The sequence below is a fragment of the Corvus hawaiiensis genome, chromosome 9 (assembly GCF_020740725.1).
Source record: "Corvus hawaiiensis isolate bCorHaw1 chromosome 9, bCorHaw1.pri.cur, whole genome shotgun sequence".
Lineage (NCBI taxonomy): Eukaryota > Metazoa > Chordata > Aves > Passeriformes > Corvidae > Corvus > Corvus hawaiiensis.
In genome coordinates, this window is record NC_063221.1 from 309,776 (window position 1) to 593,207 (window position 283,432).

A 283,432-nucleotide genomic window follows, 5' to 3' on the forward strand; every position below is an offset into this window, starting at 1 on the left:
CCCGGGGTGTCATCGCTGGGCCAGGGCAAAGCTGCTCCCGCTGTGCTGCCCAGTTTCCTCCTCCCCTGCTCCCACAGCAACGCCCCAGCCGAGGCACCTCCCCAGGGCCACCCTGCTCCTCATCCAGGTCTGGTCCGGAGGGTTTGGAGAGGGGCACAGCAGGGCAGAGTCCCCGAGAGGGCAGCACTGCCTCCAGCTCCATCATCCTGATGTCATCTTTCCAGCTTCCCCAAAAAGCTCCTCATGCTTGGGCAGGATGGGCAAAACCTCACCTTAAAACTCTGATGGCAACCCGAGACACAGATCCAGTCAGCTCCTCCCCGTGACAGCACAAATATCCCAGGTGCATCGGCTGCGTGGCACTTCTCCCACCAAACCTTCAATCACATTCCTTGAATCTGCTCCAAGACAACTTCTCAGCATCCCCCTGACTGCAGGGCAGAACACGGTGTCATCCCAAGAGAACAAATAAAAACAGGAGCTTTAAAATGTGTGTATTCTTAACAAGTACATTGGAAAGTCCCTTGGCACCTGCTGGCAGCTCCTCCCCAACCCCAGGGCTCATCCAGGTGGGTTTAAGCCAGGATTTGATGGATTTTCCAAAGCCCCTATTCCTCTCCAGCCACTCTTTCCCACCCAAGTACAGCAACAGAGTGGTCCAGGTTCTCACACACCCAACAGCAGCATTTTGGTCTCCTGTCCTGTTCAGCTCCTCCACCAGCTGCAGACCTCACCAGCAGCTTCGTTGTTTATCACATTATTAAAATATTAGTGAATTATTAAAAATATTTTTAACGAGCACAGCTTAGGGCTGAGTCCCAAATGCTTCCAGAAACAAACATCTTGTAATGTTCCTCCACTTACAGTAACCCTGAAATGGACCAGAAAACATTTATTTTTCAGTACAAGTTCTCCTGATTTCATTCCTACTCAAGTCAAGCACAGCTCCTGAATCATCACTTTTATGCATTATATTTATGGTGTTACCAGTTGTATGTCCTGCCCTCATAAAACATTTACCTTCACCAGATGAAGGGGGGCTCAGCATCTGCAGCAGGCAGCCAGTTTGTCGTGATCTCTTATAGACTCAGAAAAAGTCAACTTTGAACAGTTTTGCCTTTTCCACACTAAGTTTGTAGGGTGCCCGAGGACGAACAGGGCCTGCTGAGGCCCCTGCCAGGCAAGAGCAGGGCAGCAAGAGCTGCAGGTGCCCAATCCGCCTTCATCTCCCAGTCTTTTCCAGCCCTGGCCTGGGCAGAAGCAGGAGTCAGGCACTGCCTTATCCTCAGCCCAGCTCCCAGAGCTGGGAACCCCACGAAGCTCAAAGCCACCTGATATCCCTGCTCCAAACACATCCACCCACCTGAAGATCAGCAGCCCCAGGAATTTTCATGGGCTGTGCCCAACCCACCCATTTGGGATGTCCTGGGGCTTGGCAGCTCGAGCCTAATTCACTTGCTTTGATCAAGAGGGATTTAGCACAAAACATCACCAAATAGAATCATTTAGGTTGGAAAATACCCACAAGATCATCGAGTCCAAAGGAATCCATCCTTTCCATCCACTTTGCTCTCCAGAAACAAGCTGGATTTTATTCCCCAAGCCTTTAACCGATGAATTTACAAAGAGGCAGTGGCTCCCCCGGTGGGATCTGACCCATGGAATTGAAGCCAGAGGGCTGCAAAATGACCTTAACACCACAGAGGGGCTCACTGCACGGCCACCAGCAGGTCCAGCCATCATCTGCCAGCCCACCCCAGCTTTATATGGACACAGCAAAGAGCTAAAGACCCCCTGAGCAGAGCTGTGAGACGGTGATGAGTGTCCCCAGGGAGCCCCAGCACTGTTCCCATGGGGGATGGTCCTGCCCAGGGAACAGGGAGCCACACACCAGCAAGGCAGCCAGCATCCCCAGGGCTGCTCAGGCTCCGAGGCACAGTTCCAACTCATGATAAACAACAATATTAGTGAAATAATTTCTAAACAGAGCCAAACAGGAGCCTCTTGCCAGCAGGCAGGGAGGGAGTCTCACTGCAGGAGGCACTCAGATGTGTGTACAAGGGAAACTTCCAATGCTGAAGAGCTTCTTTCTGGCACCTCTCTCCTCCTGGTGCAGCTTTTCCCTCAATTGCAGTCTCTCCTCCACACCAAACAAGCCTTTTCCTCTCCCCATGGCACTCCTGGCAGGGCAGTCAGCATTTGTCACATCCTTGGAGTGAGGCACTCCCTCTTCAGACAGGTGTCCTGCAAAGTCTCCACTATATGGAATGCTTTATCCCATCCCTGGAAGGGCTCCAGGCCACGTTGGAGAGGCTTTGGAGCAACCTGGTCTAGTGGAAGGTGTCCCTGCCCACGACAGTGGGGTGGAACCAGATGGTCTTTGAGGTCCCTCCCAACCCAAACTGTTCTGTGATTCCCACTCTGGCCCAGAGAGAAATTCCTATTTGAGCCCCACAGACCCCAGCTTTAGGCAGCCAGACACAGGCCCCAGAAAGACAAATCCCGAATGCCTCCCCTCCCCTGGGCATGCAGCACTGCTCAGGGAGAAGGGCTGGAGCAGGATGAGGATCTGCAGCAGCCACTCCCAGGGCTGCCTGCAGCCATAGCTGTGCTCCCAGAGCTTCCGTGCAGCCCCCAAGCTGCTCACCTTAACCCAGCTCCCACCCTAAGCCATCCTGCCCCGCTCTGATCCCTCTGCTCGCTGGAGCCACTGACAATGGGTGTTAAAGCCTGGCAGAAGCAGCTATCAGCAGCGGTATTTATGAAAGCTGGGAGCTCTGAGCCAGCTCTTCTCAGCTTTTATACAGCTCTCCCCGTGTGTCTGCCAGGAGAAACAAGGTTTCAAGGGGTCTTTGAGGAAATTTGGATCCAGGTAATCTAGGAAAACCCAGAGGAGGCTGCTAACCACAGAGGGAAAACATGAGTCTGCAGCACACAGAAAGGCACCACAGCTTTCCTCGGCTTAAGGCCACGTACCAGTCCAGGCTCCAAGCTCTTCCCAGAGGCCAGCAGGATCCTGGGCTGTCTTGTTGAGGCAGCCCAGCTGTGAATTCCTATAGGACAAACCTGGAGTGATGAAGCTGACTGCGCCAAGGAGAACCTGTGGTCCCAAAAAAAAGAAAAATGGAGATGAGAAGAAGGCAGGAGAAGGCAGGGGAAACACAGAAACAAGGCCTACGTGTACCAGCTTTGAGCACAGCCTGTTACCCAGCTGATGGGGAACAGAAGCTGCTGCACTATTTTTAAAATCTGGAAATGCAGACCTGGATTGAGCAATGGAATAAGAGAAATTGCTCTCATGAGCTGCAGCTGAGTCTCTCTGCTCTCACCTCCCTTCCTTCTGCAGCCTCCTGAGCTGCAGCACCTGTTGGGCTCACCCCAACCCACCTCACTCGGGCAGGGCTTCAGAGAGCTTCTCCCTGCTCCCCTCGGGATGGCACCTGGGGGATGCCCGGGGCTGCCTGCACCTCCTCCTGTGGAGACGGTGCTCCAAAGGAAGAGCTGGTACTTCGCTCTGAGGAAGGCAGGGAGAAGATGCAGCTTTTCAGCCCAGGATTTTGGCAGGTCCAGCTCCACTTGTCTGGCTCCACTGCCTGTCTCTCCCCCCTTGCCTTCCCTGGGAGCTCACATTTGGGCAGTTCCAGCTGAAGGCAGCTAGGAGCTGAGGGAATTGTTGCTGGGAAACTGCTCAGGAGCCCTGGCTAGAGGAGCACTCACAGCACAGGGCACCAGCAGCACAGGCTGGCACGAGGCATTCGGGCACATCATCCACTCAGTCCCAGCCCAGAAAGCTGCAAATTAGGCCCTTCTTTAGGATGCTGGTGCTAATCAGACAAGCACATCTGCTAAGCAAGCAGGACAGGATGTCATGGCCTGCTGGATCCCATTAAGGTTTGGTGGGGGTGGTTCCCCCTCAAACCACTCCAGGGCCAGCGTGAACTTGCTCCCCCTTGGTCTCCAGGAGCCTGGACCAGCTCCTCCTCTCTGGCTCTTTGCCAGGGTGGATCCATGAGCACTAAATCCCTCTGCCCAGGGACATCATCCTTTGTCACTCCACAGACTGGAGACAAAGCCACCACCCTGTCATGTCCAGCTTTCTCCTACCTGCCCCCAGGAGCATGTCAGAGCCTGTAATGAGCTCTGCTCTTCTGACAGTGCAGCCTTTGGGAATGTTGCTGGCCAGTTGCAGCCTCACAGAGGGACACAGCAACCCAGGGGATCTAGGAGGCAGTTCCCTACATGACAAGAATGCTATTTCCTACATTAAAAAAAGCCTCTTTTTGCGGTGTCTTGCTGAGTAGACTATACTGTGTGACACTCTCAGGCACAGGGTGTGAATCTGGGGAGTGTCCTGTGCAGGGCCAGGAGTTGGGCTCAATGATCCTTGCGGGTCCCTTCCAAGCCAGGCTATGTTATGACTATGCAATACAAGTTTTGCACAAGAAGGATCTCTTCCATTTCATTATAAGCACACCCCCCTACAGTAAAGCTGCCTGCTGACCCCCAAAAGCATTAGAGCTGCCCCATGGAGGCCACCCGAGGGCTCCAGCTGCACTGAGGGGAGTTTCTGCCTGCCCTAAGCCCGGCACAACCCACCTCCAGCCTGCTGCCACAGAAGCACATCCCTTGCTGCCTGCAGGAGACAAATTTCTTTCACCTCTGGCCAGCTCTGCTCAGTGCCAAACGTGTTCAGCACAGGCAGCAGATGGCTAAAGAAGTGTTTGCTGCTCAAGGCACTGCCTCCAGGTGCTCTTTTGAGTCCCAGCCCCTTCCCCAGTGCCCAGCACGGGGATCATGGAGAGCAGATCCCTCATTCCTCTTGCTCTGAAGCCTCCCACTGCACAGCTGGGGTGCAGCTGCCCTCCTGCTGCCAGCCCAGGGGGACCTTGGCTACGACTGCTGGAGCTCTGAAACACAGACCCAGGAGGTTTCAGGCTGCAGATGACCCAGGGGTTTGTCACAGGCCCAACAGATGTGATGGAAAGAGCCAAGGATGGCCCCATACGCAGTAGAAATATCCAGGGATGGAGAGTGATTTGTGCAAAGCAGCTTGTGTCCCCCCCAAGGAATCATCTCCCCTCCTCACTGCCCATTTCTTGGGAGGAATCAGGAGGAGAGCTCAGTGCAGCCCTGCTCAGGCAGCAGAGCTATTCCCCCACCCCATAATTTGGTTTTCCTGCAGGGGAAGGATGCTCCTGGCCCTCCTCACTGCACCTCCCACTCCAGGCTAAGCACATGTGGGACACTGATCTCAGCTGGGGCCTCCAAATGCTGCATAGAGCACTAATAAAATGGGATAATAGGAACTGGAGGGTGAATTAAACATATGAATCACTTCCTCTCATGGCTCTTCCTGCTCCTGTTGTTTCTGTTGTCCCCTCAGCTGAGACCCAGTGAGAACATCCATTTCCTGCCCCCCCTCTCTGCAGTGAACACTGAGGGGGGTGCTTTGAGCCTCATCATTTTCAGCTGACAACCACAGAGCTGTGCCAGTGCTCCCAAGGCCATTTCTCCATCACAGGGCAAAGCAGAGCCCTTGGGTGGCTTTAGCAGGAGCCAGAGCTCCCACACAAACCTCCCCTGCCTCTCCTGGTGCAGCCTGGGGCTCTCTCCAGCTCCCATACACAGCCCATGCTCTCTGTGCAGCCTTCAGCCCCACCTTCCTCAAAGATGGGTGCACAAGCACCCCGAGACCTCACAGCACCTTACGGCTCTCCCCGGATGAGGCTGGGCACAGCTGCCACGAGCCTTCAAGGGTACCAGACAGCCCACTCCTTTGGGAAAAAGCCCCCAAAAAAGGCCATTTCCCCCGAGAAAAGGCCATTTCTCCCCAGCAGCTCAGCCCCAGCCTGGCACCAGGGCGTCACTGGCACAGCAAAGCACAGCTCCAGAGCCCTGAGGAGGCTCGTCTGCAGAGAACGCTGTGGCTCTCCTGCCATCTCCCCCACCCTGGCAGCAATCCTGCCAGGAAGGGTCTCCTGCCAGCCCAGCCTGTAATTAGGACCAGCAGAGAGGATGAGCTCAGGCAGCCCTGGGGGGCCTGGTCCCCCCCACCCCGATGGGGCACGGCAGCACCACGGTCCCCTCCCCTTTATCTCAGCTGCAACATCGGCTGCTCCAGCTCCGAGCTAATTACTCCCTGCAAGGAGAGGCTGCCTGAGAAACGAGCCAAGAGAGACACCCCGAAACAGCCGAATGCCTGGCAGGCACAGACAGTGACAGGACATCTTGCTGCAGCCGACAGGCAGGTGGAGGCAGCCGTCACCACCCAGAGTCCCCATTAACAGCCTCTGCCCACAGACTGGGGAAGCAGCACAGCAGGGGAAGGCTTTGGCACCAGCTTTTCCTCCCACTTTGGGACTCCTGGGCTGTCCCTGCTCGCTCTGCTGCCAAGGGAAAGGATGCAGAGCAAAGCAGAGCTTCCAAAAGCCCTAAGCCAGGCTCTGGTGGGACCGTGGAGCACCAGGGTTGCAGAGGCATGTTGGGTTATCAGGGAACCAAGGCCACTCTGGAGCTGCAGGAGCCCAGGAGAGACAGACCCCTCCTCATGTCAGCGTCAGCGGCTGCCTTGGGGACACATTTGTCACATGTCTGGGGGGCTTCGGTGCAAGCCTAGGAGGGCACCAAGGGTCTGTGATGGCAAATGGAGCTGCAAGTCCCTGTCTCAGCAACACTCAGGCAGAGAACGGGCACAAGGCTCCAGCCCAGCCTCGCTCACACCGATGGTCCTGCCGGGAGAAACGCAGCTCCGGGCAGTGCTCTCTCAGGTCACCTCAGTGCACCCGGGAGCGCAAGGGATTCAACCCTGGGAGCGCTCTAGAGCGCCGCTCTGAATTTCCATGCTGAATAATCACCTTCCATTTGCCATCTGAGACAGCTGAAGTGCTGCAATTTTCTAGTGGGGGAAACTGTTTTGTCAGCTGAAGGAAGACTAAATTGGTGCGGTCGGAATTTTCATCCACCTCCCCTCAACGTGTGCTTCCCCAGATCCTCCTGTCCCCACCACAAGGCAGTCGGAAGGCTTCCAGCACCTCAGCTGCCAAGCACAACAGTTCCTGCCCTGATCCATAAACAGCTATGGAAAAAATTCCCAACTTCTCAGCTACAAAGAGGGGAGCCCCACCATGGCTCCAGGAGATCCTGTCAGAGCAGGCATCACCTGCACCTCTAAGAAAGGTCCAAGTAACAGCAGAATAGTTCCATCACAGCAACAAAAGCAGATTTAATCATAAAAGGAGGATTTAACAAGTCCCTGGGAGACCCCAGAAGACGTACGCCAAGGCTTCTGTGTTGGAAACACTTCCCCAAGCTGCAGGGAGTTTACAACAAGAATTCCAGCTCCATGGGAGACAGGGAGGAACAGACCAGGACATGAGGCCAAGGGGTGTCTGCGGAGATCCCAGCCATGGCAAGACTGAAAAGGGCAGGGATTTGGGAGAGAGCAGCGCTGGGACAAGAGGTGGGAGCTCAGAGTGGTTCTGCTGTCTCCGTTGCAGCAAACGCCAGCAGAAACAGCCCTGAGTTCATCCCAAAGCACAAGGAGTTTAGAGCAACAGACAGATCATCTCTTTGGTGTTTGGGTTTTTCCTTCAGGTACAAATGCAATTAACCTGCGGGATTCATCACCACACGGCTAATTGAGAGCAGGACTCGAGGGAGCTGCACGCAGAGCAAGCAACACGCACAGCAAAGAGCATCTGTGCTGGCTGGGGATGCGATAAAACGTCCCCCAGGCTGGTGTTCCCTGCTGGCTTCCCACAGGGGTGTCCCACCAGCCAGCTGCTGCCTGGGGACTCAGGTGTCCTTGCCCAGGACTTGGCTCTTTAGTCATATCAGAGAGAAATGAAGGAGATGCGAGTCCCTCCCAGCCAGGGAAGGTTATGCTGACTTTGGAGAGGGCTGGGGTAAGGAAGGGGTTTGCCTTTCCTGGATAAGGCCACGTAGCCAGCCATGCAGCAGTGCACTGGCCATCTCCAGGGGCAAACAGGAGCATGAGGGCAGGGAGATGGATTGCACAGGTCCCCTTCCCTCAAGGCCCACATCTGGGGGTCAGTGAATCCATTCAGCCTTTCTCAGCCCCCTTTATATGCAAGGGGATCATTGGCCAAACCCCAAACCTGCCCCCTCTCAGCGTCCCTGAGCAGCTCCACAAGCTGCCCTCCCCAGCTCAGACCCTGAGCACTGCCAGGGGTGAGGAAAGCAGATCTTCACAGATATTTCTGGAGGGAAGTTCACTCCACCCAGCAGCCGAGAAAAGTGACTGCTCAAGTCCACTGCAATTGCTGCCAGTGAGGAGAATTGTTCAGGGGAAAAAGGGATGGGGCAGTGACCCACTGCCTCCCAAGCCCATCGCCCTCTGCATCCCCTCCCCTGTGCTCCACAAAGGCACAAACTTCCCCAGTTTGCCTAATTACATCCTATGCCATCACCAGAGGCCTTTAACCCACCTAATGAGAACAATGAGTTGCTTCTCCTTGCAGAATCCGCCAGGCCCCAGCTTCCTCAGCCCCACATGGGCCAATGCCATCACTTCTCGTGACCCTCCCAGCTCTCAGAGCCTGCAAACGTGGTGGCAGAGCACAGACAAGCTCACTTTTACTTCACAGCCCTCTGTAGTCTTCTCTTTCCAGACTTTTTCACCACCTGAGCTCAGAATTAGTTTGGTTTTTAAGCATCCACAGCTCCCCACAGCAAGCATCACCACTGCTCCACACAGCTCCATGAATCTGGATCCTGCTGTTTCCAGCTGAAGCCCCTCAGACTTCACATAAAATCCAAAATCACATCGCTCCCACCCCCCTCTCTGAGTCACTGGTGATTTTACAGAGAGCAGCCTCAGACCTCCTCCTCCCTCACTTCAGAAAACACCCAGCAGGGACAGGGCAGCAGGAATCTCCAGCATCACGGCCCAGGGAGGAGAGGATCTGTCAAGGACACCTGACCCCAACCTCCTCTGCCTGCCAGAAAGAGGCAGGATGGGGCCTGGAGCACTTCTGATCCCCTGCCAGGAGTGCAGCAGCAGTTTCCAGGCAGCACAGCAGCCACCAATGCTGACAGGCATCTCCCAGCTGCCTCCTGGGCCAAACGCTCTGGGCCATTCCTCAAGTCCCTTGGAGCAGAGCTCTCCCCAAGGACATGTAAAGCAGGGTGAGAGCGAGCAGCCAGGAGTGACAGCGCCTGGGAGAGGCTGGTTTACAGCTCCAGCCAGGCAATGAGAAAATCATTCATTTCCACCAACTCATTCTGCACCCAGGAGGTTTTTATTTTATTACTTCGGAGGTGGCAGAGGGTGATTTATTGATCAAAGATGCTGCTGAACAATTAAAGTGAATGCTGCATCCAGATGCTCACAGGACACCTGGCCAGGGGTGGGAGAGTGCCAGAGTTCCAAGGGGGAGAGGAACAGGGGGGCCCTGGACCACCCAAGCTCCTGGATGGCAAAGGGAGCACAGCACCAGGAGATGGTTTTGGGGACATTCAGAGCAGGGAAGAAGCCAGGCAGCTGCTGCAGGTGGGACATCCCACAGGGCTGTGGGGTGCTCGGGCACAGCAGGAGCAGAGGGGACACCATGGGACACAAGCACTCATCCACAGGGTCCTCCTGACCTAAACCTTGCTCTGGCCCATCACGAGGGCATGGCTGCAGACCACTTTTATTTTCAAAAAGGAGAAGAAGGTGCCAAAGGGACAGCAAATCCACGCTCTGGTGCCAGCAGAGCAGACCCTCTACTCCAACACAGTCCTGACCTGAGCTCAGCCCCCAGCCCAGGAAAAAGGGCCAACAACACCGAGACCTGACAGCTCGCAGCAAAAATCCTACACTTCTGGTACAACTCCACCACAAGGACCCCTCCAGGGGGAAAGGGTCCCCCAGGTCCCCCCAGTGCAGGGTCAGGATCAGCTGAGGTGGGTTTGGGCCAGGTGATGGGGGGTGAAGTTGAGCCAAGGTCGAGGATCCCTTCACCCCAAGTGACCATGCATGTGACCAGGCCCAGCACAGCAAGGAAAGCCTCGAGGAAATGCTGAGTTCAGCTCTTGCGAGACAACGAGGAGGCAAAAGAAAAAAAAAAAAAAAAAAAAAGCCTGTGCAATGGAGCAAAAACCCTTCAGGAAGGACTGGGATCAACAAGCATCCCTGGGTCACCGCCAGCCCTGCCTGCCCGGGGATGCCCGGCTCTCCAGCCTCCTCCGGAGCAGCGCGCCGCGGGCAGGAGCCCCACCTGCCGGCTTGGCCACGGAGGATACACATCCCAGCTCCGCAGGGCGAGGGGGAAGCTCCGAGGCACACGGCACCCCCGGCTCTGGGCGTGCCGCCTGTGCCGGGCACCCCGGATGCTCTGAGGGAAACGGGTCCACACCCAGCCCTGCTTCCCTCTCCACGTTCCGCCAGGAAAGCAGCTTCACCAGGCCACTGAGATCTTTACCAAGCAACCCGTCTGCAAAAATCACCTGTTCTCACTCAGTGACAGCAAGGCTGTGGATTGCCTTGCACCTCACACACACGAGCGCAGAAATACCCGCCCGGATGCAGCAGCAATGCTGTCCCCATCGCCTCCAGCAGGGTGTAAGTCAGCCCCCAGAGCCCGAGGAACAAGCCCCTGCTGGCAACAGCAGAGAAGGTGGGCTGGGAAAACCAAGAGGCTGATGTCAGGGGAGCAGAAACACTAAATATTTACACAGCCTGCCATCAGCCCCCAGGCAAGGAGGTGGCAATTCTACAATTTAAATTGAGAATTAAAAAGTGCAGCCAGCATAACAATTTTTGTACCACTAAAAGCACAAGAAAATTACTTAAACATATCCAACAGAGGGAATTAAACTCAGCCAGGACAAAGGGAACCAAGTGCTTGAGCAGCTCCTGGGGGCTTGATTTGGTTTAGTGGTCGTGAGGTATCAGTGCCCCCAAAACTCAAGGGCACTGCTCGCCCACCACCACAGCAGAGCTAGGACTGGGGTGGGAAAATACCCAGCTACTGTCAGCAGCACCAAAAGGGTTCCCGGGGGGAAATACCCCCTTGCCTGGGTGCTGCAGGAGAGCAAGGAGGGGAGATGCTGCTCCAGTCTGATCCACAGCCCCCGCCTTCAAGCACCAGGCAGGGCCAAAGGGGAGCCTCAGAAAAGCAGGACAGAACAGTCCAACCTCCCCCAAAGACCCAAACTGGGAGCTGGGAGCCCTTGGCTGAGCTTAAACACAGCCTTTGGTACAAGGCATGGGTGGGATGCCCAGGTGAGGCCAGCTGGGACCCGGCTCTGCAGGTGAGGAGAGCAATGACCCATCACTCTGCATCACTGATCCTTCACAAGCTCCAGTGCCCTGCTTGCAAGGTGTGGGAACTCGTGCCTTCTGATCAATGAATCAATCTGATCACACAGAAGCATCTTATTGTTTAAAACACCCCTGTGTTCACACATCTCACAACTTTGACATAACACCTTACTTATACACTTTGCTTACTTACACATTTCACTTGCTTACTTATACTTTTTACAACTGCTACATAACACAGTACTTACACACTTTAGTAACTTCTACATTCTACCCACTTATACATTCTACTCACACATTTTACAACTTTTACATAATACAGTACATATACATTTTGCAACTACTGTGCATGAGAACTCACATTGCTTGATTGGTTTCTCTATTTCATCCATGAGCTCCACACACACTTTTCTGATAACATGATTGATTTTAATCTAGTGCAGCACAGTCCTTTTTTATCTATTCCTTGCTATCTTGGTATTTAGTTTTTCAGCTTCTTCTTTCCCAATTCTTTTCTAATTTAGCACATTTTACCTTTCAGTCCTTGATGAATTCCTGAGGGCTCTAACAGGTGGGGCTCCTGATCCAGGCAAGCAGTGTAAAGATGACGACAGCAACAAAACCCATCCAGCAATCAGCAGCCAAGTTAGTCCAGAAAATCCAAACAACGGGCCAGCAGAGGACAGAGAGCAAGCATAAACCTGCCCCACCTCTCCCCTCGAGCCTTCAGACTGGAGCTTAAGAACCCTCTTGGGGCTGATGTGCTGCAGCTGAAGGTGGAAAGGCCAGGTGAAGCCAGTGAGGGTAATCCCAGCCTGGTCCCACTCTGAGGGCTCTGGTAAAAATAACTAAAAATGGTTTGGCTGGGGCACACTATCAAGGTTCAAATACTTTACAACAGCAAGGAAACCTTGTTCCCCAATGCAGGCAGCCTGTTTGGCTCTTCAGTCCAGCAGAGATGAGCCACTGCTCCCACCTGCTGTGGCTGCCCAGGGGACAGGAGCCGCTGATGCCTGCGATGCTCCTGGGTGAGCCAAGATGCACCGCAGTAAATAACGTGTCACCTTGGAGACTCAGGGGACAGGACAAGGACCCTGCCAGGGCCTGAGGGGTAACACAAAGCCACCCACCACCCTGTCTATGTCTACCCTCTTCAGGAGCCTTGCACCTCCAGAAGGAACCACCATTGCCTCCTGTAGGAAGGCAGGGAAGCTGCTGCGGAGCAGGGACCAACCCTGGTGTGTTCCCCTCTCCCAGCCAGCACATCTGCCCTAGCAGGGCTGGGGGGTTCTGGCGTTTATGCTGTACCTTGGCTTGGCTTCATCTCTGAGCCTCTCTCACGTCAGGCCACCCCACAAGAAGCTGACACCCTCCACTGTTGGACCCAGGGAATTCTCCCTGCCAAGGCTCTGGGGATGGGCGCGGGGTCTGGAGCAGATCCAGGCAGCACCAGCTCCGGAACAACCACACACTGTACCACCCCAGCGCCACAGAGTCCTGTGCCAGGTGCTGCAGGCCGGGGGTGTCTTGTGGTGTCCTTACAAGTGCAAGGTGCCAAGCATGTCCAAACACAGCCAGGAGAGCAGGTTCAGCAGTGCCCTGGGAAAACCTGGGCATCCCCATGGGATGAGAAGCAGTCACACAACGCTGACGTGCAGACGGGCACTTCAGGGCTGTGATGGTACGTTTGGGTCTGTCCCACCTCCTCTGAGGCTGGGGCCCAGGGACCCCAGGGCACAGAGTCCCAGGGAGCAGACTGCGTCTCCCGGGAGGAGGCAGCACATTGCAGCAGCCAGATTTTCCCTGGCAAGCTACTGCCGACTTCCACGAGAGGGCTTTGCTGCACAAGGAAAGGAAATGAGAGGAGCTCCTTTTACAACCTGCTTCCAATCGGGTCCTGAGCTTTCCCCACATCTCAGCCAGGGCTTAGCAGGCACCAGCAGGACACAGCCACCAAGGATTACACCCAAAGGTGACATTCATATGATAGCGACGGTATTGACACTGTTTCATTACTGAAGCCTCTCTTTCCTGGGTGAGCTGCATCCCAGCGTGGCCACAGCTGAGCCCAGCTTTCCCAGCGGACACTGGCACTAAACCCAGCCCCGAAGCACGGACACAGCCTTCGGCACTCACTTGCACAGCAAGCTGCCCGCTGGATTTGGAGAGGCACCAGGCTGTCACCCGCAATCCCTCCCACCAGAGCCGGGCGTTTTGAAGCACATCTGATGATGGATGGGCAGTGCCCTGGTTCCCACGGAGATAAGCACCACTGGCTGCCACCGTGGGAGCGCACAGGGCAGAGGAGGAGCAAGAGAGAGGATGATGAGTCTTCTGCCCCTGGCACGGCCAAAGGAATTCACCCTGATTTCCGTGCTCGCTCATGCTGGTCCTGAGCAGGAGGCGTGAATCACGGTGCAGGTACGTGTAGGGACAAGTCGCAGGCCACCGGCTCCGGGAAATGACAGCGGCACGTTGCACCTGGCCCGGCCAGCCCTGAGTGTGTCCTTACAGACACCAACCCCTCATCTGAACACATGCAGCTGGGTTTGGGCAGCGCTGCCTCGGATGAAGAGCTCCCAGATACCTGAACCTCAAACGAATCCCCGAAACAGTGAGGTCTGGGGCAGGGCAGCCACTTAATCTCATGGCGGTGGAGTTCCATGAGGGCAAAGCCTGGCTCATCCCTTGCCAGGCGATCTGCAGGCTGGCCGGAGGGCTGGAGCCACACTGCATCTCTCAAGGTCACTCCAGCCCCCTCCACCGCTGATCTAACGCGAAGTGACGCGTGGCCGGGCGGGCAGGAGCCACGGGGGGATGCGCCGGCTGCTTCTGCCAAGCGGCTGCTTCCCTCCGGGCTGTGCTCGGCAAAGAGCGCCAGAGCGAGCCACGGCTGAGCTGAGCACTCGGCCGAGCCCCCACTGCCCCCGGCGCTCCGGAGCTTCTCCACACCCGGAGGAGACTCTGCCAGCTCTGCCCCGAGAGCTCTGCGGCTCCAGAGACTGCCACGGCCACAAAACCGGGATTGCCGGGCTTCCGCTGAGAGCCGAGAGGGAAGGAGCACGCTGTGGCCGGGCAGCGAGGCGCCGGGGTGGCCTGGGAGGGGACTGACCTTGCCAGCATGGCAGGGTTGGGCTCAGAGGCCGGCGCCGCGCTCGGCTCACCGCGCAGCACACGCTGCCCTACAGCCGCTCTCCCTTCCCCAGGGAGGCCTGTGCGGACACGAGAGGTGGCTTCTTCCTCCTGCCACTTGTCAGCCGGTTTATTTTTAACAGCCCTCCCTCCTGCCTGGATATGACCCACCCCGGGAAGTGTCTCCTGGTGCTCTCCCAGCAACAGCCAGCCCTGTGGCACTGGTCGGAGCCCAGCGTGGCTGGTCCCTCCCCACCTGGCCACTGACCAGGGACATCACGTCACACTCTCCTGAGCTGAAGGCAAACGCTCGCTCCTTTGCTGTTTCCAGGAAGGGAATTTCAGTGAGCCCAGCGCACGGAGCACTGCCAGGGCCAAAGGGAGACAAGGTCATGTGGGAGGCATGTGTCACCCCAGCCACCTCCCTGCAAATTGGCCCTTTATCACAAAATGCACCGATTCGCCCTGGAAAAGCACAACAAGGACAAGGCTGGGAGAAACACAAACTGCAATGGTCACACCAGTGCTATCCTCTAAGGACAGAGCCACGCTCCGAGGAGGGATGGGAGAACAATGTCATGAATATCCAGTGGGGTTTATACCCAGCTCCCTCCATCCAGCGTTTACACCCTGCTGACATTTGCTTTCCATTAACAGCAAGGCCACAGGGCAGAGACACAGCAATGAAGGAAGTGGCACAGGCTGAGGGGTGATGGGCGCTGCCACGGCCCTTGCTGGGTGCCAGAGCTGGGAAGGCAAGCATGGCACAGGGTAAATCCCTGCTGGAAAACACCAGAGGGGGTTTTGCAACTCTCCCTGGCCAGCCATGCCACATCACAGAGGAGGGAATCATAGAATGGTTTGGGCTGGAAGAGACCTTAAAAGATCCAATCCTCCTGCCATGGGAAGGGACACCCTCCTCTACCTCAGGTTGCTCCAAGCCCCATCCAACCTGGCCTTGGACACTTCCAGGGATGGGGCAGTCACAGCTTCTCTGGGCAACCTGTTCCAAAGAACAGGAAGAAAAGTCCCGGTTCTGTCCCCTGTCTGTCCTTCTGTCCCTCCTGCCTTCCCATGGGAGTTGTGCCTTCCTCCGGATGTGACTCCTCCCAGCCTCCCCGCCGTGTCAAGGGCTCACGGGGTCAAATATTCCCACCAGAGCACACAGGGCTGCAAACGGGCAGTGGCCAGCTCTGCTCTCCCCACACCCCTGCCCTGGGGGCTTTCCATCCACTCAGCCCTGGGTTGGGGGCAAGTTTAGGCTGCAGGGGTTCTTCTCTCACGCCAGAGAGGTGAGGGTATCCCACTGCCCCTCACAAGGTGCCCACAGGACTGTAGATGCTTGTCACTGTTGCACTCTTGACTCCTGTAAAACGCTGCCCTGGCCCACTTCTGGGCAAAAAATCACATCAGTTTCTCCTGCCTGATTTGTTTGCCATGGAGATGGAGCACTGCACTGCTCCCACAGCCTCCTTTCACCCAGTCGAGGCAAGGCAGGGATACTCGGCACCCTCAGCACCGTGCCTTGGGGCAAACCTGCATCCTGCCCTGGCTCCCAGCTTGGCACTTCCACCAGCACACCCTGCCACCACCCGTGGTGGATGGAAGCAGTGGGGATGGAGGGCCATGTGTGCTGGCAAAGCCCACCTGCCTGCACTGCTCGATGCCCAGGTCAGCGGGAAGAAATCCGAGGAACTGAGGGGGACACGGCTGCAACAGCCACTTCCTCTCTGTTTTTCCTAGCGGTGCTCCAGCCACGCTCCAGCTGGGACCCCGGCTCCACTTGGGACAGCGTCTGGGGGGATCGGCTGCTGCTGTGCCACACTGCCAGCATCCCCTGCTTGCTCCAGGAAGGGAGCAGGGCACCACGTCCGCCAGATCCCCCAGCCCGGGGCTGAGGGGAGCAGACACCCACAGGACTCCCACAGACCGAGCTTGGGGCAGCACTGGGGCTCCCACCTCTGCATCCCGCTCTGGCCATGCTCCCTGCTTCCTGCTCTCTCTGCCCTTTCCTGCCTCTCCCAGCCCACCCTCCAGATTTCCGAGCGAGCCGTGTCCTTCCTGCCCTTCCCAGCAGGGCCGGCGTGTCCCATCCGCCCAGCCAGCCGTCTGCTTCTCCATTTCCCTCCCCGTTCTTCATTCCTCGCGCCTCTGGCTTCCCCCGCTCCGCCTGAGCCGGGACCGCAGGGCTCCGCTGGCAGGGTGGAGGCCGGGGCTTGCCAAAGCAAACAGTACACGAGGAGGAGGAGGAGGAGGAGGGCGGCCGAGACCGGAGCAGGCAAAGGGCAGAGTCCACCAGCGGACCCTGCCGCAACTCCGGGGTGGGGAGGTTCCTTCCCCTCGCTTTCCAAATGCTCCGGGTTGGCTCCGTGCAGCCGGAGCTTGGCAGGCAGCGGGAATCGGGGGAATCCTTGTCTGAGCAGAGCCCGGGATGCTGAGCGGCTCCTCGGGGGGCTGAGCACCCCTTGTGCCATCCCTCCTGCGTGTCTGGGGTGGGGGCTGAGCTTCACGGGGTGCGGGAGGCCAAGGGAAAGCGGATCCCGGGCTGGAGTTCTCCTGCAAGCAATTTAAAGCAAGGTCTTTTCCTCCCGCTCTGCTCACTGCCAGGAAAAGCAGCAGGAAAATATTTCCCTGGGAATTGTTTTTGTTCCTTCCTCTGTGTCTGTACGCATGAAGCTCTCCTCCGCCTTGGACATGCCTCAACCTGTCCCGAGGCTCAGATTAATCCCCTGCACCACCAGGGACGACAGCTGAGGTCAGACGCTGTCAGCAGAGGCGAAGAGGAGAAGGAGGAGGAGGAGGAGGAAACCTTCCCCCTAGGAAACCACATTCGTTCCCAACCAGAGCAGCGAGCATGAAAACAGACAGCCCTGGCTGCTTCTCCCGTGCAGGAGGTCACCCTGCAGCACAGCAGCACACCGGAGCATCCCGCAGCACAGGGACACCCGCTGCTGGCAGTGCTGCAGCAACGCGGCAGAGCCTAAAGTCTGGCTTAAGCGTAAGGCTGGTCTGAGCCGGGGTAGCTGCAGGCAGCAAATCCACCGGCAGCCAGGCAGGTCACAGCACGTCAGTGCCTTTGTGGGCACACAGGTGCCCAAAACCAGGTCAGTGACAACCAGTACCGCTGCTGGTGGAGAAAGGTCTGGCTGGCCTCCTTGGCTGCGGCTGCAGCAAAGAGAAAAAGCATGAGCTGTCCCCCTCGGCTGCACCGGAGGAGTGAGCGCTGGGCCACAAGAGCCAGCCCAGATGCCCGCAGGCAGCTCTCAGCACCCCACTGCCCGGCCGGCACAGAAGCCAGGAGGGAGGGAAAGTGGGAAAATTGGGATAGAGGGGGAGGGCATCCACCTCAAAGCCAGTCCTTCGGTGTGCAAAGCGCTCAAGCACCACCTCAGAGCAACTGGGAGAAAGTCGGGAGAGCTCAGCTCCAGTAAATGATGCTCCTCAGCCCCTTCCCAGGCAGTTCACCTCCCTCTCCCCCCCTTTCCCCCTTTGCCTCGCGTGAGTGCTTGGGAAATAAACGATGACTATTTGCCTGCAGCTCTAAGCCCTTCCCTCCCCCTCTCCCCAGGCTCCATCACCAATAAATCACCCCGCTGGGAGAGAGGGCCAGAGGAAACCAGAGGCACAAAACCTCAAACAGAGCCTTTCCCCCCCCCCCCCGCCCCCCCGCTCTCCCAAGCAGCTCTGCATTTCATTAGGCGGCCAGGCCAGCCCTCGCCCAGCTGGGGAGAAGGAGGGAGGGGAGGGGGGCCCCTCAGGCTTTGCATGTCAGGAGCAGAAATCACAACCAGAAGACCGGGAGAAGGGAGTTGTTTGTGTTTGTCGCTCATCCCGGTGCTCGCCTGGCCCTGACCCTGCCTCCGGGAACCGCGCTGGCCTGGAATAGCTCCCTTCCATTGGGGACCCCTCCTTGCCAAGGCAGCCCTGGGCACCTTCCAGCCAGCTTCTCCCCACTCCAGCCATCCCCGTGTGGTGCCAACTCCTCTCTCTGCCCCACTCCAACATCTCAAAGGATCCTCCTTGGAAGAAGCCCTGGAGATTTCCATGAGCCTTAGCCCTGCCAGCAAGCTGCACCGTCTTCCCCCTCCCCCTGGGCTGGACCACCCTGCCCAGGAAAACACGGAGCCTCTCCCTGCTCCCCTGCCAGAACCCCCCAGCCCGCCGGGGATCGTGGAGGGGGGGTCCCCACGCCCACCCTAAATATATATTGGCAGAGCATCGCCGGCAAGCACAGTACATTGGAGACAGATGCAAGCCCCGCAGCGGCACGGGGGATCCAGGCGTGCCTCTCGTCAGCCTTTGGAACTGTCATTTAAATGCGCAGTGCTGTGCCAAAGTACCCTCGCATCCCTCCTTCCCAAAAAAAGGGGGTCCTGGGGTTCAGCCTTTGGCGAAGCTTCCCGCCAGGGCTGCTCTGGTGCCCCCGAGCTCCCTGGGCAGAGAGAGGCCCCAGGAGGAGCAGCCCCCAGGAATGCTCCCGTATGCCTGGGCTCCCCAGGCAGGGAGAGGCCCCGGCAGGCACAGCCCCGCTGCTGGCCTGCCTCCCGCCTTCCTCCCAGCAGCTTGCCGGATTCCTGAGCGCTGACACAGGATGCTGCCGCAGTGAGTGTGCAGAACTTTCCTCCCCTTCCCCTGCCCCAGGAGAGGAGGGATGGGCGGGTGATGCTGGGTTGCATCAGGCCAGGAGGGAACGAGAGCGGCCGGAGTGAAACGCGGAGCCTCCTGCGAACCCGTGGCTGCCCGTCGGCTCCCAGCCCCGAGGGCTTCCCCCAGCTCCTGCTGGCACCTGGCCCGGGCCAGACACCTTTGAAGGCCGGGACGATTCACACCGTTGACACTCCCTTATTGGCGAGAGCCGGTTTTAAACCATTTCCTCTCCCCAGAAGGTGTCCCTGAGGAGAGCCGCAGCTCACCCGCCCGGAGCTGCAACCAGGGATTGCTCCTGGATGATTACAGCAGGAGAAAAGTGAAAGCTTGCTGCCCGCCCTCCTTTCCAAGCATCACCCTGGCAGCCCAGCTGCCACGCTCCCTCTGCCAGCATCTATCCCACCCTCTGGCTGTGCTAAAGGATTTTCCCAGCACTTCTCCTCTCCCACGGGACCTGACCCGAACTGGGGGAAGGGCAGCAGCCGAGGACAGGGCTTCCAGCAGCTCGTTACTATTCTAGGAAGGGGAGGATCCTGCCATCTTCCCATTAAGTCATATCCTCCTCGACCCGGTGAGGCACTTTCCATAGGAGTCACCCTCTCTCCCAAGTGATGGAAGTTTTTATTTTTATCTGGCTTATTTATGCACTTCTCTTCCCTCCTTCGGCGTTTGCCTGGGCAGTGAGTTTGGGTCATTAGCCTCAGCTCGAGCTCTTTCCCTGTCCTTGCTCAGCTGTCCCATCTCTCACCCTCATCTCTGTAGCACTGCAAGTAGAAGAAAAAGTCCAAGGGTTGAAGCAACACAACAGAACAGATGAGTTAAGGAAAATAGACCCAGCTCAGGTAAAATTGATTATAGGAATGGAGAAAAAAAAAAAAAAAAGGTACTGGGTGAGTAAAAATTAAATCAGAGCAGAAAAATTGGTTCCAAAAGTAACACAGTGTCATTATTAAGGATCTTTTTAGATTTGAGGCTGGTCTGGTCCAGACCCCTCACCAGAGCAGGAAACTTTAACCAGAGCTCACCAGCAGCCATCCCATCTCCGTCATTTTTTTCCGTCCCCCTCAGCCACAGCAGCCAGAGGCTCCCCGGGGACATGCACGTCCCAGGGAGCAAACCCCACACGTCACGAAAACACAGTCACGGGAGCAGGCGAGGTGTGCGTCGGCACAGCAGATGGAGCTGGGCCGGGTCTTTCGGGGACACGGCTCCGTGGCCGTGAGCCGGGAAGGGAGAACTGGCTCACCTCAGGTAGCTCCACGGGAGGTCACACGAGCCCGAGGGAGCTGTGCGGGCATCTGTGGGCAGCCTCTGTCCTGTTTGCAGAGGCCAGCAGCAATTAAGCTGTTGCACAACTCTCCTCTGGAAGACAGAAGATACGAGCGCTGCTGGGTGTTCTGTGCCAGAGGGAGGTTGGGTCTTGTCTGTGTAGGGACACCAGGGCCACACGAACCAGTAGGACCAGGTGATCTTCCAGGGGTTGGATGCCCAGAAAACCTTTGGGAATGCCAAGATCAGGAGTGCCCCCATCCCATTTCAGGATTTGGAAGCTGGGCAAAACCATCCACTTCCACGGAGACTGTTGGTGGACAAGGAGCAGGACAAACTTGCTCCCCCCGGCCCTGGGAGGGAAGCTGTGCTGGTGCGGGAGGAGGAGGCTGTTTCCATCCTCCAGCCTGGCTTCTGACCCTCAGAGCAAAGTGCTCCTTGAGGGAGCAGGAGAGCTGGGGGCATAGTCCTCCGTAGCCATCCTCCTTCTCCTGTTCTCCTCTTACTGGAGAGATCCTGAGGTGACCTCGTCTCCCTTGTGAGGGGAGTGAGAGTGGGGGGTTCTCCTGGAGAGCACCTGTACAAGTGAAGCAGGGACAGTGCCTTCCCATCACCTCCCAAAGGACAGCAAGTGAAAGGAAACGTCTCATCACACCCCTTTTCCTTGTGTCATCTACCAGACTGAAACTGTGTGTCACCATTAGGTGCAATTACCTAGAAAACTAAGAAGGTAGGACTTTTGCTTTTACCTAAGCATAGGGAGCTGTTAAATTGTACACAAAGTAGTAGAGCTGCCTCACAGCCACCCCAGGCCAGGCAGCTTCTCCTAATCTCTCCCCTTCCCCCCATCCCTTTGGGATGACCCAGCCCAACACCTCCAGTTCTCACAGAAACAAGGTGTAAAAACCCCATTTGCCCTCTGTTTGGGGCAGCACCGCTCCCCACACACCTATTCCAGCATAGAGAAAGCAGGGAGCAGAGACCCTAGTGCTGGTCACTTCTCATCTCCCACCCTAAACAGGCTCCCAAGGTTCAGCCAGATATTCCAGGCTGCATTTCACAGCACACAAACACCTTCGACTTGCCAGAGATGCAATTCTCAGTTGAAAAGTTCATTAATTAGGAGCAGAGAAGCCTCTAGTGAATCTTCTAGCAAGAAGCAAGGGAAAAAAAAAAAAAAATTCCCCCACAATTCAGTCTAATTACAACGCCTCGGGGCGCTCCAGTCACTGTGAAGCCGAGGCCAAACTTTCCTCCCCACCCCTAAGAGCAGGAACTTTAACCCAGTTATAGTTTTACTGATAATGGAAGAGAAAAAAAAAAAACCCTCCTGATATTTATCATTTGAACTATTCTGCAAGTAACAGCAAAGAGGAGGCACTGAAAAGCACTTCTTGCAGAGCAGTAGCTGTGTTCTACTGGGTAGAATCCACTCACACGGCCCCAGCCCAGAGCTCCAAGCAGGCAACACTGGAGGCCAGTGCTCGGGCCGGCTGTGCCACAGGCCCGGTCAGACTGCACCCAGCTGCTCCTCGGGGATTTAGCAACCGCTTTCCACCCACAGACAGTGACTTTGCACATTAGGTACTTTCAGAGCAAGACCTCAAAATGCCACGGCAGCTCCAGCCCCGGGAAGAGGCAGGCTGTAGCCAGAAGAGCAGTGGGAGCACCTGGAAGATCCTGGGAAGGACTCCAGGCACCCTGACATAAGTTCCCTTTCTTCCCCAGCTCCCAGAAGAGCTGGACTCCAACCTCCCCAAGCCTCTGGCGAGGCTGGGTGGATCCAGCCACAGACATGCAGAACCACACCCCGGCTGCTGCCTGCCCTCCTCCCCCTCGAGCCAGCGGGGCACAAACAGGAACTAGGCTCATACAGTTGAAAATATTTAATACGTGTTGTACACGTAGAATTACATTTTATACAAAACATGATACATCACTGAAGGAGAACACTGTACAAAATTCCCTACGGGAGCCCCAAGCCTTTATACAACAAAGACCGGGAGTTACCAAGCCTAACAAACAGGCTCAAGGACTTTCCGTCAGAGCGTCTGTAAACTTCGTTCCTCTCAATAAACACTTTTAAAAAGCACCATGTAATAGTTCTGACCTAAACCTTTCCAAAATAGAGACTTTATTTAATAAACTTAATACTTTCCAAGCTTAAAATATCACCCGCCGGGAGCGCCCCTCGGGTCGGCGGCAGCCGAGGAGCCTCCCCCGGGCGCCGGGGAGGGCGGCGGCTCTGCCGGGAAGGGGAATTCCGGGAGGGCAGGGCCGGGGGCGCTCCCAGGGCGGGTGCCGGCAGCCGGGACCCGGCGGGGAACGGGGAAGTGCTGCCGCTGCTGCCCCGCGGTCCCTCCCGTGCCGCGGCGCGGGGCGGGTGTCACCTCCGGGCCCCCCGGCCCGCGGCGGGGAGCCAGTCTCTGCGGCCGGGCCATCAGAAGGCCACGATGGCCGTGCTCCAGGGGTTGAGGGTCCGCAGCACCGGCTCGTCGCAGCAGATCTGTCCCGGCTCGGCCGCCGCCTCGGCGGGCGCTGTGCCCGACGCCGCCTCGCCGCCGTCCATGGGCGGCCGCCGCCGGCTCTTGGGCTCCTTGCTGAGCAGTCCCGAGAAGCTGGAGCCGAAGATGCTGATGAGGCTGGCCACGTTGCCCGTCTCCATGTCCTCCTGCTCGCCCGGCGGCGACGGTGGCGGCGGTGGTGGCGGCGGCGGCTCCTCTTCCTCGCGGCGGGGCTTCTTCACCGGGGAGCCCGCCTGGCCGCGCTCTCCGGCGCTCCGCTTGCGGGGGCAGTGCGGCGGCGGGGGGGCCCCGGCGCAGCCCCCGCGGTTCTCCTCGCCGCAGCAACAGCGCCGCGGCCGGGGGCCCTGGCAGTCCGTGCCCGCCTCGTCCTGCGGGGGCGGCGGCGGCGGCGGCGGCTCCTCGGCCGCCCAGGCGGCGGTGCGGGGCGGCGGCTCCTCCTCGGGGTGGCCGGCGGCCGCGGGGGGCGGCTCGGGCGGGCAGCCCGGCTCGCTCAGGTAGACCTGCCGGGCGCTGCGCAGCACCAGCGACACCAGGAGGTTCTTGTGCAGCTTCAGGCCGCCGCGCTGGCCCCGCGCGCTGTAGATCTTGCCCAGTGAGATGCTGACGATGCGATGCGCTTCCAGCTTGAACTCCATGGGGAAAACCGGTGGGCGAAGGGGGGAAGAAAGGAAAAAAAAAAAAAATTTAAAAAAAAAAAAAAAAAATCCGCGCTGGCCGAGGGGACCCGCACCACAGCCCCGCTCCGCACGCCACCCCTTCGCGCCGCAGACTGAGCGAGCCCACGCGCCCGCCCGCCTTTTATACCGCCCCCGCCTCGGCCAATCAGGGCGCGCCGCCGGCCGCTCCAACCGCCGGCTGGCCCCCGCGCGCGCGCACCGGCCAATGGCGGCGCAGGGCAGCGCGTTCGAAAGCTCGCCCCGCGGAGAGGGCTCTTAAAGCGGCAACGCCAGCGCGCCGCGCGGGGTGGGGCCCACCGCGGGGGCGGAGGCACCACCGGCTCGCTGCTCCCCCCGCGGGCCCGAGCGGAGCGGCGGACAGCGCCGGGAGGTTTGGCCAAAGCCATGGAAACGTTCCTGGGGGGGGAAAAAAATCCCCGAACGAAACAAATCAAACCAAGCGCAGCCCCCGTTTTGTCAGGCTAGGAGTGTTTCCTGCAGTTTCAGCCCGTCTCTGGTATCTTATCGTGCTGGAGAAGGAGCTGGTGCTGGTGTTGGCTGGAGGGGGAAGTGTGCCTTTGAGTCTTTCAAGGAAAATCTGCCCTGACGTGGAGCAGAAAGCCATGCCTACCCAGCTGCCAGGCGGAATTCTGCTCCACGGGTCCGGCAGTGAAGCTCACAGAAAGCCCGGGGCAGAGAGGAAAATCCACAACAGGGTTGGGAAGGGATACAAGGGAGGATAAATAGGGGTGGGAAGGGCTACAGGGGAGGGCGACAGGCCACCAGCATCTCCAAGGGTGACAGGGACCATGGCAAACTGGAGCACTTTGTTTGGGGACCGAAACCTCACTTGGCTGTAGCTGTGAAGGCTGGTGGCAGGAGCAGTCAGGTGGCTGGGGGCCACAGGGGACAGCGCAGTTACCCCCAGACACAGCTCCAGGCACTGGGGAAGCCTCCAGGAGAGCTTGGAGGGCATTTCAGAGATTGGAGTGCGAGCCTTCCTCCTTCCACTGAGGACTAGCCACCATCTGCAAGCAGAAAAGAAGTGAAAGGGCCTAAAATTAAGGAAGTTCAACGTGCTGCCCCAGAGTATCAGTTTCCACCCCCCAGCTGACACATAACTTGCTTCCATCCCTTTTTTCCCAAGGGATTAATCCACAGACTCCCCCAAAGGAAAGCCACAGCCTGTCATGATGTTTTATTGGCAGGACCTGTCACCATGTCCTGGCTTTCTGGAAGGACAAAGGGGTGGCTGGTCACAGAGGTAACAAACAACAGGTGAAGATGAAGCCACACCAACATATAGTTGACATAGCAAGAGCCTTTCTTCAAAAAACAAACAAAACAAAAAACAACCACACTCAGGACAAATATATGTTTTCCGCCTGGTTAAACACAGATGGAAAACCTCAAATGCCACTCTCTGGGTGTTGGACACAATGGCATGTCAGCCTGGGTGTTGACATCTCAGAATGCCCACCCGTCCTCCGCCAAACCTGCCATGCTCCATCTGAAGTGACCAGACCGGAGCACGCTCAGCCACACAGCCCAAACACCAGCCAAAACAGCCCGGCCCAGCTTTCCCCACAGGCAAGGAGTCCCACAGGCAAAAGCGCAGCTTAGCCCAGACCAGGGAGAGCCTCTCCTGGCCGCAAGGAGCGGGGCTGTCCCCTCCACACCCGGCGTGGGAGGCCGGAGGGACGCGAGCTCCAGCGGTGGGAACCGAGGGTTTCCAGACCCGCCAAACCTGCTCCCCACACCTCGGAGGGCCAGCAACACCCTGTCCTAAGCCCTCGGGTCAGTCTAACCAGCCAGGGCAGGTCTGGGCTCGCGTGCCTGGGACTGCAGTCACGGCTCCTCACCCGCAGCCAGCACATCTGCCCACCACCAGTGTCCCCTCGGCGGCACAGCATCGGCCGTGCCCTGGGAAATGCATCACCAGCGCCGGGACTGCTGTTTGCAGGATCGGGGCACCTGTGTCTTCAGCAGAGGTAACCTGGGACAGAAAGATTGGATACATCTCAGCTGGGCATATCCCAGCTCAGGGACGAAAAGCAGCAGTGCAAAGTTATCAGACCGGCTGGAAAAAGCCCAGCACAGGTGGAGGAGGCACGGCGTGGGAGCCCTGCTGGGTGAAGATGCCTGGATCCGAGCGGACTGACCTGTTCAGCCGCTCACCACCTCACCCTGATGGCATGAGGCACCATTTCTCTCCAGTCACTGCGTTTTGGCTGCAACCCTGCCTAGGAACAGGTGGGCCAGCAGCCTCCCCCTGCCCTGGCCAGGACGGGGATGGGTACTGACCAGTCCCGCATCCCTCTGAGTGCTCAGACAGAGCACCGGCAGGGAGGAGCAGAGGTACAGAACGTCAGGCTTGTACCCAGTGCCGCGGGTTTCACCCACCAACGCCATGCCTGGTGTCAGGCACAACCATCAGCGCGTCATTCCCGGGGCACCAAAGCCCTGCCTCGACATCTGCCCTGCCCCTGCCTGCTCCGCGTGCCCTTCGCAAGGAGATGGGGTGATGGTTCGCTTTCCCTCGGAGGGACCCACGGAAGAGGCCGGCCGGAGAGGACGGGCAGCAGCGCAGGCAGAGGCAGCAGCCGGTTGAAGCCAGGCAGTATTTTGGTGGCAGCCCCGCCGTTCCCTCCCAGGCTGATGTCATGCTTTAGTAACTTTGAGGCCGAGTCACATGGCAGCTTCTGAGGTCAGCGCCTGGGGTGGCTTTGTCTGCCTGCCTTGTGCCTGCGCCGGGCTCCTGCCTGCCCCGGGCTCCTCCTGCCTGCCCCGGAGCGGCCCCGCTGGCGGTGACCCTGCTGGGGCCGCCCTCGGAGCGGGGCCATCTCCCGCCCTCCGCGGCTCGGCATCCCCGTGGTTCCCACAGCCGGGCGCTGCGTGGGAGCCTCGCTGGGAGCTGCATCCCGGAGAGGCGGACGCACCCCCCGTCCTTCCATCTGCCCGCGGCGGGGACACTGCCCCGCACCCCTGCGGGTCAGCGGGGGATACGGGAGAAGGAGGCGGAGGGAAAGGGTGTGACCGGGCTCTCTAATCTCCTCATGTGATCCAGCCGGGTTGGAAGGGGTTTGACGAACAATTAACAATCCTCCGGCTCAGCTGCCGTTTCCCGAAATAGCTCCGGCAGGAGGAGGAGGAGGAGGGCGGTCAGGCAGGCAGGCAGACAGACAAAGGTGGCCTCTCCGCCAGCAGAGCTGCAGCCGGCGGCGCGGCCGGCACGGCGGCGAGGAGGCAGCCCCGGGGCTGGGCAGCGGGGAGCCCACGGCCCCACCTGGAAAGGAAAACAATGCGACATGAAAGCAGCTCGAGGGAGGAAGCAGCTTGTGGTACAAACTAATAATTGGAGAGGGCTGCGCACACCACCGGCTTTTTGGGAGGCGTTTAAATTCGCCCTCGCCGCCGAGCAGAGGAGGTCGGCGCCGGGAAGCTTGCTGGGGATTCGTGCGGTTGCATCTTGGCCGGGGGATGCTGGGGCTGTGCGCCGGCTGCCTGCAGCCCCCGGGCCCGGCTGCGCCCCGTCCCGGCACGGCCATCTGGCGCCCAGCACGGCCACCCCGACCTGCGGCCGCGGGATGAGGATGTGGTTAGCGAGATCCTGTTCCGACAGCGGCGCCTGTCCCCCTCCCCAGCCACCCGCCAGCCCCTCGCTGTCACCAAATGTGCGGCCCAGGCCCCAGGGAGAAGGAAGCCAGATGCAGTAAGGAGTGGAAAACCCTCCGGCTAGGATGGACGGTGAAATTAGGGTCTCCTCAAAGCACATGCTGGCTGTCCTAGTGCCACTGCAGCGCACGGACCCCTCGCTCTTCAGTTCAGACCAGGGTCCATGAGTTAGACCCTTCCTTGGAGGAGGATGGGAACAAATCAATCCAAAGTCCCTCACCACCAGTGGTGCTGAGGCAAAAGCCTTCGCACCAACAGCTGCCTGGAGCAAAAACAGAGCTTCAGGACAGCCAAAGCCCCAGGGAGATTCAGGCGCGTCCCCAGCGATTGCTGACGCAAACGAAACAGGACAGGGAGGAACATTTCCAAATGGGAATCTGTCCACAGCTTGAGTTCATTTCTGGATGGGAATAAACATCTAAATTGTGAGGCACCCAGGCAGAGCTCAGGAGGAAGAGCAGGGAGGTTGTCTGGGGTTGGGTTTTTTTTCCAGAAAAATCAACTGTTCACATGGACGCAGTCTGGACCTGCCACAATCGGATATTGGTAACTAATCCCCCAGGGTTCCCAACTGCTCTGGTTTATCCTTGATGGAGATAAGGTCAGAAGAGCTGGGAAACATCCCAAAACACAGCCAAGAGAGCCAAACACTAATCGCTGATGAATGAAAGCCAAACACAAGCGAAACAAATACAAACAAATCAATACAGACCTAAACCCGAAGGGGAGGAAGCAGCTCCCTCGGCTTCTGAGAGCGCTGCGACACCCGCCCCAAAACCACAGTGAGGTGTGAGCCTGCAGCACTGCCATGTACTAGAAAGCAAAGGGGGTTTCCAGGGTTAAAACCCCCTTCCCACAGCAGAGATTATAGTGCTGATGTCCCAAGCAGGCAGGACTCTCTCCTACACATCTTTTTTTCTTTTTTTTTTCACCAGTGGTCTGGGATTCCCCCTTCTGCCCCTACACAAATGATTTAAAAATTCCCTTCCCTCACTCTGGCTTGGGACTTCCCTCTCTTTCCCTGGAGAACTGTGACCTGTCCCTCTGCCCATCAGATATCCTGCTACTCCTCCAGCAGCCTCTCCAAACACAAAGAGGGGGGAAAAAATCCCACTCCCAGCTATCAGCTTCTTCAGGCAGCTGTTTCCCTTGGAAAAACGTGACCTCACATCTTTCAGAGGTTTATGGTCCTGGTTTGGGTTTCCTGGGGAAAAAAATGCATTTATTTGTCTGGGGTTTCCTATCAGACAACCCTTCTATTGTAGTCCACCTTCCTGTATGGTTTTTTCCCTCTCTGATATGCCTGCAATGGGTCCTGTGCCACTTCCAAAGCCTGCCTTGTGTCCAGGGGATAAAGAAGCAGGACAGCCCTGGGATGCAGCCTAGCAAAGCCCATGTTTTGCGCTGGAGAGATTTGTTCCCCAGCGAACTCTGAGCTGAAGAAGGCGGCAGCCTCGGCGACTGGGGCTAAACACCTCCAATTAAGCACAGCAATTCCGCACGGAGCCAGCCGCAGCCACAGCTCGGCAATCCGCAGGGTACTTCATCTGCCTAAAGGAGTCTCAGCCTAATTATTTTTTCCCCCTCTCCCTGTATCTCAATGTCACCTTCCTTGCAGCCATCGGGCAAATGACAGCGGCAGCCCCGTGCACGTCCCAGCGTGCAGATGTGTCCTCAGAGAGGCTGCTGCCCGCTTGGGCGGGATGGGGAGGTGGCACAGTGATGCTCCGGAGCCATGGAGCTGCCTGCTCCGCTCCCCGCTTCCTTCGAGGTCCCCCGGGGGGACCGGCGACCTTGGGACTTGCCAGAAAATCACAGCACCGAGCAGCAGCCACCGCTGAGAGCAGCAAGGGCAGAGCAGATCCTCTGCAAGGGCAGAGCAGATCCTCTCCGTGTCAAATCCCTCCTCCCACCAAGGAAAACTGCGAAATAAAACACGCCAGCAGGTGTTGACTGTCTGTGCTCCTGCTGATCTGTGCCCCTTCCCTCTTGAAAGGGCCTTCCTTTGACCACCTTGTCCTTCTCATGGTTTGTGGACAGCCTGGAGCCTGGAGGGATCATCCATGAACACAGGGATAACGAGGAAGTTTATAGGGAAAGGCTGCCTGGGGAAAGTTCCTTCTAATTTCACCCATAACAAGGACTCCAGCAGTCCAGCACCTCACTGCTTCTGCAATTTAACAACCTATTTTTGAATCCATGTAAGTTCTCAGCATCCCTGGCATCCCATGGCAGGCAATCCCAAGGATTCATCCTGCAGAAAGCAATGCTGCCTTTCCTCAATTTCATTTCCCGTTTTCATCTTCATTAAATGACTGCCCATGCACTGCAAAGAGGAAAACTAATTCTCTTCAGAACAACCCTCATTCTCAATAATCACCCTGCATCTTCCTATGAATTACCACCTTGCATTTGCTCGTTTATGCCATATTTGATGGCATTTTTTCCATGTTTGTCCGCATTCCCAGTCAGGGATCGCAGTCTGTGCCACGAGTCTGTACCTGAAAGTAGGGCAGTGCCATGGAACCAGCTCTTGTTAGACAATGAGAGCCCACAAGGGACAGCCTCCACCACAGGAAAAACTTGGGTCAGGCTTCACCCCTCCCCAGAAAACTGCAAGGCCAAGGAAACCCACTCCATCAGCTCCAGCTGATCCAGGACCCACTCCATCAGCTTCAGCACCCAGGACCCAAGCTGCCTTCTCAGCAAGGAGCAGTCACCTCCCAGCATCTTTTGTTCTTTTAACGCTCTGGAGCTTTGGTGGCTGTAGGTCACCGTGTCACAGGCTGAGCCTCAGGTCTGTCCCCTCTGTGCCTCTCAGGGAAGTCCCCACGGATTTGTAAAAATGAGGTTCAGGAAACACAGAGAGGCCACGAGTAGGTAGGATTTGATGAAAACTTCAGGATTTGATGTAAATCCTTGCTGCCCACCAGAACACTGAATATTTAACTACAGACCAGTGTTTTGTATCGTCATCCCTCTCTTAATCCTCTTAAAACCACGACTGAAAATTTTCAACTATCACTAAAAACGAAAATGAGGAGGAAAACCACCAAAGCATCCGAAACCCTTTATGGCTTCTTCCTTTAGCTGTAAAACCTTTTCAGGGGTGGGGAGGGGGGAAGTCCCCTCTGCTTCTACAAACCCAAAGTCAAACCAATCCAGCTTTTGCCCGAGAGGAAAAGCCACCTCTTCCACACCAAATGCACCTTCTTTGCAGCAGGCTAGTACGGGATCACACCCCCCCCACCCCGTGCATGTACACACACGCCACAAAGATTTTCCTGATAAAAGCTCCAGGGAGCCCAGCTCTTTCCTGCAGACAGCTGGGATTCTGATGAGCTGGCACTTTTCACAGTGCAGAAATGTTTCATCAGATCTTTCCTGACCAGTTCTGCAGCTGTGTGCTCTGCACCCAGCGCTCCTCTCCCAGCAGGAATCGCTTAGCTGAGCATGCTGAAGAGCTCCCAAAAATCCTCTCGCTGCCTCCAAGCCCCAAATCAGAGCTTCCCATCTGGAATAGCAAAAATGGCCTCATTCTAAAAAAATACAAACCGCAGCGTGGTTGGAGTGGCTTTCAGGTGAAAATCTAAATTACTTACTACATCACCTAAATTAATTTCTAGCATCAAAGACCAGGCTGTCTCTTTTATCCCTTGAAAGTTTACAACTTCCCTAGATTTCGGTAAAACTCCTTATTTTCAGCCCTCAACAGCTCTGTGAAGCTTTACACTTTTTTGCAAATGAACTCGACGATCTTAGAGGTATGTCCCAACCTAAGTGATACTGTGATTCTGTAAAAAACAACCATTTTCAAAGGAGGGAATAAAGTGTTCACATAATTTATTGAAGGATTTCTGAAATTCCTGGCTAGTAACTCTAAGAGGCTACAGGACATTTTCCCTTTTCCATTCCCAGTGCAGGTTTCAGGGAACGCACAGGTGGAAGTCACGGGAGGATCATGAGGTTTTGGGGAGCAGAAGGTCTTTGTGGGACAGGGACACGCAAACTGGACCAGCGACTCCTTGGCATTCCGTTTGTTCCTGGAGGGAACCTCCCATGCTCAGCACACGTTTGGCAGGGACGCCCCAAATCCTGCCGGCGTGGGAAAGTCATCCAAAATTCAGCAAGGAAGGGCCAGCAAAAGCCAGCCCTAAAGCTGCCACCTGTTGCACCACTCCTGGTGTAGGGCTGGCTGGAGCAGGAGGTGGATTTCTCACCCCAAGAACTGCAGAAACCGGTTCAACATGTGCCACAGCCTTCCCACCCCAGAGCGTGCGTGAGGAAAGCTGCTGGGATTGCAAAAGCCGGGTATCCAGTTCCCATGCTGAGGAGGCACCTCTGCACACGGGGCTCGTGCCCATTCCCTCCGTGAACCAGCACTGCCTTTGCTCGGGATGCTGACCACTGCCACCTTCGGGAAGCGCAGCCGGGATGTGCTCTTTTGGCTGGGGGATTCCTTCTGGCCAAGCCTCTGCAAAATCAACCATCGTGTCCCTTGGGAGTAAGGCAGGGACACCCCTCTGCTGTGCATACATGGATAGGGACATCTCCCAGCACTCTGCAGGCATCGTCCCCCTCCTGCCAGCTGCTCCAAGCCCAGGGCTACCTGTGCTCAGCTACTGAAGAGCCCAGAGATTTAAGAGAGGTGGGAAGGAGAGAAGAAGGGATCCTTACCCTGGGATGGACAAAACCCAAGCAACGCAGGGCTGTTCTCACCCCACACAAGGCAGGAGGAAGGAAGCGGTGCCTGTGCCTTCCCGGGGCAGGAAGGGCAGCAGGAGCCAAGCAGACTGCCTGTCGCTCCCTCCTTCTTCCTCCCACACCAGCTGGGAACGCAGCCCGGCTGAGCCACTCCTGCTGGGGACCGTGGCACAGACAGAACCCCACAGTGCCGAGGCACCAGCACGTAGGATGAGAGGGGCACCGGGCCCCCGAGCCCTGCAGGGTGAGCTGCCAGAGCTTCCCGACAGCTGGAAGCTTTCCCTGCCTCTCGGCAAGTGCACATTACTCATTTTCCAGCTAGGAGAGAGGATGAGCAGGGAACAAGGAATGTGCCTCCCATGTGGAGTGCAGGATTGAAGTGAGCCATAGGTGCAGGAAACCCTTTCCCCAGGAGACCCCTGTGCCTCTGCAGAGCAGGCAAATGGTAGGGAACCCTTGTCTCTTTGGATCATCTTCACACTAGGACACAGGCTTTTGTCTTGGTCCATGAATCTGGGTGAAGGAGGCTGGCTGGCTGGTTTATATGAGGTTTTTAAGACTACAAATCCTGTGAGAGGGAAAGAGTTTACTGCCCTGGTTTTGGCATACAGCACAAAATTTCCTCCATACAGAAGAGTCTGACCTGAACAATACTGCTGCTAACTTCAGGTGTGTGAGGAGATGGTGCCTGAATTCCTTACCTCACTTCCTCTCTTCGCTGAGAAGGCTGCTTTTAGTTCTCTAAAAAAAAAAAATAGTATCTTTAATCCACGTAGCACAAGGAATGGGACATACACCACCTTCTGCATGGTCTTGCTGGTGGCACAGTGGGGCTAAGGACTCGGTCTGTGGGCCACTGTGGGAAGGCATTACATAGGAAGATGTAACAGCCTCTGTCATTATAGAGAGCAGGCTGTTGGGGTCAGTGACCCTGCTCCTCTATTCAGCCCCGGTGAGAGCACATTTGAAGGACTGTGTGCAGCTCTGGGCTCTGAAGAAGGGGTGCCAAGAACACGGAGCCAGACTCTGCTAGGTGGTGCCAACCACGGGGACATGGGAGGCAAGGGGCAGAAGCTGATGCCCAGGAAGTTCCACCTGAATACAAGGAAGAACGTCGTTGCTGTACGAGTGGCCACGCACTGGAACAGGCTGCCGAGACAGCTTGCGGAGTCTCCCTCGCTGCAGAGATCCCAGACCCGTCTGGGCACCATCCTGCGCCATGTGCTCTGCGATGACCCTGCTCGAGAAGGGAGGTGGGACCAATGACCCGCCGTGCTCCCGTCCAACCTGACCCATCCTGTGCTTGATTCTGTGGGTGAGAGGGACACCGCGCCTCCGAGCGCTGCGGGAAGAGCTGCCGGGGCTTCCCCGGAGGAGCCGGGACAGCGCCGGGACCCCGCAGCCCAGCCCGGCCCCGGCTCCCGGCCGCCGCCATGGGGGGTGACGTCACCAGCCACGCCCCCGGCGCGCGGCGGGGGCGGGCTCAGCGGGGGCGTGGCCGGGGCGTGGCCTGGCGGCGAGGGCGTGGCCTGGCGGTGGCCGTGGCGTGAGGCGGCGGCAGCGCCATGTCGATGGAGGACCCCTTCTTCGTGGTGAAGGGGTGAGCGCTGCTCTCGGGGGGCTCCGGGGAACGGGGAGAGGAACGGCGAATGGGCCGGGGCCGTGTTGGGGCGCGGAGGGGGCGGGCACGGCCGCCCGGCAGCGCGGGAGGCCCGCGGAGCGGGGGGCGAGCGGCGGGCGGGGGTCTGTGTGGGGGGAAAATGGCGGCCGGGCCACCCCGTGCTGCTGAGGGGCTGAGCGCGGGCGCCGGGGCCTGTCCGGCGGCCCGGCCCGGCGCGGGAGGCGCTGGGGTGAGGCGGGCAGGTGCCGGGCCGCTGCCGGGCCTCCCGGGCTCTGTGAGGGCCCCCGGGCCTTGGCTGCAGGTGCGGCTTGGGGACTGTGGGCAGAACGGGGCTGGAGGCTCGTGGCTGGAGGCCGGGGTGACCGTGGGGAAAGGTGGAGAGGAGTAGGGACCAAGCTGTGGGACGAACAATGGCCATGAGAGGAAGCCTGCAGACAAGAGCCTGGGCGCAGGGAAATACCAGCTAAAGGTGGTCAGAGGAAAATGGTCATTAACAGGGTGAAAGAAGCTCTGTTGGAGCTACTGGAGAGGGTCCAGTGGCGGCCACAAAGATGATTTGGGGTCTGCAGCATCTCTCTAGTGAGGAGGGGCTGTGCGAGCTGGGCCTGTTTGGTCTGGAGAACACTGAGAGGGGATCTCATCAGAGCATACAAATGTCTTGAAGGGGTGTCAAGGGTCCAGACTCTTTTCAGTGACAGGATGAGGAGCAGTGGCCATAAACTAAAGTACAAGAAGTTTTACCTCAGCGTGATGAGGAAGAACTTCTTTACAATGAGGGTGGCAGAGCACTGGAACAGCTGCCCAGGAAGGTCATGGAGTTTGCTGGAGACATTCCAAACCCATCTGGACATATCCCTGTGTTCCCTGCTCTAGGTGACCATGCCTTGACAGGGGGAGTGGACTGGATGATCCACAGAGGTCCCTTCCAACCCCAGCAATTCTGTGATTCTGTGAAAGCAGCTCGATCACTAAACACTACCCTGGGGCCACCTTCAGCTTGTGATGGGGGCTGGTCTTCTGCCCCATGTCACAGTGAAACAGCCCTGAGGAGCAGGAGAGGGGCTCCTACTGGGGCGTTTGGGAAAGCCATGTGAGAACAAAAAGTGTGGGAGGGGATACTGGTGCAGCCAGGGAAAGCGAATCCCTCTACCAGGTTGAACTCATGCTCAGAGGAAGGTGTAGGAGTCGCCATGGGTGGGAAGCAAACGTCCTGTCAAACTTTCCAGAGATGTTCCCACAGCGTGCAGGGAAGGGCAGGGAGGGGAAAGGGGATGTGGTGCCGCTCCCAGAGTTAATTATTACCTGGCAGCTCAGAGGGGCTGGTGGTGGTGGAGCCACCAGAGTTGCTATTAGTTTGCTTTCCTGGTGTCTGTAACGCCTCCCATCAGAGGATATCCAGCTCTGTTTTATATTCCTGCTGCTGGGGACTTCCACAAGTGTGTTCAGATGAAAAAAAAACCCAAACAAAACCGAAACTTGTGCTGGCAAGTAGAGGAATGAAGTTTTCCAGATCCTCAGTGCAGGCTGCTGACTTCAGGGCACTCAGTGTGGCAGACTCGGAGCCATAGGAGTGCGAGAAGAGAAGGGACACGCATCAGAGTGCTGAGAACCTGTACCTTAGACAGCAGCTGGAGGACTTCAGGCCCCGGTGTAACTTAGAGAGCTGCAGTCCTGGCACCTCCGCAGGGTGTGGGCTCAGTTCATCTGTCCTGGGCCTCCCCTGCTTTCCTTCCCTGGGGTGAAACAAACATCTGACTGCTGTGTGCAAGCTCATGGTGGCCTCCTTTGACACCAGCACTGTCTGGTCTCGTCTCCGTTCCTCATCCCAGCTCCCCGTGAGCCTGGGGGAGCAGTTCACAGCTCGGCACCATAGAGTTTGTAAATGCAGATAACCACACTGAGAGTCTGTGACCCAAATTTACAAACCTGCTTGCCCCAAACCAGAGCTGTCAGCAGTGCCTTCCCCTGCTGTGAATGCACTCATCTCCAAAAGAGCTTAGAGTGGCAGAAAAAATTTGTGTTTCCTAAGCCAATGTAGCAGGGCTGTGTATTTTTTTAAATGCTGAATTAAAATAAACAGTGCTGCACTCAACAATCTGCCTGGCTGTGGTGTGAGGACAGTTCCTGTAACTCTGTGTGCCCTTGGGGTATCTTACATGTGTAGTTAAGGGCCTTGAGAGGAATGCAAAGCATGGATTGCCAAAGAGCTGCCTTGTTCAGACCCTCTGCCCTGGCTTGCCTGTGTGACACTCGCTTCCCCTGAAGAAATAGGTCTCTTCATGAGCAACTTCGTGCTGCAGCAAGATACAGGATAGTCCAGCAGGGCAAATCCTTATTTTACAAAATAAACACAAAGTTGTTGGAAGGAAAGATGTTTGGGAGGAAGCTGTGGCATCCCTCCTCAGCTGGACACGGGACTGTCCCAGTGTCACTGCTGCAGAGCAGCTGATGATAATCCTTGGCTTCTCTTCACTCTCCCTGGCTGCAGGGAGGTGCAGAAAGCTGTGAACACTGCCCAGGGGCTCTTCCAGAGGTGGACAGAGCTCTTGCAAGATCCTTCCATTGCCACAAGAGAAGAAATCGACTGGACCACGAATGAGCTCAGGAACAACCTGCGGAGCATCGAGTGGGACCTGGAGGACTTGGATGAAACCATTAATATCCTTTCTGTGGTCCTTTGGAGGTAGTTGCAGTTCCTAAGTTGTACTAAATAGCTAAGTCCCAGTGCTCGTCACTCTGCAAAAATCAGGACTATTTGGGATTGAATTTTGCATTCACGTGGGCTTTTCTCAAATTGAAAATGAGAAGTTAAGTCAAGGATTTTCCTTTTGCCTTTTTGTTTCCCTTTTTGCAAGGTATATTCTAAGATGCTTTGTTCTAGAAAGCCTATTGTGTTGTGTGAAACTGGATTTCTGCGGAGTCAGTTCATTCTCCAGGCTGGCTTCCAGAAATACTCCTTTTCCCTTGTGTTCGTCTGAGTGCTCCTGAAAATGCCACGCGGCATCACAGAACCAAAAAAAACATGGGGAAGAGAAACCTTGCGCGTGTGCCTGCGCTGCGCGGTACATTCCTGCCGTGCCTTCTTTTCTGTCCAGTGTGCTGTGCTTTGCTAATCAAATTTAGGGAGCAGGCACAGCACCGTGGCCCCTTGGCACGCTCGGGGTTTGTGTGTCCATGTGTGTACCCAACACCGCTTCCGGGGACTCCTTGACTCGGTGCCCAGGCATTGTCGAGGCAAACCCACGGAAATTCAACCTGGATGCCACAGAGCTGGGAATCCGGAAAGCCTTCATCACCAGCACACGGCAGGTGGTCAGGGTAAGGAACCTGGCCTTGGGGTCAGGGCCTGGGGAAGGCGGAGGAGGCATTAGGTGGTTAAAAAAGGAAAGCTTGTGGCCATTCTGTGGTGGACTGGAGAGCAGAGAATAAACCTGCTACCTGCTGAGTCTCAGGCTTGCTCCTCTTCCCCGTGCACTCCCTCCTGGAGCTGCCCAGAAGGGTTTGGAGGTGCAGGTGCCCCGTGGAATTCCCTCCTTTTATGCTGCTGACCCTTGAAGTCTTCACACGTCTCTGGCAACAGTGAGCTGGGAGCCTGTGGTAACTGGGGAGGAAGAGTGAAAACCCAGCTGCAACACAGGAGAGGCTGGAGTCTCCCTTCAGAGTTGAGGGAAATCATGACCATCCCGACCATTTGGAGCACTGGTTTTCAGCAGCGGGGAGATCACTCTGAGCACTGACAGGTGGTTAAAGCCTGGTGTTATTGACACAGTGACTTCAACTTCCTACCCCTGCAAAATAGTCCAAACAACGACTAGATTTATTTTTAACTTGAGGAAGGTTTTTTTTTAGTTTAAGCTTACACTTGAGAAGCAAAAAGGGGATTTTAGCAACTTGGTGGCAATAAATACAGAAGAAACATCTTTCCAAAAGCTTCACTGCCTGGTAACAAGCTGCTAGTTAGGGAGTTTTCTGTCTATTAATAGCTACATTGAGTTTCTGCTGCCCCTCATGACTCTGTTGTTCCTGCTCCACAGAATGCACTGGAGTGGCTGGCAGCAAGCCTGCTACCCTACCTGCAGTCCTGCGGTCTGGATGCAGTTCCTAAGGCTTGCTGCCTGGGAACTGATCCCAAAACCACGCTGGCCCCAGGTAGCAGGCATGTGCTTGCTGCATTGCCCTCGGTGTAGTCCGCTCCCTAACAGGCAGGATCAGGCAAGCCTGCTCTCTGGTCCTCTTTCCCTGGCTCAAAAATGCTGGCTAATGGGTTTTGGAGCAGTCTCCCACTGGGAAATGAAATTTGTTAGTGGCCTTATGCAGCTGATTTTATGATGCGCTGCAGCATGTGCATTACCCAGTGACAATGAACCGAGTGGGTTGCGGTGCTCTTTGGTGATGTGTTGCACATCTCTGAACAGTAAAACACACCTGAATGCTCTGCTGGCATCAGAACTGTGCTGGTGGATCAGCCTCTGCCAGATCACGTTGACTACTTGCTAGTCTATGAAAACTAGGCTACGTTACATTGTGATGGGGAGCCTTCTGTGGTTACTGACCTTCTGCAGGAACTCCACAGCAAAAATTAATTGGTAGGAGAAAGCATAGGCACAGTCAGAGAGGATGGCCACAGGACAGGAAATCTACCTCATACTATAGAATATAAAAACAGATGCAGTTGGGAATAAAGCTCAGGGGGTTACAGGCTTCAGAGCTTTGACAAACACTTCCTTACATTCTGTCAACAGGAACATCGGTTTATTATACAAATCGAAGTGTTTCTGGTTGTAGTGGAGCAAAATGAGTAGTAAATGAAGAATGTTTTCAAAATGTCCCATTGCTGTTGATTCCAGTATTAGTATAACAGTTAACTGCATTGAAACTTTCTACAGTAACTTTCCAGACTCTTTCAGTGTGGGTTTTCAAAGAACATCTCCCTTCCTTCACTCCTCCTTGTAGAAGCCTTGTTGGGTATAGACAGCCCTGTAGCATCCTGAATCTCCCTGTCACCTCAAATCCAATGCTCACATGCTGCTTCTTTCGTTGAACAAACAGGACATGAAGGATCAGATGTCAAACTCCTCCATGCAAGCACTGGCTGAAAGAAAAAACAGGCAGGTGAGAACCAGAAACGGGCAATGTATATCTGCTACAATGTATATCCTGTCTCGAGTTCATTCCCTTACAAACCTCTGGTATGGGAAGGGGCTTGCACGCTGCAGCCAAGCTGTGTTTGAGCCATGTCCATTTGGCTGCCCTGGGAGAGCTGGTTCTCCCAGACACGTTGCTGCCAGCCTCTCCCAAGCCTGTCTCTCAGAGCAGTAAGTCAGCACTCACCATCTGTCTCTGTCTTCAGAGCTGGTTGTGTACAACTGTCAGCATTGCATCATCCCATGGAAAGGGAAATCTCCCTCCTCCTCGGGGGGAACCGGCTCAGAATCCGTGTCAGTGAATGTAATCCTGCGCTCTGCTGGATTTAGGAGCCAAGATGGTGCAATATCCTTTCACACAGCTGCTTCTCGTAATAGCCATGTAAGAAGATGGAAGAAGCTCAAGGAGTCTCGTGTTATCTGCACTTGTAATCTAAGGAATAGAAATAGATGCAGCTTGTGCTCCTTCCCAGCTGATGGGGACACTAAAAGGAGATACTGGAGCTGACTTCCAGAGCCACTCCAGTAAACGTTGGTGTGTGCTTCATACAGTTAATTGTCTGTACTGCATCAGCCTTACCACATGTGGCAAAAACAACAAACTGAGAAGCACAGAGCTCATTCCTGAGCTTGTCACAGGGTTAATTGACGTGCTTGGCAAATACTCATAGCAGCGAAGTCCCTGACACCCTTGCTCAAACAAGTCCATAGCTTTCCATGCAGTTTGGTGCTTTCCTTTGCATGAGGTTCCTGATAGCTGCAGGAGACCATATGGCCCAGCTCAGGCAGCGACATCTGGTCAGGAAAACTGACTTCCCCTTGCTGCCTTCCTCTCCCTTCCCAGCCCCTCGCCTTCCTTCCAGACTGCAAGGCTTGTGCTGGGTTTTGTGTTTGAGGGGCTGGCTAGCGGTGACCTGACCCTCACAGTCCAGGCTGGCAAACAGGCCCTTTCTATTGAAGCTGCAGGCAAAGCTAGTGCGCTGCATTAAATAAAAAGGAGCTGCCCTTGCCACAAACCGGAGGGACCAGGAGCTTGCTCAGTGTCTTGGGGGCAAAGCCAGATGTCCTGCTGGCTTCCTGCATGATCAGTCTGTCAGCTTTCCTCACCCCTCCTTGAACCTTATAAGTCAGATGAACCGTGGAGACCGTCTTGTTTTCAGCCTGATAGAGCAGCCTGGTCATTGTCTTGCTGTTCTTCACAAATACTCAGTTGTTCCCTCCTGCCCACAACCAGGAGCTGCGGAATGGTCTCGTTACAAGTCAGCCTGGCTTCCACACTGGAGGGCAGCGTCCCTAACCTGTCCCTAGTGCTGCAGGGTGCAGTTCCTCACCTGCAGGTCTTGTTCATTCTCCAGCGTCTGTAGCTTGGATTATTCCCCTTTTCAGGGACCAGACATATCTGGCTGGAAAGCCACATCTCTGCAGGCTTTGCACAAGCTTCTTTGTTCAGGTCATGGGGCAGGTAGCAAGAGTAACTTTGTGTGCTGGCAGCTGAAGAGTCTGCTGGAGGGATAGGCAGCCTGGATCATAGAACATAAGCATACAGCACTGCTCTGGTTATATATTGCATTATTTTACTGTCAGCTCAACTGGTTAAGTACTTTATCCAGACCCTCTTAAGCCCCTGTCATTAGCAGCAGAGTGCTCAGTTCGAGCTGTACATCTGTTAACACGATATATCCGGACACTTCCCAGCTCACACGTCCTAGCACACAGTGCTGCCTCTTGAGCAGGCCTCTGCCAGTCCTTTGTGCTGCGCAGGCCTCCTGCACGCACTGTCGGCTGCACTCCAGCTCTCCTGCTGCTGGAGAGGCATATCTGCAATCCCAGGCTGCAGAGACTTCCCAGGCTGGCATTTTGGCTCTGTGTTGGTTTAGTTCCTGACAGCACTTTGGCTGAGTAGCGACAGAGCAGGAGGAAAGGGATGCTGTGTGCATGTGTACACGAGTGTTGCCTTGTCTGCCTTCCCACCTCACCCTGTAGACGGGCTGTGAGCAGACACAAGGGTGTTGCTAAGAGCTCTCTGCATCTGTTCAGGCACTCCTGGGAGAGAGTGGGAGTCAGAGTTGGAGCTCTGGACCTGACAAATACAGCCGTCTGGACCGGGATCTGCAATTAGCAAATTCACACTTCATCGAGGAGCAGCAAGCTCAACAACAGGTAAGGCAGCTGGCACCACGCAGACTAAATAGCTTGCTTGCCAAATGGGTGCCAGGGGGACTGGAGTCTGGCTCCAGGAGCCTGACAGTCCTCCTCTTTGCTTGTGGCATGTATCTGTGCATGCATTTCCTGGGCAGCACAGCTTTGGATGATCTTGGCACAAAGTTTTTAACCCTGGAGGCGTGGGGCTTCTGCTGTGTTCAGGAGGCAGTCGGCACAATCTGGAAGATGTAGCACACTAAGCTCTAATAGTACAAGGATTGCTGAAATCCTTGGAGGAGTAGAAACACTGCAAAAAGAAAAGGGCCCGTTTCTCTTATGTAACTTCCCCTGGTTAAAAAATGTTTGCTGTTTGTGTGCATCTCCCACCAGAACAGGCTGGGAACAGGAGCACGCGCCTGCTTCCTTTTCCTGCCTTTGTCACCATGAGATTAGTGAGAAAGCCTGTGTGAGGGCTTGGGAGAACTCCTGGTGAGGCACTTCCCAGCTGCACTTCCCAGCTGACAGGGGAGTTTGCCTGGAGAAGTGCCCAGGCCAGGCACAGACTGGAGAACTACAGGCAGTGACTCGGAGGTGGCAAACTCTGCTAAAGCTCCCGAGCCGTGATGTCACCTCGGCTTCCAGACACGTTTTACCTACTGACTCCAGGGAGATAAATAGCTTCAGAAATAGGTAACTAGGGTAAAGCTAATTCTTAGCGTGACTGTGCCCTGAAAATGACTTAAAACAGCAGCAGACTGTTGGCCCATTTGGCCCATTTGGAGCCAGGCTGGCTATTTTTACCTGTAGAAGCTGCAACAGCTTGCGTTTAACCCCATGTTAGCTGCAGCACATTCCAGATGTCATTTCCTAGGCACAGCATCATTGTGCCTCCCTGGCCATACCTGCTTACCTTCCCAAGGTTTCAATGACCAGCCCTTGGAGCTTTCCAAAGTCACGTTAGCTGTGCATGCAGCACGGATGAGCTGGATTTGCAGGGATGTCTGGAGGCTGCAGCCTGCTGTGCCATGTCATGGAGGCTTTCCTCTGGTTGTCACCTCTCTGGCATTTCTTAGGAACACGGTCCTCATTCCTGGTGGCTTAGGTCTGAGCCCAGGCCTCACAGCTGATATTAGCCGAGCAGTGCATGCCTGTCCACTGGATGGGCTGGCTCCAACCCAGCTGCAGGCAGCAGATCTGTAATTGCCCGCTTCCCTTCTCTTTGGCCCCAGCTGATTGTGGAGCAGCAGGATGAGCAGTTGGAGCTGGTCTCTGGCAGCATCGGGGTGCTGAAGAACATGTCCCAGCGCATTGGCGGGGAGCTGGAGGAGCAAGCAGTGTAAGTGTGAGACATGGCGGCAAAAACCTGGCTGCAACATGGCTGAGTGTCCTCACACACCTATCTCTGCCTCTGGTAGAGCCTGGAATTCACTGGTCCCTCAGGCAGCCTCTCCCTGCCAGCCTGTGGAAAGCATTTTGTTCTGCAGTCTTCAAGGATTCAACTGCAACCTCCTTCATTTAGAAGCCTGCATCTAGGGCAGGCTTATCTGCCACCTTACCTTTCCTCTTCTCCTTTTCACGTGCTCCCCCTCAGGCAGCCAGCAGGTAAGGGAAGGAGGTGCTGTGCAGTGCAGATACTGGCCACTTCCCCGCTCTGCAGGGTTTTGTGCTGCCCCTGGACAACTGCTGGGGCCAGGAGCTCTCAGCTCTGCCTTGCTGCCCTGGAACACACAGAGCTGCTCTTGATCACTAAAGTTAAAAATAACCCTCACCCACAAAAAGGGTTAAAGGGCAGCTTGCAAAGTCATTTTGCATCCATCCATTTACATATAAATTAGATTTCTTTCCCAGTTCTTGTCCTTTGCAAACAAGTTCCCAGTTGTGCAGGCTAACAGCCATGCTTCCAGAAAGGCTTGAAGGGTTCATGCCTAAAACCCTTCCTTGTTTGGCTGGTAGGAGTCTGGAGGGCCATGCCCCTTGTGATTTCATCTTTGATGGAGAGGAGGAACTTTAAACCCCCCCCCGCCCCGTGTGAAGTGCAGCATGAGAATCCTCTGCTCTCACAGAGGAGATTGGTGTGGCGTGTCTGTTTCTAGATTATCACACAAGACATCAGTGCTTGCTAGATTAGCTCATAACTACCACAGTGAGGTTTTTACAACTCCTTTTTCCCCACTGAATGAAGGTTTAACAAGTGCCCTGGCACTCCAAATGAAGGAGTCTGTCCTTTTAAATGCATTAAGCTTAAAAGTCCCACTGGCTGGAGACAATTGGATTGGTACCTTCACTCTGGATGTGCAATGGCATTCACAAAGCACGGATTCAGGAAGGCTTTCAGATTCATTACAGTCACTGTATAGAGGAAGTAAAAGAGTAACTTCCATGCAGAGCTTGAAAAGCACCTTAAAAGCAACCGCAGATCTCATTCCCACTTGATGCATGACTGAAACAAGATTTTTGTTTCAACTGCAAGCCGTGAACAAGAAAAGAGATTTAAAGTCCAAGCTGACACCTAGATCTAACCAGTCTGCTAATCACAGCTTAAAAGTGAGACTTTCCTTTTGTAAGGAGGAAGCCCCCCCACTCCTCACCTTGCAGATGTGTGTAGAGTTCAGCCACAAACACACAGGGAGGATCAGTCTAGCAGGAATCCTGAGTTATTCCCACCAAAGCAGAGCTGCTGTTTCAGCAGGTTTTTTCCCTTCCCTTGGGTGCTTCCAGGAGAGGAGGCCACATTCATTTTGTCTGCCAAGGTGTGATACTCTGATCACTCACATCAGTGTTTTGATCCATGTGTGTGAGCGTGCTGCAAAGTCCCAAAGGGATGTGCTGACCAGTGCCCTGCTTCTGTGTCCTCAGGATGCTGGACGACTTCTCCCATGAGTTAGACAGCACTCAGTCGCGCCTTGATAATGTCATGAAGAAGCTCGCCAAAGTGTCTCACATGACGAGTGGTAGGTCCTGGGAAGTGGGATCCAGTCCTGGAAAGGGAGAGACAAGCCATTGGATCTTCAGGCCGGAACACTGTGTTCCCACCCAGCGGAGGGGAGGGAGCAGCTCTCAGCTCTTGAAAGAGGGGGAAAGCTTCCAAGCCCGGCAGCTGCTCCTGCCCAGGCACTGCTCTGCTGCCTGTCCCTTGCCTTTGTTTTATTTACAGATGCCTTTCTATTTATGCTGCTGCTGCTGGGAAAATCCCCCTCTAGCTGGTGGGAGGGGAAGCTTTGCAGCCTCCTGCTCTGCTGCAGTTTCCCGGGCTGCCTGTGGAACAAAAGCTGCCAAGGTGCCATTAAACACCGGCCACCATGTGTGGCTTCCCCCGCACCAGAATGCCTGCAGCAATCCCCTTCCCAAATCCCACCTGCCCTCAGGCTGCTGGCGCCTGCAGGCCTATTGTCGGTCACATCTCTCAGCTGGTAGAGGAAAGAGCTGAATTCTGTGCTGAACCCACAGAAAAGTCCTTATAAGGCTGTGCGTGAAGCCGGGGGCTGGCGGGGCGCCGCGGGCAGAGCAAACAGGAAGCCCGGCCTGCCTGCTGGGAAGTCCCGCGCTGCCGGCTGCCTTCGAGCCTGGCACTGTGCCCGGCCAGCGCCTCCTCCAGCACCCCTCTCCCTTAGGTGCTCAGTACCTTGGGAAGGCAGCAGCCAGTCAGGGGTAAAAGCATTCCTGCTCTGCAGGATTAGGCTGTCCGAGGGATTTATGAGGTGGTGGGAGCACAGCTCTAGAGAGACCACTTGGAGTACTGACAGTGCACTTTAGGTCACCAGTAGCTCAGCAGCAGCAGAGCCATGGGTGAACCCTGTGTCTCTGTCCTTTCCTCTGGGAAAAACCATGGGCCTTCACAGAGTGTTTCTGAGTGTTGTGAAAGAGCATTTCTGCTGGCATCACATGTGCCAGGGAGGGTGGAGGGCTCTGAGATAGCTGCTGGGCCTAGGAGTTGAGGGGGTGCCAGCAGCCCTGTCCCCACTGCTGCACCATCATCTCACAGGGGCAGACAGCGGCTCTCAGAGGTGATGTAGCATTGAGCCAATGATGTGTAAAGATGTCCAGGGAAACCTGATTCCTGGCCCTGTCCTCAGGGAAGCTGCCACAATCTCTTCCTGGCAGAGCTCCTCACGGCAGCTTTCACCGGATCCCTTCTTGTTCCTCTGGCAAACAGATCACTCCATGAATGAACAGCAAACACAGCAGCTCTCTGCTTGTTCCTCCCAATTGCTTTTGAGCCAGCTTTTCAAAGCTGTTTGAACTTGGTTGGGAAGAAGCCTCAGAATTCCCACAGCTGTTCCCAAACCCCAATGTATCCTGGAGGAGAATTCCTCACTGCAATATACAGCGCCACAGCCTTTCTCCCACAGGAACTTGTTTAGGCTTTTTACAGCTTAAGCTTGAATTTGGTTCCTAGCAGTACATGCAGAAAAATGCTCCCCCAATCTTCCTTCTCCACTAAAGCAGGAAGACTGACATTTCCTTTTCTTTCCAGATCGACGGCAGTGGTGTGCAATTGTTGTCCTCTTCATCATCTTGCTAGTGGTGCTCATCCTAATTTTTGTTCTGTGATGACAAAAACTGAACTTCCTGGGACGCCCCCTCCCCGTCCCCTCGCCCCGGCAGTGCGGGGAAGTGAAACTCTCCCCGTTTCCGTCCGCCCACCGAGATCCCCGGCAGGAACACCTGCACCCAGCTCTCGCCATCCTCCTCCGAGGACTGCAGCTTGGCTTTGCCAGCATCTCCCCTGGCCCCGGGGAGAGGGGGGGAGGACTGGAGCTGCCTCCTCCTCCGTGCGATGCAATCTGGACCTGGGCTCCGGGCCTGGATCCAGGGAACTGGAGGGGGACCTGGCCCCCGCGCTTCCACCCGGTGCAGGTAGGAGCCGGTGGGATGCGGACACAGAGCAGCGAGCCCTGGGGAGGACGGGACGGGGGGGAGGAATTACTGAATTCACTGAGCATTACAAACTGCATTGCCAGTGCCAGCCCCAAGCATTACCGGGAAGGGTGAAACCCCCCCCAAGCCAGGGCAAGGGAGGGGAGCCCTGGCCCTGCTCCCCCTGCCCCTCCCTGCCTCCTGTGGGCTGGCTCTGTGCCACCAGTTCACTGCCGAGAGAGCACAGCGAGTCCCAGCAGAGCTTTCCTACCCTCTACACCTGGGCAGAGGCAGAGCTGTAGGGTCTCGTGTCCTGCCATCGGCCACCGAGGCCCTGTCAGACACTCCAGAGCTTTAAACCTGGGGTGCTGCACGCCGAGCACTGGCAATCAGCCATGAGCCAGAGAGGGAGAGTCTTAAAGCTTTTAGAATTGCCTCTCTCGTTATATAGGCCTCTAAAGCTCATTGACTGATGCTTTATTTGCCCTTGCATAACTGAGTCACTGCTTCTGTTTAACAGCTGCTTCCCTTTGGCAAGTGATTTGTCAGGTCTAAAATAACTTATTTTTTTTAAGGAAAAAAAAGACTTTAAAGATTTTTTTGATGACCATTCGAGCTACGTTCTCTGTGGGTGCACGACACGCATAATCAGAGGAGCGGTGCTCAGTGATGTATTTTAAGTGTATATGAACTTGTAAATAGGATGTCCTAATTTTTCCCCAACCACTATTTTTTGGACACCTCTGTTGTCAGCAACCAAAAGGCAGGAGATTCAAAGCTAGATCACGTTTCCATATTCCTTCCCAGTCCTTTTGTTACCTCCCAGTTGTTTGTCACTCGAGTTGTCTCAGCAGAGTTGGATTCCTTACAGGGAATGTAGAGTAGCCAGGCGGGCAATACCAAAAATGTGGTGAAAAAAGAAAGCTCACTTGGGCAGCGTGACCGGGGAGGAACAGGTGGAGGGGTCGTGCTGCACACACCGATTGTGGAATATGGGGTGACTCTTCAGGAAAGCAAAAACGGTTTCTTACTCCAGTCGGCTCCCATATTTTAAGTTGCAGACATGAAAAGACTCAGCACAGGCTGGCTTATGGCTCCCAGATGGGGCTGGGGGAGGAAGTTAATTGGCACTGACGCAAAGACTTCTACTGAAATTGCAAATCACCCCCAAAATCATCCCCCCCGCCTTAGAATCTCACCACCGGACGGCTTTACCTCCGGGACTGAACACTCCTCCCCCCTGGCTTCGTGGCTCCGTCCAAGGTCTGCGTGGCCCTCCCCCCGTCCCTCCCGCAGGCGCTGGACGCGCAGCCGGCGGCTCTGTGCCTTCCGCAGCCGGGCAGGGCTGGACGGAGCCTCCCTGCCTGCCTGGGTGCTCCTCAGTAACGCACACCTGGTGCCTCGGCGCCCACCTGCACTCATGATTCCACAGTGGCTCCTTATCCTTGCAGAGCATCCTGTTTCTGGTTACGCTGCAGGGAGTAGGTGGTGTCTGCTTTCCAAGGCCGGCTGTGGCAGTGCCTGCACCGCTCCGTGCAGGAGCGTCTCCCCAGGAGCGTGGGTCTGGGCAGGGAGCAGGGCTCGCTGCCAGCCGGTGTTTGCACACCTCTGATCCCCGCGTTACTTACAGCGTGGTTGTGCATCCTTTGGGAACGACGCCCATGCAGCACCGCTCCTTTGGTAGTCCAGGAGGCGGCCCAGCTGCTGGCATCACCACAAGCCACCCAAGTGTCTCTGGTCCCTTCCCCTGTGTACATTTGCTTTTCTGTCGCTGGTGGTGCCCCTCCCTTTAACACTAAATAAAGGTGCAGCAGCGCAGATCTCCGGTCCTTCTTGCCCGACTCTTGCTCCTGGGGCAAGCTCGGGGTTTCCTGGCACCACAGAGTGGGAAAAGCTCTCCCACCAGCATTTGCCAGGCATTACCCTCCTGGCTTTTGAGGCATAAGCAGCATCTGCAGTTTCTGGGGTCACCTCAGCATTGTGGGCTGCTGTGCCCAGACGTGGGGTTGCTGCAGCAGCTGTACCCAGATGTGGGGCACCACCGTGCAGAGGGCAGCCATTGCTGCCATGCCATCGCTGCTGGAGAGACCCATTCCACACATGTGTTTTGCCTTCCATGGCTGGAAAAAAGAACCCCTCAAATTCCCCAAGGAGGCCTGCAGGTGGCTGAGCCCCCCCATCTGCCTGCCCAGGGCCCCGCCAGCACCACAACACGGTCAGGAGGTGGCTGGTGGAGCAGCAGGGGCATGGGAAAACACGTAGCAAAGGCCCCACGCCAGCAAGCACCACCCCAGCCCCTCCATGCCACAAGCCAAGGGCACTGTTTTGTTATTGCAGAGATGTATTTTTGGGTTTTAGTTTGAAATAATTTAAAATAACCCCAGCAGCCCTCCAGCACAGGGTGGCAGTGCTGGCAGGGAGCCTTCTGTCTCCTGGAGTCAGGGAGATGGGGTGTCCCCGTGCTGGTCACCCCAGTGCCCAGCGGGACAGACCCACCCAGCTCTGTCGGGGCCAGGCTGTCCCCTGTCCCCCACACTTGGGCAGCTCCTGGAGACTCTGGAGGGTCCTTGGTCCCACACTCTCTCCCAGGGGGCCAAGGAAAGCCACCTGTCCCCACTGCAGTGGATCCGGGCAGGTCCTGGCACTGCGAGGCAGCTTGGTTGGTCCATGCCGTGCTATTCTGCAGCATCCTGGGACATCCTCCTCCCGCCAGGCTCTGCAGGAGCCGTGCCAGGGCTACCGTGGCGCCGGGCGGTGCCGGAGCACGCGGAGGGACAGGGTGTCGGCCTGGAGCAGCAGCTCGCGGATGCGGGCCAGCCCCAGCCCTGAGACGGCCGCGCCGTTGACCTGCAGGATCTCATCCCCCACGCCCAGGAGCCCCGCATAGAGCTTGGCTGTGCCGGCATCCGCCATCTCCTGCACATAGACACCTGCGGAGGGAACAGGGACGGCTGAGGGCCCTTCCTGCCCCTGGGGTGCCCAGGGACTGCACAGAAACCTGTGAGAAACAGCCTTGAGCATGGGCTGCGTGTCTCAAGCCAGGTGCTGATGGACACGCAGGACTGTGGCCAAAGCCACGTGTGACAGCATCCCCCCACCTGCCATCACCTCTGGGGCTCAGCAGCCATGGAGCAACCCCACCCACCCATGCCCAAGCTCGCTCCTGGGGTGGGACAAGAGCCACTGTGGAGGGACTGTGCTGCACCAAAGCTTTGGGATGATCCCACAGTACCTGTGTCGGGCCGGCCGTGCCCAGAGGTGACGGAGAACCCAAAGGCGCCATGGGGGGGTCGCTGCAGCTCCAGCTGGCTGGTGCCATCAGGGAAGACCTCGACCACACGCCCCACTGCGCGCAGCTGGACGGGCGCCCCGATGTCCTCCACACTCAGTGAGCGCTGCGGCCCTGAGCCCCCCTTCCTGTAGGGAGAGGGAACATGGGTGAGTGGGGATGGGAAGCTGCTGGAGACCAGGTGATGCAGCCCCTGGCTACACCAAGCAACCACAACACCCCAAAACAGCCTTCCCGGGCACAGCAGGAACGTGCTGGGCCCCATCCTACCTGTCAGCCGTGGTCTGGGGCAGGAGGTAGGCGCTGGCACGGGGTGCCTTGCCCAGTTGGGAGTGCAGGCTCTGGATAGAGGCGGCTTTTTGGGGCTGGCAGAAGGGTGACACCTGGGGAAAAGCACCTGGCTGAGATGGGGACAAACTGCAGCACCGCAGTGCTTCACCCACTGATGTGCCAAGGGAGAGGAGGAAATTTGGGCATCCCACCCCTCTGAAGAACTCCCCAACTCACTGCTGAGGAAGAACAAGCATGTCTACTCTTCCACTACCCCCCTCTCTCCCTCCTTCCCCCTTCCACTTCCCACTTGGCTCTGGGCTTTTCAAACCCAGCAGGTTTAGGGTGGCACATGCCCCCATGCCCCTCCAGGACCGCCCGAGCCATAAATCCATATTCAGGAATACTTCATCCCAGCCCAGCATCCCTTCTCTAGTGCCACCCCCATCTCCCTGTGGGTACCCCCCGCATGGGGCAATGTCTGAGCTCACCAGCTGCAGGGACTGCAGGGACGGGGACTTCTTGACACCAGGACCGCCCAGCGGGGAGCCGCCGGGGGCCGGGAGCTGCTCCATGCTGTAGCAGCGGAAGCGGCCCAGGCGCTGCTTGGTGCTCTGGCTCAGGCTGCACAGGAGCTTTTTCAGCCCTGACGCTGAAGCGCCGCTGCCCTTACGGCTCACTGGCCGCCCCGGCTCCCTGGGTGGAGAGGGATGGTGGTCACTCACCACGCGTCTGGGGCAGCAGCGGGACCGGCAGCTGCCGCTGAGCTGCGGGTGCATCCTGCCCTCGCCTTGGCAGCCCTGAGAGCTGCAGCACGGTGAGATCAGGGGCAGCCGCCTCCCCGCAGCAGGGACCCAGCACACACAAGTTTGTCACTACCCAAAGCGACCCCAAGGGCTCTCTCCCCGTTTGCCCCATTATTTCAGGGGTGTAACACCTCTCAAAACTCCCCTGCTTTGCCCCAAGGGATCACATCCTGGGAATGGGCTCAAAGGACCCAGCACTACCTCACAACTCTCCTGCCGGGCTGAGACACGCAGTGCCAGGCACAGGGCCGGCAGGATCGCACTTGGAAAGCCCCAGGACAGCTGATTTTCCCCCAAAGGGGAGAACCCGACACCAGCAGAACACCTCTGTCACATTTGCTGCAACACCCCTGGCAGAACCAGATGCGGGGAAACGCAGCTCCCCCAAACCCACAGCAACATACGGGCGCATTGTAACCCATTTTGTGGTTTCTGGGAGGTTTTTGGAGCCAGGGAGCTCAACCCAGGAGCATCCTGCAGTGCCCAGGAGGGATGCTCAGGGCTCCACGGTTTGGGATGCCGCGGCCCCTCGTGCTCACTCACCCGTGCGCCGCGCTCCCGGCCGGGTGCGGCTGCTGCTGCGCTCCCGGCGTCCCGGCAGCTTCCCCGGCGGGACGAGCAGCCTCCGGGGGCACGGGGGTGACGGGGCTGGCAGCGGGGTGTGGCAGTGCTCCTGGAACCACAGCGGGACAGTCACGCGCCTGCTTCACTGGGACCCCCCCAGCACGCCACGCGTGGGCCTCACCTCTGGCCATCCCCGGGGCGTCCTGCCCGTGGGTGTTGTTGCAGTTGTTGGTGGACAAGGCACGGAGGGGGCTCCCCGGGAGCCACCTGGGGCTGCAGGGACCCCGCCGCTCGCCCGGCCCCGCCGTGCCCCCGGGCTGGGGTGGGGCGGCGCTGCCTGCCTCCGGCTCCGGGCCCCGGGCGCCTTGGCTCGACGCCTGGCGGCTGCTGCTGGAGAGCAGCGCTTTCCTGCAAGGCACCTGGGAGCAGGCCTTCTTGGTAGGAGGGGGAGCAGGGACGTGGGTGCCTGGAATGGGGGTGCTGGTCCTCAGCTGCGGGGAAGGCTCCGGGGGCTCACTGGGCTGCTGCGGGGGACGAGCAGTGTCTCCCACTCCCTTGCTGCCCCCGAGATGCCGATGGGGTTCCCCATCTTCCCGGCTGCTGGTTCTTCCCGGTGGTGGGGGGCAAATGGCCCCCGTTTGCTTCGTGGCACCACCCGAGTCCTCGTTATTGGGGCCACTGCTGGCCACACACATCCCCTTCCTAGCCCTTGCCTCTGGCTGCGGGACAGCACGGGGAGTTCTGTGGCCGCGAGTCCCGGGGTCCCGGTGCCCCTGCAGGTGGGGGCTGCGGGGTCTGGCCTCCTCGCTGTCCGTCCGGCAGCCGTCGGAGGTGTCGGTGCTCTCCAGGGCCGAGTCCACTTCGTCAATGTAGGTGATGTCCCCGATGTAGGTCTCCTTGATCTTCTCGGTGTGGATGCGCTGCCGGGAGGGCAGGATCCACAGCGGGGACCCTCCGGGACCCAGAGGCCTGATTTTAGGCTCTGTCTGGGCAGCGCTCGGCCCCCTGCCATCTCCTGGGACGCTTCTTTGTGCCGCAGGGCTACTTCCGGCCACGTCGGGGGCAGCTTGCGTGTCCGTGCCCCGGCCGGCGGCAGCACCGAGGAAGGAGCCGCAGGTGCTGCACTTGCCCCCGACCACGAGGTCGCCACTGCGGGCTTTGGGCTGGCCAGCCCCGTCCTCCGGCTGCCTGTTGCCGGCCGGCTCCGGCGAGGGGAGCGCCGAGCCCAGCGCCCGCCGGTGCCGCAGCTGCAGCCGCTCCAGGTACCGCACCTCGGCGTCCCGGGCCGACTCGTCCTCGAAGCGGACGCGGGACGGGGACGGTCCCCGCGGCCGCTGCGGCCGCCCGCAGCTCGACTCCCCGCTGGACGAGTCGCTCAGGCTCCCGCCGTCCCGCGGGGCGACGCTCGGCCTCCCGCTGGGCTCCCTGCCATGGGGACAGACAGACGGACGCAGGCGAGCTGCAGGGACTGCCCGGCAACCCTGGGAAAGCAGGGCGGGAGAGGGAAAACCCAGTGCAAAAGATGGGGCAAGGAGGAAAGTCCGCCCGGTGCTCCCTGTCTGCGTACAGCCCTGCTTCCCTCCAGCCCGACGCTGGAATCCGGAGAGGCTGCGGCACCTCCCTGCTACCACGGCTCGACCTCCATCGCCCCTTCCCTGCCCCGAGGTGTGTGGTTAATCATTCCAGGAACACCACATCGCACATGACCCGGCACACATGGCGAGATGCCGCTGTGGTGCAGCCGCCAGCAGCGAGTTCCCCCAGGAAAACATTCCCCATCAGCTGCGAAACGCCATCCTCCCACCCTTAATACTTCCATAAAACACAATTAACTAAACACCTCCCAAACATTGTGCCGCAAAGAGGTCGGGCGGGGGGTGCCCCTGCACCCAGGGTCCGCGGCTGCACCGCGCACGCAGAGGGGTCGGTCCCGGCTCCACACGCGTGCCTGCACACATGTGCGCGCTCCGGATGCGTCCCAAACCCGGCTGCAGCCCTGGGAACACCGCGGGGGCAGGAAGGCGGCACTGACCTGGGGCGCGGGGCGGCGGCGGGGAGGAGGAGGATGTCGTGGCTGGCGCGCAGGGGGTTCGTCCGAGCCTTCATGCGGGCGCGCTGCAGCAGCTGCTTGGCCTGCTCGTGCCGCGGGCTCAGCTCGAGCTCCTGCCCGGCCACAAAGGCCCTGCAGCCCCGCAGCGGGGAGGGGGATTAGGAAAAAATAACAGGGATTAGACGTGGTTTAACAGTGACGACGAGGCTGCTCTGCCCAGGGAAAACGGGGCTCAGCCGCCATTCATGGGCGGGCTGGCGGCCGCGCCGGGGGACGGCCGGGCGGGCACCCCTCACCCCCGGCGCCAGGTGAGACTTTAGGGGCAGGCTCAGCACCCACACAGCTCGGGCGCAGGCTCAGCCGAGGCAGTGCTTTGTGCCACGGGCATCCCGGAGGTGGACAGGGAAACTGAGGCAGGCACTACTTCCCATCCTCAGCGGTGTGAATCCCGCAGCGGTGGGGAGGCAGGTAGGTTTGGGATGACCCCCTGCCCTGATTGTCTTGCCTTCCCTTCCTTGCAGGGGGTCTTCCCCCGCACCCCCAGCCCACTCTGACTGCAGGGCGGGGGACCTGTCAGCTCTCCCTGCTGCAGCACTGCCTTCCAGCTTGGCTATGGCCCTAATCCTCCTGATTAAAATAATCAGCTCAGGCAGTCTCTTCGGGAAGCCTGGCCTTAACCTCTTCAGTGCAGGATGGTGGGCACATACTGCCCTCCCAGCAGCACCATGGGGCGCCCAGGCTTCCCCCAGGCTTTGGCTGCCCGGCTCAGAGGAGGTGCAGCATCCCCAGCTCTCTCTGCCTTGCACCCCCCATCACTGATCCAGCTGCCAGAGCAGAGCAGAGCAGAGCCAGTGACCACAATACTGGAGGGGGACCTTTCCCCACTCGCTGTTTTACCCCATGCAGGCCCCAGCCTCTCACCGGCCCATCCCACCTCCTTAGTTTTAGTCCATACCTCTAAGGTTTTTCATTAGTCCAACGAGATTACACACACCTGCCGCCTTGATCCTCTTAAGCACCTGGAGCAAATTTCTGTCCCATCCTCTTCCCCAGCTCCCTTCCTGCCCTGGCATCCTTGCAGGGACCCCCTGTGCCTAGACACCACGTGGACACCCAGCTCCTGTCCCTTCTCACAGCAAAGCATCGCCGGAGCCCAGCCACGCTCCCTCACCAGCTGCCCCACAGCCCTTCCCTAGAGCTGCTTCACAGAGTGCATTTAAAATACAAGACTGGGGAGCAGGAAAGAGGGAAATGTCCATTTCTGCCACACTGAGGCTGACTTACCTGCAGCCCTCCGCGTCCTGCAGTGAAACCCCCGAGTCCCAGTCCCCATCGCTCACTGGCATCTCTGAAACGCAGGACAGGGAAAGCATTAGCCTGGTTGGATGGCAGGCCCCGTCCTGGCCTCCCCTCTTGGCAGCACCCCCCATATATCCCATCCCAACACCCTCTGCAGGGCTCTCCCACATGTTTGGCTCTGGGAGATCCCAAAGGAGTGGAACGTGGGGCAACAGCACCTGGCTGTAGGTGTGGGACTGTGGGAATGGGGCCACGGGGTCCTTGGGGCAGATGCTATCAAAGGAGAAATTAATTCTCTTCTCTGGCAGCAGCTTGCAAAGGGACAGGGACACCCACAGACCTGGTGTGTCCCAGAAACTGAGTCTCCTGCTCTTGCTTCTAGCAGTGAAATTCCTCACCAGGACACCAGAAGGGACTGCCTGCTATCATCCAGAGCATCTCGTGGGCATCTCCTACATCCCGGTTAAGGGGATAGGGCATGAAGCCTTGGGGTGTGAGGCAGCAGGGAGCTGCACCAGCAGCGTCGGAGGCTGGAGGATGGCCCTGAGGACTCCCGTCATCCCAAAGGTTTTCCCTCCCAGTTCCCCCAGCTGTCCTGAAAGAGCCACCACCTTCCCAAAATACACACCGGGTGCGGCAAGGCCCAGCACCTCCTGCAGCAGCCGCCGGTTCCTCTCCACCCGTTCGGCCAGCGAGAGCCTCTCCCAGCTCTCCGCCGAGGGAGGGGACGCCGAGGGACGCCCCCGGTCCCGCAGCGGAGCTCGTGCCTCTTCACCCGGGGAGGGTCTCTCATGGAGGGAGGCAGAGCGCCAGGACCTGCTGCCCTTGTCCGGGGGGAGCTCGGGGCCTCCCGGCGCATCTCCCCTGGGTGCCGGCACCCGCCAGAGCCCCGGGGTGCCGGTGCGGGGCGCCGGGGGGCTGCCGGGCTCCCCTCCATCCAGGAGCCCGTCCGTCAGGTAGGTCCGGAGCTGAGCCCGCGGCTCCACCGCCGCCGCCTCCGCCCCCGGCTTCCCCCGCCGGGGCCGCGGCTTCTTGGGCGAGGGGCGCTCGGGGGCAGCTGCGGGGGTCCCCGGCCGCCCGCCCCGCTTCTCCTTCAGCGCCTTCACCTTGCCCTCCAGGACGGCATGGGGGCCGCGGGCGGCCTCGGGGCGCTCCAGCGAGGCAGGGCTCTGGCCGCCGCTCTGGATGTGCTGCTTGGGGGGCCGCGGCAGGCGCCGCGCCTCAGCGGGAGGGCTCCCCTCCATGAGTCCTGCAGGGACAAAACCCAGGGCATGACCCCTGCACTGCCCGCGGCCTGCCCAGCACCCACCCTGGTGCCTCCCCAAAGGGCATCACCCCGCCTGCCCTGGGGGACAAATGCTCGCAGTGCCACCGGCGTGTGCCTGGGGAGGAAGGGGACAGGGAGGTGACACAGCACGAGGCCACCCAGAGCACCGACACTGTGCCAGCAGGAGGAGTGGGGCAGCCGTGCGGGAGCGGGGGGAATGGGGCAGCAGTGGGGGGTCGGTGGTTCCCCAAAGCGGGTGGCCAGGGGCTGGGCAAGAGCGCGGGTGCCCGCCCACCCCGTTCCAGGTGCCCTGGGGCACTCAGAAAGAAGACCCGCAGGGAGCTGGCACTTTCTGAGCTAAACCAGGGCCCCAAACCTCCGCAGAACAGAAATCCCTCCCGGCGACAACTCGCCGAGGGTGCCACCAGACAGACGCCAGCCCCTGCTCCGCCCCGGCCCCCGGGGTCACACGTGGCACTCGTCCTGCGCCAGCCTCGTGGTCCCGGAGGCACCCGAGTGCCGCTGCCCTCCTGCACCCCGCCGGGAGCATTCTGTCCCCGCCGGTACCCCTGGAGGAGCCTCCCCCGTGGCCGGAGCTGCAGGAGCATCCCCGTGACCCCCCGGGCCCCGTCGCCCCACGGCTCCCCTCACTGCCCGGGGCTGAGTGGGACGGGGCCACGGGCGGGATGCGAGGGCTGTCCTTACCCCCGGAGCAGCATCGGGAGAGGGCTGGGAAGGAGGAGAAGAAAGCGGAAGAGGGGAAGGAAGCAGGGGAGGGAAAAAGAGAAATTAAAAAAAAAAAAAAAAAACGGCCAAACCAGCAAATCCCGGCCCCTCCAGCCGAGCCCGAGCTCAGCCGCTTGGCTGGGCTGTGGGGCCGTGGCTGGCCCTGCCTCCCGCCCCGGCCTCCTCCGCCTCCTCCTCCTCCTCGCGCACCCCGCGCCGGGGCACCCGGCCAAAGCCGGCCCCGGACCGCCCGGTCCCCGCACGGCCACGCCACCGCGGCCACCGCCACATGGGGACACGGGGGAGACCCCGCGCTGCCACCCAGGGAACTCCGCGGGAGGGGAACCCCAGGACGGAGGGATCCCGGGGGCCTTGGCCCGCTCTCAGGAATGTCCTTTGTCTGGGCTGCGGGCTGGGACGGCGGCGGAGCGGAGCCGGGCCCCCTCCCCGGCTGCCGCGGGGGCCGTCCCGCACCGGCGGGATGGGGACGGTGCTTCGGGGCCGGGGGGATTTCTCCAACAGCAAAACCTGCCGGCTCTCAGCACCCTCCTGTGAGCATCACACGTTTGCAGCTGTGCTAAATTCTCCTGCTTTCCCGGAGGCCAAATCCTGCCTGGACCCACGGCAGGCCAGGGCCGTGGCAGGAGGACGGAGGGAGCCGAGCTCGGTGCATCCATACCCATCCCTCCCCTAAACCCGGCCGGCGACACGTGCCTGCTCCCCACGCACCACAACCCCCCATCCTGCCCCGCCAGGCCCCACCACGCAGGACGAGGGGCCCGAGTGGGCAGCGCTTACCTGGCGGTGCCAGGGCTGCGGTCCCCGGGGGCACGAGGGGTCTGAGGGGGCCCGGGGCGTCCCGGCCCTGCTCCGGCTGCCGCTTTAAGCTGTGCCTTTTGATATTCGTGATTGGTTTCATAATCCCGATCAAAAGGAAATCACCAGGATTATGAAATTGTTTTAATCCTCCTGGCTCTGGCCGCACCGGCCCCTGCCAGCACGAGCAGTAAGAAATCACTTTTATCTTCTTAAAATGTCCCTGGCCACCCCGGGCACCCAACACAGCCAAACGCGAGCCCAAGGGCTTCCTTCCCCCCAGCACTGGGGTCCAACCTCCTCTGTGGCACCAGAACCGTCCTTACCTGCATCCCATTCCACAAAGGGATCCTGGCTCCTTTGCCTGGGCTGTGGAGGTGACACGTGCCTGGGAGATGTCCCCATCGAGCTGGGGTGAGGTGCCAAAGCAAGGGCAGCAGGAGGGCTCCTGCCACCAGCCAGGGAATGCCAGCAGCCAGGGAATGCCAGCAGGGAGCCGTGGCTGGGATTAAACCTCCGGGAAGCGGCTGCTGTGAGCAGCAACAGGCTTAGAGTGATTTCAGGGCGCTGGGCTCTCTTCTGGAGGGAGATTGATTGCAAGAGACGATGAAGAGATTTAAAGAGCAAAATGAAAGCACAGACCCCAAACAACCCGGGGCTGGGCTGGTCAGCCACTGTGCTGGCAGGACAACACCTCGGACTGGAGATCAGCTGGAGAAAGGCCACCAAAGGCTCCCAGAAGGACCACGAGCCTTTGGCCAGTACAGCACAGGCTGGGCAGGAGGTTTCCTCCAGCATCAGCCCCTGGCATTTTGGGTGTGAGCCCCTCCTGCCCACCTCCAACCCCTCCTCAGACATCTCCCTCCTCCAAGCACCTCCACCTCCTCCCAGGACATGGATGTCCTCCACCTCCAGCCACCAGCGACATCCCACAGCTCCCAAGAGAGCAAGAGCAGCGGAGGCCAATGCTCCCTGGGTGGCTGCAGCACAGGGGTGGGACTTGGGACGACACACACACAGACCAGGGACAAAAGAGCCATCAGATAATTGGAAAACAAAGAGCTTGTAATAATGAAAAAAGGACAGATTTCGTAACCAATCACTTTTTCCTTTGAAAAAACACAATCACAGTAACTTTGCTTTATACAACCACCTAGAAACTATGAAACAGTATCACACTGTGCAGTATTTTTTTTTTTTTTTAAACCTACTTATCAAGAAGGGAATTCCACACTTCAAAATTATATCCATTTGGGGAGGAAGGAGGAGACAGCTAATAGCGCAGTCACAGATACATCATGAGTCCAAGCAAGCGGCAATTCTTTGTCCTCACCTTTTCCACTGAGCCAAAACAGAAGAGTGGAGAAGGGGATAGCAAAAGAGAAAGGAGGGGGGAAGAAAGAAAGCACCCACAGAGGACTAATCACACTCCATAATTACTTTTGACATCTACAGGGCTTCATAGAAAGATCATTTAGACCAACACAGCAGGGAGGGGGAGAGGAAGGCGGCAGCGGGACCCGGGGGGAACTTTGGCATTTCCACCCCTGGCCCCTTCCAAGCGCCGATCCTTCGCCAGGAGGACCTACGGCATGGAGGGGTCATCGCAAGTTCTACCGGGATGCCCAATTTCTCCTCTGGAGAGAAGAGTTTGCAATTTGGTTTACAGAGCTTGAGGGACTGTCAGGCTGCAGGGCCCCTTCCCCGGCAGGGTCGGTGCCTCTTGCCCGCTTTGCCGCGGCTGTGCCGGGGCCCGAGCAGCCCTCGGCTCCCACCGGGAGCAGGGCTGGGGTGTCAGCGTCGGGGTGCTCCCCGTGGTGTGTCCCTGTCCTCTCCTTGCCCGCGGTGTTGCAGCAGGGACCGAAGCCCCCAGGGATGGTGACACACCAGTTCAGCCCCACGGTGGTGGCAGGTGACACTCGCCCCAAGGCGTGGAATTTGGGATGGTGTCATGTAAAGGAGGCAAGGGTTGATGAGGTGACAGCCACTGAGCCCAGCCGTGACTGCAACAGAGGTACCATAGGGATTTCCCACTCCTCCCCCCGGAGCCCCAGCCCCTCTTTTCCAAGGAGACAAAACAATCCAATTGCCTTCTGGAATAAAAATGTAAATTAAAAAAAGAACAACGTTTAAGGCAGAAGATCACCTTCCCCCTGCGAGTGCAAAGCAGAAGGGCAGAGGAGAGGAGGGAGGACATGGAGCCGGGATGGAGCCAGGACGCAGCATGTGAGCGAAGTGGCTTTTGTGTCCCCAACTCGCCAAGCCACACCCCAGCCCCAGGACACATCCCCGGGCACGGCCTGGCGCTGGGGACACAGCCCCCGCAGCCCAGCGAGCAGAGCAGGCAGCAGGCATGCAGGACAAAGCCAAACCCACTCGGCCCTTCAAAACACAGGCAAACTTCAAAGGCTTCACACTGTCTCCACTGCTCATTGGAAGCGAAATCCCCAGGGACTGTTATCTCCTGAACCAGGAACATGCTTTCCCTCCCCTGTCTGCCACGCTGGGGCAGTGGCTGAGCGCTGGCACAGAGGAAGAACAAGCAACACCAATGTTTTTAGGGAAATAGGAGCAGCAGGATCCAACTCTGCTGAGATTTCCACCAGAGATCTCCCCCATTCCAAGATGTTCATCCTGAAGGCGGCTGCCAGTCAACCCCTTTCATTGGACTCAGACAAACAGCAAAGACACAGAGAGAATGAGGCGGGCCAGGAGCAGGGGTGGGAAAGGTGTAGGATGAGCACCAGCTGACTTTGGGACTGCACCTGGATGAGAAAGGTAGGAGCTTTTTGGATACATACAGGCTGCAGCCAGAAGTGCTGCAAATGCATTTCTTTTAAAATGTGGTGGAATGGCATCAGTTCTCACTGGAGAAGCTCCCACTCCTGCTTGCCGAGTCCAAAGATCCCAAACCTGCCCTGCTGTCCCTTCAGGAACACACCCCCGGCACGTGGCAGCGCCCTGCCCGAGCACAGGGACCTGGTGTTTCTGGTGACACCACCCCAGAGCCACACGGGGAACCCCAGCCCGCAAAGAAACTCTGGATGCTGCGACAGCTCACCCCCTGCAACCTGAAAGTCCCCAGAGTGGCAGGATGGAAAGCAGTGGGGAATCAGCATGGAGAAGCAAGTTCAAAGGGAATCTCCAGTAGTCACAAATGCCACAGTGTAGCATCTCCTCTCCTCAGACTGGACCATCCTAACGGGTTCCACCAGACCAAAGCAGCTCCACACCATCCTCAGAGCTGCACAACTCAGCCTCTGACTGCCACCGAATCACAAGGCACAGCCCAGCACCTGAAAGCCAGAGCTCAAAGACCTTCCTCAGCTTCCACTTCCCATCCAGCTGCCTCCCAACAACTGAAGCAATGGATAAACCCGACCCTCAGCTCCTTTTAACTCTGCTCTCTGTCCTTCTGGACTGCCACCCTGCTGCTCTCACTGCAGGAGTGTTTTCAAGCACCCATGAGCAAAGCCCAGCTCAGGAAATGAAGCCACCCTGGGAATGTCCCCGCTCCCCTCGCTCCTGCTGCTCCCAAGGAGCGGCAGGGCTATTTTCTCTCACCATCTGTTCTGCTTCATTAGGTCTCCCTTTATTGGCCAGATGTTCTCGTAGACGTGGAGCCATCCCAGCTTTAGTGCTCGCTCTCAGGAGGAATCTGCAGTGCCTGATTTCTCAGAAATCTCTGGGAGGGAGGGAACAGGCAGATGCAGGGCTGGGAGCTAGGAGCCTTTAAAAGCCACACTTCTGGGAATTCAGGCTGCTTTCCCCCGAGACAGCATCTTCACTGCCAAAAGGGACAATGTTTTTTTTTAGGAGATAATGCTTGCTCCTTGTAGCACTCCACCTGCCTTTTTTTCCTTACTTCTGCCAGTAAAGGCAGAAAAAGGGAAGAAAAAGAGCAGAGCAGGGAGCAGAGCAGATGGACACACTGAATTCTTGCTTCTCTTAAGGATTTGGATAAACTGCAGAGTAAGAATTTAATCACTTGCAACCTGACCTTCCCCGCCAGGTTGGGAAGCAGAGGGTTGGACGGTGCAGCAGCAGGATGGACAGATGGATGCAGGCCACCCAGCCATGCCCTGCCCTCCCCAGCCCAGCTGAGGAAGGCAGAGTGCTCCCAGGGGACTGACATCACTTCCTAATCACAGAACAGGGAATGGTTTGGGTTGGAAGGGACCTTAAGGACCATATAGTTCCACGCCCCTGCCAAGGGCAGGGACACCCTCCACTAGACCAAACTGCTCACAATGTCTCTCTGTATTTTTAATTTCCCTCTGAAAGAAAGAATTACCAGTAAAGCTCAGATTCTTTGTGTAAAAAACCCACTTGCTTAAGTAACACCCAGTGGCATGACTTGATTTTAATGAACCCAAACAATTTTGGATTGCCTCCATCCCAGTGCAGCTGCCCTCCCCTCACCTCCCCAGGCAGGGATGGCTTCATTCCCCACCGCTGGAAATCCCTACACAGGGTTTGGACACAGCACCAATGCAAATTAGGAACCTGAAGTGTTTTAAGGGGCTTTACATCTCAGACTCCACTTCCACGCGAGCAGGAATGCTCCGCTTTGAGCATGAACAGCTGCCCTAAGGGAGGTAAAGACAGGAGCACAGGGAAGATGGACAGCACGACCCCGGCTCTGCTCCCGCCCGAGCAGCCCGGTGCGGACGCAGATGAGAGGAGCAGCACCACAACGGAGTTTTAATCTATTTCCAGTTAAATGAAGAGAACCAAGTTTCCTTCTTCAGTTCCTCTGGGCAAGAGGCACAGCAGGCAAACTGAGGAAATGCAACATACCGGCCGTGGGAGACACTGTGCTAATTAAGGAAAACAACCACCAAACAGCAACTGAGCAGAGATTCCTGCAATTCCATCGCCCCAACTAGAGGTGAGCCACCAGACAGACCAGGATCCTCCTTCAGGAGTTTCACCCTTCCCTTGCAGACCCACAGAGAACAAGGCATTCCAAGGGAAGGACAACAGGACTCTGAGGCCTCCATGGCTTCCCCCCAGGAGGAGGAGAGCCCAGCCTGTGGAATTTACATCTCACTTCCCACATAATGGGCTGCCCATTACCCGAGCCTGCTCCAGTATCCCACTTCCCAAACTGGGACAATGAGATGAGTCAAGGGACAGATCACTGGGATAGTGCCCAACAGAGGCTTTTTGCTGAACCAGACACCACAGGAAGAGCTGTTTTTAATCCCACCTTCCCCATCAGGTGGGCACACCACAGTTCTTTCCATGCTCCCTGAAACACACCACCACTCCCAAAGCCCAGCCTGAGGAAGCCCTCTCCCATAAGAACTGTCACCTCCTCACCTTGTCCCACTTTGCTGGGCTGCTGGAGAACTCCTGAAAAGCTCCCTGCTCGGACTGAGATGCCCCCATGACACACCTAAGGCTTGGAAAAATACTTTTTGATCTGGAGAATGATGTTCCAAAGCCTTTGTGTGCCCAGCGTTTTGTGCTGTTGGTGGGAACCAACTCTCCTTTCCTTAGGATCATCTGCACTACTTTCACACATGGAGAAGTTGGCTTTGAACCAGCACAAGAGACATGCCCGGAAGCAGTAGCAGCAACTAAAAAAATATCAGAAAGAGAAACTTTGGTTTAAAATAAAATTGAAAAGAAATAAAAGAGAGAGAAGGTACACACAGGTGCAAGTTGTCTCACGAGAGGGGTATTTGCAGGGCATCACGCCACAACCCTGGAGATGGGAGACCTACATTCCCCACTTTGTTTTACCATTACAACCTTCATTGCACAGGACTCAAAATCACTCTCATATGGTTGTTAAGTTTCATAAATAAAGTGAAAACTATATGCAACAGATACATCATATTTCCAAAAAATTATAAGAAAAGTTACATCAAATTAAAAAGTAGCTTCATGAATGAAGATACTGCTGTAAGTGCACTTTCCCTGCAAGTGCAGCCAGTGCCTCAGCGCTGGATATGAAGGAAAAAAACAAAAACCAACCAAAAAAAACCAAACCAACCAAAAATCAGATTTAAAAAGTCCGGTTTCAACCAGTCAAAACCGGGCCAAGCAGAAACCAAGTGTGCTCTCGGCACTGTCCCATGAGGGAGTCCCTATGATGCTTCGTTATCCAGATAAGGTTTGTATGTCCTTGTTGAGACTGTAAACAATCCTTCTTTCCTGAACTGTCCTCTTTATTGGCAAAACAAAGTAAAATATTTTATTTTGTTTGTTTGTTTGTTTAAAATAGAACATTAAAATTAACCCAGAAGAAAAGAAATGAAACACAGTGAGCTTGTTGGAGTCCATAGGATCTGGTCTAGAAGAGCTCGGAAAACGTGTTCAGTGTTTTCTCCTGTTTTCAGCTGGATCTGCACCAGAGATCAGGTTACTTGGGGAAGAGGGAGACAGAACGAGAAAACAAAGGATGCGGGGTCAGAGAACGCGGCCATCTCATGTGTTTGCTTCGTTCGCTAGGTCCTCTATCAATACCTTGGTGTCAGAAGCCTTGGACCTGGAAAAAACAAAACACAGAACACTCACTGGGGAGAAGGAATTCCTGGAATGACACGCAGACAGCAAACCCACGGTGCACTTGGGGGAATAAAAAAGGGAAAAAAATGTCTCTTACGCAGAGGGGGAATAAACAATTGCCTAGAACTGTTTCACACCCTCCCACTCTCCCTGGGAATAGCAGAGCCTTGTAAAGATGCCCCAGCTGTCCCTCAGCATCCTCCTCCTACGGCACTGCCCACTCCACACCACGCTGGGCACCCTGTGGCCGTGGCCAGTGTCACCTGCCAGGCTGTGACACGGCTGGGGACACAGCACCGCTGGGCGTGGGGCACTCGCCCAGCCCTCCCCACAGAACTCCAACAAACCCTCACAGGATCCAGGAGAGCTCCTGCTCCATCTCGCCCTGGGCTGCAGGAAGGAACAGGAAGTTCTTCAGGGATATGCCTGGCACATCTCCCCTCACTGCATGTCCGAGGGGTAAACGGGCATGGTTGGAGGGAATTCCGCCAGGCTTTGGCCCACATTCCCTTTGCAGAACATTTTCAGTCTCCAGCGGCCACACAAAGGCTGATGGTATTGGTTCCATCCGTGCACTCTGAGCCAGCAGGGACAAGAGCCAAGCACAGCCCTGAGGCCACAGCACACCCTCCTCCTCCTCCTCCTTCCACCCCTCCCGCGCAGTGCTACAGGGATTCCACAACACTCCTGACCCACAGTGCCTCAGCATCCCCAAGGAGCCTGGGCTTGTTCCCTGGCCAAAGGGCAGGGCTCCACAGCTGCGCTGCCAGGGCAGGAGGGACACCAGGACACTGCAGCACCCTGTCAGGCTCGGAGCAACAGAGGCACTGCAGGGAAACACACGGCAGACAGGTGCAGGGGCGGGGGGGCAGGCTGGGGAAACGTATGGGGTGCACGAATGATGGGTGGGAATCAAAAAATGTATGGGTTTAGATTTGAGAGGGGAAGGAGTCTGAGATCTTACATATGAACCTTAACCAAGGAACAACTGGAATCATGCGGAATCATAGAAAGGTTGCTCAGGGCCACATCCAGCCTGGCCTTGGAAACTTCCTGGGATGGGGCAGCCACAGCTTCTCTGGGCACCCTGTGCCAGGGCCTCTCCACCCACACAGGAAACAATTTCTTCTTCATATCTAATCTAACCCTGCCCTCTGTCAGTTTAAAACCAATGCCCCTTCTGCCACTATGAGGTATAAAGAGTCCCTCTCCCTCTTTTTCATAAGCCCCCAAAATGTCTGGCCAAGGAGAACCTCTCCTCCAGTGTGCATTTATAACCCCTGGCAGACTATTTCTGCGGGAGGGGAGCCTTGTAAAAAGGCAGCTCCGTTTTCTGACGGTTTACCAGGACCCCAGTGTGTGTAAAGGACAGGTAAATTCCCTGGCAGAGAGAGGCACGCTTGTTTGCTCACTGGACCTGTCCTCCCTTTGCAGACCGTTTGGGCTGGGATCTGTGCATGATTCCCAGCCCATGATTCCCAGCCCGTGAGTGCCCCCCAGGCACTGACACCAGCCCCAGGGCAGGACTGTGCTGCAGCAGAACGTACTGAGAGGCGAGGCGGGGCCTGCGCAGGGACACGCTCAGGCTGCGCTTCCACTGCTTGTTCTTGCGGCGGTTCCGGACGCCGTCCTCCTGGTCCATCATCTGGTCCAGGAGCGTCAGGTCGTCAGCGTTGAGCGGCGCCACCGAGATATCCCTCACGGCACGGAACTCGCCGCAGTTGTTCAGGTGCTCGTTCTCCAGACGGAAGAAGTTCCACACAAACCGCCTGGATGGATGGATGGACGGAGGGGAAAAGGGAGAATTACTGGCTGAGTTCCCCTTTTACAGGCACGACCCGTGTTTGGCAAAGCACTGGGACGTGCACCTGGGTACCGGTGAATTCTCACAGATCAGAGTGCCTCTGGGAGTGGGCTGGGAGCACAGAGAAACATCCAGTGACTAACAGCAGCACCTGCTGCAACATATTTCCTCTGGAGAGCAACAGAAGCTGTCGGGCTTATTCCTTATCCTACTGATGACAGCCCTAATAGGGACAGCATGGAGGCACCAGGCATTACAAGCCAAAGGCCACCTCCAGCACCTACACAAGTGAGGGTCAGCTTCAAGTTCTTCCCAGGAAGCTGTGGGGGCAGGTTTCCAGCTGCAGTACAGGTGTTTAAAGAGCCCTGGAACCTTGCAGGATCCAAATCAATGACGCAGAATACAAATTAGCATTTGGAAAAGAAGCGGAGGTCTGAAAATTGGAAATTTGAGAATCAAGTGAAGTTTCAATGGGAAATTTCAAGGAGAAATTTGGTAAAAACTAACCCTTCGAGATTATCACAGTTCAGAAGGAACTGCAAGCTGTGTGAAGGACTCAGCTCCACACTGTGGCAGAGCCCCCTACCCCTTTCTTCACTCAGCACCCTGTTTGGATTAAATATTCCCGTTAATCCCAGTCTCCTTGGAATAAAAACCAGTATATTCCATGTCCAGGGATCGAGGCGCTTCCCCTGGTGCTGATGTTACAGAGTGCAAATGTGAAAATAAACCGAAGAGAAAAGAGCTGCTCAGCCCAGCAGCCTTACCGGAACACCTCGAGAGGGGCAAACACAGTGGAAATGATGTCCGCAGCGTAGGGGAAGATCTGCATGGAAGTGAGGGAGATCTGGATGGTCCACGCGAAACGCAGGATGACATCTTCTACAATGGCACAGTAGTAGTATGCCTGAGGAACAACAAGGACAAAACAGCTCAACAAACACCTTCTGCACCGAAAAGACCTCATTGGGTCTTCAGGAAGCTACAGAATCTGCTGCGCCATCTCAAGCAAAATGAACAGAAATGATCTCTTGGAAACAAATCAGCTCTACTGCTGGACAATCCCAGCCTGTAACATTCAAGTGCTCCAGTGGTCAACTGCAACATGCTCTAAACTCAGCAAGTTTAGTTCAAACGTTACAAGCCTCTCCTAAGGTAAGAGCAGGCTGCATACGCACTTTCTGTGGGTAGACAATTCCTTCTCGGAGAAAGGTATTTTCACCAGCATTTTTGTCAAAGAGACCCCAGTCCATCTTCAGGTCCCAAATGAGGGTATAGCAAGAGCTGATGAAACAGAAGATAATCCACAGGTAGAAGAACACTTGGGTGTCACTGTGGTTTTTAGCTGGAAAAGAGAAGAACACATTTCTGTAGAACTGAGAGCACATCCCTTCTTAGAACAGCTACAAACTGCCTGATTTGAGCAGTAGAAATCACTTCTATAACCCAGGTTCTGGGAAAATACAACTAATACCAATATGAACCAAACCAAAAGCCTTAGCAGAACCTGCTTTATATCGTTATTTAAACTCCACTTTTACCTCATTCAGCTTTTAGCACTTGGGGTTGAAATTTACACTAGTATTTGGAACAGGCTCCTGGGGCAGTGGTCACAGTCCCAAGCCTGACAGAGTTCAGGAAGCATTTGGGGACCACCCTGAGGCACATGGTGGGATTCTTGGGGATGGTTCTGTGCAGGGCCAGGAGCTGGACTTGATGATCCTTGTGGGTTTTCACTCAGGATATTCCGTGATTTTTATTTTCCTGGGCTCATGGCAGAGCTGCCGTTCTGGCTCCCAACAGCAGGTGGAAGCTGAGGGCCACTTTTCGCAAAGGACACGGGCTCGTACAAAGGATAGAGCCGTGAGGCAGTGCTCAGTCAGGAGGGTTTGGTAAGAAAATATTTTCGTTTGTCTTAACATAAACAACTGTGAATGAGTGCGCTAAAAGCCTAAAGAGCATGGGCAGTACAGGAATCACCACCAGCCATTTCAGAGGTCGTGGTGGCAAGGGAAAAGGCAGCCATTTGTACATTAATATGTACATTAATATGTACAGATCCTAAAGCAGGCTCTGTAGGGAGTTTTGAACACCCACACAGAGCTCCTCTTCGGAAACAGAAGACTGTGGGCCCACCATCTGCCCACCCGGGGATATGTTTTTCCAACTAAGTTGTTTCCCACTCCCCCCTGAAAAGGTTACACTGCTCTCAATTCGGCTACAATTCCCTACATCAGCTGGCTGGGGAAAACCAAACAGATCTGGTAATTCTGTTTGCTTTTGAAAAGCTGGCTCAAAAAATTCATACAAATAAAACACATTATGATGCTTTGGAAGGCTGAGACATTTTGCACCTGGCTGCTGCTGGCAAGAATCTCTCCTTTCTGTGCAGCCTCAGCAACTGCTCATTCACCGATTCTCTCTAACAAAGCAAATAACATTTCCAGTACAAAAAAGTGTTTTCAGCCCAAACCCAACGCCACACTACGTGACAGCACCTTTCCCATATTAGTGGTTTAAAACAACAGAATCCCTGCAGCTGATCAGCCAGGGAGCAACAGGGCAATTTGCCCTCTCCTTCCCTCTCTATTTCCAGCAATTATGGTCTAAACGTAATGCAGCAATCCGATAAAATTAATGGAGGTGAAAATGAGAGTACATTCCTCCCATTATGCCTTTCAGGCTTCCTGGGCATGATGTGCAGGATATAGGTCAAATCCACACGCTCCTTCCCCTCTCTGAACACCCCCCTCAAGGCAAACCTCTGAACGCCGCTGATGCAGCAAAGCCTGCTTTGCACCGGCGGTGGAGGAGAAGGGCACGGCGCCGCTGCAGCTCCCAGGTCTGCTTTGGGGCAAGGCTGGAAGCCTTTGAGCACACCCCCATCGTCATCTTGGCCAAGACACAGGTCCAGCATCACGTTCCTGGTCCCTGCAGAGCCGTGACGTCACCCGGGAGCAGCGCACATGTCCTGCGGAACACGGGCTCGGGTGCCCAGGTACCTCACACACTGCTGCTGCTGCTGCTGCAAACAGCCTCTGCCAGGCTATTTATAACAGTGCAGCTGCCCACAGAAGGGGACACAGGTGAGGATTTTGGAGCTTAGCAATGAGGGTGGCACTGCCAGGTTTCATTCCCCCCCTCAGCTCCTCCAAAGCCTCCACGACATCATTTCAGGAAGAAAAGGCAGATGCTGACATTCGGTGACTCATGAGACACTAAGCCTGCTCTTTCCAGCATTATTTTTAGCTCATTAGATCTCCATGTTTAGTTCCCACTACCAGATCCTAAAGGATAATTCAGAGGCAGTTCATGGGTTGTATGTGCTTTCAAAGCACCTAAAATGCTCCAAAACACCCTGTGAGGCTGCGGTGCTTCCTCTCATCTTAAGCTTGAAAGTTACATCACGCTGCTTTGGGTTTGGTTGTTTTTTTTCTTCCCTTAAGGACAGAATTCCAATAAACTGAGTCTTACTCCACACCTTCATGGAGCAGCCATGGAGAAGGCAGGGCAGCCAGCACCATCCCTGGCCTGAGCCGCTGTGCCCTGCAGGTGCAGGCAGAAGAGCAGGGAAGCATTGCTGGCCAGCTCCTTTAGAGTTCTATGCCTATGGAGGGGATGGTGTGCCCCCTGATTATCATCTCCGAACACATAAGGGGCGAACAAAACTCTGCCCTAAGCTGGCAAATACATAGCAAGGGGATTTTAAAGGTTCTCGCTGCTTAAACCTAAATTGCAGAATGGCTCAGGTTGGAAGGGAGAGTGGGTCACCTGGTCCAACCTCTCTGCCCGAGCAGGGTCATCCCAGAGCACGTGGCACAGGCTCTCATGTGCAATTACAGAAAGAAGAACTGGGAAGAAAAAGGCCCAAGTGAGAAATCTAATCTCACCAATCTCAAAAGGATGTGCTTGCTTTTGGTTAAGTTATCCTGGGCTCAGTTCCCTCTCCCTGCCTCTATCTTTGCAGCAGCCTTTTCAGTGGCACCTGGGGTCACGCTGCTGGCTCCTTGCTCCTGCTCCCTTTCTCACCAACCAGCTCTGCAATGCATTCAGCTCCTGAAAAAACTCATTAAAAACCCAAATCACTCCCTGGTAAAATGCCCTAATCAGAACTAGCCTATTTTCTTTAGTCTTGGCCTCCAAGTCCTTCCTTTAATCACTTCTCCTCCTTTTCCTCCTGCCTGCAGTTCTGCTTGATACCTTCCTTCCTTCTGTCCTCATTGGTATTCAGCTGGTGTACAGAAATATGTTACTGCTCCAGGCAAGCAATTATAGCTGGGTCTCTGCTGGCTGGTCCTAGCAGCCCTCTTCACTGCTGCTCAGGGGGAGAGAAAATCAAGGCATTCATATTCTGCCCAGAGGCTCCATCAACTCCTGGCCTGCCGGTTTTCCAGGAGCAACACAGAGCTCTGCATATTTATGATGATGTCAGGGTCTATTTAAGCAGGAACTGTTTCATCCTGTGTGTTTTTCCTTTGTTTAATGATGTGCTCAAAAAACCATGAGAGAGGGAGAGAGTCTCTGGATGAGAGAAGCACTCTGGACATCTGGCAGATCTCAACCTCTCCAGGAAGGAAAGAAGAGGAAGTTTCCAATAGCCCTGGCACCAGTGACATCCACCCAAGAGAGGCACAAAGCACCTTCCTACTCCATGCTCCAAAGGGCACCACGGAGCAACTTCCTGAGCTACTCTGGTATTCAAAGCAGCACGAGCAGGACAGAACAGCACCAGCACAAAACCTCTGAAGCTGCAGCTCTAACCCTGAGGATGGGCTGATTTCAGGGTTCACACTGCCGTGTCTGCAGCTTGGAGGTGTGCAGTTATGTCAGAGGCTATCTGAGTCCACAATGCCCGGCTGCCTCTGCTGGCCACGAAAGCCTGTGGGAAGCAGCGTGCCACGGGAGCTGTTTGCAGCCTTCACCACAGAATTTCCATTAGCATCCTCAGTTTACCCTATAACATGCAATTCCAGCAGATAGTCTACACAAATACACCTCAAATTGCTCCAGAAGGTCAACTAGATAAATAATGGATGGCTTCCACCTTTGAACTGAAGCTGTGAATGGCCGCAGTCCCAGAAACAGCCAAAGGCACTTGCAGCAGCAGAATTTACTGCCTGCAAAAACTGCTGATAGACAATATCGTGGATCCCCAAACCAGCCCCAGAGGCCACAGTATCTGACTGGCATTCTGAGGGAACACTGCTCTGCAGAAATTCCAGCCCCTTCAAAACATAGGCAAGAGGAAAGGTTGCTTTCCATCAAAGAGAGACAGCGAGTGCTCTCCCAGCGCTGTTAATATTGACTTTACCTCCAAAGAATTCTATCTGTTTACCCTACTGAATTATTCCGGGGAATGTAAACACCATATAGTATTCAACACAGCAAAAATCAATGCCATGTATTATTGAAGGGCTGGATAAGAACACAATGGGCCTCGATAAGCATTCCTGGCATGTCACCCAGCGTGGCTGGCCACGGGTTGTGCTGCTGGGGAGCGCTCTGATAAAAGCTGGAGGAAGCAGGAGGTTATCAGGGAACACAGTCAGGTAAACCTGCTACATCAGGCAACACCGACCCAGCCACAGCGACTCTTCCAGCTGAACAGCTCTCGGTCCAGGCTTGCCAAACCCAGCCTCAGTCACAGATTTAAGCAGCAGCAGAGCACAAATATATTTAGTGCGCAAGGCAAGCGCAGCTCTGAGCTGGCCTAGCGATGGTGTGTGCCCATTAACTCCATCCCTGCACACCACAGAGCAGGGTGACAGCCAGAAGTGACTTATCTACATAAGAGCTGCCATCAGAGTGACATCCCCAAGCATTTGCCCGACACCTCAGTGCTCGAAGCGCAGCATTACCTCTCCCCTCAGTAATTAGATATCTTAATGAGCGGGTAGTGCTGCCTTTCTGCCCAGCCAGCATGTCCCGCTGTTTAGCACTGATCAATGGCAGAGCCAGGACATGACAGGGGACTTAATGCAGTTAAAAGGCAAAAATAACCCACAGGAGCACACGCAGGACTCACCGCCGTGCGCTGATGGGCTCTGCCAAACACCGACTCTTCCGTAAGAGCCTTTCCTTGCACGGTGCAAACCTCTGCCATCACCTCCGGGCACAATTTAAGCAAAGCAGCAGCAAAGAACTGTCAAGAGGCAACATCTCATATCTTCTTCTAGCTAAGAGTCTATGTTAGTAGAGCAGGGAAATCCCAAAATCATGTTTGGATTAAAAACCCTCTGCAGGTTTGCATTGGGTTTGTAGGACAAAATGGCTGTGTCTGATTTCAAGACAGGGCAGCAAACTCATGGCTTGTACCTCACAAACAGACAAGTGTGATTTAGCTGCCAACAGGAGGGAGCGCATCAGTCATGGCTGAGATTTGAGCTGGTTCTTCTGGTGCCTTCTGTAGCTTTTGAGAAGTGTTCTTAGGGACAGTTTAATTGCTACCTTGAGACGGATGGGATTTCCAATCCAAGTATTTGCCAGGAGTCTCACTAATAAGAGTATCTGGATTCACAATTAGAAATGAATAGCATGGTAATCAGGGCCTTTGATGGACAATTTAGGGATGGGGACATAATGTCATCTGCTACCTCTATAGTGCTTTGACATCCAACAGCAGATTCTTTCAAAATTTACTTCTTTTAAAAGCAACCAAAAAAATAAAAAAAAGATGATTACATCTCCTATATTTCTGCACCACCAGAGTCCAGACCTGTGTGTATCTGACAGGAAGATTGCTTGTAATGCAGTCACTTGCTTTTCTTAAAATGTTCCATCAAAAAACAGGTCAGGCTTTCCCCCTTCAGTGCCTGTGAAATGAAGGATCGTAGGTCACCCTTTTCACTTACACCTCATTCATTAGCATTCCCATTTCCCCAGCCACCTTTAACACAAAGGCGTAATAAGTGACACAACGGTACTCTTGGTCCACTTCCCAAATCCCAACTATTAATGCCCATCTCCTCTCAGCTGAGGAAGCAAACGCCGGGATCACGGAGCCATGGGGTGCCGAGGTCACCACCGATGTCCCGCTCAACATTTGCGGACCTACAAAGCTCGGCAAGGCTTCCCAGTGGGATTTTATGCCTCATTTGTGCGCAGGGGGAGGTGGCAGTTGTCCAAGTCGCTCTGAATTTCCATTCCCAGGCTCCCCACAGAGCAGGGGTTGCTGTCCCCGCACTCCTTCTCCGCTCACTTACCGCAGGCTCACCGGCACCGCTGCCCCGGCCAGGCCGGTCCTGCCGCAGCATTCCCGGGATACTCCTCACTCTGCCCGGCTCCACCCCGAAGCACCATCCCCAGGATGGGTGTCTGAGCAACCAGATGAGCTAACAGGAAACCAGGAGAAACCAGGGTGCCACAGAGCCCCACGTCAAAGCCGGGAGGAGGTCAGAGGCCAGGATGGAAATGTTTGCCCACGGCAATGCCTCCCAGTTGCTCACTAATGACACTGCCGCTGCTCTGATGGAAAGGATCAGAAAGACTGCCTAATGAACACAACTCATTACTGGAGGCCTCCTGGGCATGGGTTTCAGACAAAAATTCATCCTAGCTCACAGCAATGTGACAGACGGTGCATGTTTTGGCTCCGAATAATCATCCTGGTGGAGTTGCCAGCGTGCTGTGCTAGGGGAAGCCGTGTGAAAACGGCAAGTATTAAGAAAGAAGCCAGTTAATCCCATTACAAAGTTTGTTTTACTTCAAGAGGTCAATCCAAGCACTCTGTAAGGCTCTTGTGACACCTAAATCAAATGCTGACAGCTCTTTCAGTGCTGAGGAAGAGGGTGAGACAGGGGAGGTCTTGTACCAACACAGAAGTGAGGGAACAGGATCTCACAAATGCTACTTGCTTCATTCTTCTGTGATTTTTTTTTTTAAAGTTTCATGCTTACAAAAATTCTACATGTTCACTTACTTTGCCCTGTCCCACTCCCTAAAAATGAAATTATCTACCTCAGCTGGGGGACTGAGGTAGTCACCGTTGTGCTGATGTCATTTTAGTCCCAGTTCTCACATCACCTCACTGTCTCCTGCTGTAGGCATGTAGGATCACAGTGCTTTATTGTCCCACCTACCAGCAGTCTCACACCACGGGGGCTGCAACCTGCAGCTTCTAACACAGGAATGACAAGGGCTAAGTGACACAACCCACCACCCGCAGAGCTCGGGTGCAGTCAGGTGCAGCCAGGTGCCTCCTGTGGCCCCCAGTGGCACAGCTGGATGTCACCCAGCCTGTCCCCCATGTGCATCACCATCCTTCCCCTGGAAGTCAGAGCCCTCCTCAGGGCCCTGCATGGGGACGGAGCGTGGCAGCAGCAGTGATCTGTTCCAGCGTGACGCGCGGTCACCGCTGGGAGCGGCTCAAGACGTCGAGATTAATGAGGAGTGGGCAGCAGGTACGAGAGCTGGGAATCTTCCGTGGCATTTCCCAAAAGCAGCACACATTTCCCATTCATCTTCCTTGGTCAGACCTGGCTGAACCTCTCTATTAATGAGGGACGGTCCAACACCTTCCTGCAAAAGCCACTAATCGCAGGATGGCTCCCGCCTCGGCACTCCACATCTCTATTCCTTGGTCCTTTTCTCTTAGGGCTGCCTTTAAAAATCATAAACTACACATCACTGCAGAGAAGGCTGTTTCTGAGGTGATGGTGAGAGCACGGACAGAAGCGCTGCTCTTCAGAGACAGTCCTGTTTAGTTAACTTCTGTATTTTTAATTACTGCCAATTTCCTGGGCTGTTTAATGAGAAAGTGCATGGCAGTTCCACTATCTTAGACCGAGCTAGGGCCCTCCAGGGCACCCCAAGCCAATGACAATTGGTGTTCAGCAGGCTCATTTGGAGCACCTGGAAAAACCGTGGGAGCAGGATGGAAGAGGAGATGCTTACTCCAGTTTCCAGGCCACACGGATTAACTTTGGAATACTTCAGAGGTTAATGAATAGCAGGATACTACTCAGACCACAAGGATTTCATTGAACAAGGTGTGGGAACCAAACTGACCATGTCCATAAACCATCCAGCCTTTCAGTTAAAGGATACAATCCCACACAGCCGATTTTAACCCAATAGCAAGGCAAACAAAAAATGGTCACGCTGAACCAGCAAATCCCACAAAACAAGAGAATTATGAAAGAGAGGAACTCAAGAAGCTCCGTTCTTCAGGCACAGAAGCCAAATCTGTATTTTGTGTGAGCCAGGTATTTCCAATGACACCATGTGAGCAAGAGGCATCAAGGTGAGGAAAAACCGTCAGCAGCAAAACCATGATGTCTCATTTTACAAGGAACAAAGCTGGAGCATAAATCATGACTAAAGCTTAGTGAGTGACCAGCACTCCTTGAGTGGCACAACACAACTGTTTCTTAGAAGAACTGAACACCTGAATATAACAACCCTATCTTACACAGCCTGAGTGAGGAGTGAAACCAAAGCTGGCTATTCCAGGTATGTCAGTGTGCTCTCCTTAATGCAAGTACAATTTACACAGGGAGGATGCCCGTGGATTTCCCTCTCTGGGATCCCCTCAGTGAAAGTAGGACATGGACCTGCTGGGAGTGGATCCAGAGGAGGACATGAAGATGCTCAGAGGGATGAAGCACCTCTGCTATGGAGACAGACTGAGAGAGCTGGGAGTGCTCAGCCTGGAGAGGTGACCAGATGGCTCTCGTGAAGCCTTAGAGCCCCTCCCAGTGCCTAAAGGGGCTCCAAGAGAGCTGGAGAGGGACTTTGGACAAGGGCCTGCAGTGACAGGACAAGGGGGAATGGCTACAAACTGACAGAGGACAGGGTTAGATTAGATGTTATGAAGAAATTCTTCCCTGTGAGGTTGGTGAGGCCCAGAGAAGTTGTGGAACACATCCCTGGAAGTGTCCAATGCCAGGCTGGATGGGGCTTGGAGCGACCTGGGACAGTGTAAAGTATCCCTGGCCATGGCAGGGGGTTGGAACTCCATGATCTTTAAGGTCCCTTCCAACCCAAACCACTCTGTGATTGTACAAATGCTGTGATAAGCTGGGCTGAAGTGGGAGCTGCTTTACTGGTGCATTTGTCAAGCAAAGCACATCTGCTTTTGGCAGAGTGAAAGCACAGCAGAAAGCAGCTGCGTGTCGAAACAACGCCGCTCTCGGGGTGAATATTCCGCCGCAGGCTCGGGCTTAATCATCTGCTTCCCCAGCAGCACGCAGGTTTCCGTAGGGATTAAGTAAGGCAATGTATTACTCTGTTGGCTGGCTCTGGGGGAAGCTACTCAGCACTGGCAGGGAGCTTAATGCCAGCACCAAGCTCCTTAGTGCAAAGCAAGGGTGGGAAAGAGGGGACAGAGCAGGCAGGGACCAGTGGCACCCCGGTTGCCAGGTAGCTTCGAGTTACAGCCATGCCTTATTTGCCTGAGCAAACACACCCCGCAGCACCATATTTACAGAACACAGCCTTTGCTTCCCATTCCTTTGGGAGATATAAAAATACTGAGAATTCCTCCTCGGGGAGCTCAGCAACAGTTGTCCTCGTGTTGTTGCTGTCGCCCCTGAAACGTGGCTGTGTTTGTGAGCCGTGCTGGAGTCAGCACTTGTCTACACCACCACTGCTTGCTCCAGTCTTATGTTCTGGGATAGCTCCTCTCCCTTCTGCTTCACTAATCCCAGTGATACCTGACTATCAAGATGACACCTTGGAGCCACCCCTGTAAAACTGGTCTGGTCCCAGAGCAACAGGATTGCAAGTTTCAGAGCAAAAATCGAACAGAATTCACTTTGCTATCTTAGAGGTCTGACATTCAAACTGCAATTAGCAGAGAAAATTGCACCCTGCATCTAAATCCAAGGGAAGGAAAGTAAAGAAATGGCTGCTCTGAGGGAAGAAAGAATCGGAATTATGCACTGCCTGAGCAGTATGAATTATTAGACAGGGATATTTTGGGGAAACAGACATTTGTCAAGACCCCACAGTATACATGGTGCTGCTTGGGGGGAACCTTCACTGCTGGAAGTTTGGAGTAGGGAATACCATGCAAGACTAGAACAGAAACATCACTTAAACATAATAAGGTGGCATTTGTATATTTGTTTAGTTCAAGTTGTTTTCCAGCAGCAAGCACAGGAAAACACAGAGAGCTGTCAGTGCACTGTGTATGAATTAGCTGCTTTCCACACCAGCAAACCCTCCCAGCCACACAGTCTGTCTTCACACTGCTGGCAGGCACAAGCTAAAACCTGCAGAGCAGCTACAAATTGTCCAGTGTTCAAATGAAGGGAGGAAGATGAGACTCCTCAGAGGGCTGTGACGTCCCCAGGTCTCCCAAGTGGAGAACAGGCACTGGTGTCCATTACCTGACCTCCCAAGGAAAGGCCATGGATTACCCTCTTCTCCTGGCAGCCAAAAGCTGTCATTCCAGAGGTGTAAGTCATAGGCTTGCAAGCACAGGCATGGGGGACTGTTTAAATAAAACTCCTGATACCACAGCAATTAATAGGTCTGTTACTGAAATTTAGAGCAGGTCTGAGGAGCAAGGATCCTCACCAATTTGACACCTGTTTTGGGCAGCGCTTTCTGAAGAGCACACAGCTCCCCCAACAGATGTTCAGTAGGTAAGAGATGGGTGTTTGCTATCCTTGGGCAGACACAGAGGTGTGGGCAAGCAGCACATCCATTTTCAACAGTAGCATTATAACAACTTGCATGATAAACCATCTGATTCCAAGTTCCAGACAAACTGGGGATCTATGTAAAGCACTTCAATAAAATTGGCTCCTTAACAGGTACAGCACACTAGAAAGTGCATTTATGGCAGGATGAGAACAGGCTTACAGGGCTGAGGGGACATGCCAAGGGCTTTAGGCAGCCCTCTGAAAAGCCCAGCACAGTGACATTTACAAATCTGTGCTAACATGTAATTTCCAAAGGCCACAAAGCTTCCAAATTTTTTTTGTACGACACCGACAGCTACATGCCATTGACTCCCACTGACAAAACCGGACAGACAAAAGCTGGGAGTCAGGAACATCTCACAGCACTTGGGACAAGGCTCATAAACACCTCATTACAGCCCACTCCCTGCCAGGCTGGGAAAGGGGACACCAGTTATGTGTGGCAGCGACCAGAACAGGGGTAGTAGCAACGCTGGCACAGATGAGAAACTTCAAGGGCAGTGGAAAGAGGTCAAACTCTTCAACAGGACATTTTGACAGAGGCTGGTTTTCCTCTTGGTTCCAGCCCTACCCCAACTGAAGGCTCTGGCAGTGTGTCCCCCGAGGGAGGCAGAAGCATTAGTCAGCCTCCCCAGAGCAGCTCTGGCTACAGAAGATACAAGCAGTGACTAGGAAGCCAGGCAATCCATCCGTGTCTCATCCCAGCTCTGGCAGGGGTGACTAACTGGACTGCAGGGCTGCAGAACGCCACTGAGTGAGCCAGTTAAAAGGGAACGGGCTCTGGGGACACGGCAGCGAGGGGGAGATGCAAGGGGATGCTCCTGGAGGATGCTCCCACACCAGCTCTCTGTGTACCCCTGGAGACAGAGCCCAGTTCCCAGCCTTCAGCCAGCTCGGGCCACTGCCCCTCCCTGACATTAAAATGCGAGGCCTGATGAACATCATCAGTGTGACTCCAGGCCCAGCTACGTCAACATAGACATTTCTTGGTCACGGGAAGGCTTCTAACAACCCTGCCACCCCTCCGAAAAACCCAGCATGTTAACTAGAATCATGCCTTCAACACTTCTCCTGCCTCACCACAGGAATATTCCAGGGTAAGTAATTGCTCACGACTGTGTGCGGTTGCTAATTTCTGGATATATAGAAGGGAGATATTCTCAAATGAAAGAATACAGCTTTTAGGGCTTCAGAACAATGAAAGGCAGGGTGAGTGCCTGAAGTGCAGAAACTAAAAGCTTTTTCCTTCAGAACAAGAGTAGAATCGAGTAATTGTCGTTTCCAGGGAGATGAGGAACTTCAGGGATCAGAGCTCAATCTGCAGTTAAATGGATTGGAAACAACTCCTTACCAGCTGCAGAAAAAACATGGATAGAATCACACAGGAAAATCAAAGAGAGCATTTTTTTCCTGGCACTGTGCACATGCCTCCACATTTAGGAATGATGGACTGATTATTTAGACGATCCAGGTTAAATATTCATGAATGCTAACGAAGTATTTCCTGTGCTATCCCTTTCCTCATACATCTCCCTCCCATTCACCTCCCTTCACAGCAAAACCTGACAGGTATTTCAGTTTGCTCCTTTCAAAAGAGAAACCTAAAAATTCCCTCCCACGCTCCCTAAGTGCAATTCTAAGCAGACCAGGGATGTGAAAAACACCTAAAATAAGATCTTAAGGCACTCTTTACAAGCTGGGAAGGCCCCTGCCCTTCCCCAGAGATGTTTCACAGGTGCCAAAACACGAGCAGCTCACGCTTCAGTGGGATGCCAGATTCTGAGCTTTCTCTCACGCAAAAAGCAAATCCCAGGAGCTGCAAAGGATTCTCCAAAATCGCCAATACCTTTGTGAGTGCTGTAGAGGGCTGCAAATGTCACCACGAAGAAGGTGGTGGAATATTTTCCAGCGTTAACCAGATGAAAGGCCCGTTTGTTATCACGGTAACGGCGCAGGCACTGGATGAATCGCAACCAAGCAGGGATGCACTGGACAACTGCTCTCACTCCGTAGGAGTAGCTGTTACAAATCTGATTATCTGCAAGAAAAACAGGAGTTAAAGCTGTTCAGACAGAGAGTTAGTAAGTTTAAGAACTTCTAGTGTCTTCTTGTCTGCAATATCACTTTATGGCAGCAATTCCCCATCAACACCGGGTACGGAGGCACACAAACAGCAAGAAACTCAAAGTACCCTGAAGCATAATATTCCGTCTTGGAGGTATTCAGGTGACACCACATCAATAAAACATCCAGACAGATCACCCTCTAACTCCCTCAGTCCTGCCAGTATAACTAACATGCAGGATTAGAAATCATCTATTTTTAAACGTGCTCAGTGCTGCTGGCAGTACTGTGAATAATCAAATTAAGGATGGAATTACAAAAGGCCTTCAACATTGGATTTTTGTGCATAAATGGGAGAGCACTTAGAAACTCTGCAGGACAGCTCTAAAAGGCTACTTTGCCCAAGATGTCCTTGACCTGGTTTTCTTGTGCATTGTAATAGGAAAAAACGTATTTCAGTATGGGACTGGGCTTGGCATTTCTCGCTTTGTTTTTTAAAAAGCGAAGCCAAGGCACAGTCTGGTGTCAAAAACTGGGATGAGAAGCAACTGCACCACCATGCCATTGTGTCCCCCCCCTCCATGTTTGAAAGCCTTATTTTCATTGAGGTAATAGCCAGGAATCCCTCAGCTTTTCCTAGAACCCCCCAAGATCTCCATATTCTTCTGCTGTCTGACTCAGCACATCTAAACCAAACACCCCCCTGCCTAACATTCATTTGTTTCTTATTCACGCTAAGGGAGACACGTTATTAGCTGATATTTATCCCAAAACACTGTGTGATCATTCCACTGCTCAGATTGGAAGAGGACAAACTGTTATGCACACAGTTGCTTTATGTATTTTAACTTTATTTTTAATAAGTAAATATTTAGCTACTCGCAACACTGTCTTTTAAAATGAAGGGAAATATCAGACAGATTGGAAGAACAAAGTGAACACTGATGCTTATTGAAGCATACAGCAAATTCTCTCAGCAAGTGTCAAAGCCATCAGACAATACGATTTGCCAGCAGTCACTGCTTAAAACAGAAAGTCAACAGCCCCACCCGTGAGGAGACAGGTAATGTTTTGCCACCAGGAAGGCCAAAGTCAAAATTCACATTCCAGCTCTGTGCTCCTTCTGGCTAGAAAAGAAGAGAAGACAGAGCATGGACAACCCTGGCAGCACAGCATCAACTCAAAGTGAATAAGAGGTGGCACTAAGGAGCTTCTCCATCCTCTCTTGCTTCAGGGTACTGCGATGGAGCCCGTAAGAACCGTAGCCGTAAGGCTACGGCACAGAAAACTGTGCTTAACAAGCTCAGGACTCTCATGATGAGCAACAGGAAGAGGCTAAAGGCAAATACATGGTTAAGCTACTGTGAAATAAAGCAACAATGCCAGGAAAATGGATTTCTCTTTCCAATCAGGAGCGCTGTGTCTAAATTCTTTGATGGATATACACGTCGGGCCGAATGACTGGATTAGGAAATGAACACTGATGTGAAATTCCATTTCTCTGGATGGAATGAAGAAAGGGGAGAATCTCCCTAATGCCATGTTTACAAGAAACGCCAATTATTTTAGTTTCCTGTACCATTAATAACCCTCTTAAAACAGACAAATAGGAAGTAGCCTGGCTCAGTGCTTTTCAGGTCATTTTGACCACATCACAGGGGTCATTGGCGTTACTCTACCTGTATCTGCCAGAAGTCCAGCATTGTCCTCCCACTGGACCTCAAAGCTGTAGAAGCAGATCATGTATTCCAAATCCATAAGTATCACAACCAGGCTGTTGAGCTGATCAGCCAGCCAGAAATCTGCGAAGCCTACCTTGTGGAAGGGAGCAGTGAACACTCGAAACTGTCAGGAAAAACAGAGCAGGAATAATTCATGGCTGTGTCAAAGGCATCCAAATGCAGTGGACGGACATCACAGAACTGAACAAATATGGAAATAACAGAAACGCTTGAAGACTTATTGCTGACCCTTTGCTCCTCCTGACAAAAAAGGATAACTGTCTCCTCACTATTAGTACAAAGGACACGCCTGCTTTCCTCCTCCTGCATGCATCTATTCCTGGGTCCCCCCAGCCTTTTGTTTTTTATTGGCAGAACAGCCCAGTTTCCTCAAACCAAGCTCTTTCCCAGAAACTCCCAGGCTCCATTTAAGAGGTCTACACAGCTCCATTTCTCTCCTTGCCCCTCACTTTGATCAGCACTTTCCTTCAGGCACTTACATCGTGTCTATTGACATCTTCCACACTTACCTTCCCCCTCACACTTAATGTCAGCTGGATTTAGACCTTCAGCACAGCCATTAGTCTGGTCATGCCTTGGTTTCCTTAACTCACGAGTTGTTCTTTGGTGTTAGAAGTTGAGAAAGTGAGGATTGTTACTGGGTCTGCCAATGCCTCCAAGCAGGAAAAGGGTTAAAGAAAGGGCAGAGAAAATCCTATTGCCTGTCAATTGGACTCCACCTCAATCCCAGTCCACTTTCCCTCTAAGCCTGAACAGCAGTTTTGCTGCTTCCAAAGCAGACAGTTTTCTGCTCCATTACCTTTGATTACCCCTCTCCCTACCCGGTTAGTTATAGTTACTAATGGCCAATTTCTCACAGAGACGGCACCAGCGCCATCCGGTCATTCTGGGATTTATGAGCCTTTAAATTAATGAAAGCACAGGCTAACACTGATCTTTTATACTGCTCTCCTTACTACCCTGAAGGGTGCACAGCTCCAGACACCCAGGAAAGGACTGACACATTCCCATCAGCCTGTAATGCAGACTTAAGGCTCTGCTCCTAAACTTTCAAATAGGGGACTGAGAGCTAGTGGGATAAAGCAGATATGGATCTTGACCCAGAAGGCTCCGTGCTCATGCTGGATGGCACCTATTCCCAAGGGTCAAACAGGGCCAGCCTTTAGGGAGGACTGTCTTCAAGGGTGCCCAGCTGCACAACAGCTTCTGCAGAGGTCAAAGACCATGCCAGCCTTCCCTTATCTTTCCTCCCTTTTCCCAACACTCCCTGATACTATCTTTATCTGGTTCATCACAGACCATTGTTTTGTCCCCGAACAAAACTAGCTAAGCAACTGCAATGTGAAAATAGCTTTACAGACAGATCTCCCCGAAAAAAAAAAAAAGAAAAGAAGAAATAATAATATTCTTGTTGTTACTTAGTTTAGGGAGAGGTACTTCAGCACTGCCAGGTGACAGCATAAAACTAATAAGAGAGTAAAAGTTTTCCACCTAAAGGTTACAGCTGAGGAGGAGTGAACAGATAGATCCAGGACATATCTGGCACTGGCATCCGAGTCACCTGTCCTCCAGGACCCGAGCTGCCATCTGACCCCTCCCAGTGCCATGTGCCAGGCACTGTGGCTTCTGGCTGCTGCTCAGGCACAGCTGGGGCTGCAGCCCAGATCCCAGGATGTGCTGGTGGTGGAGGTACCACAGCCACCTCCTCACTTCCCGGCCGAGAAGCGTCTGCAACATCCCCCAGGCAAGGACAAAGGCAGAGAATACCAGAAGCTGGAGTTGCACCTCAGTTTCAACAACCAGTTGCAATTCTCTCTCAACAATTCCACAACCTGAGCACAGACCTCCTGGTGCTGATCCCTGCACTTTTAATAGGTGCTGAGATGCCAGATATCTGAGCTGAGCTGAACACTTGCTAGCTTTTCACCTCTCACAGACAGGCTCCCTGCACTTGTGGCCACCCAGCTCCTGCAGAGAGCATGGGCACAGCGACACTGGGCCATTCCCTGTGCTCAGATCTGATTCCTCCCGGCGAGCTGCTCTCCCCAGCCCTCACAAGGGCACTCAGGGGCTTCTCATCTGGCAGCAAAGGCACAAAGAATGCTCACCTAAGCACACAGGCAAGAAAGAAGAGCCTCTCAGGGGAATTAGACTTTACTACAGGCTAAATAACTTTTTTCATTAGGAGGAAGATCAATTCTGATGTAAATCGCCATCCCTCAGGGATTAGCACAAGAGATCCCACCCTCAACAAGCAGTTGATGTTGATCACAGGTGCAGGCAGGAAGCCTCCCAGACCCATGAGGAAATGCTGCAGCACACTCAAGTAGGCCACTGATTTGGTTCCAGAAAACCTGGAGGTGCCAGTAATGCTCTGCTACACCTGATATGTCAGATTTTGTTTTGGCTGGAAATGAAACATACGAAGCATGTGAAGAAAAATGCTCACCAAACATAATTTTGTGTGAGCAGCACAGTTCTAAGACTTGTACTATTTAAACCTCCTTTCACCCAGAGAGCTGCTGGCTGCTGCATGGAGGAATAAAATACACCCAGCTGGTCAAGTACACACAGTAAAAGGTGCTCTTTTATGTGGTCTGGCCTCTTCTTTCCCCTTCCTCCTTCCACATAATGCACACGAGTACCATGTCATTTCCCACCATTAAGGAGATCTCGCATTTTGATTAAGCTTTTTTTCCCCAGGAGACCTTGGCACGAATTGGCCTCTGCACACTCAAGGTACTCAGTGAACCTTATGGGTCCCTTCCACCTCCAGGTATTCCATGATTCTGGTTTGATGGAGAGAGACTGTTCACAAGGGCACTTAGTGACAAGGGGGAACAGCTTAAAACTGATGGAGAGTAGGTGTAGATTAGATACTGGGAAGAAATTCTTCCCTGTGAGGGTGGTGAGGTCCTGGCACAGGGTGCCCAGAGAAGCTGTGGCTGCCCCATCCCTGGAAGTGTCCAAGGCCAGGCTGGATGGGGCTCAAAGCAACCTGGGATTGTGGAAGGTGCCCCTGCCTGTGGCAGGGGGGTTGGAACTCAATGATCTTTAAGATCCCTTCCAACTCAGGCCATTCCGTGATCCTACAACTCTGTCTCAGACTGCAGGGTAGTCTGGAGATCACTGGGACAGGGCAGGAGCTGCAAACAGCCTAACAGCTCTATGGAGATGGAGAATCTCACCCAGGCAAGATATTAAGGTAAATTAGCACAGATATTGCTTATGTGGTTAAAGCACATCCAGTGCTTCCCCTCACACCAGGGGACAGCAGTCAGGCTAATGAGGCTTGGGACTAAAGGTACCTCTGTGAGGGATGGCTGAGTGCTGGAAGGCACAAAGGAAGAAGCTGGAATAGCAGCAAGCCAGCAAATCAAATAACTGAGGTGAGCACACAGAGGTTAATGCACTGTGTGTATACCTGCACTCACCTCCTCAAAGCATGATGCTGTGTCTCATCTTTGCCGTGTTCCAGATGAAGTTAGTTCTTTAAATTGGCATTAAAATGATTCTATGAAGAAAACCAGCCAGCCAAACCCTCTTCTGCCCAAACCTCTCAGAGCAGTGCCAGCAAGGATAAGGTACCAGGGGAACCGACTTGATTAAAGCCAATTTAAAAGGGTGCACAGGGTGGGGATGAACATGTGAAACAGCCATTTGGGAAGAAACTCATGAGTCACCCAGCAAGTCTGAAAAGTGTTCTTTCAGAGCTCCCACCTATAACTGGGACACTGGAGCAGCACACATATTTACATTGAATTTACCAGACTTATCTTACAGGAAAATAAAGAGCTCGGTCTCAAATAATGAGTTTGTTTAAGAGCACAAACAGATTTGTTGGGAAAAAAGCCCCACCCATGAACATAATTTTATAAGCAGTAACTTTTTCAAAGGTTCTCCCTCTGTCAGTGAACCCTCTCAGCGTTGGCACTATCCCAGTCTGGGCTGAGGAGCACCCATGCAGCCTCACCTTAGAGCACTGCACCTCTAATCAAACTGTTCCATTGGGTTAAGGAATAAACAAGCAAGGATACTCAAGGGTTTCCAGACATGCAAAAGTTTGTAAGCAGCTGTCTGTAGGAAGGTTAACAAGTCAACTGGTACAGGAAGCAGAATATGCTTCTGCAAACCCATCCTCAAAAACTATCTCCAGTCAACACCTGATCAGGTCTGCTCTAAAAATCACAGTGGTATAAGCATCCCCCAGCATCCCCTTCCTGTGGGTTAGTGACACTTGTATACACTTCACAGCTACTGCTCAGCCACAGCATTAAAAAAAAGTTATTTATTTAAAGCAGGTTTGACGCTTACCAATAGTTTGAGCAGCCAGAAACGGGACTTGTAATATAAGGTTTTGGTAGGGTTGATGAGAAAAAGCAACATGAAGCCGTACAAGATGAGTGGGTTCACCTGCATAGGGATGTAGGTGAATTTACCATATATACATGCCAGCAGGCTCAGGCACCACAAAACGCCCAGGAAACCAGCAATCTGCAGGAAAAAAACCACAGACACCTAATGAAAACACAGCCCCAAAACCTACAATGTATTCTCATTAGAAGAAAAGGGAGAGCAGTGCTCAATCCTGTAATCTAATCAGACTTCAGCAACTTCCTCTTCTAATTGTATTAGGAGTCCTTGCCAGGAAACAGCACAGGATTTCTCCTGCTGATCTGCAGCACGGCTCAGCCACTCCTCCAATCCCTCCTGCTCACCTCAAAGAGATGTTGATGGGACAAGTTGCTGCGGGGATTGAGTTCGAAGATGAGGACGTGGTTGACTCCAGCCTGTCTCCAGCCGTACGTGTTGATACCCAGGAGAAAGAGGAATTCTATCAGGAGAAAGCCACCTCGATAGATTCTCACCAGTGGCCACACATTTGGTCCATCTATAAAAGCCACACCTGGCAAGGACAGAAACAGGAAGGACTTTAGGGATAGCAGAGGCCGTGTCACAGAGCTAGGCTTTATCCTGGTTCTCGGATGGTTGGATGTACCCTGAGAAAACGGGGTACACATGTACGCAACTGCCTATTCCAGCGAGTGGAGGACTTTTTGCCTAGCCTGTCAGAGGATTTAGGAGTATTCTGGGGAAAATTCCCTTTCCAGCTGCTGTAATCGAGTCATTAGCAGCGTCCCTGCCTCACACTACAGGCACAAGGGACAGCGCCAGCATAAATCTGACTAGAGACACTTAAATATTCTGGTTTAATAGAGATGAAATCCCAACAGACAGATACACAAACACTTCAGCTTCCCCACAAAACCAAAAGGAACCATTTACAGCGTTTAAAACAATGCTAAACCCACCTAATCACCCAACTCAGTACAATTGCAATGCAATACATATTCATAGCCAGCCATACAACACCCAGCCCCACCCAAGGAGAAACTCCAGCACAGGGCAGCAGCGCTGGAAAGCCTGTTGCTTCCTTTGTTCAGGCTTCGGGGCTTTGGAAACAAAAGTGCTTCATTTCAAACGATGAACAGCCTCGTACAGCACCAGCTTTCTCCAACATAAACCTCTTTGCAAAGGGCTGTCTCCCCTGGTCACTAGACACAGGCTTTATGAGAAAATACAGTTATTCAACCCTCAATTTTAGGTTCATTGAGAGTTTCTCACCCGCATGCTTTTTAAGAGGGATAAAAGAAAGAACATGCACTTTACAGAACTGAAGCTGAGAATTTATTCCCACAGACCTGCCTAAATTACAGACTCCAGTTTTTCAAACTTTTTTTTCAGAGAAAGCAAATCCATAGGGAATTTCATGTGTTCAGCATCTATACTTTATACCACATAATGTATGGAGAAAAAGCTGTGCAAGGAACAATGGCTCCAGAACTGTTGCTTTGAATTTAAAGCTTAGACTCTTGGATTTAGGCAAAACAGAGTCAGCTTTTGGACAGAAATGACACACCCCCCAAAGAAGCTGAAAGAAATGAGTCTCAAGTGTGGAATTGTAAGAGCAGATTTTCAAATTTTTACCTGAAAACTAAGGGAAATCACAAAATGGGTACAGCTGGAAGGAACCACAGTGGGCCATCTGGTCAAAACTCCAAACAGGGCAGAGTAGCCCCAAAAACACTGACTGAGAAGTGAAAATATCCCTGGTGACAAGTTCAGTGGTAGCCTAACTCTCAAACAAGAGCAGGTCCGCAGCAAGGGCCTGAGATTTTGCATGAAACCTTGCAGGTTCCTGGTTAATAAAGCAAATGCACATTTCTGTGAAATTCCAACCTCACACACTAGCTTGGCACCTAGGGAGGACCATGCAGAAACAGTGAAGCCTCAAAATTTGCCCTCTTGAGGGTGACACCCTCCTGGGACCCACCTGCAGCTTTGCAGCCTTGAACAGACCCCAAGTGATGATGAACTCACCTCTGTAAAATGCTGCTGCTCTAGTTTTCAAATCAGGCAGTAGAGAACTGTGTTACTGACAGAAGCCATGCTCTGATGCTGTTCCACAAATTCTCCACACTAAACACTAAAATCCTCTCTCAGCTGATCAAATCACAGAAACAATTTGGGAAAAGCAGCGGAGAGGGTAGCAGAGTATGACCCAATTAAAAACAAACACTTTGCACCTGGAATCCAGGTTTTTTGCCCAATATCTGCAGTAGTGTTCAGCCATCAGATCATGCCTGCTGATACAACACACCTATTACCCACACTGCGTTATTACCACTCCTGCTTTGGAGATATAATCATTTTTATGAATTCCTTCTCACAACTGCGTCACTTTTTCATTCTTAGCACCAAGAGGGAAAGCAAACACAACTTCAATCATATTTGCATCTCACACAGAGATCAAACATTTAAGTAGCAGAAACGATGAATAAAGAGCAGTTTCTACACATTAAACAGCCCCTTCATGCAGATGGGTCAACTTCATGCCTCTACCATGGGAAGACCAAATGGGAAGCTCTGCAAAGAGCTCCTCAAACAGAGGCATTTTATCCCAAGAGATGGCTGGATCCAATTACAGAAACATCCGATTAAAAATTCTTTTAAGTCATAAAAACACAGACATGGGCTTTCCCTAATGCAAGAGCTCCTAAGTTGATTTGTTAAGCCTTTTCCTTTGTACTGCTTAAGCAAGTTACAACACTGCAGAAATCACACACACAATTAGTAAAGCCGCTTGTGATTAAGCTCTGTGTCTGGATCTGCAGCACTAACGTGGCTCCAGCTCTAATCAGGGGCCAAACTCAGAGGGCACAAAGCAGAATAAAGCCAGGGCCTGAGAGATGCAATCGTTTATTGTAGCTTTTAAACAATCTTGCCGACCTCTGCCAATAAGAAAAAGTCAATTAATTCAATTAATTCAATTAACAGACTCCAGGCATTGAAATCCTAGGAATTTCCACATGAATTCCCGATTTCCACCCCGAGTGGCATGTGGTCACATGGCTCTGCATCTGGTAGTCTTCTCTTCGGGGAGTCAATGCCATGCAAAGCTCAAGTCCTACAAGCACCTGTCTCAAGGTGGGCATGGGCTGTGTGTTCACAGAACGATAACAAAAATCTCTTTTTACACATAGATATTGCACCCTCAGAATATCCCTCCAAAAATAAGGAGGAAACCAGGAGAAAAGGATTTTTGTGTTCAAAATTCACATATATATATATATAACATGAGAAAAGCCACAACCTACAGCTGAGCAGAACGAGTAATTCACACCAATGTGATACGACTGATTTAAGCCAGAACATCCAGGTCCAGGCCCTCCCTAAGAGATGAGAATACACCCAAAGCGAGGCATGGCAGGATACCCACCTGAAAGTATGACAGTGACGTTCAGTGCAATGAACAACCCGCAGAACAATCCAACCCTGAATGTAGTCCAGGCTGGTACAGGCTGTGAACAGAGTCATGGCAGAACTAAGGTGAGGTAAACAGGTTATCAGCAAAGTCAGATTAGTTTGCAGAGCAAATTTAAAATCAGAAATACAAGGTCTTGATCCCTGATTGCACTCGTGCTCTTGAAGTGTGGTTTTTTAAACTGAAAATTGCCACGTTGAAACAGAGCTTGGGCATCTCAGTGCCTCCTGAAAAATATTCCAGACCACACAAACAATAAGCATATGCTTTTCTTAGCATAAATTTCCTTTCACCATTTATCTCCTCCCTTCATTACCTTGTCTGCATGCATTAGGAGTGGTAACCTATTTCCAAACCTTCCAGAACTAAAGCAGATTATGTGGCCATGCCCCATGCACGCTCACACCAATTATTTCCACTGTTTTGTTCAGATGTTGAATCTGATTTGGCAGCTTGACAAGTTGGACAAGCAGCTTCGCTCCACAACCCTTGTCTCTTACCTGAGCTGCTCCTAAGGGTGGAACACGCAAACGTTTCATTGCCTTCTGTCTGTCTCCATCTTCCAACTCGTTGGTCACCACTTCCTAAGGAGACAAAGACACACACCTCTGAAGTCCATCTGAATGATAAGCATGTGGTAATGCACTAAAACCAAAAATAAAGGTTGGTTTCCATGTTACAGGTGAGCCCTGGCCCAGTATTCTTTTAATACAAAGACATGAAAAGCTCACCATTCTGCACCAAGTTCCTACACAGCAGAGGTTAAGGCTGCATGAGGCTTTTCCAAGGGAACAGTTACCAGCTGAAGAGAGCATACCCAAATTATGTAAGCAGTGCCAGAAATCAGTGGCACTTCACAGTCAATTAGTAGCCATCTTGGTGGTAAATACAAGATAAAGAGAGGGCAAAACACTATAGAAATTACAGTGTCATAGAATAGTTTGGGCTGGAAGGGACCTAAAGATCTTGTTCCAACCCCCCGCCACGGGTAAGGGCACCTTCCACTAGAACAGATTTGCTGAGAACTCCACCCAGCCTGGGCTTGAACACTTCCAGAAACCAGCAGTGACCGAAATCCCACTTTTTGCTAGCTAGAAGAGGAGCAGTGCCCAGGCCAGCCTCTTCACCTCTGTTTCGGAGATAAGCTGGTTGATCTTCTTGCAGGTGTAGAAGGGAGCCACCTCCACCTCGGCCACCCTCCACTCCGCCCCCCGCGCTGTCTCCAGGTTCTTGTCATGCTTCTTCAGGATCTTGCGGAAGCCGGTGAAGTTCAGGTTCTGCAGACAAGGGAAAAGACACGCAAGGGAAAAGGTATTTAACCCCAGCCATTTCCCAGGAAAGAGAAATGGTCCTCTTGCCAGTGCTAGCAGGAAAGGAATCATTCACAAGGACCAAAATGATTGCATCTATTGTCAGGAAGTTTCTGAGTTATTACTTTATCATAAGTAATACATAATCCTTGCAAATAAAATGAAATACATGGGACTCAAGGGCATAAAAAGGAAGCTACCTAAACCTTTTTATTCCCTGAGGAGCCAGACCTCTTCCACCTTCCTCCTCTATGCAAGAAGTGACCTGACACTACCTTGAAGACAAGTAACCCTTAAGGGGGTTTCCCTTCTGAAAAATCAGAGCTCCTGACTTCTTTAAACTTTACACTGGTTTCAAAATAAGTTCTCCAGTTACACTCATTATAGAAAGGAAATCTTTGTATGAAAGTTGTCAGTGCTGCAGATTAAGTCCAGACAAGTGCATCCCCACAGCAACATTTTTTTTTCCACGGAGTAGGTTGCACAATGACTGCCAAACCAGCTTAGGCCTGCAGATGTGGGAGATGTAACTCTCCAGTCTGCAGAGACTAGCACACAGTGCTTAAAACAAGAATCAGCTGCTGATTTCCAAGCTGTAATGACCCCTGATTCAACACCCGTGCACAGCACCTGAGACAGGCGAAGCTCATCACAGGGCAGCAACTGCTGTGGCGCGATGTATTTGCAATCCTGCATTTCACTGTGCAGGGAGTGCCACTTAAAAAACTCAATAACTCATTCAAGCAACAGCAGAAACACAGAGTGACCATGGCAAGACTCACTTCTGAAAAAAGCTTAGAGAGCAACTTGGAAAGAAATCCAGAGAAAACAGCAAAATCCAATGCCCTGGGGAGAGGCACCAACTACTCACCAAAATTATTTTCAATGTAATTATGCTTAGAGTGATTTAATGCCAGACCTCTCCCATATAGGTGGGAAATGAGGCTGGGGAGACAGGAGCAGGAAGCCAAAGCATTAATGACCTGCCTTATTGCAGACAAGAGACTTTAATTACTTTCTGTTGGAAAAGACAGCATTCCACCCCAGAGAGCAGCGATTTCACATGAAAAACTGCAACAAAAGGATGATTTTGGTCAGAGATCTTTCTGTGGCTTGAACTAACATCCCTTCATCTGCCATGGGTGCAATCCCAGCCTAGCTCTGGGGTGCCTTGGCTGGATGGGATACGTTTGTACCAGGCACCCTAAAACCTCTCCAGCGGCATTTCACCCTCTGGCTGCAAAAATTCTGCAGCCCCAAAGTGCACGATAAAAGCACTGTTGGTCACTGTGGTGCTTCTCACAAGGAACAGGCAGTGATGGGACTGGGGAACACAACAAACAGCATTTATGCAGTCTGATATTTTGCTATTCTTGCTGCTTTTGTTTGGCAAGGGGCCTTCTCCAAGCCTGACCTCCATTTCTGCTGCATTTTGTGGAAAAAACCCCCCTCACAAACAACAAACAGTGCAACTTAGGCAATAATATAATGCAACATCAAGCAGAATCAAACAGTGGACTCAAAAATCTTTGCTCATATATATCAGGAAATGCACCAGCAAGGCAATTTAATAAAACTGGTTCAGCCTCTATTATTCACCCAATAAATGCACTGCATTTATATATACAGAATAAGTAACTAAATATTACATGCTTAATTTCTCAGCATTTGTTTGTCCTAAAACACAGTATTTCAGATAAATTGATTTTTTATGTATGTACACACTCTAGAATAATACATTGCTGTTATCAACAAATTAATTCTATCAGAAGTTTGATCATTGATAAGTTAAACATGTAAGAGCTGCCCTGGAGGCTGCTTATAGTTTCACTTGACGTTTGGTTTGTGCACCTCAGGAGTGAATGCATGAAACCTGTGCTCTTGTTCAGCCCTAAGAGGCTGAGGAATCTGCTTCAGGTGGATTTTCCTTCCTCAGTAACCCAACTCAAGGCGTCAGCATTTCATCAAAGCCAGTTTGATATTTATATTGCTGCTATTGACTTCACTTTATCTCCTACATGAAGGGCTCGGCTGCATCATCCTCCCACCAGGTTATTGTTTTTTCTTCTCTCCAAAACTACAAGAGCTTGAATATTCCTTGTTGTTATATTTCAAGCTCAAGAGTGATTAACAACAGTAGCACTCTGGGATTTAGTTTTACATCTGTTTTCACGCTTGTGTTCCTTGTCCTCAACTTCAGGACCAATTTGAAGGAATTTTTCTCATTCTCTCCCTGGAGTTATGTTGCAGAAAGCAGCTCTGCTGCCTCTATGAACTGTGAAAGCCATCAAAACCAGATGGGGTTTAGATCAATATTTAGTAGACTTACAGTGGGGGTCTGGACTCATGGTAGCAAAAAGCAAAAATATCAGTGTGCAACACGCCTTTTTTCACTGAGGAACAGCAGAAAAAGATTTCCCAAAGGAATGGCCAACGTCATCCCCTATTTAAATTCTTCATCAAGCCTCAGAATTGATTTTTTGTAACTAAAAGTATAGCTGTCTTCTTTTTAAAAAGAAAACAAATGCAAGTGAAGAAATCACAGCAGGTGATGCTGCTTCACTCCATTCCTAAAAAGATACAGATACTCCACCTTTCCCAAGAATTTGAACTAGGAACTATCACTAATGGTTAAAGAGGTTTATTAAGAAACCCCTCGTTTCCAGACATATGCTCAAAGATAACATCACTGAGGAGAGGTACAAATACTCAGAGATTTGGGAGAATAAGTTTTGTCCATACAGCAGAGTGGTATTTAATTTATTCTTACTGTGGATTTTGTTTAGTAAAATTCACCAGTAAAGATTTGGCAAAGATCTGAATACAGACGTAGTCAATATAAGCTCCAACATTCTTATTTAACAAGCTAAAAACCCTCAGAGTAAAACATTCAAAAGCATTTCAGAGCATTTAACTCCAGAAGAGGTAGCCCAGCCAAAAAGATATTACCAGTTCCAGATTTTTATTTCAAAATTTTTGGAACAAGATCAGCATCCGCAATATTTACCAGGCCAAAAATCCAAGTACAACTAAAGATTCATTTGTTTTCATACCTCAAGGCAAATGAGCCTGTATCCTGCAGAAATCAAAATATTTTTTTTAAATTGATGTTTTAGCAAGAAATTCTGATACAGCAAGGTCACAGCCACTACCATGGTAACGCCAAGAGGAAACAGTACTTTAGGATTTCAAGTTTCATGACAACTATTAGATAAAAGAGCTTCTTCCCCAGCCTGCCCACTCCAGCCCTGCATAGAACAACACTCTACAGAAGGAAGAGGTCCTGCCTGGACAAAGGTGCTGGGGTCAGCCAGCCCAGGAAAGGAAGAAGGAAAGTCCTTCTGCAGGGCAGCTTAGCACTTCTAGCTCAATAAAAAGCAACCAGACGTACACTGCTAGCTGCCTGGTGCCTGCCTTTTCTTTAGAAGTGTTTAGGGGCCCCCCAAAAAAGGAAGAAATAAATGAAAAGCGGAGTGAGGCAACTCAAGGGCACACAAGGACAGGGCTGTGCGAAAGCACCGCTCCTCGCAGGTACCTGATAGTTCTGCAGCAGGATGAGGCTGAGGTAGAGCTCGCTGAAGGCCAGTTTCAGGTCTCTGATGTTCCTGTGCTGGACTCGCTCCTCGTGGGACAGGTGGAAGACGGGCTTTCTGCGCCGCTGCAGCGTGGAGGCCCCGCTGGCCTCCTTCTGCGCGTCCAAGGTGGACTGCAGCTCGGTCCGGAGCGTCGTGAACCTGCGCTGCGCCTCCGCCAGCTTCTCTGTGGGCAGGGAGAGGGGACAGTCACGTGGGAGGGTCACAGACGGCCCACCAAGCCCTAAAAGCACTGCACCTATTCCTCAAATAACGTGCCAGCGAATGGCCTTCCCCCATCCCGCGTTACACTCAACAGCTCTGCGCATTTCTCTTTTCACAGAATAGAATCTCAGACTGGTTTGGGTTGGAAGGGACCTTAATGATCATCGAGTTCCAGCCCCTGACATGGGCAGGGACACCTCCCTGTCCAACCTAGCCTTGGGCACTTCCAGGGATGGGGCAGCCACAGCTTCTCTGAGCACCCTGTGCCAGGGCCTCCCCACCCTCAAAATAAAGATTTTTTTCCCTACTATTTAATTCAAACCTGCCCTCTGTCAGTTTGAATCCATTCCCCCTTGGTCTTGTCCCTCCATCCCTTGTCCCAAGTCCCTCTCCAGCTCTCTTGGAGCCCCTTCAGGCACCTGAAGGGGCTCTGAGCTCTCCCTGGAGCCTTCTCTTCTCCAGGTGAACACCCCCAGCTCTCTCAGCCTGTCTCTAAGCAGAGGTGCTCCAGCCCTCTGGACCCACTCTAATGGGCCCATGTCCTTCTCATGCTGTGAGCCCTGGACCTGAATGCAGAACTCCAGATGTGGTCTCACAAGGGCAGAGGAGAGGAGGAAGCTCTTCTCATTAAACCTACGTAAAACACACAAGTTCTCAAGTAAAAAAAATAAACGAATATGGTCAAAATCAAGGGGCTGTCCCTTCAGCAGAGCCTAAATCAGCATTAGCTGGGAACTGAGACCTCTCAGCTTCCATCCCAGCTTTGATTCCTAGAGGATGCTCAGTCCAGCACCACGCAAACGCCTGTTAGGGACGGAAGAGGCCCAGCCTGTGCCTGGGGACTGCAAACCAGCACAAGGACAGCGGGGCAGGCGTCCCCACACTGGCTGCAGGCAGCAGGCAGACAGGGGCTCATCCAAATGCCAAAGCACTGACCACACGGCTACTCAGAGTGCCAACGAAGGGCTGCTCCTCCTTCCCAAATAAATCAAGTGCACAAGAGGCATTAGGGGAAAACCCTGTTAGACAATATTATGAGACATGACAGTGAGTAAGCAAAGCGTTTTTCAGATCTGTGCACCCGCTAGTGACTACATGTTTACTGCCTTTTCATGTGACACTAGAGAAATCAAAGAAGATAAACCCCACACTTCAAACGCAACACTGAATTTTGTTGCTTGGAGAGCAGCACGGCCCCTCTGCCAAGCTCCTGGTGACAGACAAACACAGCTCTGCTTTGATCAGGAGTTACAACACTGCTGGCTGCTGTACATGATCCACTGTAATAATTTATCCCTCTTTTCCTCACTTTAGCAGCATTGCCTCGTTATTTACTGGTTAAAGAGGCCGTCAGCCTGCACTTAAATGTCATTTTGATGTGTTTTTAGAACAAGTCTGTCTCTCCTCCTCACACCTCAAATATGAAGAAGGTGTTCCTTTAAACACGCTGCTTTATGTACTCTCAGAAAATAATATTTTTGGCTAAATAACAATCTTTTAAAGCTAAAATCAGCATAGTTAAGACTGTTATCATTCTCTTTGTTCTGTACAACTGGTTCCTTCCAGGCTTTTTTTCCCCTGCTAAGCTTCAGTCACAGCTTTGGCATCTCTGGTGATAAGCAGGGTCACAGACCACGGGTGTTGGTGTTGGCCAGGAAGATGCTGACCAAGCTCACAGCGTTGGAGCTGGAGCCACCTCCACCCAGCAGGCCACCCAGCACTGCACCAGAAACCACAGAGTCACAAGGTCCCTCTACTACACAAAGCTCTGCCCAGCAGCCTCCTGGATACCAATTTAATTATCTTCATTAGTATCTTACATAACGACTCACTGATAATTCTCAACTGCTCCCCGCTCAGATGTAAGATTTACTCTTCCTTTGTCTTACTCAATTCTGCTTAATTTTAAGAGCAAAACTACTCCATAAATAATTTTATAGTGCTCTGCATAACGTATTTGCCAGAAGCAGAATGCCTTTCCAAACAGAAAATAGGGATCAATATAGGAAATAGAGTACAGAGGAGCCTGAAACTCTGACTTTCTTGCTTATAAACTTTAATAAAGGATGAAGATTTAAAATGCAGGAAAGGACAACTCCTCTCTGGCAGCTTCCAGAGCTGCAAGGACTCCACCAAACAGAGGCAATGCAGCCCACAGTGAGAATTGTCTGCCCCCAGCCTACAACCACATGATATTTATCACAACAAGATCAGGCTGCAAAAACAATAATCCCTCCCCACTACGGGAACTCCCTCGGGAAGAAGTAACAGATATCTGTTCGAATCAAAAGCCTTCATATAAATAAAGCTCACACTCTCTATGCTGAAAACATGTATTGAACCATCCGTGATACACTGAGATTTTTTTTTAGATCAAATCAGTAGATATGGAAGAGTTTAAACTTTTATTTTCAATTGAAAGCACTGTTCCATTGTCCCTGTGTCCAGAAAAATCTTAAAATCCATCAGCCTAATACAATATTTAAAGAAAATACAATGTCTTGAAATATTTATGACTGCAGCTATCCATAACAAATGCCACTCCTGAGAAACAGCCATCCTGTCACCACCTTCTCCCTCCTGCTCTGACTCCAGTTATTCTGTCCACAAATCATTTCATCTTAATAAAGTATGATTTTTTTACCATCCAGACTCAATGCAGAAGCAAAACAAAACAAAACAAAACGTGTGCTGCTGTTCTAAAACCCCCCTAGGGAATTGCCCAGGGAAACAGGAAAGCAGAATAGAAATTAATTTCTCAGTTTGCAGCATACTCCAAAATAATTGAAAATTCATATACGACTATCACTAATTTAGCACTATCCACACTAATTTACCACTCTGAAAAGTGACTTTAAAAATATGTCACTCAAGAGAGTTAGGAAAAAACCTTAGAAACTGGAACCTCTCTTGTTGTGTTGCAGCACTTTGCATGATCTGATGCCCGCTGAGCCCTCAGCTCAAGCGTAGTTTCATGGCAAAGACTAACAAGAAATCCAATAGAGGCAGACTTCAACAAAAGTGCTCGCCATAAAGCAGCAGCTTTGCCCAAAAAATGCTGCTAGATCCTGGCTAAAAGCATCTAAAGAGTCATCACCTCAACTGTGCAGTTCCAAGTTGGTTTTTTACTTGGTTTTCTAAGTTTATACAGAAGTTCGCACATAAGGATGATGGAAAAAAGACTATTACACTGAGGAGCCAGTAAAACTTCCCTCCAGGTTCCAGCTTAGATGGGCATGGCCGTGGTCAGAGCCTGTTTCACCAGACAGGAGGTAATCCAACAGCCTGCACCTCCTGCCAGCTACCCAGCTCAGGGCATTTTAGGTAGGCCCTTTCAGCATTCCTTCCCTTCCCTACTTGTACACATTATGTTCAATATTTTGCTTCCCAGTTTAAAGCCAGGGTTTCCTACGAATAACAAAACCATTCCTAAATTAACCACGAAAGTCTTGCTGGCTACTGTTTAGCCAAATCCTGATGACGGTAATTTAAAATATAACAAACCTGCCATCTAGAAAGACAAACCAAAATTGACCACAGATAAAACTCCAGCACTTCAACAGCCGTTCCCCTGCTGGAGCCATCTGAAAATTTTACTGCAATTCTTTTTTCTTTCACTTGGGGACAGATCTTCTTGAGCATAGTCAAAAAAATTGCGAATTATTTATCAAATCTGATTTAGTTAATGGCAGTTTTCCTTTCCACTGAGCTGGGATAATGGTCTGGGGAATTAAGGCAGTGTTTGCTGGCAGCACACAGGGAAGGGCAAAGAAAGGCATTTTGCAGCAGTCACTCCAGCTCCGAGTGCTCCGTGGAGGAACTGGGGTGCGGGAGCAGCCCATCCCAAGCGGACGAGGGTGCTTGTGCTGTGGCAATCCTGGGTGATGCTCACTGAGGATCCCTCAGCCCAGGGAAAGACGTCGAGGAAACGAAGCAGAGATCAACAGAAAACTTGACTTTCTTGAAAATGAGCAGTATTCACGGTAGTAAAGACAGGGGTGTAATAAGCTGTATAATAAGCCTATAATAAATAGGATGTGCCAGGTCATAATCCAAGCCAACACATGCCCGGAGTTACAATAGGGTCCGACGCCACAAATTTCTGACACGAGCACGGATAGGAACCGCTGATGGAACATTTCTAGCTGTAGCTCAATGCTAATAACCCTAATAACAGGTTTCCATTCTATGGAAGTCACGTCACTCCTCCACAAATAAAAGACTTATTTTAATCTTATCGCAGGAGATTTTCAAATTGCATGTGTTCTCTCCTGGAACTTTTTGAAATGACAGCTAGCTGGGAAAAAAAACAACCCTACCCTACATTATTAATGCCATTTAAACAATGCTGGAATGGGTGTGTACATGCGGGTGCACGTGTGGCAGCAGGTCCTCATTAGGCAAAATTATAATCTGTATTGTGCATCTAAATTGACTGGACTTCCTGCACAGAGTCTAGCTCGCAGTGCACAGGATCTGGTGCGGCTCAGAAAGGAAGTTTCTGAGCATAAAAACCTCAGGTCTGGGGTAGAAACACAAAATCTCCCTGGGAAACAACACAGAGCACTGCTCTGAGTTAGGTACGTATGGACTGCGTGCAGAAAAATGCCAAGGAAGTGTAAAACCCAGCTGATCTAATAAAAAAGTATCAATTCTACCTAAAAACTGCCTCTTGTCCTGACACTCACACTGCTCCAGGGAGCTGGGAGTGCAGGCACAGCCAGCCCAAAGGAGATTTACTTCCCTAGATGGAAGCTGAACTGAGGGAAGCTGCCATGCTCAGCCACTGCATCAATCATGCTTTCAGCTATCCTCAAGTTCACAACCAGATCCTGGCTGGCAGTAAAACAGCCAGCAATAAAGTCATCACCCAATGGTTATGAAAATATTTTGCACAATTCAGCCATGTCTTTGTTACCAGATTAAAATCAGAACTAGAAAAGGCTCCCATATTGTGCTGCAAATCCTGTTTATAGCCCTAAGTTAATAAATCAACATGTTAAGAGGAAGTATAGAAGCCAATGCATTGCTGTATCTACACTTAAATGCTTTTCTAGGTGAAACCCCACTTCAAACCTCACCAAAAGAGGCTGAAAATCATCTGAAGAGTAATGGCAGGAGGAGCCAGAGCACACCGAGCCTTTTGTAGCAATTTTACAGGGTCAATTTCCAACTAACCTGTTCTAAAGTTGTTTTCAAAACACAGGATGGGAAGGCAACTTCCTCAGAGAAAACAACAAACAACAGCACTTGATATATGACACCAAGAAATCCCCACTCCTACCATCACCACGTTTTTACTCGAAATACAGAGCCCACAGCAGTTGCTGCTGGCGGGTGTACTCCAGAAAGATACAGGAGTTTCAGGAAGAGTTCAGTGTTTAAAAACTTGTTGGACCCCTCAAGATGACCAAGCTACCATACACAGCCATGAGAGCTATTCCTGCAGAAGCTCAGGAAACACCAGCTGGGAAGCTCAGCACACCTAAAACATGCCCAGGAGGTTGTCAGCACGGATAAGCTGAAAGACTTGTGCCCTTTAGTTTTAAGAGCATCTCCATAAAGTTCAGCAGGATACTTTGAAAGTTCAAAGAAATGAAATCACCTGCCACTCATTCTCCCTCCACCCAAATACCAGGGTTTAGCTCCACATCTGTGACTAAACCAGAGCAGTTTTCCAAACAAACCCGCCCTCTAATTACCTGATGGTAGACCTGCACCACCACTGTGATTATCCTGAAAGTTTGGGACCTTCAGGCCCTTTTTCTGTTGTTGAATTTTCCACAAATACACACAAATAAGCACCTTACCTGAATAGAAAATGTTGATTTTGGCAAGTTCTTTCTCACAGGTTTGGAAGAATTTCTCTTCAAACGTGGCAAAACATCTTTTCACCGTGTCCTCATCTGTGTCTACGAAACAAAATAGAAAACCAAAGAAGTTGTAACAGAAGGACACAGGAGCACCTTTACAAGTGGCTGCCATGGAAATAGTTCTTCAGCATAAATCCACCATCTTTGTCATGCACAGAAAGGAGAACAACCAAGCCCAAAGGGCTCGAGGGGCACATCTTTGCTTGTACAAGGCATTGCACCAAGACAGAGAGGGACACACTCGTATCAGCAGTAACAGCACCCTGACCAAAGTTCCCATCACCTTTTTGGATCCTTCAAGTGCCATTCCAGGTCTCACGAGCTTCATTTTCGCTTCCTAACCCAGCTTGTGTTTGAAGACCAAAGCTGACCAGAAGCGCTCACTCCAGCTTAGCAAACATTTGTATTCAGAAGGAAAGCACCAGATTTTTATCTTCCAGGGGACTCACTGACTTCAGGCACCATTCCCACCTTCTCGTCAGGGTAATCCTTCAAAAACAAACCCAGCATCACAGCAAACTAAAATCCATACAGAAATCCATACAGAAAACTGTGTGGGAGCTTCCCTGCTGGAAAAGAAAAACTTTCTCTCATAAGCAAAGCTGAAAGGAAAAGGCCTAATTATATTGATTGTGATCAGATCCACAACTCTCCTTCGCCCCACTGCTCTGGGACAGTTTTAATTCTTTTGCAAGAACTACATACAATTCCATAATTAAAGTCAAAACCTGAAATTAAAGCAGCAATTTGGTCACCTTGTTGTTATAAAAAATACTGTGCAGAATCTCAAAGACAGAATGCATTTTCTAGTAATTAAGAAATTCGTTTAATGAGTAAAAAAAAAAAAAAAAAAAAAAAATCAAGACAGGCTATAATTACCAATTTCAGTCCTGTCAAAAACCAAATGTTCCTAATGCTGAAGCAAAGCAGACTCTTCATACCCTCCCATAGTTACAGCCCCTGAATCTTCACACACTCTCACGGATTGCAAGGGTTAGTGTTAAAACAAACAGGAAAATTAAGACTTTATTATGGTCTCAATAACGTTCAGAAATAGACCACAGAACCACGGAGTTGCTTACGGTTGGATTAAGATGACTGAAGCCAGTCACTAACCCAGCACTGCCAAGCCCACCACTAAACCATGTCCCCAGGTGACACATCCACATGTTTTTTGAACACTTCCAGGGGTGCTGATTCTACCAGATTCAAACAGACGTTGAAATACACGCTGTCAAATTGAGAAGACAAATGACTGCACAGAAGTTTTGTTCACATATTGGACTGTCACAACCAAGGAATCTTTTTCTTTTGGGATTAATTTCTAGGTAAAACCAACGTCAAGAGAATATTTAAATACCAAATTTCAACATATAGGTTTTTCTGATGTTTTTTGTTTGTACTCTGATATTAAGCACCACAAACCTACGCACACTTCAGCACCATTTTTAAGAGATGCTATGGAAAGAGTAAAGAACACAACCCAAAACTGCAGTGCAGGGGCAACCCTAGAAGAAGTCTGTCTTCTTTTGGAGTTTGATGATACTTTAAGGAGTAAACAGAGAGAAAATAACCAGTTCTGCACAGATGCCTGGTGTTTACAACTCCACCACCCAAGGGCTTGTAGAGAAGAATTCTCAAGGGCTCCAAAGCTTGTTCCAAACTCCCAAGTTTTGGCTCCCAGGGTTCCTTTCTTAGCCAATCATTATACTTGCAGCTCTGCAGCTACTCCCGAGGATGAGGCTCCCTCCCTGGAGCAAACAAACCCTGGAATGACAGGGCTTGGGCTCCTCTTTGCTGACGGAGAACCGCAGCAGCCCCGAGGTGTCACTCCAACCCTGCTCGAGGGCTCTGGACCAAGAATGAGCATTCCCACTCCACAGAGAGCTCCCACACGGATCCCTCCTCGCGGGCAGCTGGAACGCCACAGGGACAGAAAATAACTCTGCTCCAGGGCTGCTGACTCCCAACTGCAGTCACAACATCCCACCCTGGGGCCCTCCCAGTAAGGCTGATCTGAACTTGCCTCCAAGACTTCTAAATCCTTCACCCAACAGCAAAGCACAAACAGGGGGTGAAGCGGCAGAAATTACTATGCAATACTTAAAATGCAGAGATTTTATTACTCACTAGCTGCCTGAAACTTTTCAGATAATAGTAATCAGGAGGTACCAAACCAGAGCTGACTCCTAAGGATGGGCCTGAAAGGAGAATTGCCCAGCCCAAAGAGTTTACCCATGTCTAGGAGAAAAGTTTACCTAGAGATGCTTTCTGACATGGGGAAACCATCATTTCCTGCACTTAAAAATAAGTCATAAAGAAATAAAAGCACAGAGGCTCACTGCTTCCCTGCTTTGGAAACACCAAAGCTTTTTGCCATTGCCTGTTGCTATGCTTCAGTACATTCACAGAATAACAGTAAGACCAAACAAGCTTTTATACTACAGACACTGGAACTAACAAAGGATGAAGGAAAAAAAAAAAAAAAAAATCTCTTCAAGCATGGAAAATACTTTTTGTCCATAAAGTCAAGTATGAATATTTCTATACAAGCAAAATAGCACCTTCTAAGATAGCAAAAAGCTCAGTAAAGCAACATAGCATTACACTAACAATCTATGCCAAGTATCACAGTAAAGATCTTGTTTTGTAAATTACTGACTAGTTCAAGAAATTACAAATAAGTGTGTTGAACAGTTTGACCATAATCTAAAGTTTAGAAGAGGAAAATGGGCTTTGAACACAAACCAACTACTACTGGAAGCCCTTCCAAAATCCTTGAGATTAGGAATTCAGGTCTCTAGCTCAACCTCAAAACGTTGCTGACTCAGAGGAGAGCAAGTTCTATATAAACTATTCAAAATCCTTCTCCAAATGTCAAACACCGCCTTATATAAGGTATTTTGCAGACCAGGGTAGATGCCAGCCTTAAAAATAAAAATAAAAATCAGGAATGTCTGTGAAGAAAAGGTTTCCCTTTGGTCCCGGTCCCGCTGCACTCCAGCCCCTGAGCTGCAATAACAGAGAAGCGCTGCCAAGGCTGCTGCCTTTATTTATTCCCCCCAAGGCTAGGACAGGACCACGCGCTTTGCCGTGGGAAAATCACAGCGCCAGAACCCGGCCTTGGGTTCGGGAGCTCCATGACAACAGGGGCTGCTCCTAAAAGGCATCCAGCTCCTGCTGCCAACGAGGGCCGGCCTAACCTTCCTTTTGTTCTTCTCCTATAGCCTTAACACTCCATTCACCCTCAGCTCTGCGGAGCTGCCATGAACGAGGCTGCCAAGAAGACAGTCTGATCAATACTGCAGCTTCCCGACCTCATCTTCCTCCGGATTCCCTGGCCTGAACAAAAAAACCCACAGGAAGCCTGCAAGTCTCTTGCTTGTACTTGCAAAGCCCAACCCAGCAGCAATCTGGAGGTACTCCCCCCCCCCCATGCCACATCTTCAGGTTTACAGAGAGCTCAGATGTTGGCACACCTACAGTAGAACTTGGAAGTTGAAAAATTAATATCCAAACTGCATTCCTAAGTTGCCCCAAGCACTCATTTCTCACTTCTCCTCTCAACTGTTGATTTAATTTCTCATTTTCTGCAGCTGTAGCATATAAACAAATGATCAGCATCCCAGGCACCTCTGCTCACTCCCTCCCTTGCAAGAACACACCAGTAAAAGTTTTCTTTGTTAGAGCAGTGCCCTCTAAAAGTAATCATTTTTAATAACTCCTCTACTCTTCATCATGCTGAATTTTAAAGGACATTTAATTAAAGAAGATTGATTAGCTTTGTTATGTGATCAACACAGGTGTAGTTCTCTGAATCACCTTCTGTTTGCCACAAAACAGCTTTATCTGAGTAATGTTATTTCAACACCCCAGCTAGAGAGGAGGCAATTTGATTTATGAGGAGGGATCTGAAATCTAGTCAGTGAAATAAAAATCATGCTCAACATTGGCATTAAACACATCAAATAATACTGAACAGGAGATCACAAGTGTAACATCAGCACCACTTTGAATACACTACATTTTTACATTTTCCCACACCCTGTACCCAGTGCTGAACTAGGACTACAGCAGAACTGTGGTATGAAAAATTAACAAGATTTAAATGATAGCTTTCTTGTTTCTATAAAGACAGTAACTGCTTATGCTTCTAGGCCCAGTGGCACACTAGGGAAAAAAAGAAGAAAAAGCCACTTCTATTGCTACTCAAAACGCTAGGAAGTGGGTCACTACAATGAAAACATCTATCTGTCTCCAAAATCCCATCAGCTTTATCTGTCTGCTCAACCATCACAATTCTCTCACACCCTTGACAGATCTGCAGCACCAAGATCCTAGTTTCCCCAACCTTTTTACACAGTACAGTGAAATCTGCAGGTAAAAAAATCAAACTGTGGAGCCCATAAATGCAAGGACAAAGATTACCTTTGTACTTCTAAACTCCTGTTTATTGGGGTATTTTTCCAAAGGAAAGCTTTTTCCACGAGGCAACTCCCTTTCTCACAACAGAAAGCCACACTTGGGTCAGCTGGACATTGGATCATTCACTGAAACTTTCAGTAAATTAATTACTCACCATGCACTTTTATGTCCCATCTTGTAGCAAATAAAAGTTTGCTTGTACCAAATTTAGGTGCTGTAAGTACAGCTATAGAAATTTCTTCCTAGGACTTATTCTTGCTGTAGGAAGAGGGAGGAAGCCAACCCTGCTTACAAATAAAGGAACATTTGCATTCATGTTATTCCACCCTAACACCTGAGCTGCAAACTGCTCATGTAATGGTGTGCATCTCTTATGGAATTTATTCCATCAACCAAAAGTGGACCTCGAATTAAAACACTGTAAAACCATCAGGGAAGAAGCTTCATGAGGTAGTTGATATTAAGAAAAAAAAAAAAAAGGTCAAGAAAATTCAAAGCAGGATATACCTGGTTTTCTGAACCATCACAGATGAGCTGGTCAGCTCTCCATTTAATGAATCCTTCAGCCCAAATTAGATCTGGTTATTAAATTATTGCCTTAAACCTAGCAATGAAAAATGACCACTCAGGTAGCAAATGAGGCTGGCATTGCCTGCACATGCAGATTTTATGTGTGGGCTGGGGAAGGAGGGGGCAAGAACTGCTGCAGGTCACCAACACAAGTTCTCTCAGGTTTTGGTTCACCATTTCATTGTTTTTACCGATTAACCCAGAAAGAACAAAATCTATTTCAAAATACCTTTAGAAACGACGATTTTCAGATTGGTAAAAATCCTTATTTTTTAGACTGCATCACTGAAATCTTACAAGGAAACCAGCCAGATTCTTACAGATGGTTTGTTTAGCTGGAAAGGAAAAGCAGCCTCCACAACATGCCTACAAGCTAGACATCCAACCAAGCGTCTATTATAAATTATTTATATTTGTGACTCTGTAAACACAGATTCTAAAGCAATGACAGCGTCCTGGTATGAACTGTGTCTTCAGGTGCAGAAAAACCAGGCAGTGCAGTAGCCAGATGTGAGAAGACAGCTCAAGTGTCAGGCTTTGCAGTCTGCAGGGCGGCTGCACAGCTGCCCTACAGGTGCTGTTCCTTAAACAAGCATCCAGCACTCATAATCCGTCCTTCTGCAAGCAAGGAAGGCAGTGCTAGTCATTGTCAGCTGTTCCAGGGGAGTCACTAATGCTTCATGTCTGTACCATTAGGAGATTCACTACTCCTAGCAGAATTATAAAACTGAGGCTTATGTGGTACCTCAGATTTGAAGGACAGCTAGGCAGAAACTTGCCACAGAAAAAAAAAAATCAAAAATTTAAAGAAAAGCCGCACAAATGCCCAGTAATATTTCAAAACCTACCATAAAAATATTGATGATAGTACAGGATGACAGACCTGGATGCCAGGAGACATCAATACCTGCACTCAATACCTGCTTTCCCTGGTTAACAACCGTCTTGAAATTCCTCTCTTTTCAAGAAAGAAAGTAAAGATCTATGTGTGTTTTTGCAGAAGTCTCCCAATAAGCCAGACCAGAAATACTGCCACACACCCCGGGGCGAAGGAAAGACAGTCAGCAGGAACTGAGGGTCAAATTTCATGTTGACCTTTACTCCCAGACAAAGAATGGAGAACACCAGGGTTGAGTTACTCAGCTGGTACATACCAGAACCTGTCCAGGCCATGTATGCTGGGTTGTGACGAAGAGCCAGCGATGCAAACGGAGATCCAACAGCTTTGTGGGATTGCCAGGACCACAGCGGGACATTCCTGGCTTACACAACGCACCTGCACCCTCCTCCAGCTGCTCACCTGCTGCCTCCAGTGCTGCTTTTCACCAAAACAAGACAAGACAGCAGCAATTACAGTTGCACAAACAGCCATACCGCAGATAATGCACCAGAGGTTAAGGAAAGCAGAGATATTCCAGCCTCTCACAGGCAAGATCCAAACTGGCCCCTGCACCTCTGGCTGATGCTACGTGAGACAGCAGTTCAGTGCTGCCATCCATTCCCTCTTCATCAGCCTTCGGTCTGAGCAATGCTGCAGCCAAGATGATCTTTCTTCCCTTTTCATCAGCGACAGGGCCACCAAATAAAAAGCTTAGCAGTACCTGAATGGACCTCAAGTAAATAAGCATGGCTGTGTTTTATGCAGCTACAAACCTGCCTGAAAAATATCTTCCTTCTGCTAAAACACATGGATGGAAATAAGGACACCCAATTTGGTCCTTAAACCAAGAAGAAAAATATAAAAGAAGAGCACACAGCAGCATGGAAAACCAATAACAGAATTATTGATATAAGTTCAGGTGCTCAGAGTTCAAACTTCAGTTTTTCTATACAGTCACCTTCCCCACCTCTCCCTTCAGCCTGGCAGAGCTCCGTGGATTTAGCAAACCCTCTGCTGATTAACTGGACAAGTGCTCCTGACCTTTTAGCCAAGCAACACTTGAACAAATATTGCTCCAGGAAAGGCAGGGCAAGATCACCCCAAGCTGTAGAGGTCCAGGCCAGCTCCCAAAGCAGTGCTAAAACACTGGGGACATCCACGGGGAGAAGACCTCGGAAGCCCATGGAGACAATGGGGACCGGAAATGCAGCAGCAAGGGGCACTCAAAGGAAACTCAAATAGTGCTGAATACAGCAGAGATCCCTCACCCTCAGACCCACAAATATTCTTTCTCTGCCCCATCTCCTGAATGAAGGTGGAAGGTGGCATGGAAAGAGAAATAGGAGGAAAATTTATAATCTTCTTTAATGTGCATTCTTATTTATCAAGAAAGACGTAAATTTGATATCGTGAATATTTTAATCAAGAAAAAAAGGTTTCTGTCAGGAAATAAAGCTTCATAATAAAATGACTGTTTATGCTCCTTTTATTGAGCCTCCAGCTTGCATAGTTTTACTTCCAAAATTTCACTGAGCAGCAACAATTACCTTCTCATTAAAAGTGCACAGAAACTGTCAGAACATCTGACATAACCACCAAGAGGAGAAGAATTAAAACAAAACTGAGATTACAGCCAGTTCAAGGAATTTGATACAGTGCACTTTTAAGCCTTGTATGTACTAAGTTTTCCCTAGGAACACCACATGGAGAAGGAGTTCTGGGGAATTTTAGCAGTAGTTATGGCTGTCCTTTATGCCCTCTCCTAGACACACACACGATGCCCTTTTCCTTGCTCTGGTGCTGCTGCCCATCCAAGACCACAGTGAACCAGTTTGGGAAGTTAATCTGGTACTTAAAGAACTACCCAGCATTGAAACTAAAAGGCATTACAAACCTAGCTGATCAATAAAGTCGTTTCCTGTGGTTTAGCCCTCTGAAAGAGCTCCTTGCATGCAGGGAGGAGGCAGTGAGAGGGAGATTCCCCCTCTGGCAGCAGCGGCCTGTTAGACTGATTTAACTGGAATATCACATCACCTGCTTGGCCCTGCATCTCTCCTGTGGCAGGAGATGACTCAAGGCATTACTCCACAGCTCAGCTGACAAGGTGACATTGGAGAAGCTCACTGGAGTTGGATTCACGTGCCCATACCCTTGATATGAAGACAGGAAAAGTCTGGATTATTAAATTAAAGCAGATTGAACGCATCCAGGCTTTGGTCTCTCAGCGGCACCTCCCCTCCTGCCAAGGCTCCAGCACCGCGTGTGCCTCCAGTCCTGCCTTCTCCAACTCTCTCACCACACCCTTGTGGGGAAAAGCCATCCCTAGCTTGGATGCAAACTGGCTAATTCTGTGTACTCCAGCACAGCTGATGTTCAAACATTTTTGGGATATTTCAGTCTGCTTTAAGCAATTTTGCATAGAAATAAAAATCACAGAATTGCAGAATGGTTTGGGTTGGAAGGGACCTTTAAAGGCCACCTAGGCCAACTCCCCTGCAAAGAACAGGGACACCTTCAACTAGACCAGGTTGCTCAGAGTCCCCTCAAATACTTTGTTTTGGTGTAAAAATGTAAAATGCTTAAAAGAAGAAAACAAAAGTTGGAAAACAAAGTAAACTGAGAATTCGCTGTGACGTGGAGTTACACAAGTGATTGCAGCAACATTTTGTTATGCAAGCTGGACCTTTGAAATGGGCAATGCCTTGATCAAGGTACTCTTGGACAGAATGGCCACTGTCCCCTCCACAGACATCCTTCAGGGGCATCTTCTGCTGGGTCTGATGACAGACTTGAACTGTCACCCACACATCTGATGAACAAGACAAATGCAGGGCAGAACCATCTTGAAATAGAGTTTAAGTCTTGTTCTTTCAGTGCTTTCTCCCCCACTTTCTTTCCCTCTCTCCCTCCACCCAATATACTCTACAGAGTATACGTACATTTGATTTTTCTTTTTAAATTGCTGGCAATATCAGGTTGTGCATGAGCAAATGCAGCAAGAGAAGTGCTAATTTATGCTGTAACAAGAGGCTCAGATCCTATCAGCATTCTCCCAGTGATAAAGCCATCCCTGCAAGGGCAGCCTGACAAGCAGATCACCACCAGCCTGATCACCTGCACCACCAGCCACTGCGCCCTGGCCACACTCATCCAACTGAGACTGGGAAATCTAAGCAGCTCTGCCCTTCATCAAGACTTGCAGGTGGCCAGCAGCAGGATATACACTCTGAGAGCTTTAAGAAATGCTGTATTTCAGCATTAAAGCCATGCCCTGTCCAAGCTCTGCATGCATGCTGTAGGACCAAGCCCAGCTCGCTTTTCTTGGGGAGGGCTTCAATAGCTGCAAGAACTGGACCTGTACACTGGACCCACCCTTCCTGATTGATGAGTAACACAGAAGGCATCAAATCAGTTTTTACAAAATCTTGCTTTGGACTCAAGCACTTCTCTGAGTCCTTGCACCCAGCAAACACATGAGGATTGGCTGGAAAAGGTGAGTCTCGACCTCCTCAGTTCCCTGATGGATTCTGTCAGGCAGGGAGTAAGAATTAGGGGCCAAGATAAGGCCTACAACAAGCAGTGAGGTCACTTTGAGGCAGAATAGGAAGAAAAGTATACTCCAACTACAGACAAAGTGTTTAGAGGGCTTCAAAGTATTTCTTTTGAGGGATGAAGGCATTTAAACTCAGTTACTTCATCCTGCTGCAGATAATTCTGTGATTCATCAGCAAGCCAGAGTTAGCTTTGTTTTGAAGGCAGGAATCTTTTTCGTATGAGGCAGAAGGCATGGACCTCTCCTCTGCGTTACCTAAGCAAACACAACCCACACCCACAATCCTTTTTCAATAAAGCCTCCATCCAACAACTCTTTCTGTCAGGAAACTCCTCTGCTTTCTCCTTGTCCTCTGTCACTGTACATCATCATCATGGAATGGTTTGGGTTGGAAAGGACCTGAAAGACCATCTCGTTCCAACCCCTCTGTCATGGGCACCTTCCACCAGACATGGAGGTGGTGACCTCAGCCAGAACCACCTCAAAGCTTACAGGAACATTTTGGTCAACTCTTGGCAACTGTTCTGTGCAAAGACACCCCAGAAACTGCCCTTTCACGTTTAGCCATCAGACCATCTAAAGCATCCCCCTTTGGGTGGCACCAGAACTGTAGAAAGCACTTTACTACTTGCTGTGGCTCTGCACAGCAAGGGAGAAGCTCAAGGAAAAGCTCTGCAGTTCAGGATGGCCGTTTTTTTCCATCGCTGATGGCAAAATTGTGGGATTCAAAAGATGGAGTAAATATCTCCTCCTTCGAGACACTGAAAACTTTCAGGGAAGTGGTGTGGTTAATAGCATTTTAACTTCTGAAAAACAAAAGGAGTAGCAGAGTGTGCTTCCTGATCCTCAGGCTGCCGGGACAGGATGCGATGTGGAAGGGGAAAGGCTGCTCCAGCAAAGCACACCGGCGTCCCTGGAGAGACCCTGCTCAGCTCCGTGTGTCTGGGGGGAGGCAGGGAAGGGAATTACAGCTAATTGAAAACATTTTGCATAATTGGAGCTGTGAAGAGACATATACCCATCACTCCAGGAAACTATTTGCATCCTTAAAACAATTACAGCACATATAAAATTCAGATGCTAAGCAAACAATTAGAAACACTAGCACTGGTGGAAAAAAACCAAAACAGGTGAATAAATGGACCATGACCATTAAAAAAGCAACAACAATGGTACTTTTAGAGCTCTTTTCAGACACAGGAGAGCATGTTCACTGGAGATCTTGGGGGCAGGAGGAGGAGGGAAATGACAAAAGGAAGATTAACAGAACTGTGTCTTGGGAAAGACTTCAATTAATATCAAGAGCAACTAGAAAGACAAAACAAATGATGCAGAACCAACAACAGGCTCCCTATATGGAGTACAGCGAGCACATGGTACAAAGACAAACCTGCTTCAAACATGCTCTCAATGGCTTAATTTCCCCCCAGGGAGCCAACATTACTCAAATTCATTTTTCCTTTTTTATTTTACTAGCTAGTAAAGGCAAACAGTTAGCAAGAAGATAATAAGCAAGCAGTTATCAGATGAAGAAAAATACATTTCAGAGGTAACTCAGAAAAATGACACAGGGCTAGAGAGTGGCTCTGTGCAAGATTTTACCAGAAGGCCTTACAGTCAGACCATGTTCAGGAACAGAACAGATTGTTAGTTCTCATAAATGTTTACAACAGCATCTTCCTAAACATTTAGCACAATTTAAAACAATATTTTTCTTTTTCAATGATATAATTCTAGCTAAAACACCAGCAAACTAACATTAAGGTAGGTGCTTCTCCACTCAGGGCAGTAATTCTTCTGCTTTAGTTCTTACACTATTACAGCAACAGATGTTGTAGGATCCTCTCCACAACACTACAAAGCCTACCCAAGGTTATATTCCTCCTTGCTCACACAGTGCACAGCCACCCAGCTGAGCCCTACCCTGCTGGATTAATTAAAACACATGGATTGAAGCACGCCCGGAGACACTGTGGTAAATTCTAGATAAGCAGAAGCTCTCCGTTGCAGGTCCCCACAAGTTTGGAGCTGTTTTCTTCTAAACACGCTCAGGTAGCACCCCTTGCCTTCCCTTCTTCTCAACCCTGCACTTGAAGGGCTTGTTTAAATCCAATTCAAGCAAAGGCAGCATTCCTCAGATGCCACTTTGCTATGATTTAAGTACATGGAAGGAATAAGCTCCAGTTCAAATGTCCTTCCTTCAAGGGGAGAGAAGATAGTCTTTCAAAGGGATTGATTTGGAAGTCTATGCCCACTTCAACTCCTCAACAGAGGTACTGTGTTCCAGGGGTAATTTTAGTTTAAGACTGAAATGCAGCAGAGACCACGACTGCACTTGTTTGTTTGTCTGTTTTCCAAGTAAATCTCTTTCATTTTGCACAGCACAAGTCCCTAGCCAGAAACCACATGGGCTGGGTATCTCCACTTGGACTATCCCTGCCAGACTGGAACTGAAAAGGATTTTTACACCCCAAATGAGCAGAAAGATTGAGAGGCATGTGACTTCCCCCCCGCATTTCCCCCAGGCTCAATGCTCAGCACTGCTGGCACTTGGTAAATAAAAAGGCAAAAGGAACCATTCAGTAATTTCTATCACTTCCCGAACAAAACCTGGTGGGAAGGGAATACACAAACTGCAGAAGTAACTGCCAACGGAAAGGTTTTGCATCCAAACACAAACCCGAAGTATGCTGAGGGTAAAAAACCCAATAGCCCAACTTCCTAAGTCACTTCTTATTTACATTTCAAAGGACGTGTCACAGAGCCACCACATTTAATTCTATTTTGCCCCTATTCGTGACAGTGGCAAAAAGCCTAAATTTAAGTCCCAGTTGCAGTATCAGTTGTGCAAACGGACAGAGCAACAGTACTTTCAATAAACTTGAATAAATCATCTATGGATATCTTCCCACAGAAACCTGTGTGCTGTGTACGCAGCAACTTTGCCAGGCACCAGCTGACAAGACACTGCCCACTTCGAAGCTGTGGTTGACTTGAAACCTTTTTCTTTGCAAACCTGTAAAATTAAAGGCTGATCCTTATTTGAAGTGTGGGTGGTACAGCTGGAATGGGAGAGACGGGCACTCCAAACTGCAGCTGGAGGAGGCAGGGAGGAGCTCGGAGTCCTGTCCACCAGGGCTTGGAAAGCTTTTGCCGTGCTCCAGGAAACCTGGAGCCAGCCATGCACGTTCCAGCCAAACCACCCGGAGCAGCAACCCCCAGAATGGTTCTCCTCGCTGCCCTAACCATGCTCCGAGCTCTGTGGCTGTGCCCTCACAGAAGAATTTTATCGCAACAGATGACCGCAGCATCCAGAAGCACTGCTCATGTAGCCGGCATGCTGCTAATCAACAGCCAGAGCAGATGGAATGCAAATCTCCCAGCGAGGGGGGACCAGGAGGCTGTCACCAGCCTGCTCCCACCACGTAAATGAGCTATTATCAATTAGGAGCTAAATTCAGACAGGATTTTGGTGAAAGGCAACACTTCAAGGTGTTTACGGGGGAAATCCATCTGCACCGTCTAAAAAAATCCACCGTGCACTGCAAGGTTCTTCTGTGCCGGTTTGTTCGTGCAGCAGCACAAGTGGCTGCTGTCCTCATTTCAAGTCCTGCAAGGATTTTAATTTAAGCTTTAGGCAAATTAATCCATCAAGAACGGTGAGGATGGCCTTAAAGGTAGCATCACTTTCGTCTCACCAGAATAATTTTTTTTATTTTTGGCAAGTATTTCAGAGGCTGGAATCAGCTCCTTTTCAGCAGCAGAAGATGGGGGAGTGGAGAAAGCATCATCTAAAAGTCACACAGAAATGAAGTTTTGTTACATCCATGCCGGTCTATACCAGCAAGGCACAAAGAACCAACCTCAGCAGAGTTGGGGGTTAAGCATATACGGTTTGGGGGTCGGTCCTTCAGCAAACTCAACACAAGAAGAACAGAAGCTGCCCCAGTTCATTCACTCAATTGATTCACCAACTGTTCTGAAACATGAATAAATATGTAAGTGGCTACTCTGCTCTAATTAGTGACATTCAGTGAATCTAACCAGAGAGCCCAGACCTCCAGCCCTTGCATTTAGCTCTCAGTGCCTCTCCCCTGGGAACTGAATAGCAATCAGGTATGTAATGTAGGGATGGTTGCTTTTTTCCCTTTACATTTAGGGTGGAAAATAAGGGGGGTAGGACACAGAGGCGGAAAAATAGAATTAAATCCTCTAAATCCAGGCAAAAGGTCTAAACATGCTTAAAGAACTGTTTTGAGGGGGAAAAGAATTAGAGAAGAGGGAAAGGAATAAAGGAAAAATCAAACCGAGTGCAATTGCAGAAAACATGAAGCAGATGATGCATTTCCTAAGTGACAGCTTAAACAAGTCCCAAGGCACACCTCCTCAGTCCATCAAACACCACATTTACATAAAATCATTAATTCATTACAGTCATTAAAGAACACAGGGGTGGGTTAGGAGGGACAGGATGGAATGAATGAAGTGGAAATATAAGCCAGAGACACAAGAAAATGTCCATATCCATGCACACAGAGCTTCCTGGAGGACAAAGCTCACAACTAACCTCAAAGATAAGTCTCAAACTGAAAACCCTTCCTGTTTGCCAACACTGAACCAGCCTGGTTTCCAATATACAGACAAATGTACACGTGACAGCAATACTACTCGTGTGCCTGCCCTCTGTGGCTCTGGGGAGGGAAGCTGCTGATGCTGCGCTTGGTCCTGCTGCCAACAAGAGTTACTCGTTTCTGGTTCGGTCTCCGTTACCCTGCATTAGAAACACAGCCTCTATTCCTGCTAAACGAGCTCTCAGCCACCTCTTTTGGCCCCCTGGAGTCACCTTAGCTTCTCATGAAGCTTCTTGCCCTTCCTCTGAAATAATGGTAATTTTTAACCAAAAAGTAGTCCAAAAGATTAAAGCCCCCCCACCCTGCAAACTTACACAGAACATATGAATTAATTTTCAGGTTTCTTGGCTGTTTTATCACTTGATTCACACACACACAGCCCGAAACTGCAATTCTGTAGCTATCAATCTGCCTCCAGAGACAGTGTTAGCACGGCAATCCCCCCACACAACACAAGTGGTCTTACAGACGGCGGCACTATTTTTAAAGCAGAACATGGATGTATTTTCCTCTCCTTTGCCAAACAAGTATATGAAATGTGCCACATGGCAGGTAGCATGCAGATGACAAAACAGTCAGGATTCAGCAGAAATACAACATGGGGTTGCCAGAAGGATTCCAACAACTCTTTGTGAAAAAAAAAAACCAGCCCCAAACGGTACTGATAGGTGCTCCACCAAAAGCTTTGTCGGATCTTTGCTCTCCAGAGGTGAGAGCTTCCACTATTGTTGTCATCTCAAATTCAGCTGGATGAAGGATAACTGCATTTCACACCAAAGGAGCGTCCTGGGAATGGGATGTAAACTTAACCAAGCATCTGTTGATGTGTCTGCCTTAACCTCCGAGACACAGAAAGAAGTCATCCTGAATTTAGAGACTACTCCAAGAGGAACAGCTGGCACAAAGGAAACAGCCTGCACCACAGGCCAAGACAGAGTGTTTTCCGTAAGGGACAGACTCGGGCAGAATGAACACAGTTCATTCTGGGGAAAGAGTTTTCAATTTTGGAGCTCACCTGACAAGCACTTGCAGGCTGTCACACACATGAAACACGGGACAGAAGCAAGTCTGAGAAGAACCTCTCTCTGGGATAAAATACATTCTTGATACAGACAGGGACTCTAAACAACATCTGAAATTTGTAACCAGGACCGAGCTGAGCATTCGCTGTAATCACCCTGATATCCAAAAGGTCAGTATGGTGTTGATATACCCAGCCTACGAGGTTTGTATAGCACGAGCACGAGAGAAGACATCAGCGCAAGGCGCCAAAGGCCGCGAGGAACAGCGGTGCAGAATAAAACGCAAACACATTTAAAAGGAACTGCAATGATTGATTGGAAAAGCAGCAGGTTTCCCTTTCTCAGGGACGTACGGATACCTGTGCCACGGGAGCAGCCCCGGCACACGGAGCAGCGGGCTCAGCCGGCGCTGTGGGCGTCAGGGGGCTCTTTGCAGGACACGGGGACACCCACAAGGCACGGAACCCAGCGGCACACGGGCAGCCTCCGCACCAAAGGCACTGAACGTTCAGTCAGACTCGCTTCTTAAGAGCAAGCTTGAAAAGACCAAGCTGAGTGAGCGGCTGCTGCTGAACTGATGGGCATCATTCGTGCTTATTGTAAAAGAGCAAATTTCAGGAATTTATAGCAAGTGACATTTTATGCGAAAGCATTTTTGCAGCTAACAGCAAAGATTTTATCATTTTGGGTTTGTTTCTGCTATTTGCAATTAAAGAGCCACCAGCACATCCACCTAGCATGCCTTATTAGCATGTTGTGTAATACTACTTAAGGAGTGACCTGTGAATTGTTCTTTGGATACCCACAAACTATGTATCTCTCCTCATTAGCAGCTCCATTAGCATTGAAAGATGAAAAATAAACTCTTTCCCCGCAAATGTAGTATAAATACATGCCACCTCTACAACTAGCAGTAAAGACTTAACAGCAACAGCCCATGTTTAAAATATTCACAACCAAGTTTCGAGTAGGCAAATCTGACAAGAGTTAAACTATGTTGCATAGAGGTGATGGTGTACTCAGACACATTCAGGAACGCTGCCAGTACTTAAAATAAGGTTTGCAACTTTGAGCAAAAGAGATTTTATAATTTTAAATAATTGCTTTTTATTTTGAGTGGTAAAATGTTTGCCAAAGCAAGTGTTTTTATGAACCGTAGCCTACTGCCCTAGATTCCTCTCTGAAAATTGTAATTATTTTATTATACTAAAATAGTTACATCATTTTCAGAGCCTGAAACGGTAATGCTGTCAAAAGACATATGCTGATAGATATTCCAGTGCCATTAGCTATGAAACCTGACTTCCTTTAACAAGTCTTTAACAAAGTCTCAATGAACCAAGTTGTGCCTCACTGCAGTGTTCATTAATGGGCCGGGGTGAGCCGCCCCAAACGCTGCCGAAACACAGAAAGCTCTGAGCAGCTGCGGTGGGAGTGTTTGCATCCATTTGCGCTGCTGCCCACAAACCTATGGGTGACCACAGAGCTCACACAACCCCCAGCCCTCATTTCACCAGAGGTCAGGAGAACAGCCAGCGGAGCAGAGCAGGCACAGAAATGATGGAGGAACTGGAGAACTGAACCCACTGCAGGCTTTACCTGACAGACAGCTGCCAGATGCCGGCAGCAGATGGATTCAGACGCACTTGGATCTCTCTGCTAGCTGGGAACCCCTCACTGCTGCTATCCGTGGACACAAAATCTGTGTGAGAGCTAAACAGCAGAAAAGCCATAAATAAGAACCAAGAAACATGTTATACACCAGACTGAGCACTACAGCCTTACAATACTGTGTCCTGGTCTGAGAGAAACACCAAACAAGAGACATACAAACGCATCCCCAAATATTTATCATGACACACGCTGTGCAGAGGGATAAGGCGAACCCCCTCCACTTCTGTGCTAAGTGGAAGATGGAGAGACCTTGGGAGATCTTTCCCAAGCAGTGGGAAGGAGAAATTGTGGAGGTGGATCTTTTATTTACAGGAGTTAAAAGTAATCTACCCAGAGAAACGAGCTTTTAAATAACCAGAAAGAGTCTCACTTTCCAACAGCCAGAAAAAAGGTTCTTGCAAACTCTCTTGCTTTTTTTTTTTTTTCCCCTTCCTTTGCATATGCAGCTCATTAATGGTTTCTCCATCTGCACTCACAATTGCTCTTAACATTTGCACAGCCCAAGACAAAGATGTTCTGGGCAAGCCACAGCCTCTTCTGACAACTGTCACAAACGAAACGCCAAATCAGTCTGGTGACATCTCTGACCCATGACAACACTGCGGCTTCTTGGAAGGAAATTCCTGGAAGAAATCGATACGGTGCTATAAAACCCTGTCAGTTCTGCTACTGCTCAACAGAAGGACTGCATCAGCAAGACAAAGGCGACAGAAAATGCAGTCCCAGGATACGAGGTAGGATGGAAAAGGCTGGGCTGCCATGGCTGCGTGAGCGGTGGTGGCTTCATGAATACAACCCCAGTGGCACCAGCAGGGAATGCACGGCAAGAGGAGACTGCAAGGCAAGTTCTGCTCCTGGATCTCCTGAATTCCCACTGCTGGGAAGCTGGAAAAGCCTTCCTTTGGAAAAGAAACACCATGCAGTAATCTATAAATAAATAAACATATCATGTCAAGAGTCACTTTCCGCTCTTATTTTACCCGCTCTCTGCCCAGCTCCCACACATCCTGCCACTGACGATGAATAATTCCCTTTTAAAATCAGGGCACACAAACAGGGATCATGAATGCAGAAGACTTTCTAACGAAGAACACTCTCCCATCCATGTGGGATGGGGATGTTTTACTATCATCTCCATCAAAACAATGCAGTCAGTGCTACAGTACGTCCCCGAGGGCTGTGCTGAACTCACGCGAAGATGTTTGGCGTGCACGGCAGCCACGTGAGGAGCAGCACGCAGCCCAAGAGCCCTGGTGGAGCACTTCCCCTCTTTCCCCTTTCCATCTTAATCCACACTGGCACATCCTGACTTCTGTCAGTTTGGGAAGACTGCTCATAGTTTTTATGAGACATTGTGAGGAGGGCTACAGGCATCCTCCCCACACCACCAGCAGCACGACGCATTCGCAATCCTCCAGCGCTCACTATTGTCTCTGCTCCCACTTGTTTAAAATTCCTACGGGATACTGACATATCTCAGTAGGGCTTTAATAATAGCCTAATAATTGCTCCAGACAATAACTTACATTGTATTGGGAGCTCGCCTGTTGGGGGGTGGGTAGAAGGGTTGCCTTGGTAACAATGAACAAATCATATGGCAAATAGAGACGTGAAAGGACACAAGCTGATCCGTTTGCTCCCTGCTCAAAAATCTGTGGGAAACAGTGACATTGGCACAAAAGTAAGGCTCTTCTGGTCAGAATGTGTAAATAGCACTAAACCCCAACTTATCTGGAGGTTTAATTAAGGCTTAGGTAAAGAAGATGTTATGAATTATGCAGTAAGGGCCAGAGGTAGCAGACACTACAATTTCAGTGTGCTGTCAAAGCCGATTCTCAGTTTCAGGAAGATGGAATTTTGTCATCTAAACAGCTTAATTTAAAGTGCTGGAGACAAGGTAATGAGGTCAGTAAACTCAAATGCTCTGAGCTTGTGTTTTGTCTTTGCTCTGCTTTGATCAGTTTTCTCTGGCAGCTTTCTTTGAAAGACATAAATACTGTAATACATGGTAACTCAAGAGTCAGTTTTTAAAACATGGCAAGGATTGCTGCTGGTGCCTGAAAATAAACATGTACAGACTACACATGCCCACATCTGTCCTACAGAGCAGGGAAAAATACCTCCTGCAAGCACGATCCACTTGGCTCATCCCTCCCTTCCACTCTCCGAGCAGAGGGTGGAAGAAACAGTGGCTGCACACCAGGAGAAGCACTCAAAGAGGCCTTGGGTTATTAGTGGCATAATGGCTCACAGGTTGATGCTCTACATCGGGAAGTGACAGCAGCAGAGAGAGCAGACAGGCAGCCAGCAGCTCACTCCATCCACGAGGAGTCACGTTAATGGATGTATTAAGACCAACCTGCCCAGCAAATGGCAGAGGCACAGTTGCAGCAAAGCTGCCACAGGAAAGGCTCCCCTTCCTCATTAGTTATCGCAAATTAAATTAATTTTCCAAAGCACAAGAACAATGATAACTAATAAAATTCCAGTCCCATGATGCCGTTTTATGCCCATCTGTTTCTGAGGAACTAGAGATGGCTGGACACGCTCACATGCACCATCAGCATCTACTGGGGGAAGCTGTGAATTCACACAGCTCTTTACTGTGGCATCATAGAATTGTTTAGGTTGGACAAGCCCTGCAAGATCACCGAGTCCAGTCGTTAACCCAGCAGTGCCAAGCCCACCACTAAACCATGTCCCAAATGCCACATCTAAGTATCTTTTAAATACCTCCAGGGCTGGTGGTTCTATCACTTCTCTGGGCAGCCTCTCCCAATACTTGACAACTCATTCAGTGGGTTTTTTCCCAATATCCAAACAAAACATCAACTTGAAGTAGTTTCCTCTCATCCTGTCACTTGCCACCTGAGAGAAGAGGCCTTCTCCCACCTCTCTACAACCTTCAGGTGGTTGTAGAGGGCAAAAAGATCTCCCCTGAGCCTCATTTTCTCCAGGCTGAGCCCCTCCAACTGCTTCTCATCAGTCTTGTGCTCCAGACCCTTCCCCAGCTCCATTCCCTTTTCTGGACACGCTCCAGCCTCTCCATGTCCTTCTTCTTGTCACAAGGATCCCGACCTGGTGATCACACGTAAGATCACTGGTGACAGTCAGGGCTGACAAAAGAAATTCAGGGATGAAATTCAGGATGCTGGTGATGCTGGCAAAGATGACCCATCCCTGCAGATGAGGAGGCCCTGGAGACTGACCAGTGGGGGATGGAGAGCAGGCAGGAGCAGGGAATGCTCCCTTTGTGCCAGGAGGGAGCTATTGGTGGTGTCTCACCCCTGCGGGAAGGCCTCCTCAGCCCGGCACTAACGAGGCAGCTCAGGGAGGAGCACAATAGCCAAGCAACCCTGATCTGCTCGTAGGAGGCTCTCAGAAAGGCAAAGGACAAAGAGCTCCTCTTCAAAGGAAAAGGGCACAAGCTGATAAGATGGATTCCTTCCAGCACGGCGCTTTCTCCCCAGCAGCCAAGTAAAGGGGTTGGGCTTTCTTAGTATTGCCTTTGGAAACAGGATCAGAACACAGATATTTAAAAGCATGTTCTGGCACAGGCCCAGTTTCCTTGCCAGCAAGATTTTCAACCTTTAACACCGAGCAAAATCCTACTAATTGCAGAATTGTTCTTTCTTCAAAGAGTCATTCCAACAAAGCTTTACAAAACCAACGACAGCAGATGAGACCAGTACTACTTGTTTACTCTGCAAAACACTTCATGGCAGAAATTTAAACCTACCGGGATGAGAAAAGAAGCAACATTCTGTACTAACTCTAGAGACCCCTTTTCACTTTGAATTTCAGATTTCAAGCTGCCTGCAGAAAGCTGGAAGAGAAGCTGTTCGCTTCCACCACGAGCTGGAAACAAAGCAGCAACAGGAGGAAAAAATGGGGATTGGAAAAGGGCTGGAAAGGTGAAAATCCCCTGTGACATCCTGATCATGTTTTGCTGCATATCACAGGATACCAGACCACCTCGAAAATGGAAGTGACAGCCTCCTCTGCTATCAGGAGCATTTATCCCTTGCCTTCTCAAACCTGGGAAGAAAGCAGACTGATGATACTGTAATTTAGTTCAGCCATCCAAATTGACAAACCAAGTCTACAGATATGACTAAAAAGCCTGGTTTATCTACAGCAAGGACATGCAGAATTTTTCCAGCCTGAAAACATAGGGACAAACCCTACAACAGTCTTGTTATCCATGTTCCTAGATAAGTACTTAAGCCAGCCATCTTTGACACCTGTACTCCTAAATTACAGATGCAAGAGCAAGGGTCTCACAGGAAATAGGCATTTCTTCAGGTTTTATTTCAAAATAAGCCAAATAATCTTCACAATACCCTTCAATATCCATTTGGTATCCCTACCAAGAAAACTTACGAGGAGTAAGAGACCACTTAGAATAAATCCCTAAAGACAGACAGATACACATACAGACATAAAACATTTTTTTAAAATTAAAAACTCTGAAAATGCTTTAGACCAATCCTCAAAGGAAGAGAAGAGATGAGAGGTAACAGGGCTGCGAAACAGCCCCGTGGATACTGAGCATATACCGACATCACAGCGAGGGGAGAAAAGGATAAAAACAAAGCAACACAAGCTTTTAATAGGTTCAAGGCTAAGTTGACATTACTAAGCACATTAAACAGTAAAAAACCAAGACATTAGACTACAGGAGTATAAGGGCAGGATTAACCAATTATGATGCTTTTGCAACAAGAACAAAGCATGCTGCAAGGCAGTCTGAAGTAAAACCAGGACCCCCTAGGAAGCAACAGCAGCTTCTTGAATATTAAGCAATGGAGAAAAATGGACACAGGGACAGAAAAGCTTGTTTAGGAAGGAATATATGCTAGAGCAGCTCTTTTGCACGGCAGTGCTACAAATGGAAAAATTATTAAGAACTGGCATCCAATTGATTCAGTTATGAAATTTAATGAGATTTGCCCTGGTGGGTTGTTTTTGTTTTCTTAAAACAATATTATTTAAGGTGAGGTGCTCAAAGAAATTAAGATCTAGATCAAAAATTAAAAAGAAAAAAATAAATAAATGCTCTCAGCTCTTAAATGTGCCATGAGCAAATACTAGAATTTCACACTTTGTTTGCAAATAAACTTGTGTTACGAAAAGTCAAGGCAAATATAATTAACAGAACTAGCAAGGAGCTCTGGGTTAGTTCTGAGAACACAACCACTACAAAGAAGATGTTAAAAACACCTTTTTGACCTTCCTGCCTCTATGCCCCAGCTCTACCCCTTCCAGTCCAGCATCTGCCCATGTTACCTCAGCCCCACAATTTGCAGGGCTGAGCTCTGACTGAGAATTCTGCTACCCACTTCCATAGTAAATAAATAAGCGTGCTGCATCTGCCAGGAGAAAAGAGAGAAGATATTTTGGGTGCCCAGCACCTTTACTTACTGTGACTCTACTTCTGAAAGACACATTAATATACAGCCAAAACCACACAAGTCTAGAAGAAAATGAATAAGTCTTTAAAAATCTGTCTGAATGTACAAAGAAGATCCTCCTCTTAGAGCAGAGCTTTATTTCTAACTGTACACACTGAATCCAGTGGCAATACTCAACTATTTTGGATACAAACCAGCTGTCTGGGAGGTCAGTGAGTTCCTCTTGAGTTGGACTTATTTACAAATGAAACAAGACAAGGTAACTAATGTCTGCAAAGGAAAGCGGTTGAGATTTGTAAGGCGGAACAAGCAAGGGAAGTCCCAGCAGTCTTTCACAAATTGATACTTTTCCAGTGAATGTTTCCTTTCACCTCAAAAAGCAAGGAAGCAGCTGAAAGGCCAGGAGACCTCTAGATCACCTGCATTTCTTATGAAAACATCCAATATAGCCAAGCTGAGACAAGCTAAGAAGACCAGGCTTATTCAGTATTGGGATGATGAATGACAAAGCCTTACACCTGTCTGCAGCTGTGTCATCAGAGGGTACAGAGAAGATGGAACCAGGCTCTTCCTGGAGGTGCACAGCCAAAGGACATGAGGCAATGGACAGTGCAACTCAGGAAACCCAGCCAGAGAAGACGTTTTCGCCATGATGACAGTCAAGCACTGAGTGAGAGCCCAGAGAGGTGGCATCTCCATCCTTGGAGATAATCAAGGCTCTGTTAGATGAGGCCCTCACCTACCTGATCTAGCTTGACCTGCTTTGAGCATGATCTTGGACCAAAGACCTCTAGAGTAAGAAGAAAAGGTATCATTGGAGAGGTCTCAAAGATACTTAAAGCAAAAAGGAAAACCTTATACTTTTCTTTTTCCCCAAACTCCCCTCCACGGTAGATTCTCTACATCCTGTAGAACCTGCAGGAAGAAAAGCAGGAAACCACCTTCCAAATGCCATTCTGCTTATTGAGAAAAGGATCTGGAGCACTGCTGTAGCCATGAACAATCTGTTGTTCTTTTCAAAGTTAAATTGCCTTTCCTTGACTTCAAAAGTGCTTTACCCAAATACAGGAATACTGCAGGGCATGAAAAACTGGTTCATTTACAATCAAAATTTGTAGCTCAGAAATACAAGCTGAAGGTTTTAAGTGACAATCCGTCTAATGATGAGGAACTTTTATCAACATCATAAAGAAAAAAGCCAGAGTCAGTCAGAGCTAGCCAGAACTGAAGGCAGAGAACTTGACCCTGCTCCTGGCAAGGCTGAATTCCCACTGCCCTTGGATCTCCAGGACAGAAGAGCTTTGCCATGACACTGAAATAACACACAAGGTGCAGAGATGAGTGTGTGTGGAACTGGACAGGCTTCACCAGGCTCCTTGCAAGGCTGTGCAGAGTCTCACCATCTAATTGCTTTAATTCACAGAAATAAACTGCCTCCACATATTTTGAAATAATTACCTAGAGAAATGATTATGAAATACATTCTTATCCTTAGGCCAGCATTTATAGTACTTCTTAAGACAGCACGTGTGGCAGTCCTGGCTAAGTCCACCTCTCAAACCCTAAAATTAGAGCCCTGTCTCTGCCCTGGGCTGCAGCACACACTTCAGAGTGAATGCTTGGATAAATATGAACCCACTGCTGCAGAGAGCTGTGATCCAGCTCAGCACATTGCACCCATCTCTATCCAAAACCTCCTTCCGAGTTATTTCTCCATCAGAAAATGAGGGTGACTAGGAATAACCTGTTTTATTAATTGAAATCCTGGATCAAGTCCCATGGAGAGAGGAGAGTACAAGGAGTATCTCTCTCCCTTTAGCTTGGGGCTACCCAAAGGTGAGGGGTGTCTCCAAAAAACTGCTCAACTTCCATCTGCAGTTGAGAGCAGCAGGTGAATCCACACTTTTGAAGTGGGCAGAGCCACCTTCCTGACAGGATTCCAAAGCTGTGCTTTGAAGCTGGCTGTCAGCACTGTTCCAGCAGTATGAGTGGCACAAGCAATAGCCCTGGGGCCACCCACTACCACTGAGGGCAATGAAGACTGTTTTTTCCAAGCTACAGAGTCACTGGCGAAAGCCAGGAAGAGCAGGGAATCTAGTCTCTGATCTCGCTTTTACTTGTGGAAAAAGCAACTCTGAGTAGCAACATGTTTGATTAAAAACCTATAAATCAACTTCACGCTTGTTGGTCCCAAACCTGATTAGTCTTCTGCAAGCTCCTCGACATCTCCCATTCCCAAAGCAATGCCTATGTTGGGATTTGTTACCCCCTCATGACGAGCTGCTCTGCTGGTGGCATTTCCAGACTGAGGACACCAAGAAGGCACCAATCCTGAGGGCTGGAGGCTTCTGGGAGCAGAAGGAAGTCCACCCAAATCATCCAGTGCCTACAAAATCACAGCCAAAGAGCAGGCTGACAATTAAATTTGTACCACAAGACAGGCACTTTCAACTCCTGGCCACCATGTGACCTCCATCTGCACCCTAGCACAGAAAAAACGCTCCACATTTCTACTCGGAAAACCAAGGTATTTCTGGAGTTAATTTTTGCACCTTCAACCCATGAGGTCTTCACTTTTTAGGGAAAAAAAAATTGCCCCCCTTTACAGAAAGGTGAGCTAGAAAGAAAGAAGCAGAGTTGAGTTGAGGGCCTCCCTCATGGTGAAGACATCTCCAGAGGAGATGAAGGAGAAAAAACCCCATGATCAGGCAAGTAGAAATGCAAGAAATGCATTTATTGCGGATTCCTAAAGCAAGAACTATTTATCCCTTGTGGTTAACAAGGCACAACAAGGCTACAAAGATGGAATATAAACCCCCCAACATTTTAATGTGTGAGAAGAGCAGCAGTAAAGGTCTGGACTGCAAGCAGAGGAAACTCTGCCAAAGAATTCATGTGCCATATGAAGGCTGTAACATCAATAGCCCCTAAAAACCACAAAGGAAGATGGGAAGGAGAGGGCTTAGCCAAAGCAGTACATTTTAAAGCTGTCATCTTATTATCACTATGTCATGAGCTGGAACAATATATGTGTTTGAGGCATACTGGAAACTATGGGTTTAATTAAATATATTTATGAAGGATGCTTCTGAGGTTTCCAGAGTACTTTTTATAGTCCTAATGCTGTTGACAAGACAGGAAGTGATATTCACATCAACGACTGCACCCTAAATACAAACACCAGACTCAGTGTGTATATTTGAACCACAGGATGACTCTGGTTAGGAGTCAAAATAGAAGAAAGAATTGGAATTCATATGAAGTGAAGAGGAAGGGCAAAAAGAGAAAAAAAAATCCCCACTTAGATACAAGAAGCAAGATAAGGGCTAGGTCCGCCTAGGAATGTAAAGGTCACCACCACCTCCTCACCTGCCATTGGTTTGGCCTTTGACTCAAACCTGCAATCGTTTTACTAAACATTGCTACTCTTTTAATCACAGAGTCATGGAACGGTTTGGGTTGGGAGGGACCTGAAAGATCATCTCATTCCAACCCCCTGACATGGGCAGGGACACCTGCCACTAGTCCAGGGTGCTCCAAGCCCCATCCAACCTGGTCTTGGACACTTCCAGGGATCCAGGGGCAGCCACAGCTTCTCTGGGCACCCTGTGCCAGGGCCTGCCCACCCTCACAGGGAAGAATTTCTTCCTAATATCGAAATCTACCTGCTGTCAGTCTGAAGTCATTCCCTCTTGTTCTATCACTCCATCCCTCTCCAGCACTCCTGGAGCCCCTTTAGGCACTGGAAGGCGCTCCTAGGTCTCCCTTCTTCTCCAGGCTGAACACCCCCAGCTCTCTCAGCCTCTCCCCATAGCAGAGGTGCTCTGAGCATCTTCGCGGCCCCCCCTGGACTCGCTCCAGCAGCTCCATGTCCTTCTTGTGCTGTGGCCCCACATATGGATGCAGCTCTGCAGGTGGGATCTCACCAGGGCAGAGCAGAGGGGAAGAATCCCCTTCTTGACCTGCTGGCCGCACTCCTTTTGATGCGGCCCAGGGTGTGTTTGGCTAATCTCCAAATTAGTGCTGGCACCCAAGAATTCTCCCTAATAATACTGAGAAGAGAGTACAAGACTGGGAGGGCCTTGAAAATTTAATTTATACAAGCCACCTACCTAAGCCATCACCTAAGTGATGAGACAAGTTCACCAGTTAAAATACATGCTCTCACATCAAAAAGATGCAACCCAAAAAAAGGGCATCAAATGACTAGGCACAGAGGATGTTCCAGAATTAGTTCTATACTGAAAATGAGCAGAAACACCTTACTTCACATTTAGTTATAAAAGTATAGAATGTAAAACCAGGTCTAGTTATCGAGGTAGAAACAATTAAACCCTGAATGTCCACAACCTCACATTACAAACCCATATAATAATTCAGCAAACTCACAGAGCACCACAATGGTGTGAACTGGAAATATACCAAGCTAGTCTGGCATTTTTCTAAAACAAGCGAAAATAGTTTAAGGAAGGTATTGGTACAAGTTGTTCCCACATCCTTAAATATGCAGCATGTGGGGACTTCCAGCAGCCCCAGAAATGGATAAGAGCTTTAATAACTAATAATCTTATAGGAAAAATTCAGATTAGCCTAAAAGAAGATGGGCTTACTTGTGATAGGAAGGAGAGGAAACTGTTTGAATACATAACAACATTGCTGTTTAAGTGTTTACAGTTACATCCTAAAGAGTAAAATACTAAAGCTTTGATTTCTTCAATCCTATTTTCCAAGGCAAGCATCCAGTTCCCAGGGTGAGCTGTGTTTATTTTGATTAGAACTGCCACATGGAGTCAATACTACAAAACCACCACATCAGTTGAGATTCTCAGTTGGCAAGCCACAACTTTCTGTTGAGTTTCCACTTCTTCAGAACCAAAGCTAATGCTGAACTTGGGCCAAAAAAGGAGGAAATCAGTCAGAAAAGGACACTGAATGCTGCTTCTGTAGGAAAAAGACAAATATTTTCCAAGAAGAGGTAAGCTACATGCCTGTTAGGACATACATAACAGTCATAGCTTTAAGGTTCAGACAGGGGTTTCGCATCACCTCTTAACCAAATATTTACACATTTTTTTCCTTTTTACTGGATTTCTTTCAAGGTAAGGAAGTTACAACCAAGAAACAGCTCCAAAAACCCAACTCCTCTAAAAGTCTATAGCAGCTTGGAGCTTGGGTTATTTCTGAGTATACAAAGTCTTTACTTGTGCCATTCACCTTTAGATGAAGTAAATTTCACTTACTCTGCATCTTTTGTGTAAGAGCATCCAATTCAGGGGGAAAAACACAAGCAGAATTTTAACAGCTGCTGGAAATATCACCAGTTTAATACTGAGTTGGAAACTTAAGGCTAAACAAACATCTTGAGAGTACCATATTACCTACACACCAGTCTACTGAGAACTCTTAAAAGGAAGAGGAGCAAATGCATCAAAGGGAGAAAGCACAAATCATTGGCAGTAGTAAAGAGCTATCTGATAGCAAGGAAAAAAATATATGCATTAGCATTTCAAAATGTCCCCTGGGCTTAGCTAATTGCTATGATCAATTCTGGTTTGCTCACAAAAGCCTGGACAGCTAGCCAGAGGGGGCAAGCAGGCAACTAGGAATGGGAGATGCAACTTTAATGAGCTTTTAAGCAGTAAGGCAACATCCCGATCGCCAGGGACGCGCAGGTGCGCTGCAGCCCTGGGCACCGTCCCCACGGAGCTCAGCTCCCCACCTGACAAACAGCTGCCAAGGGCCCGGGACGTGAGCACACATTAATCTCCCTGTGCCAGCACTGCTGAATTAGAGCTACCTCGTTTCTATCAGTCAGCATCAAAACAGGCTCTCCCCAAAGCCAGCACCACTCCCCTGATTGCAGTCAGCCTCTGAACAAGTGGCTGATTAGACAAGCCAGCAGCATCCAGGCTTGCAGCATTAAAACAGTCATCAGGCTGTTCAGGACAAACTTGAATATTTAAAGCCAGGCATCCAATCTCACCTACATTATGCCCAACACGTTAAGAGAGAGCTTTTGTATCATCAGATGTCTGTAATCAGAGCAAAGAGTATCAGCAGCCCTTGGATGTTCATCATCTCGTCAAGAGGAACAACTGGCTACTGAGACCTGCTTTGGGGATGGAAAGGAACCAGAGACCATGGGGATAACAGTGCTACATCAAGTGATGGACAGTGTTTCATTACCAGATGTCATCTAATAATACAATAATTCACCATTCTCCAGAGGGAAAGAACTTCCAACAGCACTTATTAAACAACTCCTAAAATACTGGGATTTATTTGAGGAAACAGCTCACAATGCCTGCCAAATTTCCTATGTCCATAGGCAGGAAAGCTTGCCATGTCAAAAGACAGAGAGTTTTTACAGTATTTAACACACCTTTTTAAAGATGTCATTTCTTGTTTCTGATTGCAGAGGACCAAATAAATGCAAGCCACAAACCACCTCAGAGGAAACCTCACCATGCCTGCAGATAGATCCCATGCCTTTATAGCACTTGGCTGCTTTGCCAAGAGACAGAGTAAAATTAATGCACCATTCCCAGACACAGGGACTGACATCTGCCCCACCATATCCCTCTTTAATTTAAAGCAAGCAGAGGGGGTGTAACAGTCCCACCCTTTTCATTAATGACTTCCAGCAGCTCTAACAGACATCTGTCTACACTGTTATTTTTCCTGTTTTATACAAACAGATGCAGTTAAACCCCTTTTTGAGATGTGAAAGGAACACTGCACATAAATTAAAATGTGAAAAAGGAACGCCTTCAGAGGTTCGCATTGCCAGGACACTGCAGTAACAAGCAAATTTTACAGTTCCTACATGCTCTCATACAGCAACAGGAGCACTAATGAAGTAACCAAAACATCAGACTAAATGCTCAAAGACTGCTGCAAGCCATCTCACAATAATTAATAAAGACTTCTCACAACCATTATGCTTTGACTTGAGAAAGATGCGATGACAAAGAAACTGTGTAAATGAAGCTTCCTGCAAATAACCTCTCCAGAAGGAGCTATTTATGGTCAAAGGCCTTCCAGAGTTTGCTTTCAGAGCTTAAATATATTTGTGTGCAATGGAATTTGCTGAATCCCTTTTTGATCTCACAGACTCTTCCTAACATGCTCTACACCTGTAACAGAATTCGTTACTCCTTTTGCTCTGCATCAGGCATCAGCTGCTTCCATTTGATGTCCCCTAGTTCTTGTTTCAGAAGAAAGAGTAAACCTCTCATCTTTTTAATCACAGACTTCTCTCAGTTTTCTTATTCAAGGCTGAATAGTGCTAATGAACACAATCACACCAAAGCCATTCTGCACCTTCATTCATCCTTACTGTCCTCCTTTGCACCTTCCCCAGCTGAGTCCAAGCCTCTCGAAGCAGGGTATGCAGGTGGGGAAGAAGAGCAACACCAGAACTACACTCAACTGGTCTGATAAAAAAATACCATTTTTTTCCAGCAGCCTTGCTTTCACATTTTCCCTTTGCCAACCCCTCAGCCAGCTGTGTCCCTCTCAGGTACAAAGTAAAGGATTGTGCATCAAGACCAGCTCCTACTCAGAGCTCAGGCGCATTTACACACACGTTCACCCACCACGGTGCATTTACGCACTTCACTACAACCCTACATGCAACACGATGCCCAAGAAGAAACACACAGATGTTCAATACAAAATGCTGACAGACAAAGAAAAAAATAAGACCAGCTGTAGACAAAACCAGGAAGGACTTATTTGGTACCCATTCTTGTCCTGTGATGAGTTTCTAGGGGTCTCAATCACTCATTTGAGTGTGCTGTCCTTGATAAAACATCAGCCAAAACTGTGAAAATAATATGCAAGAAAGTTGCTATAGTTTCCTGATCTTAATTTCCACAGTTGGGTAACTATTATAGCAACATTTTGTTCCTTCACGGGGAAGCGAGAGACGACTTGCATAAAATTCAGCTCAGTAAGATTTATAATCAAAGTGATAAATCAACACAGAGCAAGAAGACAGAACGCTGAACCCACTTTGAGTCCTCCTGTTCAGTCAATCAAAAGAAAATGAAGCACACAGATTTTGTTAATTATTCACAGACTCCCCATACACACACCTTGAACATTCAGCACAAAGCACTTAGGCATCAATACAAAGCACTTAGGCATTACAAAGATGTAGCACCCTCCCAAGTCTACCATTACACTTCCAAGAGGAGTTCTTGTCTTTCCTGAAACAGTTTAGTCTGGCATATGAAATGAACAATATTCGGAAGTATTAAAGAAAATATGTATTCAAGTAACCGGCACAGTACAACATTAAGCGACTCCACCAAACACATCTCCATGTCTCAGGTGCAATAAGCCTGGATCTTTCCATAAGCTCTTGCTGGTGCACTCAGAAAGCAAGGAGAATTCAAGGAGATGGCAGACAGAGGCAGGCTCAGGGGTGGGAGGCAATGCAGAAGTCTGCAGTCAGCTCACTGTAAAGCTCAAGGAATAGAAAATATATATATATATATATATATATATAAAATATATATGTATATATAACCACAATAATCTCAGAGATGAAAAAACACAGCAGCAAGTACTACATTTAATGCATGGTTAGTAGAAAGAAAATATATTCCTTTTCAGGTGTTTACTAGCTACACAGTCAGTTAACTCTCCCAGTCCCTAATAAGCTTTGCCTTTTCTTAAAACCTGCTCCTCTGTTGCTTCTGTGACTGCTGTTCCAATTCCTCAGTTTCCAGGGAGATGAGAGCAGATTTATAACAAAAGACAGATCAAAAAGAAAAATAAACTCCAATTTCAGCCCACACAAACGTCATCCTCACAATCTACCTGTGCCTGGAATCCAGCTGCCATTAAAAGATCCCCTACCTCCTCTTTCTTAAGGATTGATAACAAGAAGAGTGCAGTGAATGCTCTCACATTTTGCTTGCAAAAACAAAACTGAAGGGAGAAAGCCAAGACACTCAATTCTTTGCTGCAAAACGGGAAATCTAAACACTTGGCACACTTCTTAATGGTACAGAGATTTTTTGCTCCTATGTCAATTCTTACAAGACCGCTGTCCTAGCAGATCGTTTTCCTGCAAGCATTCGTGTGGAAAGACTCTCTGAAAGACATTTGTGGCTGCAAAGGACAAGACTACTCACACCTCTGCCAAGTTCCTTTCGTAAAACTGTCTCCAGTATCATGACCAGTTCTTGGAATTATTAGAATCACAGAACCAAAGAATCCTAGAATGGTTTGGGTTGGAAGGGACCTTAAAGACCATCAGGTTTCAACCTCCTGCCATGGGCAGGGACACCTCTACCAGGGCCTGCCCACCCTCACAGGGAACAATTTCTTCCCAATACCCCATCTAACCCTGTCCACTATCCGTGGGAAGCCATTCCCCCTGTATTGTCACTGCAGGCCCTTGTCCCAAGTCCCTCTCCAGCTCTCTTTGAGCCCCTTCAGGCACTGGAAGGGGCTCTGAGCTCTCCCCAGGGCCTTCTTTTCTCCAGGTTGAACACCCCCAGCTCTCCCAGCCTGTCCCCAGAGCAGAGGTGCTCCTGGCCTCAGACGTCCTTTCCCTCTCAGTGACATGGGGTTCGCAGGCCAGTCTGTAACACAGCAGAACCTATTTCCCTCATTCCCTCTCTTGGGTTATCAGCTGCAAAATTTTACAATGTCTGAAGTCAGAGTTGAAGTCTCTTCACTTTACAGCATTAATTGCTCTTGGTTGCTGGAGCAGTCAGATGTAGTCACCCTCTTCTACAACCACTAATAAAATAAATAGGAACCTCTGTGGCCCTGAGCAGTCATTGAACATGATCTGGCTTCCTACCTCCCAGCTGGGAGAAAGATTCAGAAAAAGGCATTCAGAGTTCCTATCTTGCAAACTGAAAAACATTAAAATTATGAAGTGACAGGAAAGCAACAATAATATTAGATCCATTTTATTTCTTTTAAACACCTCCTACTCCAGCTATTCTGAACCTTTCAGCCAGCTCCCAGCAAGCACACCCACAAAGCACAGTCTAAGGGTCTTGAATTCCCATGCCGGGTATCTTACAGTTTTACTGAAAGAAAGAGGACTGTTTTCTGACAAATCCAAGTTTTCCTGTTATTTGAGTTTATCCTCGACTACCCTTCTGCCCTCTGACATTACCAGAGGGTTTATACACCAAGGACATAGATCACATCAGTACAGACATGAACACACACACAGTTCTTCCAAAGAATGCAATGGGTTAAATCTTTAAACATATTTAAACCCACTGCTAAGGTCATCCCTGCTATGTCTTCACCAACAAAGCCTGCATTTTCTAGGAACACAGCCAAACAGAAGGATATGTTCTTTCACTGCTTTCCAATAGTTCTTTGAAAGGCATTTCCCCGTTCCTGAAGGTGGCTTCCACAAAATCTCTCCCATTCTGACTGGGGGTTTTTTGATGAATATTTGGAAAACACGATCACCCTGAAATAACAATTAATCGTGAAGCTTGCTAGCATTGGCCAGACTGGTTTCTTAAGGTATTTCCTCTGTTTCTTTTCCCAGTGGAAGTTACTCACTCCGTGGGGAACTCCCCATTCCCAGCCCCTTCCGGTACTCTGGAGCCAGAAGACTGCAATCCAGAAATAAGCTCTGTTTGCACATGACTCGGAGGCATCACGTAGGTATCGATTTCACATCTGCTTTTCCATGAGGTTTGGGTGACAGCTGTATCAACAGTGATGGGATACCCGGGCCATGCATGCATTTACAATTACATGTAACACATTTTTCTGAGAACTTCACTTTTCCAGGTCAAGAGGAGAGCTGACAGTTTTAACTAGAGACCCCTTGTGTAAAGCTCACGTTGGCCAAAAAGAAGCAGTTCCAAAGGCAATCACCAGTGGGAAGTTTCAGGAACTCTCTCCACAACAGACACAGAAACATGCCATGTTTCCCAGAGCGTTCTCCCCTCCACCCCAGAAAACCTGTCCAAGTAGAATGAAGATTCATTTGTCCAGGAGCTGCAGCCAACGTGTAGGATGCTTCCCACAAACACTGAACTCACCACGTGTTTTACTGCCCACGTGCACTGATGATACACAGAAGATCTGATGCATCTTGAACAAACAAAGCCTGAAGTTCTGGACAGAAGTGTGGATACTCATTTCTGGCTTGAATTACGTCAGCCAGAGCAGAGGTAGGAGAAGCCAGAACGAAGCTCTTATCTAAATTAAGGAAGTCCTAAAGCAAGTGGGAAAACTCCACACAGTTTTTCTCAGGATAAATCAGACAGTACCTGTGTTAGATCCCATCTCCAACATCACTCCATCCTGGGTTTCTGGGGACATATTTAACAATGGAAGTCCATCATGATACTCCCAAAGGTGATTTCAAAGGAAAAAAGACTAGGAAATTTTGAGGACCCTCTTCCATGCCCTGTGGAAGCCCTTGGTACTGTGAGCTGGATCTGAGCCCCTTCACCTTACACTTTACTAAAAGATATTTGTGAAGAAATGCCTGGTGAAGGTCTGCTTCCAAAGGTCACAGTCTAATGCTGTTTCTGGATATCCCCTTAGCCTTTCTTCCCCAGTTTTGAGAGTAAAAAGTCTTTTTACATCAAGATATTGGTGCATCAACCTTGACAAAATTACTTAAAGATCCTCAAAGTCACCTCCTCACTGCCTGCCCATCAAACCTGGGCATCAGGCACAATCTGCAGAGGGAACTGTGCCTGCTGTTACGCTGGAACAATAAACACAAAGTTTTGAAATTCTGCAGGGTCTCCCTACACCTACATCCTTCCAGTCCTCACAGCGCCACACGACTTCAGGCAGCCCCCAGACACCGAGATGATGCAAATAACAGCGCTGCTGGCCCCACTCAGTTCCACCATGAATAAGGCTCAGAGACTCGAGGCTGAGCAGCACTTGATTCAATAGTCATGGGGAAACAGAACAAGAAGTGAGACATCGCTTTTCCATCCATACCTAAAAGCCATGTCCCTCATCTGTCTGCAAAGGACAGCTGAAGGACAGCAAAATCTGCTGCCAGGGCCTCATTACAGCCACATGCCTTGGACATTCCATCTCCCTTGGACATTCCATCTCCATCCCTCCAGTCTCACAGATTTAATAAACTCAAACTTAGGGAGTTCATTTTAGCAGCTATATACTCTTGTTTGCTAAACTAAAGATCTAAAAACTCTTAGGGAAATCTTTTCCTCAGCCAGAAAGAGTCAAGATGTGCTTCAAGGACACAGCTATTCCTAGCTTACCACAGAGGACAAAAATTATAAAAATTTGGAAACACTGCTGTCTCCCCAAGGAGCTGCACCCATGGCCACTGTAACGATGTGCAAAAGAACCAACAGCATTCCCACTACAGCCACAACCCATCTCCACTCCAGTAGTTAATCACAGAATCCAAGAATGGTTTGGATTGGAAGGCACCTTAAAGATCATCTTGTTCCACAGGCAGGGACACCTTCCTCTATCCCAGGTTGCTCCAAGCCCTGTCCAACCTGGCCTTGGACACTTTGAGAGATGGGGCAGCCACAGCTGCTCTGGGCACCCTGTGCCAGGGCCTCCCCACCCTCACAGGGAAGAATTTCTTCCTAAGACCCAATGACTAAATATTTTCAATTTTCAAAGCCTCCTGCCTCACTTTTCTTCTAGCACAGTACCAAAGACTGACTCAGGTATTCCTGAATCCCTGGATCACAGGATAGGCACCAACAAGCTAGAACAATAAGACACACCATTACCAGGACATCTCAAATATCAATTTCCAACTGCATTATAAACACAAGCATTGTTAACTTCTGATCCATTTCTGTGCTGAATGCTGTAATTTACCTTCATTTTGGTTATGGAGGTGAGCCAGGCAGCCACAATAGCATTACAAAATTACAAAACCAGCCAAAGCCAGTCTCAGTAATAGCTGTGTCAAAGCTGAGGGCTACAAGACAAACAGCCTGCCTGGAGCTCTTCACATCTAGTGGATCATAAAAGGCATGCTCATACCTGCTACACGTTCCTGTTTTTGCAGGTGGAACTTGGGAATATTATCCCTCCAGTTACTACATGGAAGAGTAACTTAAGGTAATGGTATCCTGGAGCAGCAGTGCCTCCCTGGCTGGCTGTGCCAGCACTTCTGGAGACCAAAGGCACAAAGACGATAAAAACCACCCCAAAACAAGGCTGCAAATGGCATTCATTACTGACTCTACCATGAAAAGTACAAGCAGAGCAACTAACTCACTGTAGCTGTGAGCAAAGAAGCCTTAAACAACAGAAATTAAGGCAGCAACCCCCATCCTCTACCAATGTATTTTTTACATTCCTACAAATGTTTCTACCTACGCCCACAGTGCCTCTACAACACTTGACGGTTGGTTAAGGATGCCCTAAGGAAATTCCTGTGTCATAAACACCAAGGGCTCAAGACACAAGGAAGATAAACACAGAGCAGGTAAACTCGAAGAACAGCACTGCTTGGTTAAAGTACATAGATCTGGGCTCCAGGTGAGCGTGGTTCATAACCAACTCTCACCAACAGCTTCCACACTTGCTGTATGCAGGGTTTTGTGGCTGGAAACAACGTTGTGCTGCCAACTCTCAAGGCAACACCCTGGTTCCAGCACTAACACAGGTGCAGTCTCCATTCAGCTTCACAGCTGATGGGGAGAACAACAACTTCCATCCAGTGGAGAACACAAAGCTCCCTGTGATGAGATTCGTAACATGCAAAGCACAGCAGGATTTTATTTCTGACAAAATTTACTATAATTAAAGTAAATAGGAGTCAAATATAGAGAACTTTTACTCTGTTCTATCAATTAAGAGAAGCCAAATTACTAGGTGGGAGGCTTAGGTGGACAAACTGGGCAGTTACAGCTTTGAAGCTGGCACCAGAGACAAGACGACAACATTACAGGGCCAGAGATGTTCAGAAGTTAAAGACCACATCAGTCCAGGGAAACAACTTCACAATAAATACACCAGCAGTGATCTTGCTCTCCATTCACTCACTCAGCCTGGAATTTTACTAGCTGCTTCTCAGAAAGATGCACACAAACTTTCTAAAGTAGCTCAGCTCAAGCAACATCATCGTAAGCAAAAGGAAAATTACCTTATTTTCCACTTTTATTTCACAAGTATTCAAGAAAAATCCTCCAACATTATACGGAGAATATCAAGACAAGAGAGTTAAATACTGACCAACAAACAGTTCTTGGTTGGAATACTGTGTTCATTATCACTCATGGTAACCCGGTTCCTAGAGGATCTTAAGAAAAAACCAGAAGTCTGTGTATCTTGACAGACGGTCAGCAGCTTCTAAGGGGTAGCAATTACAAAACACCATATAGAGTTTTGCAGCACCAGCCAGATGTCCTCAGGCAGTAAGAACAAAAACTTCACTAAGCCAGGAGAGGCTGCTCCACATCAGCAGCTTTCTGACAGCATCTGGTCTCACGGCATCAGTCAGAAATGCTGTGTCAGAAACCTCGGCAAAATTGGGGGAAAAAGCTGTAAGTTCTCTTAATATGCTGCACTGCCACACTACTAATCCTACGTTGTGCTGTACTATACACAAAACCACAATTTAATAAAACAGTTCTGAGTTTCCATCACGGATGCCCATCATATGAACATCACTTTTTGGTGCTTTAGTGCACGTTGCATTCACTGATCTTTGTTCATGTGGGTCAGGGCCATTACCTTGAAAATCCACATCTGAGTAAGTTGGAGTGTTTTCTCACCACCATCTGAGGCAGATTCACAACTTCCATCAGATACAGGCCTGGCTTGGGGGGTTACTGCATAAAGGAGTCATGCCAGAATTAACAGCCAGTGCTTGAAAAGGAGGAAAATGTCTACAAAATGTTTGACTAATCTGCTTAAGCAAAGTCTCTACAAGTTATTTGCTCTTTACTCTTCTCCTGAGCGAATTGTTTCTAAATCCTGACTGCTAGCAGTATTTTATGCCTAGATGTTGTGTTTAAAGAAAGCCACAGCCTCGTACCCAAATCCTATTTCATCCTCCAAGTCACACCAGTTCCCTGGAGAATGCACTGGTGCCTCAGATCCCTCTGTTTAGTGTTTTTAAAAGCACGAGTGGCCAGCATAAGTGAGGTCAGGCTCCAGTGACCCATCAGGAAAGTACATGAAAGCAGGAGACAAATCTGGGTGATGCTCACTCATCTGTGTCAGCTCTTTAAAGAAAGAATTCCCCTTGTAAAACACAGGTACTCTTATTCTGTGAAAGCATTTGTAAGGTTGGAACAAGGAAAGCAAAGGATAAAGAAAATCCTGAAGAGGAAATAAATGGGGGAGATGGAAAGCTTCAGCTGACTCTAATAGGCCTCCCACAAAACGTCTTGATTCTCTGTTTCAGAGACCTCCTCTTAACTGCTACAAGAAAATCAACTTTGCAGAATAATCCAAGTTCCACTTCATGAAATTTAAGGTTGTTTACTATGTTATTTGTGTTAGACCTGAAAAAGAAATGTTTGCAAAAATACATTACAGAATCATCTGCTACATAAAAATATAAAACCAGGATCTTTTGGAAAAAAATCCTCATTGGGCAGATTTCTCCAAACAAGGTCTTCTTTTGACAAAGCCAAACCGAATTGAGCTATTGTCACTAAGGCACAACGCACTTGGTATCACCTGCGACATTTCCTTAGGGAAACAGGAATCTACGGGTGGTGACCATGTACCAATGCTTAACCCTCCAGCAAGTCTCAATTTCAACAACCCATTTCCTTGCTAATGAAGCTGCTTCAGCTATCTATGCTGCTGGAAATCAATCAGTGCAGCAATTAGCAAGTCAGGTGTAGGTAACACAAAGGCAGACACATCTGAAGATAAGACAGTGTGTGGATACTGAACACATCAGCTGTTCAAGGGTCTAAATGAGACAGGGTTTACAGCCCAGGATGTGTGACCATTTCAGCCCAGTTTCTGCACATCTGCCTTCCAGTGATACCTCTCTTGCCCCAAAGTTTTATCAGCACCTTCCTCAAATAAGACAAGGAAGTAGGTAGAATGAAACTCCCTGGAAGTCCGTTTAGGCAAGTTTCTGCCTTAAAGGCACTTGTAAAGAAAAAACTTGGGTCTGAGCTTGTACTGGTCTCTGACTCCAAAATCACCACCTGAGAAACATGGGAGAGGGGAAAAAAAAAAAATAGTCTCAGTTCCACAGCTCAGGAAAGAGCTCACTCCCAAAACAGGGATTTTGGGGTTTTTTAGGAGTTGTGTAGTAAGCCATCAATATTTGGAAGCTGGAGAATAATGGGTTTATGGCCAGATTCAAACACACACAATCCATCGTGTGACAGCACAGGAAAGGCCACCCACAACCCACTGAGACAGCAAGAGCTGAAGCTCAAGTGCATCAAGAATTCAGTATCATCAGCCTAGCCAGTTCCTAGGTCTTGCTAATAAGACATCCAGGGTGACTCGAGTTCAGGAAAGGCAGCATAAGGCACCACATCCAAAGGCACAGGCAAGTGGAAATAATCCTTCATGACAAGACAGCATAGCTGAAAGCCGTGAGTCAGGTAGGTTTCCATGATGGATTGAGGCTATCAGATAGCAGGGGTGCTGACCAAGCCAGTACACTAAAATAAGACACCAAGGCTCCAAAACAGATTTCAGCTCCTTACCTCTTCGCACCTGAGAAATATGAAGTGCTGAACCTCCAGCAGGACAACCCAAAGCTTTTTACAATGTCTGAACAAAGGACTGCCAAGAGTTGAGAGAAATTCTTGTCTATTTCTTTTCAGACACATGGGGTCTTACTGCTATCAAATAATCTCAAAAATGGCAAGAGAATTGAAGTGTAGGGGCGATCTTCACACTACAGTACAGGTTTTCCCCTCTTCTTTCACTCCAGCTAACACCAGTGTTTCCTAGCTAGAGTAGCCATTTTCTCCCCAGGCAGGAGAGCTAAGGCAAAGACGCTTCTTGTACTTCAACAGTATTTGGCACAATTGTTCATTGGTTTTCTAGGAGTTACTGAAGAAGGTGCTTTGCTGATCACCAGAGAAGACACCTCAAGCACCAGAATTATTCGGACACTGTAGGCTAGAAAAGAACAAATTTCAAATAATCCTTTTTGACATCTATGTGAAATACATTTCAAGCTATCTTGCATTACCCCCCAAGCCAAACGATCAACCAAGTAGAGAGGTTTTGTTTAGAAAGAGTTACAAGATTTCAGTACCTTGTGCAATATTGGATGTGTGCTGAAAACCCATCACTGCAAATGTTATAAGAGAGGATATGTTCTCATTATTTCAGCAGCTCTTAAGTCTCAAATGAGCACAAAGATTAACTGGAGATCATGTCAGCAGCTTTCCTTGACTACAGATAGCTACAACAGCTGATTGCTCACAGACACAGTCCTGAAACAAATCACCAGCTATAAAAGTGAAATAAATACTGCTTTGATTCCTCCTATTTTTCAATGAATAGCAATCTGGTTTTCTCTCACCATTCTAATTTAAGCTATTCCAGCTTCTGATGTCTCAAAAAAACCCATCAAACAATACATGTTAAAGTTAGAAAAGGCATCCCATTTAATTAGATGTTGTGGCAGTGTGAGCTTCAAAACAGAAAGAGGAGTGACCTCAGGAGATGTTCATCTAAAATAAGATGAAAGTTGTTGTGAGAATACGTTCCAGCTTCTAAAGATGTCTAATTTCTATGTAGGAATCAAATTTAAAGTTCCTTGTGCTTGAAACAGCTCTAAATAATAAGTCCCAAACTCCCATGTGATGAAAAGCCTGTGGATCTGCCTGCACCAGGCCTATGACCAAATATTCCTCTTTGAGCAAGGTTTTTGGTTATTTTAAACCCATCTTTCAGTGAAAGATGACCCAATTGCTAGTAGAAAATTAACAGTTTTACTGTTTTATCACAGAGAATTCTCACATGGTCCAAACTTTCTTATAGTTAGAGATTCCTGGGCTCTGTTGCCAATACAAGTCATGTTTTTGAAGCATGAACAAAGTCCCTTCAGTTGTAATTGGGCAGAGTACAAAAAAAATCCCACATTTTTCTGGGCTGGGAAAGAGTCTATGCATTCCTCAAATAACATTTTCATGGAAGCCAAACAACTTTTTTTAATGCCACACAAAACCTTTCAGGCTGCCATCCACTCCACTTGCTTTTCTCCTTCCTCTCAAATTATGTGACAAGCAAGGAGTTCCAGTTGTTTGCAAATGTACAACAGAAGCTTAGCACCAGCCAAGTACCTTGGAGAGCTTTTGGCAAAAAACCGCCCACAACACTAATAGAAACCTCAATTGTTTCATGTCAATCTGAAAGCACCTTAAAAGACCTGACATCCTCTTCTCAGCACTAACATGAGTTCTGAAAAACTCACTTTGGATGCAAGAGTGATTGTAAGACAAAAACCTCACCATTTGCTGGCCCACACTCTGAGGCCAGAGCGAAGCTGGTGGAACCCTGGACAGATCAGCTTCCTTTCCACCAGACCCAATTTATATTCAGCTTGCCTAAAACCCATGGGAAACCAGTGATTTGAGGAAAGGGAACCCTGGAATTAGCAGTATTTATATTATTAAATATATACAATGAACATGCAGTTCCCTCCTACAACTGAGTAGCGTGTCCTGGGGGGTCTCACCAGGAATTTATTCTCCTAGGAGTACCCTCCTCTGTGTGCACACATACTAGGGGTGGAGAAATAGCAGCACAGGGGGAAACTGGGACTGAATAAGCCAAGCCACAGTCGCAGAGGTCCAAAGAACTGAACCATTAGATTTGCTTATAGCCTATGTCACAGCACCAAAACCCCACTCTTCAGCTAGATTCAAGTGGCATAGGAATGCCAGCATTTGTGACAGTACAAAACTCAATTTCTACAATTCAGTCTGTTAAAATGCATAGTTTTAAGCAGTTTTATGATAGTAACAAAGATTAATGGCAGAAATGCAAAAGTAGCCAATAATTGAGATAACACTACTTCTAACCCTCAAACCTATCCCCTCCACATCCCAAAACACCAGGTCTGCGAGTGAATGCTCAAGCCTGGATTGCAGAGATAAGAAACTTGGGCAAATGGATGAACATCATAAAACTAACTTGTTTGAAGACAGAAAAGCAAAAAAAGCACAGGACTGAGGGAAGCATTTTTCTTTCTTTGAATGCTGCTATCTGAAGGCTGCCAAAACAGATAACGGATGGCTTGCATTGGACAAATGATATTTAATATCCATTGAAGCTGGAGCTGTATAAGGAAGTTTTAAAAAGTTTCCTGGAAGTTGCAGAGACCAAAAGCATCCCAGAAACATCAGAGAGTTTCAAAAAGAGTATTGTAAAGCAGCATCATGGTGCCTGCTGCCGTGGCAAGAGCAGATCTCTGTCTTCATGGATGTCCAAGCACTTACAGTACTGACGGCACCAGCAGCACTTCGAGGAGAGATTTATTGTCTTGAAGTAACTCAGAGCTTTGCCATTACTCTAACAGGAGTTCACCACTACTACACACCCTAAATAGCATCTGCTGTAAAACAAAGTCTTCCCACAGTAAAGGATTTTAAAAAGTTAATCTACAAATCATATTCTTCTGTCTAAACCTGACGCATTATAACAGCAAGGGTTTGTGTTTGGTTTGTTGGTTGTTTTATTTTTTAGCTAAATCTTGAGCTCACATGGATTTTTTATAAGAGAAGGTCAATGTCTTGCTCTCAATTGACTCAAATGAAAATATACTGAGACTGTGAGTAAATGTTGCTAGAAGTCTTTTTCCCCTGATTAGTTTCTACAATCAACTGAACAGCATCAAAATACCCTGCAGATTTAAACAAGAAACATCAATTTACGAGATGTAAACAACCACGTTTGATACAATTAGGAACATGAAGATAATCACATACTTCTCTAACCATAACTGCATGGGTTCTTATTCATCATTCTGGAGATCAGCACTGCCTCCCATCAGTATTTTGGTCACTGCAGTGACCAAACCTTCAGTATCTTAACCTTCAGTATTATTCTTCATGAACTTCAAGCACTGTCTATTCTTTTAGGCACATTATATTTTTACTTTAAGTAAGTATTCACATTACTCCTGTAAAAGAGTGGTGGAAAAGAGGTTTTGCAAAACTTCTGTGTCTGTAGCTCTCACTAACATTTTGCCTAGGTTTTGAAAGACTGCCTTCAGTTAGCAGGTCCAGCTGGGCACTTATTTCCACTGTACTGGAGTCACTCAAATCACAGTCACATGAAGCCTGTGGTTCGTCTGAAACATTGACTTTGCTCGTTTTTCCCTCATCTTTATTTTCCAAACCCAGCGAACTGTATGACAAAGAGCTTAAATAAACAAGTTTTAAATGAGTTGTCATATGGATCAACCTCACACGAGGCCAAGGTTATACCTGATGATGATGCAGCACTGATTTTCCCCTTTCCATATCATGTCTTCCTCCCTCCTACTTAATAACTTCAATAGCATTAATGACATGCTCTACTTAAGTCAGTCAACAACCAAAGAGCAAGAGAGCCAGCATTATTATGAGTTTTATCAATAATTAAATATTTTCATCGGTGAGAGAGCCATTCTCACCCCACGCCATCCACGTGCATCTACCTCAGTACTGAGCTGTTCACAGAGCAAGAGTTTAACAATTAGCACGGGGTCACGGCATGTTAATGGATTTTACTGCAGGCTACATATATTGGTCTTTGGAAAGATTAATGGCTGAAAACTGCATTAATTAATCATCTTAACAAGCCTGATTGTTTCTCTAAAGGAAATGCAAGAAAACCAGTTCATGCCTACAGCCGGAGAATGTGTGCTGTCTTCCACATACCCCTCTGTATTGTTCCCGTATCCCGTGGTTACTGAGCCACCACAACACATGGCTCCAGAATCCTACAGCCCCCAACAGCGGCATTTTTCCTAGGAACACTCTGTCTTTGTGAGAAATGTCACTGGGGACTTCCCTACCCCAGGGTGGCGAGGGGAAAGAAAGCAGGAGAAATAAAAGCCACGAGTGGTGGTGGTGCAGTGTTGAGTTCTCGGATCTGATCTGCTTGTAAAGCTCCAACTTCCTACTAATTCCAATGGGACCAGTTCTGTTACTCCCTGTGGAGCATTCCAGGCTCCAAATGATCACTTCCAGATGCAGTAACAGAAAATTACTTTTAGGTTCAATTTTAGGTTTATTTTCCGTTTACAGCTGTATCAATGAGATAATTTCTCCCTCCTCACCCAGACACTAAAGGCAACCTTCCAACAAGCACTTTCAAGAGACATGCTTGATACTACAATTAATTTATATCAGACACTAAAACTCCACTTGGGCAAATCTAAACAAACTCTGTGGTGCCAGCGTGCCTTTCTTTCAGCACTCAGTGGCAAAGCACAGGTGAAGCCACTTACCAGCCCAGTCTAAAAGAATTTACTCCACTGCTCTGTGGAAATCCAGGAGCAGCCACACTCTGGCTGGATTACCAAGACAAACCAGCAGATGCAACTTCTCCCCAGAAGTTTCTCTGCTCCTGACATTATGGCTTTTGTTAGATGAACTGCTTCTCTTCTACCTTCAAAAACTTAAGCTTTCGTTATTCTTGTTTCCAGGTTCTGATGTTTTACCCCTCCTGAATGCAAAGACTCAGGTTGACTGCTCTTTAAAATACACTTCAACAAATTACCGCCTCCTATTATCATTCCTCCAACTTACCTACATTAATTAATAAAATTAACTCATTTTAGCTCACCTTTCTGACATGAAATGTTGGAAGAGGCCTATGTGTCAGCCTTATCTCCACGTCCACCTCAGAGAAGCCACCTGCAACAGAGATGTCAGAAGCTGCCTGCAGTTTGGATTTCAAATGCCACCCGTATCAGCCTACATCAATCACAGGAAAATATAGATCTGTTTGCTTGACTGGGAAAAGACTTTTGCCTTTGTAGGTGTAAAAAAAATTTCTTAAAAACTGTCTCTATTGATTTTAACAACAGAACACCAGCAGACCAAATCCCCCATTAACACTTGGGAGAAAATCCTGTGCCAAGGATTCTCTTTTAGCCCTTTGAATAAGTATGTGGCAAATAAAAATATCCATGCACACTGCCCACGTATCACCATCTGACCTATCAGTATATTTTGTTCTTTTTTTTTTTGTCCTAACGTTTTTAACAGCCACATCATCGGCCCAGATGCATTTAAGGAGAAGCCTTCATCTCTCTTCTTAGTCAGTCTCTTCTCCCAGCTAACAAGTGACAGCACAGGAGGAAAAGGCTGAACCAGAGGAGGTTTAGATTGGATATCACAAAAAACTTCTTCACTGAAAGGGTGGTCAGGCTTTGGAACAGACTGCCCAGGGAAGTGCTGGAATCACCATCACTGGAAGTGTTAAAAAAAGGCGTGGATGTGGCACCTGGGGACATGGCTTAGTGGTGAACATGATTCACAGTTGGATTCAGTGATCTCAGAGGTCTTTTCCAACCTTAATGATTCCGTGTTTCTGCAATTTAGGCCAGGTATCATGTATTTGTCATTATATCTACTTGCCCTGAAGCACACAGGCATGCCTTAGAAGCCACATAATTAGAAGTTAATGAATTATTTCAACATTGCAAGTCCTTAAGGGTCCTGGAAACTCAACCAAGTTTCATGAATTTCCAACTAGGTATGAGGAAGTAATGAAAAAAAAAAAATCTAGATGATTAAAGTTTCTTCCACAGGATAAATATACTCATTATAAGAAGCCACACTTCCAAGTTATTCAAATGAAGTACCAGCATCGCCAGGGAACGCTCCAACACACTTTCCTACACAAACAGCAAGAACAGACAGAAGTCACAGATTTTTTTTTTTTTAAATCCTCCAGCTTCTACTCTGATAAAGGTCCTAATGCCACACTGCTGATTAAAGCTAAGCACCGAGTCCAAATCAGATGCACACCACCTCTCCCCCAACAGGAAACGCTTGAAAGATGTAAAGTGGAACGTTAAACAGGTTAAATGTAAAAAATTAAAATGCTAATGCACAATGCAAGGTCTGAAATTCCATCAGACCCAAGGGAGAGCAGGAGATGCAAAACCTGCAGGTCTCACACCACTGGTGACAGTGGAAGATGCAGAGCATGAAGCAGCAGAGGACAAACTCCCTCCTGCTCTCTCTAATCAGAACGCCAGATCCTCGCTCTCTGCCAGCACCAACTGCTAGGGAAAATTAAAATGAAGTTCATTGTAAGTAAATTTTGACACCAGAACCAGCCACAGCCGTGGATCATGGGATGAGGTGCAATCTGGCTGTTACTGAGGAGGTTCTGTTCACAGCTGGAACAGGAATGACTGGCATAAGGTGCTCACAAAACCAAATTAGTCCAATCACTACACTGAAAGGATAATTTCAAGGGAAAAAACACAAAGGGGAACGCTCAGGAGAGTGCAGCTCATGGAAAACAGAAAACACCCAGTGGCTTAACTGAACAAGTGCCACAGAAGGTGATTTTGAAGCAAAAAAAAATTCGAGAACAAGCTCCAAGTTGCTCAGGACCCACCACCAAATCTCTTTGTGCTTCTCAGTCGTGACAAACATCACAAGCCATTTTCTGCAGCCTTGGTCTGCACTGCTCATGGTTTCTAGGAGAATGCTCATGTACTCTTTCAGTGGCCTTCATTTACAGGCAGTGGGATAAGGATGATGGTGTCTAACGAGGCACACATCAAAGCCTGCCTTGATAACCCTACAGAGTCATACCCACACTTGCAACAACACTTCCATAAAATTCCACAAAAAATGATACAAGAAACAGCCCATACACCAAACCAGCTAATTTAACTTCAGAGGCAAGGCAGGACAGACCTTATCCCCAGAACTGAGAGACTTCCATAGGAGATAAGCAAGTCAAGATACCTTTACGATAGCCTGGCAGGCCTGTTTTAACAATACCAAGGAAAAAATGTCATATATCAACAACGTAGTGGAGAGCAGTAAAGGCTCTGAGCTTACTCACGTTATCTTACTCTCCTCTGTAAGAAAGTGAGTCACAGTTCCAACAGTTTTACAAGACTTAGCACACACTAGGAGTGAAACAGCTCAGGACCATCAATCTTGGGTTTCCCCCTTGCCCAGCGCCATGCCTTCTGCAGGAATTCACTCCTTGCCCAGAAAGCAAACCACAGTTTTCTGCTGCTTCTTCTTCCTCCTCCACTCCCCAACAGTAGCACACAATCCAAGTTCAAACGCTCGCACTGAAATTTTACAGAACACACAAGTGTCTTCAGCCACCAGATACTAAATTAGGTACCCGAACAATAGAAAAGAAATATTGTAATCGATAAAAATAGGATGCAGCCAGACTCAAAATCAGCTTGTCAAGGAATCAGACACCAAATCCTATTCCAGACGTAAAATTCCTCGCTATGCACTAAGAAGAAAGCTGTAATAAAAATAAAATGACAAGAAAAAGCTATTACACAAAATCTGCCTTTTAAAATGACCCTATATCACAAATGCTACTCGTTCTTTGTGAATGTAACCAATTTGACAGGAGCAGTAACTGGAAACAGACAGCAATAGACACGTTGACATATTTCTACTCTTGATTTAACAGGGAACTCTGACTTCTTACTGGTTTCTAACCTGAAATAAAACAACAATGAAAGAGAAGAGAACCTCACTGTGCACAAAGAGGAGGCCACAGCTCATAGCAGCTGGTTTAGTTCTTCCACTGGCTCTTCCTGGACAGGGAGAGTGGCATTTCCACAGACAGAATTCTGAGACCACTAGATCAAAGTCTGTGCTGTTCATTTATTTATATTATTACTTAATGGGTCACCAAAACTTTAAGACTTGCATAAACTTCAATTCAGCCTAAGAAAATTAGGTTTTTGAAAATAATTTTAAATGCTTAAGTGCAGAACATGAAAAAATTTATTTGTTCTAAAAGCCATTTCTTTTTACATACAGATGATTATATGGGTTCATATCGAGTACTTACTATGCATAGAGGTGCACTTTGGATGAATAAAATGCAGTATTAAAGAAAAAAACAAAAAAAGCTGCTTTTGAATAGAGTTACCTAAATAAATGCCATTTAGGTGAGAATATCTGGTGAATTTAAAAAGCAGAAAGGTATGGGGGGAAAAGACAACCTGACTTCTCACCTAGAGCCCAAAGGGCAAGTGTATTCCATGACATACTGCTAGTTTCCTATTCTTCCCCATGTCTGGGATAAATATCCTCCTTTATAAGACAGTTGTAAGAGCATCCATGCAGGTCTTAATTCAGACTATTAACATGTGTGTGAGAACCAAAAAACCCTCTTTATAAGAAAAGTGTTTGGAAAACCCACACCCACACAGGATGCCCTGCAATTCTTGCAGCTTGGCAAAGATAGACTTTGCACTGTGTGTGGAACTATGTGCAATGCAGCTTTCCATCTGAAGTGACCCAGTTGTTTGGGCTTTGAAGAGCAAATACTCCACTAGAAAGAACAACACCTCTGTCAAAAAAACCCAAACAACAAAACAAAACCCCAAACCAAATTATTCCCATTATCCTGTTGACAACAAAGCCTGTCAGTCCAGGTAGGCCTGCTTGAGAGCTGTTATTTATCGCCTCCTCACCAGTTTAATTCCACAGGAGCAGCCTAATCCTCCCGCTTTGATCAACTGCAAAACTGCTTGTTTGGAACAGACGGATGCGCGGAGCCGTCAGCGCCTGCAGTCACTCATCCCGTGCAGCTCCCAGCCTGGAAGTGAGCACCAGGCAGCACGGAACAGAGCTGCCTTCCTTAATTACAGACCAAGAATATTTGTAAATAAATAGATGTACAGCATGCTTATTAAATTTCCCATTTCTTATTAGGATCTCAGCAGATAGCTTTTCTCCCACGCACTGAAGGAAAGCCCAGGAAATGAATTTAAGGTCGTTGGGCAGAGGTGGGTGGATTCTGCCTCCTCTCTGCCTCTCTTCAGAAACAGCCACAGGCTTTGCAACCCAACTGGGAACTTTCCTCCCCACCAACAAAAAATTCCCCCAAGCGTGGTGTGCAAGAGCAGCACCGGATAAAACAGAGCAAACTGGCTCTCAGATGGCACACTCCCTGCTTTGTTTAGATTTCAAATAGCTATTCAGTTCAAGTAACCTCTTGTCACCCTCCAACACGGGAAACCGAAGATCAAGATAAATCAACTTTCCAAGGAAGCTCACGGCAACGTTATGCAAAACAGAGAGAATTAGTGCAGCGAAATCCAAGCGCAAAGCAGCTGCACTCGCTTCCAACACAGCAGAGCTGAGTCGAACTAAAATCCAGAAGCAGGACTCAGTATTAAAAAATATCAACAATGTCAGTCTTGAAAGATTAAAAACTGAATGAGGACCCAACCCAAATCTGTATCTCTGCCTTAAACAGACCATACATAACGCTTAAGCAACTACGTATTGCACATGAAGCACTTCCTTATTTTTGCTAATTTCCGTAAATAGACTTAAAATCGAAAAACAGAGACTGACAAAACACCAGCTCCCAAGCAGTCCAAGATGTACTGCCTTAGCCTAGCCAATGGACTGGAAAAAGTGAAGACGAGAACGGGAAGAGAACTCACAGTGGCAGTTTTCTCCATTCTGTTACAGCTAACTATTTTCATCTGACAAAATACAATTAATTAAAATAATACCACCTCTTTGGCTTACAGTTACAAGGAACTCCTAAAAGATGAAAACCTCATATATTATGCTGAGATGTTTGGGTTTACTTCCTCTATTTAAAAATCAGCAGAATCACATGGTCTGATAGACATTTGCAAAAGAACTTAAGGAAGTTGTGAAGGTAGCACTACATCCAAACTTCTTCCCCTTTTTTTTTTTAATTTAGATTGTTTCAAGTGGATCTCCTGCAATTAGCATAAAGTGATGATACAGCAACATTACAGCACCAGAAACTGAACACTTCATTCTCCAGACTTATGTTCTCACAAGAAGACCATTTTCAAACTTCAACATGATCTTGGCTGAAGTAACTGCAAAATACTCAGAGAAAAGAGTGCAAGCAAAAAGTTTCACAGAAATCCCACCTTCTTGCAATGCACAGAATAAATCCCCGTGCAATATTTTAATTTTGCACTTCCAACACAATTCAGTATAGGAGTTAACAAAAATAAAGCCCTCTGGGTACCAGAAAGTTAATGCAAACTTGAAGATAAAGGTTGGAAGGTACTATCCAGTATTAAAAAAATAAATAAAAAATTGAAAGCCCACAGTAACAACAATTATCTTGAAGTTCTTGTGCCACTTCCCCTTGCTACAGCAGAGAATCATTCATTTATCTGCTACTGCACATGGTGCTTGTCCAGCAAAGGTAACAGAAAAATTGAGAGTTTGGCCAAGAGCCATAACAGCAACTCCCCAGAGGATCAGCATAGCTGGTAGTTATGCTGGGGAAAGGCAGGAAAAGAATAATGACACAAGCTTTTTTAACCACTCTGAGGACTGAAACGGTGCATGTAAGTGAAACTCTCAAATAGACGTTGAACTAATCATGTACAGAACAGCAGACAGCGCTGTAATTCCTCTTCCTAACTTGATAAAGCTTCCAAACATCTCAGAAAATAATTATCATACACGAGACCAGCCACCATGAGCCACATGCCACTGCTGAATGCAAAACAAGAGAGGGAAAATAAACCAAAACAAAACAGAATGAGAATTGCAGCCAACGTTGAAAGAGGGTGACAGAGCAGAAAGATCTCTTCCCAAACTCACCCCATTGTGACCCATATACCTCAGTAACCATGATATCACTCCCAAAACGGATGGAGATGGCAAAACCCTCTGGCATGCCCTGCTGACCACACAAAAAAGATTCAATAAGATTGCCTCACATGTAGAAGACAGCAGAGTTGCTACAATTAAGGTTTGCTGCCTTTGGTTTCAAACCAGCCAGTTAACAGATCCCTGTAGGTTAGGTAAAGAGACCAAAGCCTTTAAGCACTTGCTATGAAGGTCTCGTGTTACTACTGAAATACCAAACTAAAGGATTTAGCAACTGAGCCTTAACATATTATATTACCAAGAGCAGGGGGAACCTTCTCAGCTGGTGAAGGGTTCCTGCATCAGCAACCCCTGACTGACAGCTGGGCTGTAGCAGCCTCCCTCTCCATGTCCCCAGGGAAATGAATTCTCTGTCTGATGACTAACTCATTACTCGGATTTGTGCTTAGGCAAGTCCAAGCCCAGATCAGGCACCTTGCAACACTGGATTCCTCCTGAGCTGGATCTGCTCCATCTCGACTGCTACCACCACATCAACCCTGCTCAGCCCGCTGAGAACAACACCTGGAACTGAACCTGGAGGAGCTGCCTGAAAGCAGAAGAAACTGAACGGGAAACTGGAACAGATCAGTTCTAGCTGAGCTGCATTTGGAACTCTAAAACGGGAGAGGAAGATTTGAAAGCTCTTTCGTCAGGACTTTTGGAGCCTTTGAGGCTTGAGTTCAAAGTTCTATTTAACACCACTGGTAGCAAACAAATCTTCCCCTCCAAGAAGACATGGGTGCAGACAACAGCAGAGCCAAAGGCAGAGCTGGGGGAGAACAGCGCCCTCATGCCCATGGAAGTGTGAGCCAGGCAGCAGGATTCAAGCCCTGACCAGCTCCTCCTGGGAGGCTGCTGCACACAGATGAACACTCCTCTTCTCCCCTCACTGCCCTCCTCGGTCCTTCCCCTCCTGAGGTCTGACCACAAAAAGGACATCTGCTGAAGAGAACAGCAATAAAGCTGTGGCAGGCTCCCTGTTGCTGATATATTGCTAAACCTCACGCCTGATGCATGGGGTATTTTTGCAGGATCTGAAGTGCTGACCAGAACCAGCAGTCACTTTTCAGCAGGATCAGGACAGCAGATGGGGCTGATCAGGTGTGGCGAGCCCTTTAGGCTCAGCATCCTGTCTCTATCCTCTCTGCCTCCAACTGCTCAAAATTTCATTCACAATCTATATTTTATTGGCTTATCCTTTGAAATGTGAAGCTTTAATAAACAAGTCTTATTGATGTCGTAGTAATTAAATCCACACCATAAATGACTGTCATGTCAAGATCACCTACGGCATCCAAAATGTAATCTCTATATACACAATTATCACCTGTGAGCACCATTTAATCCAGTTTGATCACAGACAAGCAAAAGGTATTTTGATTTTTCCCTTTCCTTCGTCCTTCCTGGGAAGCTTTCTTGTCTCTAGATGACAGTGAACTGCAATCTCCTAAAGGCTTCAACAGCACATGAAACTTCCGAAAGTCGTTCTCCTGCACCTGTGTTCACCAAGGTGCAGGCAGAACCAAGCCTTGACCCAGGCTTCTAATGGAGAAGTGTGTTCTCCTGTGGCTGGGCAGGGGAGAAAGTGAACCTTTGCCTTGGACTGCTGCAGAGCTCAAGGACCACAAAACAACGTGCAGCGCCATATCAGGCTCTCAGATTATTTCTCTCCTTGCTTTCTAATTGCTACTTCTGATTAAGGAAGACAAAGGCACACCAAAACACTGAAGTACAAGCCAAATTCCATTAAGCTATTTATAGAATTCACTTTATAGGTCCATCAGCCAATTCTGCTCATTATTACCCCATTTTACTGCCTCGCCTGTGACTCACTCCTACAGCTGAGCCCATAAAGGGCCTGAGTTCACTGTTAGCAACCACGCCATACATGCTGCTGATGCTCTGACACACAGCACTAGAAACAAAGAAATTCATAACAAACTCATATAAACGATCAATCAGCTGGAGCAGGAGAGAATGACAACAAAAAATGGGGGTTTAGAGCAGCAGTGCCCATTTTTCCCCTACAGCTGACCCATGACAGGAGCGACAAGCAGAGAGGTTGGCACTGAACCCTCTGCCTCGGCAGAGCCGTGCAGGGATGGGATCCCAGCAAGGAGGCTCCAGAATAGCAGCCTTGGCCACGTGTCAGAACAAGTCTGCAACTGTGGGACAAGACAGATCCCAAGTTATCAGCTCACCCGCGCTGATCTTTGCAGCTCCTCTACACTTTGCCCCACAAAGACATTGGGAGCATTTATAAAAGCATGCAAAGCAATTATGGTAAAAATAAAACCAAGGTTATAAACACAGTCTGGATGCCAAATTTGCCTCTTTTTCTATTTAGAGCTGGCATTTCAGCATGCAAAAAATTCTCACTCCCCCTCTAAAACGTGTGCCTGGGGCTTTATAGCACATGCAAAATAAATTGCATTTATATTGGTATGTTATGGGATGCAATTCCCCTCTCCTCGAACACACTGCCTTGCCTCTCTTGTTTAGTCAAATAGCCTGCCAGCTTCTCACCAAGAAGCAGAAATTGGTTTTCCATCTCCTAGGAGATAAACAAGGCTTCCCCCTTGCAGAGGGGAAGTCGAGCTGCTGAGTGCACAATTTGAGGAGAGGCAGTGCCCAAAAAGGCTTTGCACCATGCCAGTGACGTCTGTGCCTTCTGTGGTCCCAGTCACCACCCCGGACAGAGAAAAACCACTTTAAAAAGTAAATTTATGTATTTTCATGCAGTTTTCTTTGTGATTTTTAGTTAGACAACTCTGACTCATGGTGCTGCTGCCTTACAACTAAGGGGTTTTACATACTCTTGTCGTACCACACATTAGTAAAAGATGCATTGTACCTCTCCACAGTTTCCCCTTCTCAGTTTCCAAAAGAACTGAATTCTAGGATCAGACTTTCACACTTAGGCTGTACTAATTCAGGGAAAAAAGGTTACCACACTCAACAAAGGCAGCATAAAGCAATCTAAAATATCTTAACTCCATGGCCATGCAATAAATAGAATAATATAGAAATTTTTGAAGTGATTTTTTAAACAGTGGCTTTGTAAAACCAAGATGCTGTAGTTTTGTCGTTTTAAGCTGTAACTAAAGATTATGTATTTACAAAAAGCACAATTACATTTTAAAACTAATTCATTATCTTTTACAAAAAGGATGTCAGCCTGTAAGGCTACAGATACCACGTTAAAAAAAACCCAACACAGATGAAATATGCATCTAGCTTTCATTTTTACTTCAAAATCAGGAAAGACACGTCACCACGACTGGGCTGACTTTTCACCACACTGTTGCTAATTGTAACATTACTTAATCAAAGTCACAGACCTCCTCACGCTGAGGGACCAATTATGCAATAGGCTCTGCGTGGTGTGGCCTTAGAGCAGATTAGGAGAACCCAAAGGACCGCTTTAGGAGGAGGGACAGCCTTTGGTCCTCCACCACGTCACACAGAGATGTCACCACTCCATAGGCATTGGCAGGCTGGCCATTTTTCTAAGGCATCTTACAAGCAGCTATGATGTAGAAGAATGAGATGTCCTTCCAGGACACTCTGCTCACTCCCTTGCCCACAGCATGCATTTTTAAAGAGAGAGAAACCGATCAAACTTAATTCATGTTGCATTATTCACTAAGTAGCTACAGTCTCATCCAAAAATCTTAATTGTCTAATAACTCAAGTCACCTATTTCAAACGCAGCGCCAAAGGAATGACCAGAAAGCCAGAGGCTGCCTCAGACACGTACACACTAAATCTTGCTGTTAAGACGTCTAGTGAAGCCTTTTTTTGAAACAAAGCAATAAATACTGGCCTCTTGCATAAACATGTGCAGTGCTCTTCATGAGTACAGCCACTGTGCTGTCTGATGTCTCACTGCTGTCCCAGGAGTGCGGGCTGTCAATCTTCCAGCTTTGCAAATCTGCTTTTCAGCCCTTGAGTTCTGACCATTAGCATGAAACCTGGCACATTCCAGCTAAATTATGAGCACTGTTAATTCCTCTAACCACAGACCGGCATCTTAATATATGGGAAAGCAAATGCAGGAAGGAAGAAGAAAAACATCAAGGCACAGCTGAGCATTTCCAGTGCTGCTCTTACCCTACACACGTCATTAAGGAACCATCTACACCCGTTCTGCAGCAGAAGGTTTGCAGACCTGCCAGAGAAACCTGCCTCTAGGTCCAGCCCTTTCCTGTGGGCCAGCCTGGACTGCCAGGTCCAGCTTCCACCGTTACCTCCTGTGCTACACCCAGCTCTTGGATCATGCCGGGTTTAACACCTCTCAGCAGTCAATACCATGGAGGCTGAAGTAAAGAAGAAAAGGGCATGGACAAAATTACAGAGCAATGGTGAAGGGTCTAGAGGGGAACCATATGAGGAGAGGCTGAGATCACTGGGTTTGTTCAGCCTGGAGAAAAGGAAACTCATCACAGTCTGCAACTTCCCCATGAGGGGAAGGAGAGGGGCAGGCACTGATCTCTGCCCTCTGGTGCCCAGTGACAGGGAGGGAATGGCCTGAAGCGGTGCTCAGGCAGGTTTAGGTTGGGTATTAGGAAAAGGTTCCTCACCCAGAGGGTGGCTGGGCACTGGAAAAGGCTCCCCAGAGAAGTGGTCACAGCACTAAGTCTGTCAGAGCTCAAGGAGCTTTTGGACAGTGCTCTCAGGCACATGGTGTGACTCTTGGGGATGCTGCTGTGCAGTGATAAGAGCTGGGACTCTATGATCCTTGTGGATCCCTTCCAACTCAGAATATCCTATGATTCAACTAACTGCCTGTTCCTAAGCCTTGAGCCTGTTCTTTGGTACACTTAGGACTCGAGTTCTTCGCACAACACGAATGCGTCAGAGCAGTCTGAGCTGCTGCTGAAGTTACACAGAGCACACCACAAAGCAGAGGAAAAGGCAGAAGGCTTCCTCAGCAGCAACACAAGTTTCCAGGCTTGTGCACACAGATGAAGCAGAGTATCAGCCACGAGCTGGCCATGGGGCAAACGAAAAGGGTGAGGAAGTCCAGCATTTCCACTGACCACAATCACGAACTTCCTTCATAAAGGAATGGTGATGAGCCTGCTAAACCACCTACCCCCCATGACCTTCTTGGTTACCCTGTGTGGTCCCACACCACCCTGAGAGCCCCAGGGAGGCTCCCACTGGCTCCAGGAGACTTTCTGAAACAAGTGGTTTCTAAGAACTGGAAGAGTTCACAGCAGCTGCAGGCAGGCCAGGACCCCGAGCACACCAGCCGGCCCTGAACCTACTCTCAGACCACAAGGTGAGAACCTGTGGTCTACGGGACAGTAGCGACATCAAACCTTGTACTGGCTGCTTGTCTCCACAATCAACAATCACTCGGTCACTACTCATCAGCCTGGGGACAGACTTTCTAGCAGGGCTGTTGTGTCAGGACAGGGGACAACGGTTTTAATCTGAAAGAGGGTCAGTCGAGATTAGATACAAGGAATACAGTTTTTTCACAGTGAGGGTGGGCAGGCCCTGGCACAGGGTGCCCAGAGAAGCTGTTGCTGCCCCATCCCTGGAAGTGTCCAAGGCCCGGCTGGAAGGGGCTTGGAACACCCTGGTCTAGCGGGAGGTGTCCCTGCCCATGGCAGGAGGGCTGGACTAGATGACCTTTACAGGTGCCTTCCAACCCAAACCGCTCCCTGATTCCATTCTATGACTCCAGCTCTGTGCAAAACCTGACCTTTATTCCACATCCACGTTACACTCATTACTGGTTAAGCACAATCCAGTCTGTTTGTGCTCAACACCTCAGAGGAAGCCACTGCACCAGCAGTGTGGGTGGGTGTGCTCTGAAGGCACAGACAGCGGCAGGGCTTGGTACAAAGCAGTCTCTGTGCGGACTTGCTGTGAGCACTGAACCGCTTCTGACAGCAAAGTGACTTTTACATGAACACACGGTACTCCACATTTTCACACAGGCATCTGTGCTCCAAATATTTTAGTGAGCATCCAGCTGTTCTCTCTGGACCCTACTCCAACCATATGCACTGTTTACCTTTCAAATTTTATTGCTCCAGGGAAGAGGAACCAGACATCATCTCCTTCTCTAAATGCTGGTACGCAGCCAAGTTCTCCTCCTGTCCACCGTTTGCACACTCTGGGAGCTAACGTTTTCCACAAGCCCAATAACCTATTTTCTACAGCTAATCCAATACCTGGCATCAGGTCTCCAACTGAGAAGAGGACTGTCACGGGATTATATTCATTTTTTTGTTAGTTTACATACTAATTATAAATACAGAGGCCTCCAGACTGAATTACAGCCTACACAGAATCAAGGACCTGCATCTGGGGTGTCCTCATGGGTGTGTGACAACACAGTGAAATAAAGACAAAGCATTAATCTCTTCGTGGCTGCTTCTGATGTGCAGCACTTCTGTTGAAGGCTCTTTTAAGCCTTAAGCATTCCCATGTAAACAAAACCTCAACCTGCTACAAAGTAATCTTGTGCAATTGGAAATAAATGTTTATTTTGAAATAAAAAGAAGACATCTGCATATACACAGACAAATCAAAAGCCTTTGATCAACCCTTCAAAGCATGTCTGCATTTAACAAAAACTGTCAGGCTCGTAACTTCCTTTGGAAAGAAACAGAATGTGATGTCCCACACCCTACTTATTCACCAAGATTACTTATCCCCCTAAAGAATATTGTTTTGTTTATTCAGTAACACAAATAAATCCAAACTAAAGATTTGTAGCTGTCAGTTAACAGGGCAAGTGCTTTACTAACGAAAGCAGAAACAAGGGTGGAATAACATGGGACACATTGCCAGTGCTGGCACTCTCAGAATGTCCCAAACTTGCACCTCTTGCTTTCCTAATCCATCATGAGTAAACAGGTGGCCACAAAGATTACAGGCACCAGCAGAGGATCTCCATCACCACTAAAGCTTTTCCCCTACCAATCAATGTTACTTTAATGCCACCTCTTACTTTTGGGTTTGAATTCTACCCTAGAGCACCCATATTCCCCACTCCTACCCCGTTACACCATTCCACCCCGCAGAACCAGTGTGATCCTTGTTTGAAAGGTGCCACTGGAATTCAGGATTGGGGTTAAGTAATCTCCATAATAAGAGGATACAACGGGACGCTCTTGTACCATCTGATATTACAACAACGATATCTGCTTACACGAGTATTAAAGGGAGGTTAAATTTAAATATCTGAAAGGCAGGTATTCTAGGAAATAATATTTAGAGTGGCCTCTGTCCATTCGAGCAGATAATCAGGATGAATAATTTACAGCTGCACTTCCGTGCCCGCTGCAGCCGAGAAGAGAGGCACCATGAGGAGCTCGGGGAGATGCCGACACAGCTGCTCACCAAGCGGAATAATCGGGAGCACTCCAAGCAAGAGTGGTCCAGTAACCTGTTTCACTTAGGTGACAAATAGGACAGAAAGGAGTGGGAGGACAAGGAATCAAAAAAAACCAGAAAAAAAACCAAAAACACAACAACCCAAAACCAGCATGGACCCAGCGAGTGAGGTCAGAATTTCATGCTTTTGCAGGACTGCACATTCTGCCTCAGAGGAAAACAGAGCTACACTCGGGTTTCACCTCTAAATCATCACAGATTCTTGCCAAAGGTATTTCAGGGTCAGGAAAGGGTGCCTGACCTGGCACACTGCATTCAGGCCTTCCTGCTGTGCCACGGGGACCCAGGAGCTGTGAGTGATATCATGGGAGCAGCATCCACTCACCCCGACTGCTCCGGTAACAGTGAGCAGAACGCAACAAACAGCTAACAAAGCAAACGTGGTCCAAGGAACTCTCCAGAAAGCCAAGCAAGTATCATCGTACAGCTGGGAATCCAGCACCACTTGATACCTTTTCCAGTGATGTGCACGGGATTGAATTAACAGACTGAACACTAATTTAGTCCAGATGTTGCTCAGGCGGAAGGATGGTGCAGGTGTCATCAGGGGAGTGCCTTGTAAAAAGATGAGAAGTATCTGGAGGAATAACACTGGCATATAAAAACTATCATTACAAAGGAGACAGATGGATGAAAAAAAAAAAAAAGTGTCTTTGAACAGATTAAAGAAATCCATGTGTACAGCTAGGAACTGCCAAAAAAGACATGCTATGGTCTGGAATAACTCTCATGAAACACAGGGAGCCACAGCACCCTGCAACTGCGTGAAGGGACAGCTATAAACAACCTCCTCCTACCGTACAGCCTTGATAGGTTTTGCTTATCCACATCGACAAGGTTTTTGTTAAAATCACAGTCTGTTTATTACCCGAAAATAGGAAAAAGCAGATAGACACAGGTGTGATTCAATGCAGCACAGTGAGAAGGGTCACCACATAACCACAGAATATATTGCACAATTTAGAGCCAAGATCCTCTTCCCAGCAGCACTTTGTCCACTCAAGTAGCACAAGGAACTATCTCTTGCAGAACCTAAGAGTCATTCTGAAGTTAGGTTTGTTTACCCATCCACAAACAGAAAATGCCTAAATACAAACCCAAAGGAAGTTACTCATGATGGATGGTTCACCTATTACCTGCCTTGCCTACTATTTACAGCAAGCCTTGGTTGGGTAGCAGGTTTTTTTCATTGTTTTAAAGACTTTCCAAAGTGCTTTCAGCATTCTACTAAGCAGTAGGAAGCATTTCTATCGATACATAAATTTTATTGACTGACATGGTAAGCAGCCTGCAGCAGAAATCTAAGAAATTCATTCACAAATGCCAGATTACACATCCAGCTGAGCAGAATAAGAACCAGAACAGTCGCAGCTTTGCTGTACAAAACTCCCTTGTCTTCACAATCCAATATATTATCCAAAGATTAGCTTACAATTCATGCAAGGTAAATCAAAGCCAACTCTGCAGCTTTGCAGCATGTCTGTGATCAACTAGATCAATTAGCAAATGGATTTTAGTTAGACCAGTCTAAAATGAGATTACATTAGGCTCGTACTGGGAGGCTGGGTTTCAGTAGCACAGCCCTGGAGTTTCTGTGCTAAGCTCAAAATAACACAGAAGTATCCATTGCAAAATCCATATTAAACTGCAAACATGCAGGCCAACAGCCAGCCCCTGACAACAGCGGCTACATTCCCTCCCAAAATGCAAGGAGCTTACTCCATCTCCTCTGATAGGGACTAGAGCAGTGTTTTGGGCACAGTTTGTGTGCAGTCATGCACTAAACCTGGCCTAAAGCTTCTATGAACAAAGGCAGAAGGGCTTAAAAAAGGAGGAGGATGTAAGCAACAGGGACTGAGAAATGGTCTTGATCCATTTCCAGCACAAAAGGTGAAGGAATTAGTGTAACTGCTCTCCACTTAAGGGCGGGTCAGGCAGACAGACTTAAATAGGAGTGGTTCAAAACAGTTTGGATTATATTCTCTACAGTACAAAGACCCAACCTCTCCAAAAATGAACGGAACATTGTTCTACTGATGGAAACTGTCTTAAGTCATTGCTTTCCTTTTGTTGAGGTTTTTAAAGCATCAAAGGAGGCAGAAGCACAAGTTAAAATCCTTACAGTGCTTAAAAGAACATAAATATAATACCATTTTATTCTTCACCTCTTCTTGCTTTACCAAATACGTTTACACACAAACACTACAGCACATTACAGAACACCACTGTAACACAGGCATTGAAAATAAAGAAATCAAAATGCTGAACTATAACACTTTACAACTAGGAACTCAAGCACACCTTGAAATCCTAGATATCCCTGGCCAAGCCCAGTAACTCACATTCCGACATCAGCCTACGAAGTTTCATTAGCACAGACACCACTTGCTCACATTGTCAATAATAAACCAATGGACAGAAGGCGGGGGGGGGGGAGGGGGAAGTCTTATAATTGCTCCAGTCTCCCATAAAAATAAGGCTGGGTTTTCAATAAAATTGGTAGGTTGTCTTCAAAAGTTAATATAGTCAGTTTGGCCTGCACAGAAAACTTCAGTTGCTCTTAGTCTTATGCTGTTGGGGAGAAAGATTTGTGGGTGGGTTTCATGCAATTTTGCTACTCAAAATAATAAAAGCAAGACTTTCCTCTTTGCCAGTGCACGTTGAGTTTTCCAAAGATAACCCACAGATTTTGGATTCTGGGACCATAACCTTTAGAAACCTAGTTCTAGGACCTGCACTTCAGAGAAAAGTGTGATTCATTTAACAAAATTAGCAGGATGAGTAGAATGAGCTACGAAGTGTCAGGTTAAACCTAAAAATTACACCTACCTGAGCATTGCTTCCACAAAGTTTTCAGCTTGGAATGCACCTCTGAAGAGTTTAAGGACAGACTGCCCCATCCCACACACACTCTCTTAACCTATTAATTATTGCAGCTCTGGTTTTAAAACCTCAATCAAAGAGCAGGTGGAGTTAAATTTTTAAAAAAGACCACATTATATTAACTACATCACACCTCATTTCCCATTTCTAATCAACAAAAGGAAAGTAATCAATGACCTCACACAAAGAGTGACCAGCCTTACTGATGTTAGACAACTGGCTGCACCAGGAGCAGCACTTGTTCTCCTGCTCTATAAATATGAGAGAAGCCTGGAGCCATGTCCAGAAATTAGTAAAATTAACTCTGCAATCAAAGTGAAAATAATAAAGGTAAGGAGGTTATAAATCAGTTGGAAATCCACATGAAGGACAAGAAAGTAAGGAGTGAAGCAACACAGAGGCAAAAACTCTTCAGTACTTCAAAGACAGCAAAAGGAAGAAAGATACAGAAAGTAAAATGCTCCTTTATGAAATGTTGCACAGATCATCACTTAATTAAACAAACTATTCAAAACGCAGTGAGCTTAAAACCAAACACCTTACTAGAATACTCTAGAGCAGTCAGAGGCAATAAACAGTGCAAACAAGAAGATATACACGTGCAAACAAGAAGATATACTCATGTCTGCATAGGAGAGGCAGCACAGCATTCAAGGAGGACACAGAACAAAAGGATGAGACTCTTCCAGCTCACATCACCAGTAACAAACCGGGAACCAGTGTCTCTCCAGCACAGCTGTCTCCCAGAGTGGTTGGCTCTCACAGGAAAACAAAGGTCTATTCTCAAACAATGAAGAAAGCACTTCCACCACTGAATGACCTTATAAGCAAGAGGAATCCAGCTGTTGCTGTCTCAAACTATACAAAGACATTTATTGTCCCAATGAAAGAGGACAAAGAGTCCTAACAATCAAAAATAGCATGCAGGCTGTGAAAGGACAGGCATTTGCCCATCAGGATATTAAGTTTACCAGTTTAGGAGGACTGAGGACAGAAAAGTAGCAGGACTACGCGTCCAGCGCCCAGAGCCAAGAAAAACACAAGTGTGGGTTACAATTTGCTTACCTTCTATAGAAGGGGCCTGGTCCACAGCCGCATATAGCATCTCTTTCAAAGCCTGCAAGGGAGAGGCAGAGAACAAGGAACACCGTTAGTATTAAAAGAGAGGAAAAAAAATTACACTGTTTTGATATGCCTGTTTGAAAACAAAAGCAATTAAAGCCCTTTTATCCTGCAGACGGGCACAGAAAGCTATGGTACATGATGTCAAGGCTATTACACGTATTTCTGCTCACAAGTAAAACAGGTTCATGTTTACTGACTGCTTTGTCTAAAGCCTGTTATCTTACTAATCTATAAAATTTATTCCAACTGTACATTTCAACATCTTCCTTTGGAAAAATGTTTCCCAGTTGGTAGGATGCTAAAGGCTTTACATTAAAAAAAAATAAAGAAATAACAACAAAACCTGAAGTGTTGCGTGACACAAAGGAGTTTGTCAAGGCAAACAGAGGAAAAGCAGCCTCAGGGATTTCTCATCACTGTTATATAGGAGTACAAAAATACACATACATCCTAAAAGATGAAGACAACACGATGAAGGAGATTAGGGAACCAAGGGTGACAACCTGCTCTAGAGATGGGAACTGAAGAGCAACATTAACACCAGCCAGAGTCATTAAACAGGTTTCAGGTCCTGGAGGCACCATGAGCCTCTCTCTCCCGGAGAGCACAGAGCAGCCACTCACCCACAAGAGAGGAGCACAGCAGCAGCAGGTCCAGGAGGCGAGGGGCTCCTACAGATACACACAGAGCACCCCTGGCAGTCACCCCTCCTTCACCAGAGCCACGAGGGAGGCACCACATCACGAGCCTCATCACTCGCAGTTCCTCTCTGGAAGGCCTCTTTCCAGGCAGTTGTTAAGGTGCTGGTGTTACTCCAGGCATAGATTAAAGATTTGCTCGCTCACATCACATAAACTGAATTCAGATCAGTGACCGAAGGAATGAGGTGAGGTCAGGGGAGGGTCACAATGATGATCAGAGGCTCGGAGCACTTCTGCTTAGAGACAGCCTGAGAGAGCTGGGGGTGTTCAGCCTGGAGGAGAGAAGGTTCCAGAGAGACCTCAGAGCCTCTTCCAGGGCCTAAAGGGGCTCCAGGAGAGCTGGAGAGGGACTTGGGACAAGGGATGGAGTGGCAGGACAAGGGGAATGGATTCAAACTGACAGAGGGCAGTTTTAGAGTAGATATTAGGAAAAAAAATCTTCACTGGGAGGGTGGTGAGGCCCTGGCACAGGCTGTCCAGTGAAGCTGTGGTTGCCCCATCCCTGGAAGTGTCCAAGGCCAGGTCGGATGGGGCTTGGAGCAACCTGGGATAGTGGAAGGTGTCCCTGCCCATGGCAGGGAGTTGGAACAAGATGGTCTTTTAAGGTCCCTTCCAACCCAAAACATTCCAGGATTCTATGAATAACCTGAACCATAAGTTTGGAACTAGAAGCCACCAGGAAGGACCCATTCCTACTGCAAAGTGATTTGCTTACACACACCTCACATCTTAATGTCCATACTGAACGTGAGTACCCTCTACCACTGAAAAAAAAAACCATTCCCTCACTTTTGAGCCCACAGAAATCTAACACAAAAAAGTCATTCAGGTCTTCTTAGTTCCTGTCTCTTCTGCCTGATTCCCAACATATCCCATACTTCTACAATCTTGAAAAATAGCAGCAGCAGAGGTGTGTGTCATAGTGTCCAGGACAAAACCTCCCAGCCTAAATGGCAAATCCCCCAACACCCTCAAGGTAAAAACCACCAGCTCAGCAGCTGGGACCTGAGCGCTGTTGTAACCCGGTGGTTACAGTCCTGTTAGGTAAATACGAGGTCTAAAGGACAAGTCTGTTTATCACACAATAGCCAAGGTGGCTGCTTACACCGGCAGCTCTGGCATCTCTCAAAGGTCTGGCTCCTGAGTCCACAGAGGTCTCAACAAAGGTCACTTGCATAATTGTTTTCCCAGCTGAGCCACTGCTGAATGATCCTCATTCCAGCGGCACAGCTCTCCCCTACCCTTGGTGCTTTCCTAAAATTCCTCAGGAACACTGGCCACTTCACTCCTTCCCCCCGTGACTCACTGGTCAGCAGCACATGATCTGCCTCTGCACACCAAGTGGTCACAAAGTCTCCCTCCTTTTCCATCCCACTCGTCATCCTCACCTACCTGTAACTTTTTCCATGAACCACAACCACATGACACAGGATACACAAACCAGAAGAGACAGGACATTGCAAGTCACTGTAGTAACAACTCATCTCTCAACCCACCCAGAGGTAAACCGGGTGTAATTCCTACCTCTGGTTTTATCAGTCATTTTTTCAGAAACAAATTTAAAAGGACAACATTGACAGTCCTGCACTAAACAATCTTGAAAGCTGAAGGTGTCAGTCGTCCCACAGACCTCTCCCCGTGCAGGCTGACATAGTACAATCTGGCAGCTGCAGGGCAGCAGATTTTGTTACTGCTTTCCTGACCCATATAAGTAAACCAATAACCTGAAAGACTCAGTGCTCCTTCACACCTAAACTATTTAGTCCTCTAGATTACAGAATTGTAGAACTGATCGTTTACAAAAGTTATCCGTCACTGTCAATGTGAAACACTCAAGAATTACTCGTTCTGCCCTCAAACTAGACAAAACAGGTTATTGCCTTGCTTTAGACTGTGCCAGCGCTACACCTTGCACCCACAGCAAACTTGTGTAAATACATACGAGAGAACAAAAAAAAGGCAAAAAGAAAACACTTGAAAATACAACCATCAAACCTTAACAGTGAACAAAATCAAGGACAAAAACCTTAAAACTCAAAAAAACCTGCTGTCTTAAAGGAGTCTTTCAAACCACTTATGCTCCTCTAAGCTCGTCCGCTAACAGCCCGAAGGACAAACAGCGAAATAGCACAACAGATTTGTGTCAGGAGGTGGCAAGCCTGGGTGTGAACTGCCTATCATGAAGCTGGGTTTGACGAGCAGAATTGGCCACCTCCCAAAAACTGAAAGACGGTTTCTGCAAGAGAGACTCTGAAGGCAAGCAGGCAACCTCAGCTATCAGTTTCCTCTCCCCACACCTACTTCCTGCTGCAGGTGGTGTCTGGGAGAAATGATGCCTAAAACTTAGCAACCTGTTTCTCTTCTCAAAAATGGACTTAAAACCTGGGGTCTCCCTCGGAGGGAAGGGAGGTCACCTGCTCACACCTTTACCCATCTCTCCCATGAACTTTGCACCTGTAATAACTGTTCTGCTCCTCCTCCTGCCCCAGCTGCTGTGATTTCAAAGGTATTATGCACATTTCCTATAAAAATACCACCAGACTTCTGCAGATAAACAAATTCAGGCCAGATTAACTGCAACCAAACAGCCCTCTGGCAACTGGGCAACTGAGTTGTACAGTTCCATCAGCTGGACATGCAGACACACACTTGCATTTAGAAGTCTGAGCAAGCAGAGCAATGCTCTCCTCCTGAAAGCAATCCAGAGAGGGACAGGAGAGCAAAGGAAACAAGGAGAGTTTGTGGATCAACAGAGGACTAACAACCCCACAATTTCACTGCATCAAAAATGAACATTATGTGCAGCAGAGCAAACTCTCAGCAAAAAAAAAGAAGCATCAGCTGAAATTCATGCAAGCGTTACCTGAATTTGTTCAGTACTGACTATGTGGAAATGAGGATTCAGTTGTCTGGCACAAAACATTGGGATTCTGTTTGTTTTCATGTTTTTCCTGTTTTCATATTTTTCCAAAGGAAGTGAAGGGTAAATGGATGGTCCAAAACTTTTAAGGCAAAAAGTGCACTGAAGCAGTGCACATCACAGCAACAGTTTAACAGGCTAGGAAAATGTGACCCACTTTACAGAAGAAAATACACTACCAGGTCCCCTAAAACAAGGTGAGCAAACCCTTTCACTGCTGCTGCCAGGGTGAGGCACATCCACGGATCACTGCCCCGCCTGCTCCACACTGCCAGATGCCTCCCCTCTGCTGTGGGCTTCGCACAGAGAAAGCAGCAAGTACAGAAGCTTGAAGCATTACTTTTAACAACCAGGAAGTTTTGGGATGCCAGCTCCTGAAATTGTAACCAAAGCTGTTTTATACTTTGTCATATTTAACGTCATCAAGAAGCATTTCCACAATTTAAGTATTTGTCAACACATCGTTCTAAACTCAACTGCGTCCGGGGAGCAGCCTGATAATGACACTCAGTATTCCAACAGGAAAAGTCATCCCTTTTTGTTGGGACTGGGTATTGTGCTGCTGCCACCAGTCCTCTCATAAAGCCTTCCTGGTCATTTGCACTAGCTTAGATTTCCAGAACCATCAGTTGGGGATGGATTTTCCTTAGTAAATGTGACACATCCAATCCGCATTATTTAATGCAATCTTCAGAATGGAAATTTGGCATGGAAAGCCAAACCAAGCCAATCAAGGTTTGTGTAAAGCTCCACATTAACGTTGACTCAGTCACGGTAAATGTCTTTGGGAAAAGCTGAACGAAACAGAATAGCATTCATTGCCATTTTTCCTCTTTTCTGTAAGCCAAGTGGTCCTTCTCAAAAAGCAGATGCACAGCAATGGTCACTGCAGCACTTCTGCTGAAAGAGAACAAGAATCCAAGTCACACCTACCAAAATGTATCTTACTTTTGCCTGTTTAAAGGAAATTAATGGATTTTTCTCTCCCTAAAGCTCTCACACTGACTGCCAGCCCTAAGCCTGGGTAACTTCCATACTTCCTATAAGCACACTTAAAATACTTGAACTGATTATTTTTGGAGGAAAAGATCACATCAACGGTAAGAAGTTTTGAGGACTGTCAATTGTTAAAGACCACCTGAAAGTGAAATTACATTTTTAGGTATTGAAAACACAACAATCTCATTGTTTTTTCTGGCATTATCTCCAACAGATTACACCTGGTCTGGCTGGCAAAGCTCCCCCAGGCACGCTCGCTCCAAATCTCATCCAAGGATCTCACAGGTTACCTGGGTCCTGCCACTCTCCAGGGCTGAATGACTGCACCTGCTCTCCAGTGGAAATAACTACAAATGCCAGAGCAGAAAACTAAGATGAGAGCATGGAAGCTTTATGATACAGAATGACTTAAAGAAATTTCCACACCATCTTTTAATCCTTTCATGGAGAATGGCTTCAAACTGAAAGAGAGCAGGGTTCAATCAGATATTAGGCAAAAAATCTTCCCTGAGGGTGGGGAGGCCCTGGCACAGGGTGCCCAGAGCAGAGTGGCTGCCCCTGGATCCCTGGTAGTGTCCAAGGCCAGGCTGGACACTGGGGCTTGGAGCAGCCTGGGACAGTGGAAGGTGTCCCTGCCCATGGCAGGGGGTGGCACTGAATGAGCTTTAAGATCTCTTCCCACCCAGCCCATTCCAGGATTCTGTGATCTGGAATGTGACGTCCTGGAAACAGGAAGAATCTTTTCAGAGCTCTCTACCCAAGATCATCTCTCACTCTGAAAGGGTGGTTACTGCTTTAATTAAGAAGGAAACGATGTAAACTGCGAGGTGAAGAAACATTGTAACGCTATTAAATACACCAACAACGTCTTAAAATGTTACTGTGACACCTTCGGCAGGCACTATTGCACACAAGTAACACAGGCAGCGTTTAATCTCACATTCGCTAATCAACGCCTGGGAATTTCTCTGGATAAAGGAGGGCTGGGTGCTTTTTGCCTCAGGTATAATCAACAAGTAAACTGAGGTAGTGCTGGGCTTTTATGCACTGCACCCACACGACCACCAGTTACTGAATTATAAATGCCGGGCTATTCCATCGCTGCAATATGCATGAGCAGGCGGCTGACTCACATCCAGCCAGCTGCAACAAGGCAAACAAAGAGTTGGAAAGTTATTACTGAAAGAGAGGGTGAGGTTTGTGTTTTCCTTCACTCTACATTAAGCTGTCTACCCAAGGAGGAGATTACTTGTGATTAGAAGGAGTAAGAACTTGAAGGAAGTTTTTACTGAAATCTACATTTTAGACTGGGATGGGGGAATGGAGAATGACACAATAACACTGCCTTAGTTAAAACAGCTGAAAATTAACCTCCAAGAATGACAACAGTGGCCGATGAGCAGCAGAGCTCTTCACACGTAAATCAAGGTGTCGTGGTTCACTGGGTCTCCCTACCCTCTCTGCACAGCTGTTTGCTCAGCATGCAGCCAGATCTTTCACCCTTGTTATTTCCCCCTTGCCGTCCCCTCCAACCCTGCTCTTAGGAAGGTGTCCAAGTTTTCTGTTTCCAGGAACAGAAGACAACTCTCACAGGGATAACCCATCAGAGACATGATGCAGAGCAAAACCGGTCCTTTATTTTATCAAGACAATGATTTTCCTCCTCCTCAAAGACCGATGGCATTATTCGGCCATCTAGCTCGCCACATAATTCAAGGAGATCACAATATTGTTGTAAAGCCAAATCCAACTGCAGTTTTCTATTTAAACGTCCATTCCTCTGCAGTCAGGTAAAGGAAAACAAAGGAAGAGTGAAAAGGGCAAATATAAACTTTTCGAGCTCGACATCACAACAAAGCAGGCTAAGATTAATGTGGTTTTCCATGCAAATGCAGACAGATTAATAGGGACAGTATAAATGAATCGCGATTATAGTCCCAGGGAGAAAATACAGGCCTTCGAACCACAGCAGAGGTTGCATGGCTTTAACTGAGTCAATCAGTCAAGAAGTTTTGCTGATCACGGCTGCCCTACAATCAAGCTTTCCGTTGTCTAGATTTAATTATTACTTGTGGAAAAGACGTCGCTGGCACCTGCCACTTTTTACTGCTGACACTGAAATAGGAAATGTTTTTACTACAAATAACCACCCCCAGCTCCGTCCAGTTAAACCCAAGCCCAGCACCGGTGTGATAAATCTGAAACGAAGCAATCAGCGTGACCTTTAGCAGGCTGGCGCGATAAAGCCTGGAAAGCTGTATTCTGCAGATAATTCACGATTAATGCAGCAGAACTTGGTGTAAACAGTGCTCATAAACGCCCCGAATCGGGTGTGAAACAGCGAGATGCAGAGCCTTACTTAAAAATGATCGTAAAATGGGAGTTGATGGGGCTTTGGTGCCTTGTTTTGGGGGGCTCAGGGCAGTTGTTGGGGGTCTGGTGCCCTGTTTTGGGGGGCTCAGCGGAGCCGACAGCGGTACCGGTGGCCCCCGGCAGGGCAGGGAGGGCGCCGGGAGCTGCCCAGCCCGGCGGGATCGCCCTTGGGAGGCCGGGAGCCTCTCAAAGTCACCGCTCCTCCGCCGCCGGGGCCGGGAACCGGCGCTGCTGCTGAACCCCCGCCGGGGCTGCGGGTGCCCGGTGCCGAGCACCGCACCGCGCGTGTGCCCCGACCTCCGTCCCCCGGCAAGAGGTTACAGGCGGCAATTAATTCATTAATTAACGAACCGGACACCCGAGGAGCGGGTGCCCAGCGCCGCAGCCGCAGCCTCCCCGCCGCGGCGGACACACACGCGCTGCCGCTCCATCAGCACCGCCCCGCGGCACGGCGGGCACCGGGAGGCGCGGGGGGCCGGGGCCGGTGCCCGCACTCTGCCCGGGGCCGTACCTCATACTGGATGTACTGCTTCCGCCACTCGGGGGTGATGTGCGCCGCGAGGTGCTCGGCGAACTTCATCCTGCCGCCGCCGGCGGGCCGGGGCCGCGCTCGCTCCGCGCCCGCAGAGCCGCCTCGGCGGCGCCTGGCTGCGAACGGGCGTCGGTAGTGGGGGGCGGGGGGGGTCCGCCGCCACCGCACATGGGCCCCCGCCCGCCCGCCCCGCCACTCTTCAGCCCGCCTCGGGCCTCCTCAGCGCCGCCCCGCCGCTGCCACCGCCTCCTCGGCCGCCGCCGCCGCCATATTCGCCACCGCCTCCCGCCGTCACCGCCCGCAGCCAACCGGCACCGGCACCGCGCGTCCCCGGCACCGCCGCCCGCCCACCGCCGCGGGGCGGGGCCTGCGCCCGGCACCGCCCCGGGCCCGCCCGCCCGCCGGCACCGCCGCTCCGCCGCCCCGGGCGGGGCCTGCGCCCGGCACCGCCCCGGGCCCGCCCCGGCACCGCCCCGGGCCCGCCCCGGCACCGCCCCGGGCCCGCCCCGGCACCGCCCCGGGCCCGCCCCGGCAGGAGGCGCCGTTCCCGCGCTCGCCGCCGGGGGGCGCCGCGGCCCGCGCGGGCTCGGGCCGGGTTTGGGGTCGGGCTCGGGGCGCGGGCGCGGCACCCGCGACCCCCGGGACGGCCGGGACAGCCCTGGGGCAGTGCGGGGCTCTGCGGGGAGGGACGGGACGGGAACGGGAGGAGGATGAGATGGGAAGGGGGTGAGAACAGGATGGGATAGGATGAGAGTGGGGATGGGAATGAGATGGGAGGGGGATGGGGTCGGAATAGGGGTGGGAGGGGATGGGGTGCGATAGGATGAGAGCGGGGAAGGTGATGAGACGGGGATGGGATGGGAGTGGGATGGGCATGGAATGGGGATGGAAGGGGATGGGATCGGGAAAGCAGTAGGATGGGATGAGATCAGTGTATGATGGGATGTATATGGAGATGTGATGGGAAGGGACTGGGATGAGGATGAGGTGAAACGGGAATGGGGTAGGAAGGGGAGAATTGTGGCAGGGAGATGTGTGTGTATGGGGGGAAATAAGTGACAGGATGGGGAGGGATCAGGGAGGGGAAAGACAAAGGACAGGGACAGAGATGGGGGAAAGAGTAGGAGAAAATACAGGAAAGAACAAGAGTAAGAATTGAGGGAGGAGGGAAGCTGGGCTAACAGGCCACAAAAGACCGGGAGAAAAGGGGAAAAAAAATGAGAACAGGGGAAAAGAAAGGGGGAGGGGAAAGGGAAAAGTCTCCAAAAGTTGCGTGATCTCCACAGCCTTTGCCCGCGCGCTGCCCATCAATGCCGTGCACATCCGGGCTGGCACAGGGGGAGCAGGGGCTCCAGGGCAGCTCTTGGAGCAAACCCACCCGCACGGGGCCAGGCTGCCCTGGAACACAGACACCCCCGGGGCTGCCGGGGTCGGTACCCGCTGGGTCACTGCCTGAGAGGCCAAACTGGAGCCGGTTGGAGTGGGGCTGCAACCCTTGGTTATCGCAAGGATTCTCAGTGGCCCTAACCCTGCCCCTCCCCCGTTCCTAGATTTTGGGGATTTGACGCGTTTGGGATTAATTTTGGTTTCCTTCAAGCCTCCCAACCTTTGGCACAACTTCAGGTGACAGCTTTCAGCTTTTTCCCACCCTCGCAGGGCCGATCCCATTGCCGCTGCCGGCCCTCGGCAGCACAACCTCCCTCCCCGGCGGCAGCTGCCGGAGCATCGCTCCCCCGACACCCGCAGAGCTCGTTTGCTGCGGAGATTTATGGGGGTCCTGTCGCAGGCCCGGGGATCTGTGATTTGCGAGGGCTGAGATTCGCCTGGCAGCTACAGCGGCGCTCGCTGATACCATCTCTTAATTATGTTTGCAGCAAACCCTTCGATGAGCGGAGCTTTAGTGCCCTTCCTGCGCAGCTCCGCACTCAGCAGCCTGCCCGGCGCTGACCCCGGCACCAGCCCGCCGCCGTGTCGCGGCTTGGCTTAACATTTCGCAGGTCGCCGGCTTCTCAGTGCCTCACCTTGGCAGGCGCTGGTGTGCCCGGTAACACCGCCCGGGGCTGAGCCCGCTCCCGCCGCGATCCGACGGGAGCTGGGGTTGTACAGCCCCCGACCCTTTGAGTGCTGTCGGGCTCCCGGAGATAGCTTGCAGCGGGGAGCAGGAAAGGGGATTAGGAAATAAATATTGTCTTTGTTGTTTGCTGGAGGCATTGCCTGGAATACATGCTGGGGTGTACAATAAATTAACGTCTTCGGATGCGACGGCGGGCAAATTTCGTGACGGAAAGTAACCAGTGATCCCTCCTTTCATTGATCCATTTTGTATCAATAAATGCTCTTTTTTGGCGTTAAACCGAGACAGATGATAGCAGGGGAGACAGAGCAGAGGCTGGGTTCTTTGCTCACCGTTGCCCTGCAGAAACAGCTCCATTCAAGTATCTGATTGGCAAATCCCTGCTTCCCGTTATCGGACACCCTTTGGGACCACGCATCCTGGTGTTTCGCTGCTCGGGGCTTCCCAACTCCTCTAAAGGTTTCAAAACTCCCAGCTCTGCATATCCAGGCTTGGGGGAGGGATGCAGGAAAGGAGAAAGGGCAAGGAGAAGCCTTAAGCACAGGAGAAAAGGCCAGCACCGCCTGCCTCTGCTGCCTTCTGCCCACGGCTGGGTGGAGGGCAGGCACGGGCAATCCAGGTGACACTGAAGTGGGATGCTGGTCCCAAACGATCCTGGTCTTGGGTCTGGATCTCAGTCCCCAGACCTCAGGTTTGGATCCCCGTCGCTGTGGCTTAGGTCTGGATCTCACTCCCCATACCTCACTGGCATCAGGCTGCCACGTTTTCCTCATCTCTCTCTCTCTTTTCCAGGAAAGAGTTTGCATTGTGATTTCCCCCGTGCTGTTGTAGTCAGGAAAAAATCATAGAAGCAATGTTATTTGCATTTTTAAACCCAGCAAGGAGAAGCCGGAATGGGCTTTCCGCCAGTGCAGTCTGGCACTTGCTTTGTTGGGAGTGTATAGAATAATTTATAAATAGCATGGTGGGATTTTTTTAAAAATATATAATTATACTTTTAAAGCTCCTGCATGGCTGGGGAAAAGGAGTCTTCAAAAAAGGCTTTAGAAAAAAGAGTCTTGCAGAGGGAAAATTTGCTTTACTGGCGCTCATAAAATCACAAAGAGGAGGGTTTTCCATCGCAGGAGACAATACAGGAGAGCCACAGACCTCCTCCCACCTCCTCCTCAGGCAAAAGGATTTTAAGACACCTGGATATTTAGGGGCTCGGCTTGGCATGGGAGGAAATGCTTTAGGAGCATGAACTGCCCCGGTCCCATGAGCAGAGCTGAGCCTGGACCATGGGGTCAGGGGGACCGGTGTGATTTACTAAATTCCCTTGTCGTTCAGCATCAGGGGGATCTGGGAAGATGAAGTCATCTCTCATTAAAAACAGAAGAAATAATGCCCAATCCCAGGGTATGGGGAGCAGCAGCATGTCCCAACCTTGGTGCAGAGGCAGCGGAGGCATCAGGAGGGGCAAAGGCTGCTCTTTGCATCCTCCACTGTCCTGCCCTGCCCTGCCCTGCCCATGCCCATGCAGTGATTCCTTCTCCAGAGGGACCACCAGGGGCTTCACTGCTGCTACTTGGAAAGGAGGACAGGGAATAAATAAATGCAGAAATAAAAGCAAGTCGGGAGCGAGCTTGATGTGGAAAAAGGAGAGAATTGAGTAAATCACACCAAGAGATGCTGCCCTGACTTCCAGGATCAATAGAGCTCCAGCCCCTGGGCTTGAACACCCCCAGCACCCCCCGGCCAGCCCCAAGCGCTCCCATTACCAGCTCCATCCATGGCGGTCTTGAGGAAAGGGGTCAATATATCAGATTTCTCAGTGCAAAAATGCACAAATCCTCCGGCAGCCTGGGCTGGAGCTATTGATTTTTCTTGTATTTCCCCTCCCTACTGGCAGAGGATGAGGGTGTGATGATGAGAAGCTGGGGGGTCCCGGGTCCCAGTGGGAAGAGGCAGTGCACAAGGTCAGACTGGGAGCAGTCCAGTCCACGGGGAGATGTCAGGGTGTCTATACACCCAGGGAGCTGCCTGCAGAAAGGTCTTTTAAGCCAGGAGGAGCAGTGGTTTCCAGGAAATAGTAATGCCATGGACTGATCTGATTCCAGTGGCAGGGATGCTGGTATCCATCCATCCTCTCCCAAGCACTGCCCTGGCATCTCCTGCAGACTTTCCAAGAAGGGTAAGATGGTGCTTTTGTCTCAGGATGAGACCTGCCAGGCGGGGCCATGCCTCCCCCCGCCTGGGATGCAGCAGGGTCAATTTACCCACTGGCTGAATTTGCTCCTTTGGGACTTGAGTCCATCACAGAGGTGGATTTAGGACTCGAAATTCCCAACAGCCAGCCCCAGGGATGGAGCAGCTCATGCAGTTGAGAGTCTGTGGGCAGTACCTCTGCCATGCTGGGCTTGTGTGTCACCTGCCCTGCACTCCCTGGGGCAGGATTTTCCCCACACATCACTCATCCCATGTCCACATGGACGCCTGATGTTAGAAGTCCCAACGTCAGGCAACAACACTGCCCTGACTGGAAGCCCCTCTGTAGGTTTGGTTGCTACTAAAACACTTAGGGATGCAGACACACAGAGAAGGAAGCAGCTCCCTTTCTCCAGAACTGTGCCCTGTGGTGGGAGCAGAGCTGCCTCTGCGCTGGGTGACCTTTCCTGGGCTGACTCATGGCCGTGAGCAGGCAGCAGCTCCTCGCGGCTCACACGTGTCCCCTCCGCTCTGCTGAGGTCACAGCAGCATCCTGCCTGGAAGCCCAGCCAGGGAATCCGAAATAGCCCATCTGCCCAGGCGGCAGTGCCCCTGCCATGTGGCTTCCAGGAGTGCAGCGTGCCCCAGTGCCACGGAGGGATGAGCCCCCGGGAGCTGTGCCAGTGCTGGCTGGCTGGGGACTCGCTGTGCTGCCTCAATCCGGGAGCAGATGGGGGGTTTCACGCCCTTCCCTGGTGTGTAAGTGATTGCTCCTGGATGGTTTCCAATCCATGTATGTGTGCCTGGCTTAATTTATGCACGCTCGCTTTGTGTGAGAAGACAGCAGCTGACCAGTGGTTGAGAAAACTGAACACCCCGAAAAGGTCTAAAATTAGAGAAGAAATAAGAGCTGCTTCCTCCAAGCCCTCGAGCTGCCTGGGCTGCTTCCAGGAGAGCCTGGGAAGCGCCTCCAACCTCCCTGATCCAGCTCTGGGCCTGCCCCACTGCTAAATCCCCCTCCTGAAGCTGAAGGGAGCCTGTCCCCGCTGCACCTCACCGTGTCCGTAGGATTGCCCCACCGAGCTCTGGGGCAGCGTGGACCCTTATCCCTTTGGGATGTTTTCCAGGACACAGGGGCTGGTAAAGTGCCAGGTGGCCTTGCAACCGTTCCTGTCCTGTTTACCCCAACCTCACTTGCCCTGTTAAACACACTCCTGCCTCCCCATCGCCATCCTGACCGCCGGCCCCCTGCCAGGGGAATACACCACATGAGGGGAGTGAAGGAAGCAGGGCAGCACCCACCAAACAGCAGGAAGGGAGGCGACCTGGGACAAGAAACAGCATCCATGGAGCTGCTGCTGCTGGGCCACATGGCCAATGCCACCATCACACCAGAGCCACAGCAGGCTGTGTTGCAAACACAAGATTTTGGCACCTCTTGGTGCATCGATGTTGCAGGCACCAAGCTGCCACAAGCACCATTAAAGGGCTGGGGGAACCCCTCTTTCCTGTGCCACCCCCGTGGCACAGACAGACGATGGCTGGGGTCCTGCTGGGAGGAGCAGCTCATGCCCACGTGTGACACCGTGAGCTGGTGTAACTCCGTGCTGGAGGCTGTGTCACTGCCATTCTCTGCACTAAACCTGTGTCCCTTATCCAGCGTGTCAGCAATGGCAGTAAAAAGTTGAGCACCAGTGAGCTTGAGGTGTGTGGTAACAGCTATGGCAAAGACTTCTAAAGCTGGCTGGACTTCCTAGGAGTTTTTGGAAATCCTGACATAGCTCTGTGGGTTTTCCAAAACCTCTGCACCTTATCAAAGTGCACAAAAGGCCACAGGCCTCCTATTTGCCTGGGCTGTGGTCAGAGGTTATAGCCAGGTATGAGTAAACCTCTTCTCCCATGTGACAGGACGGGAGGAAATGGCCTCAAGTTGCTCCAGAGGAGGTTTGGATTGGATATTAGGAAAAAGTTCTTCACCAAAACGGTGGTCAAGCACTGGAACAGGCCTCCCAGGGCAGTGGTGGAATCAAGGTCCCTAGAAGTGTTCAAAAAACGGGTGGATGTGATGCTTAGGGACATGTTTAGTGGTGAACAAGGCAGTCCCGAGTTAATGGTCGGACTCAGTGATCTCAGAGGTTTTTCCAACCTTTATGATCCCGTGGTTTTAGGAAAAGAACAGCTGCTCCTGCCAAACCTGGCTTGACCCTGCCTGGCTTGAGCCCTGTGTCATGAGCACCCTTAGGGTGTCAGCTGCTGCTGATGGTCCCAGTGGGTCGCAGGTGCCAGGCGTTGTGCTCCAGTCTGCTGGGACATCTCCTGGGACAGCACGAGGTTGGCTGTTCCTCCGTGGAGGGTCTAATTTGGCCTGGAGAAGGAATCACATATCTCCGGGTCATTCCCTCATGCACCAGGGCTGGGTGTGAACCATCCACAGGTGCCATCCACAGAGCTCCAGGTCCTGCAGCCTCAGAACAGACGTCAGTTCAGAAAGAATCATCTGAAGCAAGTGGGGACATTTCCCAGAGGTCCTTGTGCCCCCAGGGCAGAGAGCGAGGGGCAGCAGGTCAGGTGGATTCCCATCCCAGGTATGGACTGAGTCCATGCTGGGAACTCTGTGCTCTGCTGGGAGCACAACACCTCTGATCTCCGATGGCAGCCATGGACAGGACACAGCTTGGCTTTGTCCCCACCGTGGAAATCAGCCCTGGTGCAAACCACACGTGTGTGGAACCCCCCTCAGTGCCTCTGAGCAATGCCAGCAGCTTTGGCCTGGGTCATCCTCACAGCCTGAGACCCCCGTGCCCTGCAGACCCTCTCTGGCTCCAGACATCATCGCGAGTTTAAAGGACCGGCAGGAATTAGCCCAAACCCCTTCCCTTGCTAACAGGAGCCACTGAACGGGCAGGAGCTCAGACCCTGTGGGACCATGTGGAGGGGACCCTGGGTGTCCCCTTCCTCTGAACCAGCCCAGCCTGCCCCACCAGGCCACGCTGACCTGCAGCCCGAGCCTGCCTGCTCCATTGTACAGCCAAAACAAGCCATAAATCCACCTCCGCAGAGCGGGAAGGTGCAATTGCTTATCTGTGGTGCAGGTTTTATCTCGTACGACTCGTGGCATCACGTGAGGGAAATCTGTAAGTAAAAGTCGGGCTGGAGCCATTTATAACAGCAGCACTGCGATTGTTGCTCCTGACAGCTGCAATTACGGGCACTCCCTTCCATCGCTCCGCGCTGGGGGAGAGCGGAGCCGGCACCAGAAGCAGCTTTTCCAGAGCTGCATCCCTACTCCAGCGCACCTCGTCACCCATAGGCAGTGCTCAGGGAAGAATGTAGGATGGGGCGTGACGCCCCAGTCAGGAGGGTCTGGGGAGGGATGCAGGGTGTAAGGAAAGCTCACCAGCTGCTCCTCATCTCCGTGGGCAGGCCAGGGACTCCACAGGGACAAACAGCACTGCGGAGAAACCCTCCTGGTGGCCCCAGAGAAGCCCAAAGTGGGGTGCAGGTGAGGGCAGCACCCCAGGAGGATCACTGCTGGGCACTTGTTTCCAATGCCACGGGCCGGATCTCCTGCCTGTGAGGTGTTTGGTGTGTTCCAGGCGGGTCAGCGCTGCAGTGCCAGCAGCCACAGTGCCAGGGAGCTGCCAGGGAATCTGGGAGCTGGGTACCGGAGGGATGCAGAGAACCCTGGCTGGGGGAGATGGAGAGGAGCATGAGGGACATCCATGGTCTCGCAGTGACAGGGCAGTGACAGACAAAGCCACTACTCACTCGATGTGAGCCGAGGGGGAGCTGACAAGAGGCAGGGGAGCGTGGAGGAGGCAGCCCTGAGGCAGCCTAGACTCAGCTGGGCTTTCCTGCTGAACACCTCAGCTCTGTCTTCTCCAGGCAGTTTCAGGGGAACTGAAACACCCAAAGTGAGCTAAATTCCATCATCGTCCTGGTGAAAAACCCCACTCGTAAGAAGTGACTTTTTCTTTTGCTCTTTTCAGTGAACAGCACCATGGGGTTTGTTTCAGAGCTAAGGGCTCCGCTGTGGTTGTTGCGTGGTGACTCCACCACTTGCCTGGGCAGCCTGTTCCAGTGCTTGACAACCCTTTTCCTGACGACATTTTTTCCTAATATCTAACCCAAACCTCTCCTAGTGCAGCTCGAGGCTGTTTCCTCTCATCCTGTCACTTGCAGCCTGGAAGAGACTGACCCCCACCCGGCCACAGCCTCCTCTCAGGGGGTTGTAGAGGACCAGTAAGGTCTCCCCTGAGCCTCGTTTTCTCTGGGTCAAACAGCCAGACCTTCCTGCTGAAAAAAAAAAGATGGGAAATAGGATAGAAGAAACAGGAGGCTGAATAAAGCGAAACAAAAATGAAGGTTTTTGTGTTTGCTTGACACAAAGCCAAACACTCTAGGTCAACCAAACTGAAATTTCTCCTCATGTTTTTCATTTCCGTTTAGAAAACAGAATACACACGACGTTCGTTCCGGCTGCCCCAAACCCAAAAGACTTAGTGCTGAGATGTCTCTCTCCACAGAAAGGTCCACTATTTGCACAGCTCCAGCTGCCACCTTTGAACCTCTGGCCAGTCTGTGCTGCAACCACACTGGTGCTGATGTCAGCCCAGCAGGGCTTCGGGCGCGCTTGGGGATCCGTGCTCAGCACCTGCCAGAGGAGTTTTTCCATCAGTGTTTAAGAGGTTTAATGATATGCCAGGAGAAAGGAGATTTATGCACTTCTGAGGGGGTTATGCATTCCTACTGATTTGTATTCAGCACAGTGCAGGAATTTATGGAAGGAGGGGATCGATGTTTTATTGATACCTAAAAAAACCTGTATGATGGATGTGCTAATTACACATTTTTCTCTCAGACTCCCTTTATTATACACAAACAAATGGCCCTGCTGCTGTAACAAATGTAGGGAAAATGTGCAACGGAGCCAAACTCCTTGGAGGTGATGCATGTGAGGGAGGCCTTGCTAATGCCAGGGCAGAGACCTCAGTCCTTTGTTTAACTTCTTCCCTAGCCAGTATTGAATTTTGGTTTCCTGTTGCCTGTGACTCCATTTCCATTTCTTGGAAATCATATCCCTTGTCAGGGACAGGGGGGCACAGCTCTTGCAGCCACACTGCGGGGTCCTGGCTGCTACAGCAGGTGCTGGTTCCCAAAAACACTGTGCAGAGTGTGCATTTGGTGTGCCTTGCTCAGAGGGAACACACAGGGCGAACAACAAGCAGGGTTTTTTTGTCTCTCTGCTAAAGCGATAACTGTGCAGAGGACAGGGCAGAGGTCAGTCGTTGTGTCCACTCCTCCCTCTCCCACTGCAGGGGTGAAGGCCAGGCAGGTGCTGTGATTTGTGTAGCAACACATGTGAAAAATCGATATTGCAGATGGAAATCAGAAGCTGAGACAGGCACACGCTGCCCCATCCCTGCCTGATGAGCCTGAGCCCCGTGCAAGCGCTCCTCCTGTGCTCCAGGCAGGGAGGGAGGGTGGCTCTGCTCAGTGCAGGGAGGGTCTGTGCTCTGGGTTCTGCTTTCTGCATGGGGTGTGTGGGATTTGGGAGCCACCAGAGCAGGGCAAGGACCTTCTGGGTGCAGGACACAGAGTGGATAGAGGAGGTGGGAGCAGCACGGAAGAGAAGGTGGGGTAAAGCATGGAGCCCGAAGCATGGCACCAGAGTGCTGCCTGCCCAAAACTGGCAGCATAGCCTGGGTTTTCACAGTGAGGACTTTGTGATCTTGGGGGCCAGAGAAAAAGTTCTCAGCCGTTCCCCTCGTGTTCTGCCAAGAAATGGCTTTGGCAGGCAGCTGCCGCCCACGCAGCTCCAGGCTCCACATGCAGGCAAGGCAGGGGGTTCCTTGGCTTTGACTGGGCTTGGTGGTGCCCTACAGGGATGTTTGGCAAAGGCAAAGGCTCAGTCAGAAGTGAATCTCTCCTGGTGTCTCCTGTGCCCTGGCATGGGGATGGTGGGAGGCACGATGGGGAGGAGGGTTCTCCCCCTGACACACGGGTGCAGGGAGCAAATCTCCCAAAAAGTGATGAGGGAGACGAAGAAAAGGAGTAGCAGGATGAGGACATTTGCAACTGGTAGCCTGGAGGAGCTCGGGGAGCAGGAGGGGACATTGATTAACCAGAGGAGCAGCTCTGCCCACAGTGGGGTGACATGTGCCAGGCTGAGGTGTGCTGAGGGCTGTGCCACGGGCAGGGAGCGTGCCTGGGCTTCCCCTGGCTCCCTGTGCCACTCGGGAGCCACACACATCCCCAGCCTGCTCCTCCTCCAGAGGCAGGTGTCTCCCACGGCAAAAGGGAACCAGCTCTTAGCTGCCTCTTTCTCCTTTTGTCGTGGAAAAAAGAAATGTAATCACAGCTTAGCTTGCAGGGATCCCTTCAGACGTCGCTTTCAGGCTGGCCAGGGCTTGGTGTGTGCAGTGGCCTCTGCCCTGTGCCCAGGGACAATGACAGGTCTGCAGGCTGACCAGCAGGATGGATATGATAATTATGCTGGGATATTTTTTCCCTGCTTGGCACTGCTGGTCACAGCCTGTTATTGTGTCTTTGCTATCCCAGCGTGGGACCTGGGGCAGACCCACACATGCAGCACATGCAAGGGCCCTGCACGATTTTTTTTACCACTTGGTGCTTGAAATGCTTCTGATTTTGTGTGCTCTGTGGCCCAGGGCTGGGGGAATGGGCCGAATTTGACCTGGCTCGTACTGGGGTGACTGGGGGCTCTCCCAGCTCTGCACCACCTCATGTTTGCAGGGGGTGGTTGGTGCACCCGGCACAAGGGCGCTGGCACTGGCATCCCCTGATCTCCCATTCTGCTCTCTCCCAGGCTGCGGGGAGCCAGCAACTACATCCACATCATCCTGTGGAGCAGGTGCAGCGAGTCTGAGCCCAGCAGCCCCATCCTCAGTGTTTCCATCCTGAAACCTCCGCGGGCGCCTTGCATCAAACCTGCTCCCACGCCTGCCAGAGCGAGGGGGTGGGAGGAAGGATCAGGCCCCCTTTTAAAAAAAAAGGCAAGGAAAAAGTGAAGGAGAGCTGGTAGGAGCTGCGAGCGCTCTGGAGAAGGGACCCGGCGAGGCAGGGAGGCCTCTCTCACCATGGAGACGCGCCGGGAGCGTGCGGAGGCTGTGCGCTCCAGTTCATTCGCTGCGAGTACTTCTCCCAAGCTATTCCAAGCGGATTCCCGCTGCCAGCCCGCCTGGCTGCCTGCGGAGCGCCGGCAGGCTCGGCTCGGGCCGAGCGGGGCTGGCCGGGTGGGCACGGCCGGCTGGATGGACGGATGGATGGATGGATGGACGGATGGATGGAGGCGGACAGGGCTGCTGCGGGGCCGTGGGGGGACGAGTCGCTGTAAATACCGCCGTTTGTCTACGAGGCTGCGTGTTAGTCAGCCATGTATATATAGAGAGGTGTATTCCTTAATTTGCAAGTGGCAGAGCCGCGTTGGTTCAGCCTTTTTCCCCTTTCCCATTTCAAACCAGGGCTTCCTCCACCCCACACAGGCAAGGCAGCTGTGGGGCCATAGACCAGCAGGGTGCCCTTTGTCCCCACAGAAAGCGACTGGGGGAAGAGTGGGTGCTTGCAAGCACATTCCTGGCTCTGGCACAGCTGAATCTGTCCCCAGTCTGATACTGAGCCGAGACTGGGGCCCCACCACCCCACTCGGCCAAGCTGGGGTGCAGGGATCCCTTCCAGCTCAGGGTATTTTATATTCTGTCAGGGATGTGGGATGTGGCTGGGAGGGACCAGGGCATGTGCGGGAAGCACCTTCATCCTCATCCATCACCCTCCCTTTTCCTGCAGGGCTGTGGTGTAACTACACTCATCCCACTTCAGGGACAGGGATAGTGCCATGGCTTGGTGGCCCAGTGGGACCGTGTAGGTGGCCCTGCATGGCTATGTCCAGGTGCCTCAGTGACCATACAAACATAGAATATTCTGAGGTGGAAGGGACACATAAGGATTGAGTCCAACTCATGGCCTTGCACAGGACAGCCCCGACAATCCCACCATGTGCCTGAGAGTGTTGTCCAAATGTTTCTTGAATTCTGTGAGGCTTGGTGCTGTGACCACTTCCCTGGGGAGCCTGTTCCAGTGCCCAAACACCCTCTGGGTGAGGAACCTTGCTCTGACATCCAGCCTAACCCTCCCCTGACACAGCTCCATGCCATTCCCTCAGGGCCTGTCACTGAGGTGCTCCAGCTTGCTGCCTGGGCTATTTTGGGGCTTTTTCACCCCTAAGTAAAGCCTCTGGCACCCAGTGAGGCTGTGAAGAAATTAAGAGGAATAAAATCCAGCTTATTCCCGCCCCTCATGGAAGCTCTTTTTTCTTCCACAGCTCCTGCATTTTCCTCTGCAAGCCCCTGGATGGAAAAGTGGGTGCACGCATTGCTCACAGGCTGCTGAGCAGAAAAAGTTGGCTTTTATCCTCTTAATCTCTTCACAGCCTCACTGGGTGCCAGAGGCTTTTCTTAGCGGCAGAAAAAGCCCCAACACAGCCAAGGCAGCAAGCTGGAGCATCCCAGTGACAGGCCCTGAGGGAATGGCATGGAGCTGTGTCAGGGGAGGGTTAGGCTGAATGCCAGAGCAAGGTTCCTTACCTAGAGGGTGGCTGGGCACTCAACAGGCTCCCCAGGGAGGTGGTCGCATCATCAAGGCTGGCAGAGCTCAAGAAACATTTGGACAAGACTCTCAGGCACATGGTGGGACTTTTGGGGGTGTCCTGTTCGGGGCAAGGAGTTGGGCTTGATGATCCTTGTGGGTCCCTTCCAACTCAGGGAATAAAATTTATATTCTGTCAGGGATGTGGGATGCGGCTGGGAGGGACCAGGGCATGTGCGGGAAGCACCTTCATCCTCATCCATCACCCAGTGCCTCGGGGTGACACGGCGACCCCTAAACCGAGACCCCCAGCTCGCAGCCCCCCCAGCACGGAGGTGGCCGAGGGCTCCCCGGCGGGCTCGGGGCTGCCGTTCGCCGCGGCCGGGGGTGGAGGAAGGAAGGAGATGGAACTCGACAGCTGTGCGCGGGACAGGGAAATTTTCCACCCGAAGCAGATACCGGGATAAATATAAACCACCTCTGGGATGGCTCTTGGCCGGGATCCCCGGCCAGGGGAGGGTAGGGCAGGGTCACCCCTGGGAACCCGGGAGGCGCCCGCTGACACCGCACATCGTGTGCGGGGTTCACCCTGGCTCACACCGCACATCGTGTGCCGGGTTCACCCCGGCTCACACCGCACATCGTGTGCGGGGTTCACCCTGGCTCACACCGCACATCGTGTCCCGGGGTTCACCCTGGCTCACACCGCACATCGTGTCCCGGGGTTCACCCTGGCTCACACCGCACATCGTGTGCCGGGTTCACCCCGGCTCACACCGCACATCGTGTCCCGGGAGGATCCCTGCTGATACCGGGCCCCGCGGAGAGGAGGAGGGCTCTGCTCCCGGGACAGGGGTGCAGGGGAGGATCCCGGCTGACACCGATCCCGCCGGGACCGGCCCGGAGCGGGCCGCGAGTGCCCTCCAGTGGTCCCGGGAGGGAGAAGAGAAGGAGGAGGAGGAGGAGAAGGAGAAAGAGGAGGAGGAGGATGACGAGGAGACGGCAGCGGCAGCCCCGGGCCGGGACCGCGGGGGACGCGGGTGGCAGCCGGGCCCACAGGGGGTTTGGGGGCGCGGAAGGGGTTGCCCAGAGAAGCTGTGGCTGCCCCATCCCTGGAAGTGTCCGAGGCCAGGTTGGATGGAGCTTGGAGCACCCTGGGACAGTGAGAGATGTCCCAGCCCATGGCGGGGGTGGGACTGGATGAGCTTTAAGATCCACCCCCTTAACGTGTCCCCCTGTGCTGGACACTGGTGAGGTCACACCTTGAATCCTGTGTCCAGTTCTGGGCCGCTCAATACAGGAAGGACATTGAGATGCTGGAGCAAGTCCAGAGAAGGGCAGCAGAGCTGGAGAAGGGTCTGGAGCACAGGAGTCTGGTGAGGAGCGGCTGAGGGAGCTGAGGAGGCTCAGGGGAGATCTCGCTCTCCACAACCCCCTGACAGGAGGGTGGAATGAGCTCAGTGTCAGCCCCTTCTCCCAGGCAACAAGCGACAGGATGAGAGTAAACGGCCTCAACGTGCGGCAGGGGAGGTTTAGATTTAATATGAGGAAAGTTTTTGTACGGAGGGGGTTGTCAGTCTTTGGGACAGGCTGCCCAGGGCAGGCACATCCCTGTAAGCGCTCACAAAACGCGTGGATGTGGCACCTGGGGACATGGTTTAGTGGTGAACATGTTGGTGCCGCTGGGGGAACGTTTGCACTCGGTGATCTCGGAGGTCTTTCCCAACCCAAACCAATCTGTGATTCTACGTCATGTCGCCGCTCGCCGACATGCGGATCCGCGGCCGCCCGGAACCCTCGTGCGCCGCGCGCGTTTCCCGCGGGCGGCGCGGGCGCGCGTACCGAGGCGCGTCGGGGGAGCGTGTTGTCGGGCGGACCGGGGCGGGCGCGGGCCGCCATGGCGTCGCCCCCGCTGTCGGCGGCGGGCGGGAGCGGCGGCGAGCTCAGCTCGGGCTCCGAGGCGGCGGCCACGGCCACGGGCGCGGCGTCGCCGGGCCGGGACCTGCCCGCGCTCTTCGAGCAGGCGGCCGAGCGGCTCCCCTCGCTGCTGCCCGCCGCCAGCAAGGAGCAGCTGCTCTACCTGTACGCCCGCTACAAGCAGGTGAGGCGGGACCGGCCCGCGGGCTGAGCGGGGCCCCGGGGCGGGCGGGCCGCGCTGGGGGGCGAGGCCGCTGCGGTGCCCCGAGGGGCCGGGCCCGGGGCTCCCCCGCGCCACGTGCCTGCGGGACTGCGGCCCAGAATGTGGCGCCGGTGCCGAGGAGGAAAGTTGCGTCCCGGGCGGGGGTGGAGCGGGGGTATCTCCCTCCGGGACAGCGCCGGCCGCTCCTGCGGGGCAGGTGGAGGGAGCCTGGTGGGACAGAGCCCCGCGAAACTCGGGGGAAGAGTGGTTGGGAAGTGCCCCAGCGGGGAAGGACCTGGGGATGCTGCTCGACAGCAGCTGAACGTGAGCCCAGGAAGGCCAAGGGCATCCTAGCCTGTATCAGCCGTAGTGTGACCGGTGATAAATAACATAGAGAATAGAAATGTTCAGTTCCAGCAGGACCAGGGCACTGAGCGACCCCCTGTGCTGGGCATGGGTGAGGCCGCATCTCAAATTCTGGGTTCTGTTTTGGGCTTCTCAGTTCCAGAAGGACATTGAGGTGGTGGAGTGTGTCTGGAGAAGGTTAACGGAGCTGGGGAAGGGTCTGGAGCACAAGTCTGGTGAAGAGCAGCTGGGGGGGCTCTGCGTTGAGTAAAGCAGGCTCAGGGGAACCTTGTTGCTGTCTACAACCACCTGAGAGGAGGTTGTGGCCAGGTGGGGGTCAGGCTCTGCTCCCGAGTAGCAAGTGACAGGACAAAAGGAAATGGCCTTAGGCTGGGCCGGGTGCAGTTCAGGTTGGACATCAGGAAGAATTCCTTACTGAAAGGGTGGTCAGGCATTGGAAGGGGCTGCTCAGGGAGCCGGTGGAGGCACTGTTCTTGGAAGTGTGTAAGAAACAGCTGGATGTGGCCCTTAGTGCCATGGTCTGGTTGTCACAGTGGTGATTGGTCTGAGGCTGGACTTGGTGATCTCAGAGGTCTTTTCCAAACCAGATGATTCTGTAAATCCAGCACCCTGGTTGTTGTTCCTCACCTCTCACCCTTGCTCAGTGTGGGTGGCCTTGACCCTGCATCCATGGAATGACAGGAAACAGACTCAAGTTGTGCCAGAGGAAGTCCAGGTTGGATAGTGGGAAAATTTTCTTGCCTGAAGGAGTGGGAAAACACTGGAATGGGCCACCCAGGGAAGTGGTGGGATCACCATCGCTGGAAGTGTTCAAAAACCGCGTAGCTGTGGCACTTTGCCATATGGTTTAGTGGGAATGGTGGCGTTTGGCCAAAGGTTGGACTGAATGATCGTGGGTGTCTTTTCCAACCTTAACGATTCTATGGCATTGGTTTGGCTTTGGCAGAGTCCACGGTGGCTGAAATTGGTGTGGAGGATCTGTCCCTTGCCATTGGCAGCGCAGCTCTCAGGCAGGCTGGTCGCCTGTCAGCGTCCCTGAGGCTTTGCAGAGTAACTTGACTGGTAAATCCCACTGCCATGGCTGTGTTTTCCCAGCTCCGTGTGCTGCCTGCTGGGGGATGAGGCTGTGGGACGGGATGGAGAGGTGGTGCGCAGTGCCCATCTCCCTGTTGGAGACAGCGGGATGTGCACCAGTGTCCCAGGGGTGGGCACTGCCTCTTTGGGGGCGTCACAAAGGACGCGCCTGTGCAGACCTGTCCGTGGAGGACTCGCGAGTGGGCTGGGAAACGGAGCTGGTTGGGGCTGGTTGTAACCTTGAACACAGCCCCCTTTTCCCGTTCAGGCCCTGTGACCTGAGCAAGCTGTAGGATTCATCCTGCCGAAATACACAGTGTAACTTCTTCCGCTGCCAGGGGAGAAGTTACGTAAAACAAACCAAAAACAGCAGCAGTTGCAAAGGGCTGTAACAATCACTTAAACTGGAGAAAGAGAAAACTGTAAGTATTGTTAGACCCGGAAGGTGAAAGAGTGAAAGTACAAATAAAGGCTGGATGGAGCTCTGAGCAAGCTGGGGTAGTGGAAGGTGTCCCTGTCCATGCCAGGGGCTTGGAACTAGTTGATCTTTAGGGTCCCTTCCAAGCCAAACCATTCTGTGGTTCTGTGGCTCAAGTGTGTGGCAAGAGATGCTGCCTCAGCTTGAGAACTGAATCCCACTCATTTGGGCAAATAGACAAAGCTGGGTGTGCACATCTTCCGTGTATGTTCCTCCCACATGGATTACCTGTGTCCTGCTACTGCTGTGTGTAAGTGCTCTCAATTTTTTAGTGCAATATTTAATTATCCTCTAAGCTGGCAGCTCCCAGGCTGTGGTTTGTGGACCAGTAATTATGTTAAAAGCAGGCCGGTCACGTGAGGTTTTGTTTTCAGATTGTGCTTAGCGCTTAAACAGGTCTCCAGGTTTCTCCTTCCCTTGTAAGAAAAAGGAGCATGGGAAAAAAAAGTACTAGGAGAATTTTACAGTGCCCAGGATGAGATGAAAAAGGCGTCTTTTCTATCATTTTTTGCCTGTATTCTCAGGATGCTTGTTGCATATATTATCTGTGGTTTTTGCTCTGTTTCAAATGCTTTGTGACTGTCCTGTGTGGAAATGGGAAGGGATTGCTTGCTTTTCAGCTCATGATTGTCCATAGACTCCAGAGGGTTTCCTGGTGTTAGCTCTGTAAAACCAGTAAGGAGTTTAATGGTAAAAATTGCTAAAATCAGAAGCTGTTTCACTAGAGTTTTGATACAAGTCAGGAAAAGCTGACAATTAACACTTTGTCAGCACAGATTTCCAGCTGCCTTCCACTAAGGAGAACAGGGCACTTCTGTGTCCTTCTCCTGTGTCCCTGACCAAGCAGGATGTGACAGCAAGTGCCTTTGTGCTCCTCGGTTTCAGGCTGTGCTTGGCTCCTGGATTTCTGTGCCTTCCCAGTTCGGAAAGGTGCCATCCCTCTTACAGAGTGCCTGGGAGTGTAGTGCTGGCACTGGAGAGGGGAGAGGTTTGCTAGCACAGCTATTGGCGGGATTATGCCCTGCTAACTTTAAGTTTTGCAGCATTTTGTGCTTTAAATCAAACCGAGGGTGCTTAATGCAAGTTTTCTGTATTTAATTACAGCAGCGGTATCAGGATGCATAATGAGCTGCTAATATATCACCCCGGTGGACGGTGGAATTGCTGGCACACAAAAGGTGCTGACTCAGATCTGTCCACTGTCCTTGATTTGGCATCCTTGTCTTTTCCCAGTTTAGTGTTTTGTGTCACTAAAGGCTTTGATTTAAGATACAGCACCGTCATAAAAGAGGTGACAGTAACAGCTGAGCTCTCTGTTAAAATACTGTACATTATTTATTTCAAACTGTTTGGGTATATAGACATTTTCCTGGAATTTTATTACCTTTTATTGGAGGCCATTTCAGGATTTTATTACTTTTCTCTCTGATTTTGTTTATGTGTCAGAGACTTGAAAATAAGGGAATTGCTTAGTTGTCATCTCCAGTGAGATTTTTAGAAGATGTTGCTGAGTTTATGACTCTGCCCCACAACAGGAGGAAGAACAGACCAGTCCATAAGGCTCTGGACTGCGACCGATTTTTCTTTCCTTCCACTACTTTCTGTGTGGTTTTGGGCAAATCACTGGTCTGAGCCTTGCGTCTGTAGTGGTCAAGTGAAGGGAGCGCTTGCCCATCGTGTTGAGGATGTAGAAATCTGAGGTTCAGAAGGTGCAGTAGTGGAGACCAGTGTAGTAGTGGTGATTTAGATAGGGGCGGGAATCCAGAACTTGCTGGAAGTTATTGGACTGGGAAAACTGCCCTGCCAGGAGGAGGATGTGTCTGTGTAAATGCTGGGGGGTGCTGGCAAGCTGGAAATCCAGTGCTGACGGCAAAATGGGCCTTGTACTGTCCCCGAGTGTGGGCTCAAGAATATAATACCAGTTTCAGTTTTGCATGATGTCTTTCAAATATTGTGGACCGTGATGCCACAAGCCTGCCCTGAACACAGGAGTTTCTGCCTGCAGCTGCCTGCAGCGTGGAACCGTGTGATGGCACTGACTTGGTTGTTACCAGTGTCACTCTCTGTCTCCGGGACATACAGTCCCTTGGTCATCGTGACCCCTTCTGTGTCTGGTGTTTGCTTGTTCTTCCTTACACCCCATTTTCAGTCAGGGCTTTCCCATGGGTTGGGGCAGAGCTGTGGGCAGGAGCAGGTGGGAATTGCCATCTTGAAAAAGAAATTTAGCTTACTTGGCTTGTGTACAGTGAGAGCGTAGTCCTGCTGTCCAGGGAGGTTCTGTTCCTGTTACTGCTCCACAGGGAGGCTGCAAATACAATTCACCTTACCAGATTTACAGTCAGGTAGGAATGTTTGGCTGGAACATCCTGCTGTATAAATATATTGGCAGAAAAATTAGCAAAGAGCCATTTAACCACCACCAGGGAGGGGAAACCAGTCATGGAGTAATGTGTGAGGAGAATCTCAAGGTTTCTCACGGTGTGGAGCAGCAGCTAAAGTTGTATGGGGACGGTGTACAGCATGAGCACATTTCTGAGTATCTCTCCCTCTTCTGAATGTCATTGACCTTCAGCTCTCAGGTGAAGGCCTCATCCAAGGTTTCCAGATTTATTTTGGTCACAAATGGAGATGGCTGCAGACACTGCCTGGTTGGGGCTGCCTGGGTCGTGTTTGTGCAACTCATGAGGATAGCGCCTGCAGGTAGTTCTGCATGCAGAAGCAATACCAGGAAGTTTTTAATGCATTCTGGCTGTCATGTTCTTTTAATGCAGCTGGTGAACTGTAAATGAGGAGAGCTGAGCATCAAGTGACCAGTCAGCACCCTAGAGACCTTCAATAATTATTTTCTGGACACGGAATGAGAAAGTCTTAATTTAAAATACTAATACAGGCCCTTGTCTTTGTGCTGGCTATGGAGTAAAGCAGCTTTTGAGGTCCTCTAGGGAAGTAGCAGGAGGACAGAGTCCTGCACAAAATTTTGCCTTTTTTTGTCAGTATTGGCATGTTTAACTGCCCTGCCTCAGCTGTCGGGCTCGGGTCCCCTCTTATGTTAAATTCCTGGTTGGTTTCTCCTGCATTATGGAGTCTTGCGGCAAAAAGAGAGGAGCCAAAAGCCTGTCTTTTATTCTTTCCAACAAAACCTCTGCAAGCCTTTTTAATATATCTTAAAATAGCAAGCAGGGCACAAGTGCACTTTTCCCCCCTCTTGATGGATGAAATTTAACTACTGTTCCTTGATTTGTATTACTATCGATGTTACTAACAGTCTTCCCCAATGCTAGAACAGCCTTTGAGTGCCAAATCTCCAGAGAGGAAACTGCTGTCATGTTTTGATGATGGTAGTGGAAAATTAATATTAAAGCAGATTTTTTTTTTTATCTATCTTGGCCAATTTTTGCAGCTTGGCTGTTGAACTAAAGAATTGCCAAGCAGGCGTTTTCCATAGAGATAATGAATTTGCATTTTATTCCCCTGTTTGTTTTGCTTTTTGAAACAAGTGGTCCGATCCACCTCAGAGCATAGTAGAACATTTAGACTACATGGGTTGTGATTGATTTATAGAACTTAACTGTTGCTAGCCTATTCTATTTCTCCATGAAATGCAATATGTTGTTTTAAAGGCCAGCTAAGATGTTCTAATTTGGATGAATTGCTCACTGGGAGACAGTCAGATATAGAGAAAATTAATTTCAGTTACAGTCACTCATATCCTCTAACACTTTAAATGAAAACATAGTGTAACTAATAAATATCTCTCAGCATGGGCATGCTCTCCTTAAAGCCTGATTAATGATTCCATCCTCAGCATAAAATCCCCACCCTGTTAAGGTGAAGAATTGTTAGTTGATTTAAGCACTTCACCTGCCTGAACACTTGAGCATATTTCATAAAACATTGCTGAATGCAGTTTGGTTTTGCTTGGCTAACAAAACATCCAGCAGCCTTTGCCCACCTCCAGGATGTGCCTGTGTTCCCTCCCTGGGGTCCCCTCTGTGCTGTGCCCTCTCCTGTGGGGACTGGGTGTGGTAACTGCTTCCCAGGGGCTGCTGCATTTGGAGCCGTGGTTCAGCTCTGGCTTCTAGTCTTCCACCCATCATCCTTGTGTTAAAAAAATTTTATACGTGGGAAACTGCCTGGATCCCACTGGCACCAAGTCCATTTTTCACTGGCTATGACACTTTTTCCATATATCTATCCCTGGGTTCTGGCTCGTTCCCTTTCTTCCTTGTGTTTTTTATTTTCACCCCCCACATTTTAATTTCTGCCTTGTTTCTGACAGATTGGTTCATCTCTGGCCCTCGGGCCTTGACTTGTCTCTCACGCAGGGCTCCCGTGCAGCCGAGTGCCTCGGAGCAGATCCAGGAGCTGCCTGGCATTCCTTTGCTCTGGGTTTGTCCCCTGGCCTTCCAGAGGACCTTGAAAATAATTAAGCAAAGTCTGTTTGCTCGAGCTTTGTGTGGAAGCAGGTGAATTTCAGCCTTAATGAATAATCATCTCTGTAGAAACCCTAATCAACAGAATTTTTCTTTATACTGGTGGGGGATGAGGCATTTGGCTGGGTAATAAACATAACATTAGTGAGAAATCACTTGCTGGTTGTCCCTGTGGGTAATGCATGCAAAAGAAATGAGCTGCATAACAAAATTGCTTCCCTTGCATCATGCAAAGAGCACCCAGGGATGCAGAGGTGCTAAAGTAGGGGTAGGATGGGGTTGACGATGTTGTTTCCCAAAAAAACCTTTCTTCTGGCCTCATGACATGGTTACCCTGAAACCATCAGAACACAGAATTTTCCTTGTGCAAGTCCCCTTTGTTTTGTTCTGACAGAAGGAAATTTCTTTCCTTTAGGTGAAACTTGGAACCTGTAATACCCCCAAGCCAAGCTTCTTTGATTTTGAGGGAAAGCAGAAATGGTAAGTGGAAATCCTTGTCATTTCTAGCAATTTCTGGCTCTACTTTTTGTTGCATCTTGTTTTATCTGTTGACAGATTATGGACCTAGGGGATGTCAGCTTGGAGAGTCTGCCACTGAAGTGGCTTTAAAACCCTTTGTTTAACAGGGAAACGTTTGCTGCTGTGCCTGATACAGATGTGAAATACCAGACTCCCGTATTTACTGTCTTCATCCAGAACTGGCCTGCACACAGCAAAAAAGGTGGAGCTCTGTGAACACAAACTGTGTCCCAGCCTGGATCAGGATCCCCTGAAAGATCCTTTTACAACAGAGCTGCACTGACAGTGGCCATTCATGGCCTCAGAGAAAAGCTGACTGTTTCAAGCCGAATGAAAGATGGCTTTGCATGCCCTGAAAGGATTTTGATGAATCTGTTCAGTGTGTTCCACTGATGTCTCTATAAAAACACCTTGTGCTGTCTCCAAGGGGCTCACTGATGTTTTGCTGTTGCTCCTAGGGAGGCTTGGAAAGCCCTGGGAGATACCAGCCCTCACCAGGCTATGCAGGAGTACGTTGCTGCAGTGAAAAAACTCGACCCCAGCTGGAATCCGCAGGTAGGAAACGTGGAAATATTGTTCGGAAAACAAACCAGAGGTTGTCTTTGTAAAGCTGACAATGGTTCAGCTTCTCACAGGCTTTAATTGCTGCATGATGAACTTCATTTTGAGCAGATTAAAGTCTAAATTAATTTTTAAAACTCTCCTTTTGTTGTGACTGAAGCATGAAGAACCATCTCTTTCATTCATAATGATCTTCATTACAGTGAGCGCATGCACAGGGTTGGTTTGGCTGTAGTGATCTAATTTATTTTGCTCTTATTGGTTCATGCTGTATTTAGCATGTAAAGATACTTTTTATCCTTTTCTCATCCTTCTCTTTTCAACTACTATTTAAGTGTTGATCAATAGAAAGCAATCTCCATGAAAGTGACATGAACTGAATGATCAATTCTAAAAATGTTTCCTTTTTGTTTCGATGCAGGAAATTACCAAATCTGATTATGATTAGGTACTCCAACATAACAAGTCTGTATCTGTGTGTTATAGGGAGACTGTACTGTCATTTTAATTAATCTGTCTTTCATCTACCAGGTTTATTACTTGATTGAATCCTTAAGGATATCTCCTGTTTGTAGACTGATTTTTATACAATTTTTAAAAAGGATTGGTCTATAGAAAAAGTATAGCCTTTGGAGATAGAGTAGAGTTATTTCACTAATAGTAAAATGCTGAAGGCATGGTAATTTCTTCTCAAGGTAGCAAATTTGTTCTTCTGTGCTCCTGTGCTTTGGAAGCAAAATTGTGTGGGCACAATCTTATGAATCAAGAATTTGATTCTGAGTTGTCTTCTGATGCTGTTCTTGAGACTTAAGGTTAATTTTTTTTACATATTTCATGCCACTGATAGTGTTCTTGCAGCAAAGAAACATTGTCACTTAGAAAAAGCCCTTTTTAATGCCCTTGGAGAATATATTTTAATGTGCTGTGCATTTAGCCAAAGCTGGCTGCTTGCTGGGTAAATTCTGGTCAAATCTAAAATTCTCATACAGAAATAAAGTAATTTGTAAAAATCCATGTATAACCCTGAATGAAGAGAGTGTCAAGTGAAACACATGAATAGTAATTCAAAAATGGAAAAAAATATTCAAAAAAAATACCCAGTGCTTTCCTGAAGAAACTTCTCAGCATGGTGACAGGCTTAGCTTTTTGGGTATTCCCTTCCATTTCTTGCCTCAGAGAAATACTTACTGTCACAGTAGTGAGCTTCAGGTTACACAGCTGACACTCAGGAAAGAGGAGTAATCTGTCCGTTTTTACAAAACAAATATTTCAAAGAACCCAAATAGCAAACAAAGAAAGGTTGGCAGCACTGTTCCTCCCCTCTTCCCCTAAATCGAGGAGGTCTCCTTAGCAGAAAATGTGATTTAAAAGTTAGCATTGAAGTAGAGGTGGCATTGCTTTCTTCACAAGAATTCACCTGTCCTTCTTACTATGGCATCCTTGTAATTCCACTTTTATAGGACCAAAATGCTGTCAGGAATCCTCTCTGTTTTGCATCTCATGCTGCTCTCCAGTTTTTCCATCTCCCCACCAAATCCACGTTCTGGAGCCACGAGAGGGAGCTCTGTTCTTTAAAATGATGGAGATGCATGTGTCAGGGGATGGAGATAAAATAGCTACTTTAGTCTTCAGGTTTCAAATTGGATTTATAGAAAAGAGCTGTGGCTACATTACAAGGTGCTTCATCACTGTCATTGTGTCTCCTTTACATGCTCATCTGCTGGGCTCCTCCAGATTTTTATTATGTTCCGTAGATTGTGAATGAAGTACTCCAAGTGTCTGGTTAAAAGCAGTATAAAGTGCATGTTACAAATTCAAAAAGTTTGGCTTTCACATCATTATGAATCATAAACAGTAATTACAGTACAAAGGTGTACAATTTCTTATAGTGCGTCCTCATGAATTTTGCTATTTTAAAGTTTTCTCAGTGTTCCCAAATTTCTTTTTCTTCAACAGTTCATCTCATCCATTAAAGTTGTTCTTTTGTGTTATTTAACATCCTCCTCAGTCTCCTGTTTCATATATTTCCAAAAGGGCTTTATTGTCCTGATCCTTTAGTATTAAATATGCAAAATTTTAAGTTTAAAAACTGCTTATTTTTTTCATAGGTTCATTTTTCCCTTAGCAGATTTGCTGCTGTTCTGCAGTCTTCAGGCTATCAGTACTTTTGTTAGTAAATAGAATGGAACTAAATGCAGTATTTCTTGTGCAGTCCAAATAGATCCACTTCTTCATTCCTTTTTCTTGTTTCTCCATTGGTTCATTCTTTCGTATTGCAGTTTCTTTATTAGTACATTTTCAGCATTAGACTGTACTTGCTTTAATTTAGTATCTTTGTTCTGGATGGAGAAAAAAAAGACCAACGTAAAAGAGTTCTGATGCAGTAGGACTGCCCTGACTTTGTGTCCAGAAGCAATGAGGACTCTAATAGCAGCCAAAATCTCACCTGCTGCTTCCTGTTCTGCACTGAGTTTGGACTACCCACACTTCATTAGGAGACAGCTGAATGTGGAGAGGCAGCAGCTGTTCTGTGCCCTCTGAAGTTTGTGTGACGTTTTTGACAGTATCTGCTTGGCTGTTTCCAGTGTAGTTTAATTTCTTTTTCACCCTTGCTGCCCGCAGGTTGTCTCACAGTCCTGCCTAATCTTCTCTCTCAGAGCTTTGTCTAAAATCTAGAAAGAAATGATCACACTGCACTTATTTTCAGCCATTTTATTTGCTGGAAAATCTTTAAAAATAACAGGTAACCTGGAGGATATTTGAGGTGAGGTCCGTTGTCTTTACATCCATGAAGCCACGGGAATCTCATGGCTGTGTTTGTCTAGAACCAGTAATCACAGTTGCCTTTCAGGATGTTTTGCAATTCAGCCCCTCTGTGTTGGCCTGATCTTACTGTGTGTTGTGGGTTGTTTTGTTCCTTTTCCCAAGAACAGCTGTTAGTAGGAGGTCAGGAATATTCTTTTCCATGCTCTCTCCATTCTCCTCTTGATGCAGTCTTCCTTTGTCATCTTCTACTTTTTAGCACATCTTTTGTTTCTTGTGAGTCATTCCTTTCAGTCTGAAGTTCCAGGCAGTGGAAAGGTAATTGCTTGGACCAGCTCAGCTCTATTTGCATATTTCAGAGACATCACCTGTCCTTCAAGTCTATTCACTCTTCCTCCAGAACAGAGAATAATTTATGAAGCCATTCTTTTGCATTCTCCAGCCTTAAACAGAAACATTTCATGCCGTCAACACCTCCCACTGCTTCAGGTCCTTTACAAAGGAAGATATGTCCCGGCTGCTTCTCTTCTCCCATGTTCACCTGTCCTCTTCCTGCTTTACTGGCAGCAAATGACAGATGCTTTTGGTGGCTTTGGCTGGTGTGAGCGTGGTGCTGACACTCACCTGCCCTCCCTGCCAGCCACCTGCCGTGGTGCTGTCCTGCAGCTTCAGTGGTGGGCCCAGGGGGCTGGGGAGTATCACCTTCACGAGCTGGGTGTCTGGCATCTTCATGCAGTAACTTTGTTCTCAGGTACATAGCTGCGTAATTGGGCACTTCAGTGCTTGCAGGTTTTGAGAGTCATAGTGGCTGTGTTTCCATTCCATTTCCCCACACACCGAAATTCTCATCTCTCCTGTGAATTGGATGGCACAAATCCCCACTGGCTTCAGGCACCCAGATTTTTCAAACCCAAAGAGGCAGAAGCAGGCCAGCACTTCTCTTCTCAGCAGCGTCAAACATGTCCCTTCCAGCGAAATCGTGTCGCAGGGGCCGTGGGTGGAGGTGTGACACGACGCCGCAGCGGGGTGGCCGGGAGGTGTTATTGATCCCTTCTTGTAACGAGATGGTTATATGGCACAGCTCAAACAATAAAAATAAATAATAAAAAAAGCATCCAGATTTGCTCAGCACATTTAGCCTTCCATTTGCTGATTGCAATTTTGGCATCACTCGGTTCTAAATATTTCCTTTTCCTATTTCTTATATTGCGCATTTACCAGTTCCAGTCTGAACAGCTTGTCACTACTAACTTCAGTGGCATCCTTTCCCAAACACTTAGAGGCCTCTTCCTATTTGCTTTGAGTGCTGAAACACACAGGAGGACTTAATTATTTTCTATTTATATATCAAAGTTTAAAAAGTTGGCGTTTTAACTTGTTTGACTCAACTTCACCACTAATGCAGTTAGTAAGGTTCCTGCTGTGCAGTGAGCAAAGTTGGAGATCAGGAATCTAAAGAGCAGAGGCTTCTCTCTAACGCAAAGTGGGAAAGAGAGCTCCACCTCAAAGAAAATAGGCATTCACCAAACATCTTCTTAGGCTCTTAAAGGTGTGAAGTCCCAGTTCTGATGTTTACAAGGGAGAAAGCTGCCTGTGTTTTTTTTAAATACTATTCTGTGCCTTGTTTGAGTAGGGGAGGATTTATTTCTCTGTGTTCTGGCCCAAGTGTGAATGGGACTAAAATCCCTCCTTTGTTGGGTTGGTGTGGGAGCACCAGGTCATGCCAGCAGAGGACCCTTGGGGAACAGAAAGTCTCATGTAACAGAGAAAAACGTCAGAGTGAATAAAATAGCAAATGCACAATTGCTGCAGGCTTGAAGCAGTCCAGTAGGCTGGAAAACCTGCGGGAATAAAACAAATGGATTTGTCCATTGGGTGTTTTTGCAGGAAGTACTGCAGGGGGCAATATTTGATAAGGTGGGTGGCCAGGTACCCTGTGCCCAGGGCTGGGCTCCATCCCTTGTGCCTTCTGGTGAAGTAACCTTTCTCTGTCACATTCATATGCAATCAGCAAGTTGAAACTAAAATGTGGAAAAGAGAATTTTCAATTCAGGGATACAGTGAAAAGCAGGAAGAAACAATTCCCAGATTTGCAGCGGTGCTGAGTTTGTGTGTGTGCTTTTGGCAGGTTGCAGCAGGTGTTAACTGAATTGTTTTAAGAATTCATTTAAATTGATGAGCCTCTTGTATTTAAGTAAGATCTCCCAGGCAACTTAGAACCTCTGTAACGTAGGACCTTCAAGGGAACTCCAACATTTCTGTAATGACTCAAATACAAACTGTGTTTCCAATGGCATTAAAAAAAAAATTTGGAAATCAAAACTCGGAATTTTTCTTAAATTTGTACTCATTGCTCAAGTCTGTCCTGTTGATATCTGGAACAAGAAGCTTTGATCTTTTGCAGCTTACAGGTTTTATGTCTGGTCAACTTCTAAGAATTAGGTTAGTGGCTGGTAGATGCAGTTTCAGGCTGAAATCTGTGGATTTCTTGGTTAGTTCTGCAGGCCAGTGGAACTTCTTCTGGAAATTAAGAAATGCATTAGAAAAACTGTTGTCTGTAAATAAAATGAGTGCACCCATGGTGTTTTCCTGTTTTGTCTATCAGTCAAACAGATGTCTCCCTCGATAATCTGGCCCAGCAGCCACTGTTTGTGGTTGGGAAAGAGCAGCAGAGTGGTGTGGGCAGGATTACAAGGGGGATGGGAAGAGACCTGTTTGGGTCTCTCTCTGCCCATCACCAGCAGCAGTGAGCTCACATACCTGCTTCGTTTGGGGAAATATCTCAATTTATGGCTTGCTGTGCTGAGAGGTCAAAAACTTCGAAAATAGCGACTTTATTTCTTTTGTAGTATAAAAGCAATTTAATTGCATCGTGTAAAATGGGCACTAATCAAATTATGGCTGTGCTCCCTAAAGCTTGCTGTCCTGGGCTGTGCTAATGCAGCACACTGCGAAGAGGAGCTGTGCAACAGTGCTGCAGGGGCTTTGCTCTGCACATTTCTTTGTGTAGATCCTGCTGTGGCACTTCATCCTTAGGGAATTTCATATCTGACTTTTTGCTTGGTTTTTTTTTTACAATAATAATAATAATAATTCTTACAAAATGTAGGAAACAAACATCACTGTTTGCTCTACGTTTTTGGAAGCTCTTATTTCAGTGGTGACCACGTTGGAAGAAACCTATCACTGAAACAATGTGTAAACTCTAATCAAACTCTTCCCCTTTGAAAACAAAATGGAACAAAGCCAAACTATCAAGCCTGTATTATTTTTTTTTAATTATTATTCTTCTAGCAGAAAATGAAGCACTAGAAATTAAGATTAAAACCAGAAAATTGCTACACTCCAGGCTTCTGGCTTTGGGGCGTGTAAGACTACAATGTCCTCCTGTTTTAGACAAACTGCTGAGTTGGTTTTTTGTGAACCACACTGGGGTATGTAATAGTTTTGAGGGGTTTTATATCCTGAGATGGGTTAGATCTTAGCACACAGAGGGATTCTTCTGCCCTGCCCTGCTGCCTTTTGCCAGCCGTATGATGGACAATCTCTGGCATGCAAGTGGAGTTAGTGGGGGATGCAGCCTTCCCGTGGGAGGCAGTTCTTTACTGTGCATGGCTCACAAAACCTTGCAGTTGGTGGACTCTTCGCTCCTACTTGTGAGACTACAGGTGGAGCGGCCCACCTTGTTTTATCCAAGGTGGAAAAATGGCACTTTATTGTCTGCACAAGTTAGACCTTAAGTGCTTTGCTTCTGGAGCATGCTTTCAGAACCAATTTTTCTTATTAGCAAGGGGATGTTTTGGAGCTCCTGTTGTGTCAGAAACTAAAATGCCGCACTACAAACATGAACTAAATTTCCCCATTCTTCTGCAGTAAAGGTGGGTAGTGTTGCTTTGCTGTATCTTCTCGTGAGGAGTATGTGCTGATGCTTTAAGTCCTTGATATAGATCCTACTCACAAACAAAGCTGTCCAGAGGTGATTTGCTGCCTTTCTGTCCCTGCCTTTGCACGTGTAATCTAGCAAGTAACATGTTCTAGCAAGTAACTCACCTGCCAGCCACTGGGGTGCTGTGCTGGTGGGGCTGGCATTTTGTCTGTGGACAAGTTTGATAAATCACAGGGCTTTTTCTTTCCTGCAGTCTTTTATTGTAGAGCACAAAACAAAATGCCAGACCCCCAGTGAGATTTTCAGTTGTTTGGAATTGTGGCTCTGGCAAGCTGTGCAGAAGTGAAGAAGTTAAAATGAACAAGCAACTCACAGTAGAAATATAAACAGCTGGAATATGTGTCAGCCTCCCACCCCCTGGGAGTCTGTTGGATTGTTCTCTTTGATTTTACATCTCTGCAGCAATTTATGGTCTCAGCTTCTTTTATTTATGACATTCTGATCCTCGACCAAGCGATTGATTGAAATACTACAGTGCCAAGCTGCAAGTCTGTATTTCAGAGAGACTGAAGTCTAGGAAGCAAACCAGCAATGCAGTCATGGATTGAAGGCTGCACTGGAATCCTGTGCAGAGGTTGCCCACATTTCTATGCCCCTAAGCTTTATCAAAGTAGAGAATTATTATGACAAGGGTTATGCCTTCTCTCTCCCTCCTTTTAAGCTGCCTGTTCTTGCTGAAAACATACTGTATGTTAAATAGGCAATCTCACTAGCCCTCCAATGGGCTGACTTTGGCTTGTAGAGATGCTAGTCCTTATTTTTCCAGCTCAGATCCAGCAGTTTCAATGCGCTGCTGTTAGTGTGCAGCTACTTGAATGTAACAGTAGTGGGTTTTGAGAATTCCAACCAAGGAATTGGGGGCATCACCATTTTTTGGTTACCAATGCAGTGATTTGGGTTAAATATTTAATATTTAAATATTTTTCCTTTTGAATACACCACTGAATTAATTTTCATCATCTTACGCTGATTACAGAAATAGATACTGTTTGGAATGTATTCAGAAAAAAGGAATAATTAGAGGCATTGCTCTGCCTTGCTGAGCGTGCTGCTGCAGCAAAGTGATGTGTGTGGCATCCCAGCATCATGATTCCTGGCCTGCAGGTGGATGGAGACGCTGCATGCTAGCCAGATACACCAGAGGCAATTGGAAAAAGAGCAAGTAAATTTATATATATATATAATCTCAAACTACTGGCATACAGTGATGACAAGATGTAACAGAGTGAGACAAAGCACTTTACTGTGTAACTTTCTGTGCAGCAGGGAATTTGTTGCTTTATTCTTTTCCCTGTAATCCTTGTCTAGAAGTAACAGGTTCTGCTGTCTGGCTGCAGTCCCACAGCACCTGGTTCTTCTGTGATCCCACGGCTGTGGGATTGGAAGCACGGGATGCAGCTGAGCTCTGGGATCTTAAAACTTCACTTGGGCAATTGCTCTCCTAGCTGAGAAAGGATCTCAGGATCAGGGAAGGACCTGATCACCAGATCAGGTGTAAGTTGCTGCAGATCCTCTGCAAAAGGTTGTTGCTTCGGTGGCTGAGTTGACAGAAAATGGTTAAATGCTGATATTTCCAGGGAGGGCCCGAGATCTTGGCTTAAACTGAGATAACTTAACTGAATTTGTTAAAACTTCAGACCACAGGCTGAAATGACTGAGATGCAACCAGAGGTGCTCTCTGTCATTTCTGCCTTGAGGTGGCAGTTTCTGGCAAGGCAAGGAAGGGGTTTAAATGCCAAGTGCAGTTTCCATTTGTTGCAGATTTTAGCAGCAATGCTGCTGCTCCTCAGCAACAAAAATGTGAATGACAAAAGCATTGAAAAGCTTGTTTTTGTGAAGTAGCTTTGTGAGGCTGGAAGCGGGAAAGAGCAGTGTTGTTACATGAGAAGTGACTCCACCAGCAATCAAAACTTTCCTGTGGGGTTCATTCCTGTCCTGAAACTCCTCTGGCTAAAACAAATTGGTCCAAAATCCTACAAATTGGTACAAATTGGTAGCGCTGACATGACCAAACTGGGGGCTGAGAAAGCTGCAGGATGGGCTGGCAGAGGAGAGAGGTGTTGAGCCAAGCAGGATGCTGCCGTGGGCTGTAGGGACAGGGCAGGTGAGTCCTCAGGAGCCTGAGGCAGAGAGTAGGGCCTCTGGTGTAACAGGAGGTTTGGAAGGAGAGGAAAAATAAATAGGAAATTGCAAGGTGAGGTGGGGAGGACCAGGAGGGCAAGAGCTGCTTTCTCTGCTCAGTTTTAGCTGAGGTTGGAACTAGGTGACCTTTAAGATCCTTTCCAACCTAAACCATCCTATGATGATTCCTGCTGCCCAGGTCACTTCCCGGGCAGGAGAGAGCCTTCCTGACATCCATGGATCCCAATATTTTCCCAGAGTGCCCAGAAACATGGAAAAGCCTTGGGTGCACCCAAGTCAGCTCTCCCAGGACAGTCGAGTGAGGTGGTGGGTGAGGGTGGGAGGAGCAGGGACTGACTCCTCTGCTTGTGGCACTTGGTGCACATTGCAGGAGGGGGGCTTTGCCTTGCTCTGCTGCTCACTCGGGAGCTGTGTCAGCCTCTCCCCTGTTTTGGCCCTCTTGCCCCTGTTTTGGCCAGCAACCCACCAGGCTGGGCTGGCAGCTTGACTGCTTTAAGTGGGGAAGGGCTCAACCTCTAATTAAAAAAAAAAACCAAACAGATTTTTCCAGGTAATTGAAGCTGTTGCAGGACTCTCAACTTGCTGTGTCAGAGGCTCTTAAAAAATCAGGAACTTGGGTGGAAATTATCTTACTGTGGAATAATATATAATACATTAATGTTTAGGTGTGTAGCTGTAGACATTTACTTAAAGTATTCAGATGCAGGAAGGGGCTGTGTACCCTGCTGCTTCACATGGCAGTGCAAAGGCTGGCGTAAAAGAGAGAGTGTGTTAATTAAAAATAGAGTATGCTTTTGGTTAGCAGAAAATAGCTGTAAGTGTTTTGTGTATAACATAAGCTATAGCATAATTAAGCTGGTTCTTTAGTGAAAATACTGCTTTTTGAGTTAGAAAAAGGTTAAGTGGTTATGTTTAGCTTGCTCTTTACAGGAAGTGTCAAGGAAGTATTGAGTGTAATTACTGGAGATTAAGATTTTGTTTGGATGTTAACTAACACATTGGTTAAAGTCGTGTCAATGCTGTTTGTCTCTTAGATTGGAAAAAGCTTTCCTTTAAAAGAGCAGGGATTGTTTCCTACTTGGATCCTTGGACACTGTTGTACCAAATCACTCCTATTGTAAGGAAAGGTGGCACTCCTCAAATGTCTCCGGAGCATCCTGTAGGTACTTTGAGCTGAACTAACCAGCACAAAGGCAGGGAAAGGCTCAGGCACAGCATCAGTGCTCAGCACTAAAGGCTGCTCCAGGCAGCCGCATCCAGATCCTGCATCCCTCTGGCTGAGCCTGCCAAGGGTTATTGGAAACCTTCTTGTTCCTGCTTGGATGCTCTGATCCTTCCCATGCCCGAGTCTGTGGGGATGGGGACCAGCAGAGATCTCTTCATTCTGCCATTTCTGTGCCCGTAGACCTCATAAATCCACCCTCTGCCTTCACAGCCGAGATCTGCTGGAGGACACAAATGTCCATGGCACTGCTCAAGCAGCCTCGGAGCTGTTCCTTTTGCCAGTGGGGACATTGGCCACTGCAGCACGGTCTGGCCCAGTGTCACTCCAGAAAGCAGAGGATGGCTGCTGACATCCTTTATTTACCAAAAGTGAGGGTTGCCTTCAGCTTTCAGGCTTCAGAGCACCTGTTTCATCCCAAGCCACGGAGTTGTTCGGTATTTCCAGCCTGGCTCAGAATATATTTCTTCCTCCTATGAATGTCTGTGTAAATCTAAATAAATATCTTGTATTCGGTTGACAAAACCCCCACAACAGTACAGGCTGTGTTTGTGTCCGTAGCTTGGTTCCCTCTGCTTGGGCACTGATGGAGTTTCATACAGGAGATGTGACTGAAGGGATTGATTGCTCCAGGACTAACCAGGAAGCCTGGTTTCCATCACACTGGAAGGGTCCAAACAATGCCACCCACTTCACCCTTTGGTCTGCAGACACTGGGATTCTGCAAGTTTTGGCGGAGTCCATGAAAAGAGTGTGAGGAAAGGAGCCTGCCAGTGGTCCTACGTTTGCCACCTCCATGCCTGCTTTTCCTTTTAAAAAGGTGCTCCACAAACCAAAAACTGTGGGAAGCCACTGCATTAGGGTTTTTTATTGAGCACAGTATTTCCTTCCATGCATATGCTAGAATGTGTACAGTGAGTTGTGGAATCACAGCTCCTAGTAAGCATAAAACTTGCTCAAAATTATGTTTTGCATTTTACATTTATTTCCCTTCCCCTGACTGTCTTTACTACTAATTTCCAACTGTGATTATGGTGCAGTTATTAATTAAGTCATTATAGTTAAATGAGTCATCTGCAAGGCTTTGCTTTAGATCACAGCACTGCTTAACTATGTCATTACTTATAGTATGTTTGTTTTTATTTTTTGACTGTAATCTGGAAAATGTTTTCCCTGTCTTAGACTGCGTTTTTAAAAAGGAAATTCTGTGATGAGACTTAAAAGAACCAGATTTTTTTTTTTTTTTTAACATAGCCATTATTGGAATATTAACTAAACTGACCCTTCAATGTGCAAAACAAAACACCCACCTCAACCCCGGGTTATCCTGCAGTGTGCTGCCATTTCTCATGGGCAGTTTGCTCGGATTGTACAGAGCTTCAGTGGGCTCTTGAAAAGGCTCCAGGTGCTGAGTCATGTGCGTGCTCCGGCCGAGCTGCTGCTGGGAGGCAAGAAGGATCGTTGGGAGAGGAATATTAAAATAGTCTGTTTATGGCAGTCGTTAATAGGGCTGGTGTGGAGGGTACGGCAGCCTTCTGTGAAAGGTGGCTTTGCAGCAGTGTAAGGGGAGGCTGCCCTCAGCCAGGAGGGATTTGTATCTTCTTTGGGTGTTACTGCCTTACAGCGGTCAGTAAAGAGTGCTGAGAAATGCCGAGCTCGTATCTTAGTCGGGAAGGAAGGATTTGATGAATTTAAACAGTGTAAAACAATGCCTAATTTTATAAGTGGGTAAAGATGTATTTCCTGTAGTAGCATCACCTCCAAAGGGTTAATATTTGCCTTCCCTCCCGCTGCAGGTAGTGTGAAGTTCAGCCGAGCTGTAAAGTCAGAAGGATACAGGTGGAAAATACCTTTGGAAGAGAGCATTGTTTGTCCTCATTTCACGCTTCATTAGCCGCACTGCCGGAGGACCCTCCCGCATTGTTGCGGGGTCAGAGCCTCCCGCGGCGTGGGGGGACAGGGGACATCTCCTCCCTGTCCGAGGGCTCTCATCTTCGGACCACCTGCGTTTGGGGCGGAGAGCACCCTCCTCCCCTTGGCTCTCCTGGCACGGGCCTTAACTAGCAAAGGAAAAGACGGCAGCAATTATGGCACACACAATTAACGAGCTTCTAATCTCCAGCCTTGTGTGTAATTGCTGCTGTCAAATACAATTAGTGTCTGCCCAAGTTCCCCTCCCAGGGGGATGGCCAGGCCGTGGCACACAGGGAGAGGAGGGGGGTGAGTGTCGGAAACTTTAGGAGAGTTTACATTTTCTTGTTGTCTCCCTAATAATCCTCACTCCTCAAATAGAGAAATGTTAATCCAGAGCATTAGGGGAACATGGTGGCCAGCAGAGCAGGTCTGCTCTTGTGCCTGAAGTGTCTTCTGTAAAATTTCTCACCTGAGACTGTACCAGCTTAATTACAATTCAATCAGCACATGTCAGGGATTTGCTGGTACCTTCCTGTGAGCCTGCCAGGGTTCCAGCACGTCACCTGTCCTGCCATAACAACAGACTGGAGTTGCTACACCTCCCAGGTGTGGTTCAGGGAGCTGGGACATGGGCCAGGGTTTCTCCTACCCCTGCCAAGCAGATTTCTGTGAGCATCCAGCAACTGCAGCTCCTCCAGGCCTGGTGGCTCAGGACCCTTGGTTGCACTTCAAAGCCCTGCAGCACCTTGAAAGGCCATGACAGATTTGGGTGGCTGCTGAAGGCTGCCATGTTCCTGCCAAGGAGGGTGTTCCACTGGTGTGCTGCTGTGTGTGCCCCTTGCTGTCCCTGTGCCCGGGGCTGGGTTCTGTGCCTGGCCATGCAGGAAAGCCGGGGAATGTGCCAGGCTGACACCTGCACTGGAGGAACAGGTGAGCTGGAGGAAGGTGAATGGTGCGGCACAAATGCAGACTGGAACCTGCACTGTGTGTTTGCTGCTGCGGAAACGCTTGAGAAGCTTTGACTGGAGTCATTTTGTTAGGAATGTTCCTTGTCTATCCCACGAAGCTGGATACAGCTGCTACTCTGACTTGAGCTGCATCAGGCTCGGAGGAAGAGGAAAATAATACAATCAGCAGTGCAAACTTCTTCCATGTGGTGTGGTGGCTCAGGTGTGAGATCCTGATGCATTGCTCTCATTTAAGTTGTCTCACTTTTCTGTTTCCAAGGTGCATGATGATGAAAAACCTCAGTCTTGACCATTTTAAGGCATTAGCCCGGGTAACTTTGAAGATAAGTATTTTGATGAGATGGCCCTTTTTTTGCTGATGGCTTTCTCTTAATATGCATTTATGAGAAGTTATTTAAGGTTTTGGGCGTGGAGAAAAGCCAGAGTGAGATGTGAGGGAATTGGGGGGATGATAGATGTGCAGTGCAACGCAGCCACGTGCCTTGCCACCAGCTGTTGTTGCATTTGCTGGGTGTCTAGGCATGCAAAACCAGCCAGGCAGAGTTCCCATATTGCTCTGGATAAAACTGGGATGCCCTACATTCAACCCATGCCTGGGATCGCATTCTTCTGTTAACTCGAAGTTATGGTATTCCATTTTTTTTAAAGTTTTTCTGAAACTTGTGCTGTTCCTCCTGTTTTGTAGTATTTCTGTAGGACTTCTCTTCCTTCCATCAGACTTGAGTGTCCCTTGCCCTGCATGTAAATAGCTGTGTCCCATTCCATCCCAGCTAATTACTGAGAGTGAGTTCATTTGCATCTCTATAGCTACTTCTGGCTCTTGAGCTTGAAGTGGGTCATTGGAAGGACCCATGAATTTGCCATCTTGTTAAATCTGTTGTAGCCTGTTTTGTGTAGATCAGAACAAAGCTTGGGTGTGGAAATGAAAAATAAACCATCCCTGTCCTGTCTTCAGGGATATAGCAAGAGAGTGATTCACCAAACCAACCCCCTTTAGGAAGCTACTGCTCCTCCTCTTAGATGATAATTTTCATCCTGCTCCCCAAAAATGCCAAAGGAGAAATGGATCATGTTGTGATTATGGGAGAGTTTTATGACAAAACCCTCACAAAGAAAATGTTTGTCTCTAATTGTTTTGCATTTCCATAATGCTTAGTATGATAAAACCATCTTCTCTTTCTCCTTTATTTTTCAATCATGATTAGGCTTTAATGTTGTTAAAGCTTATAAGTGAGTTTGAGCCACTGTCTTGTTGAAGAGAAGATGGAGCTGAAATTTTCAGTGAGGCATTGGACAGGGTTTTTAATGTGTCTGTCATTATATGTTAACCTCTGAACTGTGACACGACGTCTGTTTTATGGCTGACAACAATTTAAAAGTATACATCTTGACATGGTGGATAAAGGAAGAAGGGGGAGTGGGGAAGGAAAAAAGAATTAATGATGTTAGCAAATATTAGTCCCTGTATTTCCATTTTGTTCCAAAAGTGGTTGTCAGGCTTTGAGGCTGCCTGGAGCAGCATTGCCAGTGACAGCCAGCCGGGATGCAATTGTCCCTTGGATCGAGCTGGGCTTTTATTGACAAATCCAGCGCACCGAGGCAGGGACGAGGATGCTCTACTGTCTGTTCCGGGAGGAGTGCGGCTTTTCTCCTGGCATTCCTGGTGACATTTGAGAGGGATGGTTCTGGGCTTAGTGGAGTTCCCTGCGCCAGTCCCTGAGCCCTTCTGGAGTCAGGGGAGTTGAAGATGTCTCTTCAGGAGTACGTTTGCTGCATACTGAAGCCCAGACTTGCCCGTGATTGATGCTGGCTTTGGTCAGCCAGATCCGCCCACCAAAGTTAACTGTCACAGGAACAGTGACTTCGACATCAGCCTTAATTGTACACCAGCCACCAAGAATCAGTGGGCAAAGGGAAAACATGGGAAATTTTGCTGTTTAAGGCATGTCTTACACTTCTCTCTTGTCTTTTCCCCTATTTCTTACATGCCACTGCCTGTGCTTTGGCACGCAAGTGCAATCCTCCAAGGTGTCTTCATGTACTGTCACAAATTCCTCTTTATTCCCACAGTTTTATACTGGTATTTTAAGAGAAATGTCTTGTGCTTATGGAGCCCACAGCAATTTTGCCTTTCCTACAGCACCTCTCTTGCATGGGCCAACTGCGGATGCTACTGCTGTCATCTCCCTTGGATTCAGGTTCCAAATTATGGAAGCCCTGGATCATGCTATTCCTTAACTATCATTAGCTACATGTGCATCTGCAGTGCTTCTGGACAGCGCTGCCAGCAGTGAAAGAGATGGAGCTGGCTTAATTGAGAGCCACATAGTTAATTATTAGTGCCTTTCTAACAGAGGAGACAGGAAATTTGCAGTGTCAGTTTTTAATTTCATTGTGGTTTGCGGGGTAATGTGACTTTAAACTCATGAGTCATTATCTGCATATAGGTAGCCCTAAAAGCCCTCTTCTGCTGTAAAAATGTCAAGAGATTTAAGAAGGAAAGGGGCACCTGTGTGTTACTGATCCCTTCAGCCAGGATGAACAACAAGTAAAAACACTGGTTGCTGTCAGTGCTGACAGTAGCTGTGACGTGGTTTGGAAGGCGCTGCTGCTTCTGCCACACTTTTTGTGTCACTGAGTTCAGTACATTGTGCTCGGATATTGCGTGGAAGTTCTGGCAGGCTGGGCTGCATGGATTTTGGAAGTGGGCAGATGAGCTCATGGACAGGCAGGCTGTCAAGAGCAGCTGGAAAGAAACCAGTTTGTATCTGTGCTGCAGCAGAGTTAACCTTTTTGGGAAGGAGCATTCCTTGTAGCCTGGACAGGTTCTCCGTGGGAAGCCGCGAATGGTGGAGCCACGTCTCTGTTTTCATGGCTTTGCAGAGTAGGGGCACACGTTAAATACTGAGAAAACAGCTGAATCTTTTCCTGGACCTTCTTCATAAACTTCTACATATCAAGGACTGTGATGGAATAAGCTTGCTTCAACATTCATAAATTGAATATTGAATTACCTATTTCTGCGTGAAAGAGATGAGATAAAAGCTGCTTGGACAAAGTAACTCGTATATGGATTAAAAGCCAGAGAAGTTTTTTGCCTGAGTGTTTTTGGGAAAGCCTTTATCACCAAGTTTCCTGATGACCTTATGTGTACTCAATCAACATGATTAATCTTTGGTAGAAATGCATTTGTTGTGCAAAGAAGGTGAACTTAATCCTAGAAACCTTCTTTTTTAACAATTTCTGCCTCTAGAAAGATTAAAAGTATTTTTTCAAATGTTTTTTCAGACTCGGAAAAAAAGCAACAACCAAAAACTAGAGTGGGAAGAGATAAAAAAATATAGATTAAGATTTTTTTGCCGTTTCTGACACTGATTGAATGCCCATCATCCCTCAGTATCAAACAGGGTAGACTTGTAGTGAGTATAGCTTCACTGTATAGGAATAACTCTTCTGTGCACTTCCAGGTGATCTCAAATTAATTTTATTTCATTAGTGCAAACAAAATAATTGATGGACAGTAAGGTTCCCTGCTAAATAATTTTTTAAGAGGGGCACTGCACTGTAAAGACTCTTAAGCCCTTTGCCTTCAAGAAAGGAGAACTTCATGTCACCTTCTACTCTAAATTAGAGAGAGCCGACTTGCCACAGAATAGTCTTCAAAGCCAATTTCCTTTCCATGTGCTCTTACACAGAAGTATGTCTGTGATATCTGCAAACCTAATGTTATGGCTTTGGGCTGGTACAGAAGAGCTGAAAGGTGGAACTGGTTGGCTCAAGCTGGGCAGAATTTAAGAGTAAATGCATTAGAGGGAACCAGTACTTGGATTTAAAACGAAAGCAACCTAAGGAGCAGGAAGAAAGACGAATGTAAGTATGTTTTATTTAAAAAAAGAAAAAAATCAACATCTTGCTAGGTAGAATCCTGATGGGACAGCAATGCTTGTTGGTGTAACGAAGTTGATCAGAGGGTTGGAACATCTTTCCTGAGCGGGAAGGCTGAGACAACTGGGATTGTTCAGCCTGGACAAGAGAAGGCTTCGGGCTGATCTGATTGTGGCCTTCCAGTACCTGCAGGGAATCTACAAGGAAGATGGGACAAGACTGTTTACAAGAGCTGGAGTGACAGGACAAAGGAGAAGGGCTTCAGATTGAAAGAGCAGGTGTAGATTAGATATCAGAAGAACATTCTCCCCTGTGAGGGTGGGCAGGGCCCAGCACAGGTTGCCTGGAGCAGCTCCGGCTGCCCCCCCATCCCTGGGAATGTTCCAGGCCGGGTTGGACAGGGCTTGGAGCACCCTGTCTAGTAGAAAGTGTCCCTGCTCATGGCAGGGGAGTGGAACTAGATGATTTTTAAGGTTCCTTTCAGCCCGAATAATTCCAGGATTCTGTGATTCTATGTGTGGCAGCTGCAGAGAGGCTGGGACTTGGCTCCTGATGTTTTTCACCCTGGGTGTGACACTCTGCCATCACAGAAAGCCCCAGACCTGTCCACTGGCAATGGCAAGCTGCAATTAATGGGCAGGTTTTGCAAGGAATTGCTGCTGCAAATTGCAAACTAATTTTGACTGCTTACCTGAAAACCAGAATACTTAATGCCGTGGAAGAGTTGGGGTTTCTGGTTCCCTGCACCCCCTAATTGGGCCAGGCTTTCAGACAGCAGGCACTTACCCCTGCTGAAGGTCTGGCATCAGTGTAAAATCAGGCAATTGAAGATCCCAAGCTGCAGGATGGCTTTTTGAAAAGGTAGGCCTGGGGCTCCGCATCGATCAATCATTATTCTAATTGTTCATTTCTATTATGGTGGGAATCACTCAGAATCCTAGAGTTCCTGGGAGTAAATCATTTGGAAATGCTGCCCATTATAAAATTTAATTTTAAATCTATATTAAATAGATTTATAAAGGCAAGCTTTGCAATCTAGTAACAGAATATTATGCTGCCTCACAGAGGCTCAGCTTTTGGGTCCTGAGGGGCCAGGGCTGGGAATGAGAGTTGGGAACACAGTGGGAGTCAGGATGCTGGACCAATTTTTCTTTTTCTTTCAGACAACAGAGAAGAGGGGAAAGGAAAGCAAAACTGTATTTGGAGGCCCAGTCATCAGCTCATTATATCAAGAAGAAACAATCAGGTGATTATCTGTGCTGGAATTCGGTTAAAAAAAGTGTTTTTCTAATGTCATTTTGTTAAGCTTCTTTTTTTAATATTGCACAAGTGTGGTGGCAACTACAACAGGATAATAAATGACAGGAAAGAACTTTTCAGGTCCATAATCATTTAAATCAATATCTGCCTGTATCATTGCCAGGTAGTAACCTTTCCCTAGCGCGAGATGTGGGGGAAGGGCAAGGCTTCCCATTTTTCAGTTATATGGCTAAAAAAAGGTAATATTGGATATTTTTAATAGGAAGCTATTCAGGCACTGCCTTTTTCAAACAGTAATTTCTTTACCAATACATTCATTAGGGACTGTTCAGTGAAGGTTTTAGTGTTGGACAATGTTTGCCTTCAGGGAGAGTTTGTGCCTTATATCAAATTAATTTTTTTTCCAGGCTCTGCAGCAAGAAAAGCTAGCTCTGCATTTACTGAACTAGAGTGGCTGCTACTTAAAACTGTCAAGGTGCAAGTAGAAAGTGACATTAGCTACTGAATAAGGACACCTGGATGGGTTTTGTTTGGTTTATTCTTTTACTGTTCCAGACAACTAGTCATGGGTATAGTATTAACTCCAATAACTAAATCATTTTCTGGAGGAACTTTCAGAATACTGCATTGTATTTTTAGTTAAAATGAGCAGTCAGAGAAGACTAAATTTTTGACAGTGTTTGCTGTCATGTTGCAGTCACCCATTTATGTGTGTATGATCCCATTTTTTAATGAATGTCTTGCATCTTTTTAGATCCAGGAAATTTAAACACTGATTTCTGGACATGCAGTCTCCAGCTGAGCACTTAGCTAAAGGGTTAAAACTCTAGCACAGTGTTTCTTTGACATGTTGCCACAAACTAAGGAAAAGAAATCTTGTCCAGGTGGCTCCAAACCCTTTGCAAGGAGCTCAGGTAGGAGCGGAGGCAGCAGCTGTGAGCAGCCAGGGTGGCACTTGTGTGCTTGGCAGTAGCGCAGGCACTTCCCTTGGGATTGCAATCCACTTTAGCATGCAGTGGAGTACTTGGCCAGGAATAGCTTCCTTCCCTCGCCTGGAGAGCCAGCACATCTTTGACTTGCCCTGGACCTTGAGCAGAGGTGGTCAGGTGTGACCTTGGTTTAACACACTGTTTGAGGAATGGCACTTCTGCTGGCCACCAGCTCCTTTTTTGTCCCTGCTCCGTCAGTGCAGGTCTCAGCCAACATCCATGATCTCACGGTGTGACCTTGTGGTTTAAATCCTGCTCAAGCTCTCCTTTTGGGGGTGGAGCATATCCCTACAGTGCTGTCAGAGTCTTGGTTATCCCAAGTACTGCCTGTGCCCTTTCTTGGGTTTGAAATGCAGCATAATGTACAGAAAAACAGAGTTTGCTCTGGTTGGCTTGACCAGCCTAAATCTTTTCATGTGTTTGTTTTTATTTCCAAGAGTACAGCTGCAAATACTTTTCTTCCAAACATACCTTGAGGAACATAGGTGCTGTTGGTTTAGCACAGCCCAGCTGTCCTTACAAATGAGGCTGCGGGCAGGTGTAGTCTCCTGCGCAGCTGGAATAGGGTGATTCTGCTGAAGGTCGTTGAATGAAGTGTCCTGACTCTGCTGGCAGAGTGGAAACTCACGTAGTCCCTTAGCACCATTTGACTCACAGGTATCAGTGTCTTTCTTGCAAGACAGGAGCGAGCAAGTGTCACCATCATCTACCCACACAGAGTTGTACAGCTTCAGATTTCCTGGTTCTTTTGTCTGCCGTTCATTCTCTTCCTGGAACAGGAATAAACATGCAAGTATAGGCACATCTCCAGTATGATAATTCCGCTAATAAAAGCATAGCCTTAAACAGCAAAATTGCTCTGGTACCAAACCTGCAAGCAGACAAACCAAAGAGGAGTGGCTCTAAACATTGGGTTTGGTGTCCAAGTTCGTCTAGAGCAAGAATTGGTTCCATAGTCGTACCTGAGAAGGGTGACTTTTGTGAGGCTGCGAGTGGTTACTTAAAAAAACATAAGCTTAGCATTGAGTAATACTTCATAAAAGAGAATGTTATCATTAAAAAATAAGGCATTTTCTGTAGAGGGAGAACCTGAAAAATTTTAAGGGGAAAGAAAACTGATTAGCTTGAGGCAAGGTTGATAACACATTGGTAGTTCTGGGTAAGTCCTGTGCTGTCCGTTCGGTGTGTACGTGTGTGCTGCCTCAAAACCTGCTATCTGAGAAAAGAAACTTGGACACAGGCTCTTTTATTGCCTCAGTTGTCCATGGTGGGTCGTCCGAAGCTTTACAGCAAGCTTGCAAAAATTTGAATAGAAATCAAACCACTTTAGTTTGTTTCCCAGGCCTGTTGAAAGGATAAGTATTTTCTTGTTACAGGATCACTAAAGAAGCCCAGAATAAGTAAGAAAAGCCCCTTATTTTGTGTACTAAAAACTAAAACTCAAGTTCTCATCAGCCCTGCATCCTGACAGATTGCTGAAAGCAATTTCTCAGCAGGTATTACTCTGCCAAACACAGCCCACCACGTGCCCTTTAGGATTCTGCTGATCCAAAGGCAGGAAAAGGCTGCTAATTTATCTGGAGCCCAGCATCGTCACAAACTCACCTTGCACCAGGAGGTAGACAAGAATGCAGGTGCAGGGTTTTGAAGGGTCACCTGAGCAGGTTCACTTGTTTTATTCTTGTCAGAACCTTTTGAACAGTTTATCAAATGATTAAAGCCCTCCAAGCTGTTGCTGTGTTGTATGAAGAGGAGAGGTTTTTTAAATAGAGTATACCCCTAGTTTGCCATCAGCAGTAGTTAGCAACAAAGCAGCAGTGTCATTGATTTCAAACTGAGTGTCTAAAATTATGCCTAAATAATGCTTACATTCCTTTTGTGGAATGAAATGCTTGGGGTTTAGGGTGCAGATCTGGAAATGATGGACAAAGTGAAGTTACCATACCCTGCCCTAGCATGGATCAGCAGCAGGAGGAACTCAGATGGTGCCAGGGCCGATTTTTTCCCTTATCACTAATTATCTCAAATGTTTCTAATTGAGAACAAGATAGAAAAATGGTCAGTCTGGCTCACAGTACATTGCACTGATTCCAAATAAATTCAAGAGCATCCATAGAAACAGGTTATACCGATATAATTAAATCAATTTAGAAAGAGATTCGGTTAAATCAGTGCAATTTGTGTGTTCGTAGATCAGCCCTCAAATCAGGAGAAGGTCTCTCGAGCTAATGAGGCATAGCAGTTATTTACTTTGGGGTACTGGGCACCGGTCATCAATTAGGAGTCATTAATAAAGCCTGGCAATAAAGAGCTCAAGCACCCCCAGTGAGTAATGGGGAGCAGTTGCAGGATGTATTAGCATAGTGCTCTGCCTCTGGGTTTCTCTGCAAATCACTTATCTCCCGTCGGGCATTGCATAGAACTTCTGCGTGCTGCTGACTGATGGTGGGACTCGGAGGTTCCCTTGGAAGGAAGAATTTAGAAATTTTCTGTGATTTCAGCTGGGTATAGTGGTGGGATGATTTGGTGGGGTTTTTTGCTGCTTCATAAAGCTTTATGTCCCTTTTCTGGTCTTATTACCAGAACAAAGAAGTAGTAGTAGAGCTCTTTCATGATCAAAGCACTATAATTAGAGTTTCGCAAACCTGGGAAATGAGCGGTGATCTGAGGTTGACTCATGTGTTACCAGTATAAATCTCATTCAGGACACAATCTGAGATATATGCCAAAAATACCGTAGCCTCGGAAATTCAGCTTTATTCTTCAGTATTTTTTAAAGCCAAGGCGAGGGGTAGGCAGTTTGTAAGTGTTTTCAGGAAACAAATACATTGATTTGGCGGGTGGAGAGTGAGAAATAACATTGCCAAATATCCGTGTCCCTTTCCACTTCTGCTGGAGGAGCCCTCCTGCACTCTGCCATGAGCTGCTTCCTCAGGGCCTTGGCATACCAGTTTGGGAATGACATCCACCAGTCAGCACAGAGGCCTTCCTGAGCTGTGTTTTACACTTCTGCCGTCCAGAGGGACGCTGGAGAAGCCCTTTTCTGGTAGAAACGGCCACCCTTCCCCAGGACATTTGGGAGCAACCCCAATCATGAGCGGGGCAGCATTTGGGATGTGGGTGCGGCGCGGGCCCCCCGGTGTGCGGGACCTGCCTGATGCTGTGCAATCCATCAGAATTGTATTAATCCCACTAACGCAGCCGCCATCTGGTCCCGCTGCCGGGCCGGCTCACGCGAGCCCCCGTGATGGATGGCCCTGGGAATTGATTAGTTGTTGTGCGAGACAAATGAACTGTTTTGGCAGAAAATACCAGAGGTCGCTGCATGTGGTCAGGCACAAAGGCTGCTGAATTTTAAAGAGCTGCTTCCAGCATCCATTGCAAGGATGCTGCTTCAGAGCAGCGACGGCTTTTGAGACAAGCCCAGTGCTCCAGAGCACGGTTGGGGTTTTGTTGTCTCCTTCCAGCTCTACTTTTGGGAACACCAGCACTGGAAATGAGTGTAAGGCTGCAGAGATGTGGGAGCCAGCATCCGTGCTGGAAATTATGGGCTGGTGTGCGTGTGGGAGGCTGTGCCACAGATGCCTGTGTTGTGCGTGTGGGAGGCTGTGCCACAGATGCCTGTCACTCGAGTAGATGCTGGGCTGTGCAGTCCCTGTGGAAGAGCTCTCCTGGTTCTGTGGAGCCCAGGCAGCCCACAGTGTGCTCAGCCGTGGTGCCTCTCAAGCACAACACCTGCAGGCCCTGACAGCTGGGGCTGGGGGCTTTTCAGGTCAGTGTTGCTTAGAAAGGGCTGCTCTCATGGTGATGTTCAGCAGGCCAATCTTTTGACTTCAAGATGATTGCCAAGTTTATTGCTTCCCCCCTTTTTACCGTCCCCGGAGCAGTGACCCTTGGGGCTTTGCTTTGTTGTGCAAAGGGGCGGCTTGGCTCGGGCCTGCCTTCCCTTTGGGAGAGCACATCCTTGGGTGGCGGCTCCCACTCGGCGCTTCCCGGCCGCCTCTTCTCCGGCGCTGCCGCGGGTGCAGTGAGGCGCGTGCGGTGCGAGGGGAATTGGATGACACATGTCCCGCTCTGTCCCGGCGGCTCTCGGAGGACAGCGCACGAGTGTGCCGGCAAGTGGGCAACACTTCCCTCGGGACGGCCTGCCGGCTCAAAATAAACTTGAGTTATGGATTTATTCAGCTTGTAAAACCTCAGCTGGCATAAATAATTGAGAAAGCAAAGGTTTGTCTGTGAAGCGTACCTCAGGGAGCCGCTCCTGCCTCCCTCCCTCCCACCACCCTTTCTTATGAAAATGATCCCAGTTGCACTGATAGATAATAACAACACCAAGCAATTAAAAGCTATGGGTGGCTGGAGAGAGGAGAAAAGGTTCAGTTAATGAGCTTTTCCTCTTCCTGTGCCCAGGAGAGCCTCCGAAGTGACGAGGCGATTAAAGCGAAGAGATAATTATAGATTATGTGAAAATGGGTCCCTTGGGGGCCGGGGGCCTCGACATAAACAGTGAGTGTTGCGAGTGCCTCTCGGCTCCCCGCACACGTCCCGTTCCGCTCCGCCGCGGTGCCGCTCGCTCGGCAGCGCCGTGCCAAGCTCATGGGCGAAGCCACCTGTTAGCGGCACCCGGGGCCACTCCACAGCAAACCCACTGGGACGTGCCTTGGACCAGCCCCAGGAAAAGGGGAGACGATGCCCAAAGTAGAACCTGGTCTCAGCCCTCTGCCCTGAGCTTTGCGCTGAGGTAACCTGCGGAGGGGGAGGATGGGGACGGGACAAACCTGGGGGGTATTCTGTGCGCAAGGGTAAAATAATGTGAATTTCAAATCTCTTCTTTGCCCTTTTCAGTGGCAGCCTTGGTGCTGTTTAGAAAGCAAGGAGCTTTACAGCACTCCAGATAAGAAGGAAATTATCAACTGGCAGCAGATCTCTTCCATGAGCTGTTTAAAACCTGTTGGCTCAGCACGTGTGTTTTGGACAGCTTTTGGAGAAGGTTTGCAGAGCCTTCCAAGCTTGGGGTGAGATGTCTTGGTTTAGGTTCTTCCAAATCCTTTTATTCAAGGATGGAAAAAGCTGCCCATGTGTTACTTGCAGGCAACAGGTATGCTTCAACTCATCCTTTAATCAGAATTACCATCTCTTACTGGGGATGGGGGAGAGCACAAGGAAATAGCTTTGGGGGCCATCAGCAAGGGAGAAGAGAAACCTTCTGGCTGTCCTCAGGAAATAGATGTAAAAACTCTACCTGCCTTTACTGACAGTCAAGTGCTTGCTGACTTGAAGACTCCTTTTTGCCTCAATAATCTGACATGGAAAGAAAATTGCATCCAAGTCTTCCTTTTAGCTACAGGTTTTACATTATGGTGCACATCTCCATTAGGTTGAGTTTCATGGTGTTTCCCATCTGAAGATGTCCTGAATACTGTATTTTTTATGTAAATTGAGGTGTTTCCAGAAAATACTGATGGAAATGCTATGGGTTCTCTCCACCATGACATTATCTGAGCATGTCTTTGCACTGTCACTTCTGTATTTCTCACGTGTTTCTGTCTGGTTTTTGCCTCTTTCTACCAGTTTCTGGGCCTTGCTGCTGGCTCTTACCATTTTTATGAGGAGTGCAAGTTCCTGCTAGGAACAGGTCTGATAAAATCATTGCATCCTTTTTCTTTTCCTGTAGCTACTCCAGTGGAGGTATTATTATGTACACATACACACATGCAAAATAAAGGAAGGGGAAAAAACCGAGTTGCCTAGTTTTCAAGCTCCGTTTCTCATTTGTCCTGTGTGGTTTTCAATGCAGAGTCAGCAAATAACAGTAATTTGTCTTTATTCCATTCACACCGTTAAAGAAGAATGTCTTCCCTAGTATTGGTCCCTCCAAAAATCTGGATTTAACTCCTCTGAGGTCTTTCTTCGGTTTCCCTTCCTGGTTTTAGCTGGATCAGATTGTTTTAAATGTCTGGAGTGCAGCTTCCTGTGACTATTTTATTTGTAGGCAAAATGTTCTCATTGTGACTGGAAAGGGCTTGTTTCTCTTTGTTAATATTTATAGGAAAGTTGGATATAATATATGCTTAATTTTTTTAAGGAGGGCATCAGGAGCAGAGGAGTGGTGTAAAGATTGAGAAATAAATGCAGAGTAGAAGAATGAAATTTCCCGAAACCTTATCTTCAGGTGGGGAAATTGGTATTCTGGATTAATTCCACTGTGGAGACTTCTGAAAGAAAAGTGGTTTTTTGGAATGGGGATATATAGAGCATTTGCAGAGTTGGTTATTCCAGAAGACTAAATCATGTCCAAATAGCTGTGTCAGGTCATTTTCCCCTTACAGACAGTAATGTCCTTGGGAAATTACTTTAAAAGTCCTGTCTGGAGGCTGTGGTGGGAAGATGGGCTGGTCGTGGTAGGTCAGGGTTGCTGTGCCCTCCCTGCTGGCACAGACCCTGCAGATGCTCCCTGTGGAGCACAGTCAGGTGCTTTATGGCTGCCATGTCCCTCCTGGTACCTCTGGTGCTGCCCTGTGAGGTCTGTCGGGGCTCTGCAGCGTGTGGAATGACCAGGTGGCATCGCTGCCAGGGAGGGAAGGGCACAGCCTGAGCTCCTGGATGTGACATGGAAAATCACCCAGGAGCAGCTGAGGATGGTTGTGGGCTTCTCCAGCGAGAAGGGACTGGGGTTTGCTTCGGTGTTACGGAAAAAAGAGCGATCTGTAGTAAATGAGGGGGGTGTGGCTGGCTGTGGGGAACCGAGTTCCTGTGCTGCATTGTCTGAAAAGCAGCTTCTCCCAAAAGGCTGCTGTCGGCAGCCAGGGTTGTGTTGGAGAGGTTGGACTAACAAGGTGGGACTGGAGGGACTTCCCAGCATATCACATCAGCCCTTGTTAGCAGGGGCAGGCATGTCTTGTGACCTCCCATCATGAGTCTGTCAAGCTCCATCTCGAGCAGTATAAGCTTTTGCCTTTTCTAATCCCGCTGTGAGATTCCTTTTTTCCTGGAATTCGAGGTAATTGCATTTAAAGCATGCAGTGATCTGATTCCCAGGAGCTTGTGTGTAACGAGCGGGTGAGACCTCCAACGAATGAGTTCATGACAGACTGGTTAAGAAACTGGGGGGCTCCTGTAGTGTCCTTAGGCCTAAACACAGATGTGAAATCCTGTGTGGCTCCCAGCTCTTCACTAGAAAGGTGCAGCTCAGGTGTCTCTGCAGGGACTGCCGGCGTACAAAGAGTGGGAGTGGTGTGCTGGAGAACGGTGCTGCTGAGGGAGCAAGGTGAGAGGGAGGCCAGAGGAAGTGACTTCTTTGGAGAAAGCAGTGATCTGCCACTGGAGGAAGTATTCATGCTTTTTCCCACCCTTTTATGGCACCAAGGCAAGACACAGATGCTTGAGGTGTGAAGAATCAGAGTGTAAGTCAGTAAGCTAGATAAAGAACAATAAAAGGCAAAGCCAAAGTTGGGTCATGGCGCTCTGCCTGCCCTGATGGGAGCAGAGGACATGGCCTTGCTGGCATTTCATTTTTGGGGGACTGCAGCTCAAAGAGCATCACTTTTTGTTTGTAACCCATTGCTCAGAAATGCAAGTGTTATCTAGATTTTACTTTTCCTTCCTGGCATTCCTCAGCCTTCGAATTCAAAGCAATGCAGATGAACAGAGAAGTATTGTTGCCTTTTAGCACCAGGGTTCAGTTCTCAAATTGCCCTGTTGCATTTCTCCTGCTCAGAAGGCCCACAGCACACTGACCTCCTTAGTGGGTCTGGCCAGCTCCAGCAAGCTCCTTTCTGAGTAACTGGGGCTGTCAGTCTGAGTTCTGCTGAACATCCAGAAGGTCTTTAGTTAAGGTGATTGAAAACTGGGGGTGTCTGTGTGAGGCAACGACTCTGTGTTTAACTCCTGTGAAGCTGCCAAGTCCCATAGCAATGCTGATGGGCTCATTTGAACCATGGTTTTCATCTGGAAACTAGAAAGAGAGAGGATTATGTGGACTTTTGGCTTACTTCTGGAAAACCTATGACCTATTTTCTTTATTCCCTGCTAGCAACACAGTGGTATCACTGTATTTATGCCTAGAGGTGTTATTCTTACAAGAATCTGTGAAAGATCTTAACTTCATTAGAGGTTCTGTTTGTTTGGCAGGTAAGGATGGAAGTTTTACTGTGTCTGAAGCCAGAGTATTGCTTTTTGCTGTAAGAGAAGCTGTAGGTGTGACTCAAGCGCATGTGACGCCATCATTTGATCTTTCTGCCTGCAAGCTGTCCTGAGTGAGCACGTGCTGGTGTAATATCCAGGATCCAATGTGTGTTCAGCCAGGGACAGACTGCCTTGCAGGTGTCCTGTTGGTCCTGCTGTTTTCTCCAAGCCACGTTAGTGGCCTCTGTCCTGGATGGATGGCATTGGAAGGGGCTTTGGTGTGACCCAGAGCGGCTCTTACAAGAAGAGCGGCTTTAGCCTTTGCTCTTCTGTGGGATTGCAGTGATTTATACCAGAACTTGAACATGGGTTTTTCTGGCTAACTTCATACATTTCTTGTGTCATTTCACGGGAATAAACTGACATTTATCTGGACATAATACTGTTAAAAACAACCTTGGTTTTTCTGGGAAGCAGGATCTTCTGTTTCTTAACCTGGGGGTGGGGGGAAAGCACATTATTCTGCATGTGCAGTACTAGATACCTGTTTCAGTCCAGTGACAGCACTGTATATCTGTAACAAAGTTAGAGCATATAGTGTGCATGTGGCCTTTGTGTTGCACAGTAACATCGTGCTTGTTTTGCTTTTGTTTCCTGAATAGGGAAGAGGACAAGAACATTTTTGATTACTGCAGAGAGAACAACATTGACTATGTAACCAAAGCCATTCAATCAAAAAAAGTGGATGTGAACGTCACAGATGAGGAGGTATGGAGAAGAGATAAGGACTATCAATCTTTTATCTGTTTTGTATATTAATTCAGTGCTACTCCTTTTTAAAATTCCCGGGTTAGGATTGTTATTACAACAGTTGGACAAACACTTGGTCATTGAGACAGGGTAATCTGTTTGAAAACAGCTTTCCCCTGGACTTCTGGTAGTGTGTGTGTCTGACTGTGGGGCTGTAGCATGTCAGATCAGAAACTTAGTTTCTATGTTATTTTCAGCAATACCATCTGCCACTTGCAGGGTAAGATCTTCTGGGTACCTCCCTTTCCTCACTTTGTACACTAAATGTGGTCAAACAGAAGTAGAAAGTGAGGAAAGCAGCTCTTTTGGCCCATGAAGTCTGTTCAGGTTGAACGAGGATTTCTGACATGCCGCCAGCTTTTCATCCTTCTCAGATGGAAGGCAAGTGAGTGACACTGGCTTTCCAGCTTCACAAAAACAGTGACAATGTCCAGTCTTTCTCTGCTCACCAAACTCAAAACGCCATTTCCCCATGGGGAGGTAATACAGGCAAGTAAAAACTGTGTCTAAAACTGTGAATTGGCTTCATCCTTTTCTTGGTAACAGTAAACAGCTGGTGGGGGCAGTTTCCTGTTCATCCTTCAGGAGTTGTGGCCTTACCAGGTTTGTCACCTTGGTTTCCCTGCTTGCACTCTGCCACCTAGCCCTGCCCCTGGTCCAGCCTGAGCACAGCTCCTTCCAGCACGCTGTGTTTTGGTGAACAGATGAAGTGCTTAGACATTCATAGACTGAGACGCCACAAATTCAGTTGGGTTCTGCTGTAGCTCTAAGCAGATTTCTGCCCTCTGAGCCATGACAGCCCCGGCTGGGGCTCTGAATGCTGATGGCAGGGCCTTTTATTATTAATCAGGAATTCATGTGAATTAATTTTCAGAAGAGAGGAGGGAGGGTGTTCACAATCAGAGTTGGAATTTCACATCATAAATTCAATGAACTGAAACTGTCATGTGCCACACAGTCACTGCAACAGTGCTGTTCCTGAGCTCCATCCTCCTGCTGAGCACAGCTTACAGAAGGAGATGTCCAGGGCAGTCCCACAGAAAATACAGCGTGAGTCTGTTAATTAATAGAAGCTCATTTTTAGGATCACATGCTTGCAATAAGTGCATGTTAGCATTGCTTTGTTTCCACTGGCAAGGTGCTTTTTGTAGGTAGCAGCATTCAGAAGCTTGTATCTTCCTTTCTGTTCAAGTAACAGCTGAGCTTGTTTTCAGCCAAAGAAATACTGTTTAAAAAAAAAAAAATCAAAATATTTTGTGGAAGCTGAAATATCTAAACTATGTAAAAACTACCAGATGACTTCCTCTTTGGGAATTATCCATGAGTCCCAGATGTAAAAGAAGTCCTATTTCTAACTAATGGGTATTAGCACATGGCTGTTGCAGAGTATGGGATTGCTTCAGCACAGGCAGGAGCCAAAAACATCTTCCTACCTGTGAAGGACTTGTGGGAGGATTCCCACTGGGGCAAAACTCTCCCAGAGATTAAATTCTCACAGCTTCAACAATTTTGGTTTACCCCAACAAATGGGCAAATAGGGGAAGTTTTATTTTTTTTAGAAACTGCTTGCTTGCTTCCTTATGCTGAGTCTGACTGGTCCAAAAAGCAAAAAACTAGCGTACCAAAAGGAAAAATCAGAAAGAAATAGTTATTTCATTATATGTTAAGGATCTGAAACCATCACCAGTGTTGTTTGGTATCCAAACATGTTCTTCCCAGTCTGGGAGGTAGCTTATTTTCCAATATCATGCAGCTTGATTGAAGTTTTAGGACCCATTTTAGACTAGAGGTAACCCAGACTGAGCCTTTCGTGAAGTGTTCTTAAGCATAATCTTGTCATTTTTATTAAGGATTTTGGTGTTACTGTGTAAATACCTCCTGCCAAATCCGAAAGCTGCCTCACCTGGCCTCTGGACATAATTCACGCTGCCAATCCTTTGATTTAAATGCCTATAAATTTAAAATACCAGCAGGGTACATGCAAAGAGTTAACTTCTTATGAAACAAAATCTACTGAAGCACCAAATAGTCTCGTGCTAAGCTGCAGAGACGCTCGGCTCAGCCTTTCCTTGGACAATAAAGACTTGGCTGGGGTTGTAGGGTGTTTAGATTTTACTTTTATGTGATATGTTAGTACTAATTGTTAGATCTAATTGTATCCTCCCATTTTGTGCAAACCTGGAATAGGTCAGAGAAAGGAGAAAAGAAATCAAGAATAAAAATGTAAAGTGGGGATGAGCCAACTTAGGCAAAGCAAAAGGATTTCAGCAAGGGCAGCAGAAGATTCTGGGGTTTACATAGGTGCACTGGGAAACTTCCAAAGCATAAGTGGCCTTCTCCCCACGAGAGTAAAGCTCTTCATGTGCAGCATTAAAGCCAGCATACCTGCTAACAGTTTGGATATGATAAACTTCAATTTAGAATTAAACAAAGAATCTAATGACAGTAATCATGTACAAGCTTCCATTTACCGTGTCTAAATTGCCCAGAGTTCAACAGAATCACTTGCATTCACTTATAAGAAGTAGCACAGGCTAAAGCAACCTGTTTTCCTTCTGTATGTCAGCAGGACTAATGGAATAAGAAATGAACTGTGGCTGTGAAGTCACCCCAGGCACATCCTGAGAGTGTGGCTCACTTGCTGCCTATTTGAAAATGGTACTTCTTCAACTTCTAACAAACCAGGAGTTGCTCAAAGGCAGAGATGAGTTGCTTTTGTAATTTGTGCCAAGAGCTGTGGGAGTTGTAGCTAGATAATTTTTATTTAATTGTTGGATAAATCCCAGTAAACAAGTATGTTACCTGTGTGCAGTGTTTAAGCCCTTGCCAAAGCTTTAATGAAAGGCTTAGTCCCCGATCCTCATGCTTTTGAGACAGCAAGTGCCAAACTGGTGCCAGCTTGCCAAGGAAAGGACAGAGGGGAAAATGGATTTGAAGAAGGGTCACATACTTCTGGATTTATAGGCTTTCTCCCGTTAGAAAAACTTCACCAAACGTTTCAGAGCTCTGAAAGTGATTGACTTCCAAGTTGAGTTTACCTGTATAATTGCAACAACCCTTCCATTCGCTGTTCCTGCTGTCACAGGGGGTTGCAGCCATTCTGTGGGTATCTGTCTTTTCTTAATTACTGCTAATAGAACACTTGCCACAAGTTAGAGTGGCTCATTGCTATCCAACCATTACAGCTGCAAACATCCTGCCCAGAGGTGTGGCTGTAGGCTGTAGCACATCCATTCAGTTTGGCTTTGTTCTCCCCTTTCTCTGCTCGGGCTAATTGATGTGAAAATCATTCCCATCCATTTGTCTGCCGACTCGGTGTATGGGAGACAAATCCCTGTCCTGTGCTTTGTTTGTGAACACCCTGTGACTTGGAGCTGAGCAGAATTGATGTGCTGTTGGCTTGAGAAACTGCTGCAGGAGCTGGCCAAGCTGGCAGCGGTTAGCCAAGCAAAGCACAGAAGATTTAAGAGGCAGGGTTAGTGCACTGGGGCTATTTTTATGCTTTTTTTTTATTAAATACTTCAAAGGCAGGGGGAAATGCATCCTCTCAAGTAACTTCTGCACCAACTGCTGTGTTTGAATTGCAGGGAGGGAGTACCTTGATGTTTGATGGTGTCTAGTCAAGACCTCACTGCTGCAGCGCTTTCCTACGTGAAATTATTCATGTTGCTTTGAGTCTCTCACTGCTTAATGACATAGTCATGTGAGAATTGTTTTGAGAAAGCTCAATCTGTGGCCCTTAAGATTTCTGCCACGTTATTTAAGCACACAAACACATGCTATGTGCTGATATAAAGCAGCAGCTGTGCAGAGGTGATATCCATGCTCTACAAAGACTGGGACTGTATGTTCAGTTTAAGCTTGTCTTATCACTAAGGTTTATTTTAAGAAAGACGTGGGAAACAAGTGGGTTTTGTAGCTGTGTATCTGCCTAAGTATGTTAGCTAGAGCTGTTGACTGTTGTTGACTTTCCTGATGCCCTGCAAATAGTAGTGAATATTATCTAGTTTCCATAGAGCCGTTAAGGTTGAAAAAGACCTCTAAGATCATCGAGTCCAACCATTTTAAATACCAATTTTTTAGTAGTGCTTTTTGTTATGCTGTAAGTGGGTTGAGATTCTTCTGCAGGTGTTTTTCCTTCCACATCCATAGTGTGCTCTTGCACAGAAGGTCTCCAAAGCCCCTTGCACCCCGTGTCGAGGGCGTAGCATGCTGCAGACATTTCTTGGGTGGAACGTGTCAGCTGTTTAATAGTGCACAATTACAATGCAGAGCCATTTAAGGCACTAATTAGAAAATATTGTATCCATTTAGAGTTGCAGAGAAAATATATAGGTAAGCAGAGTGTAATTACCCAGAGTGGAATTGGCCCAAGACTTGAAATCCATACTCCTGCGAATAGCACAAGGAGATTTTTAATGGCTATAGATGATGAGGCTTCAGGGTTTTGTCCTGTTCAAAAGGCACCATGTGTAGCAGAACCAGCCTTCCAGTATCATGGCCAGGACAAGTTGCACAGTGCTCTGGTACCCTGAGCTGTCACAATTAACTGTTGGTTTTCCCTTATTGCTCTCAGCCAAGTTCAGCACCAATAAAATGAGATTCTCCTTGTCCAGAGACAATTGCAAACCAACATATTTTAGCCACTAATCTGTAGCATGAATTTTGATACAAAGGGTAGAAGTGCCTTTATCATGTAATTGTGCAGTCAATGCATTTGAATAATTGCAATATTATTCCTCTACACATACATCAAAACATCGAAATCATCTGTTGAAGTATTTATTGCTATTGTGCATATTGCAGATGTGCCTCTCTCTTTTGACATAAACATCTGTGCTATGAAAAAAGTTGGTATTTGTCTGACCAAAATGCTAGGTCTTAAGTAATTACCCGTCCAGAGATGAGTTAAGGCTGCTAAATGTGAATTAAAGATCTCTCCATATTTACCAATTATTTTAAGTTGTACTCTTTCCCCCTTGTAGACTTTGATAGTGGTGTTGAGGGCAAGAACATGAATCATTAAATGGCCTGTGGATGTCATCAGTGCTTCCATGGAAAGTCACTGTCAGAAAATTCATTCTAATGCAAGGTTAATTAGTGTAACATTAAAATTACATGTTACAAAAATTAATTAGTTGCTGGGTCAAAAAGTGTGCATTTCCTGACTTAAAATCATGCTCTACCTCTGCTGCCCTGCCCAGGAATATCCAGCAGAAGCAGTGTGAGCTCTGGTCACAGGTGTCTTCTGCTCCTCCTGCTTTCTGGCACCATGGCCAGGAAATTTGGCTCACAGTTCCCATTAGCAGATAAATGAGTTGCTCACCTTGCTCCCCACTGCTTTGTCAAGAGATTTATGACCAGGCATGGGCTAATTTAAACAATTTCTTCTGTGAGGGTCTGTGACTGTTTTCCATGGCATATTGGAAAACACAGGTCAGTCTGATGGTGTCACAGCTTGAGGGGGGTGATATCTGCTCATCTGTGATTTCCAAGGAATGCCCTGCACGTGTGCTGTCCTAAATCAGGACAGACTGATAGAACATTAAGGCTAATTTACTAAGTGTACATAGAAGCTTTTCTTCTTTGTTTGCTATCTCAAACTACTTTGAGTTACATTTCTCAGGGATCCTAAGCTACCTCCCGCGTCCTTGGGCATGCAGGAAGATCTGAACTTCCATTGCATCCCATCTCATGGTGGCAGATACCTATAGAAAGGGGATGGGAAGAAAACTGGAGTTTTGGGAGGGGCTGGAGGCGTGGATGCAGCAGCCTGCCCAAGAGAGGACCGTCGGGGGTGCCTGCCCAGACACCCAGTTTCAGTCTTCTTTGCAGCAGAGGCAGGACCCGTGGGTTGAGTGTTTCAGACCTGCCAGAGGAATGAGCTGTTTGGGGACTTGGCATCCGGGTGACTTAGGCAGCGTTGAATATCCGACCCTTGCTGTGTAAGCCACTGCTCTCAGAAAAGTCAGAGGTGCCAAAATCCTAAATCTATATGGGAAAACAAATAATATCCTGGCTCCTGCGTTTCATACTTTGCTGCTTTTCCCCTCTGAATTTTTTGCTGGCTTGTGGGTTTGGTGCTTAATTAATGAAAAATTAAACCGTGTGTCACTTTGACGCTCCCAGCATTATTGTGCAAGTCCAAATCACCAGCAGTAGTAAGTAGCATACTAATATTATTTTGTATTTTTTTTTAAGTCTGTGTTAATTTTGGTATTGGTGCTTATTACTTAATAGCAAGACTGATTTTCCATGGGGATTTTTTGCTTGGGTTTGTTAATTTTTTCCTGGCTGTTTCAGGGCCGGGCTCTGCTCCACTGGGCATGTGACAGAGGACACAAGGAGCTGGTTTCAGTACTGCTACAGAACGCTGCTGACGTGAACATCCAGGTAAGAAGGAACACAGAGGTAAACTGGGTTGATGTTTTATGCAGCCTCCTGACCAAATGTTTCCATGAAACTGAAGTCTTCCCCAACTCCACAGCAAGTTCTCTCAGGGTATTTATCACAGAAAAGCTGCTCCATTCTGGTGAGACCCCACCTGCAGAGCTGCATCCAGCTCTGGGGCCCCAGCACAGGAAGGGCATGGACCTGTTGGAGCGAGTCCAGAGGAGGCCACAAAGTTGATTAGAGGGATGGAGCACGTTTCCTCTGAGGCTGAGAGAATTGGGATTGTTCATCTTGGAAAAGAGAAGGCTTCAGGGTGACCTAATTGCAGCCTTCCAATACCTACAAGAAAGATGGAGAGAGACTGTTTACAAGATCATGTAGTGACAGGACAAGGGGGAATGACTTAAACTGAAAGAGAGTAGGTTTAGATTAGATATTCGGAAAAAAAAATTCTTCCCTGTGACAGTGGCGAGGCACTGGCACAGGATGCCCAGAGAAGCTGTAGCTGCCCCATGCCTGGAAGTGTTCAAAGGCCAGGCTGGATGGAGCTTGGAGCAGCCTGGTCTAGTGGAAGGTGTTGCTGCCCATAGCAGGGGTTTGGAAACTAGATGATCTCTAATGTCCTTTCCAACCCAAACCATTCTGGGATTCTCTTGTAAGAACATCCAAAAAAGGTAACCTGAGAAAAATAACAGAATTTTGAGCCACTGAGGTTTGCAGCCCATGTGTCTGAGCTTAGCTGACACCAGTTTCAGGGTATCTGAATTTAGCAGGTTTTGACCTAAACTGGTTCAGCAACCACTTTGCAAATGGTTTCTTCCAGCCAGTCATCCTGGGTCTGCCAGTGCTCCTGAGTCAACACCCTCAGTTCTGTCAGCTTGTTGTAGTTAAGGGCTGGCCTGTGTAAATGTGATCGTGTTCAGAAATAATTGTCCAACATACTTCTGTCAGATCACGACTGACTGCACTTTACCATCATGGCGCTTACTGGCTCTGCTCCCCTTCCCAGCTTCGACATAGATACACCTCTGCTGATGAATCTTGGAGCTCTCACTGGTGAGATCTGAGCAGCCTTCAGTAGATGCTTTGGGAATTTGTATGAGGTGGATCTGAAGCAGAGTTGCAGTCTGAAGGCTTGTCAGCAGAGCTGTAGCATTCACAGGCTACAGACAGTTGTGTTGGTATTTACACACACATAAAATTGTTGTAAAAAAGTCTGTCTTGCCCTTTCCTGGGCAGCATTGCTGGTGGGACGGGAATGAGAAAGCACAGCTCTGCCGTGGCTGATGAGATGTGTATGTTCATGCTTAGGTCTCCAGGGTTTCAGTTGTAGTAATGGATTTTATCGGGGTTTTTCCCTACAGAGAAGAGGGATAGAGTGAAGCCAGTGCAAATGGGGGGCTTTGCACGCCCTGTCCATCTCCTTTCAGACAGAGCTAGTGAGTGGTGTGTTGGACACAGGCAGGAACAGCTTTGCATTGAAATTGGGAAGGAGTGGAATCAGGCAGCTGCCCACTCCCTTCGCCCTGGCAGCCTGGGAGATGGTTCTGGGTTCTCTCAGAAACATCTCTTCTCTTTGACACTTGTCTCATTCCTTTGGAGGTAAAGTCTGACTCTTAGAAGAAAAAGCAAAGGGAGAATCATCGTATTTTTTTTTCCTTTGAGCATTAATTTTCTGTTAAATTCTTCTCTTTACTTTTTGATGCATTGCACATTTTCTAACCAGATTATTTTTGGCCAGTAACAAAAGGTTAATAATAGCCATAAAAAGAAAAATCAATCTTTGATATGTTTTTCCCCACCAAGGTAATAAAGGAGAATTTTTTATAAAGGTCTCTGTTTGCACGTAGGTGTGTTCCCAGAGAAGGCAGACACATTTTTATTCTCAACCATATATAAATTGCAATAACATTTCAAGACTTTGTGACAATGTTTATTTCTCCTTTTTTAAATTTTTTTTTTTTTTTGACCTTTGCCCTGGAAGAATTCACATCCAAAGCAAAAGCAGGAAAAATTTAAAGAGCAACCAGAAGAAAAAGTGAGAGGAAGAAACTGCCTTCCTAACAGGCCATAACACCGCAGCACCTGCTATGAGACATTACCGAAGGCACTGTCAGTGAATGCATGGGCTGCAAAGAGCAGTGGGTTTGGTGTGAGGGAATACCTGCTGAGTGGGTGATGCTGTTTTTCCAGAGTGATGTGCTCCCAGCAGAGGTTCCCTTCACACCTGTGTCCAAGCAGCCTCCACGATTCCCACCTGCCTCTCCAGGTCTTCAGGGGTTCTTCTGTCTTGTTCAGTTTTGCAGCAGCACCTTCGTGCAGGCAGCGTGAGACATAAAGAATAAATTAGGGATTAGGAGGGTTATGAGCAGGTAGTGAAGGAGAGGAATGTTACAGACCAATTTTTCTTTAATGCCTATGTTTTAGTATGCTTCTAAAAAGTTAGTCAAACAGCATGGCAGATTTACACTCTCTTCCATTACCTTCTTAATAAATGTTCTTCCATCTTGGCTCTTCTGCAGTGCACTAAAGGATTTAGCTGCCCTAAGCAGGCAGTGACAGTGATGCTCTGCTGGGTGACCTGGAGCAAGTCTTACCTGTTCACTGTGCCTGCAGATGTGCCTTAATCCCTTTTTGCTGCCTTATTTTAGTTACCTTTGTACTATCGATTGTCAAAGTCTCTGGATCAAGAGGGTCTGCAAGAGTCAACTTATTGCTCTTTGTTGATAAACAGGCAGCTTTAGGAGTAGGAAGAGTGGTCTCCTGGCTCTGCTCATTCTTGTAGCATGCTCTAAACCACTTTAATTCTGGGAATAACCCATGCCTGTGGACTGCAGTGATCCAGTGCCTGTGCTCTGTTTTTTAACAGTGGTGCTGCAGTTTCCAAAGGGTGCTTCACTAATGTCACTGAACAGCTGCAGCCACTGAATGCTCTGGTTGTTCATAATTAGCTCTAATAGCACATTTGAAAAGAGGTGGTAAAGCAATTGCCATGGGCGAGGGGATACAGAAAGGCAACAGGCTGCTTTGCTTTGTTGAGAAGGGGCATTTGTGTAATTGAATTACCTAAGTCTTCAGTGCCAGAGGCCATGTCGCAGTGGGTGGTGGGATGGTGTTTTGGAGCTCTGCTGGGAATACCCAGAGCTTGGGGCTCAGTCTGAGAACAGCCTCCTTCACTGGAACTGTTTGCCTAAAACAGCAAGGTAACAGTTGGTAACATAAAGTTATGGTAAAAGATAATCATGTTATGGTAAAAGCATAACACAGTGGTAACATAACAGTTACAAAGGAGTGCAGCAACACGACTATAATACCCATTTCTAGCTTTAAAACATATGAAGACACAAGTTTTCCTTGCAGAGGATGAGCAACAAAGGAAAACCGCTTTCCTCTATGGGGAGAGCACCTCCTGGATGTGAGGTGCTGCTCAAGCAGCTTTCAGAGGAGCTCCTTCAGTGTTTTTGGGGGATGTAGACCACAGGCTTTGCTCCTGGACTTTCTGTGGCTGCATTTTGTTCCATTTGTGGGTGCTCCTTTCTCCAAAATAATAATCCACGTGTTCATGCATGCCCTTGGGAGTGTATGGGGAACTATCCTGGAGTGGTGCTAAGCAACTCAGCTTACTGTGGTAGAGCTTTTCAAGCCTATCTGGCCACGTGAGCAAGTTTTAACATAAATACTGTGAGCTGTAAAGGGAATGGTATCACTTGACACACAGGATCATTAAGGGCTGTGTACATACATATCCATGTGGTAGAGCTGCTGAGTTTAAACTGTATCTTAAGTATTTTATGATTTTTAAACTGCATCATTGTGCAATTATCAATGTTATGGTAATAATTTTCTGTGCTGAAATTTTTCTGTAATTATAACGAAAAGGATGAAAAAAGCTGTAACTGATCTTCAGTTTTTATTTGCTGACTTTTCACTTTCCCAATAAAGTGCAGATCAGTGCACTGAGGCACTAAACACACTGGCCAGCAAGTTCTCAGTGGTCACTCATGGACCCTTCAGGTGTTTGAGAAGGAAACTTGAGACGAAAGCTGAAAATCATCAGGTTAAGAAATCTGTTGTTAGTATATGTGGGGTTTATTTTATTCATTCCTATATAGTTGTAATTTCTGGTGTCAGTGCTGTCTGCAGAGAGCATTGGTTGATTTTTGGTGCCAGTGCTGGATTTGTATCTTGTACCAATTCATGCAAGGCTGCTCAGTCATATTTATGCACTGAGGTGATGCTTGTCAGCATATTTTGAGTTGAATCGGGTTTTTTTTCTTTTTTATTTTTTTTAAAGATATTTAGAGTAACAGGAGGAGCATGGTTGCTTCTCCAGGTTGTCTTTCTCTCAGTTCCTGACTTCCCTCCTCTATTTGCATCCTAGCACTGGTGAGTCAGAGGGCTCCTGGAGATGTGGAACATGGAGCAGCCATCCCCTTGTAATGCCTTCACTGACTGGGGATAAAAAAAAGAAAAAACCTTTTCAAATTGAGACAATACAAACATAATAAATGGCAGGGAGGGTTCATCTCCCTCATGACTCAATCCTTCTCAAACAACATTATTATTGACTGGCCTATTGGTTGCCAAAAAGGAAAATCAATTGTACTAGAAGTAGTTGCTGGGCCACAGATCACAGTACTAACCCAGCAGAGACAGGTTGATTTTTATCAACTATCCAAAGACTAATTTCCACCATTAGCTAAAAATGAAGCAGAAATTATGGATATGTCGAAGATGGCTAAGATTGGTGGTCTGTTGGTTTTGTGTGTTTGTATAGGTTTTCTGTTTTCCTGCCTGACTCTTAAAAGGATTGTGTCTGTATAGGACAAAAAGCAGCAAGGAATAGTCAGGCCTGCTTGCATGCTCGTTTTTTTTTCTTTTCAGCCTTGTTCGTTTGGATTTCACAGCAAGGGTCTTGTGTTGGAGGCGTGCAGATATTTAAAAATTAAGCTGGTCTCAGCAAACATGCATCCCGTCCCTGCCTCCTGCACCGAACATCTGTCATGCCCTCATGATTCTGTGCCTGTAGGGAGATGGAGAAATTGATGTGGATGTTTTGACTGTTGTGACCAAGGACCACACGTCTTTCCCCCTCCCCAGTGAGATGGGGATGCAAACACACTTGTGGGTAGGGTGCCAGCTGCCAAAGTCCTCTGCTGTTATGACCATTCTCTAAACCTGCCTGAGATTAAATAGGAACATGACAGCCTCGTGCCCTTGCAGTTAATGTCCCTAGGATCAATTTCTCCCTACATACACTAAAAGCCTAGCTCACAAAGCCACAAGGGGCCCTGTCCTGGACCTGATACTGCAGCAGAGGCTTTGGCATTGCTCACAGCAAGCAAAGGGTGTCACAGGTACTGCTGAATTGACCATTGCTGTGGGAGGGAGCTACAGTGGGAAGTGCATGGGGGCACTAAACAGAGCTGAAAAGCAAAGCAATGAGAGCAGATTCATTAACCACAGTAGTGTCCTTCTTCCCTTAACCACCCCCCCGATCCTTGTGTCAGTATTTCCATGGTCAGTTTTGTCAAGCAGATCGCCAAAGACTCTGCAGCCTCGTACCCCTTCAGCCTTGACACCGTTGCCAGTGGGTGTGAAAGCCATTAGCCAAAAGAAAGGAGAACTCTGCTTAGTGACAGAGGGTAGCATTCTACATTAAAGCATTGACATGGTGCCAGTCACACAGTTATTACAAGTGGCACAGCTCCATGTCTCTCCTGCGGGTCTCTCTGTGGAATGTAGATTGGCAGCAGGTTGAATGTTAAATGGTCACCACTCAGCGGATGCTGTTTTTACCTACTGGGAGAAAAGTCCCTTTCAGCAGAAACATTTGCAAAATATTGGCACTCTCAGTATATGCTGGGAAATGCAGAGACTGATCCCTGTTTTGCTCCTTGGCTTCTGAAGACACCTCAGGCTTCATCAACAGTAACCATAGGTTGTACAGATGATGAGATGTTTCCTTCTGCTTGTCCAGGCTGGGCTTTTTAGCATTGTTTCTTCCCATCTTCCAGCCTGATGTGTCCAGTCTGTTTCTTCTGCTCCCTGTAGACAGATGGATCATTGCTTCAGGGCTGGTGCAGCAGAGCAGTTGGCACCCTTGCTCAGGCAGCCCATGTGCCTGCAAAGCAGCTCACCAGACAGGAACTGCTGCAGGCTCCAGTGTCTTGCAAAACCAGTGTTTGAAAAGTGAAATCCAAGAGCTGGTCCTGAAGAAACTCGCAGTGGTCTCTGCTGCTTTATACTCAAGGCCTAGAGATGCTTTCAGGGTAATCAAAGCACAGGGTTTAAAAAGCCGGGACCGAGGACAGCGGCACATTTTAGTGGCTTGTGGGCATCACCTCGTACTGAGGGCTGTGCTATGCAGAGGGAGGCACTTTCCATGGCCAGTGCTGGGGCAGGAATGCAGTCTGGCAGAAGGCACATAGTTTTAGCTCAGGGAGCCTTGTGCCTGATGCCATGCCTGACAGCACAACTCTTTTGTGGTATGTTCTGTGTCAGTGCTCACAGCAGACAGGAGCCAGCAGCAGCAGTAGCAGTGAGCTTTGAGGTCAGTGCAGGTGGCACCATGGAGGAGGAGCAGGTATCTTACTCCCCACTGCCTTCATGTGTCCCTGCAGAGACAGGAAAGAGCCTTACCTTGAATGCCTCCCTGCGAGGAGGTGGGATGGCCCCATGGCCCTTGGTCTCAGGGTCATCTCTGAAATAAGCATGTGTTAGAACATCTGTAATTCTGAGGTCATTGTTGGAACTCCTTTAGCCCCTCATTAAGGTGTTTGGTTAATTGCGCAAACAGGATACCACTGGCAGCCAAGCTGGTTCTTCAGGTGAACGCATCACCCTAGGAATGGTCTCTAATCACCCTGGGAGTGGTCTCTAATCACCCTGGGAATGGTCTCTAATCACCCTGGGAATGGTCTCCAGCCATGCTTCATTCCCTAAGGCTTTGGCATCACCCATCCCTGCCAGAGGAACCACCAGGCCATCAGCTACTCTTTGCTCAGAGATGGTTCCCAGAACATCTTCTTTTACCATCAGCCTCTTGGAAAAGCTTTCCCTGTTTTGAAGAAATTCTACCACTCACCTTCTTCTTGCAGACTTCTCCATTTGAGAAAGCCTGGCTTTACTTTCCACATGGAATTTTGTATTCATCCGTTGTCAGCAGTTGTTTCTTCCAGTTCGCTCTAAAAACCAAAACCAAACAAACCCACACACAACAAAAAACAACAACAACAACTAAAGCCCACCCCAGTTCTAGGTAAATCATTGGAGCAGCTCAAATTTGCAGTCTTCAGTACAAAGTGCTTTAGTTAAGTTTTGCCAAGTAAGATTGCTTTAGACGTTGTTGAGGCAGTAACTCTTTAAGCTTATTTTGGTTATATTTTCAGTAAGATGTTTCCTGATTATAGCTCCATGGATTGTAAGTGGCGAAACAGCACTGAAAATGGCAAAGCTAATTTAGTAGGTTCCTGTTTCTCAACTTGTACATGTTACTTTTGCATCCATGAGAACAGTGTCAGTGCAGGGGACTTTCTAGCTCAGAGTCATGTCTCTGGTGGCAGGGAAGAGTGAATGCTTGGGGGACAGAGTAGGGTAAGTGTACAGTGATCATTTCATATATTTTCCCAGAATCTGTGGCTTGGAGGCATCCTGAACCACTGTTACTATCTTTGCACTTCTAGATTTTTCTTTGATACATTTCTTTCATCCCTCTTTGGATTCCCAAACTTTATGCTAGTGGGAGTCCTGTAATTAAACTGTGCATTTGCTGTGCACTTGACATGACCATTTCATGTGAGAGCCCATCGTTCTTGTGTAATGAGAAACAGGAATTGTTCCCCCAGTTACCTTCTCTGTCCTGATTTTGATTTTATTAGCCTCCTTGCTTTCCTTTGATCACTTCTTTCTCAGACTGAGGAGTTTTATCTATTCAATCCCACCCCATTTGGAAGCTGCTCAGTAACTTTGCCACTTGTCATCCTTTGGTTCATTTCTAGTTCTTCCTTACTCCTTTCAGATGAAGGGAGCAGCACTTGTCCCAGTGCCCAAGCTGTAAGTGCCATATGAGATATAATGAAGCAATATAGTGATGTTTTCTTATTTCCTTTCCCCCCACCCCCCGCCCCTCATAATACCTCCTTGTTGTTTGTCTTTTATAAACTACCGTTGAATACAGAGCTGGTGTTACAGAGCTGTCTGTAATAACTCATGATCTGTCTCCACAGAGGTAATAGCTAGTTCAGAGCCCATTGCACTGGATTTAGACTGAAGATCGTTTTTCCACGTGTGCATTACTTGGTGTTTATTAGAGCTGAATTTCATCTGCAGGCTTTTCACCCCATTACCTTGAGATGCTTTTGTAGCATTTTACAGGCAGCTTTTGGTTTAAAGGACTTGGATGCTTCACTCCCAGCCTACTTCCCCTGTTCACTTGTGTGGGCTGAACAAGCCAGGCCCTTGCACAGACTCCTCAGAGGCTCCAGCTCTCACCGGCAATTGTGCAAGCTGGTTGTTTACTCCTATTCAGTCTCTGATTTTGTTATCAGTTCTCAAGCAAAGACCTTCCCTCTTGCTCTGTGACATCATTTAATAGTCTTTGGTGAGAGGGTGTGTTTTGGAAACCCATGTGAACAGGCATCCCCACTCGTGTGGGATAGCAGAAGTCTTGGTGGTGCTGGCCTGCACAGGGAAGCGAAGGCTGGTGCCATCCTCCCTCCGCCTGTCACAGAAAAACCACTCAGCTGCTCCCTTTTGTAACACAACAAGTAAATCCTATCTTGGAGTAATCTAGTTTATCTAGCACACCAATGGATTGGACATTCCCTGTTGGAATGAGTCTTCCCTCCTCTTTTAACAGTGCTCGGCTTGGCTGGAATAAAAGTTTGTTATAAAAGGCAGGCCTGAACTTCCACGTGTTGAAGGTGAGTTGAGGCTGGCTGTGGCGTTCGTTCCCGGGTTGGGAGGTGCCTGTCTGCAGGCTGGGTACCAGCACTGGAAGAATTGGTGGACTTCCATCACCCAAATCCGTTTCTGCTGTTCCAGCCAATTAAACATTCAAATGAGCATGACAAATAAGTGTTCGTTTATGGGTCAATAACTCCACAGCGTGGCTGTGCCGTGGCTGACCGAGACAATCCATTTCAGTGCAGGCCTGGGCAGCCCGACATCCTCGGGTGTGTAATTGCTTTTACAGGCAAGGGCAAGTAATAAGGATAATGCAGCTATCAGGCCCCGACTCACTAGTTCGGAAACTTCCCCTTGCCAATCAAATTCCTTTGGTATTCAGCCCGTTTTAGGCATGTTCCAAAGGCATTATTGTACTGTCAGAAAATATCCTGATGGATATGTGCATTGTCTCCAGTGTTGGATGTTACCTTCTGGACGATGCTTGGCTTAAATAGAGCCAATAAACCCTCTGTATAGCCAGCCCTCAGTGCACACTTTATGGCAACAGACAGGCCTGTCTTATCCTTCTGCCTCCCTTCCCCCTCCCCTATTATATATATATATATTTTTCTTTTTTTTTTCCCAGCACTATTAGATTATTAAATGCTTAATGACTATTCCATTCCTGCTAACTATACTTTTGATGAGCTGCAGTAATAAAACTTTGTAACAGCGAAGCGTGTGTCTGGTTCCTTTATAGGAAGGGCACATTTGGGGAGCTGAAGTAATGGGGGATAAAACTCAATTAATGAATAGAAATAAAAAGAAGTAAATGAGGTAATCAAACTCAGAGAAATTAGTATTGGCAGTTCTTGAATGATGCTCTGGGATGAACAATCTTTCAAAATCCTTCCTTGTATGCCGCTGCTGTCTCTTTATTTATTATTAAAATAACATGATCCATGAGGCGCTCGGGGTGACTCCCAGCCTAGCTAATTCTAATTAATCCAGTCAGGGAGAGCAGCAGGGTAAGTGGAGCAGTCTATCGGATTGAAATTCATAACTTAATTGAGGTCAAAGTCCCGGGTTGGGAGAACAAAAGTCTTTCGCTGGGACCAGGCAGATCAATAGCAATAAATATCTGGCTTGGATGCAAGTAGCTTATAGTGACGGATTATCTGACACTGGCCAGAGGTCTTGGTCTTGTTCAGGGCAAAGTCCTATGGCATGTACAGTGGAGGGTGACTTTTGCTAGGGTTCCCTCCGAAACCCCAAACAACTCTTAGAGGACTCTTGGGACCCTCAGGAGGAGGATGTCCATATAGAAGTCCACATGAGTCCTGCTGAAATTTGGTTTCTCAAGGTACAGGTGTCAGCTCGGTGACACAAAGGCAAGTGTCACATTAGTGCTGATGGAGGCTGGAAGAAGTTGCTCAGGCTTACAGGAACTTGGAGCTAAATCACAGCTTGTCCAGAAAAAGACCTTTAGGATCAGGAGAAGCTGAGCCATGGATAGGTGGGCCTTATGCCAAGTCTGTATTTATAGCACGTTTGCATAGGAGGAGAGAGGAAGGTTGGAAGAGGGAAGTGTAAATAATCATTAAGGTGGGTTTGTTGTGTGAGAGAAACCAGCAGAGGCAGATGTGGTGTTGCCTGTTCCTCAGAAATCCAGTGTCTGCTGTGACCTGCAAAATGTTCTGTTCCAGGGGTTTGCATGTGCTAAGGATGGCTGGTTGCCCAAGCCCTTGCCCAAGCACAGTGTTTGGGTGTTGCCTGAACTCCTAAACCAGAGAGGAAGCCTGAGGTCCCAGCCTGGGATCTGTGGCTTTGCACCGTGCACACAGCCTTCCCTGGAAGTGGACACTGAAATATTCGTCAATACCAGCAACTAAAGAAGCTTCTCTGAACTTCGAAAGAAGCAGGTCCTTCAGCTGGAGTTCAGAATTAAAATGCAATCTTCACCTAGGCTGTTATTAATGCGATGTTTATGCAGATTGGACTGCTCTGCTCGTATCCTCTTTGCAGAGGACAAATACTGCTGTGCTCAGCACTCGGTACATCCCAGATGGATGTTGTTCTGCCAATGCACTTCAACACAGCTTGGAAGAGAGATGGAAACCGCAGCTTGGACGCAGCCAGGGACTTGGTTTGACACACCTGCTCCTCCCCTTAACATTGCCTGAGTCTAAAGCATCTGTTCGTGTCCACCTTGCCAGAAATGTTCAGAAGATCTCTGGCTCCACAGGTCAGGTTTTGAGGTGCAGGGCAAAAGCCTTGGCTGGCCAGGTGTCAGGTTTTATTATGATGAGCAACTGTTGGTGTTTCTGGGTGTATAAATGGTACTTCTGTACCCTCACAACCTTTGGAAACTGTCTCTGGAAAACACCTCTTGTTTTCCCCTGCAGGACATTTGCTTTGTGTGGACAGAAGGCAGTGAACAAGGCAGCTGTTCGATACACACATATACATATGTATATATGTATATATATGAGATATATATGTGCACATACACTTGCTTTTACTATATGCTGCTGTTATTGTCTACTGGTTGCTATTCTGCTATGTACTACTTTCCTCATTCATGTCCCATCCATGGCACAACCTCCTCCTTCTAAGCTGGTGCTTTCCAGATTCCTTTTAGATTCTTTGCGTGCTCCTGCTTCATTCCTGCCCAGCCTGTACAGGAGCAAAAAGTTCCCGAGGCTGTTAAACACTGCAAACAAAACTGCATTGGCAGCCATCATCGAGGGGAGAGGGGCTTGAGTGATTTATTTTGCTGTAATTAAAAACCAACAGAAAAATCCAAGTACTGAACAATTCATGACTTAACAGCAAGATCCCGTGAGCAACACATCTTGAATGTACAGAACTTTGATATTGCACTCTAGTTATGGCTCTGCTAAGGTTTAGGAGAAAAATAAATTAAAGTATGAACATTACCATTTTTTCCTCTTTATAGAGCCACACCTGTGATGCAGGTGAGAGAATTTGGGTTTTTTTTCATCTGAGGGAAATAACAGGATCTGTCCATTCAGAGCTGGGTTTCCACAGGTATATATGTTATTAAAAAACATAGCAGTAGAATATCTGTGGATTCAGTAAAGAAATTCTCTTTATGGCTCTTTTCGGAGTCAGGTTCAGGTTTCTAATTCTCCAGTTTTGCTACAGAATCCCTGCGTGACCTTGAACAAGTCACTTGATTTCTTTCTGCCGTGGTTTCCCATCTGGGAAATGGTGGGGCAAATAATCGTTTTTTATCTCATGGATATAACAAGATTATAAAAATATGGTACTTTTAAGAACCTTAGAAAACTGATGAAATGAAATTAAACAGATCCTGCAGTCCAGATAAAATGAGATGAAACAAGCATGAAACTATTAGTGAAAGAAATGTTTCTTTATCTTCTGCAAATAAAAATGCAAAGTGATTAAGTGGGTCTTTTCTAGCTATTAGCAATAGCAGCTCTAGCCAGCTGACTTCTGCCACCCTTGTAAATTAATTTGTGGGGTACAGTCCTGAATTTAGTATGCCCACAATAAATACCCTTAAAGATGTTGTCGCCTTCTGTGATGCATGATGTTACTGCCACGATAGTACTGCAATTAACTTGCCCTGCAGATAAAAAGTGGCTGCTTTAAATGAGATGCTCTAACACAATCGTTTGCAAATTTCTTTTAATTGATTTTTTTTCCCCCCTCCCTGTGATATTTCCTGCCTTTACTGTATATCCAGCAGTATTTTTGTGAGGCAGAGGAAAGGCATGGGAATAAAGTCGAAGATTATTCTTATCCAGGACTGGTTTGGAGGTCTGGTGGAGCAAACCCCACGTGTCCCTGCTGCTGAGCACGGTTAGTGATGAGCTTTGTGTGTGTGCAAGGTGCTGGAAGAGGAGGAAAGATTGAGCCCCAGCTCAGTCTGTGGGCATTTTCCTTCCCAGGCTTGGTGACTGGATGAGAAAGTCTCTCTTTCAGCACAGCTCTCAAATCCAGGTAGGGATTAATGAACAAAACAGGAAGGAAGGAGTTTGGACTGGTTGACTTTATCTAACACAGAAGGAAGACAAGTGAAGTGTTTCAGAAAGCAATAGGCTGGATGGAACCTGCTACAAAGAAACTTTGACATGTGCTGGGACTCAGCCAGAGGCCAGGTTACCTGTTTTCAGGAAATCCCAATTTACTCTTTTTTTTTCTTCTTTTTTTAAACTCAAGTTTTAATCATGTTTGGACTGTGCAGATGAAATCTGAGTGAGAAGCCAGGTCTGCCAAAGCTGCCTGGTTCCCTTCTGTGGCGTCCTATTCCTGCTGCTGTTGTGGGGATATTTTCAAGCGATGCTCACAGATTACATGGTAATTTGGCTCTGAAGTGGTATGAAATTGAGCATTACACTTTGAATTCCAGTGGTCAGACTCAGAAGAGATTTGTAAAGTTACAGCTCAGCAATTGCAAGTGATCCATTTTTCACAGCTTAATGACCAAGGGCTTGTTTTTGGAGTGATGGGAAGTGATCACATGCACCCTTACCTCCAGTGCTAATTGCAGAGTAAAAGAGGTTAATTTAAACTGTGGAGGCAGTTTTGATCTGGGTCTTTCACAGCAGCAGGAAAACTCAGAGCTGTGGTGACCTTAAATCATTCATTTTACTTCTCAGATGGAAAAGTTGAGCGTGGATGTAGTCAGTTCACTGTCATCAGCTGGAAAGAAACAACTTGCTAAGCCCAGTCAGCTGGGCTAAACCACAGTGTAAAGGTTATAAATGTGTACTGAGTCAAAAAGAGAAGATTGTATAAACTAGTCATTTAGGCATGGTTTACATCAGCTTTTTTTTGCCTATCAGTTCAAGTGTTCCTCTTGTGCCCATTTAAATTTTAAGTCAAAGCATTAAGCAAGAGCAAAGACCATCCCTATCCCAAAGAGGCATCTTGGCATCAGATGCAGTGCCACAGGTAGTGCAAATGGGAAGGCTGACTGAATGGAAGTCAGAGAACAAAACAGAGATCAGCAGAAAAATGGTGTTCTTGGCTCACGGCTTCCCCAGGCGATGCCAGACAGGGGTGACACGGAGGGTCATGGCAGGAGGAGTTTTACTGAGGATTTAAAGGATGGTGAGGTGTCAGTACTGAGGACTTCTGGCAAAGGATAAACACGTGAATTCCTTGCTTAAGTCAATGGGACTTTTACTGGCGTGTATCCCACGGCTGAATGTGTCCCTTGCTGGGATCAGTTTAAAAACCCCTGCAAGTGCTGCATTTTACCAAGTCCTTTGGGAAGAATCAGCGATGGAGAAGAAATGGGAGACTTTTCATAGAGAAAAAAGAGAAAATTGCTTTATTTGCATAGGAATGTATCACAGCTGTACCCCATGCAGAAAATGTTTCCTTCTGGGATAGGGTGGTTTAAAAACATGGTCACCCAGCTGCAAAATTGGTTCTGATTCAAGCAGACAACGGCACTCATTTCTGGATGGGTGATGCTTTTGATCTTGTGCCCAGCTAGTGGAAACACCTGGTAGAGTTCTGGCCTCCAGGACATCATCTGCCAATTAAACATAGGAGTTTGCTGTTTCTGAACAAAGAACTTCTGAGCAGAATTCCCAAACTGGGGAATTGTCCATCTCGAGTTGCCAGCCACAACCCATCTTGTGTGACGTGGCTGCTTGTTGGCTTCAATGGTAGCATCTCCTGCATCATCAAATAGCACAGAAACTTCTTTTCCATCACCATTTGGTCTTTGAGACACTTGGTTTGTAGCTGGTGCTGCACTCCAGTGGGTCAGCTGTGTGTCCTGGGAATCTGGAGTGGTAGCAAGTCACAGATGGTCCGAGAGATCAGAAATAGAATATTGGGTGTGCCTGGTGTGCTTTTAGCAATGTTCCTCATTTCCCAAATCCAGGCAGGTCGTGGTTCCTTTATGGTGTTGGCTTTCAGTGTGTCAGGCAGGAAAGACTGCGGCAGCTCTGGAGAAGTAACCAGGCACAAAAAAAAGAGGGCTTCACCAACTTTTGTTGGCTTAATAAATTCTCTTGAAAATGTGAGTTCTAGTTACTGTTGCTGCCACAGATTTACATCCTAATCTAAGCTAATATTTAAGTTGTGGTGTCCTGGCCAGGTGAGGTTTTCCCCATTCCAGCAAGAGCCTTTTTGCTTCTTCTCTTTTCAAAACAGTCAACCCGTTTTCCCCTCCGTTTCTCTCCCATGTAGCTACTGGGCAGCTGACCTACAGGTCTGCAGAATGTTAGGTGTCCTCTCTTTGCTACCATTTAGGAAAAAGAGAGAAATGCAGGAAATAGTTGATCTTCAGCACCGAGGGTTCTGTTCTGCTAAAAAAAAAAAAATTAAAAATCCTAAGCAGTGTTTTAGCATAAGATTCAGAAGGTTTCAAAGAGGCATCAGTTAAACCTGCCTACTCAGTAAGAGCCAACAAGTGGATCTCTCAGATGTCTGAGTGTTCCCTGGGGGTTCACATTATTCATATCTGCCTTATGACAAGGTGGCTGTGCTGATGCCAGGCTTTTTTTCCCAGCCAGCATGATTAATTTTTCCTTCCTTTCTTAATATCTCAGAGCCAGATGCTTCTAAATGTCCTCATAGGGTGTATTGCTGTTCTTAGCTACTCCTCCTTCCCCCCTACCCCTTTCCAACTAATTCATATAATGGCTCTGGAGATGCATTTTGTAGCGTCACAAAAAGCAAAACTTTGAAAGCCTCCTGAGGTGATGGACTTGACACGTGCGGATCTGGCCTCCCGACGTTCCTGGTGGGCTTGAAAGCTTCGTGCCAGGTAGTCTGTCAATAACATTTCCCAGTCCAGAGTGTGCTTATTTGCCTAGCACTTTACAAATTATATCCATGCAGAAGTGCTGAAGTGCAAGTATTCCTGGTGGGGAGGTTGACAGCGGGGCGTTGCGCTGACGTTTTGGAGGCAGGAAATTTTGGCTGAGGCAGAGGAGGAACGCTCGCATTATTTATGGAGAGTGCAGTGGATCTTCAAACACTGATTTATTTTAAGGGCTACAAAACATTGTGGTACTGAAAAAAGATCTTTGTTCTGCAAATGGAAATTAGTTCTCCTTCACAGGTCTTGTTCCACAGAGCAGCTGCACGGGCCTGAGTGGTACCAGCTGAGAGGGAAGACCTGAGCAAGCTCTACAGTGATCAGCTTGTTCCTAAGGTGTTCCTACTTTTGCCATATCCATCAGTTCCCTCCACATAATAGATTTGCGCATCTTTGGTCTTTATCCTCAGCTGTTTTCAGTCATTAGTGCACTCACCTGCATCTCAGGGGACTTTCCTGGAGGAAGCAAAACCCAGGAAGAGAATAATTAGTGGTAAATAAATTAGGATTTAGTTGCTTATTTTCTGTAAATGTTAATACTGTCTGTGCTAGGAAGACCAGTGGATTTAATGATGGAAGTCTTAATTTAAGAAGTCTAGAAAATAGCATTTCTTAATTTCTTACAGGACAAGCTGAAATCTCCCATCTATTATGTTCTACTGTTTGGGGTGTTTTTGCAATACAACAGTGAGAAATGGTATAATATGAAGCAATTAATTTGCCAGTGCAAATAGAGCTGTAATTAGGGGAATCAAGTCTTCAGTTTTAGTCTGCAGTTCAGTTTTGTTGTGTGAAGATGAGGATACTAAGAATATTCTCAGAGTAAGGATGCTCTTAAGAGCATCCTAAGAGAAGAGCAGGAGGACTCCTACAGCATTCTGTTCCATGACAGACAGCTGGCCATTTAGCCACGTGTAAGGCAGCCTCAGACAGCCCTTTGGCCCACAGCAATGTGGGAATTAAGTTAAAATTAACCTGAGTTTGGAAAACAACTAGCACCACTTTATTTGTCCATTTAATTGAATTATATGACGCTGTGTAAGTATCCTGACCCGCAGACGTAAATTGCTCCACCCTACCCATTTCCCTCCTTAATTCTTTCATGCTAATGGAGCTGATGGGGATGTTGACTGCAGGGAGAGAGAGAGAGAGAGAGAGGGAAAGAGGCTGGAAATAAAAGAGGCTGGAAAAAAAAGGGACTGTTCCAGCCTGGTGCAAACCTTCCCCTTTGGTGAAATGCTGTGAGTGTCACAGCTGCACTAACTGCACTGTGACCTTTGTTGCCATTAAGCTGATTATATCCACAGAAGGATCCATCCAACTAATCCCACAATGCTGCAACCAGTTGCTTTACATTTAAACACAATTTTTTTTTTTTTGTGTGAGAAATGAAAGTCAGTCAGGCTTCACCAGACTCTCAAAATGGTTCAGGCTCTTACAGGGACCCACTTTTTTTAATGTTTGTTTAATAGAGGAAAATAGGACATATTGATGGGCCCCATGCATTAGTGGATATGCTTTGTTTGGGAGCCTGTGGTGTAACTTTGGGTGGATGTTCTGGGAAGGTGCTGTGTGTCACTGTACCTTTGGCACTGTATCATTTTGTGTTTTGCCTGGGTGGCCATACCGTAGAGCAGCAGCTCTGCATCCAGCAGTGACTCTGATGAGGGGGGTTCTGACAGGTTAGATTGATATAATTGATTTAATAATCAATTTAAATCTAGTTCTTGCTTGTTTTTCTAAGGAAAGGTTGATTTTCATTGGTTAGTAGTCATTAAAATACATTCGTTTGCAGCTAGATACAGCCTTTATAGTAAATTTAGTTCTTCATTTGCTGATCAGCTACACAGTGTCTGCCTGTGTTTGCTTAATTATGTAATTTAACCTAGTCTGTTAACATTCTTAATTTTTACATTTGAATCAGAATAGAAAACAGCAAATGAAACGTCTCTGTTAGACTATTCAGTTTTTTGTTTTGTCTTGTGCCCAAGTACATCTGAATGGAATTAGAATTTAATTTTTAAAAAGCCTTTACAAGAAAATTTTCAAATGCTTCTTAAAAATAAATTAAAATCACATCATAAATATGACTGAAAGGAAAAACTAAATAGAATTTTCTTTGTATTTATTAATTACATACTACGTAAAGAAGAGTATGTCTGGCACATTCACGTAGTCAACTTTCCTCCTCAGGTTTTGTTAACAAAAATCAAGGATTTCGGGAAGAAAAGTAAGGAGCAACTGGAGAAAGATGAGGACCAGACACAGGCCTTCATTCTGTCATTAAGCATTCAGTGTTGGATAACGATTTATCCTCTTTTTTCATGCTGTCTGTTGTCTGCCCTGAGACTCTGGGCTCAGCTCTGGCTGCCTGAGCAGCAACACTTCCCATGTTCCAGGCCAGCGGAGAGTGGACAGAACATCCCGTGCATTCAGCAGCATAAATCACAGAGAAGTGTGCCCAGAGCCTTGCCATGATTTTCCTGCAGAGTTCTGCAGGGTTCTCCTAATTTCTTGTTCTAAAAGCTGTTCCTTCAGATTTAGTCTGTATTCATTGCTCAGATGCTTTAACTTTTTACACTTCTCCCGTGCTGCAGGCGAGGCTGTTGTGTACAAAAGCTTATGGTCATTCTTTCCAGTTCCTCAGGAGTTTAAAGCTGGTAGAGCTGTTGTCTCATACTTAATTTTTACCCATTAGGAGTCCAAAGCTGGTCTAATACCTCAGAAGGATGCTCAGGGTGAGTTACCTGTTCAGTAGTTTGGCTTGCTTTAGAAAGCAGCTGTCAGACATGCCAGACAAATCCTTTTTCACTGAACTGTGGGGTTTTTATGGAATTGTATTCTGTCAGGTCATCACTTGGGGTGTCGTAACTTTGAATATATTAGGGAAGTATTCTTTATTTTAGAGGGGCAAAAAAGCACTGGATTTCACCCATCCTGGGCATTGATTGTCACCAACATTCTTTGCTCTCATGGAAGCTTCTAAAAAAGAATTGTTTCATGAGTCCAAGTACAACTTATTATATAAACTTTAAGGTCCCATTTAAAAACTGGTGAAACAAATTGTATTAATTCCTTTTGGATTTTTGTTTTTAACACTTAATTGTTTCATTGACCAAGAGTGGTTAAGCTGCTTGCAAGTAGAAGTGGAAGAAGACTGAGGATAACTGTGCAAAAGCAGGTGCCAGCCCAGTCATGGCGGGGCTCCGTAGCAGCTGGGAGAGTCTGAGTTCTCAGCTTATGGTTTCCAACTTCAGTGTTTCCTTCCCCTGTCACAAAGTGAAGGTAAGAGTGGCCTTAAACGCAGACTTGGGTGAAGACATCTTAGAAAGGGAAGACTTAGTGTGGAGAAGGACAGTGTGTCCTGGTAGTCACAGCATAGCACTGGGAGCTCGGCATCCCGAAACTAATCCTGGCTGTGGGCTGTTTTCCTCGTTTGACCTTGAGCAAGTCAGACAGTGGGGTTTTTCGTGTGTCTCAGTCTCTGTAACCAGCATGGGAATACTATGTGTCTATATCCCTGGGTCTTGCCTAGATTAATAAATCAATATTTGTAAAGGAAGGCTTGATAAATGCTAACTGTATTACCACGTGTACTTGAACCTTGTGCAGAACTTTGGGAATGCGCCTGCATTTCTGCTCTGTGAGGGGATGGGGCCTGTGGGGGCCCTGGGCCAGGGTGGTCAGCAGCCACAGAGACAGGTTTGGGTCATTTTCTTCCTCCCAAGGGACTGCCTGTAGCACATATCTGCAAGAAGGTCTTGAATACAACTTTTCCACTTAACATGCTCCCCCATCACCCACTGTCAGCAATGAGATTAAATTCTGTGCGACTGCAGAGGACGTTGCATGATTAAAATCCTCTTTTAGAAATTAATATGTACCATCTCTCCCCAGTACTGTGCCTCCTCTCGGAGAAGGGTATTGTCTCCTGAGCACTCAAGGTGTGAAAAGCCACCCAGGGAAGCTGTCTATCTTTGAATTTTATGCTGCTGCACAGTTGCTCCGATGAGAGCTACAACTGCATAAAAATCACAGGGACTTGGGGACTTCTTCCTTCACATGGTCATGAGACATGGGGGAAGTCTAGCAGAACAATTAATAGAATAGCAAAAGGAGTGTGGGAGCTAGAAGTCCTGGTTACAGGACTTGAAGTTCTGTAGAAAAGGTTTCCTGAGGGAGCATAGTCAAAGTCAATAATCACCCATTCTCCGTAGGAAACCTTGGGAAGACAATCAAACAAAACTTTGTTTCCAGATAGTGCCCAACTTTTCCTGACCTTGCTGCCTGTATCAGCCCAGAGAAATACAGTGATCAGGGCATTGGTAGATCCAAGTTCAGTATTCATGAGGCACCAGACATTGATGCAGCCCACAGAAGGGCTTTACTGGCATAAACTCTTGGTAGATGGAATTAGGTGTTCAGGGCTGCTGTGTTCAGTACAAACTGTAGCTCTTGAGCCATCATTTCCAGTCTGCCTTAGGTGCTCGGAGGCTTTATGGTGTGACCAGGATGTGCAGTAGGGTGAGTTTTCCTGGGCTGATTGATGGCTTTCTGGTGGAGCTTTTCCGGAATCAGCTGACAGCTGAATATCCGTATTTAACGTGGCCAGGAGCCTTCCTGGTGCTTGGAGCAAGGCTGCAGCAGAAGTGACTGGCTGCTGAAACATCTCCCCTTCCACTCCCATCCTTGGTGGCTGCAGCACAAAGCAGCAAATATTAGTCAGTCCCACAGGTGTTCCCTGCTCACAGCCACCTCAGAGCGATTCCTGCCCACTTCAAGCCTGCAGTGCTCTGCAGGTACTCTGGATCCCTGTTTAAGGCTTCAGGTCTCCTCAGTGAGGAGGATGTTGATCTATTCCCCTTTATCACTTCCTGGTGGTACATAAAGAAAACTTTGAGGCTATTTGTTTATTTAAAAAGTGAGGGGGAGAATTCATCTTCTTTGAAGACAGAAGTTGCTTCTATCTGTTAATTTTTTTCTAGCATATATCCAGAAGTTCATAAAAATATGTATTTCAGAGGGAAGAAATCTCATTTAGTGGGATGATTTTTCATTTGAGGGTGTGTAAAACTGGCTTCACCTGCTCTTACTGTTTTCCTGGCATTTGAGTTTAAAATGCTGCTGTTGGAGCACTCCTCCACGCTGCCTTCAGACAGCACTTCCACTCCTATTGCCAAGGCTTTCAAAGAAGATTTTCTGTGAAATTAGGTTTTACCAGGTTAGACTTCCACAGCTTCTTCTAACCTAAAAAAAGAAAGGCAGGAACTTCTGAAAAAGTCTTCAGAAAATATAACGGTTGCACATGTTTTTCTTCCCTCCGTCAGTAATAATGAGCTTTTTAAATACTGAGCTTTTTCTGGACTGCTTTCCCTGACGCCTTCCCATTGTGTTTGACTCTTCTTTTCCCTGAGCTGTACAGAGGGCGCAGAAGGACTCCAGGGACCTCAGGTCCATTGGTGTAGCATATTTTTGTGCTTCAAGCATCCTGACCATGTCTGTCACTTTCCTAATTTTCTACAAGACTGCAGGCTGGGAAATGAGGAAGACCCTGAGTCCTTTATCCAGGTCTGGGTCTGAAATGCCTGCTGGAAGGAAGCATTGCTGTACTTTTATTTATTCTCTCTGTCTGATAGGCTCTTCAGATTCAAATGCAATTCAAATTTCAAGTTCAAGTATTCAAATGCTTTGAGGCATCTCTGTTTTTACACTGTACTTTTTCAGGTACAGACAATGAAGTTATTCTCAGGAGCTGCACCTGGTGCACAGGGGCTGCTCTCAGCTCATCATCCAGCCCCTCTGGCCTCAGCTCCTGCTCTCCTGACCCACCTGAGAATGAGCTGCTGAGCCTCACTCAAATGCACAGCCCTGAGCCAGCTGGAATTCCCCTCCAGGAGTTTGAGGCACAGGGACAAGTGCCTCAGCTGGAAAGCACATGACATGTTCCCCATTTTGTAGCTGAGGAAGCTGAGGCACAGGGTTTGTCCCGTTCTCTGTGGCAGAGCTCCTTCTCCCCATGCTGGGCATTCCCTGTCTCCCTAGGGAAGACAGGCTGGAGCCAAGACTCTGAGCACAGATACTTTTGCCACAGGGTCTGGGTTATGTGGCAGACTGGATTTGTGCTTGCCTGCTTCGTGTTCCGAGTTTCTGTTTGTTTCTGCTAAAGCCTTTCCCTGGCTGCTGGCAGGCTCCTGGCTTCCGAGAGCTCAGCCCTGCTTTTCCTTCAGAAAACAGAGGATCTGGGGGAACCTATAAGAATGCTAACTCTGAGCAGACACGTGGTTTCCAAAATTGAATCTGGCTTTCCAAGGCTTTTAGCAGAAGGGTTGATTTGGGTCAAAATTAATGCAAACACTTGTGTAGACCATTTAATGTTTAGTTTATGGACCTGTTAAGGCAGCAGGATAATCCCTTTAGATTACCCGTGTAATTCCTAGTGAATATTTATTTTAAAGTGACTTCAGTGCCCTTAGTCATTAGCGAAGGTTAGTAATGCCTCTCACAGCTGCCAGCCTCCATGCAGCAGCATTTGTCAATGGGAGGGCTTCTCCCTTTGTTCCCTGTTTTTGGTTTGTTTGTTTTTTAACATTTCTCCAACTCTTGCCGGCCTAATCCCGTGGGCTCACCTCTAATCACAGGGAAGCCTCCGAGCTGCCTTTGCCATGCTGACTTCCACCTGAGCGAGGCTGAGGAGGGAGCCCAATGCTGGGCTTTGCTTCTGCTGTGTGCCGAGGGCTGTGGGGAGGACGGGCGGGTTCAAGGACGCGCTCCCGCTTTAATGTGCGCAGGCATGCTCCCGCTCGCTCCCTGATTGGCAAGGTTAACTCCGAGAGGCTGCAGCTTTTGCAACTGATTTGATTAGACCCACTGCTTTATCCCATTCCCTCCCCCACCGCTTGGCCCACCACCTCCTGATCCTTTTAACACAGCCCTTGGTCCAATAACCAGCCAGTCTGAGGTTTTTTTCCTTTTTTCCCTACCCCCTTTTTTCAATTTTCATGCAGGATTTTGACATTTTGTAAAATAAATTATGCAGTCCTACAGGGAAGATCAGGAGGCAATGTCTTGGTCTCAGGACTGTGTTTTATTGTGACTGGTTGAGAGGCTGGGATGTGCCTCATCTTGCTCAATCTGCTGGGCTCTGCACCTTTCCCGGCTCTCCGTGCACCTGTGTGAATTCAGGGACAAGAGACTGGAGGCTCACATACCCCAGCTCGGATGCTCGTTGCCGTCCAATTCCTCTTTTCTCTGCAAAACCAGGCCTGGGGAGAATTACAATCTCAGCCCAAAATGATTTGGCATCCCAAGTCCTCTTCCACTGGGGTATGCCACATTCTCTGTCTGCAAAAAGAAACATGGACAGCATGGATAGAGAACTCCCATATCCCATTGGAGCAGAGTAATGGTGTCTTTTAGCAGCAAGCGTTACTGGTTGGGATTGCTTTGGGAGGTCAGGTCACCCATAGCTCCCAGGCTGGCCGACAAGTGGGGTGAGCTCCAGGAGGCCATGGGAGGCTGTTTGGGCATTAAAGCCCCCAGCCCTTGGGACAGCAAGGTTGGAGTGGGCACCAGCCCAGCCTTCAAGGCTCCGTGGCCCTGTTGCCATCTTTAGCCAGTGTGCTTTAGCGTGTTGTGCGCTGCCAGTTTGCAGTCCTGGGCCCTGCTTGTGATATTGCTCTGTTTGTCGTGTTAAATATCCCAGGGGAATGTGGAGCCTTACGTACAAAAGCTCCTCTTGCCAATTCTCCCTAGTTCTCCTATGAATAAGTAAATAAAGCCTAAAAATTACAAGCTTTCCCAAAACCAGAGAGCCCCAGCTCACAAAATGAAACCACTGGAGAGTGAGCAGCACTGCTGAATTGTTGGTAGTCCTGGATTGGGCCAGGGGAAGCTGCATCTCACCTTGTTTTCACTTGCCTGTTTGTTCAGCAGACCTGATCTGAAGTGGTGTGGGCTGTTTGGGCAGCTCAGTGCTGACGGGGACCAAATCCAGTGACCAGGACTGACCCTATGGAGTCACCCTGGTGAAACAGCACAGGATACAGACAATCCCCTACACACAAGGTATTAAATCTTGACATACTGCATTACTTAAGAGGTCTCAGGGAAAATTAAAACCCTTTTGACCGGGTTTTGCAATGCAGGGAAAATTTTAGTGACATTTAAAAGGTTTCTCTTGTGTTCCTCTAATGGGATAAATAAAAAAAGGCTTGTTTTAGGCCAGCAAATGGGGGGACAATCCAATTTCCCTGATTCCATCAAGGCACTCTTAAAGCATTAGCTTGCGCAGTTTTAAAAAAACCCGCAACAGACTGACCCCTCTGCCTGATGGCTTTGAAAAGTGTCCTGATGTGGAGGTATTTATCCTACACCACATGCTTCATCGAGGCACTCCAGCAGTGCCTGGAAATCTACTCCTTTGTTATTAAACTGTTTAGGAGGACAGCATGCACAGGAGGAAACACAAACACCAGTTTATTATTTACTGCAGCCTTCCACGCTGGGGCTGTGCTCAGACTAATGGGTGATGACGTGCTCTTTAAATTTGCTACTTGGAAGGGAAAAAGGGTGGCACTAACTAGGAACGTTTCTGATGGGAGGCTGAAACCTAAACCTGCCCTTAACTTTACATTTTTAAGCAGAGTTTTGGCTCAATATAAATGAAGATTCCCCTGTGGAATGTTATATTTACGGTTTGTTTCCATCAGTCAGAAAGATTAATGTATCAACACTTACTCCGGAGGGGGCTCTGGGGATTGATAATGGGAGATGCGGAGCCTTTCACCTTGAGGTCACTGGTTCAGCGCTGCCCCACATTGGCTGCCACACCAGCACCTGCCATCTGCTCCAGTGGGCTGGACCCAGTTCTAGGCCCAGCTGGTCCCAGCGGGCTCCCCGGGCTGCTTTAGTAGGAAATGGGGTGGACCTGCTCAGCCCAGCCCTCGGCTCAGAGCGAGCACCACCAGGGAACTTGACCTTCTGCCACGCTTGTACAACCCATGAATGGAGAACCTGTTATTGCTGCCCTGTGCAGAATAACTCATTCGAAGAGCAGGACACCGCTGAACATAAATCTGTCTGTTAAAAGTTGGCTGCGGTTTTCCCTGGTTGCCTCCAGTTCCTGCTGAATTTCATTAGGGACACCGCTATTATACAGCACAAGGAGGGAGCAAGTGCTGCCTCTTGGCTTTGAAAGAGCCCTTTAAAGGGAAGATCAATTTTGCATCTCACTAAATACCTAATGACAGACCAAACTGCAAGTACTTAGTTCAGCTGTATTTTAATAGCACTGTGGCTCCGTCGAGAAATTCCAGTTACTGATACAGTTGGATGTCCTGAGGCAGTTTTCTCCAGACATTTTTCCTTTTTTTTTCTTTAGTAGTGGCACTTCATTAATAGCTGTTCGGAAACCTGGCTGTCTGTGAATAAGCAGTACCAATAAACCTCTTCCCTCACTATTTATTTCTCCTTTCTTCCATCGGGAAACAGCCCCAGTGATCACAGACTGAGTTTTCAGAGTCTGACGCGTAGTTGTACTTGGTGGTGCATGAGCAAATGAAAGAGCAGCTTCATGCCTTTTATAAAATAACAAATGGTAAATCAGCTACTAATAGAATTCACGGAGGCTGCTAAAAGGCTGCTGGATGTCACAAAAACAGCAACCCTTTGTGGTGATGAGATGGCAGCTTCTTAAGTCAACACATGCAGCTGGCTTCTCCCTGGCAGTGGTCCACTTCGGGGCAGGATCCAGGCTCTGATGCCTTCCCCCTCTGGCAGACGGCTGTGAGTGTGTGAACCTCCTCTCTAATTCCAGATTAGCCACAAAGAGGAGTCATCATCCTTAAGAAACAGGCATGCTTGGGAAGGAAAGGCTGGCTGGAGGTTGCAGGGCACAGCACTATCCTCAGGTGCTTGGAAGTGTCTGAGCAAGGCTCCTGGCACTGGGTGTTTCTAAAGGAGAAGAGAAAAAAAGTGCCTTTCATGCTAGGGTTATTGGCCACTGGAGCTCAGCTTGCCTGCTAGCCCAGGCTTTCTCAAGCTTGGCTTAATAAAATCCAGATCTCATCTAATGAGTTCAGAGGATGCTTCAGAATGTCTCAACATGGAAAGTGCTGATCTTGCACACCAAGCCAAGGAAGGTTTATGGGACCAAAACAGAGTCTCCAAAGTCTTTATCCTCACTAACCTGAAGGAGAAAAAGCTCCCCTGGTCCATTAGCAGCACCTCTGCTCCTCCTGCAGCACATTGTGACTTGGTTTTTATTGCAGCCGTGCCTGTTATCACGATGACACCACAACCTCCCTGACAGTGCTCCAGCTCTGCCGTGGCATTCCCGGGCATTCCAGTTGAGCCTGCCTTTGCCCAGATCGAGGGAATCAAACTCGTGAGTTCAGTTAGCCCACACAGGGGTGATTTCCCTGCTTTCTTTTGGATTTCTTTCTCTCTCATGGTCACTCAGTTGGCTTTAACAACTTGTTTATACAAAGAGGATGCCTGGAAAGGCAGAGTGGCAGCATTTGCCTTGCAGTCAGCAAGGGCTGAGGTGAACCGAGCAGTGGCTCTCGGCTCCCACTGTGTCCGCTGTCTCCCGTCCAGCCTGCTAAATTTAGCAGCCTAATCAAGCTTCCTTCTCTCTCTTTAATCAGGTGGAGCAAGTGGCATGCTGACTTGCTGGTTGGCGCTGGCCCCGGCGCTGCTCCGGCGCCCGCAGCCCCTGGGCAGTGCCGGTGGGGGAGCAGCGCCCAGGGGCACCGCTGCCTCCTCATCTCCCTGCTCCCATCCACACGTGCTGTCCTGATACCCAACAGCCGGTCCCACGCGGGCACCATGCCAGCAGTGACTTTACAGGCTTTGTGGCAGAGATTATTTAAAGGAGATTAACCCTTCTAAACCCCTTAGATTTTAATTATTTCTGTATGTATTTATAAAGCCTGCAGTCTGCTGGTTCCAGGGCACAACTGCCCCAGTCCCCATCTTTAACCTGGATTCATGGATGTACAATGCACCCATATTGCAGGACAGGGGCTGGGCTGGACAGGGCTCGTTGGATTTATTTATTTATTTATTGCCATTCTGGAACAATTCACATCTGGGACGAGAATTAAACATTATGGTTTCAAATTGTAAAAAGAGCTAATAATTTGAATCACTTTAAAATACTAATAGGGCATTCATTGAATTGTTTGAGTCAATGAGGCATCTCTGGCTAATTATTTTGGTTAGGGCAGCTCTGTCATTAGTGCCTCCCTACTGCCCATGTTGTGAGCACGGAGCACCCCCTGTCCCTAGAATGGTTTGGGTTGGAAGGGGTCTTAAAGACCACACAGATCCAACCCCCTGCTATGGGCAGGGACACCTTCCACTACCCCAGGCTGCTCAGAGCCCCGTCCAACCCAGCCTTGATCCAGGGGCAGCCACAGCTTCTCTGGGCACCCTGTGCCAGGGCCTGCCCACCCTCACAGTAACACCCTCACATACCTGCCTGTCTTGTAAATTAGAGCATAAAAGGTGAGCATTGGAAGCAAAAACACCCCACGGCATTATGGACCCCAGTGATCTGAGAAAAAAAATAGGGTCATTTTGAATTAATTCCTTAAAACCAGATGATATTTATTTATTCTTGTCTCCTGAACAAGGAAATAAATGCAGACAGTGCCAAGGAGTCCATAAATAAATTTTGTTCTTGGAGAATCTCTTTAATATGCACACAGTCCCGCTTCTGTGGTAGTGAACATTTGACCAGTAGCAATTAATTTCTTATCACAGTCTTTCTATGAGGTAAGAAAACATTAGTGTCTCCATTAGGAGGTGGAGAAGAGAAGCTCTCCAAGAGCAAATGATGTGCCCGGCTTCATTTCCCTGCCCCAAGGCTTGCCAAGAGCTGCTGGAGGGAGAGGGCATTGCAGGGATGTTTCTCCTGCAGGATGGCTGGGTGTTCCTCTCCAGGCAGATCCATCCTCCTGATCAAATGATAGACTCGGAAAACGTTCAATATCTGTGTATTTCAGGATAAGTATCACTAAGCTAATGAATTTTCAGCAGCTTACTGTGAAGCATACAGTATTCCCTGTATTGGCAGGTGGGAAAAGAGAGAAGAAAAAATAGCAGAAGTCCCTGGTATAAATCTCTTCTGTGTGGAAAGGGTGAGAAGAGGGTTTCTTACAGAAAACACCGTGTGATCCCATGGCATGTCAGTGATTAGGCAAAGTGTCCCAAAGGTTAATACATCTTTTTTCATTCAAATAGGTAGGATCTACAGCTGAAAGTGCTGGACCCCGGCATCCTGCCCCAGGGAGGGGGGAGCAGGGAAGCAAAGGGTTAAATTTCGGGGCTGTAGAAGCAGATTGTGTTTTCCTTCTATGATGTGGGCTGACAAGACATCAGTATTCTATTCATCTGTTGGGAATTAGGCTGTTAATCCAATCAATGACTCTTGAGCTAGCTGCAGCCTGCCTCCCCACTGGGGAACAATCGGATCAGACGGGAGATTGTTTAAGAGCACAGAGCGGTCCCGGTGTCAGGTGGAATTTCCAAGCGTTCCCTAGTGAATTGGGGATGGGAAAGCTGTCTCAGCCCATTTATCCTGCCCCTTAAATAAGCAGGTATCTGCCTCAGCCATGCTAAAGTGATAAAGCAGTAGAGGAGCACTAACTTTTATGCAGGGAGGGGGCGGGGAAGCACCCTGAGAAGAGAGAATTTAGCATCCTGCCCCTTGGAATACCATCCTGTCCATGGCTTGGGATGGCATTTGCATGGTTTGTCAGGGGCTGGCCCAGCCACAGCCCAGTGACACTTGTTACAGCTTTAGGCACTGACTTTGCCAAACACACTTTTGGTCCCCGCAGCTTCCTGGCAGCTTTGCTATTGCACCAGCACCCTTGTTTGATGGCCAGCAAGATGCCTGGTGCTGAAAGTAACAGGCAGTAGCAAATACTATTTGGATAACCCATAAATATGTCCAAATACACAGCTGGGCACAGACTGCTGGCTGCAAAATGGGATGAAAATGCTCAACAGCAAAGCAGCCCTGAGAATTTCAGTGTTGCTGCACGAGCTGCTGCGTAGGTTCAGAAATCAGTTTGTTCTGCAATTAATGACAGCCATGTCTGCGGTGAGATATTGAGAGCCTGCATCTGTGCCAGCAGCACTACATGCTGATCACAGTAGATGTGACAAATCCCATTGAAATTGCACTTGGAAATTTAGGTGCAGCACCAGTTAGAAACTAGGGCGATGAGGGATTAGCATAAGGCTGGCACACTGAACTCCTCGGGCCGGGGGCGTTTGGGAGCAGTAGCAGATGCAGGCTTCGGGAGGGAGCCAGTGGTGGTTCCTGGGCACCCTCTTCTCTCTGAGCTTTCTTAGATCTGCTTTTATCAGCAGCTTTGTGAGCGGAGGCTCCTCCAAATTAGTGCTCCTAAATGAACCACGAGTATGAGCTCCAGCAGTGAATACAAGTAGGGAGGTCCCCAGACAGAAAAATCCCCAGCTCAGAGGCTTGGCTTTAAAGGGCTTCAACATCCCTCTTCCCTTGATCATAATTTTGAATCAAACAAAAGCTAATGCAATTTTCTTTGCCTTTCAGTAGCAGATTGTGCTGTAAGGGTTCATGCCATTAGAAATGTAATAATTGCTTCTCTATGCAGATCTAATTTATCTGTGAGGCACTTAGAAGATAGGCCAAATGATAGCCTGGCAGCAGGCTCTGGAGAAGGGCCCAAGAGGTGATGATAAAAATATGTCTAGCACCTTCCATCCTCGGGGATATCTGCCTGGCACAGTGCAGGAAAGGGTCAGAATGGGAGGAGGTGAGCAGAGGAGAGAGCTGAGAGCTCTTGGAGAGGGACAGCTCAATAAGAGAGGGGTGCCTGCCAAACCTGCACGCATGCAGAGGAGGTGGGAGAGTTAATTGAGGAACCAAGCTTAAGAGGATGCCCAAGCCCTGCCCTTGTCAGCCTGGGTTATTGGCAATCCCTAAATAACAGCTGCTCGTGACCAGTGCATGGTTTTTGGTTTTGCTTCTAGCCGAGGTTGCTCTGTATCCTTTGTCCCGTGGTGTTGGTCCTTGGGGAGTGCCTGAGCTGCCTTGGATCTGGGACCAAGGATGCACATGGTGATGTCTCCTGCTGAATCCTCTGGTGGAGTTTAGAATGGTTCTATCAGCCCCCATTGCCTGGTTTTAGTATTGGTGGGGTAAATTCTGGTGTGTTGAGCTGTAGCCTTACCCTCAGTCTTCTTGGAGAGAAAATTTCAGAGAGAGAATAAGATGATGATGAGGTTAAAGTAAATTGTTGGGAAGTTGAAGTCTAAAGTAGAAACAAATGAGAAATAAAACTCTTTTTAAAAGTGGAGGGAAGTATTTTCTTGCTATTTTTCATTTCCCTGGCTTGAGTGAGTGTGTGTCGTGAGGCTGCAGAGATTTATATTACAGCTCCTAAGCACCGGTGCTTGTTCAGAGGCTGTATTATTCTGCCCCTTTTTATTCACTCACCTTCTAAAGATGTAGTGTAAATATTTATCTTCCTTCTGGCCCATCGTGCTGCCCAGGACCCAGTGCTGTTAAACCCTCTTATCACCTCATCGTTCTTATCTCCTGCGATCCCTGCCAACAATCAGAGTCTGTCAATGGGAACGATAGTGCCCCTTAAAAGGTGCCACAAATGAGCAGAAAGAAGAGGTGATGTGGGGGGAAAAATACCTTCAAATAAAGCGCACATGTGGTGCCCCTGGAAAGGGCAGGGTTCGTGTGGATGTTTGCTGCTGTGCTTTGCACACTCTCGGTGTCTGTGCTTAGGGAGGTGACTGAAGGCCTCGAGGTGAGGTCTCGGTGTGGAGCAGCACTCAAGGAGCTGTGGGGTCCCCTACAGACCCTTGTGCTGGTGTGGAGGGCCCAGCCCCAGCTTCATCACCGATACAGGGTCGGGCTGGACCAAAGCTCACCCAGGTAACCGGCATGGATTTGTTCTTCCTCTTTCTCCACTGGTGCTAAACGAAACACGTGAGATGGAGGAGGAGGCAGTGTCCCTTCCGGCCACCCTCCTGCTGACAGGTTTCTGCACACAGCCTGGAGGGCAAATGAAGCAGCTCTGACCCATCAGTGTTTATACAGCACTGCTTTTAAACCTGCCCCGTGAAACCACAGCCACACACTGGCCAGTCATGGTCTGTTTGCAATGGCAAGGCAGCAGCAATCGTGTCTTACAGAGTGCACAGCATCTCAGCAGGTTTAGCCAAGCCGTTTCCTTGTCTCTGCCCTTCAGTCCAGAACTTGTGTTGGGTTAAGCAAGGAACAGAAATTCCCAGGGAATGAACATGGGATGGCAACACCGATATAATCCCATCACTTATGAGACGGAATTGACGTGCAGCAGCCACAGTGCCACTTAGCAGATAAGACAGTTGGTCCATCTGCGCTCGGTCCATCTTCTCTCATTTCTCTTGCTTAGATTTCTCAGGAGCAGAACAAAATCCTGTTATCCAATAAGTTATCCACTGGTAGTTGGATTTTCATTGAGTGACATCTGTCGCAGGCCATGGATGTAGGAGGTACCAGTGTTTTTGTAGTGTCTTTGTTTTGATGGGTTTGGTAGATGTGGGCATGTGGGTTTGCATCTCCCAGAAAGGCCATGCAGTTCAGCTGCCGCCCTGACACAGCCAGATGTGCCAGGAGGCTGTAGAAGCCACCAGAGATGGCACATGGCATTAGGAGGCAAGAGGAAAGCTTGGAATCGGATCTTTTGCTGGTCAGTAACGTGTCTGGAACTGAGCACTCTTACATTTGAGTGTGCCATGGCCTTTCTTTTCTTTCTGGTCATTATCTGTCTGCCTGTGTGGGTTCTGCCATTTCCACAAGCTCCTCCTTGTTCCAGATGGAGAATTGCTAAAAGGGCTCTGGGACAAGGGCCAAGCAGTGCCTTGCAAGCCTTTACAGAAGGTGTGCTGCTGCTTTGAGCCTGGCTTTTCCCCTCTTTTGCGTTGAAGTTCACTGAGTCAGAGCAGGTTTCCTCCTTTTCAGCCTGTGACAGTGACATTTTTCCAGCTGATACAGAGGCATGAAAGGGCATTTCTCAGAGGCATCCTGGCTCAGTGTTGGCCCAGAGCTGCCCATCTCCTCTTCTGCACTCTCCAACATCAGCTTCCCTACTGAGCAGCTTCTCTTTGGTCCATCTGCTGAAGGGATCCATCTGATCACCGCCAGCATCTCCATGCTCCTCCCAGCTGCAGAGGATGCGCTGCAGATGCCCTGCTCCTGATTGGTGCCAGTGGGGTGAGGACAGAGGTCCTGCTCACTGTTTGGGATCATTCATCCCAACAGAGGCACATCCTGGGAGAAGGACCCTAAAACGCTCAAGGGGCTGCTGCTTTCTGTTGCACATCAGGAAATGTCCCTTGCATCAAGGCCAGCTGGAAGTCATCTTCACTCGTCTTCTGCACATGGTGTTTGATTGCAAAACAGACATTTCCAGTGCCTGGCAGGCAATATTTGTCTCACCTAATTCCCACAATGGGAGCTGTAATCCTGACTGTCACAGCCCATCGTTGATTAGTCTCCAGGTGTGACCATTTTGCTCTGAAGGCTCAGCGCTGCCATACCTGGAGCAGCTGGGTGCATCAGGCTGCAATTAGCCACGGTGCTCCAAAAAGCCAAATCAAAGAGGGATTGAGATCAGCAGCTTCCCAAGGGCTTTCAAGGCCGTTAGTGAGTGACCACACTAGAACTTTTTCCATTTACCTGGATTAAAATTGGTCACAGAGGAAATAGAAGCAAACAGCATGGCATCTGAGAAGTGTAGCAAATAGCATTTGGCCATTGGGCAGGCTCAAAGCTGGGGGAAAATCCACAGCGTGAATGAAGTGCAAACCATGTTTGCATAACACTGGATTAGTAGCTCTTTTTAAAAACCACACTGGGATTAAAAAGACGCATTTCCTGTGCCGGGACCAGCGCTCTCTCCTTAGCCCAGCAGATGCCAGGAAGTACATCTAAGAGAAATAAAAAACCTTGTTAGCCCCAGCCAGCTGCTGCAGGCCTTTGGAAGAGGAGCAAATGTCTGTAGGATTCCTGGAGCAGTCCTGTGTGTTTTATAGGGAGTTCTGCAGCGAAGTGTTCCTGTGGGAAGGGGTTTCTGCTGCACGGCTCCAGTCCCATTCACCTGTGAGTTTTGTTGGCTGCAGTCTTGGAGGTGGTGATGCAGAGGGGAGCTGGATTCCCATCCCCCAGCCCACATATTTGACATCCTGCCTTCCCAATAACTCATTCGGAGCACTCCCACCTCTCCTTCTCCAGCCCTGCTCTGTATTTTGCTGAAGTCCGTGCTGGCCCGGTCACTCCTCTGAGCAGGTGTGTGCTTAAGGAGCGCTCAGGGGCACTGGCTCACACTGGTTACCTTATTAGTGTGGAATAATCAGTGGATGCTGTCTGTGATCCCCTCAGTTCTTTGGTTTGTGGTACCATCTAATGACACCCATTTGCATTCCGCTCCCACAGCTGGGGCAGCCATAGGCTCCTGAAATGAGGTGTCTTCAAACATTGCTGTGAGAGACATGAGTGGCACGTAGTGGCACATGGAAGGAAGAATCTGACCCTCCCACCCCATTGCTTGGAAAGACATGAAATGGATATTCAGGCAGCAAATGCCTGTTACATCTGGCTTTTTGTCCCTGTTGCTGCCATGGTTGACATGTTGGTGCAGTGTCCCAGAGCAAAGCATGGCACCTCCCACCCCAAAACACAGGCCATTCCTAATTCCTCAGCTCAACAGGCTTAATATCAAACAGAGTAACAGACTGGGAAAGCAGAAGGCTTCCAGCTATGAGTGGAATTTCTACCTGTTCTCCCCTTGTTTTCCCTTTCCCCTGCTCCAGAATCCACAGCAGACTGTAGAATTTGCACCTTAATCCCAAAGATGATGGTAATTAAAAACTTAAGTCTCCATAGACATGCAAATAAATTGGGGAGGCAGAGAACTGAATTAGAGGCTAATCCTGGTTGGCGTAGCGAAAGCAAAGGGACCAGTAATTCTTTCCTTCTGTTTTTCACCTGTTCTGGTGGCAGGACGAGGCTGTGTCGGGGTGAGGTGCTTGGGTTTGCAGTGCTGGATGTGAAGCACCAACTCTGGCAGAGCCCTGGGGAGGGGACACAGGAGTCTGGGAAGGGGACACACATCCCAGAGCGTTGCAGCTGATGCAGTGGCTGAAGTGTTACCTGGAACAGGGAGCTGTGTGCCAACAGCTACAGATCAAAAATGGCAAAGCCGTTTGCTTTGCCCTTGCGCTGCAGGGGTTTCACAAGGATGAGTTTGGCAACTTGCTGTCATCCCTGAGCACTGTGCCCTTTCCTGACTCAACAGAACTTAACCTGGGCATTGGGGTAGACCTAAATTCTGGAAGCAGGAACCTAAGATTTATTCAGGTGGAAGGAACGGGGATGTTTTCCCCTGTGTGCTCCCTTGTGCTGAAGAGTGCAGCGCACTGAGCTGTGTGAGCGTCCGCTTCTTTACCCTTCTCTCAAGTAGTTGGCCAAAGCTGGGTTTGCACTGAAGCATCTTGCACTAAAGCATCAGGAGTAGTGAGAATCCCAGAGTGAGGCCACAGGACTGAAATCCTTCATTTTTATGGGCTGGTAGTGATAACGGTATGAACTGAATTATACTCACGTCATGACGTGATCCACGCACTCTTACGGGTGGATAGATATTGATTATCCATCAATAGGGAGTGATGGTGGATAATGATTCAAATCCCAGCTGTCAGGTAGCTGGGTATCCTGGCTGTTTGTCTAGTCAATTAAAACATTGCTGTGATTCAGCTTATTTCTTTAAAACTGGGATTTATTTGTATTACCACAATGTTACCTATACCTCTAAAATCAAGTCTCTCTCTCTTTCAGGATGGGGAAGGCCAGACTGCACTCCATTATGGTAAGCTGCCTCTAAGCTTGGCTGTTCCTTCTTAGCAGCATGGATTTGCAGCTGGAGTAAATGCTCTATACACAGGAAGCAAATTTCAGGAGAAAAATGAGCAAGGAATCTGGATTTGATTAACCAGTGGCTCCCTCCACTAGTAAATCGCAGCATGGTAGGAATAAGAGCCTTGGGAGAGGCAGCGGGGAAGATTGCTGCCCTTCCTTCGTTCTCCTCTGCAAATGTCACCTTAAAGCCTTCCTTTTCCCCCAGTTAATGATGCAGAGTTTCCCTGTACACCTCTGTGTCTCCAGGATGTGGTTGTGCCACCTGCAGACCCAGGAGTGGCTCTGGTTAGGGAATGCCAAATCCCTCGGCCTTCAGGGAGGGTCTGTGCCAGTTTTAACAGGTTACACAGGTCAGGGGAAGGGGACAACAAGGTGGCCTCCACCTTTGTGTGTCCTGGTGACAAACCTGTTCGATCACAGCTGAGAGAGCAGCAGCTTCTCTGCTACCAAAATCAGCAGAGGCAAGTCACAGTTGGTGTCCCTCCTACAATTACAGGCTAATTAGATACGTGATTTAATTGAAAGATTGTTCTATCTCCAAATGAGAAAAGTAGAGACTGAAGTGACGCATGCGGTGCTGATGTGCAGGGAATAGGAAAAAAGTATCAATTTAATCTGGATCATAATTTTTTTCCCAAAATTAAGACATAGCCAGTTATTATTTTGTACTCTCTCTTGATGCCTGTCACTGTAATTAAGAGCATACTTGTCATTCTGAAGTGTTTGTGTCTGTCTCTCTCTTCTTGATCACTCCACAAGGACATTAGCAGGATGGCAAAATTGCTTTGCAGACATCAGTCCAAAGCAAAGCATTTGGATCTGGAGCTAAGCTCCCAGATTCCCGGGCCCCTGAGCTGAGGCTGTAGTCACAATAATGTGTGATTTGTCCCTGTGGGATCTTGCCTGTAGGATAGTCTATTTTTCAAATTCCTGTCACTGTGACTGGAATGGTGAATCTGTTGCTTAGCGCAGCGTTGTCCGCAGATGGACGGCACTTCAAATGCCACATTGCCTCTTTCTCTGCCTAATTCATTCCCCATTCTGGGCTTTCTCTCTCCTGGGAAGATGCTTTCCCAGCTCCAGGGCTGAGGGATGCACCGTAGATTACAATAGGTTATGCAAAAGCGTAGCACATGTGTAAGTTATCCAAGAGCACCTGCTTCAAGCGAGCCCAGTATGTGAAAGGAAAAGGTGGGTGCATCACCTGAGTTTAAATTCCGTGCAGGTGGATCCCTCTGGCTGGGGACTGAGGCAGGTTGTTTAACACAAGCAAGCATAACTGGTATAATGAACATTGTTTCAGAAATGGTTTCTCTCATCCACCCTTCCAGCTCAGGTGTTTCAATAATGACAGTTTTCCAGGGTTTTCTTCCCAAATGCTAAGTGTTTGCTAAGTGTTAACGCTTTTTCTTCTCCTTGGGTATTATCCCCTCTCTCCTCCCTGTGCATCATCTTAGGGAAGCCTCTCTGGGTCGCTGGCACACAGGTCTGGTGTTCCTGTGGATGCCCGGCTGTTCCTGGTGGCCATCACTGCCCCCAGGACATCCTCATTCCCTTACCTGCTGGTCTGGCCATAAATCTCCTCGAGCTTGGAAACAGCGTCTCAGATGAGTGACTGTGTTTGATTCAATTGGCTGTTGGCCTGAAACTGGAGCTCACTGTCACCTCCCAGTCCCATTTGGGTCAGCCTTCACAACCGAGCCGTTAATTGCAGCGGAGAGGCAGGAGAGCTCCTGTGGACACCAGCTCTGAGCAGAGCAGTGCCTTCCCAAGGCCTTCCCTTTTGCTGGAGGCTGTTCAGGGAATTCAGGGAAGGGTTAAATCCCATCAGCAAGGCAGCCCCTGCTTTTAGGGTGTCTGCGTCCCTTTTTATGAGCCGGCGTGGCCTGACAGCTGTCCTTGGGGTGACAGCTCTCCTGATTACAGCCGGTGTCGCACCGCGTCCTGCTGTGGGTTATAAATCCTGCCTCCTTCCGCTCGGCGCTGACCCCGGCTTTAATCGGGGGTTAAGTGGAGGCCAGCGGCAGTGCGCTCCGGCGGCACCGGCCCCGGCGGGACCCACGGCCGGACCCACGGCCGGACCCACGGCCGGACCCCTGCCCTGGGTGCGCACGGTGTCCCTGCTGAGCAGCCCCTTCCCCTCGGCTCCTCTCCATCCATCCATCCATCCACCCACCCACCCACTGGGAATACTGAAATCATTGCTGCTGCCTCTCCCAGAGGAAATCAAGGCTTCTCGGAGCAGTGGTGGCCACGTGGCTGCGGAGTGGGCCGGCTCTGTATCCTCCTGGGCGCTCCGGCTTCCCTGCAAAGCACCATCTGTTCGGCTCTGCGCTGTGGCAGGGCAGTGGGAGGGGACGCTGGAGGGAAAATAAATAATAAAAAAAAATTCATCATCTGAACCCTGAGGATTAATGGAGTCGGGAGGCGAACTGCGCTGAATGGAAATTCATCTTCACCCGTGCCAGTGTCAGGGCTGCCGCTCCAGCCCTTGACAAATCGAGGGTCCCAGGCTGTGATAAATCCAGCAGCTGTGCTCGTCCCCAGAGATGTCCCCAGCCTGCTCAAGGACACGGGCTGGGCCCACCAGCAGCAGCACCGGACGAGTAAGCCACCTCTCCCTGTAGGGACTGGCTGCCCGTCCCCAGAAGCTGCCCCCACAGCTTCCTTGGCACCTCTGGAAGTCTGTTTTCTGCAGAGGGATGTGCTCCCCTTCAGCTCAGCCTCGCCCACAGCCCCACCTGCTTCCTCACCAACCTGTTTCCTCCTTTTGGCCCCTTTTTTATCTTTTCAGTATAAACTCCAATCACACACTGAATTTATTTTAATGAGACATTACTGCTTGTCCTTTTGGATTAGCAGAAGACTGCAGAGTAATGCAAAAGACACTCTAATTACTAAAGGAGTCAGTCGGATGCTTTATAAAAACACCCAAAATGTGATTAAAACCAGTTGCTACCGATGCCAGAGGAAGCTGCCAGCTTCATGGACTTGTAAGGCAGGTTTTGGCTTCACTGGGATCTGAGTTGCACAGGCTTAAGGGAAAATCCAGGGTCTGGGACTTCTGCTAATGTCAGCCAAGTCCAGCTCTTCAGTGTTAAAAGAGTTTTCCTGATTTTCCTGGTTCTTTTTTTTTAGCATCCTGAGGGTAACACTGTTACATCCTAGGACAGGGAAGAGCCCAGGTCAAACTTTATCTTGGCAGAGAAAATCAGGGATGAGTAGAGGTATGAGGAATAAAAGGTGTGCCATGAACAGCTGTCCCAGGCCGTGGGCACAGTCGCCCGGAGCTGGTGCTTGGGGAAGTGGTGGCCGGCAGCTATAAACCATCTGAATTTTGTGCAAAGGGAAGGGATGGACAAGAGCCAGGAGCGAGGCAGCACTGATGATGTCCTGCCTGGGATGTGCCGCCTACTCCCGGGGAGATTCAGGAAGCAGGTGAGGGGCAGGGGCTTACCGATCCATTACAGACGGTGACTGCGTTATAAATTCTGGGTACAAAAGCAGGCAGGGAATGCTTTCCCTTTGGGGGTCTCTGCAGTGCTGCAGTAGCACTCTGGGGCCCTTGCCAGGGTCGGTCTCCATTCCTGGATGTGAAGGAGCCGTGGCCAAGGTGTGCCCAGGCTCCCCCCGTGTCCCAGGGGATGCCCTGCAGCTCCTTCGGCTCCCTGCACCTCTGACGGGACCGCAGGCTCTGGGTGCTGGGTGCACCAGCAGCACCCCCTCAGGACTTCTGGCTTTGCGTTGCTCTCACTCTGTCCTTTCTCCTTCCTTTGCACTCTTAAATCCAAAGGAATGCATTGCGTGCTGAACGCTGCCCCGGGCAATGCTCTGCTGCCGGGCCAGGTGCTGAGCCGGCGTTTCCTGCCTCCAGCACACGCCAGCTTCAGCCACCGCTCCAAAAACGCCCCTCACCGCCGCCTCGGGCCAGCAGCCCGGACTGACCCTTCCCTTTCTCCCTCCAGCTGCCACCTGCGAGTTTTTGGACATCGTGGAGCTGCTGCTGCAGGCGGGAGCCGACCCCGGGCTGCGGGACCAGGAGGGCTGCCTGCCCGCGGAGGTGACGGACTCCAAAGCCATCACCTGGGCGCTGCAGCAGCACGGCACCGGCGAGCCCTGACCCCGGGGCCACAGAGATGCTCTGCAATAACACCTCCCTTTCCCCTTCCCCGCTGCCCTCCCCAAACACCTCGGGGGTTCGAGGGGACCTTTTAAAGCACCGGGTCTGGCTGGGCTCTCCGGCAAGAGGGCCAAGCGCAGGCCCTGAGCAGGATGGGATCAGAGTTTGGCATGCTCTGACGCTTATCAGTATTTGAGGGGGGAGGGAGGGGGAAGAGGGCCTGGAGGAGGCCCCAGGTATTATTTTAATGTATCAAACATGAGCACTGTGTTGGCTGTCTCACCAGAGCAGCGCGGGCTGACCGCCGGCTCCTCCGTGGGGATGTGGGGCCAGGTGAGATGCTCATCTCTCCTGTTCAGGTTGAATTTTGGTTGGTTGGTTTGTTTGTTTGTTTGTTTGTTTCCCTGGGTCCAAACAAAATCATATAAATAAAAGCACAGTGTTGGGATCGAGCTTCAGTGTGTTTGTTTGTTTGTTTTCACAGGGCTGACTTGGAAGCCGTAAGAATGGGAGGCAGCTCAGTGCAGCCATAGCCCTTGGGAAGGCCTGCTCGAGCTCTTGTCCTGGGGAGAGAGGCCAGCAAAGACAGCAGGGTCACACAGGTGTCTGTCTGTCCCTCTAGTTCTCACACAACATATGTTGCTAGTCAGCCTCTCCAAGTTGACAGGACTCTTACCACTTTGCTGAATTGAATGCCTTTAAACCCCACCTCCGTTAGGGCTCCAGGGCCTCCTGCTGCGCGTCCATCCCTGGAATGGCTCCTTCGGGGCTGAGGTTTGGCAAGAGCTGCGCACAGATGAACCTGCACCCACCCTGTCACCCCTCTGGGCCTGTCTCAGACACTTCATGATCTTCTCAGCTGGCCAAGTACCCAGAAAGTGGGAAAAATGTGCCTCATGGCCATGCCTGAGTGCTGGAGTGATGTGGGGTGATCATGGGGGTTAATGCTTCCTCATGAGCATCCCGACTTGGCCCATGAGAGCTGCCAGGGATGGGTTTGTGCTGTGGGGCAGCTCCCAGCTGGGAGGGAGGCTGCTGCAGTGGGTGGGTGCATGGCCACGGGAGACTGTGGCTTCCCTGCGGGATATCGCCATGAGTTTGCTTTTCCCAGACAAGATTTACAGCCCGGGGGGAGCAGAGGGAATCTCTAGCGCTGTGACAGGAAGCCACTTGCCATCAGGTTCTGCAGCACATCCAGCCTCAGGAAAATAAATGGGAATGTTCCCGTGGCTGAGGCCTGGCTGGGCAGCAGGCTCACGTGGGTTTTGGCCCCTCACAGTGTCTGTGGCTCCTGCCAGCATTCGCTGATGCTGACAAAGTTGCTGCGCTGGCTCCAGCTCCGCCCACGGGCCAGGCCGGGCTCCATGATGGGGACACAGCGGCTTGGGCAGGTTATTTTCCATTAGCTTAATATTAAGCAAGGGCCCCCCAATGTCTTGTGCTCCCCTTGCCCCTGCCCAGGGGAGCTGCAGGCTGGCAGTGGCCGGGCTCATCACAGCCTGGCGCTTTTGCATCTGGATGCAGATGGAGCAAAGACGCCAACCCCAATGCTGGGGTCACGCTGCCTTCGTGAGGGAGACGTGGTGGCACCAAGGTTGGGGACAAGCAAGGCCACCCCTGTGCAGGGCCATAATGCAAAGCCACTGCCTGGCTTGATGGACATGCTGGGCAATAAAAAATCTCTGTGAAAGCCAGGATGAAAAGCAGCAGCCGTGGTGCCGGTGCTTTCAGAGAGCACATTTGGGGCCCGAGCGCTCAGCCCTGGAGATGTTTATAGCACTTTAGGTCTGTTTGTGAGGTTGGAGCCTTTCCAAAAAAAAGAAAGTGGGGGTGGGGGGGAGGAGAGAAAGACATATATTATTGTTTATAATCTGCTTTATTCAGCCAAACCTTTCCCCAGCAGCCTTGCGGATTGCTGTTAAATCCCTTGGTGCCTTTAACTACCGATACAGAAAGTGGTTAATGTGCATTCGCCCTAAGCTTGGCATCTACTCCAGGAAATCACTTTAATTGAGAAGCATTAAATGTTAAAATGATTAAAATATAGAAAGCCAACACACCGGTGCCCATGGAGGGGCTTGGACCCCCCCGCACCACCTGCCTGGCATGGCCCTTCCATCTCACCTGTGAGGTGCACAGCCAGGCACCCACCGTCCCTGCTGCGTGGTGCCACCGTGGGGTGCCGTGTGGCAGTGATGGAGATTCCCACCCCAAACCTCGCTGTGGCAGCAAAAAGCCAGGGCACGATGACCAGTGTCACTTGTTCCATCATCCAGGGATGTCAGTTCCAGCACCCAGACACGACCCCAGGAATCCTGACCCCAAACAGTGCCAGAGCAGGCGATGCCAGTGGTGACCACTGCCCTCCCACTGAGGAAGAAAATCCCAAAGACAGCAGCTGCTAAAGAGCATCCCGAGTTTATTTGCCGTCGCTTTCCCTCGCGGCAGAGGGGGTGACTGTACACATCTCATGCCAACACACCAGAGGCAGGGTACAAAAGCAACGCCCTGGGCCCAAATTTGGGGGCAATTTGGGGGGATAATTTCTCCCCAAGACACGGCAATAAATAAGGTTTTATTCTTTAAATTTTATTATTGTTATTATTATTTATTTTGTTGGGTTTTATTTTTTTTTCCTTTTTATTCCCCCAGGAAACAAGACTCTCACTTTCTGGAACTGTACAAAATTTACACAGCGAGGGGAGGGGGCATTTGGCCTTGTCGAAGGGGGATGGAGAGCAGCAGGCACAGCTCTCCCCCGTCCCCCTCCCCACCAGTGCCGGCAAGGCCGGAAGCTTGGCACAAAGCAGCACCCAAGGCTGGGGAGGGGAGAGGCACATGGATGCAGCTGGGGCAGCTCCTGCAGCGCCAACTCACCCAGCTGGGGGGGCAAGGAAGGACAAGGAGAGACCAGTGATGTGCTTTCTTGTGTGGCTTTTTTTTTTTTTTTTTCGTTTTTATTCTTTTTTTCCCTTTGCTTCTGGAGCCTCCACATCTCTGGAAGGAGCCGACTAACTGGATCCACCCCCAGCCCTCCCTGAGGGGCAGCCTGGGATCATCAGCATCATCCCAGAGACAGACAGGATGGCAAGGACCCCACGGCCAGGGCATCCCTGTACGGCTGGGGCAGAGCTGGGCACCGTGGGCAGAGAGTGTGGAGCTGGATCTTATCCCTGGGGCTGAATGTCTGAGGGTAGGGGGTGTGGCTGTGCTGGGGGAGATGGGCATGTGGGTTTTGAGCAAGGGCTAGTGCTGAGTGGGCCTGGCCAGGAGCAGACCCCATGGGACTTGCAGCATGTGCCAAAGCCACCTGGATCCTTCCTGGCTGCCTGCACCCACGCTTTAGTGCCATCAGCCCCACAGCACCAAAGGAGGAGGGTGACCTGTACCGGGAGCATCTCACACCCCAATCCCTCCCTTTCCCACCGCGCAGGTGTTTCTGCAGCTGGCGAAATACCCTTTCCCCTATTGCGGAGGAATTTTTTGCAATACCCTCAGAGCAAACGTTGCCCACCTCTCCCGCGCACCCCTCCAGTGGCCGCTCCGCAGGTGCCAGCCCCAAGCACCCCGGCTGGCCCCGCCCTGGCACGGCTTGGCCAGTGGGCATCTCGGGCTGGAGGCAATGTCTTTAAATTCCTCCCCCTCGCGTGACCGTGGTACAAAGCAGTGATGCTCCTGCGTGCCCGGGGAGGAATCGTGGCCACTTATAAGGGCCAGGAGCAGGCAGGATCGCCCGCGGGCAGCGGGGCAATGGCCCTGCTCGGACGTGTCCCCGGCAAAATAAACCCTTCTACAATATAGACTTCTCTTTCTGCTGAGGCTCCGGGCAGCGCCGAGTTGCGTTTCAACTCCATATCGAAAAATAACTCTTGAAAATAGCAGCGGTGCTCGGCAGAGGGGTGCGGGGCTGGCGCGGGTGCCGGGACGGACTCTGCCACCCTGATTGTCCTTCTCTCCCTCCCGCCGGCCAGGCCATGGCCGGGTCCCCCCCGTCCCCAGCGCCGCGGTCCTCGCCGCGCGTCCCGTGCGCCGCCACCTCTCTTGTGCTTACACCCAAAGGCATCCGTGCGCCCCGCCCGAGCACAGCCGCCCCCAGCCATCGCCGATGCTGTCCCCCCTCCCTCCAGCCCTCCAGGGCCAATTCCCATGGGAAATCCTGGAAAGGTCAACCGCCGGCGGGTGCCCTCGGTGGTGCGCTTGCGGGCCGGGGGGAGCGCGGGGGGCCGGGGCGGGGGGCGAGCAGCGCTTAGAAAGGGGGGTGATCCATGTCGTCCAGCCAGGAGCCCGGGCTGGTGGGAAAGTCTGGGTACCCGACGCTGCTTCCCGTGGAGATGTCGGAGGTGGGGCCCCCCCCGGCCATGGCCCGCAGCGTCTGACTCACCCCCTGCGCCCCGTGGGCCACCAGCCCCAGGCTGCCGTCCATGGCGTAGTCCAGCCCGTTGAGCAAGGGCGGGTGGGCCGGCAGCGACGAGATGGAGGACGGCGACTGCGGGAGGCCGTAGGGGCTGCCGTCCCGCAAGTCCTGGTACGTCTGTCCCGTGCCCTCCATGGAGAAGCCGCCGTTCAGCAACTGTCCGCCCGCCACGTCCCCCACGGAGCCGTACACCCTGTTGTTGTGGCCGAGCTCGGAGAGGATCTGGTCTTCTGCCGGGGAGAGGAGGGAGAGCGGAGGTGGGGGGTCAGCGCGGGGGGCAGCCCCGCGGCCCCCCGGCCCCGCTGCGGCGCCGCGCTCACCGCGGAAGCTGAGCTCGCTGTCGCTGACGCCGCAGTCCTCGGCCGAGCTCTCCTTCTCCAGCTTCCCTCCCCCGCGGCTCCGCTTCACGCTCTTGTAGAACTGCCCCCAGCGATGCCGCCCCGCGTCCTTCTTCAGCCGCTTCTCCTTGGCCCGCCGGTTCTGGAACCACACCTGGAGCAGGCAGTGGGGACATCGCTGGCACCGCGGCACCGCGCCACCCTGGCAGTCCTGCATGGCAGCAGCGCCGCAGTCCAGCGCCTCTACAACCCTGCACCCATGAAACCCAGTCCTCCAGCATCCCGGCACCCCTACATCCCGGCACCCTTACATCCCGGCATCCCAGCATCCCCGCAACACAGCATGCCAACACTGGCACACCAACATCCTGGTATGCCAACACCCACACAACCCAGCATCCCCAAACCCCTGCAAACCTGCATGCCAGCACTCCTGCCCCCCAGCTCCCACACCCCCATGCAATCCAACAACCCATCATCCCTGCAGCCCAGCTTCCAGGCACCCAGGTCACGCCGATACCCCTGGCACCCCTGCATCCCCTAAAACCCAGTGCCCAGGCACCCCAGAGGGGACCCCTGTGCCGCCTCCCCTAGGGGCAGGGTGGAGAGGGGCACCCGCGGCCTCACCTGCACCACCCTCATGTCAAGCCCCGTCTCGGAGGAGAGCTGCTCCCGCACGTGCCGGGCGGGCTTGGGGGAGTTTTTGTAGGCATTCTTCAGCGTTTCCAGCTGCTTGGCCGTGATCGTGGTCCGGGGCCGCTTCGCTCCCGCCTCGGAGTCATCTGGAAGCGAAGGAGGCGGTACCAGCCCCGAGCAGCAGCACAAGCCACTGGGGAATGTCTCCCCAAAACCAGCTGCCCCCGAGCCCGCAGCGACACCTTCCCACGGGCACCCAGGGACACGGGCCACGGCCACCCCTCTGTGCGCCGTGCCCCTCGCAGCCTCTTCGGGGTGCCTACCGTTCTGCTTGGCAGTCTCGTAGTCCTCCTTGCAGACCAGCCTCCCGTCCTCCATCAGGTAGAACTCGTCGCCCGTGGCCAGCTGCCGGCTGCAGATGATGCAGGCGAAGCAGTGGAGGTGGTACACGAAGTCCTGGGCTTTGCGGACCACCTGGGTCGGGGGGATGCCCTGCTGGCACGCCGTGCATTTGGTCCCGAAACGCCTGCGAGGAGAAGCGGGCGACCCTGAGCCCCCTGGCAAGGTGGGGTTTGCCAGGACGGGGACCAGGAGACAGGGCAGAGTTTAGACCAGCAATCAACCTTATTATGCATGACACTTCACACGGCAGGGGTTTATCTTCCTCAGAGTGAGAGACCGGCCTAATGGAGCCGAGGAGGGTTTGATTTTAATGATTCTTTTAACTAATGCTTATAGTCTGCCTGATTTTCCCCTGCAAGGACAGTACATATTTCATCCACATTAATACCAAATAAATTAATTACGCCATCCCGCTGGCATGATGAATCCCAGATTAATGCAGAATGATGGGGCTCTTACACCGTAACGGCGGCCTGACAGGGGCGTGGGGTGGGCTGGTGTGGGGCACGAGCAAACCCGCCAGCACGGCTGCAGGGAGTGTGAAAGGTACGTGAGAGAAGTGTGGCAGCCCCACGCAAGGGGAGGTAAGAACGGGAAGTGTGGAAGGAGCATGCAAGAATGGTGCAAGGAGTTTGCTGGGAGTGTGGAAGCAGCGTGAAAGGAACGTGCGAGGATGGTACAAGAATGGTGCAAGGAATGTGGAGGATGCACGCGATGAGCGTGCAAGGAGCGTGCAAGGAATGTGGAAGAAGCATGCAAGGAACATGCAAGAATGGTGCAGAAAGTGTGCAAGAAGAGAATTCGGTGAATTAATGGCACGAGGGTGACACGTGCCATGAGAAGGAAGTCGAAAGTGGGTGGACATTCCACTGGTGTTTTCAGCAATGGATGCTGTGGGATCGATCTGGGGCCCATCCCCACTTCCCACTGGCACCACGGGGGCTCTGCAAGGTCTCCCCTGCTCCCCATAGCAGCCCTAAACACCCCAGGGCACCACGGAGCCATCCTGGTGTTGCAGCAGCCCAGGTGACAAAGCTATCAGAATAAACCTGTCCCCATCTGCTTTGAAGGAGGCAGCACAGCAACACCCAACCCCTTTGGCCCCCCGCCCCAAGGCTGCAGGGGCTGGCAGCGGCATTTGGGAGTGCCCGGGGAGTGCAGCCACTCCAGGCACCTCTCACGGTCCCCAGAGGCCTGAACATCCCCCAGTCGTGCAAAATCACCCTCAAGCCCCCCGGCTACCCGTCCCCTCAAGAAATCCAGGGCACAGCCAGCAAAGCTGGGTCTCTGAGACTGTCCCTGAGTCATGCAGGTGTCACCCAGGGATGGGTGGCAGGCACTGGGTATGAGTGGTGCCAGCACAATTTTGGAGTGTTGGAAGCAGAAGGTGAGAACGAAAAACCTGGTTTTTCTCATTTTCTGGGCTTATATCCTAAAGGGAGAGGCCCTGGATACCTGCTGGGGAAACCTCAGCTCTCCTGGAGTCATCTGGGAGGGAAGGTGGGAGAGGAAAGGAGGAAGTGGGAGAGGAGTGGATAGGAGATGGACAGGAGAGAGGGAAGGAGGGATGAAGGAATGACAGAATGGAGGATAAAGGGAGGGATGGAGGGAGGGTGGGAATGGAGGGAAGGACGAAGGCAGGCGTGAGAGAGGGGTAGGATGGACAGAAGATGCTCTTCTGCTCCCAAGGCTGAGCTGGTGCCCACTCTGCAGCGCCCATCCACTGCCCACCCACCCCCTCCCTCTCACAGAACACTATAAAAGCCACTTTAACAACTGTCCCAGCATCCCGGGGGGTTTCCACACCATCCGGGGACAGAGGACCCAGGACAGAGCCACCCACAGCCGTGGATCAAGAGCTGCAATTTGGGGGAAGGAAAAAAAAGACAGAAATCAAAAATGATCTGATCCTTTCCACAGCAGCGCCTGCATTGCCAAGTGCCTCTGAAGCTGGGCTGAAATCCTCACGTTCCCTGCAGGTTCCCCACCCCGAGATCAATGAGCGGTTAAGGAAAGGTGAGGTGCGAGCGCCCAGCTGCTATTGATTGGCACCAAATAATCCAGGCAGGACCTCATCTGAGAAAGTCGCTGATCTTTCAACTCCAATTAACATTGATTACCCGCACCTTTTGGGCGACTATTTAAATGACTTGGAGATTAATAGGCTGGAAAATATCAGAAGCGAAGTGTTATTACCCAGGCTGGAGTGGCCGCTTCGACCGTCTCTGAGAAGGAGAAATCCAAGCTGCATCTTTGGTGCTGATGCCTGATGAGGATCTAGGAGGGCCTGGGGATGGGAAGGCAGGGGAAGTCCCGCCTAGGGACTAATCGCGGTGGCTTGAGGGGAGGTGGGGACAGCCGGTGTGGCTGGCCCGGAGTGGGAGGTGGATTTAGACCCCGAGGGGCAGCGGCTGCCGTTTAGCTGAGCCCCATCTCCTGCATCCAAGCAGTGAAAGGCACCCACCGGCCAGGATCCAACCCCTCTGCTCCATGGCGATCCACAGCCAGCACCAGACCCAGCAAAAACCTTCTCCATCCCTTGGGAAAACTCCCAGATTCCACCGGCAGCCAGGGACCAGAGCATCCTCACAGCAAAGCCCATTTTTAATGGGGAACAGGTTGTCCTGTCTCATGGGAGCAGGGAAATGCCAAGGCTGGGGCATCTCACAGCTCAGAGGCAGCTGCCAACGCAGGCAAATGAGGTTTTCACACTAATGGGAGCAAAAAAAATGGATTTAAAAAAAAAAAGAGGTAAAAGGTGAAGGGAGAGAGAAACAGCATCAGCAAATCCCGAGGAGGAGAGCGAGGCACTCGGGAGGAACAGGCAGCGTTATCGCTGCCTTGTGCAGGTTTCTCCTGCCCTCTAGCTCCGAGCGGAGCCGCGGCCACCGGGGCCGCCGCAGGATGTCACCCCGGGGGCCTGAACGCCAGCACAGGGGAGGAGCAGGAGCATCAGGGAGATTTGGGGTTTTCCGATGGTTAAATCCCAACAAGCAGCATTCAGCTTGCAGCCGCTGCAAAGCACCGACATTCCCTTCATTTCCACAACAACAACAACAAGCTGTAGGAAGATTTTGGAGAAATTATGCTTAAAATTTGCTCCGCAGGCAGGGAGATGCTGCTTTTGGGGGGCTGTGCCCCGAGGGGTACTCACTTGAAGAAATCCTCCTTGCAGTAGACGCTGCCGGCCCGGGAGAAGCAGCGGTCGGCCAGCTGCATCTGGCAGTCGGCACACTTGAGGCACGAGCTGTGCCAGTGCCGGTCCAGGACCTTGAGGATGAACTTGTCCAGGATGTGCTGGTTGCAGCCGGCGCACTGGGGGATCTCTGGCCAGGGGGGAGAGAAGAGCAGCGTCAGCCTCCGCAGCCCCCTCGGGGCTCCCAGCCCTGCGCGGGCCCGTCCCGGGGCTGTGTGAGGTGAGGAGCTGCCACCCCTCAGCTCTCCGGTGTCCCGGCGCATCTCCCTTGGCAAGCCTTTGCCAGAGGCCGCTGGGACAGCCGAGCCCCCGGCCCCGCCGGCTCCCCCGGCCCCAGACACACACACGCGATGCTTTTCCTCTCTGCACCCCGTTTTTCAGGCCGTGTCCTGCTCGCTGCCACGCTTTCCCTGCCTGCCTCTGGCTCCCTCTGGAACGGCACAGCCCCCAGCCAGGGGCACAGCTCGTCGCCCCCCACGGGCACCCCTGTCCCCCAAGGGCCAGGCTGCCGAGGTGACCCAGGGGGGTCTGTGGGGTCCCAGCTGTGGCCCAGCGGTGCAGGGCACCCCCCCCTCCACCGCACCAGCAGAGGCTTTTCCAACACGGGCAAACATCCCTTCCCCTCCGCATCCCCAGGGCCACGAGCCACGCGTGCCGGCCACACCGGCCCCTCCAGCAGGTGCCCAGTGCCCCCCTCCCTGCAGTGCCAGGCTGCCAGGTCCCGCGGTCCAACACCCCTTCGGACCCCGGTTTTGCTGCGGCAGGGCCAGCAGGACGCTCCTTGCTTTCTCTCCCATCCAGCCGGGGTGCTTCAGACTCCTGTCACTGGACACGGCTGGAAAACGTGGTCTGAAGCAAGGCCACGCTGGAGCAGAGCAGCAGGAACCGGGAATATCGGGGCTACTAGCCCCATCCAGCCCGCCCTGCATCCGCCTCTCACACTGCGGGAGGAAGCTTGGAAAGGGCTTTTCCTGCAGCAAGGGGTATCCCTGGCCATCCAGATCCCCACACGACGTCTGCCTGGAGATGTCCAGCTTCCATGGATCTGGAGAGCTGGGTATTCCTTTTCTCTCTGCCCAGAGCTTGGAATATATGGGAGGCACGGTAAGAGTCTGCAGGAGCAGACTGCCCGGTGAAAGCCAGGCATGTAACACTGACCCACACACATGGAAGCAGACGGATTTGGGGGGGGAAAAAGGAAAAAGCGTTAAAAAGAGAAAATATTGAAAAAAAAATCAAGAAAAAAAAAAAAAGAAAAGGGAAAGAAAATTTTAGAAAAGAAAAATTTTTTAAAAAAGGAAAATTATATAAAAAAAGAAAAATACGAAAAAGGAAAAATATTAAGAAAAAGGAAAAATATTTTTAAGAAAGAAAAAAGATATAGATGGGAAAATGTTTTCAAAAATTATAAAGGTAAGAAATAGATAAAAAACGAATACGATAAAAAGGAAAAATATTTTTAAAGGAAAAAACATTTAAGAAAGAAAAAATTCACAAGAAGGAAAACATATTAAAAAAAAGGAAAAGGAGGAAAGATTCAAAAAGGAAAAAGGAAAAAGGAAAAAATAAAGCAGAAACAACAACAAAAAAGAAAAACAAAATAAAAGAGAAACAAAAAACGTGAGAGAAGAGAGAAAAAGAATGGAATGGTACAAGGGAGGAAAAGAGGAGGAAAAAAGAAAAGGGGGGAAGGGAGGAAAAGGGGAAAGGGAAAAGGAGAGAAAGAGGGGAAACAGGAAAGAAGGGCAGGGGGAAGAGGAACGAACGGGCAAAGGAGGAAATAAAGGGGGGGGCGGGGAAGGAGGAAAAGACCACAGGAAAATCTCATATTGTTACAGCCTCAAACAACATTATTTCAAAATCCTTTGGGGTCCTGCCACGTACCTCACGTGAAGGCACCTTATTCCACCATTGCCCAGGTCAGACAGCTACAATCCCAGTGCCCTTCAGACCGCAGTTACTGCTGGCATTCAAGCCTCTGTCGCATTAAGACATTATTATTTTATAAATGAATTTTTTAAAAATAATTCTACAGCTTCTATAGGTCCCTCTTTCCCTCCTTGTTTGGGAACACCTGGCTGCTTCTCTCCCGTCCCTCCACCACCGCGGCTGCAGGTCGGCACCAGCTACGTTTTCCACGCTGGATTTGTTAAACCCGTTTGAGAGCAACGCGAACGCCGCTGGCACCGGCGGTGGCACCAGCACAGCACCAGCCCCAGGAAATCCTCCTCGGTTACTTCACGAACGCGTGGGCACCTTCAGGAAGGAGGTTTTATCTCCACATGATTATTGATGTAAACACGTGTGTGTTTATATGCACCCATCCTGCACTCTGACGAGCCAGCGAACAGCTTTCCCATTCCTAAAAGCAGCAACACTGCTCAATTTCAGCAAGAGAACAACTGCAGCCGGGAATACAATATCTCCCTTCCAATTTCAAAAAAAAACTGTTGTTTTTTTTAAGAGGAGACCGACTTTCCTTCCAATTTCGCTGTAGATGTACGGCACCAACCTCACGGACAGGTGTCTGTGTGTGCAGTGACGCCCGTGTGCACACGCAGGGATGATAACAATAATAACAATAAAAATAATAATAACAACAACAATAACGAAAAGGTGAGCTGCCAGGGGAACCAGGAGATGTCCCTCTGGTTTGCAGAGGGAAAATATCTAAAATTCAAGCCCTGCACCCTGCTTTGTGCTTTGCCAGAGGCAGCTGCCTCCCTGCCTCGCATTTATCACACTCGTTTTAACTGAATTATTTTATAGAGCAGGAACAAAGTTAATGGATACAATTGGTACATCAGGAACGAGGCGCTCCCTCGCTGGCTTTGCCCACCGGCATCCCCCGGCTGTGCGCACAGGATGCTCCGCTCCCCTGCTCCGCGGGAGGCACAGCCGCGGGGTCCCCCCTCTCCACCCGGGGACCACCCGGACGATGCAGCAGCCTCAGCGGAAACCTTGCCCGCGGGACCTGCGGGGGTCACCCCCGGCCCGGGGCGATGTGCCCGGGAGGGGACCGCACCTGGGCATCCCTGCCGCCCGCCGGGCGGGATTGGGCCGTGCCCCACTAATGCCGGTGGGCAGATCCGCAATCCCCCGCCTCCCCACGGACCCTCCCCCGCACAGGGACCCGAGCGATGGCCGGGCAGGGCCGCACGGCCCCGCCGCCACCGTGATTTATTAGCGGCGGGTTCGTCTTCGCAGCCCCTCCCCCCCCCCGACGGGAAAAATTAGAGAAATAACGATGGAAACGAAACAAACTCGCCGGTGGCCCCGGTAATCCCTCAGACCGCAAAACCCCCTCTGAAACCGAGCGGGCGGAGACGCGGGGGCAGCGCCGGGGGGATGCGCGCCCCCAGCCCAGCCCCGCCGGGCACCGCGGGGCCCCAACACCGCCCGCTCTGGGGCTGCGGAATGGGTGCCGGGGAATGCGGGCGGAAAACCGGAGCACAAAGGCGGCCCGGTCCGCCGGTACCGCAGCCGGCACCGACCCCAAGGAAGGCACTAGTCCGGGGATTCCTCAAAAAGTCTTTCTGCGGGGAGGAAACCTCATTCCTTCACATGCAAAACCCTTCCAATTCAATTCTCTGCTGCGGGCAAACGACTTTCTCGGCGGCAATTAATCACTCCCCCAGCTCCAGCCCCTTGGCCAGAGCCTGCCGGCACCCGGGCACTGTTCCCACAGGCTTTGGCACAAGTTTTGACTTCGGTGAGATTTGCAAAACAATATTCATAAATAATATTCGTTTTTTTATTTTTAACAATCCCGTCTGCAAGGCTAAGCAAGGTCTGTCGGGGGCGGGGGAGGCAGCTCGGCTCCCCAGAATCCTGCAGAAGAAGATGCTGTAGGACACAGCCTCTGCTAAAATAAGGAGGCTGGTGGCTAAATAGAGAGGGAAAACTGTGATTTAATAGTGATAAAAAATTAAAACGTCACGGATTTTCTTCGCACACACGATGAAATATCGAGGTGCTGCTGGGGACTGGGGGGACACCCTGGCTCCTTCTTGGGAAGGAGTCCCCTGCCATGGGGCAATGTCCTTGGGCTCGGAGGGGGCTGTGTACTGTGTCAGCGAGGCAGGATCAGGCCCCACATCTGTCACGACATGAAAGCAGGTGGCTGGGAGCTGGCAGCGGCCACAAGGCTCGGGCTGGGGCAGCGGGAAAACCACTGGTTTACAGCAGCCCAGCCTCATCTATTTTCTTTCTGCCGATTTTTTTGCGCATAAATGATTATTAATAATAATAACAACAATAATAGCAATATTAGAGATACAAATAGCAATAGTAGTAATAATAACAGTAGTAGTGATGATAATAATAATAACAACAACAACAACAACAATATCTCTTTCGATTCTCTCCTGCTAATTCCTGACATCCATCAGTCAGTAGAGGAATGACAATGTCATGGGCAAGGGAGAAGGGCCAGACCAGGGAGCTATGCTGGGGCGATGCTGCTCCAGGGTGGTTTAGGCACCTCATTTTTTTTCCCAAATCAAGGGATTTCGAGGCCATAGAAGTGACCCAGAGGCCCGGAACCGGCGCCATGACGCGGGATACGGCCGTGGGACAGACTCTGGCTGTCGCCGTCCCTGTCCCTGCACCGGCGCCGGCTCTGTGCCCCTGACTGGGATTTTTCTTCCCCTCTGCTGCGGTGAAAGAGGTTAAACGGGCCCGCCTGCCCCCCTCCCGGGGCTCGGCAACGGGACCGAAACGGGGGATAACGGGGACAGGCCTCACAAAGAGCCGCGGGCACAGACACCACCGAAAAACCCACGGAAAACGAATTCCAGCCGCTCGGGGGGGCGGGGACCGTGCGGGGCACGGAGCGGCGCGGGGGCTCCGCGGGGCAGCGGCCAGGGGTGAGGGAGAAACCTGTCCCGGAGCGGACACCCCCGTGCCCCCCTGTGTCCCCCGAAGTGCGGCCGGACCCCGGCCGGGCTGTCCCGCGGCTCGGGCCCGCCTCGCCCCTCCTCCGCCCGGGATCCCTCCCCTCAACTTTCTCGGTGCTGCTGGGGGGGGCCGAGCATCGCCCTGTTGCCCCCGGCGGGGTCCCCCCGCTCCGGGCCCGTAGGGACGCCCCGGGTCTCGGGAACCGTTTGCAAACGGGGGGAAATAAATAATAATAATAATAATAATAATAATAATAATAATAATAGCAATAACAACAACAACAACAACAGCAATGCTCTCGCAGGAGGCCGCCGGCGGAGGCCCCCCCGCCCGCCCGCGCAGCCCCAGGGCGCACCGGGCCGGGGGCTCACCGGGGCACGGCCGTCCCTATTATCCACGGGGGGCATCCAGAGTGGTGCGCGTGCCCACGGGATGCCCCCGCGTGGGGCTCGGCCCTATAGGAACGGCGGGGCTGACGGCCCCTATGGCTCCCACACAGCTCGGGTCCATCACCCCCCGTGGGGTCCATCCACCCGTGTGCGCACACCCCAAGCCGCGCCTGTGGCACCCCCACGGACGCGCTACCTGGAGCTGCAGGGCAGACACGCGCCCGTACAGACACACAGGTGATGTTTGGATAGACACGGATGCGGCGGCATCGCTCCAGGGGCCGCGCGGCGCCCAGCCGGGCTCGCCATCCCGCTAACACGCACGGCCCTGGCTCCCTTCCCACCGCCGCCGCTCGCCGCCTGTCGCGATAAACGATAGAAGCGCGGTGTCGTGCGCTGCGGGCCGAGGATGCGCGGGGCGGGCGGGGGCCGTGGCCGTACTCACACACACTTACACACACTCACACACACACACACACTCACACACTCACACACTCACACACACACTCACACACTCACACACACACACACACACTCACACACACACACACACACACTCACACACACACTCACACACTCACACACTCACACACACACTCACACACTCACACTCACACGCTCACATCCACACACGCGCTTGCACACGCACAGCCGAAGCCGCGCCGTCCTCCCCGTCGGGGCCGGGCCCGCATCGCTCCGCACGCCGCCCGCGCCGCTGCCCGCCCGCCCCGGAGCACCGCTCCGCATTTTCACGTCCTTGAACGGTGCTACACGCTGGGAAAAATAAACGGAAAGTGCAGAACCCGGAGCGACCGGGACCGGAGGCACCTGCCCACCCGCAGGGCGCTGCCCCGCCGGCCCGGGGCCGCCTTTGCGGCAGGGAGCGAAGGAGGGAGAAGAGAAAAGCGTCCTTACGTTGCACCGGCACACCGAGGATCTCGGGAAGCCCCTTGACAGCCCCTTCGGCAGCGAGCGCGGAGCTTTGCATCATTTTATTGGCCCGGGGGGCGGCGGAGGGGAGAGAAGAGGGGCGGGAGAGCCGCGGGCCGCGCCGGCGGAGCCCGGCGGCGGGAGGTGGCGCGTCCCGGTGCCGTGTCCCGGTGCCGTGTCCCGGTGCCGTGTCCCGGTGCCGTGTCCCGGTGCCGGTGCCCGCCGGTGCCGCCCGCCTCCCATTCATTCCCCTGCGGGGAGCGCGCCTGACGTCACCGCCCGCAGGGGGGCGGGGGCGGGCCGGGCCCCCCGCAGCCAATCACCGCCCGCTCCGCGCCGCCGGGGGCGGGGCCTGGGCCGGGGGCGGGGCTCGTGCGGGGGGCGGGGCCTGCGGGGAAGGGGCGGGGCCCGGGCCGGGCCGTGTCCGGCGGTGCCGCCGGGGACAGCGAGGGAAGAGCCCAAGGCCGCGGTCGCGCTCCGCTCTCGGTGCTCAAGGACCTTCTCCCGCTCCATGGAAGGCGTTGGCGAGTCCCCGGTTCGGGCGCACAGCCCCAGCCCTGCCCCTCCTGCCGCTGGGAATGGAGGCTTAGCCAAGGGGCACTTGTCTGGCTCCGGCGGACACCGGCACATCACCATCCCGCGCCAGCATGAGCTACTGCCCAGCGGCTGTCACCCCGCCATGGCAAGCTCTGCTTCCACAGGTCGCTGTAACACATCTCCGGGGCCTGTCCCAATGGTGCCTCTCCAGGGACACATCTGGGCATGGAAAGAGCCAGCCCAACTCCGCGGTGCTGCAGTGTGCCCAGCCCGACAGCCCGCTGGCCGTGGTGGCACAAGGGTGGCAATGCCAAAGACACAGGGCAAAGGGCTCGGCGTGGCTACGGCTTCCGTGAGGATCTCCATGGCGCTCTGCTGAGGGAAAACCCTGGAGCATCCCAGCCCACAGCGCCAGAGGGAAACCGGTGTGGTGGTACCTGGCAGCCAAGGGCTGAGCAAGGAAACTCACTGAAATGGAGCTGCAGTTAGAGTGGGCGCCTCGAGCATCACCCTTCCTGATGCTCACCGTGTCACCAGCTCGGGGACAATGGTGCCAAACAGCCCCGATGTGCTGGGCCATCCCGCTCTGCCCAGAGCACCAAGCAGGGTGAGACCCCCGGGGCGGCACATGGCAGTTTCTGGCAGGGGCGGGAGGATGCTCACCCAGCCAAGAGCACAGCCACCCTCAGCTCACGTGTGCTCATGCCAAGCCTTCGTTTCCACACTGAAATGCAAGTTAGGAAGAGGCTTTTCCCACCTGAAAAAACCTGAAACCCTCCCCTGCCAGGAAATGTACAGGTGGGACAAGCCAGCAGCTGGGAAAAAAAGCTAAAAATAAAAGTAGTAAAAGCTAATAAATGTATTAAGCCTGATGGTTCCTTACGAAAAAATTGAAGTTTTTCTTTGAGATGCTGGGGTTTGACCCCCAAAGTTTCATTTTTAGGAGCAAAACCCCGTCCAGCTCATCTCTCACCTTTGAGCAGGGACCGGTGTGTGCTCATTGCACGAGTGAGCTCACCCTGCAGTTCAGCGAACACCACAGGGAGGTGAATCCCACCCCACCCCATCCCCTTCTCCCCTAAATCACGCTCCAGCCCTTAAGTGCATTAAGCACAGCCACAGCCCCGCCGGCCCCGGCCACCTGCGCTCCGCAGCCCCTCGGGGCAGGGGCCACCGTCCCCCCCCGGTCCCCAGCCAGCCGGAGTGTGGCTCCCAACACGCAGAAAGGCAGGTCCCTAAGGCAGATTTACGGGAGAAGTTTAGCCGGCCGCGCGGACAGACGGACAGACGGACGCTGCCCCATCGCCTCCCTGTCCCGCTGCTTTGCATTTCCAACCTATTTCCCTAATTATTCCACCGCTGCTGGGAGTCATCGCGGTCTCCCAGCTCTCTGGCACGCTCTGATTTATCTCTCAGCCGGGATAACAGCTCCCCCCCACCCCCTTCTCCTCGGGGAATTCAATTTTCATTCATTTCTCTGCTTTGCCAGATTGATCCAGCCCCCTCTGCCCTGCTCTGGATCACTCATGGAAGTGGTGAGCGGGCAAAGGGAGCCACGCAGCACCGAGCCTTCACCTTGGGGAAGCATCGTGCTGCCGGGGGGGGGCTGCCACTACCAAAAAAACCACCCCACCAGCATCTTCCCCGTGCTCGCTCTCACATCTTCCCAGTGGAGCCTTCATCCCTTCCTCTCCTGGTAGCATTGCTTTGTTCTCCTCCATCCTTCCTGCTGTCCATCTGTTCCTTATGTTAGTGGGGTGGTTTTTTTTGGTCTCTTTAGGGGCTTTTTTAGATCACTTTGGGTTTTTTGGTCTCTTCTGAGTTTGTTTTTCCCATCTCACAGGAAGGAGAGGGTGGCTGAGATGGGCATGAGCTGCTTGCCCAGCAAACCCCCTCTGTGCCACCCGAAATGCTGCTGGGTCCTGGTGGCGCCCAGGGAGGGGGGTTATATGTGGTGGGTGTGAAATGCCCCCCTCCACGCTTTCTCCTCCTCCCAGAGCAGCCCGCAGAAGGGTGAATGTCACGATTTTAATCAGGTTGCGTTTCTGGGGCAGTTTTGGGGAGCTCTGGCCCCACACAGATGCCCTGCTCCCTCCTCGGCATTGCCTGAAGCCCTGCAGCCAGATGAAGACACGAGCAGCACGAGGCGATGATGCAAAACCCACAGATGAGCAGGGATGGTGTTCCCACACCTTCCCTGCTGGGACTGAGCGTTAATAAAATGCAGGTAAATCCCAACAGGACACAGACCCAGCCTCCCCTTGTGTGCCCCAGCCCTGGGCACATCGGAATTAGGGCTTGGACACCGTGTCACCGAGGGGGACATCAGCTCCCTGGTGCAACAAGGGGGTTTCAAGGCGGAATTGGGGAAAATATAAAGGAATATGAGGAAATATAGGGAAAAAACACTCCTGGCTCACGCCTGTGGGATGCGAGTGCAGCTCTGTCCCAGTCAGCAAACCCCAGGCAGGTTTGGGGGTGCCAGGGAACTGAGGCTTTGTGCTGCCCACGCAGCGAGTTTGCCAGGTGCTAGCCCAGCTCCCGGAGTCCCTTCGTGTGACAAAACCAGCCCTCCCAGACCAAGGGGGGAACATCCTTGCAGGTCCAAAGCTGCCACAGCCACCTTCTGGCATGAGGCCACCTCCCCTCTGGGCAGCATCGGCTGTAGCGCCCCGAGCCCCCACTGCTCCCCACCTCTGAATTATCCCAATAATTACCCCCTCCCACACACATCCCTATCGCCAGGACTGGCCTGCAGCGAGCATAAGCACATCGAGACCCGGGTACTCACCAGCAGCCAGGGAAAGCCTCTCCCCTCGCGGGCAGGGGCGTTGCTAATTGTAATTGAAAATTAATCGGCGCTCAGAGAACCCCCGGTGATTTTATGGCCGGACCGTGGGTGGAGAGGGAATGCCGGCGGAGAAAGGCTCTTCCCTGTGCCGAGGAGGGAAAGGGAAGAGGTGCAAGGCTGGAAGGAGAGAGCGCTGAAGGGGTGGGAAGGTGGCTGAGTGTGCGGGGGGCTGGCCACCGACCTCGCGGAAAATTAAATTGCACTTGAGGGCAAATTGTATTAGGGAATAGCGGCCGCCTCGCGCCAGCCTGTGGCCATTTGGGTAATTAGCCCCAGGGACCCCCGGGCTCGTGGCAGTGCCGGGAAGGGGTAACCCCAGCAGGGAAGGCACCCCGGGGGCTCGGAGTGGGGCCCCCAGGACAGCCTGTCCCACCTGCGGGTGTGGCCGCAGCAGCCCGATGCTCCCGCTGTGCAGCGCCGGGGTGCTGGCCTGTCCCCAAGCCATCCTGACAGGGGCCACCGTGCGGGGGACACTCCGAGCCCTGCAGCGGCCTGGCCCCTTTGTGCCCTGCACTGGGGCTCCCCAGGTGTTGGAGGGGGACACCCCGGTGCCACAGCCCGGGAGAGCCGGGGCCGGGAGGATTGGGACAGCACCAAACAGGATTACGGAAAGTCTATTTAGCAGACTCTCTTTTTCCTGCCGCTTTAGGCTGCGGGCCTGTCGGGGCTGCTAATCTGGGCATCCCGCTAACCCCCTTCCGGCAGCGCCCACCTCCCCAGCCCTAATCCCCCTCACCCACCTGCTGCACCCCCTGCCCATCCCGCCGAGGTATTTTGGGGCTGAGGTAACCACGGGCAGCCCCACATCGCGATCCCTCGGTCCCACACGGAGGAGCAGCTGGTAGGGAAGGGGGTGCACGGGGGGTTATTGATGTTGGGGGCGAACCCCCCAGGGAAATCAAGGAGAAGGAGGCAGCAGGGCTGCAGCGATGAGCCCTTCCCCATCCATCACCCGTAGTGGGCAGGGCCAGCCCCGGCCGGGGGAACT

At 49.7% G+C, this 283,432-nt stretch overlaps 6 protein-coding genes and 1 long non-coding RNA gene across 12 annotated transcripts; 2 read left to right on the forward strand and 5 right to left on the reverse strand.

Annotated features, from left to right (window-relative positions):
• Positions 1-22,185: 22,185 nt before the first annotated feature.
• IER5 (immediate early response 5) lies at positions 22,186-23,620 on the reverse strand. The gene has a single exon (XM_048313525.1). It carries the CDS (start codon positions 23,472-23,474, stop codon positions 22,755-22,757), a length of 720 nt encoding a protein of 239 aa, XP_048169482.1. The 5' UTR covers positions 23,475-23,620; the 3' UTR covers positions 22,186-22,754.
• Positions 23,621-33,383: 9,763 nt separating this feature from the next.
• Positions 33,384-47,458, forward strand: STX6 (syntaxin 6). The gene is made up of 8 exons (XM_048313199.1): positions 33,384-33,474; positions 35,984-36,153; positions 36,719-36,813; positions 38,545-38,607; positions 40,677-40,799; positions 42,011-42,117; positions 43,638-43,732; positions 45,256-47,458. Exons 1-8 carry the CDS (start codon positions 33,440-33,442, stop codon positions 45,330-45,332), a joined length of 765 nt encoding a protein of 254 aa, XP_048169156.1. The 5' UTR covers positions 33,384-33,439; the 3' UTR covers positions 45,333-47,458.
• LOC125330251 lies at positions 38,231-43,639 on the reverse strand. The gene is made up of 2 exons (XR_007205436.1): positions 43,370-43,639; positions 38,231-42,499 (listed from the first exon to the last, which is right to left on the reverse strand). It is a non-coding gene; the product is annotated as an uncharacterized LOC125330251 (long non-coding RNA).
• Positions 47,459-47,958: 500 nt separating the features above from the next.
• KIAA1614 (KIAA1614 ortholog) lies at positions 47,959-57,686 on the reverse strand. Of its 4 annotated transcripts, none has more exons than XM_048313194.1 (10): positions 57,052-57,686; positions 54,545-55,165; positions 53,902-53,965; positions 52,600-52,749; positions 50,749-51,992; positions 50,547-50,676; positions 49,689-49,893; positions 49,198-49,310; positions 48,871-49,055; positions 47,959-48,568 (listed from the first exon to the last, which is right to left on the reverse strand). In XM_048313194.1, the coding sequence occupies exons 1-10, from the start codon at positions 57,581-57,583 to the stop codon at positions 48,375-48,377; spliced, it is 3,438 nt and encodes a 1,145-aa protein (XP_048169151.1). In that variant the 5' UTR covers positions 57,584-57,686; the 3' UTR covers positions 47,959-48,374. The 4 variants fall into 4 exon arrangements, with proteins under 4 accessions (XP_048169151.1, XP_048169153.1, XP_048169150.1 ...); XM_048313196.1 differs by lacking the exon at positions 57,052-57,686 and adding exons at positions 55,889-55,912; positions 56,708-56,902 and having other exon boundaries at positions 50,547-51,992; XM_048313193.1 differs by having other exon boundaries at positions 50,547-51,992.
• Positions 57,687-57,769: 83 nt separating this feature from the next.
• On the reverse strand, positions 57,770-168,363 carry XPR1 (xenotropic and polytropic retrovirus receptor 1). The gene is made up of 15 exons (XM_048313198.1): positions 168,190-168,363; positions 160,626-160,677; positions 99,245-99,346; positions 93,173-93,396; positions 89,455-89,604; positions 88,828-88,911; positions 88,283-88,364; positions 85,221-85,408; positions 84,817-84,996; positions 80,440-80,605; positions 78,543-78,734; positions 66,227-66,393; positions 65,816-65,955; positions 64,792-65,013; positions 57,770-63,224 (listed from the first exon to the last, which is right to left on the reverse strand). The coding sequence occupies exons 1-15, from the start codon at positions 168,256-168,258 to the stop codon at positions 63,164-63,166; spliced, it is 2,079 nt and encodes a 692-aa protein (XP_048169155.1). The 5' UTR covers positions 168,259-168,363; the 3' UTR covers positions 57,770-63,163.
• A 14,603-nt stretch (positions 168,364-182,966) lies between these two features.
• ACBD6 (acyl-CoA binding domain containing 6) lies at positions 182,967-264,304 on the forward strand. 2 transcript variants are annotated; one of them, XM_048312746.1, is made up of 8 exons: positions 182,967-183,176; positions 189,961-190,025; positions 190,523-190,619; positions 208,629-208,711; positions 218,501-218,606; positions 224,952-225,041; positions 259,652-259,682; positions 263,698-264,304. In XM_048312746.1, the coding sequence occupies exons 1-8, from the start codon at positions 182,973-182,975 to the stop codon at positions 263,850-263,852; spliced, it is 831 nt and encodes a 276-aa protein (XP_048168703.1). In that variant the 5' UTR covers positions 182,967-182,972; the 3' UTR covers positions 263,853-264,304. The 2 variants fall into 2 exon arrangements, with proteins under 2 accessions (XP_048168703.1, XP_048168704.1); XM_048312747.1 differs by lacking the exons at positions 259,652-259,682; positions 263,698-264,304 and adding an exon at positions 225,993-226,076.
• A 1,950-nt stretch (positions 264,305-266,254) lies between these two features.
• LHX4 (LIM homeobox 4) lies at positions 266,255-279,328 on the reverse strand. Of its 2 annotated transcripts, XM_048312745.1 has the most exons (6): positions 279,042-279,313; positions 272,797-272,968; positions 269,564-269,766; positions 269,232-269,386; positions 268,587-268,758; positions 266,255-268,496 (listed from the first exon to the last, which is right to left on the reverse strand). In XM_048312745.1, the coding sequence occupies exons 1-6, from the start codon at positions 279,301-279,303 to the stop codon at positions 268,099-268,101; spliced, it is 1,362 nt and encodes a 453-aa protein (XP_048168702.1). In that variant the 5' UTR covers positions 279,304-279,313; the 3' UTR covers positions 266,255-268,098. The 2 variants fall into 2 exon arrangements, with proteins under 2 accessions (XP_048168702.1, XP_048168701.1); XM_048312744.1 differs by having other exon boundaries at positions 269,232-269,766; positions 279,042-279,328.
• Positions 279,329-283,432: the final 4,104 nt, after the last annotated feature.

What these genes read in the sequence shown, in the direction of transcription:
- IER5 (XM_048313525.1), bottom strand. Translation starts at nt 23,474, where the DNA reads ATGGAGTTCAAGCTGGAAGCGCATCGCATCGTCAGCATCTCACTGGGC.
- STX6 (XM_048313199.1), top strand. Translation starts at nt 33,440, where the DNA reads ATGTCGATGGAGGACCCCTTCTTCGTGGTGAAGGG. An exon ending in GGACTTGGATGAAACCATTA is followed by an intron (nt 36,154 to 36,718) that starts ATATCCTTTCTG and finishes CTCGGTGCCCAG; the next exon opens with GCATTGTCGAGGCAAACCCA. An exon ending in AGTGTCTCACATGACGAGTG is followed by an intron (nt 43,733 to 45,255) that starts GTAGGTCCTGGG and finishes TTTTCTTTCCAG; the next exon opens with ATCGACGGCAGTGGTGTGCA.
- KIAA1614 (XM_048313193.1), bottom strand. Translation starts at nt 57,583, where the DNA reads ATGTCTGAGGAGGGGTTGGAGGTGGGCAGGAGGGGCTCACACCCAAAA. An exon ending in GCTGGGCCTTGCCGCACCCG is followed by an intron (nt 53,966 to 54,544) that starts GTGTGTATTTTG and finishes CCTGCGTTTCAG; the next exon opens with AGATGCCAGTGAGCGATGGG. An exon ending in CCCCAGACCACGGCTGACAG is followed by an intron (nt 49,056 to 49,197) that starts GTAGGATGGGGC and finishes CTCTCCCTACAG; the next exon opens with GAAGGGGGGCTCAGGGCCGC.
- XPR1 (XM_048313198.1), bottom strand. Translation starts at nt 168,258, where the DNA reads ATGAAGTTCGCCGAGCACCTCGCGGCGCACATCACCCCCGAGTGGCGG. An exon ending in AGCTTATCTCCGAAACAGAG is followed by an intron (nt 88,912 to 89,454) that starts GTGAAGAGGCTG and finishes TTGTCTCCTTAG; the next exon opens with GAAGTGGTGACCAACGAGTT. An exon ending in GAATTGTCTACCCACAGAAA is followed by an intron (nt 65,956 to 66,226) that starts GTGCGTATGCAG and finishes GTTGTTCCTCAG; the next exon opens with GCATACTACTACTGTGCCAT.
- ACBD6 (XM_048312746.1), top strand. Translation starts at nt 182,973, where the DNA reads ATGGCGTCGCCCCCGCTGTCGGCGGCGGGCGGGAGCGGCGGCGAGCTC. An exon ending in TATCAAGAAGAAACAATCAG is followed by an intron (nt 208,712 to 218,500) that starts GTGATTATCTGT and finishes TTTCCTGAATAG; the next exon opens with GGAAGAGGACAAGAACATTT. An exon ending in CCAGACTGCACTCCATTATG is followed by an intron (nt 259,683 to 263,697) that starts GTAAGCTGCCTC and finishes TTCTCCCTCCAG; the next exon opens with CTGCCACCTGCGAGTTTTTG.
- LHX4 (XM_048312744.1), bottom strand. Translation starts at nt 279,303, where the DNA reads ATGAATGGGAGGCGGGCGGCACCGGCGGGCACCGGCACCGGGACACGG. An exon ending in CCTCGGTGTGCCGGTGCAAC is followed by an intron (nt 272,969 to 279,041) that starts GTAAGGACGCTT and finishes CCCCCTGGCCAG; the next exon opens with AGATCCCCCAGTGCGCCGGC. An exon ending in CAGCGAGCTCAGCTTCCGCG is followed by an intron (nt 268,497 to 268,586) that starts GTGAGCGCGGCG and finishes TCTCCCCGGCAG; the next exon opens with AAGACCAGATCCTCTCCGAG.